Source organism: Artibeus jamaicensis, unplaced genomic scaffold (assembly GCF_021234435.1).
Source record: "Artibeus jamaicensis isolate MK-2021 breed Jamaican fruit bat unplaced genomic scaffold, CSHL_Jam_final contig_1015, whole genome shotgun sequence".
NCBI classification, from domain to species: domain Eukaryota; kingdom Metazoa; phylum Chordata; class Mammalia; order Chiroptera; family Phyllostomidae; genus Artibeus; species Artibeus jamaicensis.
In genome coordinates, this window is record NW_026521194.1 from 8077663 (window position 1) to 8350412 (window position 272750).

The 272750-nt window shown below is 50.7% G+C and overlaps 17 protein-coding genes and 1 non-coding gene across 40 annotated transcripts in view; 11 read left to right on the top strand and 7 right to left on the bottom strand.

Annotated features, from left to right (window-relative positions):
* The first annotated feature begins 1210 nt into the window (after nucleotides 1–1210).
* RESP18 (regulated endocrine specific protein 18) lies at nucleotides 1211–6861 on the top strand. Its single transcript, XM_053671607.1, has 6 exons — nucleotides 1211–1334; nucleotides 3180–3284; nucleotides 4666–4793; nucleotides 5188–5277; nucleotides 5422–5500; nucleotides 6851–6861. The coding sequence occupies exons 1-6, from the start codon at nucleotides 1211–1213 to the stop codon at nucleotides 6859–6861; spliced, it is 537 nt and encodes a 178-aa protein (XP_053527582.1).
* Nucleotides 6862–9495: 2634 nt separating this feature from the next.
* On the top strand, nucleotides 9496–28412 carry PTPRN (protein tyrosine phosphatase receptor type N). Its single transcript, XM_053661279.1, has 23 exons — nucleotides 9496–9644; nucleotides 11261–11311; nucleotides 11544–11657; nucleotides 15428–15524; nucleotides 16403–16658; nucleotides 16742–17096; nucleotides 17513–17644; nucleotides 18242–18276; nucleotides 18930–19204; nucleotides 19375–19461; nucleotides 19775–19854; nucleotides 20017–20081; nucleotides 20731–20949; nucleotides 21404–21604; nucleotides 21704–21851; nucleotides 22013–22086; nucleotides 22326–22403; nucleotides 22477–22596; nucleotides 23538–23704; nucleotides 26582–26635; nucleotides 27265–27329; nucleotides 27475–27548; nucleotides 27759–28412. The coding sequence occupies exons 1-23, from the start codon at nucleotides 9530–9532 to the stop codon at nucleotides 27828–27830; spliced, it is 2934 nt and encodes a 977-aa protein (XP_053517254.1). The 5' UTR covers nucleotides 9496–9529; the 3' UTR covers nucleotides 27831–28412.
* Nucleotides 28413–30013: 1601 nt separating this feature from the next.
* On the bottom strand, nucleotides 30014–37111 carry DNAJB2 (DnaJ heat shock protein family (Hsp40) member B2). 2 transcript variants are annotated; one of them, XM_037155502.2, is made up of 10 exons: nucleotides 36904–37111; nucleotides 36526–36626; nucleotides 35829–35938; nucleotides 34730–34783; nucleotides 34437–34559; nucleotides 33594–33686; nucleotides 33288–33390; nucleotides 33050–33120; nucleotides 32016–32219; nucleotides 30014–30911 (listed from the first exon to the last, which is right to left on the bottom strand). In XM_037155502.2, the coding sequence occupies exons 2-10, from the start codon at nucleotides 36588–36590 to the stop codon at nucleotides 30901–30903; spliced, it is 834 nt and encodes a 277-aa protein (XP_037011397.2). In that variant the 5' UTR covers nucleotides 36591–36626; nucleotides 36904–37111; the 3' UTR covers nucleotides 30014–30900. The 2 variants fall into 2 exon arrangements, with proteins under 2 accessions (XP_037011397.2, XP_037011396.2); XM_037155501.2 differs by lacking the exon at nucleotides 30014–30911 and having other exon boundaries at nucleotides 31768–32219.
* A 5925-nt stretch (nucleotides 37112–43036) lies between these two features.
* LOC119056902 (tubulin alpha-1D chain) lies at nucleotides 43037–49125 on the bottom strand. Its single transcript, XM_037155500.2, has 4 exons — nucleotides 49030–49125; nucleotides 45235–45457; nucleotides 44750–44898; nucleotides 43037–44033 (listed from the first exon to the last, which is right to left on the bottom strand). The coding sequence occupies exons 1-4, from the start codon at nucleotides 49030–49032 to the stop codon at nucleotides 43050–43052; spliced, it is 1359 nt and encodes a 452-aa protein (XP_037011395.1). The 5' UTR covers nucleotides 49033–49125; the 3' UTR covers nucleotides 43037–43049.
* Nucleotides 49126–58015: 8890 nt separating this feature from the next.
* On the top strand, nucleotides 58016–61802 carry LOC119056884 (tubulin alpha-4A chain). Its single transcript, XM_053667879.1, has 4 exons — nucleotides 58016–58112; nucleotides 59834–60056; nucleotides 60366–60514; nucleotides 60762–61802. Exons 1-4 carry the CDS (start codon nucleotides 58110–58112, stop codon nucleotides 61731–61733), a joined length of 1347 nt encoding a protein of 448 aa, XP_053523854.1. The 5' UTR covers nucleotides 58016–58109; the 3' UTR covers nucleotides 61734–61802.
* Nucleotides 61803–63217: 1415 nt separating this feature from the next.
* Nucleotides 63218–66817, bottom strand: STK16 (serine/threonine kinase 16). 4 transcript variants are annotated; one of them, XM_037155471.2, is made up of 8 exons: nucleotides 66781–66817; nucleotides 66246–66435; nucleotides 65459–65678; nucleotides 65067–65200; nucleotides 64775–64895; nucleotides 64554–64649; nucleotides 64012–64070; nucleotides 63218–63904 (listed from the first exon to the last, which is right to left on the bottom strand). In XM_037155471.2, exons 2-8 carry the CDS (start codon nucleotides 66329–66331, stop codon nucleotides 63766–63768), a joined length of 855 nt encoding a protein of 284 aa, XP_037011366.2. In that variant the 5' UTR covers nucleotides 66332–66435; nucleotides 66781–66817; the 3' UTR covers nucleotides 63218–63765. The 4 variants fall into 4 exon arrangements, with proteins under 4 accessions (XP_037011366.2, XP_037011364.2, XP_053524283.1 ...); XM_037155469.2 differs by having other exon boundaries at nucleotides 64012–64133; XM_053668308.1 differs by lacking the exon at nucleotides 66781–66817 and adding an exon at nucleotides 66717–66741 and having other exon boundaries at nucleotides 64012–64133.
* On the top strand, nucleotides 66482–76964 carry GLB1L (galactosidase beta 1 like). Of its 5 annotated transcripts, none has more exons than XM_053668209.1 (17): nucleotides 66482–66753; nucleotides 68455–68562; nucleotides 68738–68904; nucleotides 69162–69312; nucleotides 69470–69530; nucleotides 73652–73746; nucleotides 73846–74020; nucleotides 74107–74165; nucleotides 74268–74389; nucleotides 74498–74538; nucleotides 74668–74786; nucleotides 75101–75175; nucleotides 75321–75410; nucleotides 75548–75661; nucleotides 75949–76080; nucleotides 76301–76516; nucleotides 76680–76964. In XM_053668209.1, exons 2-17 carry the CDS (start codon nucleotides 68494–68496, stop codon nucleotides 76947–76949), a joined length of 1956 nt encoding a protein of 651 aa, XP_053524184.1. In that variant the 5' UTR covers nucleotides 66482–66753; nucleotides 68455–68493; the 3' UTR covers nucleotides 76950–76964. The 5 variants fall into 5 exon arrangements, with proteins under 5 accessions (XP_053524184.1, XP_037011359.2, XP_037011360.2 ...); XM_037155464.2 differs by lacking the exon at nucleotides 66482–66753 and adding an exon at nucleotides 66877–67064 and having other exon boundaries at nucleotides 68443–68562; XM_037155465.2 differs by lacking the exon at nucleotides 66482–66753 and adding an exon at nucleotides 66877–67064.
* Nucleotides 76965–77054: 90 nt separating this feature from the next.
* Nucleotides 77055–83371, bottom strand: ANKZF1 (ankyrin repeat and zinc finger peptidyl tRNA hydrolase 1). Of its 2 annotated transcripts, none has more exons than XM_037155463.2 (13): nucleotides 82830–83371; nucleotides 81932–82044; nucleotides 81392–81494; nucleotides 81082–81275; nucleotides 80592–80704; nucleotides 80354–80501; nucleotides 79848–80076; nucleotides 79506–79655; nucleotides 78374–78857; nucleotides 78103–78214; nucleotides 77799–77966; nucleotides 77577–77662; nucleotides 77055–77383 (listed from the first exon to the last, which is right to left on the bottom strand). In XM_037155463.2, the coding sequence occupies exons 1-13, from the start codon at nucleotides 82975–82977 to the stop codon at nucleotides 77260–77262; spliced, it is 2172 nt and encodes a 723-aa protein (XP_037011358.2). In that variant the 5' UTR covers nucleotides 82978–83371; the 3' UTR covers nucleotides 77055–77259. The 2 variants fall into 2 exon arrangements, with proteins under 2 accessions (XP_037011358.2, XP_053524058.1); XM_053668083.1 differs by having other exon boundaries at nucleotides 77540–77662.
* A 168-nt stretch (nucleotides 83372–83539) lies between these two features.
* ATG9A (autophagy related 9A) lies at nucleotides 83540–93097 on the top strand. 5 transcript variants are annotated; one of them, XM_037155459.2, is made up of 16 exons: nucleotides 83540–83634; nucleotides 84671–84725; nucleotides 85236–85367; nucleotides 85489–85532; nucleotides 86062–86126; nucleotides 86889–87050; nucleotides 87243–87384; nucleotides 87615–88363; nucleotides 88445–88598; nucleotides 88702–88881; nucleotides 89253–89501; nucleotides 89706–89884; nucleotides 89994–90111; nucleotides 91170–91392; nucleotides 91589–91734; nucleotides 92017–93097. In XM_037155459.2, exons 3-16 carry the CDS (start codon nucleotides 85265–85267, stop codon nucleotides 92020–92022), a joined length of 2520 nt encoding a protein of 839 aa, XP_037011354.2. In that variant the 5' UTR covers nucleotides 83540–83634; nucleotides 84671–84725; nucleotides 85236–85264; the 3' UTR covers nucleotides 92023–93097. The 5 variants fall into 5 exon arrangements, with proteins under 5 accessions (XP_037011354.2, XP_037011355.1, XP_037011353.2 ...); XM_037155460.2 differs by having other exon boundaries at nucleotides 83543–83708; XM_037155458.2 differs by lacking the exon at nucleotides 83540–83634 and adding an exon at nucleotides 83777–84044.
* Nucleotides 93098–93457: 360 nt separating this feature from the next.
* ABCB6 (ATP binding cassette subfamily B member 6 (Langereis blood group)) lies at nucleotides 93458–100939 on the top strand. The gene is made up of 20 exons (XM_037155481.2): nucleotides 93458–93574; nucleotides 93732–94314; nucleotides 94617–94754; nucleotides 95012–95198; nucleotides 95410–95511; nucleotides 95687–95870; nucleotides 96437–96558; nucleotides 97354–97463; nucleotides 97662–97727; nucleotides 97900–98025; nucleotides 98179–98255; nucleotides 98348–98411; nucleotides 98524–98609; nucleotides 98806–98863; nucleotides 99070–99174; nucleotides 99588–99762; nucleotides 99890–100002; nucleotides 100240–100334; nucleotides 100409–100477; nucleotides 100657–100939. Exons 2-20 carry the CDS (start codon nucleotides 93766–93768, stop codon nucleotides 100754–100756), a joined length of 2526 nt encoding a protein of 841 aa, XP_037011376.2. The 5' UTR covers nucleotides 93458–93574; nucleotides 93732–93765; the 3' UTR covers nucleotides 100757–100939.
* Nucleotides 100940–101057: 118 nt separating this feature from the next.
* On the bottom strand, nucleotides 101058–103975 carry ZFAND2B (zinc finger AN1-type containing 2B). Of its 3 annotated transcripts, none has more exons than XM_037155484.2 (10): nucleotides 103894–103975; nucleotides 103698–103773; nucleotides 103324–103418; nucleotides 103015–103146; nucleotides 102738–102889; nucleotides 102377–102469; nucleotides 102241–102301; nucleotides 102088–102155; nucleotides 101678–101750; nucleotides 101058–101363 (listed from the first exon to the last, which is right to left on the bottom strand). In XM_037155484.2, the coding sequence occupies exons 2-10, from the start codon at nucleotides 103750–103752 to the stop codon at nucleotides 101325–101327; spliced, it is 768 nt and encodes a 255-aa protein (XP_037011379.2). In that variant the 5' UTR covers nucleotides 103753–103773; nucleotides 103894–103975; the 3' UTR covers nucleotides 101058–101324. The 3 variants fall into 3 exon arrangements, with proteins under 3 accessions (XP_037011379.2, XP_037011377.2, XP_037011378.2); XM_037155482.2 differs by having other exon boundaries at nucleotides 101058–101467; XM_037155483.2 differs by having other exon boundaries at nucleotides 101058–101467; nucleotides 103698–103770; nucleotides 103894–103966.
* Nucleotides 103976–117053: 13078 nt separating this feature from the next.
* Nucleotides 117054–123453, bottom strand: RETREG2 (reticulophagy regulator family member 2). Of its 4 annotated transcripts, none has more exons than XM_037155486.2 (10): nucleotides 123360–123453; nucleotides 121764–122560; nucleotides 121376–121482; nucleotides 120632–120662; nucleotides 120144–120279; nucleotides 119673–119757; nucleotides 119259–119402; nucleotides 119043–119137; nucleotides 118749–118884; nucleotides 117054–118493 (listed from the first exon to the last, which is right to left on the bottom strand). In XM_037155486.2, exons 2-10 carry the CDS (start codon nucleotides 122036–122038, stop codon nucleotides 117877–117879), a joined length of 1626 nt encoding a protein of 541 aa, XP_037011381.2. In that variant the 5' UTR covers nucleotides 122039–122560; nucleotides 123360–123453; the 3' UTR covers nucleotides 117054–117876. The 4 variants fall into 4 exon arrangements, with proteins under 4 accessions (XP_037011381.2, XP_037011382.2, XP_037011383.2 ...); XM_037155487.2 differs by having other exon boundaries at nucleotides 123407–123438; XM_037155488.2 differs by lacking the exon at nucleotides 123360–123453 and adding an exon at nucleotides 123198–123321.
* Nucleotides 123454–123501: 48 nt separating this feature from the next.
* On the top strand, nucleotides 123502–128749 carry CNPPD1 (cyclin Pas1/PHO80 domain containing 1). The gene is made up of 8 exons (XM_037155504.2): nucleotides 123502–123726; nucleotides 124161–124269; nucleotides 124819–124900; nucleotides 125065–125185; nucleotides 125271–125399; nucleotides 125980–126041; nucleotides 126393–126510; nucleotides 126737–128749. The coding sequence occupies exons 1-8, from the start codon at nucleotides 123658–123660 to the stop codon at nucleotides 127280–127282; spliced, it is 1236 nt and encodes a 411-aa protein (XP_037011399.1). The 5' UTR covers nucleotides 123502–123657; the 3' UTR covers nucleotides 127283–128749.
* Nucleotides 128750–129236: 487 nt separating this feature from the next.
* Nucleotides 129237–136066, top strand: SLC23A3 (solute carrier family 23 member 3). Of its 3 annotated transcripts, none has more exons than XM_053663661.1 (12): nucleotides 129237–129567; nucleotides 129705–129868; nucleotides 129986–130083; nucleotides 130293–130366; nucleotides 130558–130743; nucleotides 131086–131178; nucleotides 131312–131423; nucleotides 132799–133052; nucleotides 133587–133692; nucleotides 133987–134154; nucleotides 135108–135203; nucleotides 135298–136066. In XM_053663661.1, exons 1-12 carry the CDS (start codon nucleotides 129409–129411, stop codon nucleotides 135585–135587), a joined length of 1800 nt encoding a protein of 599 aa, XP_053519636.1. In that variant the 5' UTR covers nucleotides 129237–129408; the 3' UTR covers nucleotides 135588–136066. The 3 variants fall into 3 exon arrangements, with proteins under 3 accessions (XP_053519636.1, XP_053519356.1, XP_053519925.1); XM_053663381.1 differs by having other exon boundaries at nucleotides 129238–129567; nucleotides 130558–130739; nucleotides 131055–131178; XM_053663950.1 differs by having other exon boundaries at nucleotides 129238–129567; nucleotides 130558–130739; nucleotides 131055–131178; nucleotides 132844–133052.
* Nucleotides 136067–136393: 327 nt separating this feature from the next.
* Nucleotides 136394–213170, top strand: NHEJ1 (non-homologous end joining factor 1). Of its 2 annotated transcripts, none has more exons than XM_053668673.1 (8): nucleotides 136394–136494; nucleotides 139992–140215; nucleotides 140601–140813; nucleotides 147450–147588; nucleotides 148168–148226; nucleotides 211349–211466; nucleotides 211990–212108; nucleotides 212573–213170. In XM_053668673.1, exons 2-8 carry the CDS (start codon nucleotides 140039–140041, stop codon nucleotides 212645–212647), a joined length of 900 nt encoding a protein of 299 aa, XP_053524648.1. In that variant the 5' UTR covers nucleotides 136394–136494; nucleotides 139992–140038; the 3' UTR covers nucleotides 212648–213170. The 2 variants fall into 2 exon arrangements, with proteins under 2 accessions (XP_053524648.1, XP_053524600.1); XM_053668625.1 differs by lacking the exon at nucleotides 136394–136494 and adding an exon at nucleotides 136879–136977 and having other exon boundaries at nucleotides 212573–213169.
* A 12628-nt stretch (nucleotides 213171–225798) lies between these two features.
* On the top strand, nucleotides 225799–232183 carry IHH (Indian hedgehog signaling molecule). Of its 2 annotated transcripts, none has more exons than XM_037155506.2 (3): nucleotides 225799–226471; nucleotides 228879–229140; nucleotides 230728–232183. In XM_037155506.2, exons 1-3 carry the CDS (start codon nucleotides 226160–226162, stop codon nucleotides 231384–231386), a joined length of 1233 nt encoding a protein of 410 aa, XP_037011401.1. In that variant the 5' UTR covers nucleotides 225799–226159; the 3' UTR covers nucleotides 231387–232183. The 2 variants fall into 2 exon arrangements, with proteins under 2 accessions (XP_037011401.1, XP_037011400.2); XM_037155505.2 differs by lacking the exon at nucleotides 225799–226471 and adding an exon at nucleotides 227326–227779.
* Nucleotides 232184–242988: 10805 nt separating this feature from the next.
* Nucleotides 242989–272750, top strand: part of CFAP65 (cilia and flagella associated protein 65) — a 34675-nt gene continuing 4913 nt past the window's right edge. The window contains exons 1-26 of the mRNA XM_053662072.1: nucleotides 242989–243069; nucleotides 244083–244305; nucleotides 246223–246407; nucleotides 251589–251691; nucleotides 252191–252357; nucleotides 252561–252760; nucleotides 253057–253202; nucleotides 253734–253956; nucleotides 254287–254552; nucleotides 254998–255198; nucleotides 255339–255698; nucleotides 257306–257443; nucleotides 258748–258993; nucleotides 259836–260060; nucleotides 260991–261149; nucleotides 261382–261532; nucleotides 261972–262100; nucleotides 263126–263339; nucleotides 263630–263758; nucleotides 267677–267853; nucleotides 268159–268225; nucleotides 268371–268481; nucleotides 270360–270551; nucleotides 270650–270808; nucleotides 272254–272397; nucleotides 272576–272689. Of these exons, the coding sequence (XP_053518047.1) occupies nucleotides 244201–244305; nucleotides 246223–246407; nucleotides 251589–251691; nucleotides 252191–252357; nucleotides 252561–252760; nucleotides 253057–253202; nucleotides 253734–253956; nucleotides 254287–254552; nucleotides 254998–255198; nucleotides 255339–255698; nucleotides 257306–257443; nucleotides 258748–258993; nucleotides 259836–260060; nucleotides 260991–261149; nucleotides 261382–261532; nucleotides 261972–262100; nucleotides 263126–263339; nucleotides 263630–263758; nucleotides 267677–267853; nucleotides 268159–268225; nucleotides 268371–268481; nucleotides 270360–270551; nucleotides 270650–270808; nucleotides 272254–272397; nucleotides 272576–272689 (4311 nt within the window). The 5' untranslated portion in view covers nucleotides 242989–243069; nucleotides 244083–244200. The remainder of the gene's footprint in view (nucleotides 243070–244082; nucleotides 244306–246222; nucleotides 246408–251588; nucleotides 251692–252190; nucleotides 252358–252560; nucleotides 252761–253056; nucleotides 253203–253733; nucleotides 253957–254286; nucleotides 254553–254997; nucleotides 255199–255338; nucleotides 255699–257305; nucleotides 257444–258747; nucleotides 258994–259835; nucleotides 260061–260990; nucleotides 261150–261381; nucleotides 261533–261971; nucleotides 262101–263125; nucleotides 263340–263629; nucleotides 263759–267676; nucleotides 267854–268158; nucleotides 268226–268370; nucleotides 268482–270359; nucleotides 270552–270649; nucleotides 270809–272253; nucleotides 272398–272575; nucleotides 272690–272750) is intronic.
* LOC119056908 (small nucleolar RNA SNORA67) lies at nucleotides 271864–271999 on the bottom strand. The gene has a single exon (XR_005083971.2). It is a non-coding gene; the product is annotated as a small nucleolar RNA SNORA67 (small nucleolar RNA).

Below are 272750 nucleotides of genomic sequence, written 5' to 3' on the forward strand. Positions count from 1 at the left end.
GTGTGTGTGTGTGTGTGTGTGTGTGTGTGTGTGTGTGCGCGTTCCAGCTTCTGGAGGCTGTTTGTATTCCTTGGCTTGGGGCTCCTTTCTTGCATTGCCCCAACCTCTTGTTTCCAATGTCATTATCTCCCACCACTGCCTTTGACCTTATTTCTATCTTATGAAGGTGCTTTTTATTACTTTGGGCACACCTGAAAACCTGGGATCATCTCCTCATCTGAGGTTAATCCCCTCTAAGGTTAATCACTCCTGCAATGTCATCTCCTTTAGGGATTCAGGTGTGAACATCTTCCCGGGCCATTATACAGATGGCATAATGGTATTGTGGTTAAGTAGGGAAACCACTCTGAATTCTAAGAGATGTGTACTGAATTATTTAGGAGTGAAATGTTATGATGTTTGTAAATCATTTTTAAATACTTTATCAAGAGAAAGGAGCAATTGTGAACAAATCTTAATAATTGTTAGTCTGGGTGGTAGGTATACAGGCATTCATTTTTTTAATCCTGAAAATTTTCATAATAAAAAATTTAAACTTAAGAAACAAAATATTTAAATGCCAGTCTGGGGTTTAGAAGGCTCCCACACTAACCTATAACTAAACGAGAGTGGAAATGAGATTAGTTAGTTTGTTACTGGTTAGTTATTGCAATAGCTCTAGTGCAAAAAGAGTACAGTGGTTTGAACCAGGGTGATGGCAGGGGTGTGAGCAGAAGTGCATGGATGTGCAGTATATGTTGCAGGTCAAATCCATGTATGCTGAAGGCCGTTAGGTGGGCGAAGGTAAAGTGAGCGTCAGGGAAAATAGAAGCTGACTAAATACACTGCCTACCGTCCAGTCCTTGTTCGTATTTAACCCTCACAACAACCTTAGAGGTAGACACAATTTGCACTCACATCTTAGGTGCAATCCGTTTCTCCAACCCTGGAACTGGAGCAGAGGCGGTAGGTAGTCCTTGGGACATGGCCTACACAAAACAGGAGCCGGCGCCTGGGGATGGGGCCCTCAAACGGAAGGAGCTGGGTAGGCCTCTGCAGCGGCAGGGCCCGCCGGCGATTGGCCGAGCTGCCAGGAGAGGAATGTGCAGATCAATCCCGCAAGTGGGGAGCTGAGATTTCTGAACCCCATCATCCCTGCTTAGCCTCTCCCGCCGCGGTCCCCTCCTTCGCTGAGACTTAGGTGAGGAACCAGAGCGCGGAGCATGGGAGGATGTGGCCCCCCCTGGGGCCCGGGAGCTGGGGGGGGGGGGGACGCTGGCGGGGGCTCCACCTGCTCCTTTGCTTCCTGCTGCTGAAGAGCCACCTGGGGGGCTGCAGAGACCTCAGTGGCCACGGTCAGAAGGAAACCTGGGGGGTGAGGGCAGGTCCAGAGAACGTTCCTGAAAGAAGTGAGTCAGGGCACCTCAAGGTTAGACACAGTGGAGGAAAAGAAAGTGGGGGCGTGAAAAAAGATAAATGTAAAAAGAGGCGCAGGCCTGGGGTGGCGCTCCGCATGGGGGATCTAGACCTAAAAGAACTGGAGATTCTGGAGGAGGACAGGAAAATGGGCCAAGGGACCTAGGCGACCACAGGAAAAGCCAGACGCGCCACATGGCCAGGGAAGAGGTGCCCAAACTGAGGGAAGGGCAAGGGGACCAGGATCTCGGGGTACAGGAGTCGGGGCCGCGGGTATCGGGGTCCTGGCTTGGGAGAGAATTTGGGCCGAGAGAGGAGCCGGGGCTTCTTCCCAAGCCCTCAGAGCCTGGCGTGAGCAATCTGGTGACTGTTAAGAAGCGGGAGGGCTAGGGTAGAGTGGGAGCGGATGCAAGGGGAAAGGGTTTTCCTTTTCCTCTGGCTCGGCTCTGCGCCAGCCCGGTGGACCCGCGCAGACGCAGGTCCGAGCGGCCGGAGGCCAACCGCGCAGACTCGGGGGTTCTGCGCCTGGCGCGGGAAGACGCCCAACTCCGGTCTGACGCCAGGTCTCTCTCCCGATTCCTGGGTTTAGAGGCCAAACCAGAGGACTCGGGAAGAGCTGTGAGAGGAGGCCCAGTGGCGATGACAGGAGAGGGCGAACGCAGGGGCGAGCGTGGAGATGGTCAAGCTTTGTGGAAATACCTCGCGCTCTGAACCACCCAGAGCCTCTTCTATGCCAGGCTTCGGCCACCGCTCAGCACCACGAATGGCGCCTGGCATCCCGTGGGTCTGACCGCGGGTGTCCTAGTCACCTCTTTTCCTATCAGTCCTGGGAGCAATGTCTCAAGGAATGATCCTCCCTTCCAGAAATGCTTCTCCTTCTCAGTAGGGTGCTGGAATTTCTGCTCCTTTCTAAAGCCAGGAAATTGGGATCCATTTGGGAAGGAGAATTCCCTTTTCTTAAAGCTGGTCCCTAACGACGCATGGTAATTCAGCTATGGAAAAAAACGGACTCTCCACCAACCGTACCACATCTAACTGGAATAAGAAAGGTGTGTGTGTACAGCCCTGGGTGGTGTGGCTCAGTGGATTGAACCAAAGGGCAGCTGGTTCGATTCCCAGTCAGGGCACATGCCTGGGTTGTGGGCCAGGTCCCCAGTAGGGGGCACATGAGGGGCAACCACACATTGATGTTTCCCTCTCTCCCTCCATTCCACTCTCTCTACAAATAAATAAATGAAAAGAAAAGTGGTGTGTATAGCATTAGGGACTGTCCTCTCCCACCCCCTGTCCTTTCCCTGTGCACAGTTGGGCTAACTGTGGCTGTCACTGTGGCTGTCAGGACAGGGATCCAGACACTAAAACCCTATGCAGTCCTGCTTTAAGGATTTCAGGCCTTCTCTCTAATCCCCTTCAGGCCTCAAAGCCTACCCCAAGATCGGTTCACCTGCTGCCCACGCCCCACCTGTTCACCGGATTGTGCATTCTATGTGTGTAGCTGTCTGAGTCTCCCCTCACCTCAACCTCCACAGGCTACAGGCTATTCTTGGCCTGTAAACTTTGTTCGTACCTGGAAGTTGGTACCAAAGGTGAATGAGGTGCAGGGGCTGCAGAGGTACGGGAAAATGAAAAGAAGCAATATTTGAACGGAGGAAGGGATCTGGCGAGAGGGAGAGAGACCAGGGAACTCAGGTATCATAGTGGGAGGAAGCTGCTCTTTTTTTTTTTCAACTGGAACGTGGCAAGCTCCTGGCCAAGCTCCTTGCTGATGCCATTTTTGCCTTGAGATGGTCAGGGCCAAGTGGGAGTGGGGCAGCTCTGGCCCTTCCAAGGATTTCCCACCCCAGTCTCCCAATACTTGCAAGTTGTACTTCAGCAGATTATGCCCCAAGGTGAGGAAGACCTGGACAACAGAGGCTGGGGCATGGCCAGACATGAGGGCAGTGGGGATAGTGGGAGGCTGATCTGAGGACAAGCTTCCTTCTTCAGATGTCTCTACTTGAAGCTTTCCTGTTGTGCTCACTTCCTGGAGAAGGTGGACAATGGAGTGGGAGTGGAGATGGATGAATGTTTGCTCTTGACACTCTTGGGAAGAGCCCAGCAGAGGTTTCTAGCAGAAGTCCCTGAAATAAGTCATCATCTAACAGTTATGTTGCCTTCAAAGGGCCAAATATAACTTCAACTCCTTAACAGTTAAGGAGTAGTTATATTTATACAGTCCTGAAGTTATTTCAGCCCTTTGAAAGCAACTGCAAGGCTGATGCGGTCCCTGGTGAAAATGAGTTTGACACCTCTGATCTAACTCCTTCAAACTAGTCCCAACCCCTGACCCTATTTTGGTTTTTCTAGAACCAGGAATCCTTAAGTTCTCAGCATGGAAAACACATATCTACCCCCATGTCTGAGTGGGAAGAAGAGCAAATTGTATGACAAATAGATGTGAGGAGTGAAAGGGAGTGGAGAGTCTCTTGGAGACAGATGTCTGACTGTTCCTTAGAGCAGAGTTTCATGAATGGAGGAGGATCACATGAGAAATCTGCCTTGAGTTCATGTTACTACTACTACGGGTGTCTAATATATGTGTAATGCCTTAGAGCGGTGGTTCTCAAAGTGCATCCTAGGACCAGCAGCATCAGCATCATCAAGGAGCTTGTTTAAAATGCTAACTATTTTTAATTCTTTAAAAAGATTTTATTTTATTTTTTTAGGGAGAGGAAGGGAGGGAGAGAAACATTAATGTGTGACAGAAACATCAATTGATTGGTTGCCTCTTGCACACTGCCAGCTGGGGACCTGGCCTGCAACCCAAGCATATGCTCTGACCAGGATTAGAACCAGCAACCCCTTGGTCTGCAGGATGAAGCCCAACCCACAGAGCCGCATCATTCAAGGCACAAAAGAAAAATTGCTAATTCTTGAGCTTCATCCAGACCTACTGAATCAGAAACTCTTGTAGGTGATTCTGATGCACACTAACATTTGGGAATCACTGCCTTAAGAATTTTGTAAGGGCTCTTTACCTTGCTAATCTCATTTAATCCTCAGGATAGCATCAAAGGAATCAGCAAAGAGAATATAACACTAATCCTAATGGAATATTATTACATGCCAGGCATTATACTAAGCAATTGTTGAATACTATCTCATTTAATTCTGTCCACAAATGGTGATTGTTCACCTGCTTAAGGGAGAGAGGAGTGTTGATCTCACCGGGCCCCTGGAGTGGGCTAGAGTGTCCCAAGTGTCAATTCACTCCATCCTTTCACTTTGAAGGTTTGTTCCGGAAGGGTGACATCACCCAGGAGGTGATGACCCAGAAGATGGGACACATCAGCCGACTCCATCCCCAAGATGTCTGTCTGAGGGATGGGCAGACATCCTTTCCCACCAAAACCTCTGGGGTGAGGTACATGAGGCCATGGTCAGGCCATGCTGTCTGGCAGACAGACTGAGCTGGGAGGGAATTAGTATTAACACTACAGGTAAGAGCTGCCAGAAATGCAGTGAGAACAATTCGGAAGTCCTCTCTGAGATCTGCCAGGAACAGCTCCATGAACCATTAGTGATACCTGCCAAGGGAGAGGGGGTGGATGTTAGCAAGTCTCGGTCCCATTGGTCATTTCTGTCTCTTCTAGGGGTAAGCAAGAGGAGAAACTTTGACTCCTATTCCCCAAGGTGAGACTTATATGTCTTCTTAAGAATTTTAAATCCCTGATTTTGCGTCCCTTCTCTTTTCCTCTGGAGCCCTGCCACCCTTTCTGTCTCCTTCTTGACTCCCGGCTTCCCTCCTCCCAGAGCCCAATGGTCCAGGTGACCAGGGTTCAGTGCTTTACCTCCAAAATGGTTTCGAAGGCCTTGCAACAACAGGTGGCCAACCCTGTCAAGGTGAGATTGGGACCCCCAAGGGCCTGTTTAAATGAGGGGGCCAGGCATGAAGAAGGGAATGAGTATGGAGGCATGAATGGACAAGCCCAAGGAAAGATCTTTCCTTTCCCAGCTGAAGCGTACCCTTCCCTTTCTCTCCTACAGACCACCTGTGGGTATCTGTCTGAGTTTGGGAGGCAGGTGCTGGGAGCCTCCAAGAATGAAATGGTCTGTAGGATCAAGTGTAAGCATGGAGCTGCAGAGTTTTCAAAATTAAGTAAAAATTTTTCCTTTTCTCCATGCACTCCGTGTTTATAGCAAGTGGTAGCAAAGCTCCTTTAGATAAGTGGGAGAGGTAGCCCGGAGGCCTTCACATTCAAAACACGCACACACTCACACCCCTACCCTGCTCTACTCTGTGACCTGAGCTAGTCAGCTGGTAAAGTTCAGGGATGTCTCCTTGAGATGCTTGAACTCTTCAAAATCTAGACTGGAAACACCCATCCAGTACTCCTTTCTATCTTTCTACAGGGGACATTAGAGTGCAGGCTGGTCAAGGGACTCGCTCAAAGTTGCATAGCAGGTTCCGGGCAGAGGCAGCTCTGGACGCAGCCCTTTCCCCTGTGGCCCCTGCAGCCCCTGCCTTTCCTCTCTGGGACCACAGTAGGGGTTGGGCTGTTCCGAACATCGGGCTCCTCCATGTTGACCAAAGTCTGGTGGGGGGAGGGGGACTGAAGCCTCGATTATGAGAAGGTGGCAGCCAGAGAAAGATATGAAGGGAGGGCCTCTCAGACGGAAAGCACTGCAATGACAAGTGTTCTGTGACAAGGACACTGTGACCGGTTCAAGGAGCAGTGAGAGAATCCAGGGGTGGAAGATTAGGTTGGAGAAGCAAGCCCAGGACTGACCATGCAGGGCCTCATGGATCCTGGTAAAAAAAAACTTGGATTTTATTCTAAGTGTAGTGGCAAGTTAACTGGGAAATTTTAAGGAAGGGGATTTCATAATGTGACGGATGAGTTTATCAAAAGGCCACTCTAGTGATGTTAAGGAATGGATTGTGAAGAGCAAGAATAAAAACTAAAAAGCCTGGAAGGAGCCACCATCCTGATCCTGGGGAGACTTGAGTTGACCTGGACTGGGGTGGTGGCAGTGGAACTAGCGCCCCCGGCTGGCCACGCACTCCATCCTGAGGCAGCCTGCACCTCAGGGGGCTTCCGGGCTCTCCTAGGAAACCGGTTCCCTTGGTTCCCATTCCTGTAAGGTGGCACTTGGGCTTTCTAAGCCTGGATTGGTTGCTGGGTCAATGCACTCAGCTAAGTGACAGACCTACCAGGGAGGGACCGGTTACCATGGTGCTTCTGCAAATGCAAACAAGGTGCTGTCATTCTTTCCAACCCTGAGCCCAAGGGGAAAATCGCAGGGGGGAGGGTGAACTATATGTGGAAGCCAAGGGGACAGGTGAGTGGTGGGCTGAGTCACTACGGGCTTACTCAATCAGGCTGAAATGGAAGCACGTGGAGAAGAAGAGTAGAAGAGGAAGGGGCCGCCTCACCTCATACTGACTCCAGTCCTTTGTTTCTTCTCATTTTAGGGCTTCTCTGAGCCACCCTCCACTGTGGGACGCAACCTTGTCGCTGATCGAGACCTGTGTGAAAGTCCTCTGGCCCAGTGCCCTCCCCATTGTCCTCTGGGGGCCAGTTCTCAGATGACCCAAATCTGGGTCATTACAGTGGATTCTCATGCCAACTCTTCCTGTGACTTGTCTTGAGGCAGGACGGGCGGGGTCTGGACCTGGCCAGGACCTCCGAAGTGAGAGAAGGGGGACCAGAGAAGGGGTGGAGATGGAGAGCACAGCCCCTCGGTGCTGACGGAGGCTGGTCTCTGTCTTGTTTTCCTCCCCATGACTAGTCCTGAAGTGGAAAAGTGAGGGTGGGACTCCAGCTGGAAGGTCAGCCTCCCCACGGTCACCCAGCTACATCCGGTGGCCTAGTTGCCCACCCTGCCATGTCACACAGGCCTGCACCCTGCTGTTTTATGCGTCTTCACCTTCGGCATGACAGCTCTTGCTGGGGCTCTCCCACTCATCCTGCTCCCAGTAATCAACAGAGAAGTGCTACAAAGTGTACACACATTAACTGTTTTTTTTATTGGCTCTTGCCAGTTAGTTCCTTGTAGCTTACAGTTTTAAAAGGGAACAGGGCCCTGGCCCATGTGGTTCAGTTGGTTGGGTGTCACCCCATAGACCAGGAGGTCTTGGGTTTGATTCCCCATCAGGACACAGGCCTGGGGTGAGGGTTTGGTCCCTGGTCAGTGTGCCTGCAGGAGGCAACTGATCGATGTTTCTATCTTGCATTGATATTTCTCTCCCTCCCTCCCTTTCCCTCTATCTAGAATAAATAAAAGAAAAAAAATCTTGAAAGGAGTGGGTAATCCTGCCCCCATGCTCAGCCCAACCGAACACTGGAATATCCGATTTGCAGAGCTTTATACTCCTTGAAGTGATCAGACTCACTGATCAGACATTCACAGGGGTAAGCCAACAGGCAGGTATTAGCATTCAGTGTCTCTAAGAGGTCACGGAGTTGTAAACATCTACTAATGATCGCTCTATCACTATAAACAAGTTTGTACACTTTACCAGGTATGTTATAATATAATAAATAACTATGAACCTGTCAACAATGTGAAGAGTGAATAAAATAAAAATTATTTTTGAAAAGAAGTTGGCATCCTTTGCTCCACCTGATATGAAGACTTAGTATGAAACTAGTCATTTAAAAAGTGTGGTATTGATGGAAGGATGGATGGAAGGTCCATGAAACAAAGGGCCAGGGACAGACACGTGGTGTGGGCGTTTCTTAAAGAAGATGGCAGAGCAGAGGGTAATCTTTCCAATAAATGGTTCAGGAACCATTTGGTAACCCTGTAGGTGAAAAGTCACTTATGTCCGTCACTTAAAACATACACACTAACAGGATCCAGGTGGATTATAGATCAATGTGAAGAGTTAAACAATGACACTTATTTCATTACTTTAAGCCATTTGATGGTCGGTCGCACTTCATTTCTCTGAACTCCTACTCTGCAAATCTGTGGATGAAGCATTTGAAGGAGAGTATAAGACAATAACTTCATGTCCTAATGGCTGTAAACAATTTCTTAAAGAGGAAACAAAAGTGCTAAAAATAAAGTAAAATACGGTACGTTCGATACTCTAAGAAAATCTATAAGCTCTTCCTTAGAGCTACTATGCACTACTATCATTTTTTGTATTTTGGAAAACTTTTACTGAGAAGACAGTAAAGTGATGAAATGTGAAGTTTAGAGAGCGCACTTTCTGGCTCATTGGGTGACAACAGAGGAAGCCAAGCACTAGCTGGTTTATTACCACCATAGTCCTGAGGAAAGAGCGCAGTGGTTTAGACAGGTTAATGAGTATGGAGAGACGTGGACCAAGGGGAGAGAGCATTTTGCAGGCAGACTGCAAGATTTTTTGATAGGCTCGAGGTGGACGAGGGCAAAAGAAGGGAGAGTCAAGGCTAAAAGCAAAAGCAAGTATTCATCGATTGTCTAGTAAACGACAGTGCAATCATTGCTCCAAGGGACCCCCATGCGTTTGATTCCCGTAATCCTCACCAGCACCCTGTGATTTAGGAGCCATTATCCCCTCCACTCTGCACACCAGGAAATTTGAGCGCCGAGAGGGTAAGCAACTTGCCCCAAGTCATAACCTCAGTAGGTGGCGTTGGGAGAACTGAGATCAGGCACGTACGCAGAACCATTTCCGCTCTTAATGTAGATGCGTAAGAGCACCTGTTCTGTTCTCTTTTCTGCTTCTCATCTTAGGGTTTTTACTACTCCACTCACGTATCTTTCCCGGTCCCCACCCAACTATAGCCTTTTCATCAACGCTGTCACTGGGTGATAGAGGTGGTGGCGCTCGGGGAAAGCATACGTCAAACCGAGTAGGGCCGAGTGGGAATTCTGGGGAGGAGCACACTGTGTGGTGGGCGAGGGCTGGAGAGCGGGGAGCTCCCACACTCGGACTGAGCTCTTACGCCATGTGTGACGCAAATGAGCGTTTGCGTCAGAGCCGAAGGTGGAGACGTCACCACCCGATCTGGGTTGGCCGACTTGCCGCGAGAGGGGCGTGTAGACCCCGCCTCTCGGGTGGGTGGGGAGTGGCAGGCCCCGCCTTGGACCCTCGGGCAGGCTGCTGCCCGCGTCTCTGCGGCGCCGGCTGCGGGGCGAGCGCGCGGAGCTCAGAAGGATGCGGCGCCCGCGGCGGCCTGGGGGTCCCCGGGGCTCCGGGGGACTCCGGGCGCTCCTCTGCCTCCTGCTGCTGAGCTGCCGCCCAGGAGGCTGCAGCGCCATTAGTGCCCACGGTCAGGAGGAGAAGGGCAGCCGGGTGGAGGAGGATGGTGCCGGGGAGCTAAACTCAGCGGGGGGCGCGGGCGGGGGGGGGGGGAGTGGCTGGAAGGCGGGACGCTCGGGCAGGGAGTGTGCGGTGGGGTCAGGGCACGCACTGTGCGCTGGGAAGGTGAGAAGGCTTCTGAGAGGAAAGGGGCGTAGGCCCGGAGGTGGGGCAGGCAACACGGGGGCGGGACCTCGGAGAAGTGGGCTCCGGAAGATCGCGGCATTGGGAGGAGGAACGGGGTGCATATGGACAGAGGGACTAAGAGATAGGCTACAAGTAAGTCCCCGGGAGAAGCAAGTCGTGCAGAGGTGCCAAAGAAGTGACGACCGGTGCTGAAGGGTGGAGAGGCGGGTAGGAGGAGGGCAGGGGACCCTGAGCTCGGGGCTGTAGGAGTCGGGGCCGTGAGCATCGGTGTCCCAGCTCCCGGTAGAAAAGCAGGCGGAGGGAAGAGTCGGGGTTTCTCTTTAAGCTTAGAGGGCCGTTGCCGTGATCTGGTCTCCAGCCAGAGAGGGAGAGCCGGGGTGGGGGACGAGAGAGGGTGAAGAGGGCAGGGTCCTCTCCCTTCCCTCCCCACAGCCAGGCCCGGTGCTGACTCACGTCTCAGCGGACAGTCAGCGCTGACTCATGGGCTGGGGGAGGGTGGGGGTGGGGGGCGCGTGGGGGAGGGGCGCAGCCTCGCGCCTGGCGCCCTCCTGCACCTCGGGCTGGGCGGCTGATGAAGGATACTTCCTGTGGCGCTGTGCTGGTGGGGCGGTAGGTGAAGGCTGGAGTGGGGGACAGCTCACGTCCCGTGGAGACTCCTCGCCCTGTCACCCCTCCTTCCTCCGTAACTGCTTCCAGGCAAGCCCTGGGCAGCCCGCGCTCAGGGCTTCAGCACCGCGGACAGCGCCAGCGGCCCGCCGCCAAGCGCAGGAGGGACGGTTTGGGGAGCCTTAGAGTCACCGCACCCTTTTCCGAGTCCCAGGGTCCCAGGCCATCATAGTTAGGATGCTCTTGGAGACTTGGGAAGGAAAGTCCCCTTTTCCTCAGGGATTTGGCCACTGGACTCCCCCATAGTAATTCTATGAGAATAGAAGTGTACGATCCTACCCCCACGTGTCTGGAACGCTCCTTTTCCACATCACTCAGTTAGTCAAACTGAGCCTTTTATTTTATTTTTTTAAGATTATTTTTAGAGCTAAAGGGTAGAGGCGAAGGGAAGGAGAGAGGGAGAGAAACATCAATGTATGGTTGCCTCTGGCATGTGCCCCACAGGGAGCTGGCCTGCAACCCAGGCATGTGCCCTGACTGGGAATTGAGGTTGTTTGGTTCTCAGGCCTGCGCTCAATCCACTGAGCTACACCAGCCAGGGCTAAACTGAGCCTTCTAGAGAAAGAGTCCAAGACTCACGGATCCTCAAAATCCAAACCCAGATCCTCTGTTTCCTTAAGAATTTCAGGCCTCTTCCCTCCTCTCCTCTCAGCTTAAACCCTTCCTAGGATGAAACAATGGACTCATCTGCCCCCCCTTTTCCCAGCCTGTCCACTCATCTGTCCGTTCCGAGGGTGTGGTTGTCTGAATCTCTGCTCACCTGTCCTTCCACAGGCTGCCTGTTTGACCGCAGACTCTGCTCTCACCTTGAAGTCTGTATTCAGGGTGAGTGATGCTCGGGTGAAGGATTTACCAGGTGGAGGGACACAATGAAGACTTGGGGAAGAGGCCCGGAAGGGAGAAGGGGTGCTGGGCTTGAGAGCAGGGTGACTGGCCTAGAGGAATAGAACCCTCTGAAGCCAAGAAAGGAGGCAAAGAGAGTCCTGCCCATTTGCAGCCTGGACTTTGGAAGGCCTTTTGTTCATGTCCCTTATTAACACAACGTTTGTGCTCTTAGATGGCTTATTTGGACAGTGCCAGGTGGGAGTGGGGCAGGCTCGGCCCCTTTTGCAAGTCACCTCTCCAGTTCTTCAACGCTTACAAGGTGTGCTCCGAGAGCTCATGTCCCAAGGTGAGGTCTGGGTGCCGCGGAGGAAAGAGACTGGAACTTAATCAGATAAGGATCCACGGGACATTTCTATCGCACTTATTCCTGGAGCCTCACCTTCCCAGACCTTGCTGGAGAAGGAGGCAAGACAGAAGTGTGGTGGAGCCGTAGAGATGGGCTATGCACACTTAGACCCTCTGGAGGAGCTCAGAGGAGGCTTGTAGAAGAAGCCACTGGAAGAGGCCCACCCGCCTCTTTAGGACCACCCCACTCCCTGAAACTGAATGCTCCAGAGCCATGAATTCTGGAGTCCTCAACCAGAACATCCCAATCATCCAACAAGTGTTTATGGGGTACTTACTGTGTGGCAAGCATAGTTTTAGGTACTTGGAATGTAGGAGGGAATAAAACAGACACAGATCTCTCTCCTGGAGTTTGCCTTCAAGGTCGAGGCAATACAAACAGTGTATCAGAAGGTAATAAGTGCCATGTAAAAAATGAATATTACAGCAGGATAAAGGGATCAGAAACTAGTGAGGTAGGAAGCTGCAGTATCAAATTAAGTGATCAAGATAGACTTTATTGAGACTATGAAATTTAACAGATATCAAGGAGGTGAAAGTTTTCCAGAAGGCTGTCTGGAGCAAGAGTGTTTCAAGCCAATCATAGAGCTAGAACAAAAGCCCTAAGGTAGGAGCATGAATCTGAGGAACACCATGGAGAACACCTCTCTGGTATGTCTGTACAGGAGGGACAGAGAGACAGAGTAAAGGATGCAGCAGTGTAGGTGATGGGGAAGGGATGCAGGTCACTGTAGAGCCTCATAGGAATGTATGGACGTTGGCTTGACTCAGGAAAAGAGGAAACCATCACTAGGTTTTGAGCATAGTATAATCTCACTTCTACTTTATTTTTTTTTTCACTTCTACTTTAAAAAGATCACCCTTGCTGCTGTGTTGAGAACAGAGTTTAGGGAGCCAAGGGTAGAAACAGAGAAACCATTAAAAGCTACCACAGCAAGTCATATAAAAGAGAAATACGATGTGGAGCAGGATGGCTGCAGGGAGACAGTGAGGAATGACAGAACTCTGCATGCATTTTTAAGATAGTGAGCATGATTTCATGAAAAAGGGAGGGGTGAAAGATGACTCCCAGGTTTTACGGACCTAACTACTGGGTTGATGAAGAACATTAATTATGCAGAAGAGTCAGCTTGGGGGAAAGAGTGTTTAATTTTGAGTATATCGAATTTAAAATGTCTATTCCAGTAGAGTGGGCAGTGGGTACTTAAGACTGGGTTTTAAAAGAAAGAGAGAGATCTGGAGTGGAGGTAGAATTTGGAATTCTTTGGTATATATTATAGATAGTAGTTAACCCCAGGAGGTGGATGAGATAATCAAAGGATTAAGTGTTAATAAGGAAGGGCCCTAAAAGGACCCAGAGAAGGAGAGGAACCAAGAAGGGAGACTGGGAAGGTAGGTAGGTAGTGAGGCAAGTGAGATAGGAGAAACAACAAGTTTGCTGTCGTAGAAGCCAAGTGAATGTATATCAGGGAGGAAGCAGTTATCAACAGGGTCACATGACGAGGGTTGGTTAAGTAAGATGTCATCTGAGAACTGACCACTGGATTTAGATATGCAGAAGTTGCTGGTGATCTTGATGAAAGCAGTTTTGTTAGAATAGTTGGGAATAAAGCCCTGGCTGGTCTGGCTCAGTGGGTTGAGGGCTAGCCTGCAAACCAAAGGGTCGCTGGTTTGATTCCCAGTCAGGACACATGCCTAGGTGGCAGGCCAGGTCCCCAGTAGGGGGCGTGTGAGAGGCAACCACACGTTCATATTTCTCTTCCTCTCTCTCCCTCCCTTCCCTTCTGCTAACAAAAAAATTAATAAAATCTTTTAAAAAAAGAATAGTTGGGAATAAAATCTCTAATAAAGTGAATTAAGAGGGAGTGGGAGGAAAGGAATTGGATGCAGCCAGTGTAGATAACAGCTTTCAAGGAATTTTGCTATAAAGAAAGGCAAAGAAATGGGGTGATGGAGGAGGATGTGAGCTCAAGCATTGTTTTTTAAGATGGGAGAAACTGTATCATGTTTGCATGCTAATGGGAGTAATTCCACTGGGAACAGGAGAGGATGCTGTGGGACACAAGAGAACTGTGAGGAGGATGTTCTTGAATAGGTAATAGGGGATGAGATTCAGTGCTCAAGTGGAGGAATTGGCCTTAAATAAGGACACAGACACTTCAGCTAATGTTAACAGGCACAACAGCAGGCGTGGATGCTGGCAGATCCCAGAAGGGGCTTCAGAGCCTCAAAGACTGTTGATCTAGGATCAGGGAAGAAGGAATTCAGGTGGAGTGGGGGATTGTTCCTTTATTCATTTATTTTTTTAATTTATTTTTTATTGATTATGCTGTTACAGTTGTTCTATTCCCCCCTTCATTCCCCTCCACCCTAACCCCCCGTCCCCACCATTACCCACCCTTTAGTTTATGACCATGTGTCTCAAGTTCTTTAGATTCTATATTTCCCATGCTATTCTTGCCCCCCCCATTTTCTATCTACTGTCTATGCTACTTCTTTTCTGTACCTTCTCCCCCCCTTCTCCTCCTCCCACTCCCCTGTTGCTAACCCTCCTTGAGATCTTCATTTCTATGTTTCCACTCCTGATCTAGCTGTCCTTTTAGTTTGCTTTTGTTTTAGGTGTGGTTGTTAATAACTGTGAGTTTGCTGTCCTTTCACTGTTCATCTTTTTTATCTTCTTTTTCTTAGGTAAGTCCCTTTAACATTTCATATAATAAGGGCTTGGTGATGATGAACTCCTTGAATTTGATCTTATCTGAGAAGCACTTTATCTGTCCTTCCATTCTAAATGAAAGTTTTGCTGGATAGAGCAATCTTGGTTGTAGGTCTTTGGATTTCATAACTTGGAATACCTCTTTCCAACCCCTTCTTGCCTGTAGGGTCTCTTTTGAGAAATCAGCTGACAGTCTGATGGGAACTCCTTTTTAGGTGACTGCCCCCTTAGCTCTTGCTGCTTCTAGGATTCTCTCCTTCATTTTAATCTTGGCTAATGTAATTATGAGGATTGCTCCTTTAGAATAAGTGACTGATCTTTCCGAGAGCAGTTTCATTGTGGGAAGAGATCCAACAGATCTGCCTCAGGGTAAGATGATGATGATGATGATGATGATGATGATGTAGGAGGTGTGAAACAGGTTTATAGTGTTCTAGTATTTTATAATCATTTTCATTTCCTTGATCACATCTGATTATCATAATAGCCCCATGAGGTATATGCTATTTCCACTTTAAAACTAAAGAAAACTACTAAGGTTCAGGATCAACTAAAAGGAGAAGAATGGGAATAAGTATGATAATTATAATAGTAATAGCATTTACTGGGAGTTCACTATGTGATGGGTACTATTCTAACCATTTTGTATTGTGTTATTTTAATTATCACACCAATCTTAGGAGGTTAGATTTTTTTTACAGATGAGAGAACTGAGACTCAGACGCGTTCAGGAAATTGCCCAAGGTCACACAATTAGCAAATGGCAGAGGATTCGAACCCAGTCTTACCGGGCAGTCTGACTCCAAAATCTGTTCCTGAGGGTGGGAAAAGGACAGCTCTATCACCCACCGACTGCCCAGACCCCTCCCACTTCCCCTCTGCTCTGCCAAACCCAATGCACTGCAGGGAAGGGGGTGCAGTTCTGATCTCCACTGACCCCAGTTACGGGGCCCTCAGGCCATCCTGAGCCAACCTTACCCTGTCCTGTCCCCTGGCAGGGTTGTCCTGGCATGATGACCTCACCCAGTATGTGATCTCCCAGGAGATGGAGCGCATCCCCAGGCTCCGCCCCCCAGAGCCCCACGCAAGGGACAGGTAGGCGTTCTTTCTCAGCCACTAGCCCAGGCTGGTGAGTCTGTGGTCTCCCTGATGGACAGAGGGAAGGGAAAGGGACTCGGGCACCCAGGTCAGCAGGCTGGGGCATGGGCCTAAGGGGTTCAGGAATGGGCACACTCCCAGTCAGAGCTGAGTTCATCCCTGAGGGTATTTTTTGAGTGTTGTGAAAAACTGGGATATTTGGTATTTTAAAAGAATCACCAAAGTAGTCACCATGGAAAAATTAGAATGTTACTGGATTGAAGTCTCAGTCCATTATTTAAGGCTCGGTTTCATTGCTGTACAGAATTGCATATGGTGGGAGATACCGCCATTGTTTTGTGGTTAGGGCCTGTGAAGGCGTGGTTCAGACACTGAAAAGCAGAGGAAAGTAAGGGAGGGCCTGGCGCACGGAGGATGATGCCAGGATGAGGTGTGCAGAGTAGGGCGGGGTGAAGAGTATTAACTATTTGGACCTGTATGGAGAGCCAGGTGTGTGGCAGGGACGAAGCGGGGGGACATGCACACGGCAGTGGGGGAAGCTGCAGCCAGAGTTTGTCGGGAGGCGCTGGTTGCCTTCCCCTGCTGCTGCCCTCCCCCTCTTCACCCCAGCCTCCCATTCCCCTAGCACCTGATCCCGTTCAGGGACCTAGGCAAGCTTACCAGGGAGGCAACAGCTTCTGCCCTCAACTAGGCCTTCCTGCCCTTCCGCATGTTATTCTCTCCTCCGCTGAGGCTGCCTCCTTTCTGAAGAGGTCAGGCTCACTCTAAGCTGCTGAGCCTGTCCGGCCCCACCAGCTCTGCTTTGTAGGCTCCGGATGCCCTTGTCCCTGCACAGCCGGCCTCCCTTCCCACACGCATTGTGCTTTCCTCCCCAGATCTGGCTTGGTGCCCAGGAGACCCGGTCCCACTGGGGAGCTGCTTTTACACGGCATCCCCACTGGCTCTGCTGCCCCACACCGACTTCCTCGACCTCCAGTGGGTGGGGACAGAGCTGGGGCTGGGTCCCCCCTGTCCCCAGTGCAGACTGAGCTGCTGCCCCCTCTCTTGGAGCATCTGCTGCTGCCCCCGCAGCCCCCTCACCCTGCCCTGAGTTATGAACCTACCCTGCTGCAGCCCTACCTATTCCATCAGGTGAGCCCTAGACACTGCCCCACCCCTACCCCAGTCCCTCAGGCCTGATGTCTGCTCTTACCTGGATCTCTGGTTTCTCACAGTTTGGTTCCCGCGATGGTTCCCAGGGCTCAGAGAGCACCGCGGGGATGGGCAATGCCGGCTCCCTGTCCAAGGCTGAACCCCCCGCCCTCTTCAGCAGAACTGCCTCCAAGGGCATGTTCAGGGCTCACTCTGCCTACTCCTATGGGGGCCCTCCAGGGCCTGCGCCTGCTCAGGTTTTCCAGGAGTCAGGTCTGCTCTACCTGGCCGAGGAGCTGCCAGTGCCCAGCAGAGCCAGGGCACCAAGCTTGCCAGAGCAAGGGGACAGCAGCCAGGCGGAGGACTCCTCAGAGGGCTATGAGGAGGGAGGACTAGAGGGTCTCGGGGAGAAGCCTCCTTCCCCAGCAGAGAAGCCAGGTAATAGGGTCCTCAGCACCTTCTCCCTGCCTGTGGGGGCTGCTTTGGGGGAGCTCCTTTCTGACTGTCCCTGTACTTATTAACTTGTCACTGAAGTCATGCACACTCTTAAGTAATGTTTACTGACAACCAGATCCATGCCAGGCACTAGGAAGGCAGTATGGATATGGGGGCTGCGGGTGTGGGGTGGGGGGAGCTGACATGACGTTTTCTGTTGGAGAGTCAAGATGTCCATGAACTTCAGTCTCGGCCCCAGGAAGGTCTTTCCCCCAAAGTGTGGACAAGGGCATTAGTGTCCTAGCATCTGAGGAAGAGCTCTTAAGTGTGCTAGTCCCCACCTAACCCCAACTCACGTATCTGAATCCCTTAAGTTCATCTTGCCAGCAGCCCTTAGCTCTGTGTCTGGCTCCCAGCAGGTGCAACTCTGCAGAGACTGGCAGCAGTGCTGGCAGGCTACGGGGTGGAGCTGCATCAGCTGGCCCCTGAGCAGCTGTCCACTCTCTCGACCCTGCTGCAGCTGCTGCCCAAGGGTGCAGGACGAAATCCGGGTGAGTGTCCTGGCAGAGACTAGCGATGGCCTCTTGCCCCACCTCTCAAGACCAAATATAGCAGCCTAGAGGGGAAAGGTCAGAGTTGGGGAAGAGAGTTCTTTCAAGACATGGGGTCATTGCCAGCAAAGGGCAGGGAGCGAGGGGGTACAGTGATGAGCTGAGGAGTTAGACCAGGTAAGGACTGGAGGGTGGAAGTAATAAGAAAGAAGTCAATAGCGGGAGCGAGCAGCAATCAGGAGGCACCGAGAAGGGGGGTGGATGATACTGAGGACCTAAAGGGGCACAGCTGACCAGAAGGAGAAGGCAGTATTTATGGGTAGAGGGAGGACCACACAAATAGCTCTGAGAGGTGTGGCCAGCAACAGAGGAACGAGTGACAGAGGGACAGAGGAACTGTTTTATACAGTTCAGGCTGAAGCGCAGGGATATGAGGACATGCTAAAGATGAGACCAATGATGGTCTCAGTCACTGACTGAGAGGAGAGAGGCACAGCAGAAGTAACAGGGTCAGGCCTCCGGCCCTTTCTCCCACCTGTGTTGTGTGGACCTTGGCCTTGGCCCTGTGCCCAGAGTCTTGTTTTCCTATCTCTGCAGGAGGGGTTATGGCTATTGGAGCTGACATTAAGAAAGTGAGTTCCTGGCACCTCTCTGACCCATACATGCCCCATGGCAGTGAATCCCCTGTTGAAATCTAAGCCCCAGGATATGTAACACCCAACCCCTCTTTTTGGGAAAACCGAGGCCCATGGACTGCGAGCCATTGCCTAAGTCTCATCTCAAGTGGATGGCAGAGCTCAGACTAGAAGCTAAAATTCTTGATTCATTACTGTTTTCAATGCAGTCATTTGAGACCATGCTCTGAGGATCCTTAGGGGAAGAGTGGAGCTGTGAGCAGGCGGGGTCCTGTTGCCCCTGGAACTTGAGGAACCCTATCTGTTTCACCTCTAAGATTTTGTGGCTAAACCAAAGCCTAAAAGCCATTGCCTGCCTATCCACCTTCTACCCTAACCATGCTCCAGAGATTCCCTCCTCTCTCCAGCACCATCCTGGGGATCACTACTGATCCTGTTCCACTCATTTAATCCTTTGTTTATTCACCTACTTGGCTTTCTTTTCTGGGTGCCCTCTCTACCAAACCTTGCACTGGACCCTGGAGATACAGAGAGAAACAGTCATCATTCTAGGGAGCTCAGGGTCCATGGAGCAGACCCCTAGCACTCCCCAGCCCCTCCCCTTCCCCTCCACTGTCCAGAGACCTAGTTCTACCATCTTTTCTAAACAGACAATGGAGGAGCAGGTGCAGGGTGGAGACATAGCGGAGCCACCGTCCCCTACACCCTTCCTATCTGGATACCCCACTGTCCACCCCACCTCCAACGAAGCCCAGCAGGTGCTGAGCTCCGGATCCTCTGCACCTCCCAAAGCTGCTGGCTCCCCTGTCATGCCTGTCCTGATGGAGAAGAAAAGTCTACTGGGCCAGAGCCAGCCCACAGTTGCAGGGCAGCCTTTAGCTCGGCCATCCGCAGAGGAGTATGGCTACATTGTCACTGACCAGAAGTAAGGGCTCCAGCCTGGGGAAGCCTTCCAGCCCCTGGGGGTTGGGCTGGCCTGCCTGAAGGAAGCAGAGAGTAGAAATCCAGAAGTGAGGAAGAAAGGTGGGGGTGGCCTGTTTCAAGAAGGTGGCCAAGAGGGTCCCCACCTTCTCTTCCGCCTCCTGCCCACTCCAGGCCTCTGAGTCTGGCTGCAGGGGTGAAGCTTCTGGAGATCCTGGCTGAGCATGCGCACATATCCTCGGGCAGCTTCATCAACATCAGGTGGGGCCGGCACCTGGCTGGGGAGGCCGGGCTCCAAAAGGCAGCTTGAGTGGGGAGGAGGCTGGAGGGGCTCAGGGGAGAAGGGAACAGTCCGAGGTGGGCTCAGAGGGGCTCCCAGCAGCACCGAAGGCACAGCTGCACCTAGCCCTGCCGCTGCCCCCGTCCAGTGTCTCCCTGGCCTCAAACACCCTCATAGGGCATCTCTGATCGGCTCCAGCCTCATTCTCCAATGGGGAGAGGGTTAGAGCTGGCCTCTCTTTTAGAGTCTTGGGCCTAGGGTGGGTGAGGTAGTAACATAGCTCCTATTCGGCAGTGTGGTGGGACCAGCTCTCACCTTTCGCATCCGGCACAACGAACAGAACCTGTCTTTGGCTGATGTGACCCAGCAAGCTGGTAAATCCTTGGCCCCAGCCCTAACCCTAGTAAGATATATCCAGGCCCATGACTGATGTTCCCCTTGAAATAGTCTAAGTCCACGTTGGCCCTGCCTGCCAACTGGCATGGGGCGGGGACCACGTGGGGCTGGAGAGAGCCTGACCTATGTCCTCTCTGCAGGGCTGGTGAAGTCTGAACTGGAGGCACAGACACGGCTCCAGATTTTGCAGACAGGAGTGGGTCAGGTATGAGCTAACTGGGGAATCCATCAAAGCCCCAGAGGGCTGATGTTGCCCACGAGAGATAGAGGCAAACTTGACGGGAGATCCAGAACTGAAACTTCATGTATTTGGCTGGCTCACCTGCTTCTCCTAAGCAGCCCTTCGCCATGCAGTTCTTTTTCTGGCCAGCAGAGGGCCCCAGTGGCTCCTCCCTGTAGGACCAGCCCTCCATCTATATAGGAAGGCAGCACGCTTGGCAAGAACTTGCTGAGATACCCACAGCCTTCGGAGCAATCTCTAAATTCCGAGGGACAGCCTTGCACAGAAAGGACACTAAACTCAAAATATATTTCTATGCTGCATCCAACACGGATTCCTCTCAGTCTATTATGTAATGCGTTGGGTTCTCTCTCTTCTCTACGTCCATTTTTAAATGCAAACAGTCCTGCTGGGGTCACCCGCTAAGTCTCTGGCAGTACATTGTGGCCGAGTTGGTCTGATGTGGACCGAGAAGGAGGACTTTGGGGCCAGCTGAGGCCTTTGGCCCGTGGCACCATGCCCCTGCCCTCCCAGCTTTGCCCCAGGATTTATCCTGCCTGGGAGCGTGGGGTGGGACAGGGGTGAGAAGCAGCTCCTAACTCTCCCTCCACTGAAGCCCCGCTTGTTCCCACAGAGAGAGGAGGCAGCTGCCGTCCTTCCCCGACCAGCCCACGGCGCCTCTCCCCTGCATTCAGTGCTGCTTACTCTGGTGGCCCTGGCAGGTGTGGCCGGCCTGCTGGTGGCTCTGGCAGTGGCTCTGTGTGTGCGGCAGCGTGCTCGGAAACGAGACAAGGAGCGCCTGGCAGCCCTGGGACCCGAGGGGGCTCATGGTGACACTACGTTTGAGTACCAGGTGTGCCGCCCCAGAAGCTTGTTGAGGCGAGGGGATGGATGGATGGAAGGGGCTTGGGGTCCCGGATCTCACACAGGATGAGGGTGGAGAGTTGGATGGGGGGTGAGCACCCATCCCTTGGAATGTTTGGGGGGTGCTGGAGGAGTCCCAGTGGGGGTGCTGTGGGGTGTTTTGAATGGATGAGAATTGGGAGCAGATGGTCCCTAAGTTCTTCCCAGTGCTGCAATTTTGGGGTCCTGAGACACCACTTTATAATATCTGCGGTCATCATAGGCATCACCCACACAGAGCAGCCCCCAAAAGGACAAGGGCTCTGGCAGAAAACTTTGCCCCAGAGGAGAGGGGTGTCATTCAAAATCAATCAAAGCTCAGCTTAGGGACCCAGGATTGAACCCAAGATCCTGTTGGAAGCCTTCAGGAGACCCTTGGACTGCTCTCAATCCTTTCTCTGCAGGATCTGTGCCGCCAGCACATGGCTACAAAGTCCCTGTTCAACCGGGCAGAGGGTCCGCCGGAGCCTTCCCGGGTGAGCAGCGTGTCCTCCCAGTTCAGCGACGCGGCCCAGGCCAGCCCCAGCTCCCACAGCAGCACGCCGTCCTGGTGCGAGGAGCCTGCCCAGGCCAACATGGACATCTCCACAGGACACATGATTCTGGTCAGGACTGGGCCTGGGCCCAGAGGGGTGAGGGGACAAGATGATGAGAGAGGCAGGGCTGAAAGAGTGGGCCAGAGCCAGGCAGCGGTGTCCCTGCAGGCGTACATGGAGGACCACCTACGGAACCGGGATCGCTTGGCCAAGGAGTGGCAGGCCCTGTGTGCCTACCAGGCAGAACCCAACACCTGCGCCACTGCCCAGGGGGAGGGCAACCTCAAAAAGAATCGCCACCCGGACTTCGTGCCATGTGAGTGAGCTCTGCTGGCCAACCTGGGCCAGCCCTCTCTCAGCGGGAGCTCTGGAGGGCCTGGGGGAAGGGGCCAGGCTCCTGGCTCAGGCTGGGTGGCAGATGTGCCAGGACCCCAGTAACTGGAGGGGCACCGGGGATGGGGTGTGGGATCTGCGCAGATGACCATGCCCGCATCAAGCTGAAGGTGGAGAGCAGCCCTTCTCGGAGTGATTACATCAACGCCAGCCCCATTGTGAGTGGCCCTGACTCCTCCCCCGTCCTCTGCCCCATGTTTATTCTGCTCCCCTAAACTCCACTCCTCTATGATCCCTACCCATCCCACCTGAGGTCCTGGAATTGTGGGGCTTGATATCCCAGCATGGGAGTGGGGGGTTGGCAGGCTCCCCCAGACCCTGGCCTTCTCCCTTTGACCAAGCCTCTCCATAGAGGCACTTCCCATCCTGGCTCATGCTGTGTCTTCCCTGCACCCAGATTGAGCACGACCCTCGGATGCCGGCCTACATAGCCACGCAGGGCCCGCTGTCCCACACCATTGCAGACTTCTGGCAGGTGGGCTCTTGGGGAGGGGCTTCTCCAGGGACCAGGGGTTAGGAACGGAGCTTACCTGAGTCTCTGTCCCTAGATGGTGTGGGAGAGTGGCTGCACTGTCATTGTTATGCTGACCCCACTGGTGGAGGACGGTGTCAAGCAATGTGACCGCTACTGGCCAGATGAGGGCTCCTCCCTGTACCACATATATGAGGTCAGCAGGACCCCGGGCCAGGAGACAATGGGAGTGGGGAGAGTGGATGAGAAGCACCCACACACATGTATTCACACTGCACACACACATGCACACACACACATGTATTCACACTGGTATATCTGTGTGTGGGTGTGCCTGTCCAGTCTACGGCCCAAAAGCATTTGTAAGGACCTACCATGAATGGCACAGACATAAAGCTATAAAACTGCTGAAACTGAGGTCAGAAGCTAAGAACCAGGAGACAGGGAAGATAAGGGAGCCCCAAGACCCTGATTAACCTGACTCTAAATAAGCCCAGTTTAGTTCTGAGTTCCCTGGAGGCCAAAGCAAAGAAGAAATACCACTAGTCACACGTTGCTTATGAAAAATAAGAACAAACTTCTTCATTAGATGAGGGGATGGGGCGGGAGCTTGGCTGAGACAAGGCGGGGGAAGGAGGACCAGTGCCGGGCCAGTGGGAGGTGGCCCTCCGGGAAGACCTGAGGCCAACAGAAGCTTCTCATCACCAGATGAGCACTGGACGGCAGATTCTTCACCACGAGGTGGACACTCAACACCTTTTTAAAAAGGTTGTTTGTTGGTCTTGCTTGTGGTTAAAGAAAAACCCCAAATGAAAATAGTACCGAATTTCCGTTATGTGTGTGCGGTACAGACACTTGGCTACATGATGCAAGGAAGAGGGAGGGGATACTGGCCTCAAGAAGCTCACAATACTTATGTCCGGGTGGCAAAGCCACCAGTTGTCCTAAGCGGTAGATAAGCGACACAGACAGCTAGAATTCTTGGGGACAGCTGGGGCAGGCGGTTGGGTAAACTTCATGGAGAATTTAGGATTTGTGGTGGTGTAAGAGGCTGGGAGGATTTGGAGAGACCGAGGAGCGAGCTCACCGATGTGGAGAGGCCCTGACTTGCTCGGCCCGGCCCCCACTCCCGTGCAGGTGAACCTGGTGTCTGAGCACATCTGGTGTGAGGACTTTTTGGTGCGGAGCTTCTACCTGAAGAACGTGCAGACCCAAGAGACGCGCACGCTCACGCAGTTCCACTTCCTCAGCTGGCCGGCAGAGGGCACTCCGGCCTCCACTCGGCCGCTGCTGGACTTCCGCAGGTGAGTGCCCTGGGACCCTGGGGGTCGCCGGCCGGGCCAAACGGTGGTGGGGTGTCCTCGGGCAGGCCTGGGGAAGCCCCGGAGCGAGCAGCACAGGAGCAGGGGGCCGGGAGCTGGGCTCCTCGCCTTCTCCCAGTCCACCAGCTCCTCCTTGCCTTAGGAGGCTGACCCTTAGGGACCCAGAGCCTGGCCTTTGACCCGCCCCCTTCCTGATGGCCTCGAAGCACAGAAGTGCCCATCCCTTCACCCCTATGGTCCAGCTCTGTTTCTGCTCTCTCAGGTCTTTGCTGTCTCCCTCTCGGGCCCTCTTTTTCTCCCTGTTGCTCTGTCTGGCTTCTCTTTTACCCACTTCTCCCAGGAGAGGCTCACCTTGTTTCTGGCCCCTCCCCTCTCTCCTCTCCCTCTCCCTGGCCCCTGCCTGCTGACTCTGACTCTCCTTTCGTTTCTCCGGTCTCTCTCTTCCAGCCTCTGGTACTGCTCTCTGTGTCAGCCGTCCCCTCCCTCCTGCCCATCTCCTGTTCCTCATGTCCCTCCATCTTTGCCCCTATTTTTCTCTTCCTCTCCCTCTTCCCTTCTTTCTCTCCCTTCCCTTTCCCATTCTGTCTCCCCTCCCCCACCCTCTCCTCATTTCTTCATCTCTCTGCATCACTGTCTCACTCTTACTCTCTGCCCCACACTCCATCCGCACCTCTTTCTTGTTCTGTCTCTCCCCACCCTTTTCTCCCCTCCCCTCCCATCTCTGCCTATTTATTTCTGCCTCTCTCTGTCCTCTCCTCTGTCTCTGTGTCTCTATCTCCCCCTCCTTTGGCCTGTCTCCCTCTCTCTGTCCTTCCCTCTCCCCTCCCTCTTCTGCATCTCCCTCTCTCTCTCTCTCTCTCTCTCTCTCTCTGTCTCACAGCTGCCAGTGTCATTTTTGTGATCTGCAGCTAGTATTCTCGCTCCAGTTGCATAGTCACAAAAGTGACCATTGACAGGTGTGGCTGCAGCATGGGCAGGACAGACAGGACATGTGGGCCCAGGGACCACCCCAAAGGCTGCTGGGAGGGCTGGGGGTTGGGGGGACACAGAGAAGACACAGATACTACCCAAGGGGATACCTGAGGATCTCTGGATTCTTGGGGACTCTGTGGAATGGTGGGGCTGGAAGCTGGCTGAGGGGTTTACCTGCTCTGACATGGCAGCCACAGCCAGGTTGGGCCTCCAGCGTCCACTGCTTCCCCCCTGCCCCCCAGACAGGTTGCTGAGGAGCCTGTCACCGCTGGCAGGGGCCACCCCAGCCCTGAGTCTTCCTCCTGCTTCTCTGCCCCTTGCCAGGCTGGCCTGCGGTCTCTAGGGGCTGGGCAGAGAGCAGAGGAGCGGGGGCAGGGGGGGGGATGCTGGAGGTAGTTTCCGAGCCTCGGGACAATGGTTTCTCACCGAGGCCCACAGGGCCTGGGGCACAGGCTTCTCCGAGTCATGCCAGGGGCATCAGAGCTCTTTCCTGTCCCCCATATTTTAAGTCCTTAGAGAACACAGACCCATTTTAAGAGCACACAGGTACGCTAGAAGGTTCTGTTCCTTTGCTTTAGGCACTAGACACCCAGAATAAATGAATTGCTATTTAATAAGCATAGTATTTATTGAAGGTCAGTCAGAGGGAAGGCAAAATGATTTTTTAATGTCTCAGAAAGTGACCCCAAGCAAGTCTTGACCTCCCTCTGTTTCCTTACCTGTGAAATGAGGGTGATGACTCGTCCTAGTGGCTGTGGCAAGAATCAATAGGATAAAGTCTGTGAAATCCTGTTTAAGTGTCTGGCACATAGCAAGGCTCGATTAATTCTAGATACCATTTATTATCATTATTATTAAACAACCGGGAACCACTACTGAGACTTCTGTTCAACTCCAGCCCTCTGACGTACACGCCAATGTGCTAGAAAACTGTGTGGATTCCTATTAAACCATCCCAAGTACCTGCCCCCTGCAAGTCTGGAGGAATCAGAGTGGGGGACCACTAAGTCCCACACTTGCACTAAAACAATCCATTACCCCCTAAGAAGGTCCTCCCTAGTCCTGGCCCATTGTGGGTATCAGGACCCCGCAGGTTACTCTCGAAGCAAGAAGGTTATAAGGGGCAAGGGCAGGTCAGACAGGGCCACCAAGGGAGGGAGAAATCCTCTGGTCCTTGGTAAGCTGTGGTCAGGGCAGTAGAGAAGAGTCTGAGATCCAAGCGGACCCCAAGTCCGCATATGACCCAAGCACAGAGCCCCTGCACTGAGGCGAGGTTGATCCGGGGGACAGGCAGCGGCACAGTGTTCCAAGCTGAGCGACTGTCCTCCGCTGGCCAAACCAAAGGGAGCCCGAGTAGGGAGGGGTCGGCCTGGGCAGTGGTAGAGGAGGGCAGAGGGGCAGAGCAGTGATGTGGAAAGACTAACACCCTTGAACTCAGCAGAAAGCCCGTCTTCCCTGTACTTCTGGCAGAAGTGGCTATTCATATTGTCCTGTATTGTCATTAGTAGTAGCTACCATTTACTAAGTACCTACTGTGTGCTGGACCTTGCACTGAGTTCTTTACATGGGTTACCTCATGTAATCATGGTGAGAACCCTAAGGAGAAGGTTACTATCATCCTTACTCTACAGGGCAGAAAACCGAGGCTCAAAGAGGCCAAATCGGTGGTTCAGGGCATAGTTTGGGCACAGACCTTGCAAGTGACAAGGAAAGCCCAGAGCTACTCGTGCCACTTCCGGCCCTTTGCCTTCCACCGACCCCTCTCTCAGCCCTCTTCCTTCTCTGTCCCGGGCAGAGGAGGAAGAAAGCGAGGCCCACAGGTGTGCATTTTGGCTCTCCTTTCCCTCTGCTGGTGCCCCTGACGCTCACACCCATTTCTTGTTGCAGAAAGGTGAACAAGTGCTACCGGGGACGCTCCTGCCCCATCATAGTGCACTGCAGGTGTGTGGGGGGGGCTGTGGGATGCGGTGGGAGGGCCCAACCAGAGGGCCCTGAGGTGGGGCCTTCCTCAGATTTGTCCCTCTGGTCCTACACCCTGGTGCACACTGCCCGCCTGTCCCTTTGATGCCTGGAGACAGTCAATAGCCCAAGGCCAAAGTCAGCAGGTCTCGTTTTTTGTTAATGGCCCATGAGCTAAGAATGGTGTTCACACGATTTTAAGGGTCAAAGGAAGACAAGAAAATACGCCGCAGAGGCTGTACATGGCCCACGAGGTTGGGAATGTTTACCACCTGGTCATTCACACAAAGAACTGTTGAACAAAAGCCCGGCCAAGGCTGGAAACCTATTCCCATTTCCTCTTGCCGCCTGCACCCGGAGCTGAGCCAGGGCCCTCCTTTCTCATTGGTCCACGGTCCGAGTGACACCCATGGGTCCCAGGCTCCCAACTCAAGGCCCATTCCGGGGCCCAGGGGCTGTGACCAGCCCCTTATCCTCAGCTGACTGACACCTTCCCCGAGCCAGCCCTAGTGTCTCCACCAGTGTCCCCTCCGCCCCAACCTTCATGGCTCCTGCACCCCTCCCCCATTCCCTCTGGCTGCTGAGCTAAGCGTCACCATCTGCTGTTTCAGTGACGGCGCAGGGCGGACCGGCACCTACATCCTTGTCGACATGGTTCTGAACCGCATGGCGAAAGGTGAGGCCGTCCCCGTGGTGCCTGCAGCCCTGGTCCAGGCTTCTTCGCCCAGTCCTCCTAGCCTCCCGCCCCAGGATGGCCCGGCTCTCTGGGTCCTGTCCTTCTCCGGACACCCCCTGAGCAGCCCCATGCCCCCCACACTCAGGAGTGAAGGAGATCGACATCGCTGCCACGCTGGAGCATGTCCGTGACCAGCGGCCTGGCCTCGTCCGCTCCAAGGTGACTTCCTCCCACCCCAAACCTCAGTCACTCACCGCCACCCTTCCCCAGGCAAACCAGCCGCAGCCTGCCTTTCCCGCCTGCCCTCCCCTGCCCTCCCCCTGCCTCTGTTACCTCCTCAGAGGACTCCCAGCTCCCCTTCCTAAAGGCCCCTGTGGGGCTGGAGCAGAAACCAGGCCTCCCCCGACCCTCCTCCCACTGCCCCCCCAGGACCAGTTTGAATTTGCCCTGACGGCTGTGGCGGAAGAGGTGAACGCCATCCTCAAGGCCCTGCCCCAGTGAGCCCCAGGATGCCCAGCGGACGGCCAGGCTCGTCCCTTTGCCTGTGTGAGCATCTCTCTGTGCACCCACGCTTCACCCCGCCACCCGCACCTTGGCCCCTCCAGGGCACACCCCTTCCCAGAGGAGTGTGTAAGGAAGGCAAGGGAAGTGGGAAGGGGCAGGCCCGCCCAGCCTCCCACATGCTGGAGCCACAGGTGTCCCAGGGGGGAGCTGGCAGCCAGCCAGGAGGAGGAAAGTTGTGGGCGGCCACTGTCCTCACAGCCTTCTCCTGCTTGACCTCCTGGCCCCATCTTTCACCATCCTGGATGCTCCTGACATGTTTGTGGGGACACCCCTGGCCTGCCCCAGTGCAGACAGAACAGGGTGGAGGGGCCACCCCACACAGCTCCTGCTGCTCTCCCAGCCCCCGCTGCCCGCTGCCCGCTGTCCGCTGCCCCACACTCGGCCCCCTGCCTTGTCCCTCTGCTCCTCTCCCCAGCCCCCTCCCCTCCCGCCACGTGCCACTCAGCTCTCCCCCGGCACAGGAGATCATTTCTAGAAAACTCTACTTTTGTATCAGTGTGAATAAAGTTAGTGTGTCGTGTGTGCAGCTGCAACCTCGACTCCTACGCACTTCTGTCTGCTCTGCCTCCAGACGGCAGCCCAGCCTCAGTCCGGAGCCAGGCTGCTATGTTCTCGTTGGGGGGTGGCGCGCAGGCTCCCCGGGGTCTGGGTGGGAGCTGGCGACCAGGCCTTCGCTCTTCTGTGCTTCCTGAGTGTCTGTCGGGCAGCCTCCCAGGTGCCACATTCATTTGTTTACCCTTCATGTTGAATCTTACATATGAAGGGACTGTGGCACGGAACCTGCCTGACGTAACACAACTTGTAAGAGGGGGAGTTAGGATTCGAACCCGGGCACACTGAACCTCCTTACTGCCTTTCAGTTCTCGGGCAGCTGCTTCGTGCCCTTGGGCCTCAGGAATAATGTACATCGTGCAGGAGGATAAAGTAAAACAAACTGCCTTCCACACCTTAAGCAAAAATTAGCTTAACTCGGATAGACCAAGCCAGTGACACTTCACAGCGGACGTTCACCAGGTGGCAAGGGGCCCCTTCTTCCCTGTCCACTGGCTCCCAGGACTGACCATCCGCTATGGTCCCAGAGGAGCCTTCGCCTGTGTGTCACCCTTGGATAAAGGTGACGGACAAAGACTGAGACAGAATGAGCCTTGGGCCTGGAGCTACTTGGGACTGAGGGCCCCTTAACCTTGCCAAGGTTCAGCCCTCTCACGTGGAAAATGGGGCAGGTAACACCTGCCCGCGCAGGGAGCAAAGGCGCCAGCGAGTAGCTGCGGTCCTCTACCCCTCCCCCCGGGCTCGGTTCAGGTGCGTCCACTTCCAGCATGTTTGACCTCTCAAAGGCTAGAAGTTTGTCAAAACAGCCACTGCACAAACTTCAGCAAATTCCCTCTCTCTAAGACAGAGGCTTGAAATTCTTTCAGGGCAGGCTGCTTCCTTTGAGAAAAATACACTGTAGGCCCTTGGGCTGTTGAAGATGAAGGCGAGCCTTTGTCCTGGAGGGGCCAGGGAGGCGGCGGGGGGCTGCACTGCCTGGCAGGCAGTGGAAAGGTGCTCGTCCCGTGGCCGCAGGGGCGTCTCTACAGGGATCTGGAGAACAGGAGCGGTACCTGGCTTTCCCCTCCCTGGGTCCTGATGAGCTGGGGGCCTGGAACCTGAGTGGCACGGACTCGTGCTGCTCCACGTGGGGGAGGCGGGCCTCTGAGACCCGCCGCTGGCTCCGGGCTGAGGAGACCCAGGAAGAGGTGAGTCTACGTGCATTTTCCTGCAGTTCCCTGCTTTTGGTTGTCCTGGTGCTTTCAGTCACGTCACACCGTAGTCAAGTCCTTACCGCTGCTGAGTACTGGGTGGTGGGTCCCCACGTGAGGGCACCATAGGTGTCTGGGGAAAGCCATCTGTGCGGCCCCAGGGGGTGAGGGCAGAAGAACCTGAGCATTTCTTAGGACTCCACAACATACTCGGGGGTGGGGGCAGCCCGGCCAGAGAGGGGACATCTGCTGTCAGCGAGGAAGGCTCACAATCTCTAGATGTTTGGACAATAAAGGGCGGTACGTAAGCACCGGTCCTGTAGGTCCCTGGGCCACTCGAGAAGGAAGAACACAGGACAGAGCGTACCACTGCCAAGCTCTCCAAACCCAGCTTTATTGGCTTCCAGTGTTTCCCTCTGGTGCGAGCTCAGCCCAGCTGGCTTCGATGGGGCTCCCAGACGCAGTGGCACAGGAACTGGCAATGCCCTGGCGCTGCCCTCCCCTCCCCAGCCACTGGGCTCCCCCAGCAGGGAGGAGGAGAGGCGGCTCGGCTGTGGTGTTGGAGAGAGAATGGGCAGCAGGGGCAAAGGCCAGAGAAGCCACACAAGCAGCAACATGCCTGGAGTGCCCACTGCATGCCAGTCCCGGACACAGACACACACGCCCCAGAGGGCCATTCCCTGCAAGCTCTCCACCGGTCCACACCCATCGGCTTTTTGGTGATCCCATTCCAGCTTGTTCCTCAGAGCCCAGCACTGCCCACAGGAAAAGAGCTGCTCCCAGATGCCACGGGGCCTTCAACTGTATACTCAATCTCTACCATCGGTGTTAGCAACAGGTGTCAGGGAAATGGAAGCTCGGACCATTACCCCTTCATCCACATTCTCATCACCCCTGCCAGGGACGACTCAAAGGATAAGATCTCCCCATCTCACAGTGAGTGACAGGCCAACCTGGGCTGGAACTACATGTCCCAAGATGCACAGCTCCATAACCACACTTGCTTCCCACAAGCTCCAGCTATTAGAAATGAGTCAAGGTGTGTTGCATTCTGGGACTAGTAGTCCCCAAGAGACAGCACCAAACACCCTGTGAAGAGTTTATAGGCTAAGACTACTGCCGACTCCCACCCACCATCCAGGCCCAGGCCCAGCTCTATGCTTAGCACAGGTGAGGGAGAGGAATGGAGGGTCCCCTCCCAGTGCACAGGGAAGGGCGCTGTCCTGTTGGAACTGTGCATCGACTCTGGATCCTGGACATCCAGCTCAGAACACATCTGGGGAGAGAGCGGGGGTGGGTGATAGGAGAGAGGGTCAGCAGCAAGCCGTGGAGGATGGCGCCGCTAAGCATGCAGACCTGGGCTAGCCCTGTGGCCTCTCCCTGAGCCCTGATGCATGGTGAAGTAGGACAGGGCACAGTCCCCTCCTAGGCCTCCCTCCTGGGGCACCCTGGCCCTATCCCACTTCTCCAGGGTTAGCCGGCCTCACCTCTGCCTAGTCCCGAGGCCTGGGGCAGGCTGAGGCAGCGAGAGGAAGGGAGGAGGAGTGGGCTCCGGTTCCGAATCTGGATGGCCGAGAGGCTCCCGCCCCACCCAGCTAGCCTCCCTGGAAGACCTTATGGCCCTACGGGCCACAGCATCTTCCTCGTCACACTGAGGCCTCCTTGGGGAAGGAAGAAGGGAGTCCTAGCCAGACGGCAGTGAAAGCAAGCGACGCGGCCCACGGGGAATTGCGGAGAGGAGAGTGTGAGGAAGAAGAAGCAGCACCAGAAGGGAAGCAACAGAAACAGTCAGAGCTCAACGCTGCACAGAAACCGGGGTGGGGTGTCCGCAGCTGAACAAGGAGAGCCGCAGACTCCCCGGCGTAGCTGCTGGCGTACGCTCAGAGAGCCCCAGGCCAAGTCCTCCTTCCTTGACATCATCAGCAACACAGGTGGCAGAAGACCCGGGCACAAAAGGCCTGCCCCAAACCACTAATGCCCCTTAGATGCCCCCCATCAAATAAGAAGTGCATCCTGGCTCCTCAGGCCCTCCCACAGCCCTGAGGCCCACACTCTGAGCTTCACCAGGGACCTGTCAGCTCAGCAGGGCAAAGCCCAAGTCCACACTGGAGCCTGGAGTGGGGGGACCTACAGAGGGAGCATGGAGTTGGAAGGGCCACGCCCCTCTCTGTTCTAACAGTGAGCGGGACCCCGGGCCATGTGGAATCGGGGCAGGCTGAGCCTGGTGATCAGAGGATGAGGCACCGAGAGGCCTTCTCCTCCGGGGGTGTGCCAGGTTTAGCTGCATTACCCCTTGCACTCTCATGAGTCCCCCCCACGCCCCGATCCTGGTACTGAGCCTTGGGATGCCCATGCCGTCTTCGCTGTGCCTCCCGCCCACCTGCCGGTTTCTTCCCAGCTGCCTCCATCTCGGACAGGCTGTAGGCCATGGCGAGCTGCAGGTCCTCGTCATCCTCGGAGAGGTCATTGTCAGGGTGGGAGGCAGGGGTCTGCTGCACCTGAGTGCCTCCAGGTCTGGAGGCGACAGACTGTTGCTGCTCTCGACGGCTCAGCTCCAAGCCCAGTGCCAGGTCGTCTGGAACACCTGTAGGAGTCATGGCCGCCGTGAGGCCTTCTGGCCCAGGCCAGGGGGGGTCCTGCCAGGCTGCCACGTGCAGCAACGACTCTGACCACTTCCAGTCCCTTTTGGATCTGCCGTGCATATGTTTTAATACCTAGCACAGTGATTACAAACATGCACAGGTGTTCAGCTGCCATAGGTATAAGCTATCTTCTCGGGCAAGTTACTCAACTTCCTGAGCTGCCCTTTCCTCATCGGTGAAACGGGAATGATGAGAATGTCTACCTTGTCAAAATGTCCCACTGGTTAACTAAGAGAGCATAGTGTTCCGAGGGTGAGTGGCATGAAAGGGCAGCCTTGGCGAACACCCTGGACAGCCGGGTGTTGGGGCAAGAGTTCAGCTCCAGGAATCCTGAGTTTCATTCCTGGATTTCCCCCTCGCTAAGTAGGACAGAGCCTCGGGCCTGGGGGTTCTTGGGATCGAGGCCACTTGACTGTGCCTCAGCCTCCTCAGATGAAAACTAGGGCAAACACCAACTGCCCTGCTTTCCCCTGGCTGTGTGAGGAATATGGGGACACGGAATGTGTGCGAGCACTTTGAAAACAGTAGAGTTCTGCAGATGCACACCCTGATAATGACGACAGTGACTGGCTGGCCCTCTGAGGCTCCTCAATCCGCTGTCCTGGCCCCCTTCCACGTGATGACCATCCTGAGAGCCTGCCAGTCTGGCCTGGGGTGGCCATTCCCGCCATGCCCCAGGGGAGTTCCAACTGGCGCAGAGCTTGGGGAGGGAGCTCTGGGGCCTGGGGCTGGGGCTTCCTGCCAGGGACTGAGTGGCAGAGCCACTCCTCACCATTGATTGTGATCGACTTCAGCTGCCCATCCTCCTCCACTTCCACCCGCTCCTGCCCGTTCTCCATGATCCTGCGGGAGGCAGCACAGGTCACTCAGCGGGCACGCCTGAGCGCTGTGGGTGCGTGTACTGGGATGCTGCGGTGACCAGGACCAACAGGGCTCTGCCTCCGAGGGGCTGACTTTCCTGTGGTCGCAGCTCCTCCTCCACCCGGCAGGGTCCCAGGAGGAGCCCTCACCTTCGCGTGGTGATGCGGTGTCCCTGGACGAAGGTGGTGGATGTAGAAACAGAGCGAAAAGCACCAGCTCCAGGACTGAAGGAGAAAGATGAGGAGGAGAACTCTGGCATTGGGACAGAGGAGGAGAGCTGGTTAGAAGAGGGCTGTCTGCAGCAGGCTGCAGTGACGAGGGTCCGGGAGCCCCTGCAGGCTCTCCCCGCAGGCAGGGCTCCGGGTGCACCAGAGGGGAGGCTTGGGAGAGCCACGAGCTGAGCTGAGGTGTCCCAGGACTCAGAGCTTGTGACAATGGGAAGGGACAGCACTTACCAGAGTGCCCAGGGAAGGAAGAAGAGAAGGTGAAGAAGGGGCCTGAATGTCGTGAACCCCGATTCTGAAGCTCTGAGAAGGGGCCCAGGTCATCTGCAACAAGCAAGCGGATTAGCAATCATCTTGTGAAGACACTTCCCCCAAAAAATGTGATGTGTAAATCCTGTTTATAAGAAACATAAGCTGCTACGCAACTGGGTACGCTTCTGATTGCTTTTTCTTTTCTGCTTGGATTGACTTACAAATTATATTCCTTTTCAATATTACACATGAAACAGTTCCCTGGTGAGTTCTGTCCACAACGGAGAATAAAGGAAGGGAGGGGGGAGGGAAAGGGGGAGGGAGGACAGATGGCTCCTTCGACGGACCAGCATGGCCCAGTGTAGGGCGACACGGCTGTGAGACCCGCGCTCCTGTGTGCCGTGCATCTGTAAGCAAGTTACTTGAATGTGCCTCAGTGGTCTGCAAATGGGGATAAAATTATCTGCTTCACAGGGTTCATGTTAATCATTCCAAAAAATGGTGTCTGCTGTTGTTTGTAATGGCATTGTTATTGTCACGTGAGGCTTTGAGGCTTGCTTTCCTGGCTATCATTGTGGAGGACTAACAGTGTATTATTGTCGTCGTTTAATAAAACAAGTCTCTGAAGTGTCACTGCAGGGTCATGTGAGTTCAGGCCTGTGTGAGGTTCTGTCCTCACTCTCACTGGTTCCACCCCCCACAGAATCTTCAGTCTGTGGGATTCTGCCTCCCTCTCCGCCTCCCCTCGAGGACGTCCCAGAGGATGGAGGGCAGGTCTGGAGGGGAAGCTGAGCTAGTCCGAGGCCCCCAGAGTCCACTCACCAAAGAGCTCTGCAAAAGGGTCTGCGCTCCCAAAGAACTCCCGGAAGACCTCCTCAGGGCTACGGAAGGTGAAGGTGAAGCCAGGCCCACCACTGCCAGCTTCTGCCCGAGATGGGCCACTTCCTGAAGGAGAGGCAGGACGAGAAGGGGGCTTAGGGAGTATACTCACCTGGGCGGGGGGACCCCACCTAAGGCACAGCCAGGAGCCCTGAGAAAACATCCACTGCAAGAATCTGCCCTCCCCCTCACTTCCCTGACCCACTTCTGTCCCTGGGCCCCACTGTCCCACCTACCTGCTCCGGTCAGCCCTTCCCGGCCATAGCGGTCATAGATCTCTCGCTTATGCTCTGGAAGGAGAGACCAGATCATTTCTCCCTCCCTCTGGGATGCTGGCCTCCCTGCTGGGCTAAGACCCTCAGAGGACTGCCCGGAGGCTGACACTTGGGGGCAGCAGGGTGCGCAGGGGACAGGGGCTGCAGGTTTTAGCAGCAGCTCAGCCCTTCACACACTGACTCCTTCTCATCTGTAAAATGGACATGATGACAATGCCTACCTCCTAGGATTGTTGAGGATGAAATGAGATAATTCATGTACATGGCTTGACACAGTGCCTGCTATGCAGTAAGTGTTCCATAAATGTTAGGTTATTATGATGGCATTATTGATCAGGGCTTGGTCCTAAATGTCACTTTCTCAGAGGGGACTTCTGGGACCATCGCCACAAAAATCGCTGCCTGTTATTCCCTGTCACATCCCGCTGCTACTTTCCTTTGGAATGCTCTCCTCTATTTATTTATCTGGTTAATGACAGCCTTCCCTGAGCGAAATGTGATAAGCCCATCAGGATGAAGACAGTGACTGCTTGTCCTCCATTGTTCCCCCATACCCAGCAAGGGCCCAGCACCATAAGCATCCGACTGAATATTTTTTGAATGAATGAAAAAAACACCTGGATTCATACTCCAGCTGTGTGACCTTGAGTAGGTTACCTTGCCTCTCCCAGCCTCAGTTTCCTTGCCAGTAAAATGGGGCTGATAAATCCTGCCTGGCGGGACAGCTGTGAGGACTCACAGAGGTGACACCCACCAATGCCTGGCACAGGGGAGGCTCAGGACACATTGGTTGCCTGCCCTGCAGCCTTTCCTTTGTCAGGGCGCATGCTGCAACCAGCAGACACTAGGGAGCAAGCACTGAGCACAGGCAATTAGGGGAAGAATAAAAAATGCTTTGCACACAGTATAGATGCCCATTTAAAGGGGAAAAAGCCCGAGTCCCTGTGGGAGGGGGGCACTTAAATGCCATCTTGGAAAAGGCACGGCTTTGGGAAGGAGTGCAACGGGGTGTGAAGTGGGTGGGGGTGATGGGTGCCGCTCGCCAGGACCCTGGCCTTACTGTCTGACAGCACTTCGTATGCCTCAGCCACCTCCTTGAACTTCCTCTCAGCAAATTCTTTATTATCTGGATTCTTGTCTGGGTGCCACTGTAGAGCCTTCCGCCGATACCTGAAGGAAGTGGGTTCAGAGGGGAAGGGAAAGGGACAAATGTAGCCACTTGCCACCAGAGAACAGAATGACCCATTTTCCCATTAGCCAACCAATGTCCTTTCACCCCAGCTGCTGGGGCTGCCTCTGCCGTGGTATTTTAATGGGGGTTCCCTATCTCCCTTCTTGCAGCCAGTGCTAGGACTGCTTGTATTAACAGATGATAATATGAGGGTGAGACGGTCCCAGCCCTAAACCCTCCCTGGGGCTCTCTGGGGCTGGGGTTGCACAGGTGGGGTTCCATGGAGAGGGCCAGTGGTCCCTCCAGGTCACACTGCCTGGGCATCTTTGCACTGCATTCTACGAAAGCCCACATCTAGGGGTGGGGAGAGGAGTGGAAGGGAGGGTTCACTAGAGAAGGAGCCACAGAGCAGCTCCCAGCAGAACTTCACAGCTATAGACTTTTCTCCTACCCATCCAGGGGTCCCCTTCCTCCCTACATATGTCAAGGACCTGGTTCCTTGGGCACTGCCTCTGAAGGGCCCCCTGGTGCTGGTGGTGGGGACCGGGGTTTGAGAGGCTTTGTGGTGCCCAGCGGAGGCACTTACGCCTTCTTTATGTCATCAGCAGACGCACTTCGCGGCACGTCTAGGATCTCGTAGTAGGATGCCATGGCAACTCCTCTGCAGTCAGGCTGGCTTCCGAGGAGCTGTAGGAGAGAAGGACAAGTCAGACAGAAAGACCCAAGGGCGGCTCCCTGGGGCTGAAGCCCCCCAGGGTGGCGGGAGGCGCTCCCAAGTGGGACGCGGAGCCCAACTCGGCTCTTTTTGCTGTGGGTGACTGGGCTCAGTCGGGCAGCCTTATCGGCCCCCGCAGGCTGGTGCCACTGGCTATCTCGGTGCCTAGGCCCGGGGAGCCCTACCGCAGTCTCCTAACTCCGCAGGCAGGCCCAGGGCCCCCAGCCTGACGGGGCACCCTGCCCGCACCTCCTCCTCCCAGAGTCCTCGGGCTCCTGCGTTGCCCCGCCCCTGCAACCCGCCGGGAACCGTCTGGCACCCGCTGCCGGGCTCGCGGCTGCTGCGTAGGACGCTCCGGCCCAGCTGTGCGCGCGGGCCTGCGTCAGCTGCACCGAAACTACTAGAGACTCGGAGGAGGCCGGCTTGGCCTGTCACCCGGGGGACGGTGGCGTGGAGGGGGGAGGGGGAGGGGGGGTGCTGCTGCAGGGGTTGCCGGGAGATAGGGGCGGAGCCAGCTATTTTGGGCTTGCACCAGGACTACGTCATCCCCAGCTGAGACCGGGAGATGCCGGCCGGCTCCATCTGGGCATGACGCACTTGCCAACCAGCACACCACCTAGTTTTTGGTCCCTGTTGCTTTTCTAGAAACAGGCTCGATGATCCATGGTTACTCACCCCGCAGGAAATCGGCACCTCAAGGACTCACAGACTTCCCTTTGGGCTAAATCCTCCTTCGAATTCCAGCTCTCAGCCCAGGTTTTCAAAAGAGGCTGCCCTGACTTACCTGAGGAGGTCAGACCTGCCTCTCATCGCACCTTGTGGCGTCCCTCACCATTTCTGTCAGTTACAAATAGCATGTGTGTATTTGATGGACATTCACCTCCCTTACTAAATTGTAAATTCCACAGGGCAGAGTTTGTGTCTTTTTCTACTAGGCTATTAGGGCAGTGATGGGGTTCAAAACTAACCATTGGATGATTAAATAATGGGCAGATGTGATCCTCTTATTGGCAGTTTTGACACATTTGGGGAAGTGGGGTTAAAGGGTGAAAGGAAACCAAGTGGAAGGGAAGGAGGGAGGGAGAGAGCGAGAGAGACAGAGAGAATTCCTGGTTTCAAGGTTTTTCTTGCCAAAGTGATCCTGAGTAGATTTCTACCTGAAAGTGATTCCTGAGTTCAGGCTTCATGGGATATGTAAATAACCTTCCAGAATTGACTACTGCTTGATCTCATTCAAGCCAACCCACCAAGCATTAATTGAGCATCTTCTACATAGTAGATGTTGCCAGGATATAAAAAGAAGAATGTGACACAACCCCTGCCTTCCCAGAGCTCTAACTTGGTGAAATACCAGCCCACTAATAACAGCCCACTGGGAAACCCCAAGGCTTTGGAAATACACAGACCTGGGTTTGCAACCTGGCACTACTCTGTGATTTGGGAAGATCTGAGAACTGTTTTTCCTCCCTAAATACAGGTAACGTCTAGGGCTGGTTAAGTCAGATGAGGTGGGGTATAGAGTAGCAGGTTTTAGCACAGTCTTCCCTGGCATCATTATTGGCCCAAGCTGCAATGGTTATATGAGTCCAGAAGAGTGTTTTAGGCTAGTGACCCAGAAAATCTTCACCGAAGAGAAGAGCTTGAGCCAGATATGAGAAAAGAAGAGCGGTGTGTGTTTGTCCACTTGTCCCGCCTGCCCACAGTCTGGGCCTCCTGCCCACATCTGGGGAATTCCCATTGCTTAGGTCTTGGTGGCAGACATGCCCACCACGACCTGCCTCAAAGCCCGGACACTTGCTCTCCTAGACTTCTCGGCTCCAAGGGTGCAGGAAGACATAAGCTCTGCTAGTCAGAAGCCCCACTGGGAGTTTGAATCTGGATCAAGTCACGGAGAAGCTGGGGCAGTTGAGAATTCCTTTCTGCTCTCTGGTGGCAGCAGAGCCAGCAGCGGCCTCTAGTGTCTGGAGGAAAAATGTCAGCCTCATTGCCTGGTTGGGAGGGGCCTCACTGCAAGGGGTAGAGGAGACAGGGGTCTTTCAGGCAGGCAGTCTTGTGCCCCGACCTTGACTATGTGCTAACTGCCTAGGTTTCCTCGGTGCCTACCTGTTTGCAGAGGCCTATTGGGGACCGCCCTCGTACCGATTCCATGTGCTACCCAGTATCTCTCCAAGTCTCTTGGTGTTTTCTTTCTTTTTTTTAAAGAGTTGTATTTTGGGGGGTTGCAGGGAAAAGGGGGAGAAAAGGGAGAAAAAATTGGACAACTGTAATAGCAAAATCAGTAAAAATATACTTAAAAATAGTTGTATTTTTTAAGCCACACCGAAGAATATGTTTATTAATTTTTAGAGAGAGAGAGAGAAACATTGATCGGTTGCCTCCTGTACACACCCCAAGTGTGACTGAGCCCCCAAGCGGACTGAACCTGCAACCTTTTAGTGTTCTGGGTGATGCTGCAACCATCTGAGCCACCAGGCCAGGGGCATGGCTTCTTGTTTCAATTTGCCAGAGTTAGTTTCTGCTGTTTACAATAAGAGTCCTACTGATCTTGGTATGAGAGGGAGGAATGGTTAAGGTTATATTACTCCAAAATCTTCCAAATCTGTTTCTTCTTACTTCTCTTATCTCCACAGACATTGTAGCTAGACATGTCTAGCACCTACCATATATGCGATATTATATTAAGAACAGGAATATGAAGAGGTTTAAGTTGCAGTCCCTGTACTCTAGAAGATGAAAATCTAGTTGGGCCATAGACAAATGACAGTTGAGGGAAATTAAATAAAACACATCAGGCAAACAGGGTCAATTTCCTTTGTTCACAAAGAATTCCAACAAATTAGTGGGAAAGACAAATGCCATTCTTTAAAAGGCAAAAGGGTGCAGACAAGACAGTTCACAGAAGAGAAGGCACTGACTTTGAAACCATTGAAAAGATGCTCAATCTCTCATAACAAGAGAATTATACAAGAAAGCCATGTCACATGACTGATGAAGATCACAAAGTTTAATACAGCATTGAGGCAAGGCCGTGGGCATGGGCATTCTCACACACTGGTGGGGGAGTGTAATTGAGTGTCTGAAGGGAGCAATATGAGGTATACCAAAATTAAAGGTGCATATCCTTTGATCAGCAATTGCAATTTTAATAATTTATGGTTGTACCTGTGTGCAAAGAAGTATGTACAAGAGGTACAGCACTCTTTTCAAAAGCAAAAAGTTGGAAACAACTTAAATACCCATCAATAACACAATGATTAAACAAGTAATGGAGTGAATACAATGGAATAATATATTGCCACCAGAAAGAATGAAGTGTATTTATATGTTCTGATGTAGACTATCTCCCAGATTTATTGTTAAGGGGAAAAACCAGGTAGAGAATGAAATGTTCCTAGATGTGTATACACACATTAGTATGTATATAGATGCCTCTGGAAGGAAACACTGACAAAAAAGTGCACAGTGATGGCTGCCAAGAGGAGAGCCAATACAGGAACCGTTTTCACTGTATAAACTTGTTTTTGCTGTTTGTAGATATATTTGGTACTTTTTGAATTCTGACGCCCGTACCAAGAACTGTACAAATACATACAGAATTTTTTAAAAATCTCGTTGGGAAAAAAGGGTACTGACAAGAAGCCAAGTGCTACCATTCAAGGCAGTCCATGCCAAGTACCCAATGAATGACAGAGACACAGTAGGGGCCAAGAGAATCTAGAGGAGGCAGAGCTCCCCGGAGTTAGATGGGTTCTGGGTGACCATGACCTAAGCTGGAAGGAATAGCAGCACTGAGTTTAGCAGGGGGAGGTGGCACTGCAGAAGGGGGAATGGTGAGAATGCAGCTTTGGAGGCAGGCCTGTTCCTGACACATCGGAGGCCTGGGAATAAAGGTGCTTGGTGGGATCCAAGGCTGGGAATCTGTCTCTTGTGTCTGCCTGCAGGAGATAATTGTAGCCTGGCTTTGGAAGCATCAGGGATGAAATCATCCTTCTGCACAGGGGGAGTCCCCAGGAGCCAGGCTGGGTGGCATCCCCCACTGCCCCGCAGAGGCCAGAGTTGCCACCGCCCCACACCCAGTCCTGCCTAGGCCTGCCAGCGCCTGCCAGCAGAGTTTCTAGCTGAGAGGCCTTCCGGGGTCTGAGAGGAGATGGCCTTACAGCTGCCCAGGTGGGCTGGCCAGGACAGCCGACAGGGGGGGAGCCTGACCACGTCTCTGGACGCCCGGTCATCCCAGCAGGTGAAGACTCACCTCCCACCTTGGCCCTCCCTGCTGGCCTCTCCCAAGCTCTCACCTCACCTCTTGTGAGATGTTGGGGGTTAGGAAGATGGCTTTTCAGAGGGCACTGATGGCCCCAAAGGCGCCTCTGCCTCTGCCCGTGTTCAGCCCAGAAACTGGGTCCCTACACCCTGAAACACATGCCCTCCGCCACAGCGCCTGGGCAGGGTAGTGTCAAAGGGAGTATCGCCCCCTCCCTGCCTTCTAGGCGCCTGAGTCACTGTCTGTGAACTGGGGACCTGGCAAGCCCAGAAGAGGTGGTGTCTGGAGGGGTGCCTAGGACTGCTGTGGGGAGGAGAGGAGAGGAGGGCACCTGGAGAAGGGAAGGGCGGCAGCATAAACTTTGGCCCAGGCTGGCCTGGGTTTGAATCCTTACTCCTCCCTTTACTAGCCGAGTAACCTTGGGCAGGTCACATAACTTTTCGAGCCTTAGTCTCCACATTTGTAAAGTAGGCATTCATTTAACAAGTCTGCTCCACAGATGTCCAGCTAACTAGTATATACTGGACAGCATTCTGGTACTGAGAGTAGAGCAGGCCTTATTTCCATGAAGCTTCCAGTCCCGTGGGTATAACTGCATTTACCTGGGGTTAAAGAAGATAATATGGATACTGGACCTAGTGCATAGTTGATGCTCAGTAAATGACATTAAAGTGCTCCCCCCAAAACTCTCTTCCCTTCCCAAGTTTGACATGAGTCAAGATTTGAAAGTCAGTCCTTTGAGTGGAAAAATAAACAGATTTGAGAATATAGCTGAGCTATTCAGCCAAAGTGGACTTCTAAATACTCCCTCTGAATTAAATTACTGTCCACCACCAGCACCAGACACACCCATACACACAAGTACAGGCCTCTTTCTTCTGGGGACAGACCTTCTCCTGCGAGCTTAAATCCTCCAACTGGAGCGGAGAATACTGCTCTGCCTGGACAAATGATTCCAGACCAGAACGAAGAAAGTGCTACGCTGGACGCGCCCACTTTCTTCTCTAACCCTCGCCCACCACACCCTGTGGTTTCCACTCCATCCTCTACTTACGACAAAGTAATTATTGGGACAAGAGTGACAGGGGCAGATAATGGGTCACTGGGGAAGGGCAGGTGTCACTCCATTTCCAATGTGGGTATGTAATACCGGCCTGTTTTCTCTGAGATCCATTCACCCACCTTCCCTGCCCTGCTCTGTATCTCACAGGCTGCACCCTCTTTTTCCTGGGCACCTTTGCCAACTAGCTTCTGTTCTGATTCAGCCAATGGGAGCCACTGCCTGGAGATTGAGGGTGGGAGGAAGGAAGAAGCCGGGGTAGTTCTCTCCCCCTCTCTACATCAGGAGGTCAGTTGTCTTCTTTGGTGTTGACGGAGTTTCCTGGAAGCTACGCCCAGCCTGTCCGCAACCCTTCTCCCATTGTTGCTATCACTGCGCCACTGTTCTGCTTTGATGCCAGCTCCAGGTCTCTCTAAACCCAAACTGCCTTCCTGAAGCAGATAAAGCCCCAATGTATAGGGTGAATGGACACCAGCTATGTCAGACTGTGTCAGCTACATCAGACCCCTCTGAGGCACCATTTCACACCCTTCAGGCCTCACCAGGCTCTGGTTGCAGTTGTGTGAGGCTCGGACCAACTTCACACACGTGCGATTTAACAGCACCTTACTTCCTGTCCTGGGGATTCTCTGTTGACCCTGCAGCTCACGTGTGTATGTGTGTGTAACCCGGAAGTGCAGGGGGGTTCATGCTTAATGGGCTGAAGGCTTAACCAATGGAAGGATGGAGTTAGTGCATAGATTCCCCCTCCCTCACCACCACTCCTACACCCTCACCCAAGGAATAGTGCTTAGATGCCTTTTATTCAACTGCATCTACACCAGGGTGAATTCTCCCTCTTTCTCTGCTTTACTCCCCTCTGCCCTCATTCTGCTTCTGGAATTGCACCCTTTGTTATTGTAAAGTCTGAAATCAGATCTACTTCCTGGGGAGCCCAAGGTTAAGATACCAGTCTTCCTAACTCTCATTAAGAAGAAGCTTCGACACACACCCCCCATGGTTTTTCCCAAGAGAAGAAGATATTTGGGAGACAATAAGGTCACAGCACTTTATTTAGGGCAAACATGAAGGATTCCCCTAGTATTCATCTCCCTCCTCCTCTTCTCCCTCCCCCTCCACACTATCCATGCCCACTTCCTCGTAATCCTTCTCCAGGGCAGCCATATCCTCCCGGGCCTCAGAGAACTCACCCTCCTCCATGCCCTCCCCCACATACCAGTGCACAAACGCCCTCTTGGCGTACATCAGGTCGAACTTGTGGTCCAGACGGGCCCAGGCCTCCGCAATGGCGGTCGTGTTGCTCAGCATGCACACGGCACGCTGCACCTTGGCCAGGTCACCCCCGGGCACCACAGTGGGCGGCTGGTAGTTGATGCCAACCTTGAAGCCCGTGGGACACCAGTCCACAAACTGAATACTGCGCTTGGTCTTGATGGCAGCGATGGCGGCGTTGACATCCTTGGGCACCACGTCCCCACGGTACAGCAGGCAGCAGGCCATGTACTTGCCATGACGGGGGTCGCACTTCACCATCTGGTTGGCCGGCTCGAAGCAGGCGTTGGTGATCTCTGCCACCGACAGCTGCTCGTGGTACGCCTTCTCTGCAGAGATGACTGGCGCGTAGGTGGCCAGGGGGAAGTGGATGCGCGGGTAGGGCACCAGGTTGGTCTGGAACTCCGTCAGGTCCACATTGAGGGCCCCGTCAAAGCGCAGGGAAGCTGTGATGGAGGAGACGATCTGGCCGATGAGGCGGTTCAGGTTGGTGTAGGTGGGGCGCTCGATGTCCAGGTTGCGGCGGCAGATGTCATAGATGGCCTCGTTGTCCACCATGAAGGCACAGTCTGAGTGCTCCAGGGTGGTGTGGGTGGTCAGGATGGAGTTGTAGGGCTCGACCACGGCTGTGGACACCTGGGGGGCTGGGTAGATGGAGAACTCCAGCTTGGATTTCTTGCCATAGTCGACAGAGAGCCGCTCCATCAGGAGGGAGGTGAAGCCGGAGCCGGTGCCCCCACCGAAGCTGTGGAAAATGAGGAACCCTTGGAGTCCTGTGCACTGGTCAGCCTAGAAGGTGAAGGCAAAGATAATTCGGGGTGTGAAACACAGCTGACAAACAGGAAAGAACCAGCTTTCGCTGTTTCAAATTCCCCAGAAGGGAAATCCTTGGAAGACTTTTCCAAGAGCACAAAACAGATCCTCATAAAGTCAGCCCACTTTCTCTTCCTCACTCCTTTTTCTCTCTAAAACCTCCGAGGTCCCTAACAGACAGTTCTCTCGAACCTTGTAACATAGTTATTTTTGTCATCGTACTTTGCCAGCTCCACTCATACCTGTGTCTCCCTGATTAATTTCAGATGTTTCTGGAGGCCTTTCTCTACTGAGATCAACACTCCAGGAGGTTAAAACAAAGTCTATCATAGAGCCTTGGGCCAGCATTACTTGGACCCCTGTTTTTCACAGGGCCTCTGCCCACGCCCTTATAATACAAGGTGATATTCTGGGAGTGCTTATGGATCCCCATTGCTTGGCCAGGCAGCCCATGGACAGGTCTGCCCTGGCGGCCACACTGCCCAGCATTGGGCCTGTTGCTATGGAAGATAAAGAAGACACCCAGCCCCAGCCTTCATCCCATACTCTGCCTCCCCTGATCAGAGTGCAGGGCCCGGATCCCACGTGTTTAGGACTTTTCCAGGAGGCCCTCCTAAGGGCCGAAGCTGCCCTTCCTCTCCTGGGCTCCGGACTGTGCAACAGGAATCTGCAGCCTTCAGCCCTTCTCTCACCAGCTTTCGAATCCGGTCCAGCACCAGGTCAATGAGCTCCTTTCCAATAGTGTAGTGGCCACGGGCATAGTTATTGGCAGCATCTTCCTTGCCTGTGATGAGCTGCTCTGGATGGAAGAGTTGGCGGTATGTGCCTGTCCGAACTTCATCTGCAATGAAGACAGTTTTAGGCCCTCTCTTCTTGCAGCCTGGCTCCCAGACCCACAGGGTACCCAGTAGAAGTGGGGTCTCTAGGCCCTGAGTCCTGCTCTGGAGGAGCCCCATTCAGGCTGCTGCTATTGCCCTTGATTTTAAGTGTTCATCAATAAGAAGGAAAGGGATGCGGGGTGACAATGAGGTGCTGGAGCTGAGCGACAGGGGTTCTTCAGATCTGGAGTTCTGACTGGCTGTAGCAATTGGGAACCAGACTCCTGTGCTCTCGGCTACAGAGAAGGACTTGCATGGTGCCTGGGACAGGGCCGCAGCAGAGACGGGCCATCTCTCACCAATCACGGTGGGCTCCAGGTCCACAAACACCGCCCGGGGCACGTGCTTTCCAGCCCCAGTTTCACTAAAGAAGGTGTTGAAGGAGTCATCCCCTCCCCCGATGGTCTTGTCGCTGGGCATCTGCCCATCTGGTTGGATCCCATGTTCCAAGCAGTAGAGCTCCCAGCAGGCATTGCCAATCTGCACTCCGGCCTGCCCCACGTGGACTGAGATGCATTCACGCTGAAAGGACAAAGGGCAGAAAACACCCTCAGCAGAGAGAAGGGTACCATGTCTGGACACAATTCCTGCCTTCCTTCCTTCCTTCCTTGAGTGGTTGTCTGGCTGAGGGCATAGGCTCCTGGACTCTGTTCTCCTTGCCCCACCTCCTGTGGCTAAGCATTTACTGGTGGCAGTGAGCACCAACAGGCATTGGTGGGGGTGGGGGTGGGGAGCACTGGGCCAAAACCCTCAGGGGAAGCAGAGATGTGGGCAGGTCTCAGATTATAGATTCTCACTCAGTGACTAAGCATCTTGAAGAATGTTGAAGGGATCAGATGAGTCTGGTAGAACACAAAAGTCAACCCACTCCTGTTCAGAAAGAAATCAGGGACCACTGGTGTGGGAAGCAAGATTCAAGTGAAGTTTTGGGGGTCAGAGACAAGGAACAGGCCCTGGCTGAAGAGGCTCAGTGGGTTGGGTGTCATCAAAAGGTCACCAGTTCAATTCCGGGTCAGGGCAATGTGCCTGGGTTGCCTGCCAGGCCCCCCACTTGGGGGCATTGGAGAGGCGACCAATCAATGTTTCTCACACATTGATGTTTCTCTCCCTCTCTTTCTCCCTCCCTTCCCCTCTCTCTAAAAATAAAGAAATAAAATATTTTTAGAAAGGAAAAGGTTTATAAAAGCAGAAAGAGCCCTGGATTCATGTGGCAGCCAGAAATGCCAGTGAGGAAGGAAAAAGTGAGCCTGGAACAGAGGTGCACATTCTGCCCTTTCCTCTCTCGGGTGTGCGTGGTTCTGGAGCCTGGTGGGACTGTGGGGGGAAGGTCTTCCCCATTCGGTTCCAGGCTGGTAATCAAAGAACTCTTGGCCCCTGAAGCAGGACTGGGATAAGCCTGATGTTCTAAGGAAAGAGAAAGAAAGGTCGGAGTCCTTCCTGGGGAGACCCCTGAGAATCAAGAAGGCTTGACCCTCCGGCTCCACCAAAGATTTATTGAGCCTCTACCATGTTCTGAACATGCCTGACACTGGGAACACGTGACAACTACCACTCAGTCAGGGAGGCTCACTGTCTAGGGAAGGGAGAGGTTCGTACGGTAACAGATGTATGTCAGGGTGGTGAGTGGGGCGCCAGGCGCATCTCCCAGGGCGCCTTTCTGGTGCTACCAGAGTGCCTCTCTGCTTGAGAAGAAACTGCCAGACTTGAAAAACAAAATGAACACATTCACCAAATTTCCCCAAATGAGAAGACTTAACAGTGTGAAGGAAGTGGAGAAATGTGGACTCTCAACACTGCTTTCAGAAGCCTGAATTGATGTACCTCAAATTAAGAAGGATCATATGATACCATACCATTTATATAAATCTTTAACTTATTTAAAAAATACTAGGCATCATTTACAGATAAATGTATATATTCACTATAAGGTCATATAAAATGTGTGTATATTGCAAAAATAAAGAAAGCGAAGGAAAATCCTAGCACTAAATTTGCAATAATGATTCTCTTTGGTACAGGTGAATGAAATTGAAAAGACATTCTATTTCTTTTTCTTTTTTTAAAAGATTTTATTTATTTTTCTTTAGAGGGGAAGGGAAGGAGAGAAGGAGAGAAATATCAGTGTATGGTTGCCTCTAATGTGTCCCCTGCTGGGAACTGGCCTGCAACCCAGGCATGTGCCCTGACTGGGAATCGAACCCCAATCCTTAGTTTGCAGGCCCATGCTCAATCCACTGAGCTACACCAGCCAGGAAGACATTCTGTTTCTTAAGGTAGGTAGCAGGTGTTCATTGTATTAGTCTTTATACCTTTCTGTATGTCTAAAATAGTTCATAATTTTTTTTTAAGATTTTATTTATTTTTATAGACAGAGGGGAAGGGAGAGAGAAAGAGAGGGAGAGAAACATCAATGTGTGGTTGCCTCTTGTGCGACCCCTACTGGGGACCTGGCCCACAACCCAGGCATGTGCCCTGACTGGGAATCAAACTGGCGACCATTTGATTCAAAGGCCCAAGCTCAACCACTGAGCTACACCAGCCAGGGCTAAAATAGTTCATAACTTTTTAATGAGGATGCTTTCTCCATGAATTCAGCATGTCGGGGACATTTTTAATGACATAAGGGCATTGACTATGGTTTTTAGGTGGCTGGGACTGATCCATCGATCATTTGTAACCCAGCCCCTTTACTTCTCCACTAATCCTGAACAGGAGTTTTCACCTCTCTGTCGATGTCTTCCCTTATAATATGGGGCAATAGTAAGAGCCCCCTCCTAGAACTCCCCTGCGGATTGAATGAAAGAGTGCGTGCGTGTTGCCTGGCTCTTTTAATGACACTTGCTAGCGTGCACCATATGTTGGGTCCCCCTACAAACTCCCCTACCCCTCGGTTGCTGGTGTCATAGTAAGAGAAGTTAATGAATTAATCTGGGAGGGATTTAGAGACCCGAGGAGTTCAGAAATCCCCTGTCCCAGAGAGAGCGCTGACTCAGCTGCTCAGCTCACTAACCACCTGGCAAGGCCACGGCCGGCTGCTGCGCACCTCTGAGCCCGGCCAGGCTCTATTACAAAGCCAGGTGCTGTCATTGCCCCCACAACTGCTGGTTCACGTAAGGCATTTCTGACCCCTTGGGTGTGCCTGAAGTGCTGGATCAATGGCCCTTATGGTGGGACTGCAGGTTTGGGGCAAAGAAAGCCCCTGGTGTCACGCAGACTTGGCCTCAAAGCCCCATCTGTCTACGACTACAAATTACTTCACCTCGGCTGTCCCAGCTCCTTTTTCTTGACTGTAAAAATAGCATAATCTCATACCTGTATGCAACAAGCTTTGTCATTAGGTCGATTAGTTCCCATATATTATTAAGCTTTAATTAGGTTCCAGACACTATGCTAAGTGCTTCACATACATTATTATACATTATTTCATTTGATCTTCACAACAACCCCCCGGGTAAGTACTTTTATTAACCCATTTTATAGATGAGCAAATTGACTCTCAAAGAGGTTAAGCAAATAGCTCATGAGCAAAATGAGGACTATTTGAAGCTGGGACACCCGGCCCCAAACATGCTCTTAACTGCTCTTCTCTCCTGCCTGGTCTGGAGACAGGTTAAAGATATCAATTGATCCCACGCCTAGCCACCTCTCAATGACTGGGAGCACCCTCTCTCTCCCTCCTCCTCCTCCCTCTCCCCACTGGTATGTAACTGCAGTTGGGCAGGGCTATGAGGATGCATCCCCACAGCTGGGAGGTGGGGCCCAGGCTTTGTAGGGTAGTGCCTTCGGTTTGTGCCCCAGTCCCGCTGACCCCACACTCCCTACCCCTAAGCCCAGAGCCCCTTAGCAGCCCTGCTCCTGAGCCCAGGCTCACACCCACACCCTGGTTTCCATCACCCTGTCCTTCAGCCCCTGCACATGCCCCCCACGTACCAACACTTTTAGGAAGGGGCACAAAGTCTCCTTCTCCCTTCCCCACACAATCTGTCCACACGCTGTAGCCCCATGAGTATCTGGACTCCCAAAGGTCCCTCACACCACCCACCTGAGCCCACTGGGACCCTCACTTGCATGTTCAGCCCCCCTCCTCTGCTCACCATGCTATTCAGTTGGGAGCTGGCTGGGGTTGTCCGTCTGCTGCTGGATGGAAAACAGGGAAGGGTCTAGGGTCTTTGAGAGACCCACAGCCTCTGGCCTCCTTATACTTTCTGGTCCGTTCTCAGGGTGGGAATGTTGTTAGAAACATCCCCAGGAGGGCAGGTCTGTTGACTTGGTTACCAAGCAGCAGGCAAGTCCTGGGCCTGGGCCCAAATAGGGGAGCGAGGTGGATGTGGGTGGGGTTATGAAGAGTCTGTGGGGAACTAGAAATAAGGAGTCCTGGTACAAGAGGTCAACCTCAGAGCCTTCTGGGTAAGAACACACGATACTGGAGCTCAGTGTTAGCTCCATCTCTAGCGTTAAATTTTTTTGCCTTTTTTCTCATCTGCATAACAGGGAGAGGTAGTATTGTGAGGAATAAACAACAAAGTTTCTTAAGTGCTTTGCCCAGAATTGCTGTTGTTCTCCATGTAGGGAGCAGGCTGATGAGCAGGGCTCAAGGCTGTCAGTGATTCTCCCTATTTCTGTGCAAGTTGCTGCTGGTCCACCTTGGCCTGATTTCTCCACAGAGGAATTCGCCCTATGGCTTTAGGCAAAATTATGAAATCAGAATGTCGATCTCTCCCATCTGTATGCATGTTGTAGTTGTTATGGCAGCTTCGCCCCTTATCTCCTTCGAGTCCCTCAACAACATTGTGAGGTAAGCAGGGCAGGGCTTCTATTCCCAAGACGAAGAAAAGGAAATGGAAGCCTCCTCTGTGTTGCCCAAGGTCACATGGGAGTTAATTAGTGGCAGAATGAAGAGTCATCTGGGACTCCGGCTCAGTGCTTCTCCTCTTTCCACGTGGCAGAGTTGTCATCATCCCTCATCTCTTCCTCCCCATTTTAAACTGCACGGTCAGTGGTGACCGGTCTCTTGCATAGCCCCCAACTCCCTTGCCTCCCTGTAGCTTCGGCAGCCTCGTCTGATTGAACCACAATCCTGGTTGAGTCCATGTCTTCACCAGCTCTGTGCCTGCACGGACCCAGAGAAACAGTGGAAAAGCCCAGAACCACATTGATGGATTTGACTTCAAATTCATGACCTCAGATGAACCCTAATGCTGCCTGGAAACCACACTTCATCTTTCCTGTCACTTTCCCAAATAGCAACCATGACCTGGAATAGGAATGCCAGATTTAGCAAATGAAAGAATTTTATCTAGCAACCTTACGCAGATGTATTGGGTTGGCCAAAAACTCCATTTAGTTTTTTCTATAAAATAAAAAATACATATTTTATTTTCACCAATAACTTTATTGATTTTGATATTTTGAGGATGTTGGCTATCTCCTGTGTGGCATAACGTTGCTTGTTCTTAATTGATGTCTCAATTGGATCGCTATCAATTTCAACTGGTCTACCCGACCGTGGAACATCATCCAGCGAGAAATCTCCAGCACAAAACTTTGTAAACCACTTTAGAAAATTTTTTTAAATTTTATTTTTAGAGAGGGGAAGGGAGGGAGACAGAAAGGGAGAGAAACATCAATGTGTGGTTGCCTCTCGTGCGCCCCCTACTGGGGATCTAGCCTGCAACCAGGTATGTGCCCCAGACTGCGAATCAAACTGGGTGACCCTTTGGTTGGCAGGTCGGCACTCAATCCACTGAGCGACACCAGCCAGGGCCAAAAACCACTTTTTGACACATCTGATCAGTCGCAGTACCTTTTCCATATGCTGCACAAATCTTTTTGTTGTTGTTGTTGCACTTCAGTTGTGTTTTTACCTTTGTTGAAATAATGAAGCATAGTATGCTGAAAATATTGTGTATTTTCTTCCATCTTCAATATTAAAATGACTACACAAAATTCAGCAATTCTGATGTTTTCTTAAAATGTATGCTGATATGACACTCTCACAATACAATCTAACGAAACTGTTTCAAATGAAGTGAAAGACTCTTAAGCTCTATTAGAGCCATTATATGAAAAAAAAAAAAAGAATTTCTGGCCAATCAATAGTTGCTACTGTGAAATTTCAGTTGCTGTGGCAAATCATGGGGGTCATTTTGAGGTAGGGTATACTAGGGAGTGGCCCAGAATACCAAGGTGGCTAACTCTGGTTTTGGTTGTGGACTGAAGTCTTCTCTTTCCCACCTGGAACTAAGAGGCCGAGATCCCCAGAGAGAAGACACAGCCGACCAGCACTTCAAAGGTGAGGACGCCCATCCTTCCACGGGGTTGGTCCATGAAGCCACAGACCTGAGGGATTATCGTCCTGAGGAATTATTATCCAGCTGGGGGAGTTTGGTGCCTAGAAGGCCCACTGGGCCTAAAATTCTCTTGTCTAGCCCTTCAACTTCTCCCAACTGGTCCCCAGATGGGCTCAGAGTCAACCAAGGTATTACCAACTCTGGAGAGAAAATTATACTAAAGGCAGGCGGGGGAAGGGGCCTTCAGTAAAACAGCATAAAGGGACAGATTTTTGAAGCATATTAATGTATCTAAGTTATAAATCAGGAGGCAGCCAATGCTCTTAATTCCTTAAACAAATAGTTATTGTGTCTGCTATGTGCCAAGCACTGTTTCAGATACCAGGGGCACCTCGGTGGACACAGTCTGCACTGTTAAGGGACTGACATTTTCATGGGGAGTCACATCCCAAATAAAGACCACTGCAGAGAGCAATAAGCAGGTAAAGAGAACAAAACCGGATAATGGCACAGGCAGAAATGGCAGGTGGGGGCTACTGCTGAGAGGCTCTCCAGGAAGGTGACATTTGAACTGAGACTGAGTGACAAGGAGTCAGCCTTGGCAGGATCTGGACAAGAGTGCTCCAGCAGAGAAAACAGTGAATGCAAAGGGTCATGAGTAGGAGTGAGCTGCACGTGTTCAAGGAAACTGAGAGAAGGAAGGAGAGAGCTGTACGAGATGGATGTGAGAGAGGTAAAGGGGACTTGGAAGGAGAATAGCCTTTATTACAAGTGTGATGGGAGGGTTTCAGCAAGCACCACGGCCCGGTTTGTGTTCTGGAGAGATTACTGCCACTGCTGTGTGGAGACTGCGTTATAGGGCTTCGAGAGTGGATGCAGGAAACTGGTTAAGAGCCTAGTGTTGTAGGCATCCAGAAGTGAGGGGAGAGGGGCTTGGACTGGAGTGGGGATGGTGGGAAGTATTATTAGCCGAGTTCAAAATAACACGATATGCTAATGCGTGTGGCAGACACACCCAACAGTCTCACCTGCCCCCTGCCTCCACTTCTTTGCTGGCAGGGTCTTGATTTCGTTCAATTGTTTACCTTTCCACTTGCTCAAGGAAGATGGCCTTTCCCCAGACCTAGAGGTGAGGACAGAGCAGTTTAAACCATTCATGATCATTCTATTCCCTCCTCCCAGAGGCTGGTTTAGGCATGGGGCTTGTGAGATATAAGGGGAAGTCTGCCAGAGTGCTTTAAGGAAGGGTTTTTCCCTCTGATAAAAAATGGTATGGGAAGAACCCCCCCCCTTCCTGCCTTAGGACAATGTCACATGAAGAAATGATGCTTGGAGCTGCTGCAGGCATTTTGTGATCACGAGGGAAGATGTCACCAGCTCTCCGAAGATGCCAGAGCAAACGCTGGAGACACTGGAGTTATCGATGACATTACTGAGTCACCCCTGGAACCGCCCCACGCTCGGATTTCTTCTGGGATAATAAATATCCTCATTGTTTCAGCTGCTGTTAGTGAGGCTTTCCATTATTTGCTGCCAGGGAAAAAATTCTAACTAATAAAAGAGGAGAAGCAGAGAAGGAAGGAGAGGAATGCCCAATGATCCTAGGTTTTTAACTTAAGCACATGGGTGGAAGGGGATATTGTTCACACAGACTCATCAGCCTAGGACAGGAGCAGGCTTGGCAGGGGGTGAGGTGAGGGTATTGAGAGCCTTACTCTGAGATGGCTAACACACTTTCAAGTGCTGATGCCAAGGAGGCAAAAAGTCGCATGAGCCTGAAGGTCAGAGAAGAGGTCCAAGATGGAGACGTGAATGTGAAAGTCATCAGCATATAGGTGATATTTCTTTCTTTTTATTCCATTCTTTCACTATGGTTTGGGAATGTAAATACTCTAGGTATTTTCTTTTTGGATACCTAGAAATGTTATAAATGTTTATTAAGGACATGTTAAAATATACTTAAATTAGAGATAATATCATAAAACCCCATGTACTCATCACCCACTTTCAACAGTGGCTTTTTCAGGGACAAAAGCAAAGGAAAGAGAGAGCTTGGAACTGAGTACTGGGAAGTCCCTTTAGAAATGAGCCCTCAAAGACCACCAAGAAGGAGTAGCCATGACAAAAACCAGGAGAGGGTGTTGTCATTAAAGCCAAGAAGGAGGTGCTTCAAGGAGGAAGGAAGGATCAGCTGTGTCAAACACAGCTGAGAGGCAGAGAAATGTAAAGATAGAGATGTGGCCTATGGCTTTGGCAAGACGGAGGTCACCAGAGAAGTTAGCAAGAGCCATCTCAGTGGAGCATGGGAACCACGCTTGCACAGGGAGTGGGGAGGAGAGTAAACAATATCCCTTCAGAAAGGCTGAGCCGTGGGGAGGGGGACAGCTGGCAGATGCTCCAGTCTGAACAACGCAGAAGGGTGTGCACGAGGGATCAGCCCCTCCCCTCCCGGACGGAGTCGGTGGAGTACTAGAAATTTGGGGGACCTGGTTGCACTGTTCTGAGATGCACATGTGAGGTTCTGGGAAGGGGTTAGAGAAGATGGAGATGGCAAAGGGCAAGGGGAAGAGGGACAGAGATCCAAAGAGAGTGTGGCTTGCTGGGCACCCATGTAAGGTAGATGATTCAATGGGAAGAGGGAAGAAGGGCCTGGAATTATCTTCTAGATTCATGTATGGGAATGTCTGAAAGTTCTCAGTCTGGTCCATGTTACCTGCACACCCACCCAGTGCTTATGGCCCTAATTCAGAGGCATCTGTATACATCCTGAGGACATACACACTCAGTCATGTGTGTGCACACACAAAATCGGAAGCAGAATCTGCATTTCATGTACGTGCTTTGGGTGTTTATCCCTCCACCCTTGTCCTCTCCATTTTCCCTGCCAGAAAGCCTCCTCAGGGATTGTAAACTCCTTGTTACTTGGTCCAGGGTAACATAAAAGTGCAATGCAGGCTGAGCATGTGATGTTAAATGGTAACAGGCACTTGTCTTCTGTGTCAGGGAGACATGGAATGGTGTGGACTGAGTGAACTGGTGCAGCTTGTTGCTTATCATAAGGCAGCCACCACCCAGATCCATTTGTTGTCATGATAGTTTCCTGATGCTGCTGTAACGAATTGCTACAAACTTAGCAGCTTAAAGCAACACAAACTTATTATCTTACAGTTTCAGAGACCAGATGTCCAAAGGTCCTACGGGACTAAACTCAAGGTGTTGGCAAGGCTGCCTCTTCCTAGATTGCAGAGGAGAATTTGTTCCTCGCCTTGTTCATCTTAGAAGCTGCCCACATTCCTTGACTCATGGCTGCCTTCCACCTTAAAAGCCAACATCACATCACTCTGACCTTTGCTCTGACCTCTCCTTCCCTGACTCTGATCTTCCTGCCTTCCTCTTCCACTTGTAAGAATCCTTGTGATTGCATTGAGGCCACCCAGAGAATCCAGAATTATCTCCACAACTCCAGATGTTTTTTTAAAAAAAGATTTTAAAATTTATCTTTAGAGAGGGGAGGGAGGGAGAAAGAGAGGGAGAGAAACATCAATGTGCAAGAGATACATCAAATGGTCGCCTCTCCCATGTCTCCAACCAGGGACCTGGCCCACAACGCAGGCAAATGCCTTGACCAGGAATGGAACCAGCAATGGTTCCTTCAGTTCGAAGGCTGGTGCTCGGGCCACTGAGCCACACCAGTCAGGGCTCAAGATCTTCACCTTAATCACATCTGCAAAGCCTTTGCCATGTAAAGTAAATAGCCACAGATTCTGGGGATCCAGATGTGGGTATCCTTAGAGGACTATTATCCTGCCTACCACTGTGGCTAAATGGTAATGCAGACCAGTGTGGCCAGGCATTCCAGTTCTTTTCCTTAAAAGCTAGAAATCTGCATTTTTCTATGACTGCTGCTAAGAGTCAACACAGCAGGCCTGAGATTGCTATCCCTAGAAAGGCCTGCTTACAAGGTAGGCCCTTGGCTGGTGCTTGGGAACTTGGCTCTTGCGATGTTCCTGGTCAGCAGTTAGCTGACAATGACGGTTCGTGGTGCCTAGATTGTTCATGTTAACAATATAGTTTGTGCTAAACGCCTGCTGTTCTTCCGGGAGTCTGGCATTTTAGTGTGTGCTAGGCAGAGGTGTCTATGTGGCCAGCACTCAACAAAAAACAAAAGCCTTGATTTCGGAGTCTCTAATGGGCTTCCTCCAGCAGAAACACAGCAGGGAAGGGTTGCTATGTTTACATTCTGCAGGAAGAATCCCCTTTGTGAGCACTTTTGGGAAGCAGAGGGTGTAGATGCCTCTAGACTCCCCTTTGTCTTTCCCCCTTAAAATCCAGCTGCATATCCTTCCTACATTGCTGCAGTAAACCTTAGCTGTGGGTACGATTTTATGCTGAGTCCTCTGAGTCCTTCTAGCTAATCTCCTAACATAGGGGTGGTCTTGGAAATGCTCCAAAGCAAAGATAATTCCTGATTTGTTGTTCATATTCTGATTGTTACAGGGGTTAACACTGTGAGGGCCAAACAAAACGTTTCTTAGAGGGAATTTGGCCTCCAGGCTGCCAATTTTTAACTTCTGGTTTCTTAGACTTCTACCCTAAGGTTAGTTCCATCTCTGATGTAAAATAATTAATCTGACACACACTCTGCAATTGCCTACCAAGTGCTAAGCACCATGGTAGATACTAGGGCCACAAAAATGAGTAAGACAGAATCCTTACCTTCAACAAGTTTGCTATGTAGTTAGCTGGAAATGCATACAAATAAATGCAGCATGATGTGCTACACACACTAAAATAAATGAATAAGCCCTGGCTGGTGTGGCTCAGTGGACTGAGTGTCTGTCCGCCTGTGAACCAAAGGGGAGCTGGTTCTATTCCCAGTCAGGGCACATGCCTGGGTTGTGGGCCGGGGCCCCAGTTGGGGGTTCCTAAGGGGCAACCACACATTGAGTTTCTCTCCAGCTCTTTCTGCCTCCCTTCTCCTTTCTCTAAAAATAAATAAATGACATCTTTTTAAGTAGTAAAAACATAAGATAAGAATAAAATGAACTAAGAATCCACATGGCTAAGTACCCAGTGCTTTGCTATGTCTGTACACATTCCTAAATTCATTTGGTCCTCACAATATGAAGTTACCCCAGTTTTACAAATGAAGATTCTGAATCTGAAAGTCAAAGAGGTTTAGGGTTTTGCCTGAGCTGAAACTTTGTTCGATATTCATTTCTCTGGGGCGAGGGTGCTCAAGGGGAAAAGAGAGCCAGGGAAGGTGTGCAGGAGGCCATGTGTCCTGTGATCACCAAGGGCGCTTGCTCTGCAGAGACCATGACCCCATTTCCCAAAGCAGCCTCACTCTACGCCCTCGTCAGTTTTCTTTTGTATGAATGAGTCTTGTTCTCCCAAGCAGATGGCAAGTCCACTGGGAAGAGAGACCTTGTCATATTTCACTGTATTCCTTTCCATGCCTTGCTTAAGTGAGGTGTCGATTAGCTATTTTGTTGATAGAAAGTTGCCATGCTAGTTATTTTATCCTTCTGTGTGGTGTTGTCCGACAGCCATGGCCCTGGGAAACACTGTAGTGGAGAGGCAAGTGAATCCTTTCCAAGGGACTAGGCTGGGAGACAGGTTTCTTAAGGGTGTGTCTATGGGCCCATGGGGCACTTCCTGATGAATTTCCCCTGTGAAGGGAGACAGCTAGAAACGTAAGGGGTGCGAGGTAAAACAGAGGCAGATTGAAAAGCTGATTATTGAAAGAAATGAAAACGAAACACAGAAAGAAGGAATAGCTTCCCCCTAAGGCTGTGTGCTGAAGGTGTGTGCTCAGACGAAGGTCGGGATCCTGCCCGTGACTGAGGGACAGAAGAGGATCTGAAAGTCAAAATCGGACACAATATCAGAATCTTCGTTTCCTTTTTCCCTCTTCAGCGTCAACAAACATTTTGATAGCTCACAACAATGCTTTCAGGGCAGAATCGGGTCCTTTTCTGCAATGAAGAAGCCAAAGACCGAATGACGTTAAGTCACTTGCCCAAGATTATATGGGGCAGTCAGGACACGAATCCTAGTCCCAAGGACTTCAGTCCAGAGTCCTGGTGGTTCTGACAGCAGGAAAGCGGGCAGGTGGCAGAGGCAAGGGCTCGTTAAGAGCGACAATGCTGATGACCAGGGCACTATCCGTCCGGCAGCCGCCGACCCGCGGCAGATTCTCCAGGTCGGCAGCCGCGCACAGGCTGCGGGGCTCAGCTCTGCGGGGCACTCTCAGGGGTCTGCACGCTGGGGCCCAGGCTGCGCAGCTCGCGGTCCTCGGCCGCCCACAGGCGTTGGCGAAGGCCAGCGGTCCTGGCTGCGGACCGGCAGGCGGCGTGCAGCCGCAAGGGGTCCCTCGAGGACCCGCGGGAGCCAGACAGCTTATAGGAGCCTCCAGGGAGGCGGGGCGGGGAGGGCACCCGCGAAGGCTCGCCGCAGCCACCTCGGAAGAACAGACTCGATGGCATCCGGCCTAAGCCAGGACACCTGAGCCACCGGCGCCCCCATGACGCAGGTGCAGGCGAGGCGCGCTCTGGCACCGCGCCCTGCGTACTTGCAGCGGAGGTCGAGAGACCCGAGGGTCGGCTCAAAACCGAGAGCCAGGGTATAAACCCTGGGTTGCTACTCTGAACGCAGGTCGGACACGTGAGGGACCCGGTGGGGGAGGGGACCGGCTCTCGCCCCACCTCTCGCAGGCTCCTGCCCCTCGGGGGCGTGGCCTCCCGGCCGCTCAGCCTCCAGTGGGCGAGCGGAGCGCGCGGCCCCGCCCCCGCATATAAGAGCGGTGCGGCAGTGCAGCCGGCGCACTTCTCACTGAGACCCGTCACCCGGACTCTGCGTGAGACCCACCGCCCGGACTCACCATGGTGAGTGCGGCCCCACCGTGGTCTTGCCGGTCCCCTCCTTGCCCCTCTCCTTCAGGGACGCTCCCTCGCGAGATGCTCGGGGACCGCCATCTGGCGTTCCGGGTCTCCGGGAGGTGCAAGCGTGTTCGCATTACCCCCACCCCCACCCCTTCCTACTGACTTTGGCCGGGCTGTGTTGTCCACTTTCGAAGGCTGGCGAAGGGGCGGGGGGTGGAGTGGGATTCTTCACTAGCAAAGAGGAGCCCTCCTGGAACCCCCCTCCTGCTCCACCAAGCATTTGTGCCCTGATCCGCCTGAGGGGCGTCACGCAATCCTGCGCCCAGTTTCCGCGGGAGAGGGAGACCCACTTGGCTGCCCTCGCCGCCAGCCTCCCCCACACCCGGTCCCTGGAACTGACCGAGCACATGCTTGGCACCAGAAGGTGGAAGGGGTCAGGTTACTGGGTCCAGCATCCCCTTTTCCTCCGACTGTGTGTGCATCCCTCCCACCCACGGTCTCCCTACACCGTGACTCAGCACCCCGCTTCTGAGCCAGGACTGGGGTTCGGTCTCGTGAGGCGGGCCGGCCCCTCACCAGCATGAGCCCGGTTGCGCGGACGGGCAGAGACAGCTGTCGCCGAGCGGGAGCTCGGGCCGAGGCCAGGTTGGGGGGAGGGGAAAGAGGTGTGTGTAGGGGGTGGTATTTATAGCCCAGGAACGGGGGCCGAAATCCAATCCCCGCTTTCCGCGGGGATGTAACTGGAAAGAATCTAGAAGACGGGCTAATACAGGGCCGGGGTGCAGGAGGGCACTCATACTGCTCCGGGCAAGGCGGGTTACCTTTGGGGCCTCGCCGCAGGTTCCGCTTCCTTTTCTGAGCATTTGGAAGCCGTCACCCCGCCATTTCGGTGTTCCGCACCACGTTGGCGTTTCAGGGGTTACTTTCAGACTGGCATGGGCGAGCCTAGGGCAGCGACTGCCCTAGTGCTCACAGCCCTTATTGCCCGCACGTGCCCTCTGCACTTACCAGCATTATCGCTATTTTCCCGAGGGGGGAGGTGTGGGTAGAGGTGGGAAGAGGAGCCAGATGGGATTGATCTCCAGAGCCAGATGGGATTTAAAGGTGGGGGAGAGGGCACCCTGATGGCACGGTGGTCAGTTGACACCAGACTGGAAGGCTGAGATGCCTCTGTAGCCCAGAGAAAAGAAGAGGGAGAGGGTTGTATGAAATTCTAGTGGTTCATCCTTAAAGCAAAGAGTTCATCGCATGGGGGTCTCCCGCTGTAAACTCACAGGTTTGGAAAACCTGTCTTTTCTCAGGCTCTGGAGAAGCTGGTTTTGAGGTAGTAGAAATTGGGAACAGCTGAAAAGTCTCCTGTCCTTGACTGTTACTGCAGTCTCTGCTGGTCTCACATGCACTTGCCTTCTCCATTCTCCCTGAGTGTCTGCTGAATGTGGCAGGGTCATGTGGAGCCAGAGCTCTTACTTGACAAGGTCCCCATGGAGAAGTAGGCTAAGAGGCTGGCCCGCCCTACTGGGTGCCTCCAGCTGGGGAGTCCTGTGGGGAGGAGGGGAGGGGCAGGCTGCCAGCCTTTTCTGACCTCTGTCCAGCCCCAAGCCTCCACTTTTGCCAACTGAGTCATCCTAGCTGGTAGGTGATAAGGTGGGGGAGAGGTGGAGACCTTATGAAGTGGGACTTATGGATGAAGGGCTTATGCTGTGTCCCCTCTCTTTATCCCGCAGCGTGAATGCATTTCAGTCCACGTAGGGCAGGCAGGTGTCCAGATGGGCAATGCCTGCTGGGAGCTCTACTGTCTGGAACATGGGATTCAGCCTGATGGGCAGATGCCCAGTGACAAGACCATTGGTGGGGGAGATGATTCCTTCACCACCTTCTTCTGTGAAACCGGAGCTGGAAAGCATGTGCCCCGGGCAGTTTTTGTGGATTTGGAACCCACTGTGATTGGTGAGAGAAAGAAGGGGGTGGAATTGAGGAGCGTGGAGAGTGACTCTAGGCTTCTTTCTGGAGAGCTGATGTCTAGACCTGTCTTTCCTAGTCCTGAAAACTCCTCACCCAGTTTGAGTCTAAAGAAGGCAATCTAATCGCAGGCTGGCTTGCACAGCAGGCCTGGGCTCCTCACACACTGGTATCTCAGGCTGGCAGAAGGGTAAACTCTTCCACATATCTGTCTGCAGCGACCACAGTGAGGGAGGGAGGTCCCTGCTGGGCACAGCCTTGTGGTTTGGGCCCTGACAATGTTTTATGCCCTTGCAGATGAGATCCGAAATGGCCCGTACCGGCAGCTCTTCCACCCAGAGCAGCTCATCACTGGGAAAGAGGATGCTGCGAACAACTATGCTCGTGGTCATTATACCATCGGCAAGGAGATCATTGACCCAGTACTGGACCGGATCCGCAAGCTGGTGAGACTCTGGTGTGAAGGGAGGGAGCTTTCCAGATGATGATGCTAATGGTCAGGGACATTTCTGTTTCCAGATCTTTTTCAGGGAGTCGTCTCTAATTGTACATGTTCCAGAGCATGCTGCTGCTATGGAACACTCATTAATCTTTGCCCTAGCTCCAGAGATATTTAGGCTTCTGTGGAGCCAGTGATAGAGCTCCTCAGGCCCCTTCCCACGTACATTGCTCTTTCTCTTTCTTGCCTTTCAGTCTGACCAGTGCACAGGGCTTCAGGGCTTCCTGGTCTTCCACAGCTTCGGTGGGGGCACCGGCTCCGGCTTCACCTCCCTCCTGATGGAGCGGCTCTCTGTCGACTATGGCAAGAAATCCAAGCTGGAGTTCTCCATCTACCCAGCCCCCCAGGTGTCCACAGCCGTGGTCGAGCCCTACAACTCCATCCTGACCACCCACACCACCCTGGAGCACTCAGACTGTGCCTTCATGGTGGACAACGAGGCCATCTATGACATCTGCCGCCGCAACCTGGACATCGAGCGCCCCACCTACACCAACCTGAACCGCCTCATCAGCCAGATCGTCTCCTCCATCACAGCTTCCCTGCGCTTTGACGGGGCCCTCAACGTGGACCTGACGGAGTTCCAGACCAACCTGGTGCCCTACCCGCGCATCCACTTCCCCCTGGCCACCTACGCGCCAGTCATCTCTGCAGAGAAGGCGTACCACGAGCAGCTGTCGGTGGCAGAGATCACCAACGCCTGCTTCGAGCCGGCCAACCAGATGGTGAAGTGCGACCCCCGTCATGGCAAGTACATGGCCTGCTGCCTGCTGTACCGTGGGGACGTGGTGCCCAAGGATGTCAACGCCGCCATCGCTGCCATCAAGACCAAGCGCAGTATTCAGTTTGTGGACTGGTGTCCCACGGGCTTCAAGGTTGGCATCAACTACCAGCCGCCCACTGTGGTGCCCGGGGGTGACCTGGCCAAGGTGCAGCGTGCCGTGTGCATGCTGAGCAACACGACCGCCATTGCGGAGGCCTGGGCCCGTCTGGACCACAAGTTCGACCTGATGTACGCCAAGAGGGCGTTTGTGCACTGGTATGTGGGGGAGGGCATGGAGGAGGGTGAGTTCTCTGAGGCCCGGGAGGATATGGCTGCCCTGGAGAAGGATTACGAGGAAGTGGGCATCGACTCCTATGAGGATGAGGATGAGGGAGAAGAATAGACCAGCTGCCTGGAGCCTACTGTGTTTATTGCAAAATCCTTTCGAAATAAACAGTTTCCTTGCACGGTTTCTGGTTCCCTCTGTGAGTACTTGAGCTTCTGCTGCCTTCCTTGTGCTGCTTGCTGCTGCTTCTGCTGCTGCCCTCACTATATGCTGCTCATGACCCTTTTCCCTTCCATGGCTGAAGGCGAGACCTGCCAAGGAGCCCTTGCCAGGCCCGGGAAACATGACCCCATGGTCCTTGATGTAAGATCCTCAGGGGCACCCAGGACAGGGAGGAAATGAGGACTGAATCCTGGACCTGTCCATCCAGCCACAAACTATCGAAGGGTATGAATCTTCACTTCCTTTCCAAGTGAGAGTTTCAGTCCAGCAGTTTCTGTATCTGGGTTAAGACCAGGACGCTGTTCTTCCCATGGCTTCTGCACTCATCAGCTCTGGAAGCAAGGCTTGGCCCAGGCACCTCTATGTTATGAGGGCTTGGGAGTGGGGCTGAGCTGCCCCAGAGTTCCTTGGCGTGGAGCCTAGTCATAAGCTTGGGGGATGGGAGGGAACAGGGCCACCTCCTGGAATTGTTTATGTCACTGCATGAACAGCTTTGCATAGCTTACTGACTTGCTGCTGTGCTGGGGCCTAGGGCTGTGCCATTAAAACTCGGGTCATCTCCCTTCTGTTTGTGCCTTCTTTCTGGCCTCAGCCTCTGTTTTAGCTGGTAGGACCCTCTTGTGAGGGCCCTAGGGAAATTTTCAACTTTGCTAATAGGCACCCCAGGGCCCACACTGACGTCAGCATGTTGGGGGCGGGCAGGGTTGAGGGAAAGAAGCTTCCACCTCAGGAGCAGGAGATGCCAGCCCTGCCCTTGCTTTCCCTCCCTGTGATTCGGGGACGCAGTGCCCTTCCCCGGGGAACAGGTTGTAAGCCCAGCAAAGGCGGGCCCTGTTTACTCAGCACGGTAGGCAGGAAGTGGCAGCTAGACACTGCCACATCACACCGGCCTCATTAACCATTAACCATGAGTGAGCTAAAACCAGTGGGGAGAGACTGTAGGCCCAAATGGCTGCCACCTCCACTCCCTCTGCCCCCAGGCTGAGGCTGGGAGACCTATTATGTAGCTGTCCCAAAGGTTCCTCAGGTGTCTCCACCCAGAGACTGGCCTGGCAAACCAGCTGGGCTGCTCTGACTAAGCCACCCACCCCTGGGAAAGAAGAAAGGAAAGAAATGAATTGAATGGGCCTTCAGGGGACCCTGCTCTCAGTTCTTGGCATAGGAGCCCACTCAAGCCAGAGCAGCTTTAACTGTTTAAGTTGGACAAGCTAGAACTGCCCATTGCCAACCAGCCAGGTTTAAAGTAAGAATACCTGCCTTCTGACCTGACTACACCAGTCCCTCTTCTTTCCAGGCTGTTCCTTGGACATGGCAATGAGACTTTGGGCCCCTTGCATCTCTTTTCTCCGGGAACAATGAGACTGAGGTCCACACCAAGCTGCTTTCCCTTTATTTTTTTTTTAAGATTTTATTTATTTTTTAGAGAGAGGGGAAGGGAGGGAGAAAGGGAGAGAAACATCAATGTGTGGTCGTCTTGTGCGCCCCTGCTGGGGACCTGGCCCGCAATTCAGGCATGTGCCCTGACTGGGAATTAAACTGGCGACCCTTTGGTTCACAGGCCAGCACTCAACCCACTGAGCCAGACCAGGCAGGGCTCACTTTATTCTCTTATTTATACATTCTCCTGCTCCCAGACTTGGAGGCAGACCATGATGTACGTTCAGCAGTCCTGCTCCGAGCTTTTACCATGTTCTTTCAGTTTCCCTTTCCCCATACCCCACCCTCATCCACCCCAACTCAGGTTCCCTACCCAGTTGTTCTGGGGGTAAGAGAACACAGCAGAGATAGAAGACTGAGCTGACTTGCCCCAACCCCCTGCCCTCAACCATAAGAGAGCAGGCCTGGATAGAAAGAACAGAGGTTCCAGTGAGAGACGGCAGACTTGTTCCAAGGCACAGGGGCCACCTCAACGTGGCCACTGGTTTGGTCAGATTTGAGTAGTGTGCTGGCCTGGAGCTGGGGGCTGCAGTGCCTCCAACTGACTGAGGAGGACAGGAACGTGAGGGCGCTGCTGCAGGTCCACAGTCATCATTGAGGCCAGCAGCTGCCGCAATGCTGAAGAATGCCTGTTGGGGGAGGAGCGCGGGGTGACCGAAGGGCACCCGTCCGCCATGCCGAGGCTCCAGTAATGTCGAGGAGAGTCTGAAGTGCTTGGTGCCCTTCTAGTGCTCACCTGGGGCTCTGTGGGATGTTGAGTTGGTTCTGCACAGCCAGGGCCACACTGTCACCCTTCTGGAACACCATATCATAAGGGCCTTCTCCAAACATCATAGCATATAAGACACAGCCTAGAGACTGAGCATAACTTGGTTACTCCATGAAGGGGATCGATGGAAGTTATAACTCTCCTCTTAATTTTGTAGTGAAAGGAGACTACATGAGCTAAAAGGAGTATGCTGACTTCAGCCACTTGACCCCTCCAGGGCCCAGAGAAACTGCCAGTTAGCTGGAAGCCTCTGCACCCTTTGTTTAGCCACTGTCCTCAGCCCCAGCACCTAGTTGTACCACCCCTGTTCAAAGGGCAGGGTTATACCACTTCCTGAGCAATTAAGTACAATGTCAGTGACAGTTGCCAGGAAGGAAGTTGAGGGGGATGGGGACATACATGTTTCCTGGGGCCCCATGCCCTGGAAACCAAAGACCTCCTCCTGTACTCCATAGTAGGTACAGAGCAGTGCTCCTCCCCACCCAGATTCCCAGCTGCATGCTCCTCACCCAGACATCAGTCCGCTCATCGATGACACAGTGACTCTGCACAGTGAACAGCTCTGGGGCCCGGTAGGAAATGGTGCACCGCTGGGCTGCCCAGTCCTGGAACAGTGACCCCAGAGCTCAAAAGTCAGGCACAGGTTATGGTCATGTGAACAAAATGGGGAATGCACCAGAAGAGGTCAGAGATGGGGAACAGGTGGACAAAGGAACCTGGAGACTCTTACCTGCAGAGCCAGAGCCTGGCGGGAGCCCTCCACATGGATCTGTGCTTGATTCATGGAACCCAAGTCCATTAAAACCGGCTGCCCCTCATCTCCAAGCAAGACATTAGTAGGCTTCAGGTCCCTGTCAGGAAGTGGAAATGACCCATGAACATCCCTGGACAGGGAGACTAGAGTCCCAGGGGGGACAAAAAATCATGGGGCTGTTCCTTGAGAGGTGAGCAGAGACTTCTCATTTCTCTTGATGAAGCTCTTCCTTTCTGCCCCAGAGAACATACAGGGCCCTCCCACTGACCTGTGGGCATAACCCTGGGCATGAATGGCCTCAAGACCTCTGCAGATACCCAGCAGCAGCCGAAGGATTTGCTCTTCAGTCAGGAAGTTGCCTCGGTCTTTCAGCCTCTCTATCTCATCCCACAGCGTACCTCTCTGCAACACAAGTACACCCGCAGTTGTTTTTCAAGGCTCTGCTCCCGGAGCCTGGTCCCTTCCCCATGTCAAAAGCCCATCAACCTTCTCACCACACACACCACACACCCTACAGTCCCATTTGGATTCCTCTAAATTCCAAATCTGAAGTGGTCAAACCCAGGACATAGCCTCTGCTTCCTCACATACTTGACTGCTCACATAGCTCTTGGTCGGTGGCTCTGTTGCAACCCCTCCACAGCCAGGAGACTTTCTGACCTTGAAGAAGGGTAGCAGCAGCCAGGCCTCATGTTTACTGCCCCGCTCCCTCAGACAATAAGCCACGAGGTGAAGGATGTTTGGGTGTTGGAAGAGGCGATGCATGTCTGCTTCTCGTTGGGCCTCCTCCCGGTCCTGCTGCTCGTGACACACGATTCGCTTCAGGGCGTAGAAGTGTCCGTCATGTAACCCCTCCACTAGGTCCACATAGCTGAACCCACTGTGGGCCAAAGGGGTCAGTGAAGGACCATGGTCATCTCCCACACTGCTCGGACCCAGAGGAATTCCCTGGAAAGAACAGGGGGTGTCTTTCCCATTTAATAGAAACCCTCCCAAGATGTAACTCTAAGAGAAGCCTGAAGATTATTGCACTTTGAGCTCCAGAGCTGGGACAAAGTAATCTTTGAGGCCCTGTGATTATAACCCAGTGCTCTGCACATAACAGATGCTCATAAACATCAACAAATAGCTAACATTTATTAAGTGCTGTGAACCGGGCACTGGTGAGATGTTTTATACGCATTATCTCATTTAATCCTCACAGCCCCATCAATTACGCAAGATAGTAATTATCTCCCTTAAGCAAATGAAGAAACCAGGGCCTATCAAGGTCATAAAAGGTGGAGGCCTGGTTCCAGAATCTACTTTCTTGACTAGCATGTCACTAAGGCTCTGCAAGGTGGGTTAAAGGATAAGTGACAGAATAAAACCTTTTGCCACTATCAGGTACAGATGGCTGTCCTTCAATCACCATAATCCTGGGGACTAGTGATTTCCAAACACTCACCCCTCCCCCAGTTTCTGGATGAAGAGGTAGCGCTTATTGTCAATGATGACAGTTCCCGGAGAGCAGATACACAGCGCGTGGCCCATAATGTCTCAGTCATCCTCCTCAAGGGCGGTCTGAGGCTGCCAGTAGGTTCGTCCAGATTGAGTGCGCTATCCCAGGCGATGCACTGGGGCCCCGCCAGATCATGCTGAAAGGGAAGGATCGCGTGGGTCGGGCACAATCTAGACGGCCCCTGAAGTACTAATGTGGAGAGATCAGGCCCAGGTATCGGAATCTATAGAAAACCGGCCCTGCCGATACCATCTCCAAGGAGGATGGGATCAGGTGCCTTAAAGCCTCAGGCCACGCAGCAACTACCAGACCGCTTCCTCCACCACCAGCCCACCTTCGGGCGGCCCTGGCTCCCCTGCCCGTCGGGTCGCGAAGGCAAGGGTATAGCGTAGTTCTCAGGGTGTGGGAGGCTCGGACCTAACGCTTACAGAGCCCATCTGCGAGTACAACCCAGGTAAGCCAGCCCAGCTCCCCCACTGACCTGGCTTGAACAGGAGAAAAGCGTCAAGGACCGGAAGCAGTGATGTGTCATCATTCCGCGCCTGCTGAACAGCCCGCGGTATCCTAGCAACCGCCGGGCATCCGGGCGATGTGGGGGCGCAGAGCTGACCAGTGGACGGGTTAGGTCTGCAGGAGGACGGGTTCGAGGACCCAAGTGAAGGTTCTACACCTTCAGTAGGGGTCAGGACGCAAGCACCTAGGCCAAGGGGGAGCAAAGCCGGGCACGGCCCGAGGCCCCCAGGACCTCCATTCCCAATGCCGGAGGTAGGAGGCGTCATACCTCCGGCGCGCTGGGTAGACCAAGAGTGGGTGGGGGCTATCTGGATTCCTGGAGCTCTGATCTGTACAACCCTGGGGGCTCCGGCCTATATCCACTACCCTAGTCTCACTGATTAAGAGCTGAGGCTCTTGAACCAGACGAGGCTCTAAATCTGGTCGTTTAATAAAGCCTACTAGATGTGTGACCTCGAACAAGTCATTTAACCTCACTTTTCCTATTTATAAAATAGACTAGTACCTAAGGTTAAGTGCATGAACCATGAGGCCAGACTGCCTAGTTCAAATTCCAACTCTACTAAACTAGTTATGTGACCTTGGACAGGCTACTTAATGTTGCTGTCCCTCAATTTCCTCATCAGTAAAAAGCAAATGATAATTATCTACCTTATGGAGTTGTTTGAAGACTAAATGATATGTGAAGTGCCTGATGCATAGCCCTCAATAAGTGCCAGGCAGAATTATTATTGTTATTATTATTATTACTTTTATTATTACCCTGGTCCTCACATCCCACCCCTGGGACTGTGAAGGCAGGTGTAATGGAAATTCACAAATTCCTAAGCCTTGGCGCCAAGCTGCTGTCCTTGACATCTTTTTGTCCAGACGGGCAGGGGTACATTGGAAATCAGTGCACATCCAAAGAAGATGGAATATCCTGGGTGGTGGTTGAAATAGGGCTCTCCAGGAAAAAAGATCCATTTTGTAACCCGCCTCCCCATGGCCTCCCTTACACAGGACTGGGATGATCTTCCTACAGTTTCCCTTGGTCCTGACCCTGTCTTAGCCCCCTGGCTCTGACATCGTCTAGATTTGGGTCCACACATCTGCCAGGTGTGGGCTCAGTGCTAGAGGCTGAGGATTCAAGATGGACAAGACACCCTCAACCTTTAGGGAGCTTAGTCTAGTAGAGCACTGCTTAATCTTTTTTAAAATTTTTATTTATTTATCTTTAGAGGGGAAGGGAAGGAGAGAGGGAGAGAAATATCAATGTATGGCTGCCTCTTGTGGGTCCCCTGCTGGGAACTGGCCTGCAACCCAGGCATGTGCCCTGACTGGGAATCGAACCGTGATCCCTTGCTTCACAGGCCCACACTCAATCCACTGAGCTACACCAGCCAGGGCTGCTTCTTAATCTTGAACGTGCTTATGATCACCTGGAATCTGGTTAAAATACAAATTCTGGTTCTATCAGTCTGAGGTAGGACCTGAGACTCTGCAGTTCTAACAAGCTCCCAGGTGACGCTGATAAAACTGGTTCAAGATGTAGAGGATTTTACAAACTAGTAGAGTAACCGGAGACTAAATCAGGATAGCTAACTGCTTGGCAACTTGAGGTGGTCTCCGCCCCTTCTTGCTCGCCGAGGTTTCCTCCCAGGAATCCGCCACGTGACAGTTGGACCGCCGTCTAAGCGCCATGGCTCCCAAAAAGCCGCTCTGTTTTCCCTCCTTGCTGCTGCTGCCCCTGACGCTACTGCTGCTCCAGGTAAGATGAGAGGACTGAAACAGTTTGCGGTGAGGCATAGGAGAGAGAGCGAAAAATAACAAAACACTGAGCAGAGCAGCGGCCGGCACCCCAACACCCGCCCGCCCCCCCCCCCCCCACCGGTCGCACTCCGCTTCTTCCAGAGCTCTACTGTGCACGATCTCTCCCTTTGCAGGCAGACAGTCGGTCGTTCGTAGTGGATTGGGATCATGATAGATTCCTCCTGGACGGGGTTCCGTTCAGCTACGTGTCTGGCAGCCTTCACTACTTTCGGGTACCTCGGGTGCTTTGGGCAGACCGGCTTTTCAAAATGAGAATGAGTGGCCTCAACGCCATACAGTTGTAAGAAGGGCTCAGGAGAGGGGTGGGATTTACTCTTCCTACCACCCCCTTCAAAAGGGGGATTTCGACAGGAACACTGGCTGGGTATGATGAGGGGTAGAGTTCCAGGACTTCCAGGCAAAGGGTGGGGAAGGGTGGGCCAGGACCTCCTTCCCACAGCTTTTTCCTGGAGATTTCCTGCAAGGCCAGGAGCCCTTATGCCTCCTGGGCATCTCCCCATGCCCGCCCTGGGCCCTGTTAACCTCTTCCTTTTTCAGTTATGTGCCCTGGAACTACCATGAGCCAGAGCCTGGGGTCTATAACTTTAATGGCAGCCGGGATCTCCTGGCATTTCTGAATGAGGCATCTTTAGCGAACCTGTTGGTCATACTGAGACCAGGACCTTACATCTGTGCGGAGTGGGAGATGGTAAGTTAGTCGGGGAAGGGATAGAACCAAAGCCACCCAGATGGGGTCCCTGGGCTACTGCCTTCTGCCCATCCTCTAGGGCCACTTTCAGTACAGTATTTAACTTCTCAGACAACGAAACCCACAAGCTGCTTCATCGTCTTTATGTTTGTCTCAGGGGGGTCTCCCAGCCTGGTTGCTTCGTAAACCTAACATTCGCCTGAGAACCTCAGATCCAGGTAAGTGGAGACAGAAAAATTTAACACATAACCATGGCTGGTGTGGCTCACTGGATTGAGCACCCACCCACCTGTGAGCTGAAAGAAAGAAAGGTTGCTGGTTCCATTCCCAGTGGGGCACATGCCTGGGTTGCAGTTAGTCCAGGTCCCCACTTGGGGGCGTGTGAGAGACAACAGATTGATGTATGTCTTGCATTGATGTTTCCCTTTCTTCCCTCCCTTCCCCTCTCTCTAAAAATAAATAATTCAAAAAAATTTTTAACACAGAAAAAAAGCAAACAGCAATGACAAATGGGTCACTTGGGTGCCCCAAACAGAAGAGACTGTCCTCAAACTGGAGATCATATTGCGCCCTTCATGCCCAACAGAATGCTAGAAACTGGGGAACCAGACAGACCCAGCCACTGTGCAGCGGGTTCTAGTATAGTGGAAGAAACAGATTTTTAAAGAAACCCAAACCTGTAATATTGCAAGTTATAAAAATACCACACAAGAAAATAGACAAGGAGTTGAGCTAGTGAATAATACAGAGGGCCTCTTTTAGGTAGAGAGGTCAGGAGATACTTTTCTGAAAAGATGACATTCTGTTGACCAGAGACAAGGAAAAGCTCTGGTCATATGAAGAGTGGGGAGAACAACCAGATAGAGGGGACAGGATGTTCTGAGGCCCAGAGATGGGGAAGAACAGGCATGGTTGAGGCCAGTGTGGCTGGAGCATGGTGGGTAAGGGAGAGAGTGGTGTGATGTGAAAGCGGAGATAGATGGTGATTGTTGATGCTGTTGTAAGGAGTTTGCATTTTATTCTCAGCATAGTGGAAAGTTATTGAAAGAGTTTAACCAGAGATGTGACGTAATTGGATTTGTTTTCACATGAGCTCAGCCTGGATGTGGAGGGTGGATTGAGGGCAGGGGAGTAAGAGCGATGGTGAAGAAACCAGTTGGGAGACTGTGCCTGTAGTTGAGGAGGCAGTAGCTCCCACACTATGATGGTGGTGGTGGCGGCAGCAGAGGAAATGGGGAGAAGAGAGCAGAACTGGGATGTAGATTGGAGATAACATCACCAGGACTGCCTGATAGATTTTAAAGGGAAGGGTGGGGGTGGGGAGAGTGTTAGTAGGGTCTGGAGAGAAAGGAACGCAGTTTCTGGCCAGTCAAGATGGTGGTGCTATTTACTGACAGGGAGGAGATAGGACAAAGAGCAGCAAAGGGACAACTTTTGGGGGGAGAAAATAGTTCAATTTTTATCATTTCTAACTCAAGTAGGGTTATTAAAATAAGTAATAGGATATGTGAGTGCGGAGCTTAGGCAGAGGTCTGCATTACATTTTGGAATAAGTGCCAGCTAAAGATGGCACTTAAATTTATGGGTGCTGAGCCATCACCTGGGGAGAGTTTAGAGAAGGAAAAGATGAACTCAGGATTAAACTCTGAGGTGCCTAATATTTTAAGAAGTTTGGATTTCAGGTACAAATAGGAAGTCATTAGAGCAAGGCATTAATTTTATCTTTAGAAAGATTGCTCGAGTACCACTTTATATCTGCTGAGGACTCTCCAGGGGCTGTTCTGCTTTACAGGGCACTGGAGAGCTTTTCCCAAAGGCATTTTCTTAAGGCATTTCCCAAACTCAATTGACTATGAAATATACTTTAAAAGAGAAAGTACCGATGGGACACCAACATGCAATCTATTTTTCTCAAGAAAACCAGTGACCTTTTTATTGTTAACTCCATGGTGATTTCTCAGGCCTCATCCTCCTCAGCCAGTCAGCAGCACTCAGCACAGCCAGTCACTCTCCCTTGAAATACATTTTTCTCTCAGCTTCCACGATACCACAGTTCTCCTCTTTGCCTCTCTCCCTACCGTCTTTCTGGCCACTACTCAGTCTTTGATAAATGCTTGTTTCAGGACTCAGCATTTCGATGCTTCTCTTTTCTATGTTCATTCCCTGGATGATCTTGTCCATTGCATGCCTTTAAATTCCATCTGATAGCTCATGAGTCTGAAATATGTTATCTTCAGGATCTTCCTTTGGCCTCCAAATACATATATCCAACTGCCCTGCTTGACTTCTGCATTCGGAGATCTAAAACTTGCAATGATAATAACTAAACTCTTGTTATTGCCTTCCAACTCAGTAATTTCAACAATCGCCCCGTCTCGGTTAATGGCAAATCTGTTTTCCAACTCATCAGTTGGAAACTGATTCTTATCGAATTCCAACTTGAATTCTTATTCAAGAATTATACTTATGGTATAATTCTTCATGCCTTTCTTTCTCTCACAGCGCACATTTAATCCATCAGAAAATTCTGTCAGCTTTACCCTCAAAATATATTGAATTCTACTACTTCTCACCATCTCCACTGCCGCCGCTGTGGTTCAAACCACCTCTCTCAGCTGGATTATTTTAATAGCTTCCTAAATGGTTTCCGTTCTTTGCCCTTCCCCCATGTCTATTCTCAATATAGCAACCAGCATGATCCTGTTAAAATATGTTTAACTGTATATCAGATCATGTCATTCCTCTGCTTAAACCTCTCCAACAGGTTCTCATCTCATTCAGAATACGAACCGTAGATTCCTTCAGATGGTCAATGAGGTCCTACCCAGGTGGCCTAGTCACCTGCCTGACACCTGCTCTTCTCATGGTTCACACTGGTCTCACTGCTGTTCTTCGCACCCACTGGGGCTTCGGCAGATCACCTTCGCCGGGAGCCTTCCCTGGGCCACCCTTTAAAATTTGAGCTCCCCCACTGCACCATTTTACATCTTCCTTCTCTGCTTTACTTTTTCTCCTTGGCATTAGCCTACTGTATATTTTACCTCTTAATTTATTATCTGCTCCCCTCACTGGAAAGGAAATCCCACAAAGGCAGAGATTTTTGTCTATTTTGTTCTATTCAGTGTCCCTAACCCCTAGAACAGTGCTTGGTGCTTAGTCACCACCCATAAATATTTGTTGAATGAAATTTAATGTATGCTTGGATTAAAGAAGGCAATGAAACCTGGGTCTCCTTTATACAGAACACACAAAATATAAAGGAATTAAATATTTTTTTATTTTATTTATTTTATTTTTAGGCAGAGGGGAGGGAGGAAGAGAGGGAGAGAAACATCAATATGTGGTTGCCTCTTGCCCACCCCACACCAGGGACCTGGCCCACAACCCAGACATGTGCCCTGACTGGGAATCAAACCTGTGACCCTGTGGTTTGCAGGCCAGTGATCAATCTACTGAGCTACACCAGCCAGGGCTAAATCTTTTAAGAATACAAAAATATCCTCCAAAATATCTTTCATCAAGTCTGCCTTCGAGAATCTGCTGTCTGCAGGCACTGTCCTCAGTGACAGGGACCAAGCAAATGAACCCCACAAAGCTCCTGCTCACTAGCGGGGGAGCAACAGGACACAGTGATAGGAATACATGCTTAACTGCACTTGGTTATATGCTTGAAAGAGAAGTATGGGGTGACAGGAGAGCGTGTCACGGGGATCTCCCCTAATCTGGGATACCTAAGGCTTCCTTGAGGAAGTGAAATAGAAGTTAAGACCTGAAGACTGAATTGGAGTTGGCTAGGTAAAGGAGGATGAGGAGAAGGTGTCAGGCAAAGGTAATAACACTCAGGAAGACTATGAGGAGGAATCAACAAAAATCGCAATAGCAGTTGAGAATTTAAGGCATGATAGCTAATTCAATGATCATTCAGTTGATGACTTAGGTTCCTTGGACTGTCAGGTTACATTGAGGTGCAGGTCAGACATCTTACACTTCTATGAATTCCTGCGCTACTTCATAGCAATCTCAAGTGTACACTGATCACAGTAGCTCCATGCCGATGTGTTTAACATTTTTCTTACAGTTAAAAAATGAATGTACAAGAAACACTGCTTTAAGTTTGTCTGTGCTCAAACCTTTCTAGTCGCGCAGATATATAAGAGCTTAGGGTTGAGAGCTGCTTCTCACAAGAGTCACTGCTCCCCACGTTCAGCTGTGGACAAGTGGGGCGCAGACTTCGGCCGGAGTTCAGGCAGCCCTGAATGAAGCTGCTGGCGTCAGTGCTGGGGTGGGCATTGTGGAGGTACTGGTGCCCTAATGAGCAGAGCACCACTCCTTCCTTTAGACTTCCTTGCTGCAGTGGACTCCTGGTTCAAGGTCTTGCTGCCCAAGATATATCCATGGCTCTACCACAATGGGGGCAACATCATTAGCATTCAGGTACAAGTAGAGAGTTGACCGGGCAAGGGGAAGGAGGTGCCAGGGTGCCGAACCTTCTCCACCTCATGGCTGAGCTCCACTCTTCCTTTCTCCTGGCAGGTGGAGAATGAATACGGTAGCTATAGGGCCTGTGACTTCAGCTACATGAGGCACCTGGCTGGGCTCTTGCGTGCACTGCTGGGGGAGAAGATCTTGCTCTTCACCACAGATGGGCCTGAAGGACTCAGATGTGGCTCTCTGAAGGGACTCTATACCACTGTAGATTTTGGCCCAGGTCTCCTGAGCAAGGGCTAGGAGTGGAGTCTGGGGAAGGGGCACCTCTTCCGAGATGTCTTTTTCACCTGTGCCTCCTTTCTGCAGCTGAAAACATGACCCAAATGTTTGCCCTGCAGAGGGTGTATGAACCCCACGGGCCATTGGTGAGAAACGAGAAGGGAGGGCAGTTAAGGCGAGAGTCGGGGTTTGGAATGGGTTGAATACAGTTACCCATCTTGCTCATGGCTCCTTTCACTTCCCACTAGGTGAACTCTGAGTACTACACCGGCTGGCTGGATTACTGGGGCCAGAATCACTCCACACGGTCGGTTAGAGCGGTAACCGAAGGACTAGAGAACATGCTGAAGTTGGGAGCCAGTGTGAACATGTAACTGCAGGCACTGGGTCAACATGAATCTGGAACTGGGTGCTGGGGATGAGAGTTAAGATTCCATGGCTCAGCTTGCGCCTTTCCCTCCACCTTCCCCCACTTCAGGTACATGTTTCATGGAGGTACCAACTTTGGATACTGGAATGGTGAGTCCAAATGGTGTGAGGGGTGGAAAGCAGGGCCATAGCAAGGAATTCGAGTCTGAAGGCTGGGTGGATTAGGATATCTAGAAGAAAGCTGGATATGGCCACAGCTGCCCCCTCTGATGGCAACAGGTGCCGATGAGAAGGGACGCTTCCTTCCGATTACTACCAGCTATGACTATGATGCGCCAATATCTGAAGCAGGGGATGCCACACCTAAGCTTTTTGCTCTTCGAAATGTCATCAGCCAGGTGCCCTACCACTTCATTAAGCCCTAAAGGCTTTTATTAATTTGGGGGAAGAGAGCGCCTAAATTGTTCATAAAGGGTTCCCAGGAATCGCTTGTGGTCGTCTGGGCCACAGAGCCCTGTCAGCACCCCACAGAAGCATTTCTCACTTGCCCAAATGGGACTCCCTGGGAAGGTACACACCAGTATGTGCAAAATTACAGGATCTTTATGACCCCTGAAGCCCTTCCCTGCACCCCAGGTTAAGAACCTGTGCTAGGGTCTTGAAATAGGAGTTCTATGGTTTTTCTATGGCTCCTGAGAGAATTTGGGCTCAGTTTCAGGAAATTCCCTTGGGACCTTTACCTCCCCCCAGCCCTAAGATGATGCTCGGACCTTTGACCCTGTACCTGGTAAGCTCCTCCCCATCTCTTGATTCTATCCTGTTATTCTCTAAGTAGCCCTTTATCTTGTCTGCTCCCTATTCTGAAACCTTCCTTTTATTCTGATACTGCCCCCTTACTCTAGTTTTTTTTTGCCATCCCCTTATTCTAATAGGATGGATATTTGCTGGATTTTCTGCACCTCCTGTGCCCCCAAGGGCCCATCCATGCAATGTTGCCAATGACCTTCGAGGCTGTCAAGCAGGTAAGGTGTAATTCCACATCTGGTAGGTAAGGCAACCTTCCTCAACAGCTATAGCCAAAGGTTCCCTGAGTTCCATGTCTTCCCCACGATACCATTTTCATTGCAGTTTATCTTAAGTACTCATCTCCCATACCCAGGACCTTGGCTTCATGTTGTACCGGACCTATCTAAGCCACACTGTTTTTGAGCCAGCACAGTTCTGGGTGCCGAACAGTGGAGTCCATGACCGTGCCTACGTGATGGTGGATGGGGTACGCACCTAATTCCAGGCTACCTGTGAGGCCCACTTTCCTCCTCCCAAGCACCTTTAAGCCTGAAGTTCCCATCTACCTTTTCCCACTGCCTGCCCACATTTGCAGGGGGTCCAGGGATAAGCTGAGACAAAGAGTTGACTGAGGGTGAGGTTCCAGAATGGATTGGTAATCGACAGATGGGCCACATTCTCTTTGCCCTCCAAATAGTGTCCTAATGTGGCTTCCAATTTGGTGGCTGGGAGCCAGATGCTGGCCCTTCCCCTCATAGATCCTCTTATCTACAGGTGTTTCAGGGTGTTCTGGAACGAAACACTAAACACAAACTATTTTTGACGGGGAAGATGGGGGCCAAGCTGGATGTCTTGCTGGAGAACATGGGGAGGCTCAGTTTTGGGTCTAACCACAGTGACTTCAAGGTGAGCTAGCTTTGCCCATCCCTTCTCCCTTATATCCTTATGACCACACTTCCCTGGAGAGGGGCCTGATGGAAGATAAAAGCAAGAGCCACATCCTTAGCAAAGTGTAGTGTCTTGTGGGGTTGTGGACATGGCTACTAGTTATATCTCAGGGCTTGACTAGGGAACCTTTCGCCTTAGAGGTTACTGATTGCTGAATTTTCATTTGCCTTCTTCACAGGGCCTATTAGAGCCACCAGTTCTGGGGCAAACGATCCTTACCCAGTGGCTGATGTTCCCTCTGAAAATTGATAAGCTTGTAAAGTGGTGGTTTCCCCTCCAATTGCCAAAAAGTTTGCATCCTCAAACTCCCTCTGGCCCCACCTTCTACTCTACAACATTTCCAGTTTTAGACTCAGGCGGAGACACATTTCTCTTCCTACCTGGATGGACCAAGGTATTGCCAATGGCGGTGGTGGGGTTCGGGGTGGGGGGTGGTAAGCCAGGGAACTCATGGAAGGGGTATCAGAAATCATTCCTCTGATTACAAACCCAAAAGGGGATGATTCTACCACCTGGAGAACTGCCCGTTTATTTCCTTCTCTCCTCTTTCCCCGCAGGGCCAAGTCTGGATCAATGGGTTTAACTTGGGTCGGTACTGGACAAAGAGGGGGCCACAACAGACCCTCTACGTGCCAAGACCCCTGCTGTTTCCTGGGGGAGCACTCAATAAAATCACATTGCTGGAGCTAGAAAATGTGCCTCCCCAACCCCAAATCCAGTTCCTGGATAGTCCTATCCTCAATAGCACCTTGCATAAGACATATATCTATTCCCTCTCAGATGATACACAAAGTGCCCCTGAACCAATGGAGTTAAGTGGGCACTGAAAGAAAGGTTAACCCCTGGACCTGGGACATGGAGCAGGCAGGATTCCTTGGCACTGGCCACAGTGACCACAAAGAATCAAAGCCACAACAACTGGACAAGTACAGTTCCCTTTCCAAAAACTTTATTGTAATTAAAGTTCCAGAGACTACCAGCTCCACACACCTCTGTGGCCGTCTTTGCCCTGGTTCCTGAGTGTCTCTCACCCTAATCTTCCAAATACTCTGGTTTCTCGGGGAAGAGGAAACCTAGGACCAGTGTGACTGTGCCCTCTCAGGGTCTAGAGCTGACCCCAGGTGGAGCCGTGAGAGGTCAGGAAGAGGGCTTCCTGGCCTGGCAGCGATGATCCTGCAGGCAGCGTGTGGAGCAGAAGGAGAAGTCGAGGTAGTGAAAGGGAATGAGGCCTTGGAGGGATGTCCCACAGCTGCAGCAGCGTCTGAACAGAGGAAGAAAAACGGATGGACAGGTACCCCAGGAAGTTTCCAATCCAAGTTCTCCCTGTCCCTCTTGCCATTTGTTTTCACTCCAAAGGTTCAAAGAACTTCTGAAACCCCCTCAACAACCTCTCTACGTAGGCACTCATTCAACTTGCCCCAACATTATGCCATCTGTCCCGCCTCTCGACATACTGGGCATTGGCGATTGCAGAGTCAGAGATCTGGGGGGCAAGGGCTCCCAACTGGGCAGCTAGTCGGCGCTCAGCAGCCAGAGCTCTCTAAGGGGAAGAGAAGTCGTGTTAAGGACAAGCCTCCAAGGGTGGACAGCGTACCCTACAAGTGACAGCTGCACATTGGAAAGGGGTTACACCTCCAAGGAAGTCTCACTGTGGAAGAGAGAACCTCCAGCCGCACCTTCTCTCTGTCGCTGAGAGAGGCAAATCGCTGCTGCTCTTCTTGTTCCCGCTTCTCCTGCTCTCGCTGCTTTCGCTGCTGCTCCTCCCGTTGTCGCCGGGCTACCTTCTGCTCCCTTTTCCGCATAGCCTGCCGTGCCTCCATTTCTGGTGTCAGTGGCCCTGGCACCTGGAGGGTTTCCGAGACAATATGAGGTAAGGCCTATACAAACTACCCTTCGTAAAACAGTAAGAAAGTAGAAAAGATTCAGCCAGGATGATCTGTGGTGCCTTCCCACTCTGCTGCTTCTTCCTTCCCAGCTGACCTGAGCCTTGCTGTAATCATAAGCATCTGGATTCTTCTCCATAAACCTTCGGAACTCATTCCGTGTTGATTTGTCAGCTGCAACGGTATATGGTGGCCGGGTCCTGGAGTCCCTAGGTGTGAAAACACCCAAAACGGGTTCATCTTGCCTCGTGCTTCTCCATACACCCCATAACAAGACCAAGGAGAATACCGTCAAGTAGCCAATGCCAACATTAGCCCTCAGATCATCCTCTCTATATGAAGGGCTCAGCGTGGGGACCCATACTTACTGAACGGTGGGGTCAGCACCTGCCTCCAGCAGCAGGCGAACCACTGAACCTCTCCCAGCTGCGGCTGCTGCATGCAGGAGGGTGAAGCCACTGGAACCCAAGGGGGCATTGAGAAGAGACAGCACTTCAGGGTCTATGGGGCTGGCAGCTAGCCAGATTTGCAGCATCCTAACATCTCCAGCTCGGCAAGCAGTGAGAAGCATGTCCCAGAGCTCTGAATGACCAGTGACCTTGGCCTCATCTGGGGAAGGCTCCAAAGGGGCTGCATGTGCCCTGGCTGGCTGTGAGAAGACCTCTTCTTGAGGTTGCTGGGGGAGAGTCATATGTGCCCCAGTCTCCAGGTCTCGGGTTTTCTCCCTCTTACTCCTTTTTCTCCTCCTTCGCTTGGGCAATATTTCACACTCACGGAGATCCAGGGTCCCAATTGTCGACTCTACTAGCTCCAACTCTACCTGGAAGCCATCTTCTCCCTCTGACCCCGAACCTAGGGAAAAACTTGACATGTCACATCCACCTGAAGAAAAAGCAGAGGGTGGAAGGGTAGGGGCTGCCCCAGATACATAAGAATGTACATAAAGAGATAATATAGATCACCTTGAAATAAAATTATTTGTATTGTCAGCCAAGATAAAGTAGTACATCAAGAGCTAAATCCATTAGTGTCACATGAAATGAGGGTCTCAGCCCAAATGAGGGCAAATCCAGAAGGAGCTAGGCAGCGACAAAAGTCCCCGGACTCGCCCATGAGCAGCCTTAGGATGGTGCACACAGAGGAAAGCACAGGAGCAATGACAGCTATGCAGGCCAAGAGTACAGCCAGGGAAGCAGTCCTTGGCATCCAATAAGGCCTACAACCCAAGAGCTAGAAAATCAACTTCATGTTAAGACTTTTCTGTGTACTAGTAATATATCGAGGAACGAAAGGAGTAACAGGAGATTTGGGAAGGTTACTAAACGTGTCTCAGTAACATGTCTCACTGTTCTACCCTATACCCCATACTATAATCAGACCCGTGTGAATGTTGGGTAAGGCTCATGTGTGAACAGGAAAGTGAGAGCAAGGGATTTGCTATTGTATTTCCAGGACAGACACCCAGATAGAGACTTGAGAGTTGACAGATGGTGTTCAAACCCTGTTGGGGAGAGTCTTCGTTCTGGCCTAGTGCCTCATTTTCATCACTGGGGACCTTGTGTTCTTCCTTGATAGCCTTTTTCCTCTCTCTCATTGTCTTCCAGTGTGTCTGAGGTGAGTCCAACCTGAGTGTCTCCCGGGGGTCTTCTCCTGCCATAAAACAAAAGATGTTGCTCCAGTTTAGCTGAGGAGAAGCCAGCCCAGGTCTTTCTCAATGAAGATGTGATTGGGCTGCAGTCCAAGAGCTAGGAAGTCATCTGGATGCAGAAATGAGAGCCTGAAGTTTGGGTTAGAAGGTATAGGAAGGTCTAGGGAGTCTGAGGGTCAGGATCAAAGGCTCACCGTGGATGTGCAAGGTGGTCAGCTTATGGAGCACACGCTGTAGTTCTTTGAAGGTGGGTCTGCGGGTAGCGAGGGGGATATCCCAAAGCCGGGGATCCCCCCGTTGCAGGGGTGCCCCTTGGCCTCCGAAGAACAAGGACCGGCCGGAGCGGGGGGCACGCAGCAATATTGTTCCAGCCTCCCCCAGCGCCTTAGCCCAGCCTGGCTCTGCCAGCAGGTCACGAACATCCTAGAGAACAGAGTAACTCAGTCTTGTATTTTTTTTCACTGACTATTTTTAAATCTCCAACCAAAAAATGGCCCCATGTACAGGAAGTAAAAGGTAGAAATTAACACAGAAAGAAGGAGGAAAGGACCAAGATTCCTGGGGATCCATCCTATTCTACTTTTGTCTACCCAGAAATAACAAAGACTGGGAGTTAACAAGGTTCAACCTTTTTATTGTAACGTTTAATGAATTGAAAACGTGCATTAGTGGACCACCAGATCTTAGATGTCTAACTTACCTTATATAGTGTGGCTTCATTGTAGCGCCTCAGGTTGGCTCCAGCAGAGCGACAAGCCCCACCCCGGGCGTCACGAAGTCCTTGCGCTGTGCCGCGTTTGGCCCGAACTGTGTAGCGGTGAAAGGTCTTGTGTGCCACCACTTCTCTTCTGCAGACAACACGGCTCGGTATTGGAAACCTGGTACTCCTAGCTGAACAGCATCCACTCCGTCCATAACCTCACCCAGCACCCTCTCACCCTTGGTAAATGGCACCGGCAAAGTGCCCAGCCGCAGCCATGAGTACCACGCAGTGTCTAGGACCTCCACTCTGCAGGTTCTGTAGCAGCAGTTCTGGCTCTTCCGGGGGCACCTGACAACAGGGGAGCAGGACAAACATCTGTTACATTAATTGGCAGTAAAAAACCAAGTGCCAGTGCTGTTTCAAAAGCAACATCTCGTTTAATACAACCACCCTGCAGCTTGTCTCCACTTTACAAATAAGGAGGCTCATAGATATAGTCAAGATCAAGTGGTGGAACCATAATCTAAACCCACTTGGTCTGTTTCCAAACTTGATTCCATTACACTTAACTCTTCTAAGATTCAGGCCACTCAATCCAAGACTGTGATGTCAAGCACAACACTCACACTCAACAGGAAGGAGGGGAAGTGAGAAATGGACTGAGCTAATCTAGGCTAAGTGTACCAAAGGCTGGAATTAACCATACAACCTATGCTGTCACTTGCCTGGTGAGGGCCTAGGACACAGCGATAGGCGTAAAGAAACTGGCCCTGGGCATTTTGGAAAAGAACCCGATGGGAGCGGAAGCCTCGGGATCGGTTAGATTTCTCAAACTCAGGCTTTTCCTCATGTAGTATCTGCAAGTCCTCCTCACTGGCTGAGTCTGAGTCTTCTGATCCTGAGATGCTGGAAAGATCTCCTGAGACATAAGACATCCAAGTTTGGTACTCTAACTTTCAACTTTCCACAAGTTCCTAAACAAGGGTCTTCCACCCCCATGTCCTACTCCCACAGAGGGCTCCCGCCAGCTGTCACCTGCAGAACTCTGCTTTTCAAAGTCCAGGGCAGACAGAAGAGGCTTGTTCTTGAGACGCTGCTTTAGGTTAAACCGATGCCAGTCAAGTTTATAATGTTCCCTCTGGTAGGAATCAATGAAAGAAGCAGAATATGGAAATATGCCCCAGCCTAGCCTTTTATGCTACTCAAGACCCATAACAGAATGCCAGGAAGTATGACCAGGTAACACCAATTGCCTTATTCAAAACATGGACCTTTAGGCCCGGCCAGGTGGCTCAGTTGGTTGGAACGTTGTTCTATTGTGAGTTCGATCCCTGATCAGGGGACCTACCTAGGCTGAGAGTTCCATACCAGGCTGAGGCATATACAGGAGGCAACCACTCGATGTTTCTCTCTCTCTCCCTTCCTCTCCCTCTAAAATCAACAAACCTATCCTCGGGGTGAGGACCTTTTGAAAAAATGGATCTTTATTCATTAAAGACATATCAAATACCTACCTCTCCTCACACACCATTTTACTTGTTTCTACCCTTTAGTTCTGTACCTGGCAGCTTTTACCTGTTCCTGGTGGTTCTGGAAGATCTGGTCACAGGTTGAGCAAAGTAACTTCCCTGAAATATCCAGAGGACCCTGGAGTGGTTTTCTTTCTGGGCTTGGTCTCTCCTTTGCACCTAAATAAGCGAAGGATAATTACAGGTGGAAAGGGAGCCCAAATCCATAGTACCTGGAATTATACTGTCTAATATATAAAGCAAAGGAGGATACAAAATAAAAAGATGGCATATCCTTGCCGTCAAGGAATTTACAGTCTAGTAATCATGACAAATGGCACAATAATCACTTTATACAATAGATGTACTTCTGAAAAAATATGTGCAGCATGACTGTAAGTCAAGCATTGTATTTAAGTTAACCAAAGAGATTTAGATAATCTTGCAGAAAATAAATTTTGGTAAGGTTATTTTTTAATTGGGCAAAAATCACTTCCCCCAATGCCAATTTTTCAGCTTACATTTCCGATTACAGTGTGGTTTGTTTTTTAAAAAGGTTAAAAAACCATAGCCAGAGACAAACTGAAATTGTACAAAATCAAGTATGTTGTTTTGTTGTTTCATATTCAGCATGAAGGAATGATTTGATTGGAATCCAGGTAAACTTGATTATATCTAGGAATTTTGGAAAAATACCTAGGAATTTGGAAGTGTTTTTGCAGGCAGTGGTGTTAATAAGATAAAACATAAGCAATGGCAAGAGACTTCTTTGGTGATAATTCAGAGGTCTGTGCTAAAAACAACGTAGAGACTGAGTGAATTTAATATAAAATTTTATTCCGTGGAAAGAGATATCAACAAGAGCTCCTAAACCAGGAATACCAAACAATGTATTCTCTGGAGGAGCAAAATAAGCTGCAAAGAGCCATGTTCCTCGTGGGTCCACCCCAAATCTTCCCGGATACCTGGACAGGAAGTCCGCAGAGCCTGGGCCAGAGTCTCCCCCGGAGCGTGTCTCACCAGGCTCAGGCCCCGAAGGACCGGAGCATCCACGTTGAGATCAAACAGGGAGATCGACATAGGAGCCTGGGCTGCAGCTGGAGCCGGCGACATGGCTGAGCAGAAGAATGGAAAAAACAGACCTCCCCCCGCCCCCCAGCGGTCTGCACTGCGCTGCGAGACACCTAAGCCCTCACCCAGGTATCAAGAGATACGTAACCTCAGCCCGCTTTCTCAAACCCCCAGCCTCGGACCACTCAAGAGAGACATGAGGGATCAGCCAGCTTTCAAATCGAGTTCAACGGAGATAAAATCACTGAGGTTCCTAATCGACCGCTCTCCGCTAACCATGCGATGAGTTCCAGCAAAGACTATTTCGCGTATACTCCTCCCAGCCCTCAGAGGTTGCAACACAGGTCCCCGGCAGCCGAGCGCTACCGCAGAAGCCCCAGTTCCAAGCCCGGATTTCTGCAACACCAGAGCAATCTTGTCACTACGGAGCAGCGCAGAGGACAAATGGTATCTCCAACACTTGGGCCCCGCCCCACGTCGAGCTCCCCATTGGACCTCTGGCGGCTCAAGACCCGCCTCGAGCCCTTAGTCCCGCCCCCGAGGCCAAGAATTGGCCGTTGTGTCTCCACCCCCCGCGCTCATTGGGCAGACTGGCTGCGGTGACGGTGAGTGGCAGACGCCGGGCCTAGCTCTTGGGATCAGGTCGAGCCCAACGGAGCCGTCGGAGCCCCTGGAATCACCCGGGTCACGATTCCTGAGGTGAAACGCGAGACCGGTTACTGGTTACCTCAGGGCTCGGGCCGACCTGACCAAAGGTGTCCGCGGAGACCTAAGTGAGCTCGCGGCGGGTAACGGGGATAGGAGAGCCGCGGGCGGGGCGCAGGCGCGCAGCCGGAATGTTTTGATAGCGGGGGCGCGCCGGCGGGGGCGCGCCCGGGCAGCGGGCCCGCGCGCAAGGTTGTCCGCTGTAGGGAATCGAGCCCTAGGCCTGGTGACTGGCGACCCTGGGGCGCCCTGGGCTCGGGTAGTGGCTGCTGGGTGCGGGGGAGCAACCCAGCCCACCTGGGGGGCGGCTGTCGAACTGGCTTCTTCCTCCAACATCTGCAGCAACCCTTGAGCCCAGGCGGGCCCGGCCGGGGTTCCATGGGCCCCGGGCTCACATCGCCCTGGTGAGTGGTGAGCTCCGAGGGTTGGGTCAGCTCCTTTGCACCCGGCTTTCTCGCTCACCCGGGGAATCCCACCGGGGCCAGGCTGGGCCGTGCCCCGGGGCTGCAGGCCGGGGGGAGTGCCACCCAGACCGCGCCTGGCTTCGTGGACTCACGGAACACACAGTGTGCCCTGGATCCGCGTCGGGACTTCCCAGCCAGGAGCTGTGCCTGCCTGCTGGGCCTTCGTGCTAGGGAAGCAGGGGAAGGGGTCGGCCGGAAAGGGCCTCTTCGGAAGTGACTCTCACCTTGGGTTTTCGGTTTGGGGCTTGGTGGACCCCGTTGGCCTAATTTCTGAGGCGGAGGTGGAGCAATGGAGGAACAGTTCAGAGGGGCCTTCCCACCTTAGATTGTACTGACTCGGTCTTCACAGCTTTTCAGTAAGCCTCTGCCTGAGTTGAATGAGTGGCCGTGTGTAGTACTAGTACGAACTACCAGAGGAAAAATGCAGACCCTAGGCTGGAATGATGCCCCCTACCCCATGTTTGGCCTCCTCGTGGTTGGGGAGGAGTGGGTGGGTGCCTGGGAAGGTTGGTTTCTTTTCTGTCCCCATTCCCTACTCTGGGGCCTGACACCTCCTCTTCTACCAGCTGCAGAGCGGGGGCATCAAGGGCTGGAGTGGAGCAGACACTGTCCATGGAGCTGGTAAGGCCATGTGCTTATTTCAAACTTTTGTTTACAAAGTGTAAACTCTTTGTAAACAAAGAGTTTACAAACTCTTCCAGTTTTTGTTTACAAACTCTTCCAGTTTCTTGGGAGACCAGGTTCTCCAGGAAGGCAGGTGGAAGGGCTGCTTCTCTCCACTAATAGAAGATGAAACAGCCCCCACCCGAAGGGGCAGAGTCTGGCTTCAGGCCAGTAAGGCCCCAGCAGACACTCAGTAAAGGCTCTGGGAAATAACTGCTTCTCAGCTTTTTGGCTAAGATCAAGTGCAAAGACTCTAGGAATGACTGACCTTATTGGTCAGTTAAGGTCTCCAAAGTCCTGAGCTTGCTGCTCTCCTTTCATTACTCCTCCTCCTCTGTCTTTGAGCCAAGGAGACTAGTAGTGGAGACCAGAGATTCTTTCTCACTCTTGATTTATTAGGCAGGGCAGCAGACAAGCAGCGAGCGCCAGGGGCTGACCCAGAGTCTTTTTTTCCCCCGTTCCTGGCAGGTGGATAAGGTGGATAGGGGGCGGTGGTGATGGCGCAATTTGACACTGAATACCAGCGCCTGGAGGCCTCCTACAGCGATTCACCCCCAGGAGAGGAGGACCCGTTGGTGCACGTCCCTGAGGGGAGCAAGTGTGAGTTCTTGGCTGTAACAGCCAGAGCTGGGGCATGGGGGAGAGTTGGTGGAGGAACACTGTGGGAACAAGGGGCTCATGTTCCCTCGGGGCTCTGACATCTCTGCTCTTGTGCACACAGCACCTTGGCACCACATCGAAAACCTTGACCTCTTCTTCTCTCGAATATCCTTTGTGTCTCTGTGTTGGAGCCCTGGGACCTTTAGCCCCTCTCTAAGCTGGGCCCCTGCTGAGAAATTTGGGTGGGTTTGACTACAATCCCTGGAAGAGGGATGGAACTCTTGAGGCTAAAAGAAGATGAGGAAGTAATGGTCATTATAAATAGTGATGGCCCACATTTACCAAGAGCTGTGTTCCTTTCACTTTGTGGTTATAATTTATAAGGGAACTCTCCGAGGGTGATCAATCCCATCAATTTTGATGGGATTCTAATAACCATAATAATGTCTTTTGACTCCTATTATGTCACCTTCGGGTTGAACACGTGCATTGTCTTGGACCTAATAATCCTTTGAGGAAGTTGCTATTATTCCAGACACACCACTGTAGACCTGAAGCTTGACGAGATTAAGTACTTGGCCAAAGTCTTATGGCTAGAAAGTCATAGAGCTAGGACTTAAGCTCAGGTATGAAACACCAAAGTCTGTGCTCTTAATTGCTCTCTCTACAAACCACTTTTTCTTAAGAATTACACGTTTATAATCTACACCAGAAGAATGGCTTCACTTGTATGCTCATTGGGGAGATCTTTGAGCTCATGTAAGTATAAAAAGGGGTGGACGATTTGGTGAAGGAATACATCTCAGTCTTTTCTCTCCTTGACCTCAGCCCGGGCCCTACCTGCCAATGCATCTCAGTACTGGGCTCAGTATTCAGCAAACCTTTGTAGTTCAGGGGTTGGGAATGGCACCAAAATTTACAACCTTCTCTTTTTTTTTTATCTTCCATGTGAGGAAAACTTTCCCAAGTTCTGTCTTTTCCATAAGGATAAGTCAGACTTGATTATTTCCTCAGAGCTCCAGTGTGATGGGCATGGTTCATTCAGAGCTGCCACCCACTTGAGAGCAGTGTCTCTGTTCTGCCTTGATTGCACCTTAGGTTTGCTGCTGGGCAGAGAGCCTTCTAAGAGGAAGGAGCCCTGTGGCCTTGCCAAAGAGGAAGGGGTTGGGAAACCCTCCCTTCCCTCCCCAATATCCCCTAGGGGTTTCTAAGGACCAGATCAAAAGGAAATCAGAGGGATCCAGAGACAACAACCACAAGAGTTTCTAAAGAGTCCTATAAACTGTGGCAGAGATTACTATGAGGTGGGGAAGCAGACCGATTCTATAGGGCCTGAGGCTAAGAAGAGAAAAATAGGAGGTTGTGGAGCTAAACTGTAGAGATAGCCCACTGGGAGTTCTCCAGCCCTTCCATTTCCCGGAGGCTGTTCCGTAATCTGCTGCTTCGAGACTGCTCTCTCTTACTTTATTTCAAGGGCACCTCTCTGACTCTCAGGCTGTACATCTCTTCCCAAATCCCCAGGCAGTTCCTCTTTGTGGTTGCCTTCACTACCTTTCTGGTCAGCTGTGTGGACTATGACATCCTATTTGCCAACAAGATGGTGAACCACAGTCTTCACCCTACTGAGCCTGTCAAGGTCACTCTGCCAGATGCCTTTTTGCCTGCTCAAGTCTGTAGTGCCAGGTAAGGGCCACCGTTTGGAGGGCATCAGAGCCTGTAGTTCTGCTAGCAGGTGGGGAATGGAGTGGAATGTGAGGCAGTAACACATTCCTTAGAACACAGACTCATGCTCAGCCTCACTGAATCCTCCAGCAGAGCAGTGTGTCTGCCAAGACTCCTTAAGGGCACCCCTCTTTCCCTTCTTTCCTCCCCCAGGATTCAGGAAAATGGCTCCCTCATCACCATCCTGGTCATTGCTGGTGTCTTCTGGGTCCACCGGCTTATCAAGTTTATCTATAACATTTGCTGCTACTGGGAGATCCACTCCTTCTATCTGCATGCTCTGCGCATCCCCATGGTGAGACTGGGAAGTTAGGCAGTTAGCACCATGACCTAGGCCATCTCCTCCAGCTTGGGAAGGGTGGGGCATATTCCTGGGCATCAGGCATCCCCAGCCATCATTGGCAGGTCAGGAAGTGTCTGCTTAAGGGCTCCACTCAGGGACACCTGACCCTCACAGCTAATGCAGGGCAAGGGGTCCGGCCAACTATCCCACCTTCCATACCTCATCTCTTCCCCACCCCACAGTCAGCCCTTCCATACTGCACGTGGCAGGAAGTGCAGGCCCGGATTGTGCAGACCCAGAAAGAGCACCAGATCTGCATCCACAAACGTGAGCTCACAGAGTTGGACATCTACCACCGCATCCTCCGTTTCCAGAATTACATGGTGGCGCTGGTTAACAAATCCCTTCTGCCCCTGCGCTTCCGCCTGCCCGGCCTCGGGGAAGTTGTCTTCTTCACCCGTGGCCTCAAGTACAACTTTGAGCTGATCCTCTTCTGGGGACCTGGCTCTCTGTTTCTCAATGAATGGAGCCTCAAGGCTGAGTACAAGCGTGGGGGGCAACGGCTAGAGTTGGCCCAGCGCCTCAGCAACCGTATCCTGTGGATTGGGATTGCCAACTTCCTGCTGTGCCCCCTCATCCTCATTTGGCAGATCCTCTATGCCTTCTTCAGCTATGCTGAGGTGCTGAAGCGGGAGCCAGGGGCCCTGGGAGCACGCTGCTGGTCACTCTATGGCCGCTGCTACCTCCGCCACTTCAACGAGCTGGAGCATGAGCTGCAGTCCCGCCTGAACCGAGGCTACAAGCCTGCCTCCAAGTACATGAATTGCTTCTTGTCACCTCTGCTGACACTGCTGGCCAAGAATGGTGCCTTCTTTGCTGGTTCCATCCTGGCCGTGCTTATTGCTCTCACCATCTACGATGAAGATGTGTTAGCTGTGGAGCACGTCCTCACCACCGTTACACTCCTGGGGGTCACTGTGACCGTGTGCAGGTGGGCAGGGTAACAGGTGGGAGCAAGCCGACTAGCATTTCCTGGCAAGGCTGACCTATCACCATAACCCCGATCCCATAGATCCTTTATCCCGGACCAGCACATGGTGTTCTGCCCCGAGCAGCTGCTCCGCGTGATCCTCGCTCACATCCACTACATGCCTGACCACTGGCAGGGTAATGCCCACCGCTCGCAGACCCGGGACGAGTTTGCCCAGCTCTTCCAGTACAAGGCAGTGAGTGGAGCTGGAGTTAGGGCCTGCTAGAAGCTGGCTGGGAGCTCGGTGGTGAGGGCTGGGGTCCCTCCTGCTGTCATGACCTTGGTCCCTTCCCTTTCAGGTGTTCATCTTGGAGGAGTTACTGAGCCCCATTGTCACACCCCTCATTCTCATCTTCTGCCTGCGTCCAAGGGCCCTGGAGATTATAGACTTCTTCCGTAATTTCACTGTGGAGGTCGTCGGGGTTGGAGATACCTGCTCCTTCGCCCAGATGGATGTTCGCCAGCATGGGCATCCCCAGGTACTGGGAGAGGAAGGGGGCAGGTGGCCAGAGGTTGTGTTGGCAAACTGCAAAAAGGCACCCCTTCTAAGCCAACACATCACAAAAGGGCAGCCCTGTACCAGGGCATACACTGCTTGATAAACTGGAGCCTGGGCTAGATTTTAGGCCTAAACTTGAACCCTTGGCCAAGAAGGTCCCTTGAGAAAAGCACAAACCAGGCAGTTAGCCCAGCATGTGGCCACCCCTGGGGTAGGCACCGGGGCCCCTGGACAGGGCTTAGCAGTGCATTTGCTGCTTCTGTCCTCCAGAGGCAAAGCCTCTCCCCAGCAGGAAAAGTACCGAAGGGTTACCGTGAGAGGCCTGTCCTCACTGTAGCCTCCCTTGTGCAGTGGTTATCTGCTGGTCAGACCGAGGCCTCCGTGTACCAACAAGCCGAGGACGGGAAGACAGAGTTGTCACTCATGCACTTTGCCATCACCAACCCTGGCTGGCAGCCGCCACGTGAGAGCACAGCCTTCCTGGGTTTCCTCAAGGAACAGGTTCAGCGGGACGGAGCAGCTGCAGGCCTTGCCCAAGGGGGTCTTCTTCCTGAAAATGCTCTCTTTACATCCATCCAGTCCTTACAATCTGAGTCTGAGGTGTGTTCCTGGGGACTGGGCGGATGGGCAGAGTGGACTCCAGGAACTGGAGTCGAGGACTAGGCATGGGGTGGAAGGGCCCACCCCTATAGTTTTCCTTCTGTCTTTTCAGTCTGTGCCATTGGGTCCTGATGTGCACAATAGTGGGGGGCCCAGAGGTCTCCCTCCTGCCCTGAGAATTCTACTCACCCCTTTCTTTTATAGCCACTGAGCCTTATTGCAAATGTGGTAGCTGGCTCATCCTGCCGGGGCCCCTCACTGCCTAGAGACCTCCAAGGTTCCAGGCACAGAGCTGAAGTTGCCTCTGCCCTGCGCTCTTTCTCCCCTCTGCAACCTGGTCAGGTTCCCACAGGCCGGGCTGCTAGCACCATGACAGGCTCTGGGTGAGTAGAGGTGGGCCAGGATGGGAGGGCGTGGCAGTACAGCACCCAGCAACTTGTGTGGGTCTCAGAAATGTTGTTGACTGTTGTATGTCTTTGGTGGGAGGGACAGGGTAGACGCCAGGACAGCCAGCTCCGGGAGCAGCGTGTGGGAAGGACAGCTGCAGAGCCTGGTGCTGTCAGAATACGCATCCACTGAGATGAGCCTGCACGCTCTCTATATGCACCAGGTGAGTGGGCAGCAAGGGGTAGGGCCATAGAACCAAGGTGGCAGTTGGAAAATAAAGTAGAGCAGCTGTCCCCAATCTTTTTGGCACCAGGGACTGGTTTCATGGAAGACAATTTTTCCACAGATGGGGGCGGAGGAGTGGTAGACAGGAGGCAGAGCTCAGGTGGTGATGCAGGCGAAGCTTTGCTCGCTCGCCTGCTGCACGCCATTCACTTCCTGCTGTGTGGCCCAGTTCTTAACAGGTCACAGAAGGTACCAGTCCACAGCCCGGGGGTTGGGGACCCCTAGAATAGAGGACAAAGCTGGGTCCTTGTTACGGCGGAGGAAAAAAATAGAGGGTTTTAGACATAGAGAAGCAAGATGTAGATTCAAATCCCTGCCCTGTCATTTACCTGCTCTGTAATCTCCATTCCAACATACACCCTCTTACTAGCCTTTCAGCCAAGCTTATTCTCATCTGGGGCCTTTACACACTGGTTTCCCCTGCAAGGATCCCCTTCCCTGAAATACCATCTGATTCCCTCCATATTTGGGTCTCTGCACTTACCTTTTCCATGAAACCATCTCTGGCCACCTTGAGTAAAAGTCTCCACTGATTACCCCCCTGAATCTCCCTGCTATATTTCCCTCCATAGTATTTAGCACCATCTGACATATTGTATTTTTTCCTTTTGTATCTGTTTATTGTCTGTCCTTTCCCCCTCCCTTCCTCCTCGGTGTATTGGCCCGACAAGGCCTGGGATCTTTGTCTGTTTTTCCCTGCTATATACTGAGCACCTGAAAGAGTGCACAGCACTTAGATGTGCAGTTTGTTCTTGAATCAAATGACTACATACAATGAGTGCTACTATGCCCTGTGCACCGGCTCATTGCAGGGGTCTGCTAAGTTAACCTGTGAAACATCATGTACACGTTACACACTACTAGCACAATAGGTACTCTGGGTCAGTGATTCCTGGTGAGGTGGTATAAGTAGGAAGTGGCTGATACCATGGTGGGAAGCAGCTGTTTCAGACAAATATCTTTCCATTCCCAAATAACGAACATCCCACTTCTCAGCTCCATAAGCAGCAGGCTCAGGCTGAACCGGAGCGGCACGTGTGGCACCGCCGGGAAAGTGATGAGAGTGGGGAGAGTGCCCCTGAAGAGGGGGCAGAGGGTGCCCGAGCCCCCCAACCTATCCCCCGCTCTGCCAGCTATCCCTGTGCTGCACCCCGGCCTGGAGCACCTGAGACCACTGCCCTGCAAGGGGGCTTCCAGAAACGCTACGGGGGCATCACAGGTATCCAGTAGGCATACAGGAGGACACAACCTTCAGGGACGGGTGGTTCTTTGGGGTCCTCTCGGGAAGGAAAGAGGTCAGAGGAACCAGGCCAAGGAGAATAACTCCTCCCTGCCATCACCCAGGGCAGCCCCAGAACCCTTCTCCTCATTTCTGTTTGTATTCATTATAAGAGTATGTTTATTTGTGTCTCTAGATCCTGGCACAGTGCCCAGGGCTCCCTCTCACCTCTCCCGGCTGCCACTTGGAGGGTGGGCTGAAGATGGACAGTCAGTATCGAGGCACCCAGAGCCGGTGCCAGAGGAGGGCTCGGAGGATGAGCTTCCCCCTCAGGTGCACAAGGTAAGGACTCCAGGGCCTAGTAACAAATGCCAGAAGTAGGAACTTTCAGGCTGAGGTCAAAGCTTCTCATGCAGAGGAAGGTGGGCCTCTCAAGCACAGATAATGCACCCTCCCTTCCATAGTACACTCCTCTTTCTTTCCTGTCTGCTCTGAAATCCAGGGCATGATTTTTTCCTTCACTTACCTCCCCAAGAATCAAGGTTTCCTTTTCCTTTATCTCCACACTTCTGTTGGGTAAACTGCCGAAGACTATCTCTACTACCAACCCTTTTCTCTCCGCAGGTATAGACAAGGCTGACGAGGGTCCCTGTGCCCCAGGATGGAGGCTTCTGTTGCCCTGCCATCCCCTCCGCCTGCCATGGAGGGCTTCTCTGAGTGTTGCCTGGCTCCACGTGTGTGGTGTTTGTGTGTCCGTGCCTGGCCAAGGGAGGTGCCAACACTGGGCTCACCACAGCCCTAGGAGAGAAGTTGGGGGCCTAGGAACCAGGGCACAAAGGACTCAAGCTCATCCCCAGGAACCCCCATGGCTCAGAGTGTGGTGCTAGAAACTGGTCCCCAGCCCCAGTACTGCCACCTTTGCATCCAACCCTGCGAATCTCCAGAGGACTGCCCACCACAGAAGCTGCCAAGCAGGGAGAACCTGTGCCAACTGTGGAATGGGGGGGTTGGGCCTGGACCCCCAACCTCTGTGGCCTCCTTCTCCTGGCCCAGAACAGATGAGCAGCTCAGGCTGTGGCCCTTACCTCACCCCCAGTTCTCTCCCAGTGCTGCAGCCTGCTCACCCCTCTCCTTCCTGCACATCACTGGCATGTGTGCTGCTAGCTCTGGTTCTGTTCCCTTGCTCCCCTTCTGTTCAGCTTTTGATTTGTGTTGGCATAGAGGTCCTAGTTCCCAGCTCCTCTCATGCTATCTTTTGACACTAAGAGGGAAGTTTTCTAAATTGCAGGAGTGAGATGGAAATTTTTTTGCTGCCCTGTCCAGTTTTTCGGATGGGGCTCTGGGAGACTGAGGCCTTCCTGTGCCCCATTACTACTTATTGTACCCCCACCCCCACCTGCACAGGGGACAGTGTTGGAGTGTGCCCTGGTCTGTCTACCTCCCAGCAAAAGAGCTGTAGCCTGCCTCCGGCTGTCCCCTAGAGGTGGACGAAGGGGCGACAGGATGGCCTCACCCTAAGCTTTGGGCTGCCGCATTGCATGCTGGGACTCAGCTCTCACCCTCCGCCCCACCCCTCACTGAGCTCTGGTCTGCTGCGGGTGAACGGTGAATTGCCCTTCCTGAGTTGACAGCTTCCTGAACTCACAGCGGAAAGCGGTGGGGACCGTGTACAGCTTGATAACCCTTAATAAAGAAGGGACTTTGACCAGGGTGTGGTTCTGTTGTTTTGTATGGCTATAATTCTGGGAACTAGAAAAAGGAAGTGCCCGTGATTCCTCCAAGTAGCTTGGGACCAGGACGGGCCCTGTAGGAAAGTGGGCCCATGTGGCTTGGACACACTGAGGTAGCTGGTTTAACGCAAGGGCCATTTTCGATCCGTGACTCCTTGGAGGTCAAGGTCTCCACCCCGGCTGGCGGTCAGATTTCCCGCTCCGAACACGTGACCAAGTTACCGCCACAGATCTATTTTGCCTTCTCCGTGTTTATCACTTACCCCGCCCATTCGGTAACATTTGGCCAATGGGGACCCTGGGTAAGGACTGGAGGCAGTCACGGTGGGCTGGGCTGCTGCGAATTACAGTGCTTGAGTCAGACCCTGATCATTCCTGTCGCAAAGACATCCTGAGAGGGTCCTGAGCCGGGAGCGAGGCGCAGACGGGAGGAGACGGCATACGTGCCCTGCGTGAGTGCGTGGTGGCGCGTGCGCGAAGCGAGTGGGCGGTGTGGCTGCGTCCACGTGCATCCCTGACAGCGACCCCCGCGGCTCCATGACCTGAGACTCCCCATTCCCAGCATCCGTGACCCTCCCCAGCGGCCGGTTTCGTTCTCTCATCCCACAGTTCCTGCAGCCTCAGCCTTCGGCCACGCACTATCATGGTGACTGTGGGCAACTACTGCGAGGCTGAAGGGCCTGTGGGGCCAGCCTGGGTGAAGGGTGGCCTGAGTCCCTGCTTCTTCTTCACGCTCATGCCCTCAATGCTGATGGCCCTGGGGGCTCTGGCCTTGGTCCTGGCCCTTCCCTGCAAGCGTCGTGAACGGCCAGATGTGGCTGAAGTGCTGTCTTGGGGGGCTGGCCCTCATGTCACTCCCTACGGGCTGCAGCTCCTTTTGGCCACACTTCAGGCGGCTTTGCCTCTAGCCGTCCTGGTTGGTCGAGTGGGCACTGCCCAGGGGACCCCGCTGCCAGGTTACCTGCTGCTGGCTTCCATACTGGGGACTCTGGCCAGCGCCTGTGGCTTGGGGCTGCTCGTCGTGGAACGGAGCCAGGCACGGCAGAAGCTAGCAATGGGCGCCTGGATCAAAATCAGTCACAGCCCGGGTCTCCTGCTCCTCTGGACTGTGGCGTTTGCAGCCGAGAACTTGGCCCTGGTGTCTTGGAACAGCCCACAATGGTGGTGGGCAAGGGCAGACTTGGGCCAGCAGGTGAGGGACCTCATGGGGAGAGGGGAAGCATGGGTGCTAGGGGCTGATCATACTGGCTCCAAGCTTTGGGCTGACTCTAAGAAAGGGGAGACAGGAGGGGCAGGCACTAGCTGGGACTTGATAGCCAGCTGGTGGGGTGTGTCTGTGCTGAGTCATTGTGGATTTTTTTTGCAGCTCGTTAGATGCTGGGCCCCTGAGATGGACCTGGATGTGTGCCCTACAGCAGTCCCTAGCTGTTTTATAAGTAGTAACAATGGTATCTGGCCCCTTCTGATACTCTCCCCACATATGTTTCATTCTAGGTTCAGTTTAGCCTGTGGCTGCTGCGGTATGTAGTCTCTGGAGGGCTTTTTGTCCTGGGGCTCTGGGCCCCTGGACTTCGTCCCCAGTCATACACCTTTCATGTCAATGGAGAGGACCAAGATATAGAGAGGAGCCAGGTATACCTCGGTATCTGAATCTTAGTGTCTGCCTTAATCTCTGCCATCATTTTTCCCACCATAATAAAATCTGTTTTTGCCAAATGTCACATTGTGCTGAGTTAGCCTTTCTGACACCATCAGGGATAACATATGGGTCTAAGATTCCTAAAAGTCCCCTGGGAGCCATAATCCCACATTTTCCCCAGGAGCTTTCTGGTTAGCGCACTTCTTTTTGATTTCAGAGCTTCCCTCACCTGTGTGCCTCACTACCCTAGGTTCAGTCGACAGAGGGACCACCACAGTCTACCTGGCAAGACCTTGGCAGGAAGCTTCGCCTACTGAGTGGTTACCTGTGGCCCCGGGGGAGTCCACCTCTGCAACTTGTTGTAGTCATCTGCCTAGGGCTCATGGGGTTGGACCGGGGACTGAATTTGTTGGTCCCCATCTTCTATAGGGACATAGGTGAGGGAGCGAAGGGGTGACAGTTCCATGCCCTGGTCCTTCATTGGCCTGGTGGGTGGGCGGACCTTAACCTGGGGGGACCCTAATCTAGGGCGACACAGTTGGGACCTGGGTGGTCAGAAAGAACCTAAGGCTGGTACGTACCTGGGGCAGGCTCGTCTGAAGAGAGTCCTAGGAGCCATAAGTGGGCTTTGTCTCATTTTCTCCATAGTGAACTTGCTGACTGAGAAGGCACCTTGGAACTCCCTGGCCTGGACTGTTACCACTTACGTCTTTCTCAAGTTCCTCCAGGGGGGTGGCACTGGCAGCACAGGTATGAGCGATTCTCACCCTGGTTGGTACTGACCCTTTCCCCTCTTCCTGATGTTCGCCTCCCACGGGCATTTCTACCCTGGGCCCTTTGGTGTTTTCCAACTTTTCACATCTGGGTGCTAGGCCGATGTCACTTGGCCCCTCAGCCCCCTGAGGCCTCCCTCTGCTCCCCCCAGGCTTTGTGAGCAACCTTCGCACATTCCTGTGGATCAAGGTGGAGCAGTTCACATCCCGGAAGATGGAGCTGCGCCTCTTCTCCCACCTGCATGAGCTCTCATTGCGCTGGCACCTGGGGCGCCGCACAGGGGAAGTGCTGCGGATCGTGGACCGGGGCACATCCAGTGTCACTGGACTGCTCAGGTGCCAGGCCTGTGGAAAGGGAGCGGGAGAGGATGGGGCTGGAAAAGCAGGGATGGAGGGGCTGTCAGAACAGACCCAGCCTGAGGAGCTGCCCCTCCTTCCTCTTTCCTTTTCTAATAAGATGAATGCACATATTCTCTCCTAATAGCTTAAATTGTGAACAAATCTGTTGAATTCCACTCACTTTTCTAGAGGTTCCCTCTCCATTTAGTACAAGTTCTGTTTCTTGGCATTTTTACATATATGTGTGCAGACTCCCAGAGCTAAAATGGCATTGTGCAGATTTTCCCCAAACAAGTGGTGTCATGACACAGGAATCGTTCTCAGAGTTGCTTTAGTAACAAAACGGCGTGGAGCTGTATTCTCAGCCGAGCATGCAGATCTTTCTTCATTAGGATTGACCCAGAGCATCCTGTAGTTTGGGCATGCTGTGTTGCATTGAGCCATCCACCTCTTGAGGGGCATTTAGCTTGACTGCAGTTGTGGCTGTTGAAAACAAAGCACTGCACTGAAACTCTGGCTCGGGGGCCCCTAAACCTTTCTTTGTCACTTGACTCCCCTCCTAGCTACCTGGTGTTCAATGTGATCCCCACGCTGGCGGACATCATCATCGGCATCGTCTACTTCAGCACGTTCTTCAACGCCTGGTTTGGCCTCATTGTGTTCCTGTGCATGAGTCTTTACCTCAGTGAGTGCTGATTGGTGAAACCAGCTCCCTGAACTCTTCAAGGACTCCCTTGGGTGTGAGCCCCGACCCACTGGGGTGACTCAGTTTGGAATGCTGTAGATTAGTAGACTTGGACTAGTCCCCTGCTGTTCCCCAATGTGGTGGAGTCTGCACACATATATGTAAAAGAGCATGCTCCTCTGCGGAGGGAACCTTAACTCAACCTGGGTGGAGGACCACAGCATCCTGGTCACATCAGATGCCCATTGTGGTTACAGGTCAAGGAGAATCCCTACTGGGGCCTGTGCATCCAAACAGATGCAGCTTGCTTTGATTTGTTCACCAAAAGCATTTTCTTTTTTTAAGAAGAATCTTTTAAAAAAAATTATTTATTTTCAGAGACGAGGGAAGTGAGGGAGAAAGAGAGGGAGAGAAACATCAGTGTGTGGTTGACTCTCATGTGCCTCCAACTGGGGACCTGGCCCCCAACCCAGGCATGTGCCCTGACTGATAATTGAACCGGTGACCCTTTGGTTCACAGGCTGGCACTCAATCCACTGAGCATACCAAGGCCAAAATCCACTTCCCAGCCAAGGCCAAAAACATTTTCATATATGAGGCTTTGTACAGGCTGCAGAGATGTCTTGGATACAGCCCCTTCCCACAGGGAGCTGAGGGTACTCTCCCTTAAGAATCTGGGTCCCTGGGCTGTAGTGTAGTGTTAGTGGGCAATGGGCAGCAGACATACACATGCAGTCTCTGCTGTTGGGAGTGATGTCTTGATCTCTTCTTTCTTCTCCTCCTCCCACTCTCTAGTCCTGACCATTGTGGTCACTGAGTGGAGAACAAAGTTTCGACGTGCTATGAACGCACAGGAGAATGCTACCCAGTCACGAGCTGTGGACTCTTTGCTAAACTTTGAGACGGTAACAGAGACCTCAGTGGTAGCGGTGTGAGGCACAGAAACGTGGAGGAGTGTGTCTGGGATCACTGGGCTGCCGAGGAGTTGGGGGGTGCGAGGTGTGCTGTTTAAAATTAGGAAGGAGGGATTGGGGATCTGGAGGCAACGATCCAGGTGCCGAATGCTCCGGCCATGTCCAACAGCGGTGCTTTGAATTCATCAGGTGAAGTATTACAATGCGGAGGGTTACGAAGTGGATCGCTATGGAGAGGCCATCTTAAAATATCAGGTGAGGATGTTAGTTTGAGGCCTACTGAGAGCAACAACCTAGCCTTACAGAACTTCCCGGGCCAATAGGAGTAGAATCTGGGCTGTGAGGTTGAAGGTCCCTGGACCCAGTTTTGGCTTCAGCGATGGTAGGCACATACGTAACAATCCTGTCTCCTGTACCATTCCCACAGGATTTGGAGTGGAAGTCGAGTGCTTCACTGGTTTTGCTCAATCAGACTCAGAACCTGGTGATTGGACTTGGGCTGCTTGCTGGCTCATTACTCTGCGCATACTTTGTCGGCGAGCAGAAGCTACAGGTGAGGGGATTGTGTAGGGGACAGGGAAGAGGGGCCCGGAGCCTGGGTCTGGGCTACCAGGCTCCTGGGTGGGAAGTAGAGAGATGACAGGAGGTGGGCAGAGTGACACCGAAGGCCTGTTATGACTTCATTCTCTTCCCTGGATGTGCACAGGTTGGGGACTTTGTGCTCTTTGGCACCTACATCATCCAGCTATACATGCCCCTCAACTGGTTTGGCACCTACTACAGGTAACCTGACCCCTGGCCCTCACCTGTCCAGGTGCATTCATTGTTGTTTCCCCAGCACTTCAGAAGAACTCCAACCAGCACTCTTGTTGTAGGATGATCCAGACCAAGTTCGTTGACATGGAGAACATGTTCGACCTGCTGAAGGAGGAGGCAGAAGTGAGTAAAGACAGAGGGGTGAGGTCTGGGGGAGGGGGAGCCGCATGATGTTTCTTATGTCTGAAGAGTGCTAGACCTGTGACTGTGGCACACAATGGTGGTGCTCTCCCAGGTGAAGGACCTTCCTGGAGCAGGGCCCCTTCGCTTTCAGAGGGGCCAGATTGAGTTTGAGAACGTGCATTTCAGCTATGCCAATGGGTGAGCCCCTCACCTCCTGCCACCCGAGCCCCCTTTCCCACTGTCCACTTACACACTGCCTTCCTGCCCCCTCCTCCCTGCTGTTTGGGAAGAGAGCTTGGGCAGGGGAGGGTCAGGGCACAGTAGGTGCTCTGCTGTTGGAAGGGGGCGCTGGGAGTACAGCAGGTCTGCTGACCATGCCCACTCTCCCTTGCAGGCGGGAGAACCTGAAGGATGTGTCCTTCACTGTGATGCCTGGACAGATGCTGGCGCTGGTAAGGGGAGACCCAGCCACTTGGCACAGCCTCTTCCACCTGCCCTTATTCCAGTGCCCATGGTTGCTTGTAACCCAGGCTGGGAGTCAGAGACCCCTGTCATGATGAGTCACAGGAGTGAATGTGGACACTGGTGGTCTCTTTGAGAGAAACCCTTAAAAGCCAATGGGCCCAGGAGCGGTTTTCCTCTGTTTCCAACGCCACAGGTGGGCCCATCTGGAGCAGGGAAGAGCACAGTTTTGCGACTGCTCTTTCGCTTCTATGACATCACCTCTGGCTGCATCCGAATAGATGGTCAGGACATTTCACAGGTGAGGTTGTTTGGGAGAAAACTGTCATTGAGGGGACTATGTGTAAAAGAATGTCAGTGCTGAGCATCCAGGAAGGGGAGCTGTCACCTCTGCAAAAAGCTGGGGCGGGAGACCTCAGCCTTTCTAGCACCATCTGGCCTACACGAGGAAGGGTCACGAGAATGGTTTGTACGGTGCAGCCCGGGGCACAAAGGTTCAAGGGTCTGGGAAGCAGGGAGAGGAAGTAGACTTTCTTCTCATCATTGGGAAACAGAGAGGCTGAGTGATTGGCTCACACAGCTAGGATTGGGGGGGGAGGGGTGGCAGAAATTTTACCCGGAGCCTTTCATCCCATTTGCTTCATGCCGGCCCATCCTACCTCCTAGGCCTGTGGGGAATCTCACAGGCCAAGGCATGCGGTCTCTTGGCCCCAGGTGACCCAGATCTCCCTCCGGTCTCACATCGGAGTTGTACCCCAGGACACCGTCCTCTTCAATGACACCATTGCCAACAACATTCGCTACGGCCGCATCACAGCTGGAAATGATGAGGTGGAGGCTGCTGCCAAGGCTGCAGGCATCCATGATACCATTATGCATTTCCCTGAAGGTGAGCTTCCCTGGCCTGGTTCAGCCCTGTTCCTCTCTCTCACCTCTGTTCCATCCCTTCCTTGCCTCATCTGCTCACAGAAACCAAGTTTATCATGTGTGACTTGGGAGGTGGGCAATATCCACAGGGTACGAGACGCAGGTGGGTGAGCGGGGACTGAAGCTGAGTGGTGGGGAGAAGCAGCGTGTCGCCATTGCCCGCACCATCCTCAAGGCCCCTGACATCATTCTTCTGGATGAGGTGAGGGCCCTGGGCAGCTGTCACCCCTCCCTCCCGCCCTGCCTGTGCACACGCCATTCCTGCTGGGCACTGCTTTCCACCTGGGATACCACAAATCCATGTTTCACAAAACACCTTACAGTTCTCAAGCAGGAACAAGGTTCTTTTTGATTCCCGAGGCCTCATCCAGCAGCTTGCATGTTCCTTCTACTGGGGATTCGGGTGGCAGGGGCAGTCATACCCACACCCTCTCCGCAGGCAACATCAGCACTGGACACACCTAATGAGAGGGCCATCCAGGCTTCTCTGGCCAAAGTGTGCGCCAACCACACCACCATCGTAGTGGCACACAGGTATGTGACTGGTGCAGCGGGCAGCAGGGCCCGCCTCTGGCGGTGTGGTGGGTAACTGGTCTCTGGCTTCTCAGGCTCTCAACTGTGGTGGGTGCCGACCAGATCCTCGTCATCAAGGATGGCTGCATTGTGGAGAGAGGACGGTAAGGAACATAGCAAAGTGGACAGGGCCGGGCCTCCGCATGGTGGGCCCAGGGTACGGTTGTGAAGTCCCAGTGGTTTCTGGAGGAGCTCTTGCCAAACCCCCGTCTTCTCTGTGAGCTGGTGGCTGGTGGCGAGGACTCTTGTAGTAAAGCTAATTTACATTTTCTCCTTGCCGCAGGCACGAGGCTCTGCTGTCCCGAGGTGGGGTGTATGCTGATATGTGGCAGCTGCAGCAGGGGGCCCAGGAGGAAGTCTCCAAAGACACCAAACCTGTCTGAGGCATGGTGGCCGAAGTTGTGGCCGATTCCCTCCCAAAGGGCAATTCAGAGGGAAGTAAGATGTGTCCTTCTTCCCTGGCACATTTCACCCTGTTCTGGGGGTGCAGTGCTGGCTACAGTGAGGGAAAGGGACCTTTCAGGAAAGCCCTTTCTGAGGAAATAAAGCTGTGCACTGTGCTTGGATCAGTGACTCCGTGGTGTGGCATACCGGAGTGGGCGTCCACCCTCAGGTCAGGTGAGCGTTCTTGACAGGACTCTACTGATTTTGGTTGGAAAAAGAGAAAGAAACACACCGCTTGGATGTCTTATTAACTACCCACGTCCTTTATTCTTCCCAGGCCCCTCCCTGTCCCCACACATGGGGGCAGCCCCAGTGTAGGCGGTATGACACGATGCAGGGGGTGGAGCGGGGCCTGGCCAGCATCCTCCGAGGGCCCATCCAGGGAACACTTCATAGCTGCCCTCTCTCGCGCAGCTGGAGGGGCCAGCAGGGCCTTCTGCTGGCTCAGTTCCACAGGCTGATTTTCTTAATGCTCCCTGGAAACAGCCTCTCTGTCACTCCTCGTCTTCACTCCAAGCTGCTCCTGGCCTCCTCGCCCTGTGGACCCTAAAGGTGTGAGGGCCACAGTCCTCCTCAGGTGAGCCTCCCTCCCCAAGCCCAAGGCCCTAGCACAGGCTGCAGTTAGACGGCTTCGAGCTGCGGCTTTGGGCCTGGAGTAAGGAGAGGGGAAGACAGGGTGCCATGTCAAGGAAATGAGGGGACAGTTCTCACTTCTGAGCTCACCATGGGCTGTGATCATACTGCGAACAGAAGGATAACCTCCATTCCAAAACTTTCAACCACTTTTGAGAACCACTCCCCAGCCCCAGACTCCTTACACCCTCCCCATGCAGGGCCCCACCTCTACCCCATCCTCATACCTGCTGCCGCTGGTACTCTGCCTCACTGGCTGACAGTGCTTGTGCTAAAGCTAAGTCTTCTTCCTCCTGAGAACTGGGGGGGGGGGGGAGACACAGCGTAAGTTGGATGACAATAATATCTAAAATGTGAACATCCGATCTGTTAAGCATCACTGTGCTGAGTACTCTCGGGTATTATCTCAATCTCTGTACAACCCTACAAGGAAGGGATTCATATGGTCCCATTTTATAGAGGAAATTAAGACCCTAATGGGTTAAAAATTTTGGTCAAAGCTCATATAGTTAGTAAGCTTAATTTTGGGCCCAAGTTTTTAACTATTATCTTTCAACAGTTCTAAGTGGTCCCACCAACTCTTTCCCAAACAGAGCCCTTGCCCATATCCCACCCTCTTTCACCAGAGAGTAGGTACCTTGGGACCTGGGGTTTGGTCTCTGCCAGGGACAATTCCAGGGCTCGCTGCAAAGCCTCATCCTCACTCTGTGGAAGGAGAAACAAAACCAACTGCTTTGGACTCTACTCTGTGTGGGTTTGCTTCTGTCCCTCCAACCTCTGCCCAACTTACCAAGCCATTCTGCAAAGCAATCACCGGAGGGGCAGTCCGTGACGGAGACGGGGCTGTGGCTCTAAGGCAGACATTCGAGAGGCCAAGATCAGAGGTGTGAAGGGGGAAAAGGGAGATAAGAAAGGGGCAGGCCTACCTGCTGGGAGAAGAAGATGAAGACAAGGTCCGACTTGGGCTGGGGATGGTGCTTGTAGAAGTCAGACTCTGAGCTCTGGCAATGGCAGCAAGCCTGTAGGGAAGAGACACTCTTGGTGTCTCCAAGAGCAGTCAGTGTGCATGCTCCTCTCAGGCCTTACCCAAGAAGTCAGGGGTGGCGTGGTGGGGAGGGGGGCAGTTCCTCCAAACAATCTGGAAAAATATACACTTGAAAAGAAGCTAAGACTGCCCTACTCAAAAGGATAGGGATCAAGTTTCCCACCTTGTAGTGAAAAAGGCTGAGTTAGTTCCAGAAGGGTGGGACAGTCCCAAAGGCAAATAGAAGACTCAGCTGCAATTACCCTGCCCGGCTGGTTGGGTGCCCATCTCCAGAGCAATCATGGTCCAGTGGGTGACGATGCTTGATGCAGAAGTTTCGGCCACAGCGTTCACAGGTCAGTTTCATCATTTCCCGCTGCCGGCAGCCAGAGCGTTCACACTTGTTGGTGAAGATCTGAGGTGCAGTGGGAAGGTCTGTCTTTGCTGAGGCTCTGACCCCCTTTTCCAACCCAATAGCTGTTCCAGTTTCCAGGCATCCATAGGCCCAGCTGAATCATGGCCAACCCCTCCAACACTTACCTTACGTTTTTGCTGTGCTGGATCTGACCGACAGTCTCGATCAATGTGCTCCCCCACAGCTCGGTCAGGGGGCTCCCCTCTGGCCACAGGCACAGGCACATTACAAAGTGGGCATACAGGTACTTGGATATCCTATAGTTAAGGAAGAGGGCTCAGTCTGTGACCCACTTCCACTTAAAATCCCTGGTCCTGAAAGAACCTCAGAAAGACCATAAAGGAGATAAAATTGGAGACAAAGGGATTGCGGGGATTCTGCATGCATCCTTCACCCTCAGACCACCCTATCCACCCTTAGACCACCCCATCCACCTTTTGGTAAGCAGATCCACAGTGATGCTGAGCATAGGCTACGTGGTCTGCGCAGAAGATGCCAGAGCAGGCGTCGCACTTGAGCGGCAGAAAATCTGCGGGGAGTACATCAGACTGCAGGTCCAGCGGGAACTTGACATCGTTCCGGGTCAGTAAAGCCTTCCACTCGGGAAGGAAAACACCCACCTTATTCGCAACAAACCACCCCGGCCCTAGTTCATTGCCCTTAGCCACGCCCCCTTAGCCACGGCCCCAACTTCGAGCCCCGCCCCTCTCCAGCATTTCCAGCCCCCCTGAACGCACCCTTCGGCCCCACCCGCAGTTCCAAGCCCCTCTCCACCCAGCCCTACCCCACCTCGCGCTCCGCCCCTCACCCAAGCGCTGACAGCTTGGCTCGGAACAGTGAGCCCCAAGGTCCGGAAACTCCATTGCCGGGCCGGGAAGGGCCTGCTGGGAGAAGAAGCGATGCTGAGCATCTCTAGGGCTCCCGCTACGAGTCCAGACCGCGACCCCGTACTGTAGGGGGCTCCCTGCCCCTCCCCTTCCTCTCCCCCGCCCAGCCGGGCTTACCGGAGCTTCTGCTCCTCCCGGCCGGAGGCTCCCACTCCTCCCCCTGCGCGCACGGCGCACTGACGTCACCGCGCAGGGCGGGCACGTCCCGCGCATTCTCGGGGCGGCGGGGGAGCGGAGCGTCCCAGCAGACCCGATAGCCGTTTGTTTTTGCTCCTCGAGGCTGGGATTTGAGTTTTTCTTGTGACGAGCTTAGCTCCACGAAGGGCGAAAGGACCGGCAAAGGCAAGGACGGAAGAAATGTTGGAGAAGGAGAGCTGGCATGGTTTGGGGTCTTTCGTACGTCGGTCCTGCGCCGACGAAGTGCAACCATTTCGCTCATGGCCATGGTTGCACTTATTCTCCACAAGCCGACGACTCCCATATTACTCTGAAGTACAGATTTCTCTCCAGAGCTTCAGATCCATCGTACAGGTTTAGCTTTGGTTCTTACCTTCATGTCAGACTTCCGTGACCACCCCCAATTTAGAATAAGCACACGGGCTATGCGATCTCCCTAGTTTGTTCTTGCACTTACGTCATCTTATTGTAATCAGATGTTTACACACACAAACATATTGGGAAGTCGTGAACCATGTCTGCCTTGTTCTGTGTTAGGTCCCTAGCGCAGTGCCTAGAACTGTGTGACGTCAGTTTGAATGGGAATTACCTACATAGCTGTTTTTAAATGCAAACTCCTGGACCCTGAAGCTTCTGATTTAGTAGGAAGCATCCGGGAGAATTCTGACACGTTATCCATGTACTGCACTTTGAAAAACACTGCTTTGAGTACCCTGAGTGCTTATTCAGTATTTCTGGAATGAAGCCCAAGAGTCACCGGACTGATGACGTCCTGCCTTTCCTACAAGGGAGCACCAGGTTGTGGCCTTCCAGCTTTCGCCCATTATGCTTCTCACCTGCCTCTCGCCTCTCATGCTTGTGGATGGTCACATTCTATCTCCCCATGAGTTTGACCATGGGGAACAAGTAAACAGGTGAATGAGCTTAGAGTTTAGCAGTGTCCTCCAAAATGGAGGGGTAACCCAGGCCACAATGGGAATGAGGAGAGACACTCTCCTTATTCTCCTCTGTCCCACTCCAACCGTTTGCTCTCTTTCCCTATGTGTTTGCTTCTTCCATCCTCACATCTCTAAGGCCAGTAGAAATTAAAAGCATTTTTCCTGGTTCCTCAAGCAGGAGGCCTAATCTCAGCCCCGACTGTGCCCTATTGCCTTGACTGGGAACCTGCAGAGCCCTGACCTGTAGACCCATGGCCAGGGCGTGTGGGCCAGGCCTGAGTCTCATGTTTGGAGGAAAGGAGTCAGCTCCACCTAAAGTGAAAATGAATCAGCTGGCGTAGACAATCCTTCCAAAAAATCTGAGAGAAGCCATTCAGCTCATTTCTTCCTTCAAACAACATATCCAGTGTCCTTCCACATGCCCATCAGTGGGTGATACATTTAAAGAAAAAGGCAAGGTAATGTGGCAGGACATTTCAGGGATCCCATTCTGGGGTTGACAAGCGTTATTCAAGCCAAAACCTGAGGGGCAAGTAGAGAGGTGTTAGCTAGGTGAAGTCCAAGAGAAAAAGGAATGGGGTGGAAGGAAATGACGCTCCAGGCAGAGGAAACAGCCGAGAACAGCACCTGGAGAAAAGAGAGAACAAGGTTCTTTAAATGAGCTTTTAAACAGCTCGGGGCATCTGAATCTTAGGGTGTATGGTGCAGGCTAGAAGAGAACTGAAGCCAGAGAGCTGGCAGAGACCAAATCACCTCAGGGAGTGGAGGCCAGGTTAGTGTTGAGAGTGTTAACATAAATAGAATGAGAAAACTATAGATAACCTTAAGCAGGGGAGTGACATGATTGGATTTGTATTTTGAGAAATACAAATACTCTGGTTTCTAGTGGAGAAGAGGCTGGAGGAACTATGAGACTAGGAGAGGGGAGCCTAGGTAGGAGGCTGTTGCTGTAATCCGGGCAAGAATGATGATGGCCCGAACCACAATGGGGACGATGCTTCAAATTAATGACAGCTCAGCTGTGACCGGCTGGCTCAGTTGGTTGGAGCCAGTCCCATACACCAAAGGACTGAGTTTCATCCCGGGTCAGGGCACATACTTAGGTTTTGGGTTTGATCCCTGGTAGGGCGCATCTGGGAGGCAATTGATCAATGTTTCTCTCTCTCTCCACCCTTCTTCTCTAAAAGCAATGAAAAAATGTCCTCAGGTGATGATTAAAAAAAAAGAAAAAGTTTTTTTGAAAGACAAACGTACATAAATACATAACTAAATATAAAACTGTAAGCTTAAAAAATATGATTGTTAAATAGGCATTATTTTAACATAAATTATTAGCATATTAAATTAATAAAATATTAAAGTAAAAACTAAATCAATAAAAATTAAAATATACTTAATTGCAAATAAAATTATTTTTTTTAAATAATGATTTACAGAAAATACATAAACGTGCCGCTGTTAAGTTGTAGGTGTATTTTTTACGCAAATTTTTCTAGCTGCTGAAAAACTCTGGTGTTATAGTACTCAAGAGAATGGGAGGAGGTAGCTATAAACCTAACTTCAAATATAGTTCTTTGACTTTTGTTCAAATAGTGTCAGCTATTACTTGATAACTTTGAAGAGCTCTTTTTTAAGCAAATATTTTTATTTAGGCGGATGTGATTTTTTCTTTTAATTTCTAGCAAGCTCTAGTTTTTAAGTGGAAATTTTCTGATTTATATTCAGCTTCTTTAATTTCATGAAATAGATTGAGACTCGGATGCAGAGAATCTGTATTAATTTTAATGTCATCCTGTTCCCAATCCTACTTGTTTGAAGTGTCTTTCAACTAGAAAAATTATTCCTGTAATTAAAGCTTGTTTTGTTCATTGACATCTTCCCCTCTTCTTGAAGTCTGTGGAGTGCAACAATGCTTTCTAAACAAATAAACCTTTGTGCATTCAAATTTTTAATGCAGCTAGATATCATTTATAAATGATTCAGAATTCAGATTTCTTTTTCTAATGTTGAAAGAACTGTTCTGCCTCAATTAGATAAGGTTGGCATGGTGGTTAAAATATGTCCACAAATTCTTCGCTACTTCTTGCTTCAAGGGTGTGGACTGGACTCAGTGATTTGCTTCTAACAAATGGAATATGGCAGAAGTAACAGAGTGTAACTTTTCACAATAGGTCATAAAAAGCACTCTGGCTCCCGTCCCACTCTCTCAGATCACTTGCTCCATGGAAAGTAGCTGTCATGTCCTCATTTTACTTAAGCAGCTATAGGGAGAAATTAGTATGATGAGGACTTGAGGCCTCTTGGCAACAGCAAGTGAGGAACTGAGTCTTCCCACTAACTGCCTTGTGAGTGCACCATTTTGGAAGCAGATCTTCCAACCTTGGCTGACATCTTCATTGCAACCTAGTGGGAGACCTTGAACAAGAACCACCAAGCCAAGCAGCACCCAGAATCCTGATCCTCAGAAATAGGTGAGATAATGCATATTTGTTGTTTTAGATGGTAAGTTTGGAGTAATTTGTTATGCGATTATTGATAATCAATACACTTTGGTATTGACACTTTTTTCTTGACGTTACAACACATTCAGAAATGTGTACAAATTGAACACCCCCACATAACCAGCACCCAGATTAAGAAATAAAACATTACCAACCTCCAGAAGACCCCTCCAGTCACTGTTCTCCTGACCCCCAGAGTAGCCACTATCTTGATTTCTAACAATATACGTATACTTTATGTAAATATAATCATACATCACATATTCTTTTGCATCTACCTTCTCTTACTCATTTTATTTATGAGATTCTCCCATATTTCTGTACTTAGTTGTAGGTTGTTTATTCTATTTAATTATCTGAATATACTACAATGTGTTTATCTATTGCATAGAAAACTTCTGTTATATTTATCATGCATATTTCTTCCCAATAGTATCTCACATTTGCCTTATAATGTTCTCTCCACACACAAGATATATTCATGTACTCATTTATTTACATTTCCTAACCATTGGATACAATTTGCAGAGAATATTACCCTTTGTCTTTAAAATATTCAGAATGTATATTCTAAAAATAAGGACATTCTTTTATATAATCAAAGTGAAATTATAAAAACCAAGACATATTTCCTGCTTGGTGTGGCTCAGTGGGCTGAGTACTGGCCTACAAACCAAAAGCTCACTGGTTCGATTCGATTGGTTGCAGGCCAATTCCCTGTTGGGGGTGTGCGAGGGGCATCCAATTGATGTATTTCTTGCAAATTGATGCTTCTTTCCCTCTCTTTCTCCCTCCCTTCCCCTCTCCCTAAAAATAAATCTAAAAAGAAAAATCAAGAAATTTGATCTTGATATAATCTTTTAATATACAATTTATATTCAAATTTTACCAGTTGTCCTAATAGTGCCCGTCATAGTAACATTTTCCCCCACCCAGGATCCAATACAAAATCATACCTTACATTTATTGCCATGTCTTCTTGGTCTCCTTTTATTTATTTTTAAATGCTATTTTATTGATTGTGCTATTACAGTTGTCCCAATTTTTCTCCCTTGGCTATCCTCCACCCAGCACCCCCTTCTCCCTCAGGCAGTCCCCACACCATTGTTCATGTTCATGAGTCATGTGTATAGGTTCTTTGGCTACTCCATTTCCTATGCTATAGTTTACATCCCCATGGATATTCTGTAACTACCTATTTGTACTTCTTAATACCCTCACCTCTTCACCCATTCCCCTCTACCCCCTCTCATCTGGCAACCATCAAAATCTTCTCTGTATCCATGATTCTGTCTCTGTTTTTCTTGTTTGCTTAGTTTGTTTTTTAGATTCAATTGTTAATAGATATGTATTTATTCCCATTTTATTGTTCATAGTTTTGATCTTCTTTCCCTTTAACCTTCCATATAATAATGATTTGGTGATGATGAACTCCTTTCATTTTTTTTCTTGTCTGGGAAGTTCTTTATCTACCCTTGGATTCTAAATTATATCTTTGCTACATAGAACAATTTTGGTTGTAGGTCCCCACTTTTCATGACTTTGCATGTTTCTTGCCAGTGCCTTCTAGTCTGCAAAGTTTCTTTTCAAAAATCAGCTGACAGCCTTATGAGAATTCCCCTGTAGGTAACTAACTGCTTTTCTCTTGCTACTTTTAAGATTCTTTCTAGCCCTGGCTGGTGTAGCTCAGCAGAGTGAGTGCGGGCCTGCGAACCAGACAATCGCTGTTCGATTCCCAGTCAGGGCACATGCTGGGGTTGCAGGCCGGTTCCCTGCAGGCCACTTCCCAGCAGGGGACGCACGAAAGGCAACTATACATTGATGTTTCTCTCCCTCTCTCCTTCCCTTCCCCTCTAAAGATAAATAAAATAAAAGATTCTTTTTTTAATGTATTTTATTGATTATGCTATTACAATTATTCCATTTCTCCCTTTTATTCCCCTCTGCCCTGCACACACCCTACCCTCATTCCCCCTTTTACTTCATGTCCGTGAGTCATACATATAAGTTGTTTGGCTACTCCATTTCCTATACTGTCCTTAACCTCCCCGTCTATCTTCTACCTACCATTTATGCTACTTACTTTCTGTACCCTTTTGCCCCTCTCTCCCCACCCACTCTCCTGCTGATAACCCTCCATGTGATCTCCATTTCTGTGCCACTGTTCCTGTTATAGTTGTTTGCTTAATTTGTTTTTGTTTTTGTTTTAGGTTTGGTTGTTAATAACTATGAGTTTGTTGTCATTTTACTGTTCATATTTTAGATCTTTTTTTTTCTTAGATAAGTTCCTTTAACATTTCATGTAATGAGGGCTTGGTGATGATGAACTCCTTTAACTAGACCTTATCTGGAAAGCACTTTATCTGCCCTTCCATTCTAAATGAAAGCTTTGCTGGATAGAGTAATCTTAGATGTAGATCCTTGCCTTTCATGACTTGAAATACTTCTTTGCAGCCCTTTCTTGCCTGCAAGATTTCTTTTGAGAAACCAGCTGTCAATCTTATGGGCACTCTTTTGTAGGTAACTGTCTCCTTTTCTCTTGCTGCTTTTAAGATTCTCTCCTTTTTTTAAATCTTGGCTAATGTAATTATGATGTGCCTTGGTGTGTTCCTCCTTGGGTCCAAGTTCTTTGGGACTCTCTGAGCTTCCTGGACTTCCTGGAAGTCTATTTCCTTTGCCAGATTGGGGAAGTTCTCCTTCATTATTTGTTCAAATAAGTTTTCAATTTCTTGGTCTTCCTCTTCTCCTTCTGGCACCCCTATGATTCAGATGTTGTAATGTTTAAAGATGTCCTGGAGGTTCCTAAGCCTCTCCTCATTTTTTTTTTTGAATTCTTGTATCTTCATTCTGTTCTGGTTGAGTGTTTATTTCTTCCTTCTGGTCCAAAGCATTGATTTGAGTCTTGGTTTCCTTCCCATCACTGTTGGTTCCCTGTATATTTTCCTTTATTTCACTTAGCATAGCCTTTGTTTTTTCATCTAATTTGTGACCATATTCAACCAATTCTGTGAGCATCTGGATTACCAGTGTTTTGAACTGTGCATCTGATAGGTTGGCCATGTTTTCATCGCTCAGTTGTATTTTTTTCTGGAGCTTTGATTTATTCTTTCTTTTGGGCCCTTTTTTTTTGTGTGTGTGTGTGTGTGTGTGTGTGTGTGTGTGTGTGTCTTCACATGCCTGTTAGGGGGTGGAGAAGTGGAGCTTTAGGTGTTCACCAGGGTGGGGCAACCCACGTGGCTGCACTGAGTATGGGGGAGGGGCCTGAGAGAAAATAGTGACGCTTACTCCAGTCTGCCGGTTTTCAGTCACTTCCCAATTTGACCGCTATCCACAGTCAAATTAGGCCCTTCTGGTGCTGATTCCCAGTTGGGTGGGCTTGTGTACATTTTAGGACCCTGTTGGTCTCTCCAGTGAAATCTCTTGTGAGGCTGGGAGTTTCTCCCACTACCTCGATCTCCATAGGTGTTTTCAATCAGTGGTTTGAGGCTTTATTTCCCCACACTGGGTCCCTGGGTTTCTCGGTTTGTCTCGTCCCCCAGTTGTTCCTCCTGGCTTATTTGCATGCGAATGTGGGACCACCTGGTCCTCCAGCCACCACCTTGCTGCTAGTCTTCTCTGCCTGGTTGCCTGTCTCCACCCCTCTTACCAGTCTGGATGAATGTTTCTTCTGTAACTCTTTGGTTGTAGGGCTTCCATACAGTTTGATTTTCTGTCAGTTCTGGCTGTTTTTTGTGTGTAAATTTTTTGTTACCCTTCTTTTTGGTTGTGCAAGGAGGCAAAGTATGTCTACCTATGCCTCTTGGCTGGAGGTAAGATTCTTTATCTTCAACCTTTGGCATTTTAAGATGGGTCTTGGAGTGGGTCTCTTTACATCTATCTTGTTTGGGACTCTCTGTGCTCCTGGACTTGCATGTCTGTTTCCTTCACCAAATTAGGGACGTTTTCTTTCATGATTTTTTCAAATAGATTTCCAATTTTTTGCTCTTTCTCTTCTGCTTCTTGCACCCCTATGATGTGAATGTTGGAATGCTTGAAGTTGTCCTAGAGGTTGCTGACACGATTCTCATTTTTTTGGATCCTTTTTTCATCTTGTTCTGATTTTTTTTTTTTTGCTTCCTTATGTTCCAACTCATTGATTTGATTCTCAGCTTTATCTACTGTATGGTTTTTTCTCTGCAAATTGTTCTTTATTTCAATTAGTGTATCTTTCATTTCTAACCGGATCTTTTTTATGTTGTTAAGGTCCTCACTAAATTCCTTGAGCATCCTTATAACCAGTGTTTTGAATTCTGCATCTGATAGATTGCTTATCTCTGTTTTGTTCGGTTCTTTATCTGGAGTTTTGATCTGTTCTTTCATTTGAACCATGTTTCTTTGTCCCCTCATTTTGACGGCCTCCCTGTGTTTGTTTCTATGTATTAAGTAGAGCTGCTTTGACTCCATGTCTTGGTAGTGTGGCCCAATATAGCAAGTGTCCTCTAGGGTCTAGATGCACAGCCTCCCCTCTCACCTAAGCTTGGTTCTCAAGGTGTGCCCTTTGCATGGACTGAATACACCTTCCTCTTGTAATTGAGCTTTGATTGCTGTTGTCAGGTCAATGGGACAGATTTACCCAAGCCTGTCAGCTGCAAGGACTGGCTGTAACCGCTTACCACCAACTTCCACCCTTCACAGAGGATCAGTTGTGTGGGGGCAGGGTGGTGGTGCTCCAAGATGGTCTGTGGCTGTCCCCTGGGTATGCATGTTCTGGGGTTTCCCTGGTGGTGCTGGCCAAGGTCATCCCCCACTTGTGTTCTGCTCAGGGCCACCCTGCATTGGCTATAAAGCAATCTGAGATAGCTGCTACTTGTGTTGGGGTTGGAGATTCCTAGTTGAAGCCAAGCTGTGAATCTAGGCTGGCTGCTACTAATATGGAGCCTGGGGCCACTTAGCAAGAGGTCCAGGGGCTGGAGGCTCACTGAGGCTGGCTGTTACTTATTTGAGAGGATTTAAGAAGTTGTGAAGCTGGAGCTGAGACTACCCATTCATATGGAAAAGCAGCTTGGGTGGGAGTTGGGTGGGACAGAGCCTCTGGGGATCTCCAGGGCAGGGCAAACAGTCTCTGATATTGCACCGGCCTGTTGGCTCTGTGGCTCTGTGGCTCTGTGGAGGGAGGGTTGGAAAAAGAGACGATGGTCTCTACCCTCTTTTCTGTCTGGGAGAAAGCTGTCTCTCAGCTCTCACCTTGATGCCAGACACCTCAGCTTCTCCCTGTGTGCCACTGGTGCCTTTCAAGCTGCTACCCCAATGCTGGAGCTCAAAGGGAGTGAGTCTGAGTAAGTTCATGTGTGGGTCTTTTAAGAGGAACTGCTTGGGACCCTGCATGGAGGGTTCCACTGGAACCCTGGGCTGGGTGGCCTGTTTTGGAGCTAGGACTCTTCACTCCCAAGATATCTTTCCCAAGATATCCCTCCCGGATTTTTATCCACCACTGTGGATACGGGACAAAACAGTTTCATGTCTCCACCCCTCCTACCAGTCTGGTTGGATGTGGTTTCTTTAATTTCGTAGTGTCATACTTTCTTTCCACTCCAGTTATTGTGGCTCTGAGGGGTGGTGGTTCCATATTTTTGTTGTAATTCTGATGTGGTTGTGTGAGGAGGCAAGCCATGCTTACCTATGCTGCCATCTCGATGGGAAGTCTGGTCTGCTTTTAAATCTTGAATAGTTTCCTCAGTTTTTCATGATCTTTTGTGAAATTGATATTTTTGGAGTCAACTCACGTTTTATACTTAAATTGAAGAAAACTCCAGACTTCTTTTAACCTTATTCAATTTCTGCAGAGTCACATTTTTTTTCCAACCAAGCACTAATACATGTAATTGAATTTTTGATCAAAATATTTAAATATTTAGCTAAGTCTAAATAGTATGTAATCACCAAAGATAAAGCTGGTTGGGCAATCTTACCTTAAACTCAAAAAAGCCTTTTGCTTCAAAAATATCAAATATAAACTTGCAAATCTAGATCATTTTGATTGTCTTAACCTAGTCCAGGAACAAAGAACTCACAATTTTGTCTGTGGATTATTTTAATTTAGCTGCCATCCACTCTAGAACAGTAACAAATAGAGGCAAAATATTTATTGTCAAGTGATAGGTACCAACCATCCAAACCTATTTACATTAGCTGCTTCACTAGAACTCCAGTATACCAGTTCAATTTATTGAACATCTGCTATGTGCCAGGCACTGTGTTAAGTTCTGGGAATATTCAGATCATTAAGATAATCCCTGCCCTTAAGAATAAGTAGTACATTGGAAGCTGTACATATACACATACCCCATATACCATACTTACTCAGAGATAATGAAGATTTTATGTGACATGTGGGAAAAAAAGAAGTATAGGGAGGGAGCATGAGGAGAGCAGGTCTGATATGATGGACAGGTGACATGGGACATCAGAGAAGCCTTTGTGGATGAGGTATGGCCCAAAATGCATCTTAAAAGGTAAGTGAAACATTTCCCAAGCAGAGGTTTCAGGGGTGTGTGTAGAGCAGGGTAGCAGAGAGTGGCACAGCTGAACAGAGAGGACAAGCTGATCATGACTGAATGCTGTAAAGAATAGGACAGGGCAGAAGACCTGTAGGCATCTAAACTGTATCAGGGAGCTCGGTTGATGTAGGAGGAGAGCCTTCGATTCATAGGAAATAGCAGAAAGGTCATCAAATTAGTATTTTAAAATTATGTAGCCGTTTTGTTGGGCATGAATTTTAGTGGGGGACAAGAGTGCCGGCAGGGAATTTGTCATAATAGGCCTGGCGAGAGAGGAAGAAGGTGTGGGTCAGGGCTGTCATGGAGGTGACAGAATTAAGAAATAACTTGGACATCAAATCAGCAGCAACTGGCGATTAACTGGGCAGGGGATGAGGAAGAAGTTGGCTTTCATAGTTGGTGGTGCTGGCAAGCAAGATGGCAAATACAGAAAAGCCTACCTATTAAGGGGAGGTGGGGGTGGGGTGAAATACACAGTGTGTGTATTACTGTGGAAGGAGTATGTGTCCAGTTTCGGGTATGTTGAGTAGAAGCTATCCATGGAACATTCGAGTGGAGGTGCCTAACTGGAAGTTCTGGGAAAGGAGCTGAGCTAAGATTTCAAAGTCATCAGCATATGAGTGGAAACAAAATAGGTGAACATTCAAAATTGCCCAGGCAGAGTGCAAAGAAAAGTGAGGCGGTGACGGACCAATGAAAAAACCCCAACATTTAAGGGAGTAGGTGGAGCAAGTCCGAGGAGACTTTAGTTGGACACTTAATTCCATGATGGAATTAACAAGTCTTAGAATCTGTACTTGATGTTTTGTACTTACACAGATCATTTAAGCAATATTCCTTGACCAGAAAAGCATGTTCTGCCCAGCACTATTAATCTCAAAGATTTACTTTCTGCTCTCTGAAGTCCTATAGATAACCCTTCAAAGTCTGAAGGCAGCTAATGGGACTCAAGGCAGGTTTTTCTTCTTGGCTTAAAAATCCTTGGTTCCTTCAACAGTTAGGCCCCATATGATTTTCAGCCTTTGCCTCTGGAGACCCCCTCTTGGGAACCCTGCAGTTCGTGAGCTTGTCCACGAGTGGAGCAAGCCATCCTCTGGCAGCATTCGAACTTGTGCTCAGTACACCATGGATAGTATCTTTCTTGTTTTGGAGACTATACTTTCAGTGATGTAGCCTAAAATTAAAATGTTTATGAGCAGTCATATTACACTGGTGGCTGTTTGAATGTATAGTTAACTTAAGTGCACTGCCTTGCCCACAACATAAACATATAACCAATTCTTCTTCCCCAGTGTGTTCTTCTACAACTTTTTGTTTAGCCTGATTGTAGGTTTCACATTTTTGCTCATTTTTCTTTCACTCATATAAAAAGGTTTCTTCTTGTCCCTTTCATCTTGGGGCAGGAAATGGCCTGGGCACCTGATTTAAAAAAAAAAAAAATTGTAGACAAACATGTAGCATGAGACCAGAGTGAAGGAAGCTCAAGAATGGACCCTCACGACCTCCAAAACTATGGTCCGTTTTGATTCAACTACAGGCTTCTGGATCTCTCTCCAGATTTCAAGTTCAACAAGACAGTGGTCTAAGGGGGCGTGGTTGGTTACAGGGGAGCCAGTGTCTTTCTTATTGGTTAATTTTCTTTCTTTTTTAAAAGATTTTATTTAAGCCCTGGCCGGTGTAGCTCAGTGGATTGAGCGTGGGCTGTGAACCAAAGGGTCACTAGTTTGATTCCCAGTCAGGGCACATGCCTGGGCTGTGGGCCAGGTCCCCGGTGGGGGGCCCGAGAGGCAACCACACACTGATGTTTCTGTTTCTCTTTCTCCCTCCCTTCCCCTCTAAAAATTTTAAAAAATAATAAAAATCTTTAAAAAAAATTAACCATGAAGACAGTCGCAAGTGTGGTTCTTAAAAAAAAAAAAAAGAGTTTATTTATCTTTAGAGGGGAAGGGAAGGGGAGAGGGAGAGAAATATCAATGCATGGTTGCCTCTCATGCGTCCCCTGATGGGAACTGGTCCACAACCCAGGCATGTGCCTGACTGGGAATAGAACTGCGGTTGTTTGGTTTGCAGGCCCACGCTCAATCCACTGACTGAGCTACACCAGCCAGGGTGGTTAATTCTATTTCTTAAAATTTCCTGTTTGTTTAAATTTCTTTTGAAATCTCTAGATGGAAAAGTTTTTGTTCCTTCACTGGGAGTGGCTACAGCCTCAATCAACCCTGATTTTCTCAGGCAAATGTGAAGCAAATGGAAAGAAAAAAAAAAATCCTCTAAGCTTAGGAGAGTTGTGGCAGAGAAGTCAACCTCAGAAAATCAGGTAGCATTGCCACATAGTACCTCCAGCTGAAGACTGAGGATGTGACTCAAAAAGGCCATCTGCTTAGTTCTGGGCTTTCGCTAATGTTCTTCCCCAAAGAGCAAAGAGCGCTCCATCCATTCTTTGTGAAAGCTGAGATACAAGGTTGGTTCTCTAGTTTTTGTGTCCTTGAGCATCTTTCCACGTGTGTTCCATTACGCACAGGGACTTCCTGCTTCATTGAGATTGCTAGAGCCAGACTGCTTGAGTTTGGATCCTGGCTCTGCTATTCACTAGCAAAGATGGAGTAACAATATGTATCTCAAGAGTTGCAAGGAAAAGATGAGTTACTAAGTAGCAGTCATTTTTGGAGGGATGCCAAGCACATATTATATGTTGTTAGTGTTGGATACTGTTTCTGTAGTGTTCCTTGGCCTGAAATCAATTTTGATACAGGCATGGGTCCTGCTTGCTCAGTTCCCCAGTACAGAGTAACCAGAGCCAAGCCATGTAGTTATTGGCATGTAGATGGGTGGTAACTTTGAGTGTTAAGGATTAGGAAACCCAGTAGAAGACAACTGTTATTGTCCCCAATTTCTATCAATTGGGAAGACGAAGCAATTTCCTCCTGTATATACTTTATTCATACATGCTAAATCTCACTGAACATGACATTGCCAGGAAGATGGCTAGGGCTGTCAGGGTAATCCTTGCTTCTGGCCTCATTTTGCACCAAGTAAATAAACAGCCAGGAGCAAGACTGGGGACAAGGAGGTAAGGGGTGAGAATGGGAGTGTGTGACACAGCTCACAGTGAGGCAGGCAGGCAGTTCTTGCCAATCGACACTTTATTTTTGCAGTCAACACCTGCACAGATGTTACCATTCACTTCCTGACCCTAGCAGGGGCCCCACCCATGCCCCAGAGGAGCAGGTCTCCATATTCTTCCCTGGGATAGTAGCAAAGCCCCTCCTCACAAGACAGAGCTCCTGCTCACTAACGTGCATGTGCCGTGGAATCCCTGCTCTGCTCCTGCATCATGAAAGGCTGGGACAAAGTAGGACAAGGGTGCAGTAGAGGTTCCACAGGCTACAGTGACCTAAGTGCTCAACTACTGGCCTGACCTGCCACCCCAGGTTTAGTCTGTACCTTCCAGACAGGAGCCTCCCTAAAGTTTAGCCAGGGTGGAGGTGCTGGCAGAGAAGGGACTGAGCTGCTAGGGGCAGGACACAGCAAGGAAATGAAGCAGAAGAGCCCAGGACAGGAGAGGTAAATGATAAAGTGCCCAAACTAAACAACCAGGTGGGACACAGGACAGAGCAGCACAGGTCCCTGAGGAGAAAAAAGGGACAGACCACCAGGGTTTGGGGCAGAGTGGAATGAGCATGGAAAAGGCAGGGAGGCAAGTGCAGGCTGTGGGAAGGACTTCCCTAGCCCTGTTCACATCCACTAACCCAGATGTAAAATTATTTACAAACTTAAAACCAACCCCAGGCACAGCAGCAGGCCTGGGACAGTAGGCAGGCAGGGGGTGGGCTAGCTACCATGTGACAGCTTCCCCACGCCTTGTCCCTCCTAGAGTAGTAGGGAAAGGAGGAAACAGTGACACCCCCAGACAGGTAGCCCTACTGTGCCTGCAATTCCTTTCATGGCTCATGGCTCTGCCACGGCCTGAGCCTCTTGGCCTGACTGTAGCAGAGAAAGGGTGTCGGGCCCTGGGGGCGGAGGGGGTGGAGCATCAGGGGGCTCTGGGGATTGCTCTGGCCTCAATCCCAGCTCTGCATTCATCTGCTCCAGCTCCCCCTGATCCAGCAACTCGAAGTCCTCAGTGGTGAGTGCCTCTTCTTCCTCAGGGATAGATGGGGGCTGGGGTGAGTCCTGGGGAAGAGGTGGGGGCACTGAGAGGGAAGGGACTGGGTCACTTTGAGCAAGGCAAAGTAGGGGTGGCAGGGTGCTTGAGGGAGTGGTGGGATCACCACTCACTGCCTCTGGGCTCAGTGTCTCCACTGGTCCTCCAGGGGAGAGCTTCACTTCATCTGTGGGAGAGCCTGCCCCATTGAAGTGCGTGTTCACAAAGTGAAGGGGGGATGAGAGCCGAAGCAAGGTTTCCTTGGCTGCCACTTCCTCCTCCAAGTCCAGGTCTTGCCTTGAGAGGGCCTGAGGGGGGCCCAGAAGGTCTTCGGGAGGGGCCAGCTCTGTCTCCTCTCCCTCCCCCAGCTCCCGGCTCCCAGCTTCCTCTGGCTCACTTGGCAGGCTTTGCTGGTCCAAATCTGTGCAGAAAACAAAGGATTGAGAATGTGCCTGCTGTTCTGATGGCCACGATAGGCTAATATGTTTTAGAATGAACTATGGACATGGAATGCCAGGCCAGGCCTTCGTTCGGGGTTCAAGTCTTTCAGGAACTTCGAGTATAACTAGAGGATCAGTTCCTCAAACAAAACATTTATGGGGCAACAATCAGAGAGCGGCAGCCAGCATCTCACAGCAGGGCAGGAAGACGAGGAAAGGCAAGGGGCTTCCCATACCCTCCGAGACATCAGTTAGTTGTGGAGTTGTGGCCCGGGATACTGAGAAGCCGCCACTTTCCAAGATAGAAGCCTCCTCATCTGATAGCTCTGAGTCTGTAATGGCCAAAGCCAGTGCTGTTTTCTTCACATCCACCTGCAGGAGAACCAGGATGAACACGACAGGTGGGGGAATACGAGAACTAATTCTCCAAGGGCACCCCCCACCAACTCCCACCTCCTTGAAAGGTGTCTGCCCTAACGCAGAGATTCTCCCCACCTTCTACTTGACACCCCAGCTCCCTTGACTCTCACCACCGGGGAGAAGCCAGCCAGTTCTGCCTCGCTTTCACTCTCTGTCTCTGCCAGTGGCTCGTCACTTCCGGAGGGTGCGTTCTTCCCTTGCCGCTCTAGAGAAACAAGAGGAGCAGGGTACTCACCAAGCAGGGACAGCAGTGGGGGACAACCATGGCCAAGGGACTGGAGAGCATCTAGATTCCAGGGTGTCCCCCGCCCCTGGAAGCCCCTTACTCCTCTTGTCGTGTTTGTGATGCAGGGTGTCAGCTTCTGCCTTCATGCTGTAGTCCAGCTGCATGAGCAGGGGCTCGAGGCGAGTGTACATCCTCTGGATCAGCTCATGGTAAACCACCAGGGGCCACAGCAGGATACTTAGCACTAGGGAATAGAACATCCGCTCAGAGCTCCCTATGCTTATTTCCTAAGGGCCCTTACTCAACTGGTCCCTAAACAAAAAGGGTTGGGAAAAAAAGGGGTCCTTTCCTGAGATCACATCAACCTCTTCCCTCCATATCCTCTGCCCTCGTCCCCTGGGGACCTCTGTAAATGGGGAACCAAACAGAGAGAGAGCAGTCCTCCTTTTAGATCACTCCGGGGAAAGAAAACAAGAAGAGGGCTTTGGAAAGGGCAGGGTTAGCCCCTACTCACAGACAATGTAGGAAATCATAATCCCCGGAACATAGTGTCCCAGCACAGCCAACACAGCACAGCCGGAGCAGACTCGAGCACAGAACTGCAGAGAAGAGCACAGGGTCTAAGTGCTCAGGCTGAGGTATGCACCCACTCATTCGAGTCGGACATTACTGCTTGCTGGTGAAGGCAGGGGTGTGCCCTCTAGGACTGCAGTGTTCCGGTCTAGTCAAGACGATGCCCGAGACCACCAGTACAGGAGTTTGCAATAGACCCCCAAACACCTATAATTCAAACTGTTCTGCCTTAGCAGGAAACAGTGTCAGAACACCAGCTCATTCTGAGGCGACACTGCCTCCCAAACCAGGCTGTGAATGATGCCTTGAGTAGGCGCCAGGTCTCTCCCTTCGGTGTCCAAACACTCCTCCCCACCCCCACCTCTTTTTCCCCACAGTACAGGGAACGGTTATATGTCATGGGGAAGGTTACCTGAGCTGGATTTTGCCTCTTGTACTGCAGCAGCTCCTGCAGGTGAATCTGGAAGGTGAGCCAGCTCTCAGCCAGGTATCTGCACAACTCGGGCACACTCAGCAGGTGCGGCCGGGCGCCTGACCCCGCACCCTCACTGGAGAGACATGACATGACCCCTGGAGGCCTCAGACACCAGCTTCCTAAGCACTCAAATCCCTCTGAGAATGCCAATGAGCTCCTCAGTCTAAGAAAATGGATAACCCTACCTCCCAAAAGGAGGCTGTCCTGGTCCAGGGAAGCAAAACCCAACCCTGTGCCCCAAAAGGAGCAAGCACATAACCACCTACATGGGAACCTAGAACCAAACTACTCATCAGTCCACTCACTATGCTGGGGCCTGTGCTTACAGAAGCTGCACTGCTGTCCCGCACCATGGTGACACAGGCACGAAAGCAAGATAGGATTTGGGCATTTGTCTTCAAGATCAAGAGGTGGCCTTCACTCACCTGTCAGAGTTTGGCTCCTCTGGGGATGATGCTATAGAAAGAGGAGGGGGAGAAGTTACTGAGTGGTAGGGGCTTTGGGAGACACTCCCCAAGGCAGACATAGCTGCTCCTCTTCTGCAGTCCCAAAGGACTTTCTTCAGATGCCAGCTGCAGGGAGCATTATGTTGTGTTGTTTGCACGTGTCTCCTTTTTTTAGAATTTACCCTTTTCAAACACAGGAACTACATCTTATTCATGCTTACATCCCAAGCAACTTGCACACAGCCTGGCCCCTAGTTGTTTCAAAATGCCCACTAAGTAAATACACAAACAACAACAAAACGATAAGAGCTAATATTTACATAATTCCTATCACATGTGATGCTCTACCATAAGCATAAAACATGTATCAACTCACTTAATCTCGGCCTCCTGATGAAGTAAATTCTATCCTCCCTGTTTTACAGATGAGGAAACCGACGCAAACAGATTGAGTGGCTTTTACTACAAGATCACACACATGATAAATGGCTGAGCAGACAATGGCACCCAGGCAATCTGGCTGCAGAGTCCACAATCTTAACTACCACCTTCGCGGTAACGCCAATTTTGAGAAAGGAGCAATTCTCGGTTTCCTACCTGGGGCAGTGCTGATGACTGAGAGGCAGGTGGCCATTGCCCTCCCCTTTCAATCGATCGATCGCGGAGCCAGCCACAAAACAAGTGCACAATGGAGACAGCTAAGTGAAAGAAGTTAACGCTCACCTGCGATGTCAGGGAGGAGGCGAGGGTGCCAGAGATCCAGCAGAAAATAGGCCAAAAGTGAGATGCTGAGGAGGAAGATGGGCCGGAGAGACGATGAAGACAGCAACCTTCGGGAGAGACAGGCATCTCAGCGGTGAATGGGTGAAGAGTGGCTCCCGCAGCCATCGCAAAGGGCGGAAAAAGTGCCCACTGATACGGGAATGGGCCTAACTCGAGACCCCAAGTCAGAGTAGTGGGGTAACTCAGGGGAAAACCGTCTTTAAAGTCCGGGGGATGGATCATTCCCCAGGGCCAGTGTCAACCCAGGAACGGGGAAGGGTACCCCGACCCCTCCCGCCCCTGCTCTCGCCGCGCACACGGCCCCGCCCCCTTCCTCCGCGGCCGTTACCAGAAGAGGCCGTTGAGCGCGGCCGCAGTGATCAGGCTGTGCAGCGGCTTCTCCCAGACCAGCAGCCGCTGCGCGGCTACCAACACTGCCTCCCAGCCGCGGAGCCGCAGCCACAGCGTCTTCGCCAGGCGTCCCACCGCCTCCGCCGTGGCTGCCTCCTCCTCCGCCTCGCTGGTGGCCTCGCCCATGCCTAGGCTCAGACCCAGGCCAGGGCTCAGGCCCAGCCCTGGACCCCCTCCCGCGCCGGTGTTACCCCCACCACCGCCGCTCGCCATAGCCCCGCCGCAGCCGCCGCCCGAGCCCTCGAGGAGCCAGGGCTGCGCGGCCGCCGCTGGGGGCGCGTCAGGCGGAAGGGGGCGCAAGCCAAGGAGAGCGCCGCCGAGGCAGCCGTGGGCAACACGTGATGGCGGAACGACGAGTCGGTCACGTGATGTGCCCAAACCGCCCGGATGGGGAGGTCCACGCCTGCGCACAAGTGCTACTGGCGATTCTGGTTTCTACGCAGGTGTGTTTCGGCTGCTACAGTCGTGATCGCAGCTGGAGTTGTGTCTGTCTCTTCCGGACGCGGGGACTGTGTCTCGGTGTTTCCCTGCCCCAGCCCCTTTTCCTCTTCCTGTGTATGCAGGGCGGTTAGGGAGTCTGGTGCCGGCCTGGTATCCCCAGTATGATACGGAGCTAAGTGGCAGGAAGGGGGTTTCTAGATTCCCAGTATCCTCTGTGGGTTCTGCTTCTGCTCTTGCAGGGCGGCGGCTGTCCCATTACTTGACTCTCGGCGTACTGGTCATCCCAGTTTCCTCCTGTAGTCGGATAAACAAACCCCAGCGCGTGACCCGACAGACTCAAAAACAGCTTCACCTACTCAGAAAAGTGGTGTCCTGTCTCCTTTTGTAAACTTTCCGGCCCCCACGTATCCGAGGTCTTTCCAATCCCTTGCTCAAAGCAGGAGATTGTGGCCAGGGGGTGAATTTAAAAATAAAATCCAGTTCAAGTGCTGTTTACTCTTTGGGGACATTCTAGCACCATTTATTGAGGTTTAAAACGTATCAGGCGTTTTATAGTCCTTTGAACCACTTAACCTCTGCAATAACCCTACAAAATGCATACTTACTTAGGTTTAAAATTACAAACTACACCAAAAGGTATACAGCAAGTTTCCCTGCTTCCTTGCCCACATCCCATACACTGTTAGATTTCTTGTTTATCCTTTTCGCCGCCTTTTAAGCACATTGCTCTGTATGTGTATCTCCTCTTTTTAAAACAATCGGAGCAATTCGCGGTCCTGAGTCTTTCACATTAAAATCTACATTGGTACGAAAAGTCAGCTGGGCTTGTTCACCTTCAGTGCGGCATGATTCCCTAGGAATTGTCCCCACCTCTCAGATGGGGAGAGGGAAAGCTGGGGCTCAGCTTTGACTTGCCCGGACCCAGTGTTACCAGGATTTGGAGCCCAGCTCCTTCCCGGCCTTAGGAAGCTGGCGGCTCGGACCAGCGGGCGGCAGGAAATGCCGATCGCTGACGCCCGCGACACCCCAGCGGCTTGTAAACGCCGGGCAGACGCCGGGCAGCACTGCGCGACACTAGCACTGTACGCGCTACCTTGTAGCCAGTTCTCCTCTCTACTCCGTGAGGTGAGCACCCCCCACCTGCGCACACTACGCCGCGAGCCCAGATCCGGGAGTCCGAGCCCCGCCCGGGGCGGAACAGGAAGAGGCGCCCTCCAGCACGGCCCCGCCTGCTGCGCCGGGCGCGAGGGGAGGGGCGGTGCTGGCAAGGGCGGTGGCTCCCTCTGAGGAGGCCTGAGGGCAGGTGGACCTGCGGGCTGGGACGGCTCGGCAGCCCCTTTACAACTCGTTTTCTTCGCATCCACCTTCGCAGGGCAGCGGCTGGCGGCGCAATGAACCTGGCCGGGCTCCTGCTGGACGAAGAAGGCACCTTCTCCGTCACCGGCTTCCAGGACTTTTCGGTGAGCGCGCCGCTCACCCCTGCCCCGGCCCCCCGGCACTTGGAGCCGGGACCCCGGGCTCATCTCAGGGGCCAAGCAGGGCCGCGAGCTCTTCTGACAGTCTGCCCGGGAGCTAGGAGGTAGAGGCTCGAACTGTGCCTACTTGAGGCCCCGGCTGCTTGGGCCCGGGGGAGAGTCGCGGGTACAGGATTGGGGATAGAGGTGGCCAGCCGAGGCCTTTTCTAGGAGAACCTCACTTGGGGAGCCTTCCGCGGGGGAGGATTCCTTCCCCTTTGGACAGACTGCCATTGGTAAACAATGCAGAGAACACGGGCTAGGTGGGGCACCCAACCCACGAGCAGTGAGGCAGGCCTGCTGCCCCGCACCCTCTTCTAGCCCCGAGCCAAGGTCTCCATCATACCTTCCCTGCCCTTCACCCTCTTGCCCTGTTTCAGTTCCTCCCAGGACACCAGAAGTTGAGTTCGAGGATCCGGAGAAGACTTTACTATGGCTGGGACTGGGAAACTGACTGTAGCCTGGAGGAGCTCTCCAGCCCCATGGCAGGTCAGACAATGTTGTGCGACTGAGCGAGTAAGCAGCATGAAAATGGGGTTGTCGACAGGCACCAAAATGACTCTAGGTGTAACCCATGAGCCGCTGTGTCTCTTTTTGTAGCTAGCTATTTGGTAAGGTGGTGTAAGGACTGGGTTTGTATTTCACTTTTTTTTTAGCCCAATCGAGTAAAAAACGTTGCCATTTTACAAACCCATGTCACTTCTGATTTGTATACCAGAAACTCTTTAAGATTCCAAGAACACCCAGCATGTTTTCCAAATGAACAAGGCATGTTTATTTCTGAAATGAACAAGAGTAGAAGACAAATTTAAGTAACTCCAGGTGAATGGAAAATGAGGCTCCTGCTGGAAAGAACTGAAGTTCGGATTTGGGATGGGCTTTTTGTCTCATTGTGGGAGAATTTGATCTCTATCTTGTTACTTGGTCCTGCCTCCAAGGCCTCAGATAATAGAGATCTGTCTGGATCTTCTGCTGGTAGCAGTGGGACGAGTGGGGAGGGGCAGGATTGTTTGCTTACTCTGTCTCCTGCCCCGGCAGACATTGCTGTGGAATTGCTCCAGAAGGCAGCCCCCAGCCCTATTCGCCGTCTCCAGAAGAAATACGTAGCCCATGTGTCCCGGTGAGCCTGGAATTGAGGGGGACAGGATGCAAGTGTTTGGATCCTAGAAAAAAGGGAAGGGTTATCCATAAAGAGAAGATATAGAGACACAGCATGAGCATTAGAAGAGTTAACAAGAGCTGAAAGGGCCTTGGGTTTCATTACCGATCCTTTCCGCCACGCAGGGAGGCGTGCATCTCCCCGTGTGCTATGATGCTAGCTCTGGTGTACATTGAGCGGCTGCGGCACCGAAACCCTGACTACCTACAGCATGTGTCCTCCTCTGACTTGTTCCTGATCTCTATGGTAAGGCGCCCCCTCCCCTTTGTTTCCCTGGTGACCTAGGAGCCCAGGCCCAGTTCTGTTGACACCATCTCTGGTTCCTCTGCAGATGGTGGCTAGTAAGTACCTCTACGATGAAGGGGAGGAGGAGGAGGTCTTCAATGATGAATGGGGAGCTGCAGGGGGTGTGGCTGTGCCCACTCTCAATGCCCTGGAGAGGGGCTTCCTGAGTGCCATGGTGAGTAGCTAGCTGTTCCCTCTCTTGCTCTGTTCCCCTGGCCCAGCTTTATGCTTCTGTCACCCCTTGCCTTTTACCTCTCAGTTTTCTCTTTCTTCATTTCTTTCTGCCTGTCCTCCTTGTGTCTTTCCTTATTAGTATCTTTCCTGTCTAGTCTGGACTAACTACAGCCCTTAGATGTTCCTGATGTGGTGAGCCCAGAAATGGGGCATCCACACTTCCCCATTCCTCCAGGCCCAGCAAGGGTGCACTCTGAGTCAGAGCTTACCTAACTGGGTTCTGATTATTTGCTTCCAGACTTTCTCTACTCTTAGACTCTGAGCTCCCTCTAAGCCCCGTATGGGCATGAACTGTTGCAGGATTATTCTCTCCCTGTGCTCTTAATGGGGGGTGTGATGTGACTCCAGATACACGATGATTAAATGAGTTAATATATAAAAGTTCTTGGAAGAGTACTTGGCACATACCACCAACTAAGTGGTACCCATAGTGGTGGTTGCAGTGCTGTTGCAGCTCTGGTTATTGAAAACTGTGGCTCACGTCTGAGCATGGTTTGGTGCCCTTCTCTTCGTACCCACAGGATTGGCGTCTCTACACTGACCCTCGGGAGATCTTTGAGGTGCTGAGCTGGTTAGAGAGCTGGTAGGTTCTAGGAGTTGGGGGGAGGGGCTTAAGGGCTGAGACCTAAGCTGGAAGAGCTAGACTGAGATGAGGGTCTGTAACTGGAGGGAGGGAGGAGACAGGAAAGAGAATTGTTCAGGGCAGTGCTCCTCAAACCTGCCCGCCTTCTTTGTAATCAGTCACCTTTGGGAAGCTCATCAGAAATACAGATCTTGGTCTCACCCTCAGTTTCTGGATCAACCCGCAGCCTAGCAATCTGTACTTTTAGCATGTTCCCCAGTGTCCCCTGGTGGGTCCTGGGGAGAATGAGGGTGCACTGGGGTCGGCTGCGGGAGAGTTGTGGATGCTCTGTTTTTTCTCTCCTCCCAACAGTGTGGCTGAGCATCAGGGACGGCGACGGGGCTGGTACACCTATACAGACCTGTGTGTGCTGCTGGAGCAGCCAGCCTGGCAGCTGGCCCTGGGCTCCCTCTGCCATCAACTGGCAAAGGTGAAGAGGTGTCAGGAAGCATAGGACACTTGAGTGGGCTGGTATATGGGTGGTATGATGTAAAGCAAATCCTGAAAGGCTCAAGAGAAGGGTCTGGGAGTAGATGGTAACAGTGAACTCTAACTTGAACTTCTGGAGATAAGGGATGGGTATGTTTAAAACGGTCAGAAGCACGTTTTAAGGAAAGGGTATTTGGCACTGACCTTTCTTATCCTCTCTCCTGCAGCTGTCCTGCCTATTAGCGATAGCATATGTGAGCAGTGTGGCCCTGGCTGTGGCATCAGTGGCTGTAATATACCAGTCCTTGGGACTGTCCTGCAGTCCTCCACCTGGCCCCCCGGACCTTGGACTGGCCTCCAGGTGCCTCTTGGAACCCTGCATACCTTCTCCTGTGCCACAGTGCCTGCCATCTCCTGGCAATGTCTCCAGCTGCCTGGAAAGCGACATAAGGCTACATTCACTCTGGGACAGTCTTCTGGCCTCATTGACCCCCCCACCGTTGCCTCCCCCAGACCCTCCTGCCCCTCCCACTCTTCTCCATAACTGTCCCCTTTGCCAGAAGCTCCAGAAAGACTTGCCAACTTGTCGTGCCTGCCACCATCCCAACCATACGGTGCCCACAGGACCCCCAAGTCCCTGGTACCACTCCTATGGCCCAGCTCCACCCTGGGCCTGGAGCCCCATGCCCTCCTTGCTCCCACAGCCCCAGGAGTGTTCCCTTTTTGGCATCATGGAGCTGGCCCGCCTTAAGTCTTTCATTTTCCCAGGCTAGGTAGGGTTCTGAGGAATTCCTGGTGAGGACTTGGGAGTCCTGGAGGAAGAATGCTTGAGTTAGATTCTCTCTACCTCTCTGGGTCCTTGGCTGGTCCCGTTATTCTGGGTGAGGGAGCTTAAGGGGTGATGGGGCAGAAGGCCTACAGGTCACTTGCTCTTTTAGGCTTAAGCGGCTGGCTGCTTGGGCAAGCAGTGGTGGTGCCACAGAAAGCCTCAGTTCAGTGACCAGGGGCATGCCACAGATGGACAGAGAAGCCCTTGTCTCCTTACCGCTAGACTCTTTTTAGACTAGCCTTTTAGTTCCCTGGGATGGAAGGGTAAAGGTGGGAGATGAGAAGTGGGGGAGGGAGGGAATGCTGACCAGGCTCTGTGTGATGTCTCTGAAGCAAGAGAGCCAGGGACTGATAGGGCCAAGGGGAGAGCTTCCGAGCGAAGGCCGGTGAGGTGGGAACCCGATCCACACCCGCCCCTTGGGGATAGTCCAGAGGAGCCAGGACTGCCGGGACCTTCAACCTTGCCCTTTGGTCTTCCCACCTTTTCTTTTTAGTACTCTGCTCCTGGGCTTCCATTTCTTCCGGTTCCTCTTCTGGGTGTTCTCACAGGCCTCTCTGGCCACCGCTTTGTATCTGGGTTTTTCCACGCTTTTGTAGAACTGGGGTTTCAATAAACAGTTTCAGTTGCATGGCCTGGACTCCTTCTCTGGCAGCCCTTGGCAGAACTTCCTCCCCCACATCTGCCTTCTGAGCCTCCCTGCTCCCTGACTCCGTCATCCTGCAACTCTCTCTCCGCCCCATTTCGGAAGAACCTCCCTGCCTCCCCGTTCCCAGCACCCAGGGGTCACTGGCACGGCTCCGCTTGGTTGCTGTGGGGTGTGGGTGGTGACCACTGTGCCTGGGGTTGGCCCTATCCATCTTAAGTTCTGGGTGAGCGCCACTCTTACAGATCCTGAAGCACATTTGGGGAGAGAGGCCAAGTCAAGTATGCAGCAGATCCCTGCCAGTTCGAGGGCAAGCCCCAACCCCTGAACCCTAAATCCAGCCCTGTCCAGCACGTGGTGGTAGTCATTAAGAGCAGTCCGAGGCTGGGTTATTGGAAGAAGGAAAACCTCTCTGAGCTGAACTGAGGGTATTTAAGACTACTTCAGATTATCCATAGCTGGGGTGTACTACCTGCCTGCCAGGGGGGCATTTTTGAGGCAAATATTTGAAGATATGCTACTCGTATTTAGCCACGGCAGAATGCTAGACACTCTGCAATGCTCAAGACCCCTTTTATTAGGAAGAGTTCCCAAGATGACTTTGGAATGACCAGCTGCACGTCGTGCATAGGGAAACCTTTATATTTGAGCCTAGAACTATCCGACTTCACATGTAAACACAAAGTCCTTTTTGTACAATTTGAAAAAGTCTGATTTCCAGGAATGCACATCCATGTAAATTAAAACTAACTTTGCTTCAACGCTTGACCATGAACTTGTTCATTGTTTTGAAGCATCAGGTCACCAATGGCAGCACTGCCTGTCGGGAAGCGCCAATTGGCAGCGGAGCGACTACGTTCATGAAAATTCTACATATAGGGTGGGAGCTGGATCACTTTGTTGTCTTCTGGTTTAGCTGGGCCCAAGCTTTCACATAATGAAACACCTTTTATCGATTACTTGTATTTCGCCTTCATATCAGCGAGGGCATCGTAAAGTTGTGGTCACCATGGTCTGCATGCCACCCATTACCTGTGCACTTCCTTTGGAGGGAGTCCAGGGGGTTTGACCCTGAAAGGGTAGAGGACCGCAGTGCAGCGATGGTTCCAAATTACAGTGGTGAGCGGGGGGATACAATCTAAAATCTTCCCACCCCTCCTATCCTGCTTTACAGAGCCTGGAACGGGGGGGGGAGTTGGATGGAGAGTTTGGGGGGAGGGCTCCAGAACATGGCTCCGGTTAATGGGTGATGGAATTTGCACAAGAGCTGGGCAAAGGTGAGTAGGCCGTGTCCTGCCCTGGGTCTCTCATTTCTTCACTCTGCTTCACCCACACCCCTGCTGTCTCCCCACTCTAAGGAGCTAACTTCAGCCAAACTACTTAACTCTGGCCCAGGGCAGTCAGCACAAGATGAAAGACAGGACAGAATGAGCCGATCACAGTCCCGTCCCATCCAGCTCCCATCTCTGGGCCCCCAGGAAGCCTTGGCTCCCCGGCCGCTGCAGCCTGCTGTCCAAAATCCCTCTTCCCACTCTCGGGCTTCTCTACGTGGGCCTCTTCCCTGGGGCCTCAGCTGTCTTCTGGCTCTGCAGGTAGGAGGCGGCCGTGCAGGAGTTGGTGCTGGCCGGTGAGGGTGTTTTGGGGAGTAGACGCGGCATGGGAAACCCTCTAGAAACAGGTGTTCCCTCCGTTGCCTGAAGACCGCCCCTTCCCATACCTCCACCTGCAGCATTTCTTGGTTCTTGCTTCTGCGCTCTGTGCCTCCCACCTGCTCCTGCTTCGAAGTCTCCCCCCAGGAATACTCTCTTACTCCCCTGCCCACCTGCTGGCCTCCAGCTTCTTTTCGTGTGGTGTGTCTACCGCCCTGCAAACTTGGATGGGCAGCAGGTAAGGGGGACTCCCTAGAGGGAGAGCAGAGTCCCAGGGTGGGATAGGAGGGGCTCGGGAAGTCCTTTTGGCTGCCACCTGTTTCCAGACCTGCCAGGGCTGCTGCTATTCCTACAGGCTGCCTCTTGTCCAGGTTCCATCCTTTGAGTTCCTTGCCCCTGCTCTTGTGCTGGTTAACCAGAAGCTGCCTCTAGCCATCCAGACACCTGGAAACTGTGAGTATAGGACAAGAGCATGGGCTGAGGGTGGGTTGGGTGCTAATCTGAGAATGCAGGTATAGGTAGGTGCAGGATTGAGAATGGACAAGGGTAGGAGTGGTAGGCACTCTGGGGTCTTGGAGCTGTGCCGGGCGCCAGCTAGGACTGCACAGTAATGGGTCTCCATTCCCTTTACCTCTCTCCTCTCTGTGCCCCCAATTTTCTAGCTTCTGGCACACTGCACCCGTGTGAGAGGCCTGACTGCCACAGCCTGGAGCTCTGGAATGATTCCCTCCGAGAGGTAAGTACTTGGGGATTGGGAAGGCTCTGGTTTCTATTATGCAGAGACTGACCTTCTCTGGGGGAAGGAGGTGGGGACGGGTCTGGGTGAGGTACCCACTTGACCGCCCCTGGGTTAATTAGGAAGTCCAGGCCGAGGTCAACTCAGTCGAGCCAAATGTTTTCTCTTCGCCTTCTCCTCTACTCCATTAGGTGTCTGGGGCAGTGGTGGTGTCTGGGCTGCTGCAGGGCACTCTGGGACTATTAGGGGTTCCTGGCCACTTGTTCCGCCACTGTGGACCCCTGGTGTTGGCCCCCAGCCTGGTTGTGGCAGGGCTGTCTGCTCACAGGGAGGTGGCCTTGTTCTGCTCCAGTCACTGGGGGCTGGCCTTGCTGTACGTAAGTCCTGAGAGGCATGGGGTGGTGACCAGTGGGGGTGTGCAGGGCTGGGGAGGGCAGAGCTGCTGACTCTACCAGACTGTCTGAGCAGGCATAGCTTGCGGGGTTTGGAATCCAGGGCTTTTGTTGGATTCAGCTGGTCTCTTTGGCTTTCATGTTGTCTCTTGCTGACCCCCAAGGTGTCCTCTTTCTCTGTCCATAGGGGCTTTCTTCTCAGGGACCCCTTTTATAGTATTCTGCCTCTTCTACCTCCAGTACCTGCCTCAGGATGTCTATTTCCTCTTGCTTCTCAATCTCCTTCTCTCTCTTAGGCTTATTTTGCTCATGGTGGTCTGTTCTCAGCACCTGGGCTCCTGCCAGTTACCCCCATGCCCCTGGAGGCCAGCTTCAACCTCTCCAACTTGTACTTGCATGCCTGCCTTCCGGCTCCTCTCGGTATGTGGGGGTCTGGGAGGGGCAGTCAAGATGAGAAGGTCTGGGATGGAACACTTGCTCAACCGCCTACTCTATCTGTGGCCTGAAAGAATCTGGGGGAGGGGTTCTTTTCCATCTCCTTCTTGTCCCTCAGGTGCTGGTCCCAGTGGCCTGTGTGTGGGTCCTCTCTGCCCTGCTGGGTCTCAGGGCAGACCCAGAGCTGTCTGCCCCCAGTGAGGCACTGTGGTTTTGGCTGCCTCACCCAGGTACGTGTGCTCCTAGTCTTCCATCTTCTTACTGAAATAAAGGTGTCTGTTTCATTCAACTCAAGATTTAATGAATTTTATGTCTGAGTTAAACCTGAGTTTTCTCAAAACACACAGGGGAGGGAACTTGCTATTCTCAGGTGCAATGCCAGCCCCTCACCACAGATGTTTTATTTAGTGTTTGAGAGATCTGCAAACCCTACCATTCCCTGCGGATAGTCCTTACCCAATTTACACGTTACATTTATGCTACTTACCCCACAGGCATTCGAGTTAGTGAGCTCTGTATTAAAAAAGAATTGCTTTTGAGTCCTGGCTCATGTGGCTTAGTAGTTGAGTGCTGGCCTGCAAATCAAAGGGGGTCGCTGGTTTGGTTCCTGGTCAGGCCACATGCCTGGGTTGCAGGCCAGATACCCAGTAAGGGGTGCGAGAGAGGCAACCACACACTGATGCTTCTCTCCCTCTCTTTCTCCCTTCCTTTTCCTCTCTCTAAAAATAAACAAATACTTAAAAATTGCTTTTCAAGCACTGTACCTGAAATTTGCACATTCATCAATTTAATAAAGGTCTGTTGAATGCTCATTAAGTGCTAGGTACTTGATAGGGGACAGTGACAAACGTGAAAGGTGTAGCACCTGTGTTCATGAAACTTATAATCTGTTGGGTAATACGGGTACTCATTAAATAGGCACCCAAGTAAATGCAAAATTACATGTGGTAAGTATAACAAAGGGTAGGTGCATTGTGTGATGAGAGTTTACAATGGGGAGTCTGGCTTTATCAGAGAGGTCAGGAAAGGTTTTTTTATTTTTTGAAGATTTTATTTATTTATTTTTAGAATAAGTAAAGGGAAGGAAAGGGAGGGAGAAAAACAGCAATACGCAAGGGGAACATTGATTGGTTGTCTCTTGCATGCCCCTAACCAGGGACCTGGCCTACAACCCAGGCATGTGCCCTGACCGGAACCGAACCAGCAATTTCGGTCTGCTGGATGACACCCAACCACCTGAGCCACACCAGTCAGGGCAGGAATGGTATTCTTGAGGGAGTGATCTTTGAGCTGAGATCTGAGAAATGAGTAGGAGTTAACTGGTGAAGGACAAGAGCATTCTAGGTGGAAAGAACAGCATATGTACAAGCCCTGTGGTGGCCGGCAGCACAGCAAACACAAGGGTCTTAAACAGGGATCAGACCAAGGGGGACCTTGTAGACTATGGTAAAGGGATGGTCTTTATCCTAAGAGTTGGATGGTTTTGTCCCAAGACACCTTCAAGGGCAATGTGGCCTCTAGGATTCTTGTAGCACAGGCCTCTGGAGGCAGGGGGGTGCTCCAAACGTGAGTCTTACCCCAAAGTGATTCTTCCTGTCTCTTCAGTGGAGTGGGTCTGGCCCATGCTGACGCCCCGGGCTTTGGCTGCAGGCATCTCCATGGCCTTGGCAGCCTCCATCAGCTCCCTGGGCTGCTATGCCCTGTGTGGCCGGCTGCTGCATTTGCCTTCTCCACCTCCACACGCCTGCAGTCGGGGGCTGAGCCTGGAGGGCCTGGGAAGTGTGCTGGCAGGGCTGTTGGGGAGCCCCATGGGTACTGCATCCAGCTTCCCCAATGTGGGCACAGTGAGTCTTTTCCAGGTATGTGGACGGGACTGGGGATGGGAATGCTGGGGGTGCTGGAGAGGGGAGGCAACTTGCACTGACTGTTGGAGAACTGCGGGCTACACTGTTAGGCAGGTCACATTCATGACCTCCTTTAGAGAGGTGCCTAGAAGTAAGAGGTTAGGGGTTTAAGGAAGACACCCAGTCAATATTGAACTCCTTCTGTGCCTCAGGCCCTGTACCAGGGCTGGGGCTCCTGTGAAGAATGAGTCAGATAAAGTCCTGCTTTCTGGTGGACTTCAGAGAGGGAAAGGCAGACAATTAAAAAAAAAAAACCATAAATAAGGTAATATCCCAGAGTGATAAAAGCACTATTAAGAAAACAAAGCAGGGTAGTTAGTAGGATAGTGGTTGAGTAAAGGAGGCCCCTTTGGGTAGAGAGCTTGGCAATACCTCTTGGAAGGGTAACTAACGTTTGAGTTGGGATCCAGATGGTGAGAAGGGGCCACCAAGAAAACACCTCAAATAGTCAAGGAGATGGCTGTTTTCTAGTGTCTCTTCTTCATGTAGGCTGGATCTCAGCGAGTGGCCTATTTGGTGGGGCTGTTCTGCGTGGGGCTTGGGCTCTCCCCAAAGCTGACCCAGCTCCTCGCCACCATCCCGCTGCCTGTTCTTGGTGAGTGGGTGTTCCAGCAGCATTGGCATTGACCCAGTAACCCCAGTGTGGCCCACCGGTTGCTTGTGGATGGCACCCTTTCTTTCTGAATAGCCTCCTGATACATGGATATGTATGTCAGCAGCCTTTATTTTCTCAGCCCAACAGAAGCCTTTGACGGGGCTTCTGGGCTTTTGGCAGAATTAGAAATGAGCCTTTTGGTCATCTCTCTCCATCCCAACCTGCCTCACCCTGCAACACTCCCTGCTGTGCTGGCTCTCTCTCAACCCCTTTGATTACTTTCCCATGAGACAGGTGGCATACTGGGTGTGACCCAGGCAGTGGTTCTGGCTACTGGATTCTCCAGCTTCCACCTGGCTGACATTGATTCTGGGCGGAACGTTTTCATTGTTGGCTTCTCCATCTTCATGGCCCTGCTGATGCCAAGGTGGCTTCGGGGAGCTCCTGACCTGCTGAGCACAGGTGGGAGGAGGAGGATGAAAGAAGGGTTTTGTTCAGTGTCATGAAACCAAGAGCTTGAGGCTTTGGGCTCTCTGCGCTATACCCACACCCTTCTCCAGGGTTTGGTATAAGCAGTTCACCAATTTGTTTAGCCAATAATTATTGAGCACCATGCAAGTTCCATGGGATATGAAGGTAAAGGTACCTCCAGATGTTAGTCCAGTAAAAAAGTAGAAGTGTAGGCACATAGCAGGACAGGCTTAGATAAAGAGCTGTGCTGCTCAGTGATGAGAGAGACAGCTGGCTTGAGGTTTGAGATAATCCAGGTAAATTTTATGGAGAAAGTAACCTTGAGCTGGTCTTGAAGGATGGTAAGATTTAAATGCATTTGGTGAAAAAGTCATTCAAATAGCTTTGTTTGCTAGTTCAGCTTAGCAAGTGACAGTAGTTCTCAACTGAGGATGATTCTGGCAATGTCTGAGGGCATCTTTAGCTGTTACAAATGGGAGAAAGGATTGTTACTGGCATGTAATTGGTAGAGGGGTGCTGCTAAATATACTACAATGCACAGGACAGTGCCCCTTGCCCCCCCCCACCCCCAAGAATTATCTGGTGTAAATTATTAGTAGTACTAAAGTTGAGAAACCCAGGCTGGAGCACAGAAGGTAAGTGGGAAATAAGGTTGGGGATTTTTAATACAAAACTTTCCAGAGACAGGGAGCCTGAAACTATCACGAGTGTATCGGAGAGCATGTGGGTGCTCAGAAGACAGGGTGTTGAGCAGAGACCCTGTGGGAAGGGCCTGGGTGTGGGAAATGGAGCAGAGAGGCAAAGGACAAAGGGGATAGAATGACAATTCAGAAAGATCTGCTCTTAGTCCAAGACTTAGATTTAGGTCTGGAAGTATAAGACTCCTTGGCCTTGCAATCAGTAAGATCAGGGTTCCCCTCCTGACTGGTCCCAACATCCCGTAGGCTGGAGTCCCTTGGATGTGCTGCTTCACTCACTGCTCACAGAGCCCATCTTCCTGGGGGGATTCTTGGGTTTCCTCCTGGAGAACACCATCTCTGGTAAGTTATGGACAGGCCCTAGCAGACTGGGGAGTGGCCGGGAAGTCATCACTCCCTGGGTTGGGCAATATCCTGACCAACCTCTGTTTTGCAGGCACACGGCTTGAGCGAGGCCTAGGTCAAGGGCTGCCATCCTCTTTTGCTGCCCATGAGGCTCAGATGCCTCAGAAGTCCAAGCAGAAGGCCACTGAAGAGTATGAGCTTCCTGCCCCCCTCCAAAACTTGTGTCCCTGCATCCCCCAGCCCATCCGTTGCCTCTGCCCACTGCCTGAAGAACCTTGGAATGATGAAGGAGGGTCTGCTGAGCCAGGAGAGACAGCTGAAATGTTGCCTGGTTTTGGGGAGCAGTGCCCCAGGTCTAGCAGAGAACTTAGATCTCACTAACTCCATGACTCATACTTCTGCTATGGTTAGATTAGCTCTATCTTTCAGCTTGCTGAAGAGTTGGCTCCCAGACTCTACTTTCTGAGAGAGAGAGAGACAAAGGAAAGAGAGAGAGAGAGAAGAATGGGCTGACATAAGGTTTTGTTTCCCAGGAAGTGTGCCTTCTCTTAATCAAACATAACTGTTCCAGAACAGGGGCCCTGAATGATTAAATGAGATTTTGCTTGTAAACTACCTATACTTGAACTCCTGCATTCACTTAAACATTTATTAAGTACTGGCTGGTGTGGCTCAGTGGATTGAGCACTGGCCTGCGAACCAAAGGGTTGATGGTTGAATTCCCAGTCAAGGCACATGCCTAGGTTGCAAGCCAGGTCCTTGGTTGGAGGTGTGGGAGAGGCAACCAACTGATGTTTCTCTCAAACATCGGTGTTTCTCTCCCTCTCTTTCTCCCTCCCTTCCCCTTTCTCTGAAAATAAATAAAGTATTTTAAAAAATAAATATTTATTGAGCCCTTCCCATGAGCAAGGTCCTGGAACTACAGGTACAGATAAGACAGGGTAGGGTCCCTGCCCTCTCGAGACACTTACGGTTTAAACAGACTTACGTAATTACTAACTAAAACCCAAAGCAGAAGGCAGCCTGTAATAAAGACTAGAACAATGCTTTGGAGCAAAGAGAAAGAAACAATTAGTTCTGACTGGGGACAGGGGGAAAGGCCTTCTGAGAGAAGCAGCACTGAGGCTGGCTTTAGCAAGAGGAAGATTTTTGGATGCGGAAACTGCACAAGAAGAATTTTCCAGGCTCAGGTATCCAGCTCAAGAGTACAAAGTACAAGATGAGGGATTTCAAGCTTCTCAGGGGCGATGAAGCGTAATTATGGGAATGGATGCAGACAAGCAAGGAGGTAAAGGACGAGAGAGGGTGGGATTTATGCTTCGGAGACCCTACGCTTAAAGAGTTGGAGAAGACCAGAGAGATAATCTAGTGAAGCTCAGCCCTCTCTCTATGTATATCAAAGAGGTTGGACAGGTGCGGGAGGGAGGGGAAGTGGCATTTATTGACAAGCCCAAATACAGGGATCCCCTCTCCTGCACCTCACCCTGCATTCTTCCCACTCGGCCAGTCCCGCTACCTCTCCACCTCTCTACCAGTTGGTCACCTTGCCTCTCTAGCAGTTAGACTACGGTGGGCCTGCAGCTAAGAGTGCTCGTTTAATCAGCTCAGTGGGCCCAGACTTCCCGCTGGAGTCAGACCCTGGCTCCGCCCCTGTGTCCCAAGGCCCCGCCTCCCCGTTGTGGCGAACGGAACGTGCCTACTCTAGGCTTTTCAGCTTGCAAGGGCCCGCAGGCCTGCTGCGGGGAGGGTGGGAGCTGTCGCACCGCTCACGGTAGGTGGGGGTCGGATTTCAATCAGGGTGGGGGCCGGGCCAGGCGGCGAGGGGCTGCTCTGGCGCTGTGTGCTGGCGAGGCCGCAGGCGCTTTGCCCAGGAGAGACCCACGCGCGCGGCCCACATTCGGATCGGAACTCGGGAGAGTGGGCGGGGCCTTGGGAGCTGCGCACGCACAGCCCGCCTCCCGCAGCAAGGCGGGGTCTGTGAAGCTGCTCCACGGCGGGCTGTTCGGTTGAACCGGGCAGCGGTCGGTTGAGACCCCCTCTGAGGGGTCTTCAGCCGAACCTCTGCTGCCGGTGCTGTAGAAATGGAAAGGCGGGCGGCGAAGGTTCTAGCAAGGGCGAATGGAAACGGGACGCCAGGCGGGGCTCGTGGGGTGGGGCTGTGGTAAAGGTAGCGAGGGCTCGTCCCCTCCTAGAAGGACGAGGCGTGGTCCAGCCGGGAGGGTGGCTGGGGCCTTGCTGCCGCTCTGCTGGATGGAGGAGGAACTGCGCGGAGAGAGCGCCTGGAGGCTGGGCGGCGAGGCGTGGTGCACAGCTGGGTTCTCTGGTGACCCCACCTCGCTGTTGGCCCTCGGCGCACCCCAGCCTCATTCAAGAATTATAAACGGCCCTGGCTGGTGTGGCCCAGTGGTCGAGTGCAGGCCTGCGGATCAAAGGGTCGCCCGTTGCACATGCCTGGGTTGTGGGCCAGGTTTCCAGTAGGGGGCGCGTGAGAGGCAACCACTCATTGTCGTTTCTCTCTCTCCCTTCCCTTCTCTAAAAAATATATAAATAAAATCTTAAAACAATTGTATTAAAAAAAGAATAACAAACGTGGAGGTTAAAGGCAGTCTTGAAGAAAAAAAGAAAAAGGTGAGATGGAAAAGCCTCAGAACAGGATGTGTGTGGTGGGGGCAGCTGACTCCATACCTGATGCTGGGCATCTCAGACCTTTTTATGTGACCTGTTAACCCTGCCTACGCTTTAAACTCCTACCCCGCCCCCAATACCACCGACCCCCACCCCAGCACACACATTCATACAGTCTGATGGTCTCGAGTTAACGGGCTTTCTGAAGTGACGGGTTAGGATGATCAACCCAATTTTGGTGACTCAGAGTGCACGCCAAGGAGTGTCTGTAGGGAGAGAGGGTCTTGGCGACTTCACTTGCGTTTGTGACCTTTGGCAATACAGTGAGGAGTAGCCCAGCCATTCCAAGATCTCTTTCTGATAGAAAGAGCATGGTAGGAAACATGACTGATGTACCATTCTCCAAACGTAATGTTTTGAGTCTGCGGCAAATAAAAGTCACAATGCGTATTTATAGTTCACCTGTCTACTGACTATGCAAATTAAGTTCTGTTACAAGGCCACGCTTCAAAAATGAGGTGGTGGTTGGAAGACTAATGGCTTAGACGGAGATGGAAGTGACTGGGGGAACAAACCATGTTAACTTTGTTAATGAAGTCTAAGGAGTTTTCTTTATATTCTGAGATGACCCTCCACTTCACTTTGTTTTTATATACTGAAATAATGAAGGAAATTGTAACATTCCCCCCTTTTCTTAAACCCACAGGAAAAATGAAATTTCTTGTCAAGTAGCCATAGTTACTGAACATCTACTATGTTAAGACCACAAGCTGAGTTGTCGAAGCAGAAAAGTTAGTTTCCAGTAGTTTCAGGATGCGCAGCAGGGCAGGTATCGTTGATGGCGGCAGCGCCTTGGGGTGGAGATGTGCAGGATGAGTGCAGTGGCCATTAATTCATCATCTCTACCTATGTGATGTACTCTGCCTTGTATGCATGAGGTCTTAGTCTTGCAGGTTCTTCTTGAAATGGGCTTTCCTGTTTGCTCTGCACACAGTGTTTAGGAGCGCTTTATCTGTCTGTCATTGATCCCTTTGAGAACTGTCAATAGCGGCAGACTTCTCCCCAAACAAGGACAGGCACGTGCAGGCAGATTTTGCGTGTAATTCCAGAGGATTCACATACCTACACTCTAGGTTAAGAATCTGTATTAGGGCCCTTGACTGGTGCGGCTCAGTGGGTTGGGTTTCATTCGTCAAAGCAAAGGGTCTCCAGTTCAACTCCTGGTCAAGGCACATTCCTGGGTTGTGGGCATGCACAAGAGGCAACGTCGTTTCTCTCTCACGTCAGTGTGAATCTCCCTTCCTTCTTTCTCTAAAAAAAAAAATCTGTCTTAGGAAATATGTTTTACATGGTTTTATATTTATTATTTATTTTTATATTACATTTGTCATTATATTATATGTACTTATGGAATATATATGTGTTTAGGGAATATGCATATATATTTGAAATTTTGAGACCTTCCAGAGTTTTGTTTTTAGATAATGATCAAATAACTTGAATTTCCTCTGATGAAACTTATGATTTATGATGTTTTATAAGACAAGAACCACTTCTCTTCTAGAAGTTCTAGGAAAGGATAGCATTGACATATTTCTTAGGAATGTGATAAATATGCAACAAGAACGGTTTCCATATTGTTATATTAGAAAACAGAAACACTAACACCAATATGCTGTGGCTTAAATGCTATAGAAGAAAGATATATTTTATGCCCCATAGGAACTTAATATGGAAAAGAAATCTCTCAAAATTCTAAACAGATTTTTGGTGGCCAAGAGGTACTAAGATGGGTGCTCAGTTGGGTGTATACCAGGGGTAGGGAGGTGGGGGGGACTGAATGGGGTAGAGTGTAAATCCATGCTTCCGTGCCCTGGCTGGTGTAGCTCAGTGGGTTGAGTGCGGGCTGCGAACCAAAGGGTTGCCAGTTTAATTCCCAGTCAGGGCACATGCCTGGGTTGCAGGCCAGGCCCTGAGTATGGGGTGTGCAAGAGGCAATCACACATTGGTGTTTCTCTCCCTCTCTTCCTCCCCTGTCCCTATTCTCTAAAAGTAAATAAATACAATCTTAAAGAAAAAATTCATGCTTCCTGTTTTAAGTAGGGAGGAATTTTATGAGACTTATTCAACTGTCTGATGGTCTCTTCCCCCACCCCCCAGGCCTCGAGTACCCTTGGACACTTTGCTAAATTAAGACTCTCTTGCGGATGGATGAAGTGGAGCAAGGCCTGTTGGTGCAGCCATGGGCATGGCTACAGCTTGCTGAGAACTCCCTCTTGGCTAAAGCTTATATTACTAAGCAGGGCTATGCCTTGCTGATTTCAGATCTTCAAGGGGTGTGGCACGAACAGGTGGATGCCAGTGTTGTCAGCCAGCGAGCCAAGGTACGTGCAAAGAGAAGTGATGCTGTGTTGTGGTGATGGATATTTCTTTCCTAGTGAAGGTCGGGGGACATTAAGATCAACTAGCTTGCTGGCCTGTCAGTTGCAAGGAAAGTTGAATCAGGTTGAGACAATTCCAGTTAATGTCCTGCACTTCTACCTATAGCCCTGGAGTCTTTCCACAAGTGTGTGTGTGTGTGTGTGTGTGTGTGTGTGTTAGTTTGTGCACTGCATACAGTACAAGGCAGAATTGTGAAGTAGGCCAGTTGATCTCTTTTCTCATGCCTGGTGTTTTCCTGTTCACCTGAGTTTTCCTCTGCTGTTATTTATGGAGGAGTCAGTCTCCTTTTAGTGCCCTCACTCTGTGCAGCCCCTGCTGTCTTTTCAGGAGCTGAACAAGCGCCTGACTGCCCCCCCTGAGGCTTTTCTCAGTCATTTGGATAATCTGCTTCGCCCACTGTTGAAGAACATTGATTGCCCTGGAAAAGCTACCTTCTCCTGTGATCATGGGGCGGAGGCACTGATACTGCGGGTGCGGAGTGAGCTCTCTGGGCTCCCCTTCTACTGGAATTTCCACTGCATCCTAGCTAGCCCTTCCCTGGTAAGTAAAATTCAAATTTAGGGTAGGGAAGGGGGCTGTTAGCAGCTTTGAAATGAAGCTTTAGGTGCTCTTATTTTTTGAAACTACATTTGAAACTCTAATTAGAAAACTCTCCTTGTCCAGACAGAAGGCAAAAAGGATTCTTGACTGGTACATCCTTTCCTTGCAGAGGGAGCAGAGTTGGAGTCTGCATACTTTCCTGGGTGTCTTTATTCATTACTCTATTCAACATTTATTAAGCAACTACTGTGGGCCAGTTGTTGGGTGTCGAGATCTAAGACAATGTGGCCTATTCCTGGAGTTTATAATCCAGTGAGGAGACAGACAGGCAACAGGATAGAGGATGGTAAGTTCTTTGACTGAGGTAAGCCCAGGGTGATTTAGGATCCAACAAATCTTCTTGAAGAGAGTTTCTGAGCTGGGTTTTGAAGATGAGCAGGAACTGATAGGGAGAAAATAAAGATGTCATTCTAGGCAAGAGTGCATTTTGAGAGGCATGGAGGTGTTTAGTGTGGGACAAGGCGGGAACTTTGTGACTGCAGAAAATTGAGAGAAATACGGTAGGCAGTGGCCAAATCATGAAGTGTTCTAGTGAGTTTGGATTTTATCCCAAGGGCAACAGGGGTTCATTGAAAAACTTTAAGCTGGAGCTTAACATGATTCAATTTGCACTTTATCAGTATCACTCTGGCAACAGGGTAGAGTTTGTACCAGTGTTAGGTTTCTTTCTGAATAGTATTTCATCCTTTAAGTCTCACAGTTGTCCTGCAAGATAAGTATCGCTTTCCCTGTTTTTCAGCGTAGAAAACTGATATCGAATGTAATTTGTCCAAGGTCATCCAGCTTATAAATGAACAAGCTGGAATTTGACTTGCAGAGAGGTATGATTTGAGAGCCCATTTTCAGGGACTAGGGGAAGACTGTCCTTTGCTCACTTGTAGTTTTCTAGGCCCCAAGAGCTTTTCTTAGAAATTTGTTAGTTGAGCCCTGACCGGTGGGGCTCAGTAGGTTGGGCGTTGTTCCACGCATCAAAAGGTCACTGGTGGATTCCTGGTCGGGGCACATTCCCACGTTGTGGGCCAGGTCCCTGGGTTGGGGGTGTGCAAGAGGCAGCCAGTCGATGTTTCTGTCCCTCTCTTTCTTCCTCTCTCTGTAAAAATAAATAAATAAAAACTTAAAAAAAAAGAAATTGGTTAGTTGGGAATAGACATTAAGAATCAGTTTGTAGGCATTACTGCTGCTGGTCTTTTCTACACTTCTATGATAACAGAGCTTATTTCAGTTGCATTGGAGGAGGGGTTCTTCTATGCAAGGCCTAGGGGTTAGGTTTATCAGCAAAGGGATCTGACAAACGGGCGTCATTTCCTATCCCCTTCTCTAGTCTCCCAGAGGTGATGTGGTACTCTGGCATCTACAGAGTGGGCGGGGCAAAGTGCCTTTGGAGAAACTGTTCTCCAGTGTTCTCTTGATCTGGAACCCAGTGGAGCTACACTTGAGTGCTCGGAGGACTACATTTCATTAAACTCTGAATTCCTAAGGCCCATAAACAGTGCTTAGCAGGTAATAGTCACTCGTATTTGTTGATTTTTATCTGAATTTCTTGTGAAATTTTCCATCCTGCTTTACATACAGAACTTACCTATTTTGTTCAAAACCCCCGTCACTTTTTCCAAGTAACACCAGGGGGCACTGTTCCCTCAATAATGCTTGTTCTGAGACCAAAACATTCGGGTCACCTTTGGGAAGCACAAGTAAATGATGGCTAGTCTTATTTTGCTTCACACAGCCCTGGAAACTTAGGGAAAAAAACAAACAAACAAAAAAAAACTTAGAAGTGACATTGGGGAGGCTGATGAACTCTAATAGTTTTTTCTTTTCTTTCAAAAGAATAATGTTATATTATAGTTGAAAATCATATATAAAGAAAAACTGGGGGGCAGGGGAGAGCAATGGGGGGAAATGTGGGACAACTGTAATTGAACAACAATAAAAAAAGAAAAAATGGAAAACACTTTTCTAGACACATTTCTGTAACTGGGGAGCCGCAGCCCAAGAAGCAGCGCCGCTCAGAGTGGAGTGAGTCTCGATCGCTGTGGGAGGGGGTGAGCGCTGAACAGTGGGTAATGATTATACTTTCATGTAAAATAAAATTATCATTTTTACAAGAAGAATGCCATCCCAGGAAAATCCCTGGACCCGAAAAAGCTTTATAGGGAAAAAGTTCGAGCCCGTGGACACTGGCAAGGGTGTAGGTGGTCACTATTTCAAGCTTATGCGTGTGTCTGTGAGGTCACACAGTTGTCATTTGTGTGTGTTACTCATTCTCATGATAGTTTTTATTTAATTGTTTTGAATGAGTAATTCATGCAAAAGACAAACACTTCAGATATTTAAGAGTATACAGTGAAAAAATAGGTCTTTCTACCCCCTTTGCCAGTCCCTCATTTTCCTTCTCTAAAGCAACTACTGATATCAACTTCTTGTGAGTTCTTAAAGAAAGCTATATATAGGTACATATATACGTATGTTTGCATGTACTCACACAGTCGAATATTATCTGGGTGTATGTATGTGTTTTCACAAATGGCAGCACACTATTCACACTTCATTACCTTGCTTTTTTCACTTACTTCCAGAACTTAGAAACCATTCATCCCAATACATTTAGAAGACCTGCCTTAATATTTTTAATGACACCATAGTGTTTTGTTTAATGACGATATCAACATGTATTTAATCGATACGCTACTAGTGGACACCTAAGTTGTTCCCATTCTTTTGCTGTTATAGATGGTGAATACCCTTGTATTCACTTTTCAGTGTGCAGCTGTGTGGTTAAATTACTAGGAGTGGAATAGCCGAATGAGGAATAGCTGCATCTTTAACATTGCTAACATGATGCCAGATTGTCTTTCAGAGAGATTGTGCGGTTTAACTCCTACTAGTCATACAGGAGAGTAGGAGAGTACCTATTGCCCTACACCCTCCTCGGCGTAAGGTATTCACATTCATAATTTAATAGTTCTTAAGTCCCTGTAAGATATTTTGGGATATATAAAGCTTTGGGTCTCTGCTTTCCAGCACCCAGCCCATGTCCACTCTGGCCAACCTCTCTTTTCTTCTTCTTTCCACTGTGTATTCTGTCCAGTATCTAATGGAATCCTTTTGTTCTTGTTTATACATTTTTTCTAATGTAATTCTTTTTATTTTTATTTTTTTTTGGTTTCCAAAGTTTATCAAAAATCAAAGGATAGGAAGACTTCACATAAAAATACGTCAGTTTTAGCTTCTGCACTGTTGTCCACACACACGACAAACCGGAACGTGGTATCTTTTCATCAAACCTGTGGGGAGTGACCCTAGCAGGAGCCAGGCCGGTTCACTTGGTTCCCCACGGTGAGGGTGGAGCACGGTGCCTGCCCCTGTGAATGAAGCGGTCAAATGGGCACCGGCGGGGCACTCGCCGCTGTCCCTGTCTAATGTAATTCTTGATATTCCATATTTTGACTTTCAAATTTCTCGCCTCTTTGGCCATTTTATAATTCCTAGGACTCACATGCAAAGGGTTTTTTTGTTTGTTTGTTTTTAAGAAAGAGCAAAGAGCACAGGCTTTGGAACCAGCAGGCGTGAATTTATAGCTCAGCTTCGCCACTTGGACTATTGGTATTACCGGGGATAAGTTACTGAATTTTTATGAGTCTCAATTTCTTTATCTGTAAAGCAGAAATACCAATAACAACCTTACTGTGGAGTTATGAGGATTAAATGAAAGGGCATACATAATATTTTTTACCCTTAGCATTATAGTGGACCTGTGAGAGCAAATGTTCCAACATCATGCTTTTTCTTTTTAGAAAAGATTGGGGCCATGAGAATACTTGGGATTAAGCCAGTGTTACGTCTAGGTGCTCTCAGAGCCAGAACTAGAGTCTAGGTCTCTGACTTCCCAGTCTGTTACCCTTTTCACTATATCTAGACCTGATACGATTCATCTTGGGATTGATAACTGCCATTCTGCTCTCCTGCCTATGTATGACCTGTGAACATTTCTGTGAGCAATCTGGAGACATCGCGGGAAATTACAAATAGCTTTTCCCTTGGAGAAGGCTGCCAACTCCTGCTTCTCTATCCACCACACTTCCTGTCCTTCTTAACTCTTGAGTTCTTCGAGGGCGTAGGCCTCGGAGGGTCAAAGCGTGTGTTAGGCACACAGTAGGTATTTGTTGAATTGACTTGTTGAACTGCATCTCTTCATGTATTGCTGTCTGTAAGGGAAGGGGGCGGGTAGGTGTGTCTGTACCCTCCAAAAGCATTTCAAGATTTTCCCTTGTAGTGTCTGTGGATTTGCTTTGAAATGTGTTCCTTTGGCCGCAATGCCTTGTTCTAATTAACTGATCTAAGTTAGCATTCATCTAACTTTGAAGTGAGTCAGTGATTCAGAGTGATGTAACCCAATCCTATGAAATATTTTAGAAGTTAAAATATTTACTGACATATATATATATTTTTTTGCTATGGGGACCCCGGCATCCAATAGATAATTTCAGGTGCCTGGTATAGCATCAGCATGTTTAATTAGACATGGCATTGATTAAAGACTGTTTCCCATCATGTTTCATGTTGTTATGTTTACCACCACTCAAAGAAATTGCTGTTAAGGTGGCCTCTTAGAGAGAGGCTGGTTTCTCGGCTCGAGGAGTTTCTGTTGTTTGGGGGCTGTCCCCAAACGGATGGTGACACTGCTTGGTCAGCCCGCACAATTACTTCCGTTCAACCCGCCAGACGTTGACTTGCTTTCATACAAGTCCTCACTTGTGTTTCTTCCCGATTTACCTCGAACAATTCCTAGGACACAGGGCTGGATCTAGAGCAGATACGTTTTCCCAAAGCAGAACTTCTGCCACATACGGAATAGTACTTCCTGGACGTTTGAGTTTATACTAAGGACCGAGCTGGCAGACAGCGCCAAGTTGGGATGCGCTGTGTGACAAAAAGGGGCCGGGGTCTGGAGCTGGACTCCCCTTCTGGCCTGCCACTCGGTGCGGTCACCCTGCATCTCTCTGGCCCTGGCGCTGGTACAAAAGGTCCTGCCACGAACCCCTCACCCCCCCGCCATTAGAGAGAGAAATGTGGAAAAAAGTCTTTCCTCTCAGTTGGAGCCGCAATACAACGGGAGTTTTGGGTAGTAAGTTTTGCTAGAAAATTAATGGAAAACAAAAACACGAAAGTCTGAAGAGTTCAGACTGCTAATCCTGATTGAGATGAGTCTGGCTTGCCCATTTTTTTAAAAGATTTCATTTATTTATCTTTAGAGGGGAAGGGAAGGAGAGAGGGAGAGAAATATCAATGTATGGTTGCTTCTCGTGTGTCCCCCACTGGGAACTGGCCTGCAACCCAGGCATGTGCCCTGACTGGGACTGGAACCGAGATCCTTTGATTCGCAGGCCCGTGCTCAACCCACTGAGCTACACCAGCCAGGGCTGGCTTGCCTATCTTATAAGGGCACTCTGGTACCCTTTCCTCACTGCAGGCCTGTGGGGGCTGATCTTGTCTAAAAATTCTCCATGTAGATCGGGGCCTGGGGTTGGTGTACTATGGTCAGCAGGCCAACCCAGGCTTGCTGCCTATTTTTGTAAAGTTTTATTGGAACCCAGCCACCCTCATTTATTACATGTTGTCTATGGCTGCTTTCATGCTGCAAAAGCAGAGCCGAGTATTGCGACAGGGACTGTATGGGCCACAGAATCAAAAATATTGACTCTCTGTCCCTTACAGAAAAAGTTTGCTGACCTCTGGTCTAGGGCATTTCTTCTTACTGCCTCCTCAGCTCATCTCCTTCGGGAAGGGAAGGAAACTCTGGTCACATCCCCTAGCCACAAATAGATTATTGATTTTAGTTATTTTCTTTGGCTAAGGCTTTTATCTTTCCAAGGCTAATAGAGACCTTGCATAGGAGAATTAAATGATAATTTTGTATAGCTGCACATTATCATATGAGAACAGCATCCTAGCTGCGCTGCAGTACGGCTATGCTTGTGACCTTCTTACCTCTCGTTAAGGGCAAGGTGTGTGTGTATTGGTAGTTTGTTCCTTCCTAGGCTGGCCTCTCGGTGACTGGCTTGCTTCTGTTACAGCAATGACCTTAGACTTTGCTGCATTGGTGGTAACAAACTGAAATGGCTCTTCCGTAGTGCGTAGGTCAAATATGACTTCAGAATCTCTCTACTTTCTGTGGACTTTTGTCTCCTGTTATACTGTACCTAGTACGTTCTAGTGTAGCCACACCCTACTTTCTGGAGGGTTACTTGGATCTTCTGCTTTCGTCTCTCATGCTCTGCTGAGAGTTGAGTTAGTACTTTCCTCTTCTAAGCTGATCACATCCTTCTCTTTACAACTCTAGGTATCTATTCATGAGTATGCTTTATTCTTCTCATCTTTTTATCTGTGACACAGAGAAAATCCTTGAACTTCTTTAATTATTACATTTGTATTTACATTCATGTAAATGGATTGCTTGGCTATGAAACAGTAAGTTCCTATGAAAACATTTATTCCAGTATTTTTCTGCTTACTGATACAGTGTTAGGGAATGTTTTGTAAGTATCTGTTAGCTCATCGCTATCTCTTCCATGAAAGGTGTCCCAGCATTTGATTCGTCCTCTGATGGGCATGAGTCTGGCCCTGCAGTGCCAGGCGAGGGAGCTGGCCACACTGCTTCGTATGAAAGATCTGGAGATCCAGGACTACCAGGAGAGCGGGGCTACGCTGAGCCGAGGTGAGAGGACATTCTTTGGGATGTCGGGTGGGGAATGGTCCAGGTAATCAAAGGTGCCTCAGAAAAGGGGGACTTTATTTACGTTAGAGAGGTGCTTCTTGGAGGGTGGGTGCTGCGGACCGGCCAACATGGAGCCTTGCTGCTTCTCTCTGACTCGAGAACCTGGCTGGTGCCCAACTGGCCGATGGAGGCTGTCACCGAGTTCAGACATGCCCTAGGAAATGGCAAAGAAAGACTTGGAGAGCAGCCAACAGCTATGCAAAATCGTGCGAGGGCAACATGAACTTGGGACTTCAGGAAGCTGCATAGCTCCAACTTCAGAATAAAAATTCAGTTTGACCTTTGTCTTCGTGCTGGGAAAACCTCGGAGAGCACGTGCCCCACGGAGCCTGCCGTTTGTTGCCGATCACCCCTCCCCCTCCTCCTGTGTGCCCACGCACTCCCACCCCTCCCCCGGGGGGACTAGGCGCCTCTGGGAGTCGCATCTTCGTGCTCTTTCCCCAGAAGTTTTGGGCTCTGTTTCTTTTCTACCGCACGGATAAGACTCACATTTCTTTTCTGTATCCCTTCTTATCACAGATCGGTTGAAGACAGAGCCATTTGAAGAAACGTCTTTCTTGGAACAGTTTATGGTAGAGGTAGTGTATTTGTTATTTCCTTCCTCCTGCTCCACCTGGCTTTACTTCCTTTTTTTCCAGATGCTCAAGTGGTGACTTGTGTTTGGGTATTGGGTTGCTCGCATGGTGGGAAAGCTCTTTGTCTGAAAAAGTTGCCCATAAAAAGTCCGGGAAAGCTTGAGATGTACATGGGAAGTTGGGGGAAAGAAAGTAAAAGGCAAAGGCAGGCTGATTAAATTCATAAAACATCTCTGTTAAAGTACCTAGGTATTTAATTTGGAATTCTCTGACCTTGGAAAGCTTGGTTGCCCAGTTGCTACATTCTTGCTTGTTGAGGTCTGATCACAGGTCTGGATTATGGAGCGGGGTGGGGGCTGGGGGGGCACTAGTTATTATTACTTGTCCAGGGCCCTCAACATCCCACAGGAGAGGAAGGGGGAAAGCACAGGGCTACCATTTGGGGACTGTCTTGTGGGCACAGTAGGCTGTGGAAAATCACAGTGTTTATACAAGGGGACTGGCAAAGGAATGAATGGGGAGCAGATAATTGTGGCCTGTCAGAAGCTCCTGCCTGGGTTTCCCTTCTAAGGATTCAGCTTGGCCAAAAGAAACAACTGTTAGATGCCAAACAGGGGGAGTATTATTAATAGTGACCTTTGATAATACCAGTCAATATTGATCTTCTCCTTCTCTAACTCTTCTGGGACTTGTTGGTTGTACAGTTAGTACCTTAATATTATTGCCCTGTTTCCTAATTGTACATGTTATCCACATTGGTATTTTATTATGTAAGTAAATAATGCTACCATAGTATTATGTTACATATAAGTTATTCATGTTTCTATCTTCTAGGCTAATTTGTAAACTCCTTATGGATAGGGGCTGTAACTCTTACTGCTTTTGAACCTAAAATTAGTACTTTTCACAGAGTTAGGCACACAGCAGGTGTTCTGGAGTTGGAACTTTCTGTTCCGCCTCTGTGTGTCGGCTGGTCAGTGACTCCAGAACGTTGGGGTCCTCCATTAAGGACAGAACAATGCGAGTTGAGTGCAGAGTCCATCTACTGAAGCCACTGTAACTCTGGAGGAGGAAGTCATGTATTTGCTAAGTCCTGAAGCAGAATAGGTTTCAAGTCTTTATGGGGAAAGAGAGACCATTAAACATAGATTTCCTAGGTCCTTCTTCTGTCAACTTCCCTTGTCCAGGAGTTTGGGTGCAAGGTTAACAACAGGGGCGGGAGATGACACACTAGTTCGTGCCTCAGCCCCTTCGTCAAACAATGCAAGGCTTATTCTTAGCTCCGCAGAGGGGTCCCTTCCTGATCTAGGGCCTGCGTTCCTCTCCAGCTTGGTTTCTTGACATTTTCCTTTATGTGCTTGATGCTTCGACCATATAGAATGACTTCTAGTTACCAAAAATGCTTTTTCTCTGACCTTTATGTCTTTGTACACATTGTTCCCTTTATCTAGAATGCCCAGTGTTCTGGGCTTATACCTTGTAAACTGCTGTGCTCGGCTTCTTTAGGAGACCTTTCAGGACTCTTGTAAAGATAATACTTCATCCTTGCTATTATAGCACCTTGGTTTGTACCTTTATTTTACCACTCAGCGCTTTGTAATATTACTATGTGTATGTCTGCAAGGCTTTCTCCTCCCCCAATTTATGGATGACTCGAGTGCAAGGACTGTGTTGGATGCATTCCCACATCCCCAGCACTGAACATAGTGCCTAGAACTGGCAGGTTTTCCAGAAGTGTGTGGATAAATATGTTGATAAATATATGCCAGGGGGATTTTACGAAAATCGTGGCCTGTTGATAACAGTGGTGCTTGCTAGACCTATATTTGGGGTCTTCGATTATTCTCCTGGTTTATTTTACAGCTTTGGATAAGTCACTTCTCTCAGAGCCCCTATTTTCTCATTGATAAAATTGGAGGCTCATCTCTTCCATGCTCTGGGGGCCAGGAGAGCCCCACAGAACTGAATGTGAAAGCGTGTAGAATCCAGTTGCTAGTCCAGGAAGGCTATTAGTGTTTTGAAACCAACCGCCTCAAGAATACTGGTCCTTTAGACTTTGGGTGGATCACATCCAAGCCACATAGACTTTGTAGAATTTTATTATATCTACCAAGGATCTGAGAGATAGGTAGTTGTAGCTTTCCATTTCATAGACTAAGAAATTGGGCGTCTGAGAAGTTCAGTGACTTGTCTAAGGTCATTAAGCTATAACTGTATGTTCGGGACCTCCTATGCTTCTTGTCTAGGAGTATCCCTATTTCATTTTGCGGTGTTGGCTGTAACACCATTTAGAGGAGAGTTCAGGGCTAGGATAATGTGAAATTCTTGTGACCTCTAGGATGACTGCACTGTCCTCTGGGATCATCGAATGTCCTGTGTCGCTGTGAGAACTGAGAGGTTTCCTAGCAGGACTTCAGGATTTCTTATAGCCGCTGCATCTTTGCAGTCATGCTGCTGGCCTGGGGTCCCACAAACAGGACACAGAAGGGTCACGGGGGTCATTCAGAACGGAGCTGGAAGGATGTGCCATCAAAATAAGCAACATAGGAAGATAAACAAACCAGGGACAGGGAGCTTGGGATGAAGGTGCAGGGGGGCCGGGACTGAAGTCAGAGGGCCATACGGTCAGCACCCGGGGGCTGTTTTTTCTCGTTTTCATTGGGACCATTGCTGGGCAGAAGGCCATAGAGATAGAGCAGGGGGCAGTAGGACAGGGAAGTTTCTAGGATACTAAGGCCAGGAAAAATATTTAAGGATTGAACAGAGGTTGCTACTTCTCCATATTTAGCTCTTCCTCCCCACTCTCCCCCAAGAGCCTCTGATTTCTCATTTCCAGGGAGCCCAAGGGAGCCAGCTGATGGTGGCCCCACGAGAGGGGGAACACTGGCAATACTGACACAAGTCAGGTGGGCGAAGTAGCTGTTGGCATGATTCTCACAGAGGGCGAGAGCCCCAGGTAGAGCATTTCCTAGGACCAGGGGCTGAAAGTCACCTTTAGGAGTAGAAGATGAGTCAAAAAACTGGGGACTGATATTGCATGGCAGTCAGAACTGTGTTAAAGGGGAACTTTAAAATGCCTGGGCTGGCACAGCCCGCTCTCCGTCTAGTCCACTGGAGGGAGTTCCTTCCCCTGGCCCTGTCCGTGCCTTCCTCTCTCCATCTGGTTGCCATCAGGCCGTGCGGCTGCTGGCGGGGCTCTTTATTTATTTATCCCAGTGTAATGGGGTGAGGAGGGAGCTGGCCTAAGGCTGGCATTCCGAGGCCAGGCCACGGAGCCACAGGCGGTTTGCATGGGTGTGTGAGTCACTGGGGCTGCATGCTGCTCAAACCAGACGCGGCCAGGCTCGGGGACAGGCAGCCCAAAATAGAGCCCCGCCCTCTGCAGCTGGCAGCCCCTGGCTAGGAATCAGCCCTTGACACCAAAACCTGGGCAGTTGCGTGAAGTTGGCTTTCTTAGGGAGGGGAGCTTTCACAGAGGTAGAGATTTTGCAGTTCTCTTCTCTGTCTTCAGAGGAGAGTATTCAGCATAGCAGTCACTTCTCTTACTACATTCTGAATGCCTCGTAAGACTTAATCTGTTCCGTATAATTCTTTAACCAATTTCTATTATACAGTTCTAGTTATATAACTACGGTTAACGTTGATTTGACTCAGCATCCTAAATGTAGCCCTGGCCTTTGTGTACTGTCTAGTTTTAGTTACTGTCTTCATCTGCTGTCTGGTTGCAGCCTGATTCCAGAGTAGATCCATCAAGCAATACAGTTATTCGTTGCTGCTCTTCGGAAGCTAGAGGCTGCATCAAATACCCCGGGGAAGATGGAGAGTCCTTTAACCTGAAACTTGTTGTCCTGTTAGGTTCGTTCACAGACAGCTGCTACTTAGTTTCCTTGGCCGGCTTTCCGTTCTTTACCCGCCCCTTAAATGTTAGTGTTACCTGGAATAGTGCCCGTGACCCTCTCACCCTTCACTCTCGTGCTGTCTCACCCCGACTCCAGCGTAGGCTATCATCACTTGCCGCTGAGAACCGAGCGTGAAACTGCACCGTTTTAGGCCCTTATTTTTTCCTGCACGTTTGTCGTGTCCACCTGGATGTCTCGCATGCAACATGTCCAAAATTAATAATCTACTCCCCCTAACCTTATTTCTCTTATATGCCTTGTTTTGGGGAATTAGACCATTATCCATTTCTAGTTTTCTAAGCTAGAAACTTAGAAAAAGCGGGAGTTACCCACTTTTCTCTTTGTCCGTACTTCCAAAGCCTAACTGGTTAACTGTGCTTTGGAGCTGCTGTTTCTCTGTGTTCCAGCTTCCATGTCTAAGATTCGCCCCACCCTGCTCCATTTTTGGTTTGACCAAGCAACAGCCTCCTCACTTTTTTCCCCGGTCAGTACTCACTCCCCTCCCGCTGAATCCGTGGTGATGTCAGAGTGATCCCTTTGAAACAGAAACCTGATTATGTCACTCTCTTGCTTAAAGGCCTTTAGTGGTTCTCAATAGCCTATAGGATAAAGTCCAAAATTCCTTGCACGTCACCCAGGGTCATTCGTGATTCGGTCCTGCTGAGCTCTTCGGCCTGAGCCTCTGCCTCTGGCCCATATACCCACAATCTCATCACACTGAAGTATTGACAGCTTCCTGCCCGTACACCTCTGGGCCCATTTGCTTTGTGTTCTCTTTGCTCTTGTCCTCACAACAAGCTCCTGTTCAACTTTCCTAACTGTACTTGGGCATCATCTCTTTTTTGAGCATTCCCATGACAATTTTTCCTTTCCTCAGCCTGCTCTCCTTCTCCCAAGTATAGGTATACTATCCTGCTATTCCCATAGCGCCTGTACCTGCCTCTGCCACTCGGGTCTGAGCCATTGTTCTCTTTTTCCTGCATTCTTGCAAGAGCCACCTACTGGTATCCCTGCTGCTACCCCTGTGCATCTTTGGCCAACAAACTGATGTTATTAAAATATAAACCATATCATGCTACTCTACTGCTCAAAGCCCTTCACTAGCTTCACATTTCTCTTACAAGGTAAAACCAGGCCCTTAGGATGCCCTACAACACCCTACTTGGTCTGGACCTCGTTACCTTTCTGACCTCATCTCCTACTACTCTCTCCCTCACTAACTCACTGCAGCCACACTGGCCTCTTGCAGTTTTCCTAACACTCTAAGCATCACCTGCCTTTAGGCCTTTATGCTACCTGTTCCATCTGTCTGGAACACTCCATCTTCAGATATTTTTGTGGCCAACTCCCTCTTGCTCTATGACAAATTACTCCAAAACTAGGGGCTTAAAGCATTTAATACAGGCTTTGAGGGTCAGAATCTGGAGGCAGCTTGGTAGGATTCTGATCTCTCATGAAATTGTGGTTGGGATTTGGGGTGGGAATGCAGTCGTCAGAGTAGATTGGTGCTGGGGAATCCGAGTCCCAGCTCTCTCACAGGGCTGTCGATGGGAGGGGCCATTTCCTCGCCACATGGGCTCTCCGTGGGGCTGCTCGCGTGAACATCCCTGGCATCCACCAGAGCCAGTAGTCCCTGAGAGACCAAGACTAAGACCTAGGGCGAGACCGAAATGGAAGCTGTAATCTTTTTATAACCGAATAATCTCGGAAGTGACATCCGGTCTCTATCTTGTGTATTCTCTTCATTAGAAGTGGGTCATTAAGTCCAGTCCATATTCAAGGGGAGGCTAATTAAGCTCCACCTCCTAAGGCAAGTCATGTTAAAAAAATCTGTGGACAGTCCTGACCAGGATGGCTTGTTTGGTTGGGTGTGGTCCCGCAAAGTGAAAGGTCATTGGTCAGGGCACAAGCCTGAGTTGCATGTTCCATCCCCAGTTGACGTGTGTAGGAGAGGCAACTGATTGATGTTCTTCTCCTTCTTTTTCTCCCTCCCTTCCCCTCTCTCTAAAAAAAAAAACAAAACATGGACATATCTACACAGAGACAATAATGTCTTTGTTCAAATGTCACCTTCTCCTGGAATTTACCTTGACTATCCTATTTAAAATCATAAGCCACATCCCCACCCTCTGCACCTGGTGCTCCCATTTTGCTTTACCACGTTCTGTTTTCTATTTTTAACCTGGCCCATATTTTCTAACATATTACTGTAATATTCACTTATTTTACTATGTTTACCATTTATGGCCTTTCTCCCCACTGCCATGCACCTGTTTCTCAACACGTAGGGGAAGACGTAGGACTCAGAGTGTGTTTCATCAGCATCCTCATGGGCATCGTACAGAAGGGTAGGTCTGGATGCATCCGCATGGCCTCCGTACCACTGTGTGTGTCACTGCTGTGGTCCAGAGAAGCTCACAGTGAGTTCATTCTTCTGGAATTCAGACTCGTGCGTGCGCACTAGGCCAGGTTCTGTGAGCATATATGGTATGATAGTATTGTCATCAAAGAGCTCACTGTGCACAGTGGATATTCATAGGGCCACAGGAGTGGAGGGATTAAAAAGAGCTTCCTGTAAAGTGAGGTTTTTTTTTTTTAATTAAAAATTTTTTTTAAGATTTTATTTATTTATCCTTAGAGAGGAAGTGAAGGAGAGAAGGAGAGAAATATCAATGTATGGTTGCTTCTTGTGCATCCCCTGCTGGGAACTGGCCTGTAACCCAGGCATGTGCCCTGACTGGGAATCAAACCTCGATACTTTGGTTCACAGGCCCGCGCTCAATCCACTGAGCTACACCAGCCAGGGCAAAAGTGAGGTCTTGAACTGGACTGTAGAATATGTTTTGGGGCTTTTTGGTTTCATTTTTCAGTTTTGCTAGGGAACCATTTGGCAGGTAATTTAGGTGGCTAGCACATGGACAAAGGATATACATTAAGAATGAGGCCCTGGCTGGGGTAGCTCAGTGGATTATGCACGGGCCTGAGAACCAAAGGGTCACTGATTTGATTCCCAGTCAGGACACATGCCTTAGTTGTGGGCCAGGTCCCCAGTAGGGGGTGCATGAGAGACAACCACACATTGACATTTCTCTCCCTCTTTCACCTTCCCTTCCCCTCTATCTTTAAAAAAAAAAAAAAAAGGAATGAGGGTGGGTGAGGATTAATAGGAAATAAGGTTAGCAAGATAATACCCCAAGGCCAGGCTGTAGAGGGCCTTACATGCTGGTCTGGAAGACCGGTGTTTTATTCTGAAGGTAAATGTTTTTCAGCTTTTTTCTGCCTAGAATCCTTTCATTTGTCCATGTCAGTCCCATCGTTAGCATTCCATGCAGTGGTTCTGGAACAGAGGCGCATCTCCTAGGTAGGAGACAGGGCACTTCCTTCTTCCAGTTATTAATTACTGTTGTAGATAGTGGGGAAGTTTTGACCAGTGAACTGACACATGAAAGCAATCTTTCAGGAAGATCAGGCCGTCAGGGGTGTGCCCTGCGATCTGAAGAATAGTGGTGCTGTTGACAGACTGGGAAAATCCTGGGTGGGGCTCGATTAAATCTAATCTTGGACATATAAAGCAATGGTTTTCCTTATTTAAAACACAAATCCGCCAGTATTTGAGCTCTGCACTGAAACTCTCCAGGGAGGAAGGGATGGCTGCACGTGTTTCTCAGCTGCGTTTCTTCTGAGTTTTGCCTTCTCTTTGGGGTTTTCTCACTGTGACTCCTGCAGTCGCCACTGAGCCCTGCTTCCAGGGGTCACCACTTCTTTTCTTCTGGTCCAAGAATGTATAAAAAGGCCTCTTTCTTTATTGTCCTTTCACAATGCTTTGTAAGGGTCCATGCTTTCAAAGGAATATTTATTAAGAATCGGAGGATAAACTAAAAGTTAATCAATGTAGAATATACAAATGAGATAACATGACTCCCTTCTAAAAGATAGGTTTCTGATTCTCAATAGTGAAGGACTTATCATGTTCTAAAAACCTCTGATCTGAGAACACTCAAAATCAAATGTTCTAAACTCAGATGCCTCCATGGGATAGGCATACAACATAAATAGGTGTATCGGGCCGGAGAAAAGACGATAGAGGCTTGTGAGAGCCTGTGGGAAACTAAATTGTATGTCCCCCTGTGTCCAGACCCAGACAGGCCAGCGTGATTTAACAGCCACTGCTCCAGGAAGTTGTGTATCTTATTTAATTTAAAGGGAGTTACCAACTCTCCTAAAATAAAAACTATTTTGTTTTGTTTAGCTCTACCAAATCTACTGTTAGTGTCTCATGTGGTTTTATTTTTTTTTTAAAGATTTTATTTATTTATTTTCAGAGAGAGGAGGAGGAAGGGAAACAGAGAGGGAGAAAGAAACATCAGTGTATGAAAGATACACACCTCTTGCACACCCCTGACTAGGGACCTGGCCCACAACCCAGGCGTGTGCCCTCACAGGGAATTGAACCAGTGACCTTTTGGTTTGCAGGCCAGTGCTCAGTCCACTGAGCCACATCAGGCAGGGCTCTCATGTGGTTTCAATTTCCAGACTGAGAAATCTACTTAGTTCTGAACTGAGTTTGTGGCAGTGTTGATTGATGCCTTATTTCTGGCAAATATTTAGCCCCTTTAGGCATAACCTATAAGCTTTACATACCTCTGGAGCATTTTGCTCTGATATTATCCTTACTTGAGCCTCCCCCTTCTTCCCCTTTGTGGAGGAAGGGTGTCGTGAAACTCCATTGATTGCAGTATGTCCATTTAACAATATCATTGCTCATACAAACACTGATGGCTTATATGTAATTAGAGTTCATTTGAAAACATAACATGAAGATCTTTTTATCTTATTAAGAAAAAACTTTTTTTGTCCTCACTTGAGGGTATATTTATTGATTTTAGATAGAGAGGAAGGGAGCGAGAGAAAAATATCAATGGGAGAGAGAAACATCGATTGGTTGCCTCCTGCACGTGCCCCAACTGGGGACCAAACCTGCAACCTAGGTGTGTTCCCTGACTGGGAATTGACCCTGCAACCTTCTGGTGTGTGGGATGATGCTTCAGCCAAGTGAGCCACCTGGCCAGGGCAAGATCTTTTTCCATACGTCTGGATTTACATGGATTATAGGACATACAAGTTTGAATGCTCAGGAACGAGTTTTAAAAAATAGGGTTGAATCTTAGGTTGAAACAAGGACCTATAGAAATAGATTTGGGAATCATTTGCAGAGGAGCAGTATTTGGGAATGGACGCAGGTTTTCCTGGGAAGAGTGTGGAGAAAAGAACGAAAGTCCAATGATGAGGTTTGGGGAGCAGTCATACCTGGAAGGAGTAGTAGGAGCCAGCGAAGGAAATGTGAGTGAGATAGAACGAGAACCTGGACAGCGGAGGAAGTTAGCCGAGAAAGGGGGAACTGTTACCAAATACATGCTGTACTTGTGCTGGACACAGTGCTAGGCACTTTATCTAAACTGTAACTTTAATCCTTACAACAAAACCGAGAGGTCAGTAATATTATCCACATTTTAAAGATAAAGAAGCAGAAGCTTAAGGGCTAAGTAATTTGCTTCAAATCACTCAGCCAATTTACTCATATTCATCTTTATCAAATCCCATGCTCTTCCTGTCACCAAGGAGAGTGATGCACAGAGCCACAGGCGGGAGAGGGACCGAAGAGAAAAGGTGACTGCCTGCCTGATGCAGTCTTTGGTCACGGGCAGCACAAGCGGATTTGCAGGCCGCACAAGGAAGGCTCAAGGGGCCAGACAGTGGAGGCCATGAAAGCAGAGCTCTCATCAGAGAAGTTTCCCAGTGAAAGGAAGTGAGAGCTAGCTGGGGAGCCAGAAGGTGCTTAAACAAAACATTTTTTTTAAAGATGAGAAGACACAAATGTTCGAAAGCAGAGGAGAAACCAACGGAAAAGGAGAGTATGAAAACAGAGACCTGCAGAGCTGAGCACAGTGAAAGGATTAGTCCTTTCCTTAGGGTTTATGGATAGCTGAAGGCACGGGAGATATTTTGAAGACCGATGACTTGATTTCTGCCTGTTTCCATCTTCTTTCCCTAAGAGATGGAGCCTTTTCATCCCAAAATGATATAGCCCTTTCCGAGGGCATTTAATCTGCCTTACTTAAAAAGTGGATCAGCCCTGGCTGGTGTGGCTCAGTGGACTGAGCGCTGGACTGTGAATCAAAGGGTTGCTGGTTCAATTCCCAGTCAGGGCACGTGTGTGGGTTGTGGGCCAGGTCTCTTGTAGGGGCTCTCAAGAGGTAACCACACATTGATGTTTCTCTCTCTGTCTTCTTCCCTTCCCCTCTGTCTAAAAGTAAATAAATAAAATCTTTAAAAAAAGTGGATCAGAGGGTTACATGATTTCTGTTATGACAGAAATTGTGAAAGGGACAGAAGTAGAAGTATAAGCTGTATTCTTCTTCTGAACTCTCATAGCATTTTGTATCTTCCCTGTGTCGCTTATCACTCTGGCCTTCTATTGAAGAGTGTCTCCGCTTGCCTCTCCTGCTACATCATCCATTGCTGAAGCACAGCCCTGGCTTGCCCGTTTTGTTTCCCTTCTGAACCTGCTGCAGTGCCTCGTAGATGCGAGGTACCTAGAGATGAGTCGCTGTCGCTTAAAGGCGTTGGCATTTGAGGAGTCTCTCACATTGGTAAAGGTTCCTCTGGTTACAGAAATGAAGAGAGAAACCAAATTATCAAACGATTTATACCTTTAAGCTTTATCCGATCTATTGGCTTCATAACCTTAGCCTTTTACCTAAAGTGTTCTCTTGTTGCCATCATTTGTGGGTGACGTATTTTTGGAGAGTGAGCCAGGTTGAAAAGTGGGAGTTCTGCAGAGACTGAGTGCTATAGGCTAGTAGCTGAGCCGTCCAATATGTAAGAGTCGTGGGTATCCTTGTTATCTGCCATCGGGAGTAGTCAAGGTGAATATTTTCATGGAGTCTCAGGAAGAATTGTATTCATTCTGTGTGGGAGACCTTCGGTCTATTTGTTCTTCTATTTGGAAGTTTAAACACTATGTGGACAGTGCTTACTAGCTACCAGTGAAAATATTAAACTTCGTGATATTTAATATTTTGTGACGCTAAAAATTTACAACATGGTTTCTGCCTTTGAAAGATGGACTTTTAAGAGTGATCAGGCCACTGGAATTCACATATATGCAACGAATATACTAAATACATAAAACATATGTTACCCGAGAGGAGGAAGAAATAGATTCATTTGAATGGGATCTAGGGGTCATACCAGGTTAGTCGGGTTAAGGTATTTCTGGAAGAGATGAATCTTGAGCTAAGAGTTCAGAGGGGTTTTGTGTAATAAATGGCTGCCAAAGGGAAGACACACTGGGTGTTTTATTCGGTTACGCAATCTGAGAGGCTCCCCTGAGGCATGGTGGTTTGAGGGAATCCTGTAAGAGCTCTTGGGCATCTGTTCCTCTTGTGCTTGAAGCCTGAGCCCTTCTGATGCTGTGCATTTCCCCCTTAGAATCTTACTCCAAAGAACTCATTCCTATTTGCTGTGAGTAAAGCGAGGAATAAGGGGGAGCTTTGAAACAACAGTATGACAATATGGCAATAGTTCTCGGTTTAAAGAAGGAATAGTCGATGATCATCTCGGCAGTTAGTTTTCCGCAGGCCCCAGCAGCAGGGATGAGCAGAGCGAACGTGCTGAACTTAGTGGGTACCTAAGGAGATGCAAGTCTCAAGCAGAGTATTTCCCCAAGTTGGGAGTAACCTCTGATAGTGAGAGAAACAAGAATCAATATACAATGGATGAGATTAGCTGTCTACAGAAGTAACACACCCAGCTGTTTGTAAATGTAGTGTTGCTCATGACCCAGGTTACAGATTCATCAGGGGCCTAGGCTAGTACCTTAACAAAGGGAAGCATGGCATCTCAGATGTACAAGGACTGGAGCAATTGAATTTTATGAGTTTTAGGGGAGTGTATCAATCTAAGAATATATCAAGCCTCGTTGGTTTACTTATGAGGAAATTAAGGTGCACAAAGATAAAAGAATTCCTGTGTAGACAAACCCTGGTAGATTTGTCACCAGGACTCAATTTGGCACTAGGATGCTCTGGACTTCCAGTCCAGTATTCTTCCATCATGTCCCATTGCCCTGCCACTTGTTACACAGCTGTGCTTGGAACTTGATGTGGACAGTAGGCAAGACTGAGACCCCCTGTGAGCAGTGTAGAGACTTCACTTAATTACGAGGTAGAACAGTGGTGCCTGCTAGAGAACTCTGCCCCAAGCACTGCCTCTTTCCTCACTCCACATTCCTTTCTTCCAACTGTTAGTGTGCACACCTCTAGGCTCTTACATGCAATTTGAGAAAAGCTGTTAAACAATTAATTCATGAAGCCTGAGGAGACATACTAACAGAGGGGCAGAGTTGTATAGAACAACTCTATAGGCCCTAGTACCTTAGAGTCCGAAGATTGCCTCTAGCTGTACCGACGTGGTCAGAATCTCTCGGATCAACCAGCAATGAATCAAAAAAAGAAAAGAAAAGAAAAAGAAAAACTGAGGAGTAACACTATTAATTTGTCTAGTCCAATGCCAAAGCAATGCTGTAGTAGAATGCGGACGAATGTCCAGCTCATTCCACAATGTATATGAACTATCCCATAAAGTCATTTGCTAGGTTTTTCGTTTTGTTTTGTTTTGCCTTTTTCTGTGTTTAACAGGTAGCACTCTCAATGTTTATTCAGCTTCCTAGGAAAAATCAGCTGAAGATACATCAGTCCCTGGAATGGTATAGCCCCCACCTTGTACACTAATAAATTGGCACTTTAACTTGTAAATTCGTCTCTTATAATTTTAGTTAGAATCAGTCAATCCTCTAGTCTGATTATCCCTAAATTAACTAATAAACACCAAGTTAGAGACTTCGGACCTTTGGTGACCCCTGCAGACCCCCTATGAATTCCCCGCAAGATGCTGCTTGAGCAGTTGCTCAGGGTCCCTCAGTCCAGGTATTGACTGCCCTTCCCCCAAAATTTCTTATGGAAAATACTGAATGCCGGGGGCTCCTCTAACTCCGTTTTAGAGTAGCTAGCTAGGTTCGAAAGCATCACAGATAAGTACCAGACAGTATTTATTGGGTGCTGTGCCTTTTGTTCGGTGCAGTAAGTAAACTTGACCATACAGCTCCTTTCATGGCACCTACCACATGCAGTAAGAAATCCTCAGGTTTAGGGCTTTGCCCAGCCAGAGAGGCCCTTTGGACGGGGAGTGTGAGGTGTGGAAGTCCTACCTCTCAGCACTCTCTTAACTTGTAGCCTTCCTTTCTTTGACTTCATCCACTCTTGAAGGAAGTGCCCCTTTTTCTTTTCGCACACCCATATTAGGGAATTCAGTGTCAGAGGACTTCCCAGAGTTTTGCTGCCCTGATCTACAGAGCCCTAGTACCTTAGAGTCCGAAGACTGCCTCTAGCTGTACCGATGTGGTCAGAATCTCTCAGATCAACCAGCAGTGATGTACAGACAATAGCTCCTCTCTCCTGAAACTGCTTCTGAGGCCTAAAAGCCTGAATCAAATAACCATTGTACTAAGCTCATATCAGGGCTTAGAATGTCAGTTTTCAGTGTGTCCTTGCATATAAATATAGGTCTCTCTAGATATAAAAAGTGAGAGAGTGTGTAAGTTGCCTTTTTTTTCTATACCCCCTTTCATGGGACAAGCTAATGAGATGCATATCATTAAAGACCCGATGTGTTGTGGGACGGAGCCTTTTAAACTGGATGTGCCTGGCTTAGTCATGGCAAATATTTACCAAAAAAAAAAAAAAAAGGGACATACCATATAAAATTAGAGTTCTGAAAATAGTACTGAGAGAGGGAGAAAGAAAGAAAGAAAGAAAGAAAAAAAAGCCCAGGGCAGAAAATACAGGCCAGTCTGTTTGGGGAAAAGGGAAAAAGAGATAAAATGAGAGAAACCTCGGCAGTAAAAACAGCATCTTGGTAAACAGACTATAAAAAAATTGTGACCTGCTTTCTGGCAGCCCTGGCGGCTGTCGAGCGGGTGAAGGTGGCGGAGCTGGCGTCTGTGTGGACACACGGTGCCCCGGGCGCATGGCTCGCCTGGCCGCGCGGGGCGTTAAATTTAGCCACATAATGATGGGCCTGAGGACAGCCTCTTGTTGACCACACCATAATTACTGCTTCACTTTATGAATTTTATTTTGCTTATTCTGTTTCCTCCTTCTTTGGCACGAAGGAAGCCTGGAGTGGGGGGAGTCCCGCCCCCACAGCCCTCCCTTACTGGACAAATGAGTCTTCATAGAAACTTGGGCTCTTGGACCATCAGGGGACAGAGTAAGCTCCCTTGATTAATCAGAAAGAGAGAGAGATTTGCTGGTCCCAAGGCTCTTGATTTATCATAGTAAAGTCGTAAGGGGGACTTACCAGCCCTACCTCTCAGAACTCTTGGAGAAAATGTCCCAGAGTCTTTGGTGTTAGAAGGCACTTTCATGTGAGTCTATAGAAGTTGATACTCTTACTCTGTTCGCACCCCCATAGCTAGTCTCCCAGGTTGATTGGATTTTTTGGTCTTTGGTCCTGAAGTCCTTAGCCAGCTACTCGGAGGTTTAGTTTTGCCAACCTTTGCATCATGAAGAGGTTCATTGTTTTATATATGCTCTTCTTGGTGATGACTGGGTTCTTGAAGCTGAGAATCTAATGTAATCAAGTGACTCTGATCAGGTAACATAAAAATACTTGATCAAAATATTTTTTTGAAACTTCAAATATTGTTCTTGGGCAATTGAATGACGCGGAGCTTCTTGGTTTTAGAGTTAGAACATGGTTTGCTAGAGTACCACGGCATTTGTCAGAGTGGTGCTCGGACACTTAGCCTCGCCTGCCATCCTACGAAAGGAGCCTGCAGCCCTCGGTCTCGGACCAAAAGTGCCATCTCGGAGAGAGAAAGCAGGCTGTGTAAAGGTCATCGAAGAGTTGTATGGAATGGGGAATGGGTCATTGGGGGTGAAGTTCTTGAACGGTGACCGAGGCTGGCGGCCACCTATGGCCCCACCGTGGCCCTCCAACTAAGGAAGTTGTGGAAGAGGAAAAGCAAACAGGAGTTGTGGTCAGGGTACCAGCTGGTCTATCACTGGCCAGGACTGTCCTGTTTGTGTGTTAGGGGGGTTGGGCTTCTCCTAAAGCCAGGCAAGAACGTGTCAAGGCGAGGCTTCTTGCAGCTCTTGTTTTCCCAAAACAAAGGAAACTCCTTGCATTGCTGGAAGTCAAGTGCTTGGATGCTGAGTTTGTTATTGCCTGATAACCTGGCCACCAACTCCTGCCCTCCTCTTCACCCCACACAGCCAGCGGCTTATTGGGAGCAACTTCCTGTCCCTTGTCCTACACAGCAGATTCACTCTCTGTTGTACCCAGAAGGGAAAAAGAGAGGGGAGCTAGCCTCTCTGTACCTATCCTCTGTGCTTCCCATGGAGCCTTCTAGAACAGTACTTTTCACAGTCACCTGATACGTGTCTCACCGCACATAGCTAACATGCAATGCAGGCCACATGTGACAAGTTGAATGACACTCGAACCATTGTATGCCCTGCTCATCGAGATGAGTCCTGTGAATATGAGTGTGGATGTCTCAGCAATGTCGGATTGCTGTAAGTTTTAAGACACTGGCACTCAGTTTCTCTGCTTCCCTTATCATGGGCTAGCAACGAAGTGCTCGTGGATGGGCAGCAGCATGCTGACCATGCTGAGCAGCATTGTTCTAGAACCTTGAGGCCTAGTGAGTTTGAGCCTTTTCCTATCGAATATAAGGTCCTACCCTAAACCTGTTTAGTGGGGGATGAATAGAAAAAGAAGTTACTAAGGAAACTTTTGGCAGTAAGAAAATCTGACCTCAATGATCAATGCCATGCCAAAGAACTCTGATATTGAGGTGGAAGGTTGGACTAGATGGTTCAAGGCTTCTTTCCCAGTGCTAAGGTTCTGTGATTCTAAGGTTAAAGGGTGAGGCCAAGAGAAAAAGTTAATGGCCGGGAAGATTTTCCCTTAGGGCAGTGATCTCCAACCAGTGCTGCGCAAGGATTTTTAGACGAGATCGGGCGTGTTCAGGGTGGTATGGCCGTAGACTCCGCAAGGATTTTTAAAACACGCAACACCCGACCGATCCATCAGGGACTCTGATCTCGTTTCCCTGAGATTGTCAAGTAAAAAAATGACAACAGCTGGCACAACAACAGCCGTCTGGTGTGAATGAATCAAAAGTATACCCTTTTTTTTTGGCCAAATCAGCAGAAATACAATATATTTTGGGGGGTGCTGCAAAATTTTAGTTGTTAGTGTATTTGTGCCGTGAGATGAAAAAGGTTGAAAATCACTGCCTTGTGGTATTTTTTTCTAACCTTCAACTGCAGCGGGAGGTGACGTAATGAGGTAAAGAAAGGAGGGGATGTTTTTCATATAGTTTATTTACTCGGGTGTCATTACCATCTGGACCGTGAGGTCTTTCTTCTACACATTGATCATACGTTTGGTTAGCATTATCTTAATCTTCTGTTAGGAGACCACCAGATTGTCTCTAGAAGTTGAGAGAGCTAGGATGGAGGGGGAAAGTAAATATTGGCAGAGTTGGTGAATTCAAGTAAGAGATAAGAAATGGGGCTTTGATTAGAAATGTGGATTACTGGCGGGGTTACCGGCAGCCCTAGTTGGGGGTGGAGAGGAGAGGGGCGGGATACTTAGGACAGGAAGCTAATACCTCAGGTCCATAGGACAGCGGGTTGGAAAGGACTTGCCAAGCGGTCAAAGGTTCCTCTTTGCCCGAGAGAAGACTAAGGGGACTGAGAGGGAAGACTGGGAAGTAAGCCAAGAATTTAAAGGACTAGAGAGTTCCATGAGGAAGGGAATGTGCACCTTCTGGGTTCCACCCTTGCTGAAGGACAGAAGGAAAAGAAACAGACCAGGTCTCACTTCTACTTTTTTAAGTTTTTATCACCTCACTAACCTCAGGGATCTGCAATCAGGAAAAGAAACCAGATGGAAGCTCCTGGTTAAAGGAATTCTGGCCACGTGTCCCTCTTAAAACTGAGGGATGACTTGCTGTTCACCTTAGGATCAAGTCCAAACTCCTTAATAAAACCATTAAGACCCTTTATGATCTGGTCTCTACTTGCCTGCCCGGGTTTATCTCTTCTGGAGGCTACACTAACCCCCCATCAGTACTCCCGCCTTCCATCCCAGATCTACACTCAATCATGGTGAACTGCTGTCAATTCCTAGAGCCCATTATTTTCTCTCTTATCTCCAGTCCCTGGCACATGCTCTTCCCTCTGGAAGCCCCCTGGCACCACCAGTGGACCTTCTCACCTGGACGACTCCTGTTCATTGTTGAGACTTCAGTAAGGTGTCACTTCCTCTAGGGAATTTTCCCTGGCTGTCTGCTGTATCATAGGCCCTGTCCACTCTGCATTGTAATGACTGGTTTTCTGGCTCCCCCCACTAGATGATGAGTTCTGCAAGGGTAGGGATATTACCTGTCTCCATTAACTTGTTTGATTCATTGTAAGAACTCTGTGAATTCACCCTGGCTGGTGTGGCTCAGTGGATTGAGCTCTGGCCTTTCAACCAAGGGGTCACTGGTTCGGTTCCCAGTCAGGGCACATGCCTGGGTTGCTGGCCAGGTCCCCAGTAGGGGGCGTGCAAGAGGCAATCACTCATTGATGTTTCTCTCCCTCTTTGCTTCCCTTTCCCTCTGTCTAAAGTAAAGACATTTAAAAAATTAAAAAATATATATATAAATTAAAAAATAAAAATATATAAATTTAAAGAACTCAGTAAATTTTGTGGTGCTGTATTCTGCGGAGAACTTTTGTCTTTATTATTTAACTCGATTCTGGTGCAATGAACAGGCTTCACTGAGTAAAATTCAACACAAACATGCTGATCACCTCCTCTGATAAAAAGAGAACTAACCAGGAGAAACAAATTTATGTACTTTTTTCTTTTTTTTTTTTTTTACCTCATAGGGCCACTTCAGGTTGGGGAGATATAATGGACTGGCTCAGAGAAATTAAGTGATCCTGAATCCCACAAGTAATTGCAGATGAAAGCAGAACCTCGTCCTTTGACTTTCTAGTACAGAGCTTTTTTCCACTATCTCACACTGTCTTAGAGGCGCTGTTCTAATGAAATATATTTGAGAAGGGAGGATGCTCAGAGACGAAAAAGTGTTCCTGTAACTCTTCTTAACTCTGCCCATTGAAACCCAGGCCTGAAATTACAGAAAAATGGCTAAGCACCAAACCGGAGTATCATTCCATAGAAGGTCAAGAAAAAAATGTGAGGACCATGAGACATGGAATGAGCTGAGACATAGCTGGAGGGGAATCCTCTATCTTGGAGGAGGATCTGAGAATTTCCACTGACATTTCCCACTGCCAAAATGTTTTCCTTGGGGCCGCCCTGAGAACAGGAGAGCCAAGTAGGATGAGAAAAGAAATGGGGGGGATGCTTGCTGACCCTCTTCCAGCTCCAGCAATTCCTCAGCCCCCGAACAAGTAAGGAAGATAAGCTAGAACCTTTAAGGCCACCTCTCAGCCCTTTCATCTTTTCATTCTTGGGAGCTGGAGGGAATTGGTATGTCACCCAAATCAGCATGAACCCAGTCTGTAGCAGAACTGGCTCCAGGCCAGGTTCAAAATTATTCCTGCGCCTTGGCCTTGGGCAGGGAGAGCGTGGCCCAGGTTCTCTCTTGCACCAGCCGGGATCAGTCAATTCTAGCCACACAGGACCCAGACACTCTTTATCCAGCAGTGTTTTCCCAGTGTCTCCTGGGGAGTGATTCAGGGCCAAGGTGACAGTGGGTTTGGAGCCCAGATGAAAGGATCGTAGGGACCACAAGACAAGATCCCTTGTGTGGTGGCCGACTGGAAAGAGGAGGGAGTGAGTATGTGTGGAGGTCAGTGACGCAATTCTCCTGGCTCGCAGAGATGGAGGAGGAGAAGGCTCGCGGTGTGTCTTCTTATAAAGAGGCCCTTACCACATGAAGCAGGGGGTGAAGGTGATCCCACTGTGAGTCACCCAGGAAGGGACGCCGTGTGCCCAGAGCCCAGAAGAGAGGACTTGTGGATTTCCCACTCTTTCCTTCTATGATGTTTTGCGTAATCTGGTTGCTTTAGTCACTCGAGCTGCACTGCTTCTCTGTCTTCCAGTCTATTCTTGCACCTCACTCTGTACTATCCCTGATGTGTATGTGTTTTCAATCTGTCGATTTGTTCTTGATTTCAACAGTCGTTCTTTTAAAATCTGAAGCGTGATATCTGTTGATTGCAAGAGACCCAAACCATGCTAGTTGTGTTTGCCTTTGAGAAGATGGCCCAGTGGCTCTTTGCCAAGCCTGGTTGTTCTTAGGCTGTTTGCTTCCCTTCTTATCTTCAACCAAGGCAGGTATCATATACTGGATTGGAATCCCAAGGGATTCTAGGGGCCCCCTGGATCCAATTGCCCTTCAGTTGAAAGCAGCTCCAGTCTGGCCTTTATTGAGGTCTGGGGTTGCAGAGAGCTCTGGGGAGTGTCCCTGTAATCAGCCAGCCGCCAACCCCACACTGCCTTGTAATAAAGCCGCTCTATATTTGTTCTGTTTATAGTCTCCTCTGTAATAATGCCACAGCCCTCACTGTTCTCTCTCTTTGGGGAGATTTTCTGGGTAATAGAAAATTTTGAAATGTTAAAGAGGATTGTAGGCTCAGAAAATGGTTTTTATCTAAGGATGTGTCTGAAGTTGGGGAGATGCCTAGGAAACCCAGGCAGCCAGCGCCCTCGGGGAGGAGTGTGCTGTGGCGAGCCTGTTGTGTGCAGGGCAGGGTGGCTGCGAGGACCAGGGGTGAGGAGGGGCGGTTTGGGAGAAGCTGCGGGTGCACGCTGTGCGGTCGCAGTAGGTGTGGAGCGCGCTGCTCTTGTGGTGGCGCGTGGCCAGTGTGAGCGGTGATGGAAGCCCCATTTAAGCAAATTTCAAAACCGTCAGGTATGTTGGATGGTGAGGCCTAGAAGTTTAGCCTCAGAATAGAACTTTTTTTTTCTTTTCAATCCTCATCCAAGGCTATATTTATTGATTTTAGAGAAAGAGGAAGGGAGAGAGGGAGAGAAAGACAAATGTCGATGTCAGAGGGAAACATCGGACAGTTGTCTCCTGTACATGTCCCGACTGGGGATTGATCCCACAACGCTCTGGTGTACGGGATGACACGCCAGCCAACTGAGCCACCTGGCCAGGGCAGAATGGAAATTTGAAAACCCACATTCCATTCATTCCTTCACCTGACAACCCCTTTACTCTGGTCCCCAGGCTCTTCAGGCCTCGGCTCCACACAGTCCCCAGTTCCGCTGACATTCCTCCTCCTTCCTGTTCCTTCCAGTTTCTCCTGTCTTTTCCTTGTAACCCACGGAGAAGTCAGAGACTGTTGTGTTGAGGAGGGGAGCAGCCAGCCACCTCGATCGAGGCTAGTGAGGGCGAGCCCGGTGTCCCAGGCTGACGGCTTTGCGGTTCAGCCACGGGATGCACGGTGGGAGTTGTCGCTGCCGGGGCTCTTGCGAACAATTCTCGTTCCCTCTTTCTCCCTCCCTGCTTTACCTTTTCCCACTCCCACCCCACCCCCCGGATTCTATAAATACTTTATTATATGGCACTAATAAAACTTCAAGTATTTCTTTTTATTAGAGCTACATAATATGGTAATTGTGTGACAGAACACAGCTCCCGTGAGCAGCCCCCACCCTCTTCCTAGGTGTGGCCTCTCACCACCTCAGCTTGGGCGAAGCCCACAGGCCTCTCTGTTCCTCCTAAGTGTGTGTGAGGGGGGCAGGGTCAGCTTTTCAGACGGAGTTAAGGGGTCAAGGCCTTTGTGTAGGATTGGGAGACAGGAGTACAGAGGTCCTTTTCTACTTTTAAGCACAGTCTGTCCTGGTGTGTGAGTCCAGCAGGAATCTTATTAGGATTATTTCTAACCACTGCAAAAGGCCTCTTATCCTGCCTCTCCTTTTAATAGTGTTGTCATGGGCCATTGATTAGGTTTTGAACTTAGACCCAGGGCCGGGGTACACAGGTTTCTTTGGTTGACTCAGATTCACAGCGCTTCTCCGTTATTTGTTTCTAATAACAGTCATCGTTCTTTCTGGCATCTCCCGGTTTGCGCTCTGTCGGTGCTGAAAGAACCCAGTCCCTTGCGTCTCTTGCTGCTTTAGCCCTTGAACCTCCTTCCTCTTAAAACCCGCGTCGGTCGTCTCTGTGTCTGCTAGTTTCATGGAAGGTACAGAGCTAGAAACTCCACAGTTTGTTGTAGGTCTTTCGTTACTGTTAATGTGCAACCGCTAACTGTATATTTTGTTGCTTAATTGAACCTTATCGTTTGATTCAGGTTTTTGTCCATTGAAGTCTGGCTTTGCACCTTCACTACCCCTCTACTATAGCAGGTCACTGTGGCCCTACCTGTTCTTCTCTGAATGGAGGATTTTGTTTCTGCATCCTTCCTGCTGCAAAGCTTGAGAATTGGGGATTTCTGCCTGGGTAGCAGCTAACAGAACCCTCTGTGCCAGGGATGTGGGGTGCAGTGTCAGGTCCCGTCTTAACTGCCCTCGTGTCCAGTGTTTGCGTAGGAGCCAGCCCCCAACCTGGACTCTGTCATGCACACCTTACTCCCCATGGAAACATGGACATATGCTCTTTCCACCTTTCGGGCCTAGCCAAGGTTAATATTAGATCTTCTTGCTGGGCTGCTGTTCCCGAAAGCCACAGGGTGATGTTAATATTCATGTGACCACAGAGGCTCATCAATATTCATGAGGTATCTGCAGTCTTCCTTTAGGCCCTTAGCTTGGAGAAAACAGGAATGATTAGGGTTTCTAGGACTTAAAACTAACCCTATTTCCTGGAGTCTCTTGAGGAAGAGGCAAACCTTAAGAGTAAATGTCTGGGCCAAGAGAAAAAGGAGTTTACATGCCAATACCCTAAACTGGTCTGACAGCTTAGCGGAGTGGTGCTAGGTGGCTGCCGCTAATGTTATCATCCTTAGCCAGTGTTTATTGACTCCCACTGGGTGTAGGTTCTCATACGAGGTTCCATGGGAGCTGTTAAATGCTCAGTGAATGCTGGGCGTACAGAGTAACTGGCATGATTCCTGCCCTGGGAAGCCTGTGGAGGAGCACAGGAGACAGGTGTACACAAACCTGTAATCCAAGGTGAGAGTGCTATGCTAGTACCATACACAAAGTAAGTGCTGAGCAGGGACAAATGAGGAAGTCATTTTCTGTGGGGAAATTAGTGAAGGATTCCCAGGGAGCTGTTGAAAGGAGGGTGGATCTAAGTAAAGTAAAGCAGAATCTTCTGATTCCTTTAAAGACTCTCAGGAAGACACCCCCCCCCCCAATGCTTCTCCTGGGCTCCCTGCAAACCAGCCTTGCCTGCCGCTCCTTCTGTCAGGTGCTTTAGCTATTCCGGTATCTTATTTAAGAGAATGTCTTTCCCATAAAGTACCTTCTATTTCCTAGGTGGGAAAGTTTCCCTTTTTTTTTTCTGAAGTGTTTAACTAGTGAGAGCTCCCAATTGTGACATAGTCTTTGGCATAGTTTGGGCATGTAAAAAGGTGAGCGTTGTTCCAAACCATATGGTTAAAATGAGGACAAGAGGTCCTGAGGCCACCTTCCTGTTGTATTTAGCAGCAGTTGGGACTCTTAGGGTTTTGGTGTCATGTTTGAATGGTGCCTGGGGCCCAAGTCCCCTAAGAAAATTAGGTCAATAATGAGAGAGATGGAAACAGAATTTTTTTAAGTATCCAAGGAAAAGGAGATTATTTAATTCATAGAGTAGATTGAATAGGAGTAGTAGCTCACTCTTTTACATGTGAAAACTTAGCATATACAGGGTGATAGATATCTTTTTTGCATTTTGTTCAAGGTAACACAAGAAAGGTTGAACCTGAATTATAGAAATAAGCATGTGGCTGCAGTAGGGAGAGCAATTTTTAATCTGACTAGAATGTTACTGGGGAAGATTTGGAAACTCCCTTCCTGGAATTCTTTGCGATTCTCTTCCTGACGACAGGTGTAGTATGTGCAGCGCTGCTTGGGAACAATGGGAGGCAAGAGTGGGGGGGGCATGTCTAGCCCCGAGGTTCGGTGATTGGCTCCATCCCCCTCAATTTCCTGGGTCATGCAAGAGCCTATAAGAAGCTGCTCCCTCTTTTCCCAGATGACAATGCTTTTTATAGAGCCCTACATGTTTCCCGTGGTGACATTTGGGAAAATACTTGCATATAATTTAAGCTGTCAATCCCAGGCATCTCTCCATAATTTCTACTAAGGACTTGTAAATCTTGAGGTCTGAGGAAGCTGACCTTGGAAGCTGCATGCAGTTCCTAGAGTTAGGTCCAGGAATGGGTTTTAGGGGGGAAAACAGCTTATCTCCAAGGACTATGAGGAAAGAATAATACTAACAGTTCTTTCTCTGTACACATTCACTGTCCCATTCTATATATCCTTCCTTTATAGCATCTTATATTTCTTTATTCTGTTTCTTCACAAACTCTGTTTATATTTTGGTCTTGCTCTTTGCCGTTCACACAGGTATCCTTCAAGACAGTGAGAAATTACCGGACTACCTTAAATGCATCAGATAAACGATGCTAGTATGAGGGCTCCATGCAAGTGGGAACTTCACATGTCTTGCTCAGCACCGAACCTCTGGTTGTGCCTGGTTCATATTAGGTGCCTCAAAAATATTTGTTAAATGGCCCTGGCTGGTGTAGCTCAGTGGATTGAGCTCAAGCCTGTGAAGCAAAAGGTCACCGGCTAGAATCCCAGTCAGGGCACATGCCTGGGTTGTGGGCCAGGTCCCCAGTAGGGGACACATGAGAGGCAACCACGCATTGACGTTTCTCTTCCATTCTTTCTCCTTCCCATCCCCTCTCTCTAAAAATAAATAAATAAAATATTTAAAAATATATTTGTTAAATGGATGAACAAGTGTTTATATTTGTGAGATGAACCGCCTTTTCAGTGAGCTTGTTGCTTACTAGAATGTTTTCCCAGGCTGTACTGAGGGTCACAGGGACAGGAGAGCAGTATCAAACATCCCCGCCATCACCCGTTGGGGGACACTGCTTCCATTCTACTGTTTGGTGACAAAGGAGCGGGTTGTCTCCACGCAAAATTAGAATTTCTGCCTAAAACCACGAAAACCAAAAACTATGATATAGAAATATATACGTGGAATCCACTAAATAGAGAAAGGGCTTGTTGAGCACTGACAGTTCTCACATCAGAAAGACTCTTGGAGAAGGAACTTCACAGACTAATGGCCGTTAAGACTAGACCTAAAAACCCAGGGAAGAGATTCTGGTTATTTGGCATTCCTAAGAATGCCAAATCTGTCCCAGAAAACAGAAGGGTGGGTCTCTGGATTTGTCCATTGAGTGCCCTAGGACTGTTCCCTTTGGTAGAAGTTTGGTTTCTTGTTTCTTGGATTCCATTGCTTTTGGGCTTATGATGAATTAAGGTGAATTTGAGGTCCATCCAATATTAGGATCTATTCTACACAGCTGCCAGGAAAGGACAGTAGGTGGCGCCAAAACATTGTCATACTTCTCGCCCCGGCTTTGGGAAAGATTCTAGGTGGCGAGAGGGAAGGATTCTTTCTCTTTTCAACTAGGGGCAGAGGGGGACCCTGGCTGTTACTCAGGTAGGAAATCCTTGTAGGCTCATTGTCTGCTGTCTTCCATCACCTGGTATCTGTGGCTCCAACGGTCTACTTTGGGAGAGGATTGGTGGGGGAGAGGGGCAGCTGGCAAATCCAAGAGTGGAAGAAGAACCTGTTCACTTTTCATCCCTGACATGACAGTGTCTCCTTTAGGGCCTGATTCTTTTGGATGCCATGGTTTCTCTTAAGGCTCTTGCCTTAATCTGGCAAGCCTCCTTTTTCCTTATTTCCATCTCTGGGCATGTGCTTATCTTAGGATATTTTTCTTATTTCAGGACACTTTCCTTACGGATAGATTTCTTTTTTTCACCTGCCTCCCATCCCAGTTTCTCTGTGAGGCTGGGAGTGGGGTTAAGGGTGTGGGAATGGGGACGCTGAGTCTGGGCAAAGTTAAAGTGGAGGTGCTGGTCTGGAGAGCAGAGGCGGACAGGGAAAGCTGGTTCACTAGCTCTGGGTCGGCAGGGGAGCACCATCCAGGCGGCAGGACATCGAAGCAAAGTGTTAAAAGCCACCTCCTAGCCACCAAAGCTCGGAGTCTGGCTCTTTAGCGTCCGCGTGTGGAGCAGGCACAGCTCCTGAAGCCCCGACTGATTCCCGCAGCCTGGTTAGCTCTCCGGGCATTGTCCCTGACGCCCCTCATTTCCCCACTCCCTTCCTAAACCCGCCGGGCTGTCTCCAACCTTCATTCCTTGAGCTTGTTCCTTGGGCCTCCCCCCTTCCCTGGGGCGGGTTTAAGGGCTGGGCGGAGCTGTCCGCCTGAATCCCTTGTGGCCCCTTTGGTTCCTGGTTCTATATATATCCCTGTCCTTCTCTGAACAGGGTTTGATAGGGCTTTATGGGCATTTCCATCCGCTCCACAGGCACAGCCGTCACAGAGACGTGTTTCACCCGAGAAACCTCAGTGGAGCCTGGCCTGTGGCGGACTCAGTCTGGCCCCTGAATCAAGGCTCTCTTCTCTTCCTGCCGTCCCGGCCCTCCCCCTCCGGCTCCCGACTACCTACCCCCAAGTGAATAACAGAGCTCTGGGGAGCACTCAGCCTCCCTGGCAGGGCACTTTGGAACTCCAGAGACTCATGGAGAATGCTTTAGTGTCAGTTTCTCCACTAAACTAGCTGGGGAAGAGATGAACCCTGACTTCTGGCTTAGACTCTGCCATAACAGGGCCGTCGGGCATTTCTTGAAAAGAATGGACCCCCGGTGGGTGCCAGCAGGTTCTCCTGGGCATATGAAGAGAAAGAAGAAGAGCCTTTATGAACTGAGGCTGGAGGAGCCAATGGAAACGTAGTGAGGAGGGTCAGGGGCAGACCTGGGTCCTATGAGTTCAAAGGGATGAAGGGACAGGGGTATTTAAGACAGAGGGTAGAAAAAAATACTCCCCCAAGGGACTCCCTTTTTCTCATTCTCTGACTAGGAGATGGACCGAGGGCGTCTGCTTTATTAAGGGAAAGTCTGCGTAGAATAAAGGGGAAACCTGTTAAGCAGGCTAAGAATTACATGGAAAAGCAATAGGACTCCCCCCGCCCTCCCCCACACACATTTCAGGCTGTCCCACATCCCAAATAATCATATCAGCTACCATTTGTTTGCACCCATGGAGGCCCTCTGGCTGTAAATCTTGTTACTCTTCACAGCCTTTTTATGAGTTGGTATTTTCCCATGGTACAGAAAGTGAAACAGATTTAGAGAATAAAAGTTGACCAAAGTCACATAGCTCATAAATAAGTGATGAAGCCAGCTTTCAAAGCCAGCCGGCTAAAACCAAAGCCCACGCTCTCTCCGCCACCCTGTACTGCCTCCCTAAGGAGCCCATAAGACGGTGACAGAGCTGATGCCGACTTCGTCTGTGGTCTGAATAATGTTTAGTCTCTTTCCGTTATTTAAAACTTCACGTTTCCACATGCTTCTCTGAACCCGACACCTGTGTTTACTTGTGAGTTTCCCTGACATTCTGCCTGATTCCTTGAGCCTGGGAATTCCCAGGGCACCAGAGTGCTTGGCTGAGGCCCATCTGTGTGCATCTCTTTGCTATTATCCGGCTGAACTCAGGCAAGAACGCAGCTCACTGTTGTTGCCTAAAGGCCTTCATCCCTGGCTGAGAGACATCAGTCCATTTGTGACTTTGCTCTGTCCAGAGTGGCCTGCCCAGGTATTTTCTTTTCCCTGCTATGTTTACTGTACTTTCGTGGGATTTCAGATTTCCATGATGGCGGAAGGCTTGTAAAATGCTGGGGTGGGGAAGGGTTACCGTGGCAGGAGCCCCGGCCAGGCCAGGTCGATCCAGCACTACAGACAGCTTTTATAATGGTGTGCAAGGCTAGGAGGCTTGTAAAGGCAATGCAGGCAGATAGGGGGATAAATCATGCAAGCAGTGGGCAGGGTGGTGAGCCGAGGTTAGGAATTAACTTTGTGTTGGATGGAGCCCAGATTGTGGGATGGGAAGAGAGGCCTCTCCTCTTTTCCTCTCCTCTCAGCTCTGTTCTTTGCCTCTCCTTTCTGTTGGCCCTATTCACTGCAGGCTGTGACATGTTTGCCCTGGCCCTTCCTGTCCCTCCTCCAAGTTGCCTGAACTAAATCAACAAGGGAGAGGGTACCCCAGAGCAAGGGAAGAAAGTACTTCATGCCTCTCCCAGTCAGATTGCTTTGTTTTACTGCAAATATGGAATGGAACTTCCTTCCTACGGCCATAGATAAAGGTGTCCATTCCTAGTTCCTTTCTGCTTGTCCTCTTATATTATGGCCTTGACCTAGGAAATGGACCCAAATCCTTCAGGATCATAAGGAAAGCAGAAAACGTCCTCAGCTATTCCGAGGTTCCCCATCTCGATGTGGAGGCTCAGCCTGCCTGAGCCAGGGCGCCGACTTTGGCTTCTCTTAAGGGCTGAAGCATATCCTGGTAGCTTCATTCAGGGATTATATTTGATGATGGTGCCTTTTTCGGTGGAAGGGTGGGGGGGTAGGGGTGCCTCTGTGTGTCATGCATGGAAATGAGGAGGGAGCTGGGAGGACTGTAGAGAGGCCACATGAGTGGTCAGAGTGGACTTCGTGTATGAAAGAAGTCGAGCTTAAATTTTCTCTGAAGACTTGTGCATGCGCATTCAGTGGCTGAGTATTAAGAGGTGGGTAGTTATTGCCAGGACAGTGTATTGAAGCCTCCTCGGGTCTGGGTTACGTCTGTTACAACCTTTATTTCTCCTCACGGCCCTCTGTGCAATGCTTTGAAAATTGTGGGTAATCAATAAGTGTTTTTGACTATCTTTTTTTTGGCTCTTGATTGACATGATCGGCCAGCCGCCAGGCCCTGCCCTTCTGCGCCCGCTTTCCCTCCAGCATCTCTCACCATCCGCTGCCCCTCTAATCATCACAGCTTTCAAGTGGATGGCTCAGCCCAGACTCAAGTCATTGACTGCACTTCTTCCTCCCCAGATCTGTAATAACAGCACAGCCACTTTTCTTTCTAATTAGGCCCTAATTGAAAACCGGTTGCATTTGGACTTTTCTTCTGTTCTGCTTTTTAGTTCCAGTGGTGGAAAAACATTCAGCTGAGGTTTGGGTTTTTCCTTTCTTTCCCCCACCCCTTTTTTTCTTCTCCTCCTCCTCCTCCTCCTTTTTTTTTTTTTTTAATATGGTGGGATTCTTTTGGGAACGCTGTCCCCAGCCCGCTGGAGCCCCACTCACAAACCCCGGCCTTCTCCTGGAAGACCGGGTCTTTTCAAGTGGTTTGCGTTGAACACGTCGCAGGCCCCCAATGCCTGTGACAGTTTCTGTTAATTATAGAGGCTCTTTCCCCCTCTCACATTAGTCAAAGGAGTTTTGTGTGTTTTAACAGCGTTTTCCCTTGGCTTGAATAAGACTCTGTTCAGACATTTCCTAGCGCTGGTGAGTCGGCAGCACACACTGGTACCCGGTAGCACTGTTTCCTTATTTGCTTCTCTAGGGGCTTCGGAGGTTGCAGTGGAGGGATGCTTCCTACTGTGCCTGCAAGTTGGCTGTTTCTGGGCTACAGACACAGTTCTTACACCACCAGAAGCTGCTGCAGGGTCCGGGCTCAGATAGAAAACAGACGTGTCCTAGTGTGCGCAGATGTCCTGCAGGCCTCTGGGTCTCTTCTTTGTGCTGTCAGTCTGCCCCCAGCCTTACCCAGTCCCGTCGAGGGTCCCCTTCTAGCCCTTGCTGTCTTTGTCGTTGGGTTACATCAGAGCATTTCCAGGACCCTGGCAATTTCCATGTTCTATTTCTTAGGTCTTATTAGCATTACCCGTTACAGGCCTTTGGAAAACCTATGCTGCTGTTGTTTTTAATTGCAAAGTGCCCTGCCCTTCTGTCTTAAAACCCCCCAAAATGACATTTTGCTTGATATTAGGCCAAGGCATTCTAAGTAGGAATCAGCCCTGGCACATGATCTGCTCAGAGGCATCTCTGACAGGTCAGTCTACCGGTTCAAGTCAGAGAGAGCAGATCACTGAAAAGTACAGCATTCAACCAGAAACCCTATATGGGGCTGCATTTTGCTGAGTTTTGTTGAAAGTAGACAGCCTGAATTTAGTCTGGGAGGGGATCAGCACACAGGGTCTCACAGAGGCAGCCGTGGGTGAGGGTCGGGAGACCCCTCACAGTCACAGCGTCCTTGGACACACCACTTCTAATTGTTGGGTGATAATCGCTTCTCCCATTGCACATTGCGGGCTTTATTGTTTTTTCTTCTTCCAGAGATTTACTGAGCCATGCCTTTCTCCTTAGGAATATTTTGCTTTTGAAGATGCTTGTTTCCGGCCCCTGCACCGACCGTTTTCCCAGCCCCCTTGTCTGAGGCGTTGAGCATATTTGGACACTGCGGAGGAGGATCGTGAAGGGCGTCCCCTGTGGGCTTTGGTGCCTAGAGCGAGAAGGATGAACTTTTGGGCTATGAAATAGGTGACAGTCTTAATTATGCTAACTCTCATTTCCCTTTTTCTAGAAGTGTGGTGTGTTGGAAACTAATATCAGTTCTGGCTGTAGCTTAGTAGGTTTGGCAGGGAATCTCAGGCTGTATGGGGAAGATGGTTAGTCCAGCTTCTCCACAGTTTATAGAAGATGGAACTAAGACTCGTGGAAGTCATTGCTCGTGGAAAAGATGGGCAAGGAGTGAGGACTCTTTCCTTTTTAATCCTCACCAGAGAACATGTTTTCACTGCTTTTAGAGAGAGAGGAAGGGGGAGAGAGAGAAACATTGGTTGGTTGCCTTCTCATATGTGACCCAGTTGGGGGACGAACCTGCAACCCAGGCACGTGCCCTGACTGGGAATCGAACATGCAACCTTTCGGCCTATGGCACCATGCTCCAGCCAACTGAACCACACTGACCAGGGCGAGAGGACTCTTTCCTGCATTAGAAAAACAAAAGCTTTGGAGGCTGTGAACCGCTGAACCTGGAGGCATATCACTTCTCTGGAGACCCTGAAGAAGGACAAAGCCTTAGGAAGAGGGTTATGAAAATTCATAATGATTACATTTCTTTTTTAAAGTTCTTGGATCCAAAATCAAGAAAAGTGATTCCCCACACGGAGTATAATTTCCCCGTTCTCTTCCCCTTTTCTTTCCTGTCCGTCTCCCCCTCCCCTATTTTTTTGGAGTCTGTGCTCCAGCACGTATTCGGTGCGCCGAACGCAAAACATCTTCCTGCCCTGTGACCACAGAGACTGCAGCATTGGAAATTCTTCCTGAATTGCTGACATGGTTGTGCTGTACATTGTTTACATTTTATGACACACGTTCAACAATATAAACTGTAATATATTAAGGTAAAACATTAAACAAGGAAAGCAGAGTCAAAAGATACTAGTGACATTTTTGGTTAGCCCCGAGGAGGTCAAGGACTTTAACTTCATCACTGCATTTTCCATGTGCCTCAGAGTGATAGACGCATGTCTGCCCCGTGCTTTGAAGGTGCAGCGTGTAAACAGTGGACCACATAAAGGCACAGGAGCTTTCTATGCAACTGGGCAACTAATCTCAGCAAAATCGTTTCATGCATTTTGCAGAGTATGTTTATTTGAAATCCTTTTAGCTTGTGATTCTTGGTGGCACAAGTGTTGAGGGGAGGGTGCTGTCATGCCTTACTGTGTGGTGATTGGATTAGACTTGTCTGCTTATTACTGATCATGAAAGTCCTGAGAGTAAGGAAACTGTGAAAGAGGGTGAAGGCAGCAGAGGTTCGGGACAGAACCAAGTAGCCCGGCTGCTGTGATGTCTGTTCCTGTAAAACCGTGGGTTGCCAGAGATCAGCTTTCAGGGAAATAGTGTTTATGAGTCCTTTTTCCCCCTACAAATAGGGACCTTTGCAACTGGGGATATGGCTTCGGGGGCATATTTCAGCAAGCTGGCCTTCTTGTTACGCTGCATCAAGGGAAGGATTTAAGGTGTATACCTTTAGGAAGCTTCTAACAAGTTCAGGGTAAGCTCTAGTTCTCCCTTCTGACCTCTGGCTTTGCTTTTGGAGAGGTTGTAGTTAGCCGGCCAGATTGGAGTATAAACGTGCACAGTTAGCTGGGATAGAATTAATAAAGTAATGATTTATATCTGTGTGGTGTTTACAGTTGGCAGAGTGCTTTCACTGACACTGCCTTCTTTTGGTTCTGTCTTTGTGAATTAGGATGAAGGTTTTGTATTATTACCCCTATTGTGTAGATGGGGAAACTGGGGTCCTTCGGTTTCGAAAGGTTACTTAGCACATAAGCATCTGAGCCAGGACTCAAACCAGGTTAGTTTAGATTGTTCCATTAGGTGCAGTTGGTCACCTGGTCTTCTCCCTCGTGACTCCTGGTTTGACCAAGGGCCAGGGTTCAAAAGGATAAGCTCTCCAGTGTTCTCTCCATTCAGCTCTGGTCTCTGTTATATTTTTCACTATTTTTAGCAAATTATTTTCTTTCTGACACTTTCTCTTTCCTCTCTATTCCTACTTTTCTGACCCCCACTTTCAGAGACTGCCTTATTTGCTTTCCTAGAAATTCCTCTTTTAAGCCTTTTGGGAACTTTGACCTACCAGTAGTAACTACGTTTAAGAGAGTGTTTAAAATCTCTCCTGCCCCTCTCATTCATCCCCCACCCCCAAAGCACGGCCTCGCCCCATCCTGCCATGGTGCTGGCCAAGCGCGTGGGGCAGCTGTGGTCAGTCCCATTTATAAAACTGGTAAATATGGGACCGGTTTCTGTCCCCTCCAAAGGTCAATATTTGTGCAGAGTTTAATTTTAACTTAACAAGCAGTTGTTTTCTGCAGCTGCCCTAGTGTGTTGTGTTGTGTGTGCTTTCCTTTTCCCTCCTTCCCACTGACTATGCGTCTGTGTGTGTGTCTGTGTTCACACTGTACACTTAGTTCTGGTCTTCAGAACCTTCAGCCCATGGGCTTGGCTGGCTTGTGCCACAAAGGACGTTTGGGCTGAAGGGAGCTAGATAAGGAGCAGTGGGCCTCGCAGGTGGGGAGTAACAGCCCTTTTTTCTAGGGGTCGGGGGACAGAGAACACTATTTAGTCTTTGGTCATCAGTATGTCTTCCTTTGCAGGAGAGATTCTAGAATGCAGATTGAGAGAAATGGCCCCCTCTCAAAGTCAGCACTGTCCCCCTATATTGCTTTCTAAGGAGTGTCATTCACCCCTTATCCAAGAGCCCTGGGTTCTAAATGTTAGCAGCTGCTTCTTAAGTAAGATGAGAAAAATGTATAAGTTATCTCTTAAAGCCTCTTCCAGCTTTTAAAATTCTAAGATTTTATGACTACTAGGGCATTGGACTGGGTATCAAGGGTAAATTCTATTCTGGTTTCTAGCTTTAACATCATTTTATTTACTTATTTATTTTAAATGTATCTTTAGAGGGGAGGGGAAGGAGAGAAGGAGAGAAATATCAATATATGGTTGCCCCTCGTGGGTCCCCTGCTGCTGGGGACTGGCCTGCATCCCAGGCATGTTCCCTGACTGGGAATCGAATCACAATCCTTTGGATCGCAGGCCTGCGCTCAGTCCACTGAGCTACACCAGCCAGGCTAACATCATTTTAAAAATGACTTTTCCCTCTGGTCCTTGTTAAGGGGATATGACCTTGGTTCCTTACAAGGATTTTGTTTGAATATATGAGATTTTATTTAAAAGAACTCCGAGCTGTTTAAATAAAGAGAAATACTTTCATACTAAGCTTACCTTACCTACCTGTGTCCCCTTTCACCAAGCTACTTAAGTTTCTCCTGCCTGTGGGCACGTCCCCGGTGTAGACACTTTTGCCTGACACGTGATCGTCCCAGCCCCTCAGAGAATAGTGTGTAAACTGGAGGAGGAGCTATCACGAACGATGGTATGTGGGCTCTAGGCACAGGGGCCACCTCATTACTCCTCCTTTAACATACTGGACATGTGTCCTACCTCAGGACCTTTTCACTTGCTGGCCCCTCTGCTAGGAACGCTCTTTCCCCTGGTATCTGCATGGCTCCTTTCTTCTCTTCCTTTGGGTCTTTTTTCATGCGCTGCCTTCTCGTTGAGGTCTTCCCCGTCGCCCTATCTAAAATCCCCACCCCCGCCAGCACTTTCTGTTCCCTTTTCCTGCTCTGTTTTCCTCTTAGCACTTATTACCCAACGTACTGCAGATTTTTATTATTGCTTTTCTCCCCTGCCAAGGCACGGATTCTCCGCGAGGGCAGGGGTTTTTGTCTATGTGTTCGGTGCTGTTTCCCCAATGTCCCCAGAACAATACCTGGCATATAGGAGCTCTGAAAATGTGATTGTCTAACACATGGAAGGGAGGAAGGGAGGAAGGAAGGGAGGGAGGAAGGAAGGAAAGGAAAATTCTCTCATAGGCTCCCTAAACTGATGATTCTCCATAGGGGGTATGTAACCCATAGGGAAGGTGGTCAGAATAATTTGGAGGTCTTTTCAAACTATTCATACCCTTGCTGAAAATTCTAATATATGCCCCCTCTACCCCAGCATGGTTGGGGATCATTGCACATGACCTCTAGTTACTGACGAAAATAGATGATATGCCTCATGTGTGTTGAATGGAAAAAAGCCGGGGACCACTGTCCCAGGCAGCCTGGCAGGCCTGTGCCCCCCTGGCCTGTGAACTGCAGGCAGCCATCATGGCTAGGAGGAGATTTGTTGTTTTTCTCCCCTTGCCCAGCTTCCCCTAGCTTCTATATGCCCCTAACTCATGCCTCCTTGCCCCTCCCCTTTCCTTTATTCTCAGCCAGACACCCACCCGCCTCTAGCACACAGAGGCTGCCTACATTGTGAATGGTTGTAGTTGGGACACAGAGAGCCCTTGATGGCAGCAAGCGCTTCTTGTGACATCAGCTCTGTGGCTTTAGGGGGAAGGCTGTGGCTCCGGGTCCCCAAGGGAGGGGGCTGTTTTTCTCTTCTTGATCGTTCACGTTGGTGCCGTCTGACTTATAAACTTTAATGGCCAGTTTTAAAGGTTACTGCCATGGGGCACCTTTGTTGCCAGTTTTAGTTTTTTAATTTGGAAACTTTTTTTCCCCTTGTGGTCTTGGGAGGAAAGATTTGGGGCCATTTGGGGCTGGGAATTGGCATTTGTGGGTGATGATGAGATAGCACAGCAGCATTCTGGTTCTGGCTCCAATAACCAGAATCTCTGGCATGTTATCCAATGGTCCAAATGAACCCAATGAGAAGGGGAAGACTGACATTGAGATGTATAGTCTTGGGCAGTGCTGGTCAAGGATATAGCGGGTTGGGAACTTGTTGGGCTGTATGAGAAGAATGGTAACCATAACACTGAGGCACTGGGAAAGGAAGCAGACTTCTCATTCTTATTCTAAGACTTTAACTCTTCCTTCACCTGCGCCCCAGTCCTTTGCTCTGAGTATGAACACCATTGACAATGGTCAGGTTTCATAGAGATGGATTCAAGACTTCAGACTTAGAGTTCATAGTCGGGAATGTGGCCCGTTGGTTGTTGCCCAGAGTAGCATGCATACAGGACAGAGAGAGCTTCACTGAGTCTTTGTGCCAAGAGGAACCTGCTACAGAGGAAGGGATGGCTCAGATCTCTAAGATATGCGGTACGAGGGCAGGTCCCTCTGGACATAGTACAGGGTCTTGGATTCAGATCTCACTCCTGGCCGTTCTTTCCTGGGCTGGACAGAGCTGGATTTGCTTCTTGTTCCCTGTGATGCAGGGCGGGGGAGGAGGTGTGGGGGTTGGCTCTGGGCTGGGCCACAATTAGTGACCTGGAAGCTGGGCTGGGCACCCAGAGGCTATAAATAGCAGGCATGGAGCAGTCGCTGAGCGGACTCGAAGCCCAGCCAGACTAGCCGCGTTTCAAGTGGTCTGGGTGGGATTTTTTTTCTCTGTTAACCATTTGTACATCTGGTTTCCTCAGTGTTGGTGGGGGCAAAGGAGGAGGGTGGGGTTGAGAGCAGAACCAGAAGTTCATATGCGGAATAGCTCCTTGATTAATTATGTTATATGTGTATCTGGGAGCTTCTAGGGTCCTTACCAGGCATCTGGGAGTAAGAATCGTGGCTGCCAGATGAGGCCCCAGAGCAGGCCGAGTCGTGCGGGAAGTGCAGAAGTCCTGCAGGGCCCTTGGCACTAAGGTGCAGCGGGTGTTCGCAAAGAGGGGAAGAAGTGGAGTCTCAGATGGAGCCACTCAGATCGTTGGGGAGCAGGCCGGGGTGTCTTGTTTCTTAGTGCCCTGTGATACTCGGTACCACAGACCCCCTGTCCCAGCCAAGCCGATCGATTCCATCGGCTCACCTGCTTCCTTACAGGCTGTGCTCATTCTCACCTCTCTGCATTTGTCCCTGTCATCTACCCTGGGTTCAGAGTCGATACTTTGGGGTGAATTCCAGTCCTTCCACTTATTTGTCACTTGGACATGTTATTTGAGCTTCCTGGGTTTCTGTTTAGTTCATCTGTCAATGAGCAATTTTCATAAAATACATCCTAAGATCCCTTCTAGCTTTTATAAGCCCGTAAATTGATTTCAGTCAGCCTATTGCTGTTTCTCTTCTTCAAGAAGAAAATTCACCTCTGCCAGGAAGCCTTCCCTGAGTTAGCAGTTTAATTCTTCCCAGACCATTAGCAGTTACATAAATAGTGTATCCTGTTTTCTCTTGCATTTATCATCTCTTTCTTTGCAGTTATTTTCTTATATTTATATTTTGTCTCTTCAAGTAGATTACAAGTCCTTTGAAGCAGGCAACCATATCTTCTCTGGCTCTACCACTCATAGCACTTAACGTTGCAGGCACCACTGAAGCCCACTAAAACTGCCCGAGAGTCAGGCAGCGGGAAGACTTGAGTGGAGTGGGAAATGGGAAGAAATGAATATGGTTTCAGCAAACTCCACTTTAAGAGGTATCGTTGTTGGAATAAAATGGCAAATGGCAAATGGAAACGCAGATGGGAGATTCCGTGAGCTGTACCCAACCATGGGATTCCAGTCCCACTGCTTTGCCAATTCTTCTTCTTGCTCTTTTTCCCTCTCTCATTGGCAGGTGCTTTTATCTATGAGAGCAGTCTGAACCAGTGGGTTTTCTGGACACTGCTTTAATAACACTGAGTGTGGGGTTGTATCTTGCATGATGGCAAAAGGACTTTCTGTTCCAAGTGTAGGCCCTTTGTATTAGGTTTCAGTTCTAGTTTCAATAATCCACCTGTTTGCAGATTTCCTTTATGCCTGAAGATAAGGATAATAACACTTGTTGATAGCTGTGAAAATGTATATGACATTGTTTTCTCTGCGTCCAGGGAGAACAGTGTCTCTCCTGGTTGGCTTTTCTGTCGCAGGGCTTTGATCTTCCATCCATTGTTTCATTTTTTTCTTCTACTTTTAGCTCTTTGAACCAGGCTAAACAGTTCCTCCCCTCTTGAGTGTTTACACTCCGCCCGTGTAAGCAGAAGGTTATCGTGTCTAGTCTCAGACTTCACTTAGGCCATCTGCCTGGGTCGAGCCCCTAATCGCTCCCTGTTCATTCTTCCCTCCCCCGCCCCAGGCCAGTTTCTTTGCTCCTGGAATTCCCTCAAACTGATCTCTGCAGTTTTGGTGGCAGAGTGTCCAATAGTGGGCATGTGAACCAGGCAAGGTCTCCTTGAATCGAGGGAAAGACAGCATTTCTCTATCTTCAAGGTGTGATACCTTTCAGCCCCAGGTTTTGAAGCAAAGAACTTGGTTTTGTTGGTATTACCTTTCTTTCAGTTAGTTCATTTCATAAACATTTATTGAGCACCTGTAATATGCTGGCTTCTTATTAGATACCAAGAATATAATTCTACTTTATTAAACTTAGCAGGCATTTAAGTAATTACTATTTGCAAGATATTATATCAGAAGATGGGGATTCAAAAATAACTAAATTCCGACTTCGTCCTCAAGGCACTTATAACCCAGGAGAAGTACCTGTCAAACATGTAAGTACTGAACTACAGTGCAGTGCAGAACAAAATGAGAACAAATATAGGCCTAAGTAATGTGCTTTGTAAGAAAAGAATAAAGTAAAGTTTAGCTTTGGCTGATGTGGCTCACTGGATTGAGCACTGGCCTGTGAACCAAAAGGTCGCTGGTTTGATTCCCAGTCAGGGCACAAGCCTGGGTTGTGGGCCAGGTCCCCAGTGGGGGGGGGTGCAAGCAACGGCCAGTGTCTCTCTCACACATTGATGTTTCTCTCCCTCTCTTCTCCCTCTCCAAAAACAAGTAAATAACATGTTTTTTTTAAAAAAGATAATAAAGAAGGTTTAACTTTGGCTTTTTGAAGGAGGTCAGTTTGTGAACAGCAGGAGGTGATCAGGGAAGACTTTAAGAGAAGAGATCTGAGCTGGAGCCTAAAGGATAAGAATTTCTCTAAGTAAAGAAGGTGGGAAAGGATACTAAAGTAAACAGCATTCCTTCTTTCTAGGCATAGTTTTTGAGAGAATGGGAAAAGGGCATATTCAAAGAATGGCCGTATTTCTTCTTTAAGTGTTTTTTAGTGCCTCCTCTGTGATGGCCGCTGTTCCAGATGCAGCGATAGAGCAAGAACCAAAACAAGTGTTTACTGTCTTAGAGCTTACAGTCTAGTGCGCTGTCAAAATACACGCATTGTTTTTCTGTCCATTGCTGTCATCATTCACCATACTTCTTGCTGTAGTAAGTCCTTAGAACTGAAAAGAAACAATGGCTCGTAACCCATTGGGCATTGGCGTCTCCTTATTTGGTGCCATCTACATATTTCTTGATTGTTTCTTTTTAGCCAGGTTTTTGACAGGTCAGTAACTGAGACCAGATTCTGTTACTTCCTTAGACAGCAGTGATGACTGATATTTTTGGTAAATGTCACGCGTCATTGGAAGATTATGAGGTGTCTTATATCTTATGTCTTATATTTACAACACACTTCAGATTTTGGGAAATTGATAATCTGTGTGAGTAATGACTGGTAAATATTAAACTAGAAAATGTGATTAATTAGAATTCCTCAAGCAAGCAAGCCATTGGCACTCCCTAGTATTGTGTTTACCTTGGCCGAATCTTCTCCACTTCTCTCGGTTACTGTGCTGATTCTCAGGGCCCATCTTTTGCTCAGCTGATGTGTGTTTCTGTTTTACCCATGGTCTCTTTATGGCTTTAGGCCACTTTCATTTGGTCAAGTTAAGCCTTTCTTCCCAAGTCTGCAATTGACTTTGCCTCAATTCTAAGAGAGGCTGACAGTAGGAATGAATCCAAAATTCCATTCATTTTATATTCACCACATCTGGGTTTCTTTTAGCATCATTTTTCCCCTTGAGAACATTTTCAAGGTTCTCCTAATTTTCTAGTGGTTTTTTTTTTTTTGGTAGTGGACGGGTGCCTTTTGGAAGATTACTAAGACATTTCCAGGACTGATTATCTAGTCTTGAGTCTATTTATGTACATCCCCCCCTTCTTACCACCTTCTCTCCTATAGTAAAATTGTTTCCTTTCCTCTCTCCATTTACTTTGTAGGCATCTTATTCTTAAGACCTGAGTCACTGGTGATATTTACCCTCTGTTCCCCTTTGTTTCCTGGGGAACCATTGGTTCTCCAAAGAGGAGTCTTGATATATCTTGCATTCTCTTGTAAGGGAACACTCTAGGTGGAGAGTTTCACTTCAACAACTAACCTAGTCCGGCAGTTCCAGAGTTCTCTCTATCTAGCTGGACCTTTGCAGTTGTCAGCACTACTCTCAACCACTAGGGGACACTCTGTTGGCCCAATTGTGGGGTAAAATCTCCCTTTCCCGTTAGTCAGTCTGCGTCTGGTCCTGGGGCCAGCACACTCAGCCTCCCCGTAGGTGTGTGCTGCATGGCTCCCGTGAGTTCCACTCACACGAGTGTGATGCCCCCAGAGTCTTGCAGTTTAGCTTAACCTGCCTTTAGCTCAACCAAGGCAATTCAGTATTTTGTTTTTCAAACCTTAGGCAAAACAGAACGAAAAATACCCAAACAAGAACCTTCCTACCCCTTCCCCAAACCATCCTTTAGATAGGAATAAATTCTTCCTTATGCTATCATAATGTAATGCATAAACAATGTAAGTTCTATTAAACAAACAAACAAACAAACAAACACTTTACATATGTGTGCTCTGGAGTTAGGCAGACCTGGGTTTGAATCCTGACTGTAACACTTACTGGCTATGTGACTCTGTGAGCAAGTTACTTAACTTGTCTGAATGCGAGTCTGAAGTCAGGTAGTCTGGATTCCAAACCTGGTTCTACCAATTATTAGCTGCGTGACTTTGAGAAAGTTACCTAACCTATCTGGCTTAGTTTCTTTTTGTATAAAATGGGCATATTGCCCTGGCTGGTGTAGCTCAGTGGATTGAGCACGGGCCTGGAAATCAAGCAATCACGGTTCGATTCCCAGTCAGGGCACATGCCTAGGTTGCAGGCCAGTTCCCAGCAGGGGACACACAAGAGGCAACCATACATTGATATTTCTCTCCCTCTCTCCTTCCCTTCCCCTCTAAAGATAAATAAATAAATAAATCTTTAAAAATTAAATAAATAAAATGGGCATATTAATGCCCTCTATCGCATGGTGAAAGCTCAAGAAGATAATATAATATAGTTAGGTCCTCTTCATACTGTCTGGCACATAATAAGTATTCAAAAGTATTGGTCATGTATATAATTATTATTCTCCTGTTGTTTTACCTGTAGCAATCACTATACTTAATGAAGACAGTATCCTCTTGGTTCAGTGTTTACATATACAAACAAATTCGAAGACAGTTTTTATTATTCTTCAACTGATATATCCTTCCCCACCAAAATAAACAAAAAGATTTTCACATTAAAAAGTGAATGAGATTCTGTCAGTCAGCAAAAATTAAGCTAGCTTTGAGAAGAGTATGGGGTATTGGGCAAGTTAAACTGATGCATTATTTGGGGAGTGCAATGTTTTGGCAGTGTCAGATACATCCTTTCATTCAGGGGGTAGGAATGTAATCTGTAGAATTATTAACATGCGAAGACATGTGTACAAGTATTTTCAAAGCCACATTGTTTATGATAGGGAAAACTGGAAACACTTAAAATGCCCGTTGTTATGTAAATCTGAAAAATTATGGTTTATTCATGCACTGTAGTACAGTGAAACCATTGGAAAGAATGAGGTCGATTTGGATATACCTTGGAAAGATGTCCATGATATACTATTAAGTGAAAGAAACAAAATGCATAAGAATATATGTAGTGTGATCCCACTTAAGGAGGGAAAATCCCTGTGTATAGGAGTTTACATAACAATAGAAAAAATCTGGGAGGACACACGCCAAGTCGTGCTCAGTGATTGTCTCCCAAGGAGATGGGTTGGAGGTGAAGAGAGGGGGTCTTTTGCTTATATTCTTCTGTGGTGTTTAAACTTAATGTAAAGTGTAAACTTAAGTGTTAAGTCAGTATGTTTTTTTGTAACTTTTTAATATTTATTTATTTATATCCTCACCTGAAGACAGGGTTATTAATTTTAGAGGGGGGGAAGAGAGAGAGAAAGGGAGGGAGAGAAACATCGATTAGGTTGCCTTTCACACGTACCTGATGGGGACCGACCGTGCAACCTAGGCATGTGACCTGATTGGGATTTGAACCTGCGACCTTTCCATCTATGGGATGACACCCAGCCGACCGAGCCACACCAGCCAAGGTTTTTGTAACTTCTTGTAAAGGAAGAAAATAAATGGATGAGTTTGCCTAGCATAGCTCCTTATCCTGGTTTCTTAGTTCCACTGGTTCAGCTTCCTAGCCTCAGTAGCCCAGGCTCCTTGCCTCATCCCTGTCCGGGATGGCAGGGAATTCTCAGTCCCTCTGGGAATTTACATTCTAATTCTCTTCCAGAGTGCAAGCACTAGATGAGGTCCTTTGGATTCTTGGGCATATTTCATTGCCTCTTTGCCACTCTGCCCTTTTTAGAACACCCTGATTTCTAATCTAACAAGGAAGATACTTCCCTAACTGGCCCCAGGAATTCTACTTAGGACTTTAGGCATACCTGTACTAACCTTTCACAGGCTTTTCCTTTCTTGAAAATTTCTTTAGCTCCTGGATCCTTGAAAACCTTGTCCTCAACTCTTGATAGAGGTGTGTCTGTTTGTTTGACTTGCTGATATTAAAGCTGGTGCTGTTCTTTGGTGATGCTTAGAAAACTATCCTTTTGTTCTAGACTAGTTCTAGAGTAGACTGGTAAATACAGTGTGACTTCTACTGGCATTGCCACATTCCTGGCTGATTCTTACCTACGTCCACCTTCTTGCAAAAATAACAGAAGGCTTCCTTCTTCTCACCACCACTCCCTTGAGTGGACCTCCCCCTGGAGTTCACCTTTTAGTTTGAGGAACATCTTGTACTTCCTCATTCTGTCCTCTTTTCCTACCCGTCCCCAATTCCTGGACCCTTCCACTGTGCCTTCTGGAATTAATAGTGCATCTTTAGCAAAATCTTATCTCCCGTCTCTAAGCATTTCTTTCTCCTTCTTGCTCAGAAACCTGGCTTTACCCTGAGGACACTTCTTTCTCTTCAGCCCTCCAATGGTGGCTATTTTTTCTCCCATAGTCCTCTAACCACTGAGTATTGGGGATGGGATATGTGTCCTCCCTGCTTCTAATTGCTGCTTTCTCACTCTTCTCCTTCCTCTTCTCTAAAATCCCCCATTTTGAATCTCCTGTCACCAGATTTTATATCATCCAGTGCTCTTCACTGTTGCAATGCCCTGACACTGAGTCATTCCCGCTCATTTCTTGAGCACTTCAGCTCCTGACTCACTGCCCCTTTCTCCAGTTTTCTCTAATTATCATGACTTCTGCTCTGTCTCATTCACTGATTTCTGTGGGCATGCTCCAGAGCAGCAATTTTCAACAAGGGGAGATCTTGCCCTTGGGAACCGTTGGCGATGTCTGGAGACAGTTTTCACTCCAAAGATACTACTGGCACGTAGTGTAGTGGGTAGCGTCCAGGGGTATTGCTCAGCATCCTGTAGTGCACAGCATGGCCCCCCCCATGACAAAAGATTGTCCAGCCCAACGTGTTAGTAGTGCTGCTGTTTAGAAACTCTGTTCTGGGGTCTACGCTAGATTGTCATCACCAGTAACTGCAACACCACCCCACCCCGAAGATTAATTTTATACATTCTACTTTCCAACCACTTCCTCCTCTTATTGTTCCTGCTCTCTTTCTCTGCCTCTATTCAACAGTCCTTTAATCCCACGGACACCTCCAGTTCATTGATCTTACCCTCCTTTCCTTGTCCTGACTCCTTTGATGTCCTGCTTCCCTTCCTTACCCAGTTTCTATGGTCAGTCAGTCATTGTAATCACTGTGCTGCCTGCACTCCAGATTCTGTTGCCTGTCTCTTGTGCTGTGTACGCTTAAATCACAATTATTTTCCTCTTCCATAGCTGCAAACATGGGCAAAGGTAGTCAGAAAAAGAGACATATCAACCACACCCATCAATTTCAATTGAAATTCTTGAACATGAACCTCAAATGCACTCTTAATACTGCCAGACAATCATATTATATTTCCCTCTTCCATCATTCTAGACAACGTTCATACCTTCTCCTCTTTCCTCAAGTCCCTGTCACCTTAACCTTGCTTCCAGTTTTGCTCAGGGGGAAAAAGAAAAGTCAGTCAGAAGTGAACTTTATCAGACTTACACCACCACTTATATTTGCTGCTAACACCTTCATACGCCGCTTTTCTACCTGTCTGCATAGGTAAATTCACTGTCTGCCTGTCTGGAGGCAGTCCTTCCATTTGTGCATTAGATTTCAAGTCACCTATCCATTTGTCCGGTAATTCTCCTCTCTTTCCTTTCTATAGATTTATCATATCAATATACAAATGTGCTATTATTTTTCCCATTTTAAAAATCCTCTTCTTGCCCTGACAGTTGTGGCTCAGTTGGTTGGGCATCATTCCCCAGAGCCAAGGTTTGCCGGTTCGATTCCCAGTCAGGGCACATGCCTAGGTTGTAGGTTTGGTCCCCAGTTGGGGTGTGTGTTGAGAGGCAAGCAATCAATGTTTCTTTCACATTGATATTTCTCTCTTTTCCCCCCTCTCTAAAAAAATAAATAAATAAATATTTAGAAAATTAAAAAGTAAATAAAAATTTTCCTCTTGATACCCCGATTGCCCACCAGTAACTACCCTACTTTTTTGCCCCTCTTGCTGTAAAACGGCCCTACCGGAGTTGTCTGTGTGTGTGTGTTCCCCTCTCCCAGCTCTTTCTGATCAGCGGGGTTGTGAATCCCATCGTTCCACAGAAGCTGTTTTTGAAAAGGTCACTAATGACTTCCTCTCTGTTGCAAAATCCAATGTTTAGTTCTTGGTTCTCATCTTATTTGGTCTAGAAGCAGCCTTTGATATAGTGGTCACCTAGTTCATGTGTGTGTGTGTGTGTGTGTGTGTGTGTGTGTGTGTGTATGTGTGTGTGTTCTAAAACTGTATCTGGAACTGAACAAAAATCTTCCTAGAGACAAGGTCCTGAGCACAGAGTCTGTCCTCAACCATAAAGTTTTACATCAACTGTACAGAACAAAATTAGCAACAAGTGATCTTTGGCACTAGAATGGGTAATTTCTTAGCTAGTCATACAATATTCAAACTCATACCACATGACATTAGATTGCTGGTTAACAGTTGGATTTTACACTTAAATTATCTTCAAAAGTTGGAAGTCCTAGCTTAGTTTTTCAGTACCAATATACCAACCATAGTTAACACTTAGCACTTGCAGTAGAGACTTCTCTAAGAGATTTGTTAAAGAAAGTGCAACTGAGTGTACAGTGAAGAAACAGTTTTCTGATCATGGAAGTAAATAGCCAGTTGTCTTCCCTGGTTCCACCAGCCAACTCTGAAATGCGGAATCCTTACTTCTCTGATTTCTGTAGATACTTTGCACAGGAGTAGAACTTTCTTCTGTTTGGACTCCTGGGTTTTGGAATACTGCCAGTAGCAGTGCTAACTGAGTGGGGTCGTGCTCATTCCATGTTAATGATCACCCAGTCCGTCCTGACACACCTTCTTCACTTGGTTTTCAGAACTGTGCAGACTTCCCCGGCTTTATTTTCCACCCCTTGGCTCCTTCTGCACAACTGCCTTTGCTGATTCCTTCTTTTCTGCACTACCTCCAGGGCCCAGGCCCGTTCCTCTGCTACTCTCTACCTGCATTCCCTCTATTGATGATTGCATTCAATCTCATGGCTTTAAATACCAGCCTCCCCAACTCCAGACTTCTGTTTCCAACTGCTTGTTCAACATTTCCCCTTGAAAGTCTAAGAGATATATCAAACTCAAACATTCAACCTGAACTCCTGATTTTTCTCCCCCTCTCTGCACCACACATGTGCCAAGCATGCTTCCCCTATGATATTCTCCTCCCCAATTTATGGCAACTCCATCCTTCCACTTGCATGGGTTAAAAATTTTGGAGTCATGTTTGACTCTGTCTTTCTCTCATACTCCACATCTAGCCCATCAGGAAATTCTGTGGGCTCTTCTTTAAAAATAGATACAGACTTTGCTGCTGCTGCTGCTTTTACAACCTTGATCTGAGCCACCATCATTTCTTGCTCAGACAACTGCAGTAGCCTCCAAACTGGTCTCTGGGCTTCCTCCTTTGCTCTCCTTAAGTCTTTTCTTAACTTGGAAGCTGAAGTGATCCTTTCAAGTTCTTGCAAAAGCCACCTCAATGGAACTGAGAAAAGAAGAAAGCTGATTGGGCCAAGTGTTTCCTTAGCCTTTCTCTGGTATCCACCACCCACCTTCCCTTTCTAGGAAGGGACTGATAAGTCTTTCACATCCCTGGTCGGCCTTTTCTTTAGACCCTCCCTTAGGTGCCCTTCCACTCCAACTAGTGTCCTCTGAGGCAGGGGCGGAGCAGTATTATTCCCTGGGATGGGAATCACAGGGAATAAAATTCCTCTCCCACTCTCCTTTTTAGGTAGGTTGGAGGGCCGAAGCCTTGACAGATAATGTTGTATTATCAACAGGTGTTCAAGATGCCCTGTAACCAGAGCCTAGATTTGGTCCTTCCTTCATCCTCTCACCTGGAGATGAACCCTGGAGTGGCTGCTCTGTTCCCCAGGGTCAGCCCGGTGTCAGGGCTGCCTGTTCTTGCCTCCTGAGTGAGCCTGAGGGTAGGGGGGTTAGCAAACTCAGTGGGAATCCTAAACCCACCAAACTGTGGCTTCCTGTATCAGTTAGGAAACACTAAATCAGGTTAATCGAGGCATTCTCTCCTCCTCAGCGAAACCTAGGTCCAGAAGAGTGCGTGGTGTGCTGTACCTACAGATGATCCAGATATTTTAGGGCACCGGGTCTGTAGCCAGGAGAGAGGACAAAGAATGCCGTGAGTCCTGGACTGAGGGACCAGAAGTCTCAGGAAGCAGCTTTTAGTCTCAAGCCCACTCACATCTGTAGGGGAGACTTTCCTTCCAATCAGGCCCATCTTGACTCCTCCGCAGATTCACACTTCTTTCCTTCTCCAGCCCCGGTGTCCCGTCACCCACCCTCGCTGCCCCCACAGTGCCACCACACTCCTGTTCTGAGTTGAGGTCTGACTTGAAGTACATCTTTTAAACGTCCACTTTTTCTCCCTGTATTCCATCTTTTCTCTGGTATCTCTTAAATGCCTGGTTGGGCCTGTTAATATCCCCTAGGTACTACACTCTAGAGTCATCGTTGGACAATATTGGGTCACATCCCTCTATTGCTACCTCAGCCGTGGGTTAGGCAGGTGCCCTGTTGGGAATGAGCATTTTGAGTAAAACGCTGGCAGATAACTAGCAATTGACCTTCCAGCACTTCAGCTTCCTAAACCTGCGACCTGCTGCTCTTCTTGACGTGCGATCCAGAATGGTTTTTCCCCTAGAACCTCGACTCCTTGGAGTCCTTGTGCTTCTTTAATCACAATGTTTAAAGGCCCCGGGGACTCCCCGGGGCCAGGCACTGGTACAGATCTGGAGAGGGTGCCCCTCACAGGACTCGTGGGGCTTGGGCTTCCGGAGTCACTGTGGATGTTGTGTTAAATAATTTCCACTTTTTCATTTGGATGTTTGATTTGGATTTTGCTGTTTTTAAAAATATTTTCACTCTAAAGTATTTAATACATGCAAAAATATATGACATATTTAAGGTATAAAGGATAATTAAATGAGGACTGTGTCTCACCACTCACTGCATTTTTAAAATATTTTATTTATTTATCTTTAGAGGGGAAGGGAAGGAGAGAAGGAGAGAAATATCAATGTATGGTTGCCTCTCATGAGTCCCTTGCTGGGAACTGGCCTGCAACCTAGGCATGTGCCCTGACTGGGAATCGAACTGCAATCGTGTGGTTCGCAGGCCCGCACTGAATCCACTGAGCTACACCAGCCAGGGCCTCACTGCATTTTTAAACACTCCATTAACAATATTCAACCCCTTGTCTGCTGACTTCTCTCCTGCCTGCCCTCAGCGGGATTGCAAACAGTGGGAGGAGCGGCTGGAGAAGACTTGAGGGTCATTCTACTCCCTCTTGAGAGAAGTGTCCCAGGCCCACATCTGTCTGGGGGTGGGGGTTTGGCATTGACAGGAAAGCTGTTCGGGATAGTCCATCTTCCTCAGTTTCTTCCCCTCGATGACACAGCATATCTATTTACAGTGCATTTTCCAAAAGGACCTCTGACAGTTTTGGCTTCATTTTCTGGATATTTATGTTTCCCTTTTGCTCTTTCCTCCATAAATCTAAAGATCCACAGTGATTCAGGTGGTGCTGAAGCTTCTTCATTGATTTTTCATCCTGCTCCGTTTTGTCTGGCTCAACCTCCAGCAGCAAAGCACTCAGACTTGCCAGCCAGGTGTGGCCACAAGGCAGAGGAAAGGCAGCTTTCCCTCTTCCCCTGAGACATTTGATGTTATTAGTATCTGCTCCAGCAGATTCATGGCAGTCAGTAGCTACGGGCTTTACAGGGTTGAGAGTTTCCATATTCTGAGATAGTAGTAAAATGGCCAAAAGGAAACTGACTGAAAAGGCACAACGAGACCTCTCAAGCCCAAATTTACGGACAGTTAGTGAGCCCTGGTGCACACCGACCGGAGCAGCAGCTTCTTTCCCTGGGCTCTCGGGAGCGCGCATCTCTGCCCCTCACGGCCGACCCACTGACCAGCTGGGTTCTGCTCCCACAGACTATTGACCAGCCCGGGGCTTTGGCTTGTCTTGTTGAGAATCCGTGCTTGGAATTCAAGGTTTCACGATTTGGAGAGGGGAACAAATCGCATCCTTAATTTCATTGACCTGTAACAGAAACTTTGCATTTTCCAAATATAAGCAAAAACCACTGTGGCACTAACAGTATCTGTGATTTTTGTCTCCAGTAGAAGTCACAGGTATTTTCCTGTCTTTTTATAGGTGCAGCAGGTACCATGAAATGTAGTTTATTCTCATTGCTACTTGAAATTATGGTAGTTATTAGACCCACTACTAGATCTTGTAACTTAGTGTGTCAGTAAAGAAGCACATATGTTTTTATACTGCAAATGTTTAAAATATTGGAATAATGACATTTTAATGAATTGGTTTATTTCATAATTCTATCTATTTTATTGTATGCATTTAAAAAAGAGGCTCCACAGCCTTCACCAGGTTGCCAGAGGAGTCCATAGCATTAAAAAAACCCAAAACCAAACTAAGAATCCATGCCCTATGACTTTTGGGTCGCAGAACTGATGGAGAGACTCTGGTCTAGGGATTGAGTTCTCGTAGGTCAAGTGCCCACCCTTCATCTGATTAGCTGGAGCCAGGGGACTAGGGTCACATAGTACAGATCGGACCCCCTCCCTCATCTTGCCCTTTTAAGGAGAGCTGTGGGTGGGTAGGACATACTTCCAAAGAAGGGAGCTTAATTGAGCTGGCCACTTTAGTTTACTCTGTAGTCATTTGTATTTTATATAGAGAACAGTTTTCTTCCACGGTCATATTGTACCATCTATCTAGAAAGTATGTGCTATTGATCGCCAAAGGAATGAGGAAGTAGAGTGTAGATATATAGATAGGAATTCAGAAAGAGCCATACTGATGGCCCTAAGTAGCATTTTAGTATGGTAAAAAAACAAAACAAAATGTAGTGATTAGAATAGTAGCAAGGATTTGATGTTGAATGAAGAAAATATATCCCCCCCCTCCACTCAGGATCATGGATTCTGGGAGAGCCACTCTTCCACCCTCCTTTTCTCCAAATTAGAATTTCCCCCATGTTGCTTATGGAAGGGTCCAGTGTATTCATCTAAGATTTGCAAAGTCCTTACGCCAGGAGAACAGTGATGCCCCCCGTTCAAAGACGAGCAAAGGAGGTTTGTGCTGAGGACGTGCGTGCTTCCCACCCTGGGCTGAGTTAGGAGTCCGAGCAGAGATTTTCAGAGTCTCATTTTCCTGGGACACTCTCACACAGATTTAATTGCAAAACATCATTTCCCACGTAACACTGTTAACCCTTGCCAGCCTTCCTACTGTCCCGTCATTAATCACTGACCTGGCAGCAGTGATTTGGGCTGGGGCTGTTAGTTGGCTGGTTCCCGTGGCTTCGCCTCCTGTTTGCAACTCCACATGCTGTTCTGATTTAATGGACATACCTTGACCCAGTCCCACCCTCCAGATCTACTACCCTATGGTCTTGCTTCTGTTTGCCTCTAGGGCAGGTTAAAAGCAGGGAGTTTGGGTGTGGGGCTAGGAAATCCCTGATGATGAAAAACCCTGCCTGCTTTCTGCTCTTCTCTCAGAGTAGACTGTGCACAGGCCGGTGTCATAGAACTGGACCTGTTTTACCAAATGCACAACCATTCATGTATTTCTTTGGACCTAGAACAATCTGGCTCAGAGAAGGTGTCTAGTAAGTGATTCTTCAATGGATAAATTTATTTGTTTTTGTAGCTTGAGACTTTCTCTCTCATTCTGCTTTCAGGACATAATCTCCTGCTATTAAGCAGGGACTTATTTTGCACACGTGTGACACAGAGAGATACATATATACACACTTTTGTTCATTTAATACAGACTTGGAAGCAGCTTTTTTCAATAATCCTTTTAATGTTATTTTCTCCCAGTCCCGGGAAATAGTGTCCCTATGGCCTATCCCAAGATTTTGCGGTAGAGTATTCTTACGGGGACTAACTCAGCATCCCCAGACATCCGGCTGGCTTCAGCAGGAAGCACCCTCTGGGGTAAAGTCAGGCTCAATGGTAGAGAAGCTCAGACTATGGGGAGCAGCTGTCTGAGGCTCTGAGGGCACTGTGTGGAAGGTGATGCGCACTTGACACTACCAGGTCCAGTTACTCCTTCTCTGAGAGTCTAAGGGAGACTCACCTTTCTGCCCCCTCCTGCTATCCCACCCCCAGCAGAGCCAGTGCATCTCCTGCCTGATACCGACGATTCTCGCTCTTAGAATGCTGATACGGAGAGCTTCATAAGGAAAGAACTTGCAGAAGTGGCTCTGAGGTTGTGCTGCCGACTGTAGCTTAAACTCACTGGGCTGTGAGCATAGGAGTGTAGGCCTGCCAAAGGAAGAGCCAAGAAGTCTCCAGAGTTTCAGCTTTTTGTTTTTGGGGCTCAGTGACAGATTGGCAACTAAGGGCTCATATCCACTCAGGCTAGTCAGAACAGGGGCCTAGGCAGAATTGGGGGAGACTTCCATCCCAAAGCTCTGCCACAAATATGTACTATAATGTCCGGGAGGGCAGTGGTCGTGTCTGTACCCCCAGATGGAACCCCCAGCACCTACTTCCGGACCAGCACATAGTACATAAATACTGGTTTACAAACCGGAGTTCTAGGAGCGCACAGCCTAGTGGGGAAGATAGGAAAGAAGTAAACAGTAAATAATCAAAAATGATTACAATCATTTTGAGGGAAAAGAATAGAGTGCTATAAGAGCAAACACTTAAGATGGCATGGTCAGCGGGCCAGAAGAAGTGACATCTGAACTGAGATCTGAAAGATGACAAAGAACTAAGTACTTGAAAAGCAGGGAAGATAGAATTATAGGAGATGCCCTTGAGCCCCTGGCCAGTTCATAGCAATGCTGAGGAGGCAGTCTGCATGCCTATTTATCTAGATTCTTGTAGGCTATTTATAGAAAAAAAGAAGGGTCTACTGTTGATTCATGGTTAGTCTGTTCACCGCTGCCCCCACCCCACACCGTTCCTTACATATCCAGCTTTGTTTTATAATGCCTCAGACCTAGTGTTATTGACTGGGAATCAAAGGCTCCAGTGTGTGCCTGGCCATGAAGAACAATTATTTGTTTATGTGTCTGACTCCCCAGCCCAGACTATGAGCTCCTTGAAGGCAGTGAACTCCATCTTATCCTTAGGACACAGCATGCTATCTGGCATGCTCAACCATTTTGTTTAATGATTGAATTAATAATAACAGTTAGTATTTATTGAGTGCTTCCTATGTGCCAGGCAGTGTGGTGAGCACTTTGCATGCATTATCTCACTTAATCCTCATCACAGCTCTGTAATGCAGGTAGCGTTATGGTTCCCATTATGCAATTGGAGAAACTAGGGCTTAGGAAGGTGAAGTAATGGACTTGGGATTTGAGCCGTTCAGCTCTAGAGCCTACTCAGTTTTGCCGAAGTCAAGTGTGTTTTCTGGTTGCCTTCAAGTTGCTAAGATTGCTTGGAACTTTCAAGGGAAAGGAATGAATATGTTATATACATCATCTCATTTAACAGTCTTCTCAACAACCCTTACTGATAGGAGTCATTTTACTCATTTACAGAGAAAATTGAGGCTCAGAGAGATTAAGTTACTTGGCCAAGATCACAAAAACAAATACATACGTGGTGAACTTTTTTTTTTTTCCCAGAACTAAGCCTGTGTGCCTCGAGATCCCATGCTCTGTGCCTGTCCTCTGCTGGCTCCAGTCACTCAGTCACTAGGCAGGAATCTGCTCCCCTGACTGTGCTGAAGTCATGGAAGGTTGTCCCGGCCTGCTGGGAGCCCGAGAGTCTATTTCTAAAAGAGGGAACAGAGTAGAGAAAGGCAGAGGAGAGGGGAAGAGTAGAGACTTTAGCTTTTTAAAGTCCTTTTTGAAAAATGAGATATGACATTGACCAAACCACATAGAGCAGAAGTATCCACTTCGGGGGTTTTACAGTATTCACAAGGTCCTGCAGCCCTAACTGTTTCCGGAGCCTTGTCTTCTTCACCCCAAACAGAAACTCTGTGCCTGCACACGTGCAGTCGTTCTCCACCCGCTTCCCCTGGCAGTTGGGAGTCACTAATCTGCTTTCTGTCTCTGTGTGGATGTGCCTATTCTGAATATTTCATGCAAACGCAATCATATAATATATGGTTTTCTGTGTCTGAATTCTTCTACTTAGCATTCTGTTTTCAAGGTTCACCCATTAAAGCAGTATCTGATTCCTTTTTATGACAGAATAATGTGCCATTAGATGGCTACATCACACTTTTTAAATTCATTTGACAGCTGATGGACAGTTGCATTGTTTTCACCTTGGGGTTAGTATGAATAATGCTGCTATGAACATTTGTGTGTGAGTTTTTGTGTGAACATACGTTTTCCGTTCTTTGGGGTATATACTTAGGAGTGCAATTGCTGGATCATATAGTAACGCCACATACAGCTCTTTGAAGACCTGCCAAATTGTCTTTCATCATGGCTTATCTTTTATTAAGAGATCTAAGAAATTGAAATATGAGGTGTATACAGAAAGGTACCCATATCACAAGCACACAACTGGAACAGTTGCTCCAAAATGAACATAACCTTGTAAGCAGCACTCAAATTGAGATCTAGAAAGTTGCCAGCAATCAGCACCTGCCACCTCCAAATGGTATCCACTCTTCTGAAACTCCGATGTGATAGATTAATTTGCCTGTTCAAACTTCACATAAATGGTATTGTATGGTGCACACTCTTTTGTGTCTGATTTCTTTTACACAACAAAATGTGTATGAAATTCACCCATGTAGTGTGTAGCAGTACTTCATTAATTTTCATTCCTGTGTAATATTCCAGTGTAAGACTGTACCACTATTCATTTGTGTTGGACATCAGAACAGTACACAAGTAGGTTTACAGTTGGGAGTACATAAAATGGCTGATTCCTACATTATTATTTATTAATTATTGTATTATTTTCCATACAAACAACTGTAAACCTACTTCTGCCCCACCCTGTGTACATAAAAGTGGAATGGTTGTTCCGTAGTTGTGCATATGCTTAGGTTTAGTACAATAGGTTCTACCAAACAGTTTTCCAAAGTGAATATATCAATTTATACTCACACAGGCAGTATTATGAGAGTTCTGGTTGTACCATATCCTTGTCAACACTTGTATTATCTGACTTTTTCCTTTTAGCCATTATAACAAATATGTAGGGACATCCTATTGTGGATTTGAGTTCCCTAATGACTAATGAGGTCCTGTGCATTTTCACGTAAATATTGGTCATTTAGATATGACCAAGCCCTTTGCCAGTTCTCTGTTGGGTTGTTTTCTTCTTGTTGATTTTTAGGCGTTCTTCATATACTCTAGAAACAAGTCCTTTGTTATTAGTTATATGTATTGCAAATACTTTTCTCCACTCTACTCTTTTACTGTTTTTGCTCTTTTGTGTCTTTTGATGAACAGAGTCTCCTAATTTTATTTTTTCTAACTTTTTTAACTAGAAATTTTCTTTTTCTTATTTTTTAACGATAGTTTATGTTCAATATTATTTTGTATTAGTTTCAGGTGCATTTCATTAGCATAGTGGTTAGACAGTCATACATTTTATAAAGCATCCCCCTGACATTATCAGTACTTAGCTGGTACCACACATAGTTATTACATTATTATTGACCATATTCCCTACGCTGTACTTTATATCCCTGTAACTGTTTTGTACCGATTTGTGCTTCCTTTTTAAATTTTTGTCCTTACTCACAGCCATTTTTTCATTGCTTTTAGAGAGAGAGAAAGGAGGGGAGAGAGGGAAACATCAATGCAAGAGAGAAGCATCAATTGGTTGCTTTCCATACACCCCTGGGCCAGGGATCGAACCTGCAACCTAGACATGTATCCCTAGTGGGAATCAAACCTGCAATCTTTTGGTTATGGGACAACACTTCAACCAACTGAGTCACATCACCCAGGGCCCAATTTGTACTTTTTAATCTCTTCCCCTTTCTTACCCACTCTCCCAGTTCCCCACCTCTGGCAACATCAGTCTATTCTCTGTATCGTTGAGTCTGTTTCAGTTTTGTGTGTTCATTTATTTTGTTCTTTAGATTCCACATGTAAATGAAATCAAGGTATTTCTCCTATTTCTCTGACTTATTTCACTTAGCATAATACCCTCTAGATCCATCCATGCTGTTATAAATGATAAATTTTCATTTTTTATGGCTGAGTGATATTTCATTGTGTAAACATACCACAACTTTTTTATCCATTCATGTATTGATGGGCACTTGGGCTGCTTCCATACCTTGGCGATTATAAATAACACTGCAATGGGTAGAGGGGTGCATAAATTCTTTTGAATTAGTGTTTGGAGTTTCTTCGGATATATGCCCAGAAGTGGAATCTCTGGGTCATAAGTCAGTTCCACTTTCAATTTTTTGAGGATCCTCCATATTGATTTTCAGCGTGGCTGTACCAGTCCGCAACCCCATCATCACCAGTGCATGGTTCCCTTTTCTCCACATCCTCACCAACGCACGTTGTTTGTCGATTTACTGATGATAACCATTCTGATAGGTGCAAGGTGAAACCTCGCTGTGGTTTTAATTTGCATTTCTCTGATGATTAGTTGACATGGAGCATCTTGTCATATGTCTACTGGCCATCTGTATGTCTTCTTGGAGCTGTGTCTATTCAGGTAGAGGTTCCTAATTTTAATGTAGTCCAGTTTATCAATTTTTTCCTGTATGATCCATGCCCTCTTAAGAAATCTGTACCTACCTAACATAGAGATCAGGCCTTGATCATGAGTGTGTGTGTGCTGTAGCACATCACCCTGTAGACTGAGAGTTTGCTGGGTGGAGAGGACACTGTGTCACCCTGCAGGGAGGGCACAGGCAGGGTGGAGGCAGGGAGCCAGGAGACCACAGCCACCGAGGGCCATGTTCCCAGCTGTCAAGCATGGAGTGAAAGAAAATCCCTTTGGTGGTAGCTGTCTTACAAAGGACACTGCCGGGTCCTCTAAATCACCTCTGTGCCCTGCAGACACAGGTGACTGTCCTCTCTTCTTCCCTAAAACAGGGGGAAAAAAAGAAATATGCACTCACGTGCTGTGCTCGCGGCACAGGGCAGGGTCCGAGCTTTCAGGGCCAGATGCCTGCCTCGCGCCTGTGATTTTCTCTTTGCTCCTGAACCTGAGTCTTTTGCTTTCTCATTGCACCACATTGTTTCATTTCTGTTTGGGAATAGGATGGTGGGCTGGCTGAATCTGAGAGGGGTTCTAAGCTGTCATTCGGACTTTTCCCCTGATAGGCTAGCTGGGGCCCCCTGCCCTGAGCCAGATCCGACAGGAACTGCTTGTTCTTGGAGAAGTCAGAGTAGAGAAAAGAGAAACGAGAAATTGCCACTGAATGCCTCGGAGGGCTCGTCCGCCCCAGGAAACCCCTTTTGTCCACCCAGCCCCTTCGCTTTTGTCAGTCACTCTCCAGACTAGAAAGCCACGGTTTGTGCTGTGCCTGGGTGGGGCTGCAGGGACACTGTGGGCTCTGGCCCTCCAAAGGGGAGGCCGTAGTTAAGGGGTGGGCAAAGGTCACAGCCTAGGCTGTACCATTCGCTTGTCACCTTGAGAAGTTCCACCTTGTCTAGCGAAACCTCCTTTCAGAGGCAGCCACCACAAAGGGCTCTTATGAGTGTGGCGGCCCTGCCCCCACCTTCACTTCCACTCCCTTCGCCATTATTTTTCTTTTGGGGCAGAGCGGAGGGGCCTTCCTGCTAGGACTTTGAGGGGCTGTACTTATTTTAAAAGGCAATGTAGAGCCTAGAGCCTCCCCATACCAGAGACTCATTTTTCTGATTTTCTGGTACTGCTGTTGTGTACTCAGGGGTTAAGTCGGGGTTTCCTTCTCTGGGGGGCGTTTTGTCTTCTTCTGTCAGCCTCTTGAGCTACTTGGAGATTTAAGAAAAGAGGTGAGAGCTAGCTAGCATCTAATACAGCCAGACCTCAGCCCGGGGACCAGCTTCTTGGGGGCAGGTGGGAGGGAGACGGGGATGTCTCACGGGGTGATCCTGTAATGCGTGACAGTGCAGTGGTTTAGCGTATGTTCTGGAGTTCAGTTCCCAGGTCTTCTGCCCCCCCCTCCCCATTCTGCTGCTTTCTGGCTGTGGTCTGGGCCAAGTTATTTCACCTCTCTGAGCCTGTGTTTGCTCACAGACAAAACGAGTGATTTTGGTGTTTAGTTGATAGGGTTACTCTGAAGATCGAGATAATGCATTAATACTTAGGTAGTACCTAGTGCTCCGGGAACATTCCAGAATGTTAATCTTAACCAGTGTTATTCAAGCTTTCTGTTTGGGCCTCTCTGTATTGTTTTTCTTCCTCCCTCCCGCCCTCTCTTCTGATTGTGTAGCTCAGGGAACTATAGGTCAGCCTCAGGCAGAACTACAAAAATACGAGTAACTAAGACTGGACTTTATCTCAAACTGTTTCGAACTCTGCACCCACCTTATCTCCAGTGTACTTCCACCACCACAAGAGAGGGTGAGGCAGCAAAATTATCCCATCCCTTAGGCAAGCACAAAGGAAGGGAATTAAGGATTTGATTAGATTTCATCCGTGCCTGCTGGAATGTGGGTATATAGAGGGCCCGTGTTCCCCACCTTGCCTTTAAAGGGTGGGAGGGTGAAGTGCACTATAATTAATTTGTGAGTCCCAGACCCGAGATTAAGTTCGGGCCTCTCTGTGTTTTTCCCAGTGCTGAGCGGGGTGGGGACTCAGGAGCCCAGGGCTGCCGGGAGGACAGGGAGAGGTCAGCAACGGCAGGGCGGAGTGGTCAGGTAGCCTTGTGCCGCACACACCCAAACAAAGCTGAGCCAGACCAAACACGGCAGAGTCGGCCGTCTCGTCGACTTCACATGCAGTCTTCAAGGGCACATGTCTTGTGTACTTAGGGTGCTGTGTTCTCTCCTAATCACCCAGGCCTGTGCTCAGTGAACTGAGAGAACAGAGGGGTATTCTGTGAGGGATAAAACACAGGGACCCCTCGGACCTAGATCTTCCCTAGGCTGCGAAACAGCTCATTCAAGTGAGATGTGGAAAAACCTGAAGTGAGGAGAAGGGAGAGTGGAACGATGGTCTTCTAAAAATCTGGATGTTATCACCATCTCTCTCTCTCTCTCTCTCCCTCCTTTTGGCCTGTTATTTTTTTCCCATCAGACTCTAAAGAACTGTGGGGTTTATCCTATCAGAAGCCATCTGGCTGTTCACTGTTTGGGTGAGAAATCTGCAGGTCACGTTTGTCTACGTTCCAAATCGTCCTTATTTAACATGGAAATGCCACAGTGGAGCCTCTGGCACACACCATGTCAGGGAGCGGGCACGGTGGTGGGAAGGGTTCCTGGCTGAAGCATTGTCAGACCACGTGGAGCGCTTCTGCTAATACCTTCCGAGGAGCGAGCTGTCTGTGCTTTGTGGGCTTCTAGAGAGGATAGCTTTGCTCTTCTCTGTTTTACCCACCTCCCCACAGAAAGAGGGTAAGGAGAATGAATGAAACGTGGGTCTCCTAGGTAGGTCCTGAATATGGGGGGATCAAGGAAGTCTTTGAGAAGCAACAAGGGCAGTTTTGGGGAGGTAAGGAGGCATAATATACGTATACTGGGTAGGCAACCTTTGCAGATATTAACCAGAATAATACTTCTGCCAGTCTCATAAACGTGGGGAGGGGTATCCTCATTTTTCTGGTGAGGGGAGAAGCTGAAAGAGGTTAGTAACATAACTACTAACTGGAAAAACCAGGATTTCAAACCAGGGCCTTCTGATATGAAAGCCTTCTGGCCTCGCTCCTTGCCAGAGGCTGAGGAGTGGGCTAGCCACAGGTTATCTCCCTGGTCTTGGCTTTGACTAGTCACTGAATCATTAGGAGGTCACATGCTTTGGGGCACAGTGGGGCAGGGTTAAAGATTGGGTCAGACCCTGGCTTCTCTGTACACTATAACATGAGAGTATTTCTTGAGTCTCCTTGGCACTGGATTGGGGCCTCTATGAGCCTTGCAAAGGGAAGGGACACGTTTCTTGAGGACTTACTCTACTGTCATTTATTCCTTTCACAAACCCTATGGTGTCAGTGTTGTTAGTCTCACCCCCATCATGCCTGTCTCTGCCTTCCCTCCTTCCCCTCCTCTTCTCCCTCCCCTCTCCTCTCTCTCCCTCTTCCTCCTCTCCCCCTTCCTGTCTCTCTCCTCTTTCTTCTCTCTCTCCCTCTCTCTCTGTATCTCTCTCCCAATAAGATGTTGATTGAATATAATAACTTATCCAAAATGTCACAGCCAGCAAACAGAAGATCAAAAACCTTTGTTACAAACCCAAGTCTTTGAGACTGTAAAGGGAAACAGAACTCCAAGCTCACTTTTACTTCTCTCTTTTTATTCCCCCAAGAATTTTCCCCCCGAACTCCTGGATATTCCTGCTTCTTTTCTCTTTGAGTGAGAAGTCACTTTCAGCTTTCTCTTTTCAAACCTTTATACTTCCCTTGGCCTTGGGTTCACCTTTCCTTCTGACTCACTCTTTTACTACCAAAACTGGATCTGTATTGTGGACTCAGGAGTTATGTCAGGGGTTATTGTCTTTGACTTGAGGATTTTATTCCAGGTTTCCAGACTGTGCCTCTGGAACATCTCCCTGATTCCCTGGGGTGGTGTTATCCACCCCAGGAGCCCGGCTGGACTCCTCTCATGTCCGACGCCCCAATTATCAGCAAATCCTGTTGGCCATGCCTTCAGATACATCCAGCACATCTGTCACTTCCCACCTCCTCCACCGCTGCCACCTTGACTCCAGCCGCCATCATCTCTCACCTGGTTACTGTGGCAGCTCGCAGCAGATCTGCCCACTTCTCTCCTGCTCCACTCAAAGCGATCCTTTTAAAACGTCAACCGGATCATTTCATTCTTACAGGGGAAAAAGCTAATACACTTCATTATCTCACGATTTCAAACAAACACACATCCACGTGGACACTGTATCTGAGATAGAGTGACCAACTAATTTATTGTCCAAAGTGGGACACTTAGAAGAGAGAAAGGGGGCTCTGTTAGCAAACAAGAAGCATAAACCAGGCCTGGCCCAGGCCCACTGGGAGTCAGGTCGCTTGACCCAGGTGTATGGCCCCTTCTCTCACTTCCGTTTAGGTCTTTTAAAAATGTCACCTGTACACCTGAAACTAATATGAAATAGCTTAAATGCAAACTGTTACTGAAAAACAGAGTTTAAAAAAGGTCACCTTCTCAGCGGGCTTCTTTGGCCCCTGTTTAAGTGCTCACACACCCCTGCTCCTGCGCCAGCTTGTTCTCCACGGCTTCATCGCCACTTTGTGCTCCCCTCTCTAGGATGGAAACTTCAGGAGGGCAGGGGGGTTTATCTCTTCTGTTCAGTGTACTACAGCCCTAGCATCTAAGTCATCCTGAGCACTGTACACCTACAGTAAGTATTTGGTAAGTGGATGGATTGGGGTGGAGGCGCGAGCAAGAGTTCTATTTCTTGAAGAGCCTTTCTCTTTAGGGTTTCCTTCCTAAACCATTTTTCTTGCTCCCTTCTATTTATCCTGGTAACCCTTTGGTAATGTGAGACCTTAGAAGAGTTTTCCAATGTGCTCTTAACCCTAATGGGAGCTGATGATGATTTCCTAAGACCGGGGCTCCCTAGGACAGAAGCTTGTATCCAGTACCAGCAGAGTTTAGCAGGTTGCAAGAGGTAGGAGAGGAGGTCTTACCCTTAGGAAGTCACCGTGGGGGGCCCTGACCTGCGGTTGTGACGGTCTGTCAGAGGCTTGGGGGCTGTGCCAGCCTCCGGGGCAGGTACCAGCACCAGACCTGCTTAGGGCTGATGCCGGGGAGCTCCAGTTTGCTCATTTCCCACTTTTCTTCTTTTAAATCTGCATCCGCAGCCAGCCTTTCCTTCCCCAGGCTCCTGAAGGTCTCTTTTCTGAAACAGCCCCAAAGGAGAGATGAGATGGGGGTGGGGGTGGGATCTCTGAAACAGACCCTGTGGGGGGTTAGAGTAGGAAGGGGTCTTAGGAATCCTGGACCACAGGAGTGAATTTCAGACCTGATGGAGATGGCAGTTACTGCCGAGAGGGGAGTGTGGACCCTCGAACCTAGACGGGCTGCAGCAGGGACGAGAGGGGAACTAAAATGCCCTGTGAGATTTCTGTAACTTTGGTCTTCTTAAAGCTCCCTGCGTGGCCGTATGGCAGGAGCTAACGTCCTAGCGGAGTGGAGAGGGGAGAGCGAAACAGCCCCCGGAGGCAGGAGAGGACTGTGTTTAGGTCCTGTGACCGTTGAAACGCGACAGTGCCAGCGGCAAGTAGCGAAGACGTTCACGCTGCACTTGACGTTCAGGCAGATGTAGCAGAAAGACTAAAGAGGGAAGCCTAGAGGAAGTCCCTGACTCCTCGTCGTTGTATCAGTGTTAGTTTGGAGCCCAGGAAGCCTTGGAGAGCAGTGGAGCGGCGGAGAAGGCCACTTGGTGAAACAAAACTCGGAGAACCACGTCCTTTGCCGTCTGGTGGGTACGAATTTAGCCTTCCAGTCTCATCTCCCACGAGACACGTCTGTACGTCCTCTCTCTTCACACCTGCGCGCCTCAGAAACTCCCAACGCATTCCAACTCTAACCTTGCAAGGCTTCACTTGATGTCTCCGCCTCCAAAGCTTTCGGAGGACTCTCAGTCAAAATCCGTCCCTTTCTTCTTCTCTAAGTTCCTGTTATCTTTTGTAATTCTGTTTGCACCATAGCATAACGCTTGAAAATGTATGTGTTTGTATATATCTCCCTATCTCCCTTTGAGGCAGAAACTCTGACTTACTCCTGTTCTGGGCAGGGAAGGGCTGCTGCATCCATCTTCCCACCCACAAGCCTGTAGGGCTTGGCACACGGTAGAATCTCAGCCGCTTTGCTGTGTAGAATTGATTCTGGGTTAATCAGATGAACACATTATACAGGAGAACACATTACACAGTATTCTTCCCCTCCCCGCTCTGGGCAGTGACCCGCTTTGTGGCTGGTACACCTTGCTCCTGGCTCAGACATCCTTGTAGCAGGGGGCCCTGCTATTTGCTTTTCTTAGTCCTGACTCCAGCATTCTCCCTTTGATCTCCGCCACCCGCCCCAGCTGGCCCCTACCATTGTCCTGGGCAGGGAGCTGCAAAGTCTCTCCTTCCCAGGCTCAGGCCTCTCCGCCTCTCCTCCCCAGCACGTCCTGTAGATGATGCCCAGGGAAGCAGTGACGGGAGGGAACGGCTAGAATAAGATTAAGGGTGTGGCCTTTCAGCCCGAGACTTCCAGGAAGGGCCAGCTGCCTCTTTTTTATCTGTTTGCTTCTTTCCTGTCACCCAAGGGAGCTTGTTCCTGGGCTGGACAGAAACGCACGCAGATCTGTGATGTGAGGGACCGAGGGTTGCGATCCTGGGAAAGGCTGTATTGCCCTGCTGACTAAAATCCTGCTGTTCAGAGAAGTAAATAGGGCAGTCATAATATTTGTGGGCCCTGAAGCCAGACTGTTTGGATTCTAATCCTGTTTCACCACTTACTAGCTGTGACTTCCTCAGGGAAATGGGGTCATACTATTGCCACCATGTTCATTCATTCACAAACAGTTACTGCTCCCCTACTGTGAGCCAGATTGTTCTAGGTGCCAAGGAAATACCAGTGAATAAGACAGAAATAGGTCAATAAGTAAACACTTAGAACAGTGTCTAGCACATGGTAAATATCAGCAGATGGACCGATATTCTTTTCCTGGTACTTTTCTGAGAATATATACTCAGGTAGAAAAGCTTCGGCAGCAACTGTGCGACCGGCTCTCTCCGAGAAGGGGAAAGACAGAGGGGGGCTGACATGTAGGCTCTAGATTTGGACTCAGGTCCCCGATGGCACTGGCTTTAGTGGTCTTTCCATTCTGGCACTTCATTTTGCGGCTACATACGTGACCCGGCTAAAGGTCACCCTGGAAAACCGATGAATCTGTTCCGTTCTCTCGAAAGGACAGGAGGCAAGAACCCGGACTGCCTCAATTCTGCCTGGCCGTCTGTGTGCACAGCACAGTGCCAGCCGAGCTGCGTGTGGGTGATGCAAGGGGAGGCCGCACTTCTTGAGCAAAATGAAGGGTGATCTTGAGATAGAAGGAAGGGGAACAGTGTTGGCCTCTCAACTGCCCGGGCTCCCCAGCCGTGGGGTGGAGGACCTTCCAGGGGAGGAGGTGGCTTAGGAATCGGAGAGCCGAGCCTGGAAGGGAAGTGAGGTCGGTGGAGGTCAGTGGAGGTGTGGGGCCTCGTAGTTGACCTTTCTGGTCTCGGCGTCTTCCTCAGGTCATGCTGCTCAAAAGAGCTGTTTCCCTCCTGGTGTGATTCATGGCTAGGAGTAAAGTTTGTCCTCAGGGCTTCTGATCCATTGTCCGTGGTTTCCAGTGGAAGTCCAAGAGTGGTGTGGTCTTTATGGGGGAGATCAGGCTGGAGTAGAAATAGAAGTCGCATGTCCTGGGGTGAACAAGATTTTTCAGCCACCACCGTGCTCAGGGAAAGGTACCTGTACGATCTTGACTGGGGTTCAGCAGCTGCTTCACGGCTTCTCCCTCTTTCCCTCTTCCATCCCTCTCCCGCACTGGGTTTTCAGAAATGAGTGCCCTCGTAGCCCAGAGGAAGTGCCCTTGACCAGAGATGTGGACCAGTGAAGGATTCTTGGGCTGGTTCCCACAGGAGCTGCCGGTATGACTTCCTTGGAGACCTGCTGACTTGGCTGGGAACCACGCGATTGGCACGCACAGGGACGATGAAGTAGTTCTGGGCCCTGGCCAAGACTCGGAAGGGCAGCTGAGTTTGGGAACACAGGATATCGTACTCTTTCATCTCATTTTTATTGCAGTTTCTTCAGTCTTCAGCATTATTTCACCTCAATTCAGCCGATACAGGAAAGTGGAACTAGGCAAAGCATTTTGCTGTGAATAAAAACCCACACAGTTCATTGTGTATTGAGGGAAACATAAATATAATGTGATTATAACAGTGCTTCTCAGCTTGTTTTTTATTATCACTTCCCTAAGGAACCTTTTAAGATATTTTTTCTAATCACCAACCCCCCTCAGGAAATTTTAATATCAAAAATATACCAAAATTCTGATGTGTGTGTGTATATATATATATATATATTTCTGCGCTCTATACTTTAAAAGAGCCAGAGTTTTTTCACTCATTAGGAACCCACTTCCACCCCCCCTGAGGGGAGATACTCTCCGTTGTGAGTCTGTGGATTATAGTAAAGCACAATGGGGTTGCAGTAGGGACGGTAAGATGTCAGGTGAGCCCCCAAAGTTCTGGAAGCTTTATTTCTCCCACCTCCTCTGACTGAACATTGCAACCCCCTAATTTTTCCTTGTCCTCAGTCTTTCCTTCCCCTACTGCGCCCATTGCCCCACCCTGGACCTCCTCATTCATCATTTTGTCTCTGTAGTATGGAGTTTTAGGAGTGAACTCAATTAAAATAGTAATTTTTACAGCTCAGGGATAATGATTTCCTGATACCATCCCTTTAGAAGAAAGAGCCCAGAGACCTATGGGGTGTTCATGGGAAAACATAATAGACCTAAGTATTGGGGAAAATAAAGATACACATTTGGAAATTGCCTTTCGGAGGAGATTAACCAAGAGGTCTTTGTGTTGGTCCTGACAAGCGTGCGGATGGGATCTGACTTCTTTATATAAGTTCATTTGGGGTTGATGCCACTTCTGCCAGTGGGATATCAAGTCCCCTTTCTCTGGCAGTACAGTGTAACCAACGACAGCGTCTCCTCTCCCCCATAGAAACTACCAGAGGCATGCAGTGTTGGTGATGGAAGACCCTTTGTCACGAGTCTACAAAATCTGTACACGGCAGTCGCCACACAAGAGGTCCAAGTGAGGCAGAAGCTGGAAGACACCGGTGAGGAGCTCCAGGGGTCTTGGTCTCCGTGGGGTTCGAGTTGGGGTCTAGCTTTGTGGTAGCTCTAAGCTACTTGTGACTACTTAAGTTTAAATTAATAAAAATTAAGTAAAATTAAAAGTTTATTTTTTCAAGTGCTCAACAGCCACTAGAGGCTACAGAAGCCACAGAACATTCTCACCATTGTGGGAGGTTCTGTTAAACTGACCTAGGCCCTCAGGCGAACCAGGAGAAAGATGGCTGTCCTACCCGAGACATGTCAGGAAACGTGGAGAAGAGCAGTTGGCTTTTTTGAGTCAGGGAGGCTCTTTTCCTACTTGGTCAAAGTGGACCTGGGCACTCTTCATCGTAGAAAGAGGGCTTTTCAAAAGTCGGCTGGAAGTTGGATTTGTGGCTACTCCGGTCTGTTCGTATATTAGTGCCTACCCTGGGCCTTTGTGTCAGAATGCTTGGCAAATGCTGATGTCTTCCCGGTAAGAAGAAGGCATTCATCACCATCTTCCCTTGATCTTTCTGATTTCAGGAGATCCTCAGGCCTCAGGTAGTGCCTCCCCACACGGAACCAACAGCCAACCTCTGAACCAGCCGGAAGAGCCAGCTTCCTCGGCATCATCCCACCCAGAGCCTGAGAAGGAGCCCACAGTGAGTCATGAGCAGCTTCCTGGATAGCGTCCTCCACATTGGAGGAGTCCACGGGTGCCTATAGCCCCCAAGTCTTTGGTCCCTGGAATAGCTAACTGGTTGATGCTGTCTTAATATTGGTGGATATTTGTCACCAGGCTTCCAAACTGTGGCTTTCTAGATGGAGAGTCATAGTTTTTACAGCTCCTTGCTGCAGTTCTTATACTGATCAGTGGACCTCGACTTCGTTTCTACCTTATCCCACTTCCTTGGTGTGCGGGGTTGTTCCCGGGGGGAGAAGGGATGCATGCGCCTGTTGCAGAGTCTTATATCACATTCACCACCTGGCACAGACTCCAAAACACTGTGCTGGCCACTTCAAGAAGGCCTCGCCCAAGCCAGGGCCACGGGAAGAAGAAAGTTCCTTCCTAAATGAAGTGGGCATGCTCAAAACCCCTATTAATTTGGGTTTCTTTTTTTCCTAGGGTACTTTGGGCCCTGTGCAGAGACCTCAGCTGTCCAAGGTCAAGAGGAAGAAGCTAAAGGGGCTCTTCAGTTAAACTGCCTACTCTCAGCCGCTGAGGATGGACTTGGAGAGTAGTTTCCTGGAGCCGCCTTGAAAGGAGCACCTGCGGCAGCAGTGTCTCTGACATGGTGTTCCAGTCAGAGGCAGGGTCACTGAAGTCTGTCCAGGTCACCGAAGGCCACCTGAGCCAGTATGTTGTTCAGTGAGAGAATCTTGGCCCCAACCCCTCGGGCACTGGCATTGCCTATCCAAGTGGAAGCCAGTCTAGGAATCCCACACTCTCTTTTGGTGGTGGTTGTCTAGATAGACCCAGGACCCTACTGTGGACATTAGGTATACAGGACACGTCAGCAAAAAGGCACAACACGTTTAGGAAGCCTTGTCTACCTTTCTCAAGTGTCTCCCTAGCCAGTTCCAGGTGCTCCTCAGAGACTCACTTCTGTCTTTAGCATGAAATAAAAACCCTTACACTCCCCTGCTTACTTATTCTGTGGAACCCATTATGCACTTCACTTTACTGGATCCCACCCCGCTATTGTCTCAGGTTCAAGTCTAAGCCCTCAGTCCAGTCCTTCAGGTTCTCTTATGCTTCTCTGCTGTGGATGTGCTAATCCCCTACATAGGAACTTTAATCTTGAGAACGCTCTCCATGGTGGGCACCAGGCAGAGCAGATGGCTTGTGCTCTCCTTTGCCCAATTGATGTGGGGGTTTTTTGGGGGGGTGTGGGGGGGTTCTGATTCCAAGGCATAGACAACAGGGCAAACTACAACATGGGATTAATATTACAAAGAGCTTTGAATAGTTGGGACAAGGTAGTTTCCCACTGGAGTGGGAGAAAAGGGAGTTTCACCTTCCCACCCATCACTCCACCTCACATAACAGTGACCAGAGGAACTAGGAAAGATAGGGTGACAGGGAACAGGAGATGGCCACAGGAGTTCTCTGGAACAACGCAGCTGACCTACAGAATGAATAGTGCATAGCAAGAAAAAAATGTAAAGGCTCTCCGAGATATGCAGAGTCTTAGACATTTAGAAAGTCAGCTCTTTGGGCAGATCTGGCAAGACTCAGCAGACCAGGATTCGCAAAGTCCCTTGGCCTTCTCTGCTAGATGTTAACTGGGAGCTGTTAGGTAGAGGGAGGGGTCGGGGGCAGAGCCCACAGAGGTCTTCTCCGGTTTATTTACATAGGACCAGGACCGTCGGATGCCTCTTCACCCTCAGATCCTCTCCAGCTGGAGCCGGTGTTTCCATCCATATGCCAAATCATGGGAGAGCGGACGGTCCAAGCAATAATCAAAGAATAATGATTATAAAGAGAACAACACAAATACTTATTGAGCCGTTAATGCATACCAGGTTAATAAGCGCCTGGCATCGAAGCCTCACAACATCACGTGAGGAAGATACTGCTAAGCCACTAGGAGACGGAGTACTGGAGAGACTAAGTGGCCTGTCAAAGGTCACACAGCTAATGAGTGCAGCCGGCATTTGAATCCAGACCGCTGAGTTCATCATTCTGTGCATCACTGAAAACATTTTCCAGGAGGGTTGTCAGGTCCTCCTTTCCTGTCTTTTGTGTAACATCCTTCTCCTAGGTCCCTGCCTACTTTCAATAGGATGTGCTAATCCTCACTGCTCTTCAAGGCAGGAAACTTTAAGGACTCTGGGGCTTACCCCCTGGTCTTTATCTGCAGGCCGAGTCTGAGAGCTGCGCCGGGGCTCACCCCAGTTGCTGCCGATGACTGGCTTTCCCGCCAGTCCCCGGTGTCCCCGGGTGCCTGCACCCCGCAGCCGTGACTGTCACTGAAGTGAATTGGGAACCAGGAAAGGCAATCTATAGGTGGCTCATTCTGCTGTTCAGTTTCTTTTCGGCATAATTTACATAGCCAGATTTCAGGATCTATAAGACATGATGCCACATGGGAAAAGAAATGACTTCCCCAGCAAGCTGAGAGAAAGTACGGGTTCTTTCCCATGATAATCCCTCTACCTGAAGAGTGCAGTCCCCAGAGCAGACATTTGTAATCACAGGGGGACCAGCAGGGTGTGAATCCCCCTAAATTATGAGTAAAATCATAAGAGCATACTTTTTTCATGTTCCCAAAAGAATGTGTACTTTTTAAAAAGGTTAAATAAGAATATGCCTAATGACCGCTCCATCCACTGCCCACTCTGTCCCCAAAGGTGGCTTGTCTCCACGGGGACATTGCCCAAACACACCCTTCGGTAAACATTGCTTCCAGAGGCCCTGCCTCGGGCCTTCTTGCCCTGAAGCTCTTACCCCCAAAACCTAGGGGTGGTGGTTGAGAATCTGGCTTCCCCGGGCAACTCCAGGGAAATCCCTGCCTTGATGAATTGGCCGAACCAGGCTGTGTTCCAGCCCTGCCCCCCTGGCTTGGGCCCCTCCCTGAGGCCCCCAGCCTGACCCAGCCCCCACTCCCCATGCACATAAAAGGGTCGAATTCTCGTGGCTGCTCCATAAATTTTATTCCGTAAATATTAGTTTTCCCTGTGTTTAATAAAGCAGTGGCCCACCTCCCCGCCTACCCGCCCGCTCCCCGGGGCCGGGGTTGGGGCCAGGGCTGGCTGGTGGGAGAAGGGACTCTTTCAATTGCTTTGGAGTATTTTTAGAAAAAAAAATAATATAAGGTGGTTTACACGAGCAAGCCAGCAAACCAGGAGCAGGATTAGAGACCTCGAGGAAGTTCCTGCAGGAACTTGACCTAAAAAGTAGAGAAATAGCGCCACCTAGGCTGCAAGGCCTACTTGGCCTGGCCGGCTGGCTCTCCCCTCCCCCACGGCCAGCTAGGACGGCCAGCTCTGGCTGGAAGGGAAATCTGCATCCCTTAGCACTCCAGCTGGGCAGCACCTCCTCTCCTCCGGCCTCACCGAGGGCTTGCCCAGCAGTCCTTGAGGGCAGAGCTCAGGCCGGGTCCTGGAAAATCCCACTAGGGTCATTCTCTTTTCTCCTGTGGTTGTCAGCCAGCCTCCCAGATCAAGGAGTGTTTCCAAAGGATAGTCAAGTTGTTGAGAAAGGAGGAAGGAGCTTCTAGTCTCTGTCCTCACGCTGAATCCTAAGGAGCGCGTCCTGGAATTCCGAGGCTGTCAGGTAGCAAAGAGTGAAGTCAGTGCTCTTTTGCTCTGGACTTGGGGAGCCCCCGTCCCTGTCAGATCTAGGACCCTTCTTGGGTCTGACGCAGGTCCCCTGCAGTGGGGCCTCGACTCTGCTGCACACTCAGGCCTCCTGCTTCCTAATTTTACCTTGCGGTACATCCGAACTCCCTTTCGTTGCCTTCCTCTTCATTTAAACCGCCCGGTCTCCGCAGCCCTTCCCTCCTTCACGCTGGTCCTCGGGAGATGAGCAGCGGCCCCATGTGTTATTCTCAGTACAGAGATGGTAGAAGGAGTGAGAATGGAAAAGGTGCCTCTTCCCCGGATCCTGATTTCATCTCATCCTAGACATTGCCACCAGGGCATTTTCTTCTCTCCAGTGACGGTGGGCCTTGCTTTCTCCGACTGCCAGAACTAGGAAGGTTCGCTCCGAGGAGTGTACAGGAAACCTAATATCCACTTCATAACCTCTCCTCCTGATGTGGGAAGCTCCCTTCATGTGTTCTACTCACCCCTCACCATCTGTGCTGTTAACGTAATCTGTGTTTATGTACAGGTTTGTATGTGCTTTTTGTTTTCATTCTCCCATTAGATTATACTGCTTGGGAGCAGGGCCGGTTTCTGACCCTGACTCGGAAACTGTCCCCGTAGAGTGTTCCACTCCTGAAGGGTGCAGCTTTCGTCAGCTGGGTTTTCATACGGTCGGGAGCTTTTCTAAGCTGCTCTGATGTTTGCCCATCTTCCGATTTTCCTGAAGAAGAAACTGTTCAAAAGGAGTAAGTTACATATGACAAGGAAGCCGCCACACTCAGATCTCATGGCCGTTGTTTCCTCGTCCCCATCATTGACATCAGTAAACCTGTGGGCTCACAAAATTGATTGTGCCAGGCACTTAGATACAGAGGTTAATGCTGGAGGGGAATGGAGTCCACGCTTGAGAGGGAGGGCTTCTTTGAGATGCTGTGACCTCCTGGAAGCCGCTGCTGGGGGGTCCTGTGAAAGGTTCCTATTGCTCCGTTTTTCTCTCCTGTTCTCCTGGACAGGGCCTCCGGAGATGCCACCTAAGAGGGAGGGGATCCGAGGTACTGGTGCGTGAGGGAAAGGGACCTGAGGGAATCCCCGTCTGCTTGAGGAACTACAGTCCCATCTGTCCTCCATCTTTCATCCCAGACCATTCAAGGAACACTTTCTCATCTCCTAGGACTTTGCTTTGGGGCTCTTCCCCTCAATGCTGGGGTCTCACGTCTGTACCCTGGCACATGGGAAGTCATTAGGTAGCACCAAAGCATTCTAGCAAAGGCTCAATTGTTCTTACCAGCTGTGAAACCCCCCTGCACTCAGTTCCTCTATCCTGGAGCCCAACAGGTGTTGCTCTGCTTTCCACACTCCTGGACCCTTTAAATGAGTGCTCACCTCTCCTCACCAGACTCTCCTGGGCTCCCGAAGACCTGGGCTAGCCTAGGGGAACCCGGAAGAGGCACTGGAAGAACTCCAGGGTGTGGGGAGCACACAGCCATTGACTCACCTGGGAAGACTGTGCCCGGATTACTTGTCCTGCTGGGCCCAGGGCCAGGAGTTAAAGGAGCGTGCAGTACCACACTCTTCCTCCCCCTAGTCTGGGGTCAAAAACATTAGCAGGGTTAGAACTGGGGACTAGGACTCTGGGGCTGCTTGATGTCCCTTCCGACATCTGGGTGTTGTATTTACTTTTTCATACTGGCAGCGGGAAGGGGAAGCCCATCCCGGCTCGGCATTGTTGTCTAACATGGTTAATCAGATCCTATAATCCTGCTGTGGAAATATTGGGCCTCACTCAAAACAATAGAGACCAAGAATATTGTGGTTAAATTTCAACCAAGTGCCTCCCTGGCTTGTTTGCCTAACCCCTACCCCCCTCTCCCGGGCCAGAGTCCTCCTCGCTTTATGGACCCCTGATAGGATCGACAGCGGTCAGAAACCGGTGACAGGAGACGGGAGAATGGAGTAGGGGAAGGGTAATCCTCCTGACTGGCACTCTGTCCTGCCTTTCTCCTCCCACTCTGGGCCTTGAAGGAGTTGGAGTTGGTGGGGACGGCCCTTGGCGCCTGAATCTGTGTTCAGGAGTCAAGAGCAGGACTTCTGGGAATCCCGGGTGGTAGAGAGATCCCTTCTTCAAGACAGAAAGAGCCTGCTGCCAGATCAGATGGACAGACTCCCAGTGTTAGTTATGATGGCTGCCTGGCACTTCCAGGGGGCAAAGCAATGCCAGTTTTTGTCCCGTGTCACACCTGGGAGACACAGGACAGCACGGGTTGGGGAAGGGGGTTGGCAAAAAAATGTTCTGTTTGATTAGTAATGTGGCATAACAGCAGTATAATACTAATACTCAGATGACGTTTGAAGGTGGCACTGACACCCTCGCTGGAGGGGCTTTCTGGTAGGGGCAGTGACCATGGCGTTGCTCCTGGCAGTGAGTCCAAATTAAATGTGGCGGGATAGTCTGCATAGTGGAACAGTGGCACGGAGGGAATAGGTATGTTGTACAATGACATTGTGAACCAAAAAAGATGTTCGTGTCTGGATGCTAAAGGGGAAAATTCATGTGCTGATGTGTTCGGCAAAGGGCAGAGGCCATCGCTCTTGCAGACGGTCGGCCACCGGCTTGTGAAGTGGCCAACTTCAGGTTTGTACTGGGCAGTCATGCATCCCAGGTGCCCGGGGCACAGGCTGCAGCCACACTGTGTCGCCAGTCAATGAGCTGAAGGACAGCGAGGCCCCAGTCCAACACCATGGACGACTGAATGGTCAAAGTGCGCGCACATTTCTAGGACCTGAACAATGACACAGCAGGACTGTGCCAAGTGAAACTGTTTTCTCAGTCTGTTCATACAGCGTGGAGACGGAGGAACAATAAGGAGCACTCAGTGTTTCTCACCTAGGGTGCTGTATGATCGTTCAGGGCCTGACGTGGTTCCCATGGTCATTCATCAAAGCCGTTTTAAAGTCAGGACTGGTCGGTGGGAGCTGAGCTTCCCACCGGAAACGCATCTGGAATACAGGTCCTGGAACTGAGACTCTCAGGGGTGTGTGTGTGTGCTTCTGGGTAGGAATCTCCAAACCAAACTAACAGCAGTCATCAAACGGAATTGTAGCAAGTATGAAACTGACATGAAAATGATCTAAAGGTGATGGAAAACATTTCAACAGTTAAGCAACTTGAATAACTAGCAGGAAGACTCTGTGAGAACAATGATCCCCAGGAGATGCTTTGGAGAATGGGCCACATTCCTGGCTGAAAGGGTAGATGGAGAGGCTGAACTGGTTGGTTAAACCTTGTGCTATACATGGCCTGGACAGCAAATGGGACCGTTCAGTGGGAAAAATCCCTGGTCGTACAGAGGAATTCAGAGGAATGGCCCAGGTTTGTAGGAAATATGTTGAGAACGAGATTGAAAAATCCATTTTCAGGAAGAAACAGGGCGTGTTCATTTACTCGTCATTAAATGTTTAAAATGTCTTACCCGCATCCTGCTGCGTACATCTGTACATGCAGACATTGTGTGTGGCCACAGACAAGGCCCTTGCTTTCAAGAAACCTACAATCCAACGGTGTTAAAAAAGATTTTTTCCTAAAAAATTTTCAAGCGTATGAAGTACAAAGTGCGAGCCGTGACTATGTATCTCTTTTAAAGTTGAAAGAATCCTATCTAAATGCTATTTTGTTATCTGCTTTTACTGCTGTTTAACTATATTGTGTCCGTATTTACAGGTCAGTACATAAATTTCTCCAAAGGGTGCCTTATCTTCACTCTGAGCTTTATAGAGAGTTTGAAAAACACCCTCATCATCAGAAAGCAGGAAGTCCAGCGAACTCACGCTCTTCTGCCGCCCCCGCAGCATCATCTTCGACCTCCTTGCCATTTCTCCAACCTGCCAGCACTTCAGGGCCTCTGCTCCATGCAGTTCTCCCTACTATCGCCCTTCCCCTAGTTCTCCACTTAGATGAAACCCTCGCCTCTTCAGGTCTTTGCTGAAGTCACACCTTCTCACTGAGGCCTCCACTGACCACCCTGTAGCGTAACTGCCTGCCCCCTGACCTTGCACCTTCTTCTCATGAGCTGGCCGCACACCCAGTCCTTTTACCCAGTTTTATGTTTCGTGCTCAGAGTCCTTATTCCCTTCTAACACATTATATATTTTACTTATTTTTATATTTATGTTTCATTGTCTGTCTCCCCAGTACCTCCCCACTAGCATAAAGCTCCCCCAAAGCAGGAACCTCGGGTCTTGTGTTTGCTGTTCTCTCACATCCCAAGCACCGAACACAGTGCCTGGCACTTAGTAGGTGCTCAAAAATAGTTGTTGACTGAATAAATGAAGAGAGATTCTCTCTCACACACACATGAATACACACACCTGCTCACACCAGCAGTATCTTGAAGCTGGTTTAGAAATTTGTGGATATAAATGAATGTAACCCTTGTTGTCTGCAGCGACCAGTTGTAAGGTGAGAGTGGGGCTTAAGTGTTGCTTCATCAGCTACAACCACAAGAGAGTGAGTTTATCATTTCGCCGAAACTAAGAAGAGAAGTTACTAAAGACCGAGTGACTATATACCTTCTTTATTTGGCTACAGCTCCCTGGCACCCTGAGGGGGCTATCTCTACCAATAGAGACGGTTGAGGCAGTGCCGGTGACCAGTGCAAACGCAGCCGCAGAACACCGACAGCCATGTCGGGAGCATCCCTTGAGTATTAAAAGAGCAGTACTCCTGTCCCCCTTTACTGAACATTCATTGGGCTGGTATTTTTCAAGATTCTCTTTGAGCAACAGTTTCTTCCCAAATGGAGACACGGGTGGAAACGAAGCCCATTATTTAGTAGGCATGTTGTTATCCACATACAGACATACATTTATATGTATATCTTCCTGTCTATAAGAGTTTCCCACAATCTTTAGTCTCTGCCATGAGGGGAAACACACATCCTCTTTGTCACTAACTCTGCTGCCTTTTCCTCCCCTTTCAAAGTCATCAAAGCAAGGTCTTCAATGCTTGGATCTCTCTGAAGTGCCTTGTAATGAGCTTACTGTTTGGGCAAAGGTAACTTGACATTCCCATTTCCAATCAATAGCTAACTTTCAAAGCATTGTTAGTTTTGAGTGGTTCTAATTGGTTGTCCAAACGCATTCCGGACTGATCTGAGGCTTGAAAGGCAGACATGATCCTATTTCTGCGTATGGGAGATTTGGTGGAATTGCTAACCTCTTTTAAAATCCACAGCAGAAGTTAGAGTGCTCCCAACTAGTTGGGGAAATGGTCAGGCAAACAGAGCTTGAGGTCTTAAAAGCCCACAATCAAGATAACAGAAGAGTCCCCTCGATTTAGAGAGAAAATGAGTGAGTTGAACAAAGGTCAACAACCCAGCATGCTTGTTCTCACTGAGGATCACTCACCAAGAACCTGGGTTATTAGGAGTCAGAGAAGCTGGATTCCAGCTCCAGCTTCCCCACCTACCAGCTCTGAACATCAGTCTCTCATTCATGAGGTGAAGGTAATGGCGTCAACTTCATAAGGTTTTTGTGAAGGTTACAGGGGCTGATGTTAGGGATCCTCGCCTTTGCTAGATTGTGCGGCTCACCTCTTCCTTGTTACAAGTGCCATGATCTTTGCTGGGACCACTGCTCTTTTCTGAGCATCTTCTTTATTCTTGTCATCAATCCTGTCCCTCCTTTAAGACTGATTTTTTCCAAGAGATCTCACCCTGGACCCTTTGTTTGTTTCTTTTTTTTAAAAATATTTTATTTCTTTATTTTTAGAGAGAGGGGAAGGGAAGGAGAAAGAGAGGGGGAGAACCTCCCAGCAGGGGGTTGCCTCTCATGCACCCCCTGCTGGGGGCCCAACCTGGCCTGCAACCCAGGCATGTGCCCTGACTGGGAATCGAACTGGCGACCCTTTGGTTTGCAGTCTGGCGCTCAATCCACTGAGCCACACCAGCCAGGGCTCTTTTTATTTTTTAATTAAATTTTTTTCCAGTTACAGTTGACATCCAATATTATATTAGTTTCGGGTATACATGTTTCTTAACTCCATATTCTTCCTGACCAAATTCATCTTATGTATTAACTGGTTTATGATATTAGTCTGTGGTCATTCATAAGTGGCATTCATGGCTTTGTAACTGCCTTTTATTTTCATGATGTGTCTTTAGGTTTAAATAGTAAATTCCCGGAGGACAATAACCGTGTCTTCTACTTTTCTGTCTGCATTTCCTATCCTCATGTACCTATTATGCTGGTGTACACAAGGCAGATGCTCCCTAGTAGAGAGAAGTAGGTCTCCCCATCCCCGCTGCTGCCCTGGGCACGCACGTGTGAGCATCCTGACATACTCCCCTACGTGGGCAATGGAAGTTGGAGAACTGAGACCACTGCTAGTGGGCCAGGCAGAGAATAACAATGAATTTTACATAAGATTTGTACTTACAGCTTGTACTTTAACCCTCTCATCAACCCTCTGGGGTAGGTGGTATTTTCACTTTATAGAAACAAAAATGTAGAGAAGTCCAGTGACTTGCCCAAGGCCATGCAGGTTGAAGGTGTCAAAGACAGTGTTCAGGCACAGATCTGCCAAGTCCAGGCCTAGTGCTTTCTCTGCTGGTCACGGCTGCAGTGCACCGAGCTCCTGGAGGGGATGTGACTAACTGCATTCCTGACACTTGTTTGCTTGTGGCTCCGCACCGTGGCTTTAGAGCAGGGTTGGTCTGGTCAAGTGGCAGGATGAGGAGAGAAAGACTAGTTCAATATAGAAGTGCGGACATACACAGCACGCGTGTGTGTGTGTGTGTGTGTGTGTGAATACATATACATTCACACACACATATATGAACATATCACCATACACTATATTTGCACTCTAACATTACATTCAAGATCGGCTGCAAACACTAACACAGTAGTCTACTAAACAGATATGAAATTATCAGGTTCTGGGTGTGTTTTCCTCCACTCCCCCTCCCCCTTACCTCCCAGCCTATTTTTCCAACTTTCACTCTGTGAGCAAAATAAATAAATAAATTAGTTAATTAATTAATTAATAATAATATTCATCAGGTTATCCAGAGAGATAGCTTTTACTTGTTCTCTTCAACATAGAGGTGACTGCAGGGTGTCAAGCTCTACAAGTGAGAGAAGGAACATGATCTGACCCACTGGCCCAGGACTCAGATGTGAGGTGCCCCGATCGGGTTCTGTCCCTGCTGCTCAGACCCCAGGCCTTTGGTGGCTCCACTGTGGACACTTTAGTTCTCCAGTTTCCCTGCTGACAAGACCCTGGCAGTGACCAGAAAAAGAGCCAGCCTTCTTCTGAGAGATCTAATGGACCAGCCCAACTCAAAAGCTACCCTTCATCTACTGAGCAGCTAAGAGCACAGGCAGCTGAGAAATGATCAGCATCCTTAGGCCCCAGTCGGATAAAAAGCGCTCTGAGGTCACTACTGCAGAAATCCTGATGCTCCTGATTCCTCCCCTCCTCTCCCCCTTCCTCTGCCGAAGGAGATTGGACGGATGCTGACCTAAATTTGAGCTTCAGCTCTTGAACCACCACTGTGTCCTGAGAAAAGACTATATATAGCTTTGGAGTAAAAAATCTCCAGGTTCAAATCTTAGCTGTGGGATTACAAGCAAGTTACTTTATTTCTGAAGCTCTGGAGTTGTAGATCTGTAAAGTGAGGATAATGGCCACTGCGTACAAGGGCGACTGTGAGGATGTGCTAGGTGTTTACAGCACCTGTCATAGAGAAAATATTTGGTTAATGCCAGCCCTGTCTGCTTCTCCCAGTACACAATCTAGAAGAAACACAATGTTAATAAATCGTTGTAGATTAGAACCTCTGAGAGGAGCTCAAAGGAGTCGTCTTTCACTTGGAGAAAAGGACATTGAAAGTGAATCTAACCACTCTTCAAGAACAGGCATGCGAGATAATAAGGACAATGGCCCTCGTCGCTAAGGCCAGAAAAAGAGGAAAAGAGATGAATTTTCATTAGAGAGGTAGGAAGGAAGAAAGATTAAACTTGAAGCAAAATTTGTATAGATAATGATGATAAAAGGCAGGTGGCCACGGAACCCTGTAGGATTTTCTCCTTTGGAACTCCATAAAAACAGAGCTCCCGTTTGTGTGGATTGGGAGAGGTATTGACCTGACTGCGTGGTCTGCCCCAGAAATTGCGGAGGGGGTGGGGGAGGAGGTGGGTGGAGTGGGGGGCAGCGATATTTCAGGGATAATTCCCGAACCCCAGAAAACACAAGTTAACGCTGCTCTGAAAGCTTTCCAGGAAAAGAAGCAACGTCAGAGTGATCACGACTCTGGAGACCTAGAATCGAGTGTTAATGTGAGAATGGACGAGGAGTGGGGAGGAAGTGTGAGCCAAGGGGGAGAAAAGGAAACAATGCATTTTGTTTGCAAGTGACACGCGTGCCACTCCACTGGTGGCAGAGCCACCCGAATTCCCTGTTGTGGGCCTCAGTTTCTGGTCACACCAAGTGCTTAGGTTAAGCACTCTCCTGGGTCCCTTCCAGTTCTGAGCTTCTGTTCACAAAACTGCTCTAGACAAAATGTGATGCATGTATGCAAAGCCACCCCAGCCCCATGCACAGGCTGTGCCGGATGAGGGGTGCGGTCCAGAGAGGGCCAATGCGTCAGCCCTGGGGGCAGGCCCCTGGGGCTGGAGTCTTCCCTGCTCCTCAGCCAGGACCCAGTTGCTTACCCTCTCTGAAATTCAACTCTCCATTTGTAACGTGGGGATAATGTAGCTCATTTGAGGTTGTGAGTTTGTTTGTTTATTGGAGGCGGTGTTGTGAGTTGAAATTAAATAACGCAAGTACAATACTTGCTATAATAATATAGTTTCCGTGTTCTAGGCACATAAGTAGCAATAAAACTGTACCTATTGTATTAGTATTCTTGTAATGAGAATTTTTAAACCTTCTAATTTCTCAACTTTTATTCCTATTGCTAATGACTTTGTAGAATACATCTCAACCAAGTCAAATGTGCGATTTGTTGTTTTGTTCTTAACCCCGTTGCATATTAAAATACACACACAACCCACGTTCGATTGTCCAGCTGCCTCTCCATAGCCTATGCCCTTGCTAATTTGTAAAGCGGATCTAAAACAGCAATTATTTAGCAACTTCTGGATGCCACTGGCTTTGAATTTTTTTTTCCTTTCATTTCTTAGCAAGCCCCGCCGCTGAGACCTGCGTTGCCCCTCTTGAAAGTGGCCGGCCGCGGAGCTCCGCACCCTGTTGACGTCTCCATTCCGGCTGCACTTCTGTGCACCTTGGCCTGTCCCTTTGCGATTTCATCTTGCTCCTTTTAACAGTGTTTCCAGCCCCCCCAAACCCCTACTGGTTCTTCCAAGGATGGACGCCCCGCTCCCAGCTTCACGCCCGGCGGGCCGAGGGATGTGCACTGATACCGAACTCAGCTCCACCAAGCCCAGAGGGAGCGTCTCCTGGGCCAGGGTGGGGCACCAGGTTACTAGTGGCCTCCTGCCTTTTGGGTTTACTTCCCCGCAGGGGACACCGTAGGCGGCTGTGCGGTCCGGCCACAGCCCCCCGCCCCTCGCGTCCGGCCGCGCCGTGGGTTGCGGTCGCCGTGGGGGTGGCAGCTCCTGTCCGGGAGGTTTGCGCCTGGCGGGGCACCCCGGAGCCGCGGGGAGCCCAGAGGCGAGGCCAAGGCGGGTGGGGCGCGTCCGGGCGGGGAGGGCAAACTCAGGCGGCGCAGGGGGCGCGGAGGGCAGCGGGCGGGCGGGCGGGCGGACTCGCGGCGGAGGAGCGAGCGGGACGAGGGCTGGCTAGCGCCGGGGGCCGCCCGCCCGAGGGGGAGGAGGCTGTGCCGCCCTCGCCGCAGGTTCGCTGTCGAGCACACAGGAGGCAGGGACATGGGCAGGGTGCGGTCTGCGCGGGGCCCGAGCCCGGATCTCTTCCATTTCCCCTCTCACTCGGCCCCGGGCTGCGCCGCAGACGGCAGCAGCTCCCGCTCCGCCCGAGCCGCCTGACCGCCGGGCCGGGGTGCTAACCGCGGGGCCCGCCAACCCGCCTGCCCGGCCAGCCCAGCCCAGCCCGGCGGCCCGCAGCCCCGCCGTCCGCCGCCCCCCGCCGCCGCCGCGTTGCCAAAACAAACGGGCCGGCCTATTTATTGGCGGCGGGCGAGCCGGGCAGCTCAGAGTCGAGGCGCCGAGGGGGCAGCTCGCCGCCACCAGCCAGGGCCCCGGGCCCCCGCCCCGCACCTGAGTCCGGCCGGCCCTGCGCCACGCCGCGCAGCCCATGGCGCCCCCACCTGGAGCCCCCCGGAGCCACCCCGACGCCTGAGCCCCCGCAGGGCCCGGGTCGACTCGCCCACCTACCAGCCCACCAGGCGCCCTCGCCCGCCGCGCTCCCGGGCTCCCGGCCATGTCTCCCGCCCGGCTCCGGCCCCGACTGCGGGTCTGCCTGCTCCTGCTGCTGCTGCTGGTGCCGGCGGCGCGGGGCTGCGGGCCGGGCCGGGTGGTGGGCAGCCGGCGGCGGCCGCCGCGCAAGCTCGTGCCACTCGCCTATAAGCAATTCAGCCCCAACGTGCCCGAGAAGACCCTGGGCGCCAGCGGGCGCTATGAAGGCAAGATCGCGCGCAGCTCGGAGCGCTTCAAGGAGCTCACCCCCAATTACAATCCCGACATCATCTTCAAGGACGAGGAGAACACGGGCGCCGACCGCCTCATGACCCAGGTGAGCGCGACCCGCCCTCCCAGCTCCCAGGGCGCCGCCGCTGAAGCACCGCCACCTGCCCGGCCCTACCCGCCCCTCTGGCACCTTTTCTCGACTGGCTGGCACGCCCTCTGGCACCTGCCCCTCTCGCCAAGCCCAACCGCCTCATGCCCAAGATGGGACAGCCAGGGGTCCCGGCGGGAGTGTCGGCCTCCCCGAGCTCCCCGGCGGCTGCGAGAAGAGGCCCCTGCTGCTGAACGCCACGGCCCAGCCAGCTAGCCGCGGCCCCACGGCCCCGGAGCGCTGGCAGCTCGGGTCAGACACGGCACCAGAGGCACCTCGACCCGGCTGCCCCCTGTGCCTCTGGGACCCACACGGTCCTTCCAGGCCTAACCCACCGCACGACTGGGTCTCTTTCAATTAGAAGCCATTCGGCACCCCGAGATGAAGAGGCTTCGGGCACAGGGGCCCCCACGGCCTTTCCTCCACGCGCGGTCTTGGTTTGATGCGCTGCCCCCTCCTGGAGCAGCGTCCGGGTGGGGTCTGGGGTTAAGGAACAGCGAGGAAGATAGAGGTGGGAGAGAACTTGCCAGGAGAGCGCACGTGTCTGTGTAGAGAGCCGAGCGGCTCAGCTGCCATTGAAGCGAAGGGGGTAGGGGCGTTCGGGCTCCGGGATCGAACTTGGGGGATCCCTGGGTTTGGTGGCAGTAACGGGTTAGACTGGAAAGGAGAGACCCGGGGGCCGGGGGCCGGGTGCCGGAGAGGCAGGGAGCAGAGCTAAAGCCAGTCTCTGCGTGCTCGAATCTGCGCTCAGTACCAGCGCTGGGGTTTGGGGGGTGGGGAGTGAGGGGCGGGGGTTTGGTGAGGAGGCGCAAAGTTTCTTCCCTGCAACCGGGCCCTTTAAGGGAACAGACCTACGTCCCCTTCCTCAGCGGCGTCCCGGGGCTTCCCCCACAGCCAGGCAGCCCACGTTCTGTGCTTTAGGAAAAGCAGCTAGACCACGGCCCTCAGCATGCGCCCTGGCGCCGCGGCTGGACGGCCAGAGTCGGGGCGAAGGTTGGCTGGTGGCCGGGCCGGGCTGGGCGCAGAGGAATGCAGATAAGGATCCGGGCCACGGGCTGGGCAATCATTGACAGCGCGCGCCCCGGCTCTGGACCCGAGGAGGGGGTGGCGGGGGAGAAAGGGGCGGGGAGCAGGGGCGCGCCAGGGAACATAGGTGGAGAGCTAGGATCCCGGAGGCAAGAGCACGCGAAGCTCCTTCCCGAGGCAGTGAGCGTCCCGGCTCCTCTGCTCGCCGTGTGGACAGCCGGGCCTTGGGTCCTAACCGAGGTTGGATCCTGGGAGACCGAGTCCAAGGGTCTGCGGGCCTGGACTCTGCGGGTGGGGGTAGGCTGGGTCACGGGCTGCCCAAACCTGGCAGCGCTTCAAACTTCAGAGTGAAGGACTGTGGAAGGGGCCCCTTTCCTGTCGCCCCCCCCCAGTCACCTGCCAGGTCCTCTGGGCTGCAGGCACGCGGGGAGTCAACACAGACGGGGGATCTCTACCGTCCTTACCGGGGGGCGCGGTTCTACACCCATCCGTGCGAGGCGGAGCGTGGAGCAGGCTCCCTGGAATTAAAGGCTGGGTTCCTCAGGTCTCTTCCCAGATGGGGGCAGCGCAGAAGCTTCTAGGGCTCTGGGCTCAGGGGTCATTTCATATTCATAAACCCCGGGGAGTCCCTCGTAGCAGGAGACGCTCAGCGTCGCCTTCTAGCCGGCCAAGCCGGGCACTAGCCTTCCCACGAGCTTCTGGTTCTAGGGCTGTGGTATTTCGGGCATGGCTGCGGGCAGGTTTCGAACATAAGAGGGTCCCAGAAGGAATGCTTTTTGGTGCCCCAGGAATCCAGGCAGTACCGGGATTCCCTCCAACACACCCCCACGCTGCGGGGACTCCGCACCTGCCGTGCCTCGGGGGCTGCGATCCCCGGGCCTCAGCCCTGAGGCTACGGTGACACCTACTGGGCGTCTCCGGCCTTGCACGCCTCGCAGGCCAGCCCCAGGCGGTCGGCCCGGCTCCCGTCCCTCCAGGTAGCAGGCCGTCCCTGGTCTCCGATGCATCCGTGAGACGGAGGCACTGGGCGCTGGAAAGGTATACTCGGGTCCGCGGAGGAGTCGGTAAACCGAGAGGGGCAGAAAGACTACAGAAGGGAGGGGCTACTTCTCAGATGAAGGAGCCCCACGGGTGTGCGGCTTGCCCCGACCTCCGGATTGGAGGCGTCGCAGTGCGGTCCAGGGCCTTGGGGCAGCCAGGAGTCACAGCGGAAGGCGGCGAGTTAGGGCTCCGCGTTCCTGCGAGAGCTCCGGCGGGCGGGCGCTCGGGGAGAGCGGGGCAGAGCCTGCACCTCCGCGCGGACCAGCGCCTCCCCCAACTCCGTGCTTTGCTCTCGCAGCGCTGCAAGGACCGCCTGAACTCCCTGGCCATCTCGGTGATGAACCAGTGGCCCGGCGTGAAGCTGCGGGTGACCGAGGGCTGGGACGAGGACGGCCACCACTCGGAGGAGTCGCTGCACTACGAGGGCCGCGCAGTGGACATCACCACGTCGGACCGCGACCGCAATAAGTACGGACTGCTGGCGCGCTTGGCAGTGGAGGCCGGCTTCGACTGGGTGTATTACGAGTCGAAGGCCCACGTGCATTGCTCCGTCAAGTCCGGTGAGCCGCTGCCTGGGGACTGGGCCCGGGGCCGGGGCCGCAGGGCGTGGGCAGGCGGCGCAGGGCCCGCTGGCGCGGAGAAGGCGAAGAGACCCGCCCGGGGTTGGAGGCGGGAACCCCGGGAAAGAGGACGTCGGCGGCGCTCCCCACTTCTGCTTGTGACCGCCTGCTCCTCCCGTGCCCGGTAGTGTCAATGGAGAGAGCCTAGGGAGACAGGGCCCTGTCCTGGCGCTACTGGGTGCCAACCTCGCGGTCCACAGTACAGAACCCGCTGCAGGAGGTTCAAGACAGAGCAAGCTGAACAGATGTGGAAGCCAGGCTGTGACAGACACAGCTCCCACCCCGCGTGGTGCAGAAGGGGCGGGTCAGGGGCCAGGGAGGGCCCAGAGGTTCCGAATCCACCAGCGGGCCTGCAGGCGGGCCCTTTGGGGCACCGAGTAGGCTCCTCCCAGGGGCGCAGGCGTCCCCAACCTCTCCCTCAGGGGCCCTAAAGCTGGGCATTTTGGGGCAGAGCCAGCCACGAGGGGCAGAATAAACAGAACGGACTCAATAAAGTGGATTTTCCCAGATTTGCCGCCTTGTTGATCGGAATGGGCAGGCATTGTCAGATCTTGTCGGTGACCCTGTTCCCCACACTGAACCCAGTCACTTGTGCTTCGGATGTTCCCGTGTGACTACCGGCGAGGCCCTCCACGCTGGCACAGGCAGGAGCCGCACTTGCAGACCCCGCACACTGAAACCAGGCCCCCCTTTTTTACTGTTCCCAATTCTCCCTGGGTCCGCAGTGGGAGCCCCACCCCACCCGCCCCCTCAGCACTTTCCTGCCAACAGTATCCACTTCAAGTCACACCCACCCTTCACCTGCAAACACTGGCCCGGTGCCAGCTCCCAGAGTGGCCACTTCCCTTCACTGCCCCTGACCCGCAAACACTGGCCTCCATCCCACCCACTGATGCCACCGTGTCCTCTTCCTGCACAAGGACCCAGCACACAAACTGAAGACAATGATTTTACCCTGGCCACCGAGCCGGGCTTCCCCAGAGCCTGCATCGCCCTGAGCTGGTCCTCCTCTCACTTCCGTATAGACTCCAGCCAGGGGCCAACTCTGGCACAAAACTTGGGGTGTCAGTCTGAGAGGGCAATTTGGGGGGGTATCTGGCTAAGGGGTGAGAAATAATAGCACATTCAGACCCCAGAGGAGAGGCTGCAGTTTTCTGGGCATCAAATCACAGCGACCACCGCCTGGCTCAGCTGACCTCTGACCTCTCTTACCACTTCACAACATTGTCAGGATTGAGAACAAGTGGGTGGCTCCATCTGGGCTCCCAAATGGCTGTTTTCTTCTCTCTCAGTGGAGCCACAATGTGCTCCTCTCATTGGCCAAGGCTTAGACTGGGGAGGAGGGCAGGGATCACACCGTGGGTTGGACTGAGCTCAAGTCTGCAAGAAAAGTGGGGAAAGGGGCCAAGGCATGGTGAGGGGGGCTCTCAGGGAGCAAGGGGAGGTCTGGCTGGGCTCGGAAGGGGTGCTGTCACTGGGAATCCGAGCTTTGCAGCAGTAACACCTTCCTGTCCCTTCTTCCCACAGAACACTCAGCGGCAGCCAAGACAGGCGGCTGCTTCCCTGCTGGAGCCCAGGTGCGCCTGGAGAGTGGGGCACGTGTGGCTCTGTCAGCCGTGAGGCCGGGAGACCGGGTGCTGGCCATGGGGGAGGATGGGAACCCCACCTTCAGCGAAGTGCTCATTTTCCTGGATCGGGAGCCAAATAGGCTGAGGGTCTTCCAGGTCATCGAGACCCAGGACCCCCCAAGACGCCTGGCACTCACACCCGCCCACCTGCTTTTCACCGCCAACAATCACACAGAACCAGCAGCCCACTTCCGGGCCACGTTTGCCAGTCAAGTGCAGCCTGGCCAGTATGTGCTGGTGGCTGGGGCGCCCGGCCTGCAGCCTGCCCGAGTGGCAGCTGTCTCCACACACATTGCCCTTGGGGCCTACGCCCCGCTGACGAGGCATGGGACGCTGGTGGTAGAGGACGTGGTGGCCTCCTGCTTCGCAGCCGTGGCTGACCACCACCTGGCTCACTTGGCCTTCTGGCCCCTGAGACTGTTTCACAGCTTGACATGGGGCAGCTGGACCCCGGGGGAGGGTGTGCACTGGTACCCCCAACTTCTCTACCGCCTGGGACGGCTCTTGTTGGAAGAGAGCAGCTTTCACTCGCTGGGCGTGGCTGGGCCAGGCAGCTGAAAAGATCCCTCCACTGTCCTCCCGGAACTGCCCAACTGGAGCCAAAGGCCTCCCCACCAGGAGGGCCCTGGCCCTGGAAGGGACCTGAGTGTGGGGGACTGGATCCCACCATCTCCTCCACCACAGAGATAGACCATTGAGACTTGACTGGGCGATGCCAGCATCCCCCCCCCACCCCCCATCCTGATGTGGTGACAGAGATGCAAGCTGAGCTGGCAAGGAGAGTGGTCTGTCCTTCTAACCTATAGACCTCCAGGCTGGCACAATGGGTCCCAACCCAACCGGCTCTCACCACGATTCTTCATACCTGCCTCCCCCAATGGGGAGAACCCATTCCATCTGTCTTAAGCCCCCCTTCAGTGGGCTTGCACCTCAGTTGATGCTGCTAGATTCCCTGGGAGCCAGCAGGGAGCTGGCCGGACTCAGCACTGCCTGGAGCTGCCAGTGCTGCCTGGAAGGCCGCAGAGTGGGGCAGCCGTCCTGGCCATCCTGAGACACGTCCTTCCTCCCAGGCCACACTCCTCGGGACATACCCAGAGACTGTTGTTGTCAGTGGGCAGAGTTCTGTGTTCCAGCCAATGTGATCATAGCGCCCGGGCCCAGGGGAGTGAGCTCCATGTTCTTGCCACCCCTGCCCAGGCTCGGCCCCCTCCTCTGCTGAACCATGACCCCCACCCCTCCTCTGGTCAGTCTCCCCCACCTTATTTATTGGCGCCAAGGGGGAAGCCCATGGGAGAATTTGGGGGATGTTTTGGTCTTTTCTTCCTTTTGTAATAAAAATTATTTAAGTTGTTAGAGCCAGAGAGTCCAGGATGCCGAGTGGGTTCAGTACATGGGTGGTCCGGAGCCAGGGGTGGGCCTGGCCTGGGGTGGGCCCACCTTGTCCTCAGGGCGAACCCTCCACTGCTCCACCCACTCTGCAGGGCGGGCCTCACCAGCAGCTCTGTGAGGTCCCAACAGAGAGCTGTGCTGCAGGCCAGGCCAGGCCTTACCACACCGACCCCAAGGTTGGATCAGAGAGGGAGGTGGGGCAACTAGTCCTCAGTCACTTCACGCACCTGGAACCACCAGCTGTGCTGTAGTCCAGGTGTTTCCCCTGCTTACTCTGGTCTTTCTTGGGGCCTGGGTTTCTGACTTCACTACGATAACGGGCTGTGGCAGGACATGATTCCGGAGAGTGCACGCCTGCCCTGCGGCCCCTTCTCACTTCTCACACGAGTCGGGTTCCTTAACCTAGCAGCGCTCAGACTTCAGAATCACCTGGGCGGCTTGTTTAAAAATTATCCTTGGCCTGACTTCCAAGATGGTGCTTTAATAGATCCAGAGCGAGGCCCATGAACTTACTCTTCCAAATACCCCCAACATGGCAGGTGGTCCACAGACCGCATTTTGAGGAACATTGCTTAGTCTAGAGAAGTCCCGGTTTATGGCCAGAACGGGATGGCCCCCTCCTTCATTTCCTCTCGGTCTCTTGGTCCCAAGGCAGGTTTTTCTGTGCTCACTCGCCAATTCCCAGGCTCAGTGGCTCAGTTGTTAAATTTTCAGGAATTTCATGAGGCAGTTGGTAGAGGCTGTGGTGGGACAATTTACACCATGGAAATTGGTGTACGCTGCAGATCAGAACTCCTCGCACTGTGGAGGGCCAGGTGTCAGAGCGCACCAGCGCCTGGGGCTGTCCTCCACTGACCGCTCAGATTCCTACCTTACCCATCCACCACCCCCTTGGAGGAAAAGTCCAGAGAAAACGTCATTCCCTGGGGACTGTGTCCTGGGGGTGGGGGGAATAAGCCCCCATGGACTGTAATGAATAAAAACTCCTATCACTTAATAATGAAGATTCCCCACTGCCAGGCATTGTTCTAAGTGCTTCACATGTAGAACCCACCTTATTTTCATAATGACCCCTGTGATATATATTATAATGATACCATTTTTCCAAAGGAGAACACAGAAGCACAGGAAGATTAAGTAACTTGCCCAAGATTATGCAACAAGTAACAGAAACAGGATTTGAATCTACGCATCCAGCTCCGGGGCCCACTGTTCTGTTTGTGTTTTAACTGAGGTAACATTGGTCAGTAACATCATATAACTTTCATAGCATTATAATTCAATGTCTGTATACACTACAGTGTGCTCACCACCAAGTCTAGTTTCCATCTGTCACCATACACTGGACTCCCCACTACCCAGTTCTCCCTCCTCCCACCACCATAAGACCCACTTTTTATACCACAGGCTTTCTCTTGGTGAACTTGGAAGGTCTACGTAGCTCAGCTGGCCTGGACATCTGCTTTGTTAGAAGATCCAGAATGGACTCATCCCTCTGTGGCAGACTCTCATGGACCAGGCTCACAGGAACCAGGTGTCCATGAGTTTATTTGTGGTGACAAACATAAGAGGTCAAGGTCAAGATATTCTTGTTCACTCATTGGCACCTTCTCTCCCCGTAGGCATTTCTAAGTGAGAGAGATTCTTTCCTATAGAGTTGGTTGGCGGCGGGATGGTGGCGGTTACACCCTCTTTTACTCTGCCCTGTAGACACAAGACCATTTGGTGTCTCCAGACCTTTCTGTTCTAGATGGGCCTCCACAGAGCAAAAAAATCTATTCTCTGACAGAGAAGACTGCAAAGGTTCAGAAAAATCTTTGTCTGAATTCAGCCCCTCAAAAGGCCAACCTTGGGATGAAGGTGGGGCCCTGCAGCTTTTCTGGGAATCCAGGACTCAGGTCTGAGCGGCTGTGTGAGCAGGGAGACAAGGAGAAAGCGCCTGAAAAGGCATCCTTCGCCTCTGCACTGATGGCCCTAACCCCTCCCTCCAGAGCCCAGTTTGCCCCACCCTCTGCACAAGGCCAGGGCCCAGAAAATAGTCAACCATAGAGCCTAGGCCCAGGCAGCTGCTGACCCAATGCCTGGCTCTCCCCTCGGGCGCATGCTCAGCCCCTGAGACTGCTGCATCCACAGCTGCAATCTTCCTTCACTCATTCGGTCACTGTTTACTAAACACCCTGTGCCAGGCTCTGCGCCAGAGTGGGGGAAAGGGGCAGCCCTGCCCTCAGTGAACTGGGTGGTAGGGAGCAGTACGGGGGAGATTGGTGTCCACGCCATGTGGTGAGTGCTGTGCCTGACACCGTGGGCCTGAGCACCAGGAGAGTCTGGGGACTAGGAAAACCTCCTGGAGACCAGGACGATGCAGGGAGGGCAAGGAGGTGTTCGAATGGCAGATGTTCAAAGGGAGAGCAAGGAGATGTCCAGGCCGAGGATGCAGTAAATGCAAAGGCTCAGAGACTTGAGAGAGGCTGGGGGCTTGCAGGAACCACCATCAGGGCAGCACTGCAAACCCATCCAGTGCATGCAGGTTTGGCCAAGCCGAGGTGGAGCAGTGGGCAGCAGTTCGACTACCCAAACCCTTGTGTTCCATGCACTTGGACTTCATACATGTAGCCCGAGGGCTTGGTGATTGCCTGGAGGGTTCGAGGCAGGGGAAGCCTGCAACTATATTGTTCCAGAAAGCTCACCTGGCTGCAGTGTGGAGGACAGACCAGAGAAGGCGGCTATGGAAGAAGGGAGAGTCCTTTTACTGGGTAAAGAAGTTCACCAACAACTGGGCTGAAAGCTGGCTGTGGAGGGTCAGAAATAAGATTGCAGACTGTAGACATTTTGGCAGGAAAATGACGGGGACTTGAGGCATTTTGGATGAGTAGTGAGGGTGAGGAAAGAGCCCAAGTCAACTTCAGGTTTTTAAGCCTGAGATCCAACTCCCCAATGCCCAGCACCCTTGATCATGGCTGTGAGGCCTCTGGAGCAGCCTGGGCAGACTGCCCTCAACACAAGGGCCATGGCACCCCGGACCCTGGCTTGTCTGTGGCGAGGCCTCTTTTCAGGTACCCGTCCCCAGGTTGTCCTCTGCAGTTTCCTTTCTCGTGTTTGGACAGACCCAACCACCCTGGGTGTGGTTCTTCTGAAGCCACGTGGCCCGCACTTCCTCTTCTCCCCCATCACAGCCTGAAGGTGCTGCCTGCTTGCAGATGGCTTCTGACGGCGAGTGGCGCTGTGCCGGGAGGGCCGAGCCCAGTGCAACAGTCCTTTAGGCCACCAGGCCTGCTCCAGCACCCGCAGCCCCAGTGAAGAAACTGGAAACAGGTGCCTCTCCATATAAAAACAGCAAAACGCCCCCTGAGGAGGTCCAACCAGAGAAAGCTATGCTTCTGGCCTCTTCTGGAGAGACCCTCGTGCATGGGGCAGGCTGGGGTATGCAGCACACCTGGATTTCCTGGCAAGGGTTGGGGGTGGCAGCTCCCCCCACCCCATGCTCTCTGCCCTTCTGGGTGGAACACCCTTCCCGGGGCTCCGCCCCACGTCCCACACCCCAGCCTGGTTCTCAAAGCCTATTTGTTTTACTGGGACCAGCTCTGGTCAGCCCAGACCTGATGAGGCTGGGTCGGCTGACAGCAGCCCCGCCCCTCGTGCCCCAAAGCACACCCAGGCTGCCTTGCAAGCACAGGGCATCCCCTCAGATGGGCATAGATACGGGGTGCTTCCTGCCCAGGTTGGGGTCCAGAAGCCTTAACTGCTGGGCTGACCCTCCCTCAGAGCATTTAAAACCTCCTCTCATCTGGACATGGAAGCGGGATAAGGGAATTAGCACAGTTTAGAGACAAGTGAGCCAGATCTCCAAGAGAAAAAAGGACTTGCCCACATGTATTTATTCCACAGTCAGGATCATCAATGGTGCTAGGTCTGCTCTTTACAGTATATTTTAAAATCCTAACAGCTTGATAAATAAAGGTGTTCCTAATTCCTACTTTGCAGAAAGGTGAAGTCCAAAGGCCCAGAGAGGTGAAGTCACTTTCCCATGGTCACACAGTAGCAGAGTCCAGATCAGAACCCAACTGCCCTGCAGCAGCAACTGAGGGAACCGAGGAGTCGCCATCCCAGAAGAACGGGAGGAAGTCACTCTGAGCATCAGCCTACAAGATCTAATGGGGCTGGGGGCAGCCAGGAACGTGCTGGGGAAAGTGGTCTTGGAGGAACAATGCTCTGGATGCTATGACAGGATCCCATTTCTCTGGGAGTGGCAACGGTGTCTATGATTATGGACATGATTATGACACTCCTCTCCCCTTGAATCTCGCTGAGGCTACAAAAGGCCTTGCAGCTTCTTCCTGGTTCTACCCTGAGATTGCCAAGCTAGAGCCGGGCTGTGGTGTCCTCATCCACAGCCCAGCGAGTACCCCGCTGAGAGCCAGCACACACTGTCATCCATGTGAGGGCACCATCTGGGACATCCAGCCCAGCGCAGCCTTTGGATGGCCATGGCCCTGGCCGACTTCTGAAAGCACCTGAATGAGGCACAGCTGCCTGGCCAAGCCCTTTCTGAATTCCTGGCCCACATATGCATGAGCAAAGTAAAATGATTGCTTGGAAACTTGAAGTTTGGGATACTTTCTTACACAACAACAGTAAACAGAACAAAAGGCAAAGAGAATGGGAACTGATGAAGGGGCCTTCTGAGGCTTCCCAGGGGCCTTAATATGCTTTGCACAAAAGCTTTTTAAAATGGAGCCCGCATGTGGTTGGAGGACGTGTGAGGCCTCTTCATCACCTAAAGGGCAGCATGAGAAGACACACTGACTTGGGATGAACTTGGGGCAGACAGAGATGGAGACAAAGGGAAGGGCTGGATAAGCAAATCTCTTCACATTCAACTGATTGAAAAAATGTGTAAGTGCTCAGGTGTCAGGATCTCTGATAACAGCAAACTCTTGGAGGAATGAAGAGCTTTCTAGAAGGAAGGAAGCTTACATGTCTGCGCTAGCGGCTAGCAAGAAATGCATAGCCATGTGCATTTCTAAAGCTATTAGAAAGCTTTAAACATCCAATGTTACATGTTGAAGAAAATAGCTGGACATTCCTGTGGGCACTTGCTGGCCACATTTTCCCAGACTGCCCATGCAAAAAGAAACTTGTAGGGCCTCGACCAAAGTCCATGAAAATGAACTGAAGTTCCCTGTTGCCCTAATAAACTCCAGGTGTGTTTACATCTGGCTTCTGCACACACCTCCAAATACTCGACTTAAGAAAACCTGGGGGAAAGTGACCAGGAGGATTACAGGAAATGGGCGTGGCTCTGAGGAGTGGTTGGGAGTGCAGGGGTTGAATGGCTAGCTCCAGGACAGGTTTCTTGGTTCTGAACTCATAATCCTAAAGAAGCCCAAAATGGGTATGATGACTCCAGTAAAGAGGAAATAGCATGTTTACAGAGGAGAACCCTGGCAGACACACTTTAGCCAAGAGATCAAAGTTAACATCACCAGTAAAACGTACTGGTGCCCTGACATGATGCACCGAGAAGGGCAAATCGTTCTTCTGCTCTGCTTCTCAATAATGCACGCATTGCTCTATTACGAGAAACAAACCCAGACTGAGGAAACACCTACAAAATAATTGACAGTACTCTTCAAAAGAGTTGAGATCATGAAAGACAAGGAAGTCTCAGGAAATACCCCAGGGGGGATCCTCAACTGGATACCGAGACATGAAAAGGACATTAGTGGACAAACCCTTCGAATCTAACTAAATTCTATACTTTCATTACTATTATTTGTTGTACCGAGGTTAATTCCTTTGTTTTGATCAATCATCTGTGGTCATGTCAGATGTTCACCTTGGGGGAGACAGCTGGGTGAAGGGTTTGTGAGACTTCCTGCACTATTTTTGTGACCTCTGTCTATCGAAAATTAACTCGCAATTTGAGAAGATCTGAAAGACAGAGCCTCACGGACCAGTTGAAGGTGGTCTCCTTTACCATGCGTGAAGTTCAAGCCAACTTCCGCACTCAAGGATCCGGCTGCACTGAACTGGGGGCCACATCATGACTCCTTTACTTGAGAGAGGATCCCGGTCAGAAATGAACTGGGAAAGGACTTGAGGTATTAGACAGAATAGAAGGTCACAGAATAATGGTGCTCTTCATTTGTGCAGAGCATAGAATAAGCCAGGCACTCTGCCAAGTTTTTGAAATATTTTATCTCACTTAAACCTCACAACTTTCGAGCTGTTAAACTTTTCCCTGTTTACAGAAGAGGAGACTTTTTTAATGCAGAGAATTTTTAAATTGATTTTTAGAGAGAGAAGAAAGGGGGAAAGAGAAAAAAAATTGTCTGTCATTCCACCTATTTATGTATTCACTGTTTGAGTCTTGTATGTGCCCGGAGCAGGGATTGAATCTGCAACTTTGTGTATTGGGAAGATGTTCTAACCAACTGAAGTATCTGACCAGGGCTGAGGAGACTGGGTCTTATAAAAGTGAAGGAACAAGACCCTGGCTGGTGTAGCTCAGTGGATTGAGCGCAGGCCTGCAAACCAAAGCATCGCTGGTTTGATTCCCAGTCAGGGCACATGCCTGGGTTGCAGACCATATCCCCAGTAGGGGGTGTGCTAGAGGCAACCACACATTGAGTTTCACTCCTCTTTCTCCTTCCCTTCCCCATCTCTCTAAAATAAATAAATAAAATCTTTTTTTTTTTAAGTGAAGGAACAAGATCATACAGCTAAAAGCCTGTGTGGTTCGGATTCTAATCCAGGCTGCTTTACCCCAGAGCTTGTTCGTAATCACTCCATTTGTGCTGTTTTCTCAGGGATGCCCCTCATTCAGTTCACACGTCAGGGTTTCTGGGTGGGGAGAGAAGAGGCAGGAGGCTGGAGAAGTGGATGGCCCAGGATGAGCCAGTCAGCAGGAGCTGTCCGTGGTGCTGGCACGAGACGCTTGGAGCTAGAGGGCCAGCAGGAGACGGTGTAGGGAGGACAGCTGGGAGAGCTTACACAGAGGAGCACTGCTCAGAATAGAAGGAAAGAGCCCTGAGACGTGGCAATAGGTTCTCCACCAATGTGGAGGAGATAGAGGGGGAAAGACTTCAAGTTTGGGCTTGAAATACATAACCGAGTCTACACCAGCCAGTGAGGCAGGATTAGTCCTTAGGTCTGGCTTGCACCTAATACTATTCAGTATAGCTATACTGATTATTGGGATCTTGAGATGCCTCGGTGCTAGTTGGTAAATAGTCCCTGACTGAGTCCTCCGCTGCTGTGGCTGCTCTCCCAGCCCCTCCCTGCACCCCCAGGCTCCCCCATGACCCAACAACTAAAGGGTTAAGGCCTGGCACAACGTGGGCTTCCAGAGCCCTGTTCTGATTCTAAGTCCCATTCTCATAGGTCATGACTATACCTTATCAATTGTTAAGTATTTTTTGAAAATTATCCCTGTTTGTCACCATTTTACAGATGAGGAAAATGAGGTTCTGGAATGTTTAACAATTTGCTTGAAATTGCTCAGCTACTAAATGCTAGAATCAGGACCTGAACTCAAGTCTTCTGGGATCAAACCTCACATATTTTCCCTTTTCTCTCCCTACTGTTGGTCTATGTACCTGTCTACTTTTTAGTGGGGACTGTGAATAGAGGGAGAAAGTTATCTGTGTGTGTGTGGGGGGGGGGTTGGCACAGTAGAGTCAGAAAACCCTGTAGGGGTCCCAGGCAGAATGCAACCCTTCTCTTTGAATTAGCCTGCCATATGGCAGTCTACCTTTAAATCCCTGCTAGTTTTGTGCCATGGCAGCTGTTTCAGGCTGGAGGTGCCATCAATCTCTTAATGCACCCCCCGTCCACCCTGCTGCTCCGGGGGAACATGACACTGTAACACAGAGAGGGCTCCCCGCCTGCTCCTTCATCCAGCTCCGCACCACCCAGTGGCTCTCTTGGCTGCAGCCGTCTCCCGCTCTCCATACCTCAGGCTGGGTTTGAAAAACTTGTTCCACTAATTTCAGAGGTCAGGAGCTTCTGTGAGAGGATGCCCCCTCCTCATCTCATTCCTATAAATTAGTTACACCTTGGACGCAGACCTGTTTCAGAACCAGCACTCCAAATGGAGTCAGAGTAGCAGAGGAAGGGAGGTGGGAACTGGACTGACTTGCCATCTGGACTACAGGTTACTCTGGCACCTCCTTCTGTCTTTCTCCACCCTGCAGCAGCAGGGCAGCCTCCTTCTTGGAGAAACAAGAGGAGGATGTAGAGAGGACAGAAACTTCTCACCTCTCCAGTGTGCAACAGAGAGGCCGGGAGGCAATAGGAAGGGAGGGTACATAGGATGAGTCGTTTATTTATAGGGACCTCCCATTTAGTGAGTCACCTTTGTGAGAGTGTGTGCGTCTGACTTTGTTGTCTACAAGATGTCAACTACTTTGCACATGCCTGATTACTTGGTTCCTACACCAGCCTTCCAGTAATTATCCCCACATAACAGGTGAGAACAATGAGGTTCAGAGAGGTCCTGCGACTTGTCCAAGGCCACACAGCCAGTAAGAGGCAGAGTCAAGATTAATTTCAGGTCTGCCTGATTTCCCAGCCACAGTCTTCTCTATTCCATGGTGGTAGGAGGTGGGGGTAGGGGGTGGTAAGTGATGTGGATGTGTGGAGGGAAAGCTTACACAAGATACTTCTGTGTGTGCTAAAGTGTGCTTTATCACTGAGTGTGCTTTATCTCTATTACCCCATGCCCAGTTTCCAACCACAAGAATTGGAGTCCATCTTCTCCCCATCCTCCTTCCTCCCTTTCTCCTGCATCCTGGTCCTCATCAAGTTCCTGCATCACCACTCGCCCTGTTCATAACCTTGAACCAAACAGCACCACTCCCCATTGTCTTTCTTGGGTCTATGAAGAATGTAGTCATTAGAACTCAGCACCCATATTCTCCCATGAGTTCTGGGCTTCTGAAAAGAGGGACTTCTGAAGCAAACCTGGTTTCCTCTCCCTTCCTTGGGCTCAGCTCCCTGCCACTCTCCTTTCCACATTCACCTCTTGGGGCAAAGTCCAATTCGGGCCTCCTTTTGAAATATCAGAATAACCTTTTCCAGGCCCTACAGGCACAACCTCCACACTAGAGCATAAGACTGCAGAGCCCCTGGTTGCAATCTTCAGTTCCCCACAGGCCAACTCTATGTGCTGGGAATGCTAATTATTTACTATCCTGTACTCACCACTGTAGAAGTATGTGACTCTCCGGTTTACTTCGTATCTGGTCCCAGAGACTCCCCTACTTTGCTCTCTCCCTCCCCTTTAATCTACCACCGACAGATTTCATGTAATCTCCTTACACCTCCACTTTTTATTCTAATGTATGAAATAAGCTGTAAAACTGCAGCTCTCCAGAGCATTTTCTCAGTCCATTGACGTTTTGCTTCCTGGAAGTTTGGCTCCAATAAAGTCACAGAAACTCTCCAGAGGTTTGGACTCTTCTTACGCCGACACTGTGAAGAAGTTCTCCCTGTCCCAAGTCCACAAGCCCCCAAGGTCGGGCAGCTCCCTGGAGAGGCACAAGGTCGTGCAACTTCTCGCATGAACTCTTCCTCCTCGTGTGGATTTGTCACTGGGATTCCTGAGGCCACCACCAAGCCTCGCCCCCAGAGTCACTGCTCTCTATTTCTTTTTGACCCAAAAATGGAGAAACGGGTCACATCGGTCCACCTGAATCAGGCGACCATTTCAAAAGAGCTGAGGGGAAAACAAAAGGGAAATCACTATAGAAACTACACACAGCATAAAAGTCACTATGTCTAAACGTCAGGCCTCAGCTTCGAGGAATAACATCAAAACCAGAGCAAAGCTCACTGAGTTCCACATTCCTCGATCCCAAGAAAACTCCAAACCTGACTGCGTTACGATAACTTAACAGGGCCCCTGGCCTGCCTCTTCCCTCCAATCCAGCCAGCGTCTGCCCCCGTGATCTCCAGGGCAACACAGGCCACTTTGTCATCAAAGTCTCTATTTTACTTTTCACAGGTAAACCCCATCTTTCCCAAAATGAGAATTTATTTTCTGGATTTACCCCTAGACTCGCTAAGTTTTCTCTCCTTAACATCCACCCCATCACTGTCCGCTGTAGTGAAATACTTTTATTCTCTGTAAATGAGCTTTGAGACTTTTGCCTTTACCCACCAAAGGGGTCTTCACCAAATGAGACCCTCCATCCAGATTAATAAGCAAAGGGCTTCCCCAAACCCACTGTATGTATAAAAAATGCCTTCTTTATGCATTAACCTTCAGCTCCCTTCAAAAGAGTTCGGTTTGTGCTGACCAGGAGATAAGGACACATTTTCTCCAACAACAAAAGGAAACCATTTGCAAAGCAATGTGCAGATAAGAAATACCAAGGGCTTTAAATTTTAACTAACAATTGCAATCACAGAATGAAGGTCCGCTTGAGATTCTGGCCCTCTCTCATCAACAGGTGTCGGGAAAGAACAGAAACGTTTCCCACTCAGGTGATAAGTCCAAGGAATAGCCTCCTATGAATTTGGTCAACTAAAGTCACGATTGCGGGGACGTCACAACTAAGGGGCTACACATACCACATGCTGCAACCGGTAGAAGCCCAGTAACTATTAGCAGGAAAAATGAGAACATTTTAAAAAGGTGGGGAGGGATTCAAGTTGGACGGCTTTACTTCCTTCTCTGAACCATGACCCATTCGGGCTGCCGTCGTTGCCCCGGGACACCAGGGGACGCCGCGTCCTGTGCGTCCGGTATCTATGGAAACGACAATATGGCGGTGGTGTGAGTTTTGAACGTTGATCCCAGGGACCCAGGCACCCAGGGACCAGGGAGCGGCGCCAGTGGCCAGGGAAGGTATCTGCCCCGGGAGACCACCTCCTCCGGGAAGTGGCCAGGGGGTCCCCTCCGTGTCCTTCAGAGAATCCCGTGGGACTGAGACTCGGGTGAGATCAATCAGACTGGGGAATCCCGAAGAGAAAGGAGGAACAGCTCTAAGGAAATCTTGTCCCTTCTTTTTACCTATTTCTTCCTCCCTCAACTCTACACGACGACCTGCCACTTTTCCCACTAGTAATGTCAGGCAGTTTCAGATTGGAAATTAGAAAATTTGGAAGCTGTAATATATTTTCAAGTCCTAGAGATTAGAAATGTGGGTTTAAAAACACCCCCTCCTTGCCCAGTGTGTTCACAATGATCGCACATGTGTCTTTTTGGAAGAGTAGTGCAGGCTAGTGTGGAGGTTACGGTTGTTAATTGTAGTAACGGAAGTTTAGCGATGGCTTTTTCAAATCCCTAATTTCATTTGGGCTTCACATCGACTTTGCAAGATAGCATAGCCCTCGCTTTGCAGGTGAGCAGACTGAGGCTCAGGGATTGGGAGAAACTTGCCCACCTTAACTGAATCCGAGCAGATGCTGGAACCCAGTTCCCTTTGCTCCATGACCAGGGTTCGCTCTCCTAAGCCCTAAGCCCTGGCCTGGGCCAGCTTTCTACCCCATCCTCTCTCCTTTCTTGCTTGCACACACAGGGATGTTTCACATGTTGCCTGGAGACTTTTTCAGAGCCCTGAGTCAGGGCTCTCTCTAGAACCCCTGAAGTCACAGGCAGTAAAGATCAGCTCAGAGCTACGAAGCTGTCCAGTAGCAGAGAAGTAATGGGACCCTCTTCTCCGTCTCCCCAGCTTGCATTACTTGGATTCCATTTGAACGTTCACTTCCTAACTGAGGGTAGGGCCCTTGCTTGCCTCTCTTGCCCAGGCTCCTTCCTCACATCTGTTGCCAGAGCCAGGAAGCAGGCCCTCCTCTGTGAAAATGAGACTGCTCCACCGGCCTCTCTTGTTCATGTCTGCCCTGTCTCTCCTCTGGCAGGAAGTCCTTCCTGGCTCAGCCAGAGTGCTCCCTGTAGACTCCTGTTCCGGGCACCCCGTGGCTCATCCAGGCAGCCCCAAGCCTCTTTACCAGGACGAGGGACAGCAGGAACTAAGCCATGACTTCTGGGTCATGCCTGAGTGCTAGCACGATGGCTGTCCCCACCGCAACGGGTAGCAGTGCGACCATGAGTGCCTACAACTGCAGCAGCGCCAGTGCCCGCGTGAGTGCACGTCCAGGGCTAGTGGGACAGGGCGCAGCAAGGCCAGGGCCGGGGAAGAGCGGCAGCGCAGGGTGGGGAGGAGTATGACAGGGCTTGACTCTCCTGTTTGAGCCCCAGCACTGGCTGGAGTGGTGGTAACAGTGAGTGACGGGGCCGGGGCACCCTCTAGAGGGAGGGGGGTAGAGTGGCCAGGAGTTCTCTTTGCCCTCAGAAGGCTCTTGTCACGACTCTTGGTTTGACCAACACATGGATGCCAATTACCATTTTGCAGCTCTTAGGGTTCTCTCCATGTGATGGTACAGGGGCGGGGTGGGGGGCGATTGTCCAAGGGTGTGCCTCTGGGGTATGGCTTTGTATTTGGTGCAGTGCATGTCTGTCTGTGGATTCTTGCGTCTCCTTAGAGGCGATGGTGGTCGCACTGGCCTCCTCATGGAGCGGGGGTCATCTCACCCCTCCCTCCGTGCCAGTCCAGGCCCGCTCGCCCTCAGGTTCACTCACTGCCCTGCCCTGCCCTGCCCTGTGCTGGCAGGAGATGGAGGGTGGAAGGAGGGGAGAAGCCAGGGTACTTCGCTTCTTCTCTGCTTCTCTGTCCCCAGTAGGAGTTGCATCTTCCTGTGACTCCAGTCCCCACCAGAGAGGCCTGTGGGCTCGGAGAACCCTGCCCCCTCCTCTAACGTAGGTGTGGTTGCAGCTTCTAGATGTTGCTAACTTCCGGGTTCCCGTATTTTTTGGACCATAAGATGCACCTAAGTTTTAGAGGAAAATAGGAAAACATTTTCTTGAAGCGAAGAATGTGGTAAAATATTTAATAACATAAGTAACATAATATTTCACCAATGTAAGTGTAAACAGAAGTCAACAGCAGCATTAAAAATCATTATTCCTCCCAAATTTCTCGCGGCTGGGGGTGTGTGTCTTATAGTTTGAAAAATCCAGTACTTCACCATCCCCTGGCTGTGCATTAAATTCCTTGTTTTAAACACCCAGAGTGGCTTCTGTTTTCCTGGTTGGACTTGACTGATGCACCAGCTGGTATTTGTAATAAATTACCCATGTCACCTTTTCTCCATGGGCAAAGTGGGGAAGAAAATGCTATCCTGGCCATCGGACACTCTGTAAATATTGACGCTGAGAGCGTAACCTCCAAGAGAGGAGGGATTTGCCAGTCTTGTTCACTATTGTAGTCCTGGCATCTCGCTCTGTGTCTGGCTCATAATAGGTAGTCAACAAATATTTGTTGAACAGATGAATATATTCTTATGCTATGTAACAATATAAAAGTAATCCTTGGTCAAAGAAAAAATAAAATAGCAATGGGTTGAGCCTTCATACCAATGACCGCAGCAGGAAAAGACACCTGGTTCTTCCTCCTTCCACCTCACATCCCTGGGGGTTTTCCATTCCCTTCCCTCCTCACTGCAGGTAAATTGACTCCTTCCCTTGCTCCCTCAGCCACATGAAGGAGGAGAGGGAATGGTAGAGTATTCTCGTGGTCTGGAAAAGTGCCTGGGGTAGACCGCTCCAGCTCGGAGAGGCTTCTGCAGGGAGGGGTAGGATGGGGAGGAAGAGCAGAAGGCAGCATCTGCGAGGAGCGGTATCTAAGGGGGCACTGAGACACAGACTAGGCCAGGGAAGACTGCTACGTGTGCCAGACTGAACGGCCAGACGGGGTGGCCCAGGGAAGGCTTTAGGGGCAGGGTCGCCAGGAATCTAGTTGAAAAACCATTTCAGGGGCCTCGGAGGAGGCAATATCTGGTTCCAGGGCCTGCCCGCTCCTCACCTTCTCTCACCAGACCATCCCCCAGGGCCAAGGTGTAATGCATCACTCTTGGGGGGTGGAGAGAGCTTTGCCTGTACTCTGGGTCTTTGAATCCTACCCCAGTCATCCCTCCTTCTTTCTCTCTGCCAACTGAACAGCCAACCAGCTCCATGGACCCTCAGATGTGCTCCTCAAAGAAGCAGGACAGAGTGAAGAAGAGGGTCATCTGGGGCATTGAGGTGGCTGAGGAGCTGCTGTGGAAAGGCTGGGAGCTGGGGAAGGAGGTCACCAAGAACCTGGCTCTGAAAAATCTGTCCTTCAAAATCCAGAAGATGAAGTACAGGTATGAGTGTGAGGGCTCAGAGATCCAGCCCTAAACGCTCAAGCAGACACTGAAAAAGACTTTTAAAATGTCATAAATTCAGAAGAGTGTATAGAACATGTACAGTTTGAAGAATTACCAAAAGTGGAACCCATGTGACCAGATTAAATAATGGAATAACAGTGTCCAAACCTCACCTTCTCCTGTTACATGTCTCTCCCCTATTGAAACACCTTCCCTACCCATAAAGGTACCCATTATCCTGCTTTTCATGATAATGATTTCCTGCTTTTCTCAAATGGATTAACCACCTATGTTTGCATCCCTAAGTGATACAGTTTAATTTTACCTTTTTATGAACTTGATACAAATGGAATGACATGGTATACTTTTAAAAAAGATTTTATTTATTTATATATTTGTAGAAAGGGGAAGAGAGGGAGAGAAACATCAATGCGTGGTTGCCTCTCCAGGGCCCCCTACTGGAGACCTGAGCAGCAACCCAGGCACGTACCCTGACTGGGAATCGAACCAGCAACCCTTTGGTTTGCAGGCTGGCACTCAGTCCATTGAGCCACACCAGCCATTGCTAACATGGTATACTTTTTTAACACTTTTATTTTGCTCAGTTATATTGGTAAGACTCATCCATGTGCAGCTATAATTCATTTTCAGTACAGCATAATATTCCAACGCATGCTTGTACAGTATTACAGTGTTTTCATCCATTCTTCTGTTGAGGGACATTTGGATTTCTGGTTGAGACTGTTATCATCATTCATGTATACAACTCTGGTTGCACAAGTACAGAGTTTCTCTAGGGTAGGTACATAAGAATTGCTGTGACTTAGAACATGTACATTTGCTTTTTGTACACAAAGCCAAAGTATTTTCCAAAGTACTTGTATCCTTTGTATTCCCACCAGCCACCTATGAAGTTCTCATTCCTATACATTTTTATCAACAATTGCTACTGTCAGGAAAACATTTTTTTTTTGCCAATAATGATAATTTGTTGCAGTTTTAAACATGCATTTCCCTGATTCCTAATACAGTTGAGTGTCTTTTCATATGTTATTGACTATTCCATTGGTGAAATTCCCAGTTAAGTCTGTGCCCCTTTTCCTGGTAGATCATTTTTTTTTAAAGAGTAGTTTCCATCATGGGTAATAACCCTTTGTCATTTACATATTGTGAATATCTTCTCCCACCTTGTGACTGGTCCTTTCCTCTCTTTGTCATGTCTTTTGAGGAATAGAAGTTCTTAATTTCAAACAAATCAGATGTATCAATCTTTTTCTTCTGAGGTTGATGCTCTGGATGCTTTTTTGCATTTTCTTTAAGAAACCCTTCTGTGCACTGCGTAGGTCAGGAAGGGGTTCCCTGTGGTCACCCTCTAAGGGCCTTCTGGGTTGTCCTTTTAGGGTCATCTTCTATCTTCGTGGGATTGGTTTCTCTAATGGTTTGAAGTCAGGATCCATCTGTTGAAAGGTTCAAACATTCCCTCCCAACCCCCCTCCCCACTGATGCATGTCAAGTGTCCACACATGAAGAATTGGTCCATTTCTGAGCTGTTTCGTTCCCTTGGTCTGCTTGTCTCTCCCTGGGCCAGTACCATCCTGAGTTGATTGTGTCTTGGTATCTGGTAGTGCTGGCCTGTAGCTTTACTCTCATTCAAGGTGGTCTTGGCTGTTTGTGGGTTTTTGAACTTTCACAGACATTTTCAAATCAGCTTATCATAGCTACACAGACAAAACTTTTTGAGATTCTGATTGGGACTTAATGGGACCCATAGGTCAGTTCTGGGAGAAGTAGCATTACACATGGAGCCTTTCGATCGTGAGCGTGGTGTGTCTTTACGTTCGTTTAGGTCTTCTTTCATGTCTTTCAAAAAAGCATGACCTTTTCTCCGTGGGCATCTCACAGATCTTTAGCTTTATTCCCGTGTCTTTCGTAGTGTCGATGACATTGTCTATGACGCCTTTGGAAGTTGTTTCATTTTCTGCTCATTCCCACTACTTCAGAAAGTCATTTTAAAAAATAGGGGCGTTTCGTGCATAACCTTGTTGTGTCTAGTGACTTTGGTGTCCTCGTGTTAATTCTTTTTTTTTTAAATAAATTTATTTATTTTTTTTGAATTGTTTATGCTGTTACAGTTGTTCTATTCCCCCCTTCATTCCCCTCCACCCTGCCCCCCCAACCCCACCATTACCCCCCTTTAGCTTATGTCCATGTGTCTCAAGTCCTTTAGGTTCTATATTTCCCATACTATTCTTGCCCCCCCCCATCTATTTTCTATCTACTGTCTATGCTACTTGTTTTCTGTACCTTCTCTCCCCGTCTCCTCCTCCCACTCCCCTGTTGCTAACCCTCCTTGAGATCTCCATTTCTATGTTTCCACTCCTGATCTAGCTGTCCTTTTAGTTTGCTTTCATTTTAGGTGTGGTTGTTAATAACTGTGAGCTTGTTGTCCTTTCACTGTTCATGTTTCTTTAACTTCTTTTTCTTAGATAAGTCCCTTTAACATTTCATATAATAAGGGCTTGGTGATGATGAACTCCTTGAATTTGGTCTTATCTGAGAAGCACCTTATCTGTCCTTCCGTTCTAAATGAAAGTTTTGCTGGGTAGAGCAATCTTGGTTGTAGGTCTTTAGATTTCATGACTTGGAATATTTCTTTCCAGCCCCTTCTTGCCTGTAAGGTCTCTTTTGAGAAATCTGCTGACAGCCTGATGGGTACTCCTTTGTAGGTGATTGTCCCCTTAGCTCTTGCTGCTTCCAGGATTCTCTCCTTTGTTTTAATTTTGGCTAATGTAATTATGATATGCCTTGGTGTGTTTCTTCTTGAGTCCAACTTTTTTGGTACTCTCTGGGCTTCTTGGATTTCTTGGAAGTCTGTTTCCTTTGCCAGATTGGGGAAATTTTCTTTTATTATTTGTTCAAATAGTTTTTCTACTGGTGGTTGTGTCTTTCCCCCTTCTGGTACCCCTATAATTCGGATATTGGAGCGTTTATAGATGTCCTGGAGGTTCCTAAGCTTCTCCTCATTTTTCTGAATTCTTATATCTTCATTCCTTTCTGATTGATCATTTTTTTCTTCCTTCTGGTTCACTCCATTGATTTGAGTCCCAGTTTTTTTTCATCTCTATGGGTTTCCTGTGGAATTCCATTCATTTCCCTTAATTTAGCCTTCATATGTTTCTCTAATTTGTGGCTATAGTCCACCAGATCTGTGAGGAAGCTGATGACCAGTGTTTTAAACTGTGCATCTGAGAGATTTGCTATTTCTTCGTCACTTAGATTTATCTCCGGGGCTTTGAGGTCCCCCTGCGACATTTTTGGTCTGTTCTGGCCCTTTAAGTGAGAGAAGCGGGGCCTTGGAGTCCCAGGTCGCTGGGTTGTGACGCTGTATGTGGGGGCGTGGTCAGAGCGGGGAAAAATGGCGCCGCCGCCGCCGGTCCCACCGCTCACTCCCTCACCCGCGCAACCGGGCAACCACAGTCAACTCGCTGCCTCCGCCTCCCCACTGACTCCTCCGTAGTCGCTCACCCGGTGGGCCGCTCGGTCGCTCACTAGGTCCAATCCTGGGTTTGGAACCCGTGCGACTGGATTCGCGCGTCTGGGTTCCGCACCCGGTTCGATCGAGCTCTCCTTTGTAACTCCTCACCCGATGCCGGTTTCGCCCCTTACCGGTCGGGCCGAAGAATTTGTTGTTAGCGGACTTCCGAAAAGTTCAGTTTTCCGTGTTCTGGTTGTGTTTTCTGATGCTAATATTTAGTTGTCCCTAAACTTGGTTGTGAGAGGAGGCAAGGCACATCCACCTAAACCTCCATCTTGGCGGAAGTCCGCCCTCGTGTTAATTCTAATAATTTATTTAATTCTTTTTTCCACGGACACATTCATATTTTATATGGAAACAACACTTCTTTCCTCCCTTTCCAGTCCTTATACATAGTCTGTCTTTGTTCCTCGCTGCATTCTCGGGCAGGGAAGCGTGGAACTAAAGTGGCTGGAGAAGGCGGCATGTTCATGACCCTCAAGTGAAAGATCCCGTGGTTTTATGTCCATTTGGATGTTTCCACAGTCTTTTCCCCTGCACTTGACGAGGTTAAGGAAGTTCCCTCCTATTCCTAGGTTGCTGAGGATTTTCCTTATAATTATATGTGGATTCATTTATTTATTTTAAATTTAGATAATTATTTGATTTTTGTCTATTAATTTGTTAATATGGTAGATTACATTGGTTTTCTATGTTAAACCAACTGTGTATCTCTAGAGTAAGCCCAGTGTGTTCAGGATTATGTATTCTGTACATTGCTAAGGTCTAATATTTGGTTGCTAACGTTTTGTTCATGGGTGATATTGGTCTGTAACTTTTCATTCTTCTCTTGCCTTGGTCAGGTTATGATAGGTTCATAGAATATGTCGGGGAGTGTTTTCTCGTCTTATGTTATCAGGAAGATAGGGCTGGAATTATTTTTTTACCAAATGCTGAGTATGACATGCTGTGAAGCCTAGTATTTTCTTAAAAATAAAGAAAAGATTTTATTTATTTTTAGAGAGAGGGGAAAGGAGGGAGAGAAACAAGGAGATGTGAGAGATGTAAGGATCAGTTGCCTCTCATGCGGCCCCTACTGGGGACCTGGCCTGCAGGGCCAGTATTTTCTTTATGGGAAGATTTTGACTACTTATACAACTTCTTTGATAATTTTAGTGAGGGTGGCCAAAAAATTCATCGTATAATTCTTGAGTCAGCTTTGTTAAGTTATGCTTGCCTACAAATGTGAACACATTCTAAACTTTAACAGTTGTTGGTGTAGAGTTGTTGCCAGTGTCATCTTGTTAATATTCTTACCCACTGCGGTATCTACAGCTGGGACCCCCTCCCCACCCTGGAACTCTATAGCTCTGTCAAGGCTTCTGTTTGGACAGGCATCCCCAGTACTGCTGTTCCCGCCTCGGTTTCCCCCAAGGATTTGGTTAAGTCAGGGCGGCCCTCCCATCCCTGTCCCCATGAGCACCATGAGCATCGGAGAGACAAGTGCCGCCCCCTTGCTCCTGTCTCTTTTTGGTTGGTTTCCCCCTTTATGGTCTCAAGGACTGGAGCCCACTCAGCTTTCCGGGGTCTTCCCTGTGCTCTCTGCCCCATCCAGTTTCTGAGCCCTGGTCCTGAAGTGCTCATCTTCTGGTTCTTTCCTGCAGGCCCCCCAAGACCAAGTTCTTCTTCACGGTCATCCCTCAGCCCATCCTCCTGAGCCCAGGCATAACCCTCACGCTCCCCATTGTCTTCCGGCCTCTGGAGGAGGTATGGCCACCGTGATGAGCAGAGGGCAGTGAGGGACACATGCACAGTGACCTTGGGACTGACAGAGCAACAAGGAGCCCCACCCCCCCACGCACACATCCCACCAACTGTAGCCAGGTCCAGTTTGGCGAGCCCCAGAGAGGCTCAGGCTCTGCACTCGTTAATGACAGACGGGGTTTGCAGTTGGATGTTAGCTGTGCCACTCACTGGTCATCAGAAAGTCCCGGGTTCCTTAGCTTCTTCCTGCTCCCAAAATGTTCCCCCTACATACCTTGTTCCCCACAGAAGAGAACCGCTGTCTCAGACCAAGGCAGTGGTAGAGCACAGATTACCAGCCCCCTCCTTGGGGACTGAGGTAGAGGGCCACAGCCAGGCCCTCCCCTCAGTGGTCAAGTTGGGGGAGTGGCCAAGGGCTGGGGTGGGAGGCGTGGTCCCTGAGTACCACCCAGGGACCATTGTTCAGGGACTGCCTCTGCCTCCTGCCCACCCCACACTGCAGAAGGAGTACATGGACCAGCTGTGGTTTGAGAAAGCGGAGGGAATGTTCTCTGTGGACCTGAGGGCCACCCTGCCTCGCCACAACCTGATCTGCCCGCCGTCCCTACAGTTGCCCATGTGCGCCGTGGGGGACATGGCTGAGGCCTGGTTCTGCCTGGACAACGTAGGGTGAGGGGAGTGGCTGGGGTACAGAGACGGGGAGAGCAAGAACTGCGATGGGGGTGCCTGGGAGAAGAGAGACCACGTGTCTGGCAGGGAAAGGGGAGGGGGAGTGGAGAGCACTGCCCAGCCCAGGCCCAGCGTCTCCACCTTCCTCAAGCAGGGCAGTGATCAGCAGGAGCCCAGCGGCTCTGACTTTCTCCACCCTTCAGGGACCTGCCCACCTTCTTCACCTGGGAGTTCTCCGGCCCATTCCAGATGCTGCCCACCACAGGGCTGCTGGAGCCAGGTCAGGTTTGCAGGATCAAGGTGACCTTCCAGCCCCTTATGGCTGTCATCTACGAAGTCCAGGCCACGTGCTGGTACGGGGAGGGCAGCAAGCAGAAGAGCAGCATCCAGCTGCAGGCTACAGGTGAGGCTCAGCTCTCACCTGTCCCCGAGCCCACCTGCTGCACCTTCCTGGCTCTTAAAGGCTCAGTGTGCCCCCTACCCCACCTTCTGCCCTGGCCTTACTCCCGTGGGACTCCCGCCAGCTTCCTGCCTCCCCTTCCAGCCCTGCAGCTTTGCCTTTCATTTGCTTCCCTTGTTGTCTCAGGCCAGTGTTTCCCTGGGGACACCTACCATCTTCGAGGGGCTGTTCAGCTGGGGCTACAGAGGCCCTGGTGGGGTTTTTCCCCAAGAGCCCCCACCCTGCCCTCTCCACCACAGGCAAATGTGCCCAGCTGCTGGTGAGCATAAAGCATAAGCGACCGGAGGACCAGGATGTCGAGGGCTTCCAGAAGGTGCTGCACTTTGGCACTGTGGCTGTGGGCTGCATCGCGGAGAGGCAGATCAGACTGTACAACCCATTGGTGGTATGCAGCCTGCGCTTGTGGAGGTGGGGGGGGCAGGACTCGGGACCACGCCACTGGGTGCTCCTGAATCCCACCCCAGCACAGAAGGCCCCCCTTTCTCACCACACCTCTGGCACCAAACCTCACATAACTCAAGTCTGTCGCTCAGACACATATGTGTCAACCGTGTCCCCCTCTCCTCTCAGTAGGGGCAGTGGGGGAGGGGGTCTGGGCTAGGGTATTTCCCGTTCTCCGGACCAGTCCCAAGAGCAGCCCCAGGGCAGTCCAATCCCCAGAACCACAGCGAGCCTTTCTGGTCCCTTTGGTGGGGGGAAGGTTCCCCTCTGAGTGTCCCCACGGCCCCAGTACAGGGCCCACGGCTCAGCCTCTTCCTTTGCTCCCAGTGTGGGCAGCATTGCCCATGGTCCATGCTGACAAGTGAGGCACAGGCTAGACTCCAGCTACCTTCAGCTCCTTGGCTGGGCCCCATTGGTAGTGACAGACTGCCCCACCCTGTGACCTGACCCCTCCTGTCTGCACCTGGCCCCACAGGTGAGTGCCCCCTTCAGGATTGAAGTGGCCCCAGACATGCTGACCAAAGACCAGGCCTTCTCATGCCCCACGGCCTGTGGCATCGTGCCCCCAGGAGAGAAGAAGTGCGTGTCTGTGTTTTTCCATCCCAAGACCTTGGACGTCAGAACGATGGACTACTTGTCCGTTGTGCCCTCTGGCTGTGCCTCCCAAACCGTGCTCAAAGTCGTTGGTTTCTGTGGAGGTACTGACAGCCCCAGGCCGCTGCTCCTCCAGGGACAGGAAGGACCCTTGCTTAACTCTGGGAAATGCTCCCAGCCCTTCAGCCTCGGTGTCTGCTGCCCCCTGGTGGGCTCAGTGAGCACGCTGGAGATCCTGTGCTTGCCCCCTGGTGACCTGGAGGTCTGCTCAGGCTACTTAATGGGGCACCCACCCTTCCGAGCCCTGCCTTCTGTCCCCAGGAAGCACCCTCTTCCATCAGTCGGGCCCCTTCTGAGACGCCTTTGGGGAGGCTGACACTCCAGCCCCGCCCAGGTGGCAGGACCTGCTCACAGGGACCGTCTCCCATGCCCAGGTCCTGAAGTGTCCCTGCAGCACTACTGTGTCAGTTTCGGCTGGGTCCACCTTGGAGAGCGCTCAGAGCAGTCCCTGTGGATTGAGAACAAATCAGACTGCGTGGCCCACTTCCAGTTTGCCATCGACTGCCAGGAGAGCGCCTTCAGCATCAGACCTACCTTCGGGACGCTGGTGGGCAGGGCCCGCCTGACCCTGCTCTGTGCCTTCCAGCCCACTCACCCCACCATCTACTTCCGGCGGGTGGCCTGTCTCATCCACCACCAGGTGAGCCATGGGGGCGGGGGGCGAAGGAGGGGCTTCCCTGGGAGTGGAGGGGCCAGACTGAGGCCCAGTGATAAAGACCATGCTTGGTGCTCACCTCTGTGTCCTGGAACTTCTGGGGCTGTCTGCCTGGATCACCTCCTCCAGGACGCCATCCTGGTGTTCGGAGCCACAGCACGGCCAGAGGAACATGAAGTTTACTCTGAGCCAGGTGAGGGTGCCACTTTGCCCCGCTGCTCCAGGCCAGGGACTTTGCTGCTGTGGCTGGAGAGAGAGGTGACTGGGCCTCGCTGTGCCCAGCATGTGCAAAGCTGAGGGCCGTGACGTGAGCAACTGAACCCAGCCCCTGGGCAAGCCCGCCCAGACTGTGCCCTGACCACCTGGTGTCCGGCCAAGGTGATGAGTGGGGGCTGAACTCTGGCCTCACTCACGTGGACAAATGTCGCAGGACCCACTGTTCGTGGACCTGATCGGGACCTGCCACTCGGACAGCACCAAGCCGGCCATCCTGAGGCCTCAGCACCTCGCTTGGTACCGCACACACCTGGTGCGGGGCCTGACGCTCTACCCACCTGATATCCTGGGCCTCATGCTGAGCGAGAAGAAGCTGGAGCAGGATAAGAATGGGGCCCTCATGATTCCCACGGAGGTTCGAGGCCCCCCCACTGGGCCCCGGGGGGTGACCTGTGTGGGGGGCTCTTGTGGCTTTTTCCGGAAAGAAACATGCAGATGAGGGACATGCAGGAGGAACGGCAGCTGGGCCCCCACCCACCCGTCTGTCCCCACCAGGACCTGGAGGACATGCCAGCCCTGCAGTACCCTTCCATCCCCCCCATGACTGAGTACTTCTTCGATGGCACCAGAGACTTGGCCATCTTCCCCCCGCCCGTCAGCATGGAGCCTTTCGAGGTGGATTTTGGGGCCTGCCCCGGACCTGAGGATCCCAGCCCTGTCCCACTGTGCCTGATGAACCACACCAAGGGCAAGATCACTGTGGTGTGGACGCGCAGGTCTGACTGCCCCTTTTGGGTGACCCCAGAAACCTGCGATGTGCCCCCGCTCAAGTCCACAGCCATGCGCCTGCACTTCAAGCCACCCCACCCAAATCACCTCTACACGGTAGAGCTCGAAGCCTTCGCCCTCTATAAGGTGTGTGCAGGCGGGCCGGCCAGGGAAGGTGGGCTCTCTGTCCCAGAGCCAGAATGGTAGGGCGGAGTGGGAGGGGTGACAGAAGGGTGCTGGAGGACCCGGCCTCTCTGTGCTGGGCTCTTCTCCTGGTCTTCTTGGCCCGACAGTGGCCTTACTGGTTTGTCTTCTCCCAGGCTCAGGGCCTGCCTTGGCTGAGTGGCTTCTTGGCCAGTGTGATTATGTGTCTCATTCATGTGTGGCCTCATACCCCCTCCAGAGGGAGAACTCAGCTGGGGTCAAGGCCTTGGGGAAAGTTTGGTATACAAGGAGTAGCTCTCTGGGCTCCTGGCATCTCTCCCTCTCCTCGAAGTGGGCATCACCCAGGTAATTGGGTGTGTGTGAGGAGGAGCTTCCAGCACAGCTTCCCTTGGCCAGGAACCTGGGAGCACAGGCTGACTGCAGCCCAGCCTGAGCCCCAAACCCACGTCACTCCATCCTCCTCTCCGGGTGGTCCTGCCCTTTTCCTCCCTTCTCAGCTCTGCCCACCCTGCTGTTCTCTCCCAGAGGCCTGGGTGCCAGAAGAGTTGAGCAGTATGGTCGAGATCAGAGTCCCTTACCAGCCATGTGACCTTGGGCAAGTCCCTTACTGTCTCTGAGCCCTGGACTTTTCATCTATAAACTTGGGGTCATACCCAAATGTTCTAGAAGGCTTTCCAGAGCCGAGCCTTTGCCTGCCTCCGTTCTAACACCTCAGCAGGGAGACGCGGAGGTCTGTAGGAATAAGGCCGCGGGTGCCTGTGTGGGCCGGGGCTGAGCCCCTCCAGTTGTCGGGTCGAATGCTTAGCTCTGCACGGTCCCATATAGCAGCCGCCAGGCACAGGTGGCCACCGAGCGCTGGAGACGCGTCCAGTCCGAATTGAGATGTGCTGTTTAGGGTAGGAGGCACTCTGGATTTCGAAGACTTAGCACAGAAAGAATGCAGATTATCTCGCAGATCACTTATATATCAATTATATACGGAAATAAGATTTTAGACTTATGGGGTTAAATAAAATGTATAATGGAAATTATTTCATTTGTTTCACTTTCTTAGTGTCTTATTGCAGGGGTGTCAAACTCAGTTTCACTGGGGGCCACATCAGCCTCGTGGTTGCCTTCAAAGAGCCGAATGTAATGTTAGGACTGTAACTACTCCTTAACAGTTGAGCGAGAGCTCAGCACTGCTGCCAGGTAGAAAAAAGGTGCCGGGCCGGATAAAACACGGTGGAAGGCTGGTTTCGGGCTGCAGGCCGCGTGTTTGCCACCTGTGCTCTGTTAGAAGCTTTCAAGTGTTGTCTGCGGCTCTCGTCATCCTCCTGTCGGCCCAGCCAGCGTGTCTTGAGGCACAGTCCTGCAGGCTGTGCTGGGGCTGCGTGAGGGTTAGAGATGGGGGCTGAGAGCCCAGTGTGGGGGGCCTGGCACGCAGCAGGGGCGAGGGGCTGTCCTGACGTCTTCTCTGCACCGTCTGCCAGGGAGCCGCGTCCCCTGTGCCGATGCAGGACCCCTGCAGCGCAGGGACACGCAGGAGAGCTGCACAGGGCCCCACCCAGGGCTCTGAGCTTGTCCGTGGATCTGGCCCACCCCCGCAGGTGCTGCAGAACTTCAGTAGCATTGAGGAGGACTGCACCGTGTGCCCCTCCTGGTGCCTGACGCTCCGGGCTCGGGGCCACAGCTGCTGTGCTGCCTTGGAGCGTCACATCCCGCAGTACTCCCTAGACGTCCCCACGGTGAGTGTGGCCACCGCAACAGTGGGAGTCAGGACGGGGGAGCCCGGCTTCCGCAGTGGCCTGAGAATCCCACTTTCCTCTCTTACTGTCCCTTTCTGGCTGTCCAAACCTCCCCACCGCCGGCCCCTGGGGCTCTGGGCCAGTCGAGGACTCTCTGGGCCATGGCATGGGAACTGCGGAGAGTCCAGGGCTCGGACCACTGCTCCGTCTGAAATCGTCCCCCGTCCTCTCACACTCTGGCTTCAAACGCTCCAACTCCTTCATCTGTCTGCCCTGTTCTCAGAACACCTGTTAGGGGCGGGACCACCACATCAAGAGCCCCTGTTCTTGGGGACTACCTGGACCTGCGTGGGTTGCAGAGGCAGCCCCTCCCAGGGCGGTCATAACCCCTGGGCCTTTCCTCTCTGAGCAGCAGGTGACCCGGCTTGAAAGCACAGGCGCTGGAGCAGACGGCCAGGTTCCAGTCTGGTTTCCCCTTCAGTGCTGGGGCCAGTCTGTTCATCCATTCTTACTACCCTCATATCGCAAGAAACCCACCACTTTCAGAGAATGTGCTTGTGCATGATCCTGCTCCTCCCACCAGCTACATTTCTGCGCAGGGCACCGCTGCCTGGAGCCCTGCCTGACTGCACAGGGTTTCCCTCGGCCAGCTACTTCCTGGGGCGTGTGGCCTTTACCACCATCCAGCACTTTCTGGGCCCATGTCGCTGCCCCGCTGCCTTGAGCAGCATACTCATTGCCCAGCTGGGTGGGGCACCCTGGTCAGCAGCCTTAGGCCTTGTGTGTTTTGTAGCCTGCCCAGCTGTTGTCCTGGTGCTGGCCACACCGGAGATGCTTAAGGAGTGTTTGGAAACTGGGATTGCTGGGGTTTTCACTTTCTGAGAGTGGGGTTCCCCTCAGCCACTTGGGGGAGAATCATCCGGAAGGAGCTGCTTACCCCAGAAATTCTGGACCAGGAACTCTGAAAGCGCCTTGTCCAAAAGATGGTTTGGGGGGCCCCTGAAATGGAAGAGCAACTCCTTCACCCTGAGCAGGGCTCGTGGGGGCCTGGTTTCCTGGAGCCGGCTGCTGTGAATGTCTCTCTCCCTGTCTGAGGTCTCTGGAGGGCAGAGCGTTTTTCAGTGCCAAGCTGTGGCCTCCCCTGGTTCCCTGCTCCCAGAGCGTTGCCTGCGATGTGTGGAGGTGTCTTGGATCTCCTTGGAGACAGCCCCACCTAAGCCCACACAGACTTCCCTGAGTGTGTGGACCAGGCATGGGAGGGCACTCGGATCTGAGCCTGGGTCCCCCTGTCTCTCGCACCCCAGCTCTTTCCCGCAGTGTCTCCCGGTGAGCCCTCCTACCGCAGCCTGCTGCTGACCAACAAGGGCTCCTTGCTGCTGACCTTCAACCTGGCCCCCAGCAGCAGCTCAGACGTCTCTCTCCTGCCCAGCTCGGGCCTCGTGGCCCCTGGGGCCCATCAGATCTTCCTCATCTGCACCTACCCCAAGGGCACCTCCTGGAAGCAGCATACTTTTTACTTGCAGTTCAATTTTTGCCCCCAGTATCTCAAGGTAGGGGCCGGGGCAGAGGGCTGGGGCCTCGGGAGTGGGCCATAGTCTGGGGCGGCCCTTCCTTTGCAAAGCCGCACTTTGGGGTTGGCCTCCTGGGCTCCCCTGAAGGAGCGAAGGGGCTGCTAGTCCTCTAGGGAGGGGCACGGCAGGGAGAGGACCTCCCTGCCACATCTGAGAATGGCTCTCTCTCTGCTCAGGGCCCTGCCTGGTCACCTCATGTGGCCTGAGGCAAGAAAAGGCCAACAGAAAGGAGGTCCCACAGAAAAGGAGGGGGCAGCACAAGGCTCATATCTGCAGGTGGTAGACAGGGGTTTTCCAAAAGGCCAGGGAAAGGGTCTGGGGTGGTGGACCCATAAATGGCCCATGAAATGGTCCCTACATCTCTCAGTCCATCTCTCAGTCCTTGAGTTCTTTTATATATATATATATATATATATATATATATATATATATATATATATATTTAAATTATTTTTAGAGAGAGGGAAGGGAAGGAGAAAGAGAGAAACATCAATGTGTGGTTGCCTCTCTCATGGCCCTCATGGGGACCTGGCCCAAAACCCAGGCAGGTGCCCTGACTGGGGATCGAACCTTGACCCTTTGGTTCACAGCCCAAACTCAATCCACTGAGCTATACCAGCCAGGGTGCTGAGTTCTTTTCAAGAAGCATCTCTGGGGTCAGTCCTGACCCGCTCTCCTTTAACAGAAGCTACCTCTGCCCAGCCTGGCAGAGGGCCTTCTGCTGCTCTCTCCAAGTGGGGAGAGCCACCCACCCACGGCTTCCTGGACAGTTAGCGGATGCCGGGCAGTGGGGTGAGGTCCCCTTCCTCCTCTGGCCCCAGGAGGTGAGCATGCAGAGCCGGGAGGAGCCACTGCAGCTGAAGATGGACACCTACAAAAGCATCTTCTTCAAGCCCACGCGGGTGGGCTGCTCCTCCACCAGCCCCTTCACCTTCCACAACCCCTCGAGGCTGCCCCTGGAGTTTGACTGGCGGGTCTCCCAGCAGTACCGAAAGACGCTGGCCGTCCAGCCCGCCAGGGGCCTTATCCAACCTAATGAGAACCTCGTGAGTTCCCCGCCCCACTGCCGAAGGCCAGAGGGAAGGGTGCCCGCCTCCCTTGGCCCCGCCACCACCTCTTACTCATCCGCCTGTCAGGGCCCAGGCCTGCGATGCGGCACAGTCAGCCCCCACACAACCCGTAGTCACCTCCCCCAGTCTGTGACCCGGTGTGCTTGTTACCATTTCCACCACTTCCTGTTGTACAAAAAAGAATTAGAAGAAAAATCTGTTTACTAAGATGTAAAATCAGGAGATGCAGGGCTGGGACTCGGGCCAGGGTTTCTGATGCCACTGCCGGGGGTGGGTGTGCCCTCCATCCAGGGTCCCCACGCTGCAAGGTCACTGGGAGGTGGTTTGGAGCAGCTGGGTGTGGGGCCAAATGGTGGCTATCATTAGGAGTGGGGAAAGGGACCCCTGTAGGTCCCAGTGGCTGTCTGGCGGGGAGCACAGGCTGGGACCCAAACCAGCAGGGCCCCATCCCGGTTTAGCATCTTAGAGATCGGTCAGGAGGCCCAGGGGCCGCAAAGGAGCACCAGCAAGTGGTAGGGGCAGCAGTCGGTGTGGCAGGAGGCCACGCAGACTCTGGAGTCAGCCTTGAGAGGTCACACCCGGCTCCTGCCAAGTGCCCTCACCACTGTGTGAGGTCACTACGTGACCCTGGGCTAGTTACCCCAGCTCTCCGAGACTCGTTTCTCATCAGAAGAACGTGGCCCTAAATAATACCTCGTCCCTGGCAGGGCTAAAGGGTTGTGGGGCTTAGGGAAACAACATAGTATACACAGCGCGTGTGAGGTCAACACGAGGGACACAGGGTAAACTCTCAGGAAGGGTTGCCTTGCGGCTTATACGCTACAGTGGGGTCTCAGACAGCGGGAGCCTGGGCCGGGGTGGGGGTTCCCAGAGACCCCCACCCAGGCAGAACGTCTGTGACCCCAGATGCTGACATGGACCTTCAGCCCTCTTGAGGAGACCAAGTACCTGTTCCGAGTAGGGGTGTGGGTCTGGGAGGCCGGCCGGCCCCCAAAACCCAAGCCCCCCCCCACCACCCACTACATGATCCGGCTGGTGGGAATGGGCATCACCAGCACCCTTTCTGTGAGTGGGAAAATCCTGGAGGGTTGGGATGGGGTGCTGGGGGCCAGAGTAGAGGCCGGGGCACCCCAGGGGACCCAGCCCCCAGAGGGCAGGGGTGGGAGCCCTCTGGTCCCTAGCCTGCACCCCTGGACCTGCCCTTCCTTGGGGATTCTCTATAAGACCACGGGTGAGAAAGCCAGGGCCTCAGGCAGCATGGGGCCCCTCAGCCCGGCTGGCTGACTCTGGCCCTCAGGTGAAGGAGAAGGAACTGGACTTCGGGAACGTGGTGGTGAACAGCGAACAGTCCAGGTTGCTGGCGCTCCTGAACGAGGGCAACTGCACCCTCTATTATCGCCTGTTCCTGGAGCAGTGCAGCCCTGAGGCCACCAGTGACGAAGCCCTCGGTACTGGCCCTGGGCTGGGGCTGGGGCCAGGGCCAGGGACGTGGGCACCTGTTCAGGCCAGTTAATCAGACCGTGGTTTGTGGGCGGTGGAGCAGAGATTAAGCCTCGGTGCTTCCACTTGCTAGATGTGTGGCACTGGGCATCGCTAAGCCTCAGTTTCCTCCTCTGAAAGGGGCTACTGGCGACACCTACCTCATGGGCCAGTAGGTGGAGCAAAGTGTTCAGCTGCTGCCAGTGACGCAAAGACAGGTCCCCTCTGTCTTGGTCTGGGAGGAGGGACTCTGCTCCCCGTTTTTCTGGCTCAGAGCCTACTGTGGGGCCAGCGCTTTGCTGGCCCTGGGGAAGGTATCTAGAAAGGGGCAGAAGGAGAGGCACAGCCTCGCTGGCCGACACTGATGGCTGCTCTGCCCTTGGCCCTGCCCGGGCCCTCCCTGAGCAGCTCTTCGGCTGGACCACACAGAGGGAAGCATGCCGCCCCGGTCCCAGGGCACCATCTGCCTGACCGCCTGTCCCGACCACCGGGCTCAGTACTCCTGGACCATCAGCTACTCTCTCCTCTCCCAAAGAGGTACCTGGGACATGGGACAGTGCTTGGAGGAAGGCGGGAGGGCTGTGTGAGCAGGCCTGGGGTGGGGGCATGAGGAGGGGCCAGAGAGAGCCAGCAGAATGAGGGCGAATGTGCTAGGCACGCCTTTCGGTGACTGACGTGTGTACCTCCTACCACCCATCTCTGTCGTCTGCATGGGTGTCTGCCATGCGATGCCCGAGCTGTGGAGGACCCCAGGTGAGGAGTTTAGAGCTGTGCTGGTTTGCTGTAGGCAGTCAGACAAGTCCACGGCTGCCGGGGCCTCGGCTTCCTCCTCGTGAGAGCAGAGCTGTCCCCAGCCTGCCCAGGCAGCGCAGAAGAGCGGCTCAGAGAGTGGACTCGAGCCAGACTGCCTGGGCTGGATCCTGGCCCCTGCGCTCATTAGCCACGTAATCTTAGCACCTTGTTTAACCTCCCCATGCCTCAGTGTCCACATCTGTAAAATGGGGATAATGACAGTGCATAGGCAAGAAAAAGGAAAAAGGGACTAACACAGGTTAGAACACACGGAAGAACCTTATTATGTCAAGTGAAAGAAACCAATCACAGAAAGTCGCGCAGCACGTGGTTCCATTTATGTGGAGCATCCCGAATAGACAGATCTGAAGAAACAGGAAGTAGATTAGGGGCCGCAGGGGTGAAGGAGGGGTAGAGTGGGGCATGACAGCTGCTTGGTAGTGAGTTTCTTTTCGGGGGTGATGACAATATTGTAAAATTAGGAAGCGGTAATGGTCACGCAGCTCTGCACATCCGAGAAAACACTGCATTGCATGCATTAAAGGGCCAATCTTATGGTATATAAATTGTGACTCAATAAAGCTGTCAGTAAGAATTAGTTGGCACACAAATATGGTGCACGTCAAATACAGCAGCGTGTGTGAGATGCTTGGGGCCGTGCCTGCTACCTGAGCGTATCGGACAAGGTCCGCCTGTCATGGCACAGGTTCCGAGGCCCCTGACAGGGGTCCTGCACTCCCCGCTCCGCTTACCCACACCCCCTCCCCCAGACAGCAAGGTTGGGGAGAAGCAGGAGCTGTGTCACGTCTTCCTCACCGCCGTGTACCCCATACTCTCCGTCCGGGACGCCTGCTCCACGGGCAGCGCTGAGGGCATCACCCGGAGGCACCTGTGGCGTCTCTTCTCCCTGGATGTGCTCAACAGCTACTTGGAGCGCGACCCCTGCCCCTGCGAGCTCACCTACAAGGTGCCCGCCCGGCACAGGTGAGCTGAGCCTGGGAGGGGCCTGGGGATGCTCTTGGAGCATTCTCTCCGCACCCTCAGCACCAGGCCCTGTGCAAGAAGCGGCTCTCTCTCTAGCCCCAAATTCTTGCCCACCCTGGAGGGGCCTGGAGAAGGCAGGGGTTGGCTGGGTGTCTGACGGGCTCGGCCACCCTGCCCGAGTCCCAGCATCTCTACCTCCCAGCTGTAGGGAGACGAGTGCCAGCTCAGCCTCTGCGAGAAGCCCCGCCCTGTTCCCACCCCTGTCTGAGCCCTTTCTCTGCCCCACACAGCACAAGTCAGACCCCCTCCATCTACACCCCTCTGAAGCTCGACTTCAATTTTGGGGCAGCGCCGATCGATGCCCCACCCTCTGTGGTGCTCCTTGCCCTGAGGAACAGTGGACTGGTGCCCCTGGACTGGTATGGCTGGCTTGGGGGGCATGGCTGCGGGCCCGGGGGGGCAGGCACTGAAAGGCCTTCCTTGCTGGTGGTAGGCCCGCTGCCTGGTGTCTGCGAAAGCGGGCACCCCACGGATGGGGTGTGGAGGCCAGGGTGGGACGGGCTGCCCAGCAGCACGCAGCACCTAGCACCTGTCACTGGATGAGACATGTCATCGGCTCAGAAGTGGTGAAGTCACCCTGCTGGAGACGGACACCGATATCTCAACACTTAATGAAGGAGAAGCGCCCACTGAGCATCTGCTAGGCTCCAGGCACTGTGCTTTACAAGACTTTCTCCTCTAAGGCTGCCACCCACGGTGGGGAAAATCCTCCTCCGCAGACTCTTTCACAGATGGGAGGCTCAGGACTCGGCAGAGCCAGGTGTAAACCCAGATTAGGCCAACTGTGGTGCCCCAGCCTCGTGGGTTAGTCGGCAAGGCCTGGAACCACTCTTTCCCAGCGGGCACTGCACTGGGGCACCCCTGACAGAGCCCCAGTCCAGTGGGGGCAGGGCCTGCATGGGAGCGAGCAGAGGGTCTCATGGTGGGGTGACCACAATAGTGTCAGGGAGGAAGGTAGGACCGAGTGAAGCTGCATGGGGCCAGCAGCAGGCTGCACCTCTGTCACCTGAGGTGCCTGCAGACCTGAGCCCACCAAGCTTGGCCCTTCCCATGCTTGGCTTCCCTCCCACTGGGGCCCAAACTTGGGCCCAGTCAACATCCTGTTTCCACACCAGGGCTTTTTCTTGTTTTTCCTCCCTGTCTCTGCCACACGCCTTGATTTCCTAGTAAACTGCCCTTTGATGACTTCCGACTTTCTCTGGCTACTCGGAGGTGAGAGAGAAGCGTCCCGTCCCGGTCAGGCTTGGGGGAGAGAGCCAGGAGTCCAGCCTGCGCAAGGCAGTGGGCGGGTGGGATGGAAAATGCGCAGGCAGGACACCTGGGATCTCAGAAAGCTTCCTGCCTGGGCAGAGAGTCCCGGGGGGCAGGGGCCGCGTTGTCAGGGCTGCCCCTTGCTCTCTGGTTCAGCCTGCCCCTCCCTGTGGCGGAGGGAGCTGGGAAGCCTGGCTCATTTGCCCGCTGCTGTCTGAGAAGGGCTGGGACTGTGAGTAACTGAGGACTCCGGCCCTGAATGACTGAGCGAGCTTGGCAGGCAGGGCTGCGGGCCTGATGGAGTAGGCCCAGGGCCCTCTCTGAGCTCCGGATCTGCCATTCACTGGGCTCTCTGAGTGGCCGGGAGCCAGGTCCTACCAGGGATCGGGGGGGGGGGGGGCAGGAAAAGTGGTGCTGGCCTGTGTCCTGGTGCGGAGCGGGGTGTTTCGGTGGATCGTGTGTGAGTGTGTGTTTGTGTAGGAGCAGGCTAGCTCACACTCTCTGTGGAGAGGGTCCAGGTGGCTGAAAACCGAGGCGAGAGGAAACCCAGGCTGGGTGCCCGCCGAGCCGGGCCCATCAGGAGAGCATTTGAGGTTCAGGAGGCAGTCTGTGCCTCCTCCAAGGTGCCAAGCACTGGGAACCTTCCTTGGCAGGCCTGACTCGCCTGAGCTCTTTGTGTCGTGTTTCCTTCCCCTTCCTTAGAAGGCTATTTTTGAAAATTCTAGCTGGTCTCTGCTGAACCTATAAAGAACGAACGGAAGGTTTTATTCCTGCCAAGAGCAGCCAGAGACAGGGAGTGTGGACTCAGCCTGGAGGTGGCAGCAGGCAGGACGATGGAGTGAGGACCCCCGGGGAGGAGGAGAGTGTGGGGAAGGCACCGCTGCCCACCCTCTTCAAGCCTCCTCTGAAGACTCTGCCCTTGGCCCAGCCAGGAGTGGGGCCTGGTATTTAGGGGAGATTCCTTACAGGGACCCATTAACCTCGTCTGCCACCGCATACGCACATTAAGTCATTGGCTAAATCTCTACTGGGGCCTCCGAGGCGCAGGGTCCAGGCTGGCCCTCAGAGTAGAAATGCAGCTGCGCCCAGGCCCTGCCCTCGGGCGCAGCCGGGCTCTCTGGGCAGACGAGGCTTTGGCGCAGGGTGAGTGTGCTGTGAGACGCATGTGCAGCACTGGGGGCCACTTCAGTCCATTTTGGACGTGGGGGCAGGCACATCAGAAAGGCTCCCTGGAGAAGGCCACAGCCGAGCCAGGCCAGCAGCCTCGGGAGAGAGGGAGAGAGGCTGCGAAGAACCTGGCGTGTACTACGCGGGTCAGAGGAAGGGCCCAACGTGACCGGAGCGTTGATGAGGAGGGAGGGAAAGAGCTAGAATGCGGCTGAGGACGCTGGCGGGGGCCAAGGTCCAGGCCCTAGAATCCTCCTTCTGAGAGTTCGGACTTCTTCCCAAGAGCATTGATGGGATGTAAGCCAGGGTGAAGGGCAAAGACATGATCTACTTCCAAGACCTGTCACTCTGGCCTGCGTGGCAGAGCAGCTTGAGGCAGGGGACAGGTGGGGTGGCTGCTGCAGTTCCTGGATGGGGGACAGGGAAAAGGGGCTCGGGATTATTTGGAGGGAGGCTGGGCGGGGGCAGTGAGGGAAACGGAAGTGTTGGAACCGTCCAGGTGACCCCGAAATAGCAAGGTCTCCACGAACCAACATCCCCCAGGCAAAATGGCAAGAGCAGTTTATTCACCTGCAGCGAGTCAGCTGATAGGAAGGGCGATGGGAGGGAAGGAAGGAATCCGCAGCTCCCCCTCCAAGCCCACCCTGCCAGGGGCGACCGGAGCCTCCCCTCTCGGCACTTGCAGACCCGGGGACAGGTTCAGGGTTACTCCGTCTCTCTTGGTTACTTCTTACAGTCACAGTACAATGCTATGCATACCACTTTCTCCTCAGCATTCTGTCAGTAACGTTCCCTTCAGGTAAACGCAGACCAACACCTAGACCTCACTCATTCTTCTCAATAGTCGCATGATACCCCATTGTCTGAACAGCCTTCAATTATTAAACCGCTCCTTCACTGGATGACATTAGTTATTCTCAGCGCTTTTTTTTTTTTTTTGGCTATACAAAGACGGTTGTGATAAACACCCTGTTCACGCACACACATGTGCACTTGCACCCACATATTTAAGTCCTGCAGTCGCTTCCCCGAAATAGAATTCCTGGGTCAACGGGCACATACATCTTTTACCCCAGATTCCTGCTGGAAAGCGTGATAGCAGTCCCTTCACTTCCTATTTTTGTGGATGTGTCTTCTTTCTGTGAACTTAGCAGCGTTGGGTGACACTCTTTCCCACATTTCCGATGTGAAAGTATTGACCATTCACTGAAGGGAGTTTTGATCTGCTCCTTCCCAAATCCCGCTGAGCCTTTTAGGGTGAGTTGGCCGTGTCCCCTCCCCCCGGACTGCTCCCTGGCCACAGCCTCTGCTGCTTTGTGGCCATCTCTGTGCCAGGTCTCCGGCTGTGACCTTGGGGCCCCTTTGTCACTTGTTTTGTTGGCTATTTTGAGTGGTGTGTACTTTCCTACAGCAACAGGCATTTCAGGGGCATTAATCTGTGCCCAGCTTTGCTTCAAATTTCAGAGTGCCAGTCCTGCCGGGACCTCTGTTCTCTGGCCTGTGCCCAGGCTGGGCTGGACGTGGGGGTGCTGCTGGCATTCCTGGGTGCCTCAGGTGGACCCTCCTCGGAGTTTTGTCACAGAATCCCCTCTAGAGTTAATGGCCAGCTGCAAGTGACCCACATCGGCAGGTGACCTCCTTGACCCTGGCATCCCTGGTGGGCGCCCCAGCCTTCATTTCCTGTTTAGTCATTATGCAGTGAGAACCCATGACAGCCATGCGCAGGACGGCTTGCCAGATGGCACGATGAAATGGGGAGACACGGAGGAGGCCTCCACCAGCCCTCCTGGGCCTCAGAGCTCCCGCCTCTCTGTTCTGACGAAGAGGCTTCCCTCCTCCTGCTTTGCACCCCTCTCCAGGGCCTTCCTCTTTCCACGTGACCAGCAGATCGACCTGGAGCTGTGGGCAGAGCAAGCAGACTTCGACAACACGGAGCTGCACCAAATGCGTGTGCAGGATAATTGCATATTCTCCATCAGCCCCAAGGCTGGGAGCCTGAGTCCTGGGCAGGAGCAGGTGGTGGAGTTCAAATACAGGTGCCTCCCCCACTGCCCACCCTTCACTTCCAATCCCCAAGACCCTCCTGTCCCCTGGCTCCTGGAGGATCCTGGCCTTGCACTGTATGATCCCCGCATATCCTGAGTAGGTGCCACCCTGAGGGAATCCCACCATCCCATCTGCAGGGGAGGTCTAATTCTCCTCTGGCCTCTTCCCGACTCGGGGGTTCCCACATGCTCCCAGGGACCGGCCTGCTCAAAGCCCCCTGTGCACTGTGATCATTTGCTCTCCCACTGGTACCAGGGACCACGAATTCACCCCGGACTTATCTCCCCACTTCCAGCCACCTGTTCATTGGCACTGATCGCCTCCCAGTACTCTTCAAAGTGTCCCGTGGCCGGGAGATCCTGGTGAGGCCCAGCCCTGCTCCTGTCCTTGGGCGACCAGGAGAGGGGCTGAGAGTCACACCCCGAGGGGGCGGGGCCCTGGCTCTCTCTGCTGGGTGCCTCACTTCCTCCCAGAGAAGGACCCTGCTCATGAGCCCTCCACTTCCAGCTCCATTTCGTCGGTGTGACAGTGCAGCTGGATCAGAAGTACGTGCATTTCACCTCCACGAGCCACCAATTCATCCCAGTCTCCATTGGCGATGCACGGCCCCCGCAGCAGGTCAGTGGTCCATGTGGTCCCGGCCACCAGGAGGCCTGTGTGTTGGTTTCTGGGTAACTGCAAAAGTTCTTGACCAGGCGACAAAGGCACCTCACTCTAAGGGGGGGGCTGCAGGTTGGACCCCGAGATTGGGCGACCTGGAGAGACCCAAGGCAAGGGGCTTCAGTTTCCTGGTACCTGGGGCTTAGCCCTCTACCGGGCCTCGTTCCTGTGCAAAAGAAGGGGCTTCCCCTCCGCTAGCACAGGGTTTCTTCAAACTGCTCTGACCGTGAACCACACTGATATATTTTGATAAAAACCCAGTACTGACACACACATGACCGATCACAAGTCAATATGTGCACTACTACATGCAAAGTACTCTGGTTTTTTTTTTACGTTATATTCTGTTTCATTTTTTTTTTTTAATGTGGACATGAGTCACTAAATGGTTTCATGATCCGCTCACTGATAGGTCTCAGCCACAGTGTGAGAGTCACTGCTCCAAGAAGGACATCTTTCTGGAATGTGAAAAACTAGAATGTGAAGTCTCATGAAACCATAGGATTTCCTTTATTGGTTGGAGGGAATGGGGTTCCTTTCCTGTGAACATGGGCCATGGAATTTTCCAAGGGGGGGACATGATGTTTTCACAACTTGGAGATTATAACCGGTTAGAAGCCCTTGTGTTTCTGGGGAGGGGCCCCAGCCATTCGGCCTCAAGGCAGAGGAATGGGCCTCGCGGCCCTGGCAGGGGGTCTCCGGCCCCGAGCCCTGCTCACTTGTCTACACCACCCTCTACCCCACCGGCTTCCCAGAGGCCCCACTTGGGGCAGGCGTGCCCAAGCCTGCAGAGGTCCAGACACTCAAAAAGGAAGGCATGCCAGCCAGACTCCACAGCTGTGGGCAAGCTTTCTCTTTAGTTTGCGAGAGGATGACAGACGAGGACCTGGACCTGCAAGCAGGCCCTGGACAGAGAGAGAAGCGAACAGATTTGATTTACATTTTGGAGGCAGACTCACTGGGTCCTGCTGGGGACTGGACCTGGGGAGTAAGAGAAATGGAGGGACCGAGGACGCACTGGACTCCTGGCTCGAGCTACTGGGAGCATGTAGGGCATTTGCTGGAAGGAGGCACACGTGGGGAGGGAGAGGTTTTAGAGCGAAGAGTTCGCTTTGGGCCAAATTTGAGATACCTGTGGAGACAACCAAGAGGGGTTGTTGTCACGGGGAAGCCGGTACCAGGGGTGAGGTTCAAAGGGCGGTTCAGGCTAGAGAAATCACATCAGCGTATTCAGGAGCAGATGCTGAAAAAGAAGGGGAGCCAGTCTCAATCCACATAGCTCTTTGTTCTCTCTGGCTTCCGTTTCCTCACCTCTGAAACAACGGATCGGGCCAGAAGATCTTTGGTTTTTTCCAGGACATCCTGTGATCCTCAAACTTGGGAGTTAATCTCGGGGGACCCCATACCTTCCTCCCACCCCCTTGTCTGCCTTGGAGCAGCGCTGCCTCTAACAGCAGATGCAGCGGGCGGGGGGCGGCCTCACAGGCCGTTAGGATCAGAGCCTAGAAAACGACCATCATGACGGCGCTTGCTTGGACGGTTCCCTCCCTCCCAGCACTGAGGACACAAGCGTTCATATCCCCTTACACTTTGGCCAGGGTAAGGTGAGAGCAAATAAAATAAGAATGAAAGGTTATCTTAAAATATCACAGGCTGAAGACAGGGTTGTATACTTACGATGAAGCCAGGGGGACATCAGGAACTGGGGGAGCTCTGGGACTGTCGGTGTGACATTGCGGAGGCCAGCTGTCCTCCCACGGTGGACGTGGACTCTCAGGCTCTCTGCGCTACAGCCCCGAGCTGGTCTGGAGGTCCCCCTTCTTCCCGCCCCTGCAGATTTATGAGCTGTATAACGGTGGCTCGGTGCCCGTGACCTATGAGATCCAGACCAACATCCTGTCGCAGGTTCAGGAAAAAAATTTTGATCACCCCGTCTTCTGCTGCCTCAACCCCCAAGGGGAGATCCAGCCAGGCACAACGGCTCGGGTCCTGTGGATCTTCTCCCCCATCGAGGCCAGGAGCTACACAGTGAGTGGCAGCAGCCCCGGCTAACGGGGCAGGGGTCGGAGCTGGCCGCCTCAGCAGGCCTCGCCCTGACCAGGCCCTTCGCCCGCCCCCCTTCTCAGGTGGATGTGCCCATACACATCCTGGGATGGAACTCGGCCGTAGTCCAATTCCAGGGAGTGGGCTATGACCCGAATGCCATGGGGGACACGGCCCCTTTCTACAAAATCTCCTCGTGGGACAACAGCTCCATACACTCAAGGATGATGGTTCCTGGACAGGTCGGGGGAAGGGAGCTGGAAGAGCCTGAGGCCTGGGAGGGGCCTGAGGGCTCAGGGTGGCCAGGGCAGAGGGGTGGGGAGGCTGGACAGGAGACGAGATGATGTTGAGGACAGAGGGTGGCAGAGGTGAAGCCTGGAACCAGCCCTCCTTCAGATTCAACAGGCAGCACCAGCGCCAGGAGAGGCTTACCCCGCCACCTAGTGACCACAGGTGTTCAAGCCACTGCACCCTCGTCTCCGGGTGTGTAGATGGGGTTATTAGAGAGGGAGAGAGAAGCTCTCCCGTTCTAGGGCTCTAAGGTGTTAACTCCAAGCAGAACAGCCTGCCTTGGACCAGGTGGATTTATGCTGAAAGATATCTAGGGTCACTGACACTACCTCGAGTTCACAGGCTCCTCACTTTGGGGAAGTCTGACCCATCCATCCATCCGCCCACAAACGCACATGCCTGTGTATCCATCCGCCCACCCAGTTCTCCAGCCGCCCGTCACTGCCCATGCCTGCCTCTGCCTGGCCACCCTTCCTGTTTTGGACTCACTGCAGGTTGAGCCCTGCAGAGGTCTGGGAACTCAGAGGAGACAGAGTCCCAGCCCGGAGGCACTCAGCCTGGACAGAGAGAAAGTGCCCCTTCCCTGTGTCCCCAGCCTTTCCAGACCCCCCCCCCCCACAACAACACAGCTCCTGTCCCGAGCCCAGTGCCTGTAGCAACAGCCGGCCGCCCCTTCATTAGTAACCGCCCTTCGGGGGCTCACACGGCGCTGGCTTCAGTTCTCTCATCTCTCAGCAAGTTCTGATTTCTCAGCCTTCCCAAGTCCATCTTAAATTTATTATTTATTTTTTTATTTACTCATTTTTAGAGAGAGGGAAAGGGAAGAAGAAAGAGAGGGAGAGAAACTTCAATGCGTGGTTGCCTCTCATGTGCCCCGTCACTGGGGACTTAGCCCACAACCCAGAATGTGCCTGGACTGGGAATCGAACTGGCGACCCTTTAGTTAGCAGGCCCGCACTCAAGTCACTGAGCCGCACCAGCCAGGGCCCAAGTCCATTTTTTTTTTACATGTAAGCAAGGCGAAGGAAATTGCACATGACCTTCTGCCCTGAAAAGCTGAGGCTGGCCAGATTTTATTTCAAGTTGCTACTTTCCTGGAGGGGGGCACTATTAGGCCCCCTGGAAAGGGAATTACCTTGGTTCCAAGTCCATTTTTAATGGTCAAAATCATAGGGTTCAGAGCGAGACTGGGTTTATCTCAGCCGCAGCTGTGAGGGACCTGTGAAGGGGGGACAGTAGTAGCACCTGTGTCACAGGGCCGTGGGGAGGTTTGGATGCGTGCAGATTGCCTGCCATGGTACCTGGCCTGTTGAACGCGGTCAGTAGCTAGTGGCGGTTGCTATGGTTGTTACTTCTTCACCTCTCGAAGCTGCCGCTGTGTTGTCTCCACCGACAGAGCGTCTCCCTGTCCGAGTCGCACGTCTCCCTGGGAAACATTCCTGTGCAGAGCAAGTGCAGCCGCCTGCTGTTCCTCAACAACACATCTGAGAAGACGACAATTGTCTTCGTCTGGCAGCTGAAGCCTCTAGACTTCGGGGAGGTGCGAGTCCCTCTTGTCCACAGAACCCGAACCTCTGGCAGGGCTCCCGAATGACCCTGCCTTGTCCCCTCTGGCCCATCGCACCCCACCCCGTGTCACACAGCGCCACCCCATTCCGTTCCGTCTTGTCCCATCCCACCCCTGTGAAGCTGCAGAGACTCCTTCCCCGAATCGACAGGTGTCCGTGAGTCCCATGAAAGGCAAGGTGGCCCCAGGAGAGGGGGTCCCATTTGTGGTGACTCTGAAGGCCTCGGTGCATGCCAGTTTCTACAGCGTGGACCTGGTATGCAAGGTAGGGCCAGCCCCAGGGAGAAGCTGGGAGTAGGGTACAGCTCCCAACCCTGGGGGGTGGG

Bases quoted from the DNA above. Each gene is read 5' to 3' on its own strand.
- RESP18 (XM_053671607.1), top strand. From the start codon at position 1,211: ATGTGGCCCCCCCTGGGGCCCGGGAGCTGGGGGGGGGGGGGACGCTGG. The intron at 3,285-4,665 runs GTGAGGAAGACC...TTCACTTTGAAG, and splicing joins TCAGCAGATTATGCCCCAAG to GTTTGTTCCGGAAGGGTGAC. The intron at 4,794-5,187 runs GTGAGGTACATG...CCCTCCTCCCAG, and splicing joins TTCCCACCAAAACCTCTGGG to AGCCCAATGGTCCAGGTGAC.
- PTPRN (XM_053661279.1), top strand. From the start codon at position 9,530: ATGCGGCGCCCGCGGCGGCCTGGGGGTCCCCGGGGCTCCGGGGGACTC. The intron at 9,645-11,260 runs GTCAGGAGGAGA...GTCCTTCCACAG, and splicing joins CAGCGCCATTAGTGCCCACG to GCTGCCTGTTTGACCGCAGA. The intron at 19,462-19,774 runs GTGGGGCCGGCA...CCTATTCGGCAG, and splicing joins GGCAGCTTCATCAACATCAG to TGTGGTGGGACCAGCTCTCA.
- DNAJB2 (XM_037155501.2), bottom strand. From the start codon at position 36,590: ATGGCATCCTACTACGAGATCCTAGACGTGCCGCGAAGTGCGTCTGCT. The intron at 34,560-34,729 runs GTAGGTGGGACA...CCTCTCCTTCAG, and splicing joins GGAAGGGCTGACCGGAGCAG to GAAGTGGCCCATCTCGGGCA. The intron at 33,391-33,593 runs GTAAGTGCTGTC...TCCCAATGCCAG, and splicing joins TTCCTTCCCTGGGCACTCTG to AGTTCTCCTCCTCATCTTTC.
- LOC119056902 (XM_037155500.2), bottom strand. The intron at 44,899-45,234 runs GTGAGAGATGGC...TCTTCATTGCAG, and splicing joins CCTGGAGCCCACCGTGATTG to ATGAAGTTCGGACAGGCACA. The intron at 44,034-44,749 runs GTGAGAGAAGGG...TTCACCTTCTAG, and splicing joins TGGACCGGATTCGAAAGCTG to GCTGACCAGTGCACAGGACT.
- LOC119056884 (XM_053667879.1), top strand. The intron at 60,057-60,365 runs GTGAGAGAAAGA...ATGCCCTTGCAG, and splicing joins TTTGGAACCCACTGTGATTG to ATGAGATCCGAAATGGCCCG. The intron at 60,515-60,761 runs GTGAGACTCTGG...CTTGCCTTTCAG, and splicing joins TGGACCGGATCCGCAAGCTG to TCTGACCAGTGCACAGGGCT.
- STK16 (XM_037155469.2), bottom strand. From the start codon at position 66,331: ATGGGCCACGCGCTGTGTATCTGCTCTCCGGGAACTGTCATCATTGAC. The intron at 65,679-66,245 runs GTGAGTGTTTGG...TTTGGCCCACAG, and splicing joins ATCCAGAAACTGGGGGAGGG to TGGGTTCAGCTATGTGGACC. The intron at 65,201-65,458 runs GTCAGAAAGTCT...CTTGTGTTGCAG, and splicing joins TGCTGCTACCCTTCTTCAAG to AGAGGTACGCTGTGGGATGA.
- GLB1L (XM_053668209.1), top strand. From the start codon at position 68,494: ATGGCTCCCAAAAAGCCGCTCTGTTTTCCCTCCTTGCTGCTGCTGCCC. The intron at 68,563-68,737 runs GTAAGATGAGAG...CTCCCTTTGCAG, and splicing joins TGACGCTACTGCTGCTCCAG to GCAGACAGTCGGTCGTTCGT. The intron at 73,747-73,845 runs GTACAAGTAGAG...TTCTCCTGGCAG, and splicing joins GCAACATCATTAGCATTCAG to GTGGAGAATGAATACGGTAG.
- ANKZF1 (XM_053668083.1), bottom strand. From the start codon at position 82,977: ATGTCGCCGGCTCCAGCTGCAGCCCAGGCTCCTATGTCGATCTCCCTG. The intron at 82,045-82,829 runs GTATCCGGGAAG...TCGCTTATTTAG, and splicing joins TCTGCGGACTTCCTGTCCAG to GTGCAAAGGAGAGACCAAGC. The intron at 77,384-77,539 runs GCAAGTTGAATG...TCCTCTGTTCAG, and splicing joins ACAGATGGCATAATGTTGGG to ACGCTGCTGCAGCTGTGGGA.
- ATG9A (XM_037155459.2), top strand. From the start codon at position 85,265: ATGGCGCAATTTGACACTGAATACCAGCGCCTGGAGGCCTCCTACAGC. The intron at 85,533-86,061 runs ATATCCTTTGTG...TAAGAATTACAC, and splicing joins TTGACCTCTTCTTCTCTCGA to GTTTATAATCTACACCAGAA. The intron at 89,885-89,993 runs GTGAGTAGAGGT...TGGGAGGGACAG, and splicing joins AGCACCATGACAGGCTCTGG to GGTAGACGCCAGGACAGCCA.
- ABCB6 (XM_037155481.2), top strand. From the start codon at position 93,766: ATGGTGACTGTGGGCAACTACTGCGAGGCTGAAGGGCCTGTGGGGCCA. The intron at 97,464-97,661 runs GTAACAGAGACC...TGAATTCATCAG, and splicing joins CTTTGCTAAACTTTGAGACG to GTGAAGTATTACAATGCGGA. The intron at 98,256-98,347 runs GTAACCTGACCC...CTCTTGTTGTAG, and splicing joins TGGTTTGGCACCTACTACAG to GATGATCCAGACCAAGTTCG.
- ZFAND2B (XM_037155482.2), bottom strand. From the start codon at position 103,752: ATGGAGTTTCCGGACCTTGGGGCTCACTGTTCCGAGCCAAGCTGTCAG. The intron at 103,147-103,323 runs GTGGATGGGGTG...CCTTAACTATAG, and splicing joins GTGGATCTGCTTACCAAAAG to GATATCCAAGTACCTGTATG. The intron at 102,470-102,737 runs GTAATTGCAGCT...TCTTCCCTACAG, and splicing joins CACCCAACCAGCCGGGCAGG to GCTTGCTGCCATTGCCAGAG.
- RETREG2 (XM_037155486.2), bottom strand. From the start codon at position 122,038: ATGGCGAGCGGCGGTGGTGGGGGTAACACCGGCGCGGGAGGGGGTCCA. The intron at 121,483-121,763 runs GTAACGGCCGCG...TCTCTCCCGAAG, and splicing joins GCGCTCAACGGCCTCTTCTG to GTTGCTGTCTTCATCGTCTC. The intron at 118,494-118,748 runs GTATGGGAAGCC...TTTTCTGCACAG, and splicing joins ACTAACTGATGTCTCGGAGG to ATTTGGACCAGCAAAGCCTG.
- CNPPD1 (XM_037155504.2), top strand. From the start codon at position 123,658: ATGAACCTGGCCGGGCTCCTGCTGGACGAAGAAGGCACCTTCTCCGTC. The intron at 125,186-125,270 runs GTAAGGCGCCCC...GTTCCTCTGCAG, and splicing joins ACTTGTTCCTGATCTCTATG to ATGGTGGCTAGTAAGTACCT. The intron at 125,400-125,979 runs GTGAGTAGCTAG...TCGTACCCACAG, and splicing joins GGGGCTTCCTGAGTGCCATG to GATTGGCGTCTCTACACTGA.
- SLC23A3 (XM_053663381.1), top strand. From the start codon at position 129,409: ATGAGCCGATCACAGTCCCGTCCCATCCAGCTCCCATCTCTGGGCCCC. The intron at 130,084-130,292 runs GTGAGTATAGGA...CCAATTTTCTAG, and splicing joins CATCCAGACACCTGGAAACT to CTTCTGGCACACTGCACCCG. The intron at 134,155-135,107 runs GTGGGAGGAGGA...AACATCCCGTAG, and splicing joins TCCTGACCTGCTGAGCACAG to GCTGGAGTCCCTTGGATGTG.
- NHEJ1 (XM_053668673.1), top strand. From the start codon at position 140,039: ATGGATGAAGTGGAGCAAGGCCTGTTGGTGCAGCCATGGGCATGGCTA. The intron at 140,216-140,600 runs GTACGTGCAAAG...CTGTCTTTTCAG, and splicing joins TTGTCAGCCAGCGAGCCAAG to GAGCTGAACAAGCGCCTGAC. The intron at 140,814-147,449 runs GTAAGTAAAATT...CTTCCATGAAAG, and splicing joins TCCTAGCTAGCCCTTCCCTG to GTGTCCCAGCATTTGATTCG.
- IHH (XM_037155506.2), top strand. From the start codon at position 226,160: ATGTCTCCCGCCCGGCTCCGGCCCCGACTGCGGGTCTGCCTGCTCCTG. The intron at 226,472-228,878 runs GTGAGCGCGACC...TTGCTCTCGCAG, and splicing joins CCGACCGCCTCATGACCCAG to CGCTGCAAGGACCGCCTGAA. The intron at 229,141-230,727 runs GTGAGCCGCTGC...TTCTTCCCACAG, and splicing joins GCATTGCTCCGTCAAGTCCG to AACACTCAGCGGCAGCCAAG.